Source organism: Erythrolamprus reginae, chromosome 1 (assembly GCF_031021105.1).
Source record: "Erythrolamprus reginae isolate rEryReg1 chromosome 1, rEryReg1.hap1, whole genome shotgun sequence".
In the NCBI taxonomy this organism is placed as follows: domain Eukaryota; kingdom Metazoa; phylum Chordata; class Lepidosauria; order Squamata; family Dipsadidae; genus Erythrolamprus; species Erythrolamprus reginae.
In genome coordinates, this window is record NC_091950.1 from 50926956 (window position 1) to 51194146 (window position 267191).

The 267191-nt window shown below is 40.5% G+C and overlaps 2 protein-coding genes across 2 annotated transcripts; both read left to right on the forward strand.

Annotated features, from left to right (window-relative positions):
• The first annotated feature begins 11516 nt into the window (after positions 1 to 11516).
• On the forward strand, positions 11517 to 242367 carry BEGAIN (brain enriched guanylate kinase associated). Its single transcript, XM_070752205.1, has 7 exons — positions 11517 to 11637; positions 12733 to 12761; positions 144398 to 144559; positions 150092 to 150158; positions 225269 to 225376; positions 233639 to 233722; positions 240904 to 242367. Exons 2-7 carry the CDS (start codon positions 12748 to 12750, stop codon positions 242275 to 242277), a joined length of 1809 nt encoding a protein of 602 aa, XP_070608306.1. The 5' UTR covers positions 11517 to 11637; positions 12733 to 12747; the 3' UTR covers positions 242278 to 242367.
• LOC139157100 (uncharacterized) lies at positions 104698 to 106916 on the forward strand. The gene is made up of 2 exons (XM_070733477.1): positions 104698 to 105627; positions 106854 to 106916. The coding sequence occupies exons 1-2, from the start codon at positions 104709 to 104711 to the stop codon at positions 106880 to 106882; spliced, it is 948 nt and encodes a 315-aa protein (XP_070589578.1). The 5' UTR covers positions 104698 to 104708; the 3' UTR covers positions 106883 to 106916.
• Positions 242368 to 267191: the final 24824 nt, after the last annotated feature.

Sequence of the window (267191 nt, forward strand, 5' to 3'; positions counted from 1 at the left end):
TGGGTCTTAAGGAGTTTATGAAAGGCAGGGAGGGTGGGGGCAATCCTAATCTCAGGGGGGAGCTGGTTCCAGAGGGTCGGGGCCCCCACAGAGAAGGCTCTTCCCCTGGGTCCCGCCAGACAACATTGTTTAGTCGACGGGACCCGGAGAAGGCCAACTCTGTGGGACCTAACCGGTCGCTGGGATTCGTGCGGCAGGAGGCGCACGAAGATATTCTGGTCCGGTGCCATGAAGGGCTTTATAGGGCTTTATAGGTCATAACCAACACTTTGAATTGTGACCGGAAACTGATCGGCAGCCAATGCAGACTGCGGAGTGTTGGAGTGATATGGGCATACTTGGAAAAGCCCATAATTGCTCTCGCAGCTGCATTCTGCACGATCTGAAGTTTCTGAACACTTTTCAAAGGTAGCCCCATGTAGAGAGCGTTACAGTAGTCGAGCCTCGAGGTGATGAGGGCATGAGTGACTGTGAGCAATGACTCCCGGTCCAAATAGGGCCGCAACTGGCGCACCAGGCGAACCTGGGCAAACGCCCCCCTCGCCACAGCTGAAAGGTGTTTTTCTAATGTGAGCTGTGGATCGAGGAGGACGCCCAAGTTGCGGACCCTCTCTGAGGGGGTCAATAATTCCCCCCCCCAGGGTAATGGACGGACAGATAGAATTGTCCTTGGGAGGCAAAACCCACAGCCACTCCGTCTTGTCTGGGTTGAGTTTGAGTTTGTTGACACCCATCCAGGCCCCAACAGCCTCCAGGCACCGGCACATCACTTCCACTGCTTCGTTGACTGGGGAAAAGATCAGAAGCAACGTGAGAAAATATTATTTTACTGAAAGAGTAGTGTTTGGAGTAGTAGTAGTAGTAATGCTTGGAACAAACTTCTAGCAGACGTGGTTTGTAAATCCACAGGAACTGAATTTAAACATACCTGGGATAAACATCCATCCATCCTAAGATAAAATACAGGAAACAGTACAAGGGAAGACTAGATGGACCATGAGGTCTTTTTCTTCTATGTTTCTAAGGAACTGGAAAAGCACACCCCATCTTGAGGAATCGATCAAGAGGATCACACACACCCAGGGGTGGGCTACTGCCCATACGGGAGGGAACGTAGTAGGAAATGGAGCTCCACCCCAGAGCACCCAATTTGCACTGAAAGATGTTGAGAGAAAATGCATAAGCCATGCCCACAGTGTGGTAGTCAAAATTTTGGTAGCCCTTCACTGCACACACACACAGCATCACTCTGCCCCTCTACAGGGCAGCTTCCCCCAGTATTTATGAAACACTGGACTAGAGTAATCTGAATTTACAGAAGGAAAATTTTCTAAAATATTTGTGAGGATTAGAATTCACAGTCTCCCAGCCACTAGCCTCTTGCCTTAACCACTAAAGCAGTGTTTCCCAACCTTGGCCACTTGAAGATATTTGGACTTCAACTCCCAGAATTCCCCAGCCAGCAAATGCTGGCTGGGGAATTCTGGGAGTTGAAGTCCAAATATCTTCAAGTAGCCAAGGTTGGGAAACACTGCACTAAAGCAACCTGGCTCTCTACTTAATTTATGTTTTATGAATTTTTATTATTTATTACACTTGTATACTGCCTAACTTCAGGATATTCTGGGAAGCTCACAAAGTAAAAACATAGGGGGAAACAGCTTAACAATAAACACAGAGGAGAAAAAAGGTGGCAAAACCAGACAGCAATTAAAACACAAACAATGCTACTCAGAAGAGACTGAGCTGGGCAAACAGCTTAGTCTTCAAAAGGCTCCCCCCCAAAAACAGGAGGGTTGGAGCCACCCTGATCTTTGAAAGGAGAAGGGAATACTTCACACCACAGAGTAGTTGCTATTGATAAACTAGTCATATTTCATTCCTACCTTTTAAAGCAATCCTATTATGGTTAGGGCTCAGATATCAATTTCTGGGCACTATTTCTCCAGTTTTTTCCACAACACTAGTCTATTCTCTTTTCCTTTTTGTATAATGCAGATGTTTTAATATAACTTCCATTGCTTAGCCATTATTACTTATGCATAGCTATAACTTTAGCACTTCAGTTCAGCATCCTTGGAAACAAACCTTCGGAGAATCTGTCTATGCAAGGGACATGCCATGTTTGTAGTCCTGCTTAATAGGCCAACTCTGTCCTCGTCAGTTTTGTAAAATACTATTTGCACAGTGCTTGCCAATCTTCCCATTTCTTAAAGCCTAGTGACACTTTGATAAATCAGAATGACACCAAAAGATGAAAGGTCATATCTCAAGGATATAGGAAATTGTAAAAAGACAAATTCAAGATGTCCAGATTTGCTCTGCCTGAAAAAAAAATGCACCAGATGTCTGTGCCCAAATGGCACAATGCAATTAAAAATAGCCCATAGTCATAGTATAAATATAATATCTCTACGTTATGTTGCATACCTGCAGATGTTATTTATTGTTTAAGCTTAATACTAAGTAGAACTATGTACTAATTCTTTGGTTGTGTAATCTTCTGTCATTCTGTTACTTCATCAGCCAATGTTATTCACAAATAATTTGTATCTTGTAAGGTCAAACTCAACTGAGTTTGCTACAAAAGAATCATTTCAAAAAGTGTGGCATTGTATTGTATGTTTCTCATTATTTACTTCAATTAGCCGCCCCGAGTCTACGGAGAGGGGCGGCATACAAATCTAATAATCTAACCCACCTCTGCCGTCAGGCATGGGGGAATTGAAACATCTCCCCCTTGCCCATGTAGTTTTTGTGTATGATTCGATTGTGTGCTTGTTTTTTATATATTGGGGTTGTTTTGGATTTTTAACTTAAAACTGTAATTTAGATTGCTAAATATTAGATTTGTTACTATGTATTGTTTACCATTGTTGTGAGCCGCCCTGAGTCTGCGGAGAGGGGCGGCATATAAATATAATAAATCTAATCTAATCTAATCTAATCTAGTTTAATCAAATAAATAAATAAATAAATAAATACTGTAAATAATGTCTTAGTTTTTGTTTCACAAACAAAATTAATTGAAGATCTACATAGTTTAATATTTTAAATATATACATGGAATATTTATTTAACCCCTGGTGGCGCAGTGGTTAGAATGCAGTATTGCGAGCTAACTCTGCCTGCAGCCTGGAGTTCAATCCTGACAAGACTCAAAGTTGACTAAGACTTCCATCCAACTCAGTCACCCAGCTAGCTTTTATGGCTAAGACGGGAAATTGCTCTCTTATTTTCTAGCCTGGTGCCTTAACCACAAGACCAAACTGGCTGTGTCATTACATCATACATGTACTTCCAGTCCTTTCAAAATATGATGGGCCAACCTTGCTCCATTCGGTGGCTCTCTAATGTATTTGTTTAAATGAGACTCTTGACTGCTACCCTAAAACATTGCCTTAATTGCATCACTGTGCTTATCTGCTTTTTTTTTTGTCCCAGGCCAGCAGCAAAGCTGGGATTATGATGACCCTTGTGGCCTGAGTTTGGTATAGTAAATCACATCATGCTGTGCAGAATTGCTATATGGCTCTAGGGCTTGAAATATTAAAATATGGATTTTTTTCATATTATGCAGACATGATATATACTACAGCTATGTTGTGCAAATAATTCCCAGAGGTCAGTTTGCTGAAGCTAAGCAGATCAGTACTACACACAAAACTAAACTACCTAAACACAAAACTACCTAGAAATATTATATAGTTGAAAAATTAGAAAAGCCAAATCTGTAAAAATCAGATTCTTGTATATTAGATTTTATGATCTATTTCTGTGAAAATCAAGGCTGATTTGCGCATTCATGGTAGACTTTCATCTGCAAATGAATCATCACAATATTTCTTTAACATGCTTTTTAATGAAGCCAGCTCATTCATCCATCTATCCATCCAGCCTTCTGTTAAGTCTAAATGTTTAAGTAACCAAGTGATGTGAATGCAAATGTGGAGCTGGTCCTGTGGACAACATATATCTGAAGCATTGTATAACATTCATCTAGAAATGGCTCTTTGCTTCCAGGTACCCCTAGATGTATCCAACCTTGATTTTCACTTTCTAAAACCCGAAAATATAAATAGATTAGAAGATTACTTTTAAAAATATAATAATCTTTTCCTAAACCAATTATGGTAATTGAATATATAACAGTATATTGCTTCAGCTTCAAATTTTCTTACTTCATGTACAAGCTTTTATGCCAAACCTTCCATGGAGACGTAATAATGCTAAACACAAAAGAGTAGTTAAGTACTCTACCTACTTCAGTGGAGTATTCAACTACTTATTGATTGTATAAACGCATGCAATTTTAAAATATCATTTGAATGGATATAAAAATCTCATTATCCCATGTAGAATCCAGTCTCTACTACTAACATTGAATGATGAACAAACATGCATAAGCCACTTTGTAAAACCAGACTACAAAAAAAAGAGGAGGTGGAGTTGCCCTGTATGTAAAGGACCACTATGTTGCTACACAGCTATGTGGAACCAAAGAAGAAAACCTCCTGGAATGGATCCACATAAAAGAAAAAAAGATTGACAGGGCAATTGTGTATACTAGAGGCCACCCAGTCAAGCAAAAAAAATGGATATCCTTTTTTGCGAACTAACTAACGAATACAGTGATACCTTGTCTTACAAACTTAATTGGTTCCGGGATGAGGTTCTTAAGGTGAAAAGTTTGTAAGACGAAACAATATTTCCCATAGGAATCAATGGAAAAGCGATTAATGCGTGCAAGCCCAAAATTCAACCCTTTTGCCGAAGCACCCGTTTTTGCTCTGCTGGGATTCCCCTGAGGCTCCCCTCCATAGGAAAACCCACCTCCGGACTTCTGTGTTTTTGCGATACTGCAGGGGAATCCCAGCATCGCAAAAATGAGCGCTTCGCTGGGAACGGAAGTCTGGAGGTGGGGTTTCCCAGCGAGGGGAGCCTCAGCGAAATTGCAGCATCGCAAAAACACGGAAGTCCTCGAAACCCCACCTCTGGACCTCTGTGTTTCTGCGATGCTGCAATTTCACTGAGGCTCCCTTCGCTGGGAAACCCCACCTCCGGACTTCCGTTGCCAGCGAAGCACCTGTTTTTGCGATGCTGGGATTCCCCTGCTGGGATTCCCCTGAAGCATCGCAAAAACACAGAAGTCCGGAGGTGGGGTTTCCCATGGAGGGGATCCTCAGGGGAAACCCAGCAGTGCAAAAACGGGTGCTTAGCTGGCAACGGAAGTCCGGAGGCGGGGCATCCCAGCAGCAGCGGTGGGTTTGTAAGGTGAAAATAGTTTGTAAGAAGAAGCAAAAAAATCTTAAACCCTGGGTTTGTATCTCGAAAAGTTTGTATGATGAGGCGTTTGTAAGACGAGGTATAACTGTATATGTAGGAAACACACTACAGTAATAATGGGGGACTTCAACTACCCAGACATCAACTGGAAAACTAATTATGCACCAAGTAATAAAGCAAATAGGTTACTAACCAACCTAGCTGACAATTTTGTTGTCCAAAAGGTAGAGGAGGGAACTAGAGTGACAGACATACTGGACTTAATACTTACAAACAGAGAAGAAGTGATAGAGGGAGTTGAAACTGCAGGAACCTTGGATGAGAGTGACAACATCATACTAGAACTCAAATATAACACAAACAATTGAACACAATCTAAGACAAAATCTTAGATTTTAAAAGAGCTGAACTCAGAAGAACTTAGGAAAGATTCCCTGGATGAAAGTCCTGCAGGGAAAAACAACTCAAGAAGCTTGGGAAACTCTGAAAAATATGACCATAAAAGCCTAGAGCAGCACAATCAGCATGGCTGCACAAAGATTTGACTAACAAATTGAACGAAAAGAAGGACACGTACAAAAAATGGAAAGAGGGACACATAACTAAGGCAGATAACCAGAATTTGTTAAGAAAAAGTCAGAAAAGCAAAAGCCCGGAATGAACAAACACTTGCAACAAAAGTCAAATATATTTTTAAAAGTTTCTTCCAACACATAAATAGCAGGGGGGGAAATCAAGGAAATACCGGTAGTTTGTTCATTGAAGAGAGAAGATGGCAAAGAATTAACAGGCAACACAGAGAAAGCAAAGCTGCTTAACTCATTCTTTGCATTAGTCTCACGCAAAAAGAAACTGCAGCCCAACTAACCAGAAATACAACTGCAAAAAGCAGACTGGAAACAAAAGTTAACATAAGAAAAAAACCAGTAAGAGATCACCTGTCTGAACTTGACAAATGCAAATCACCAGGACCAGATGGTTTACATCCCAAAGTCCTAAAGGAGCTGGCAGATGTCATCTCAGAATCACTGCACCACATCTTTCAAAAATTCTGGAACACAGTGGAACTACCAGAGGACTGGAAAAGAGCTGATGTGATTCCCATCTTCAAAAAAGGGGGGGGGGAAATAGACCCAGGAAATTACAGATCTAATTACAGCCTAACATCAATATCTGGAAAAATACTGAAAAAGATAATTAAAAACAGACATGCCAACACCTAAAAATGAGTAAAGTAGTAACCAGCAGCCAACATGGGTTTGTTACGAATAAATCATACCAAATGTATTTAATTTCATTCTTCAACACAATCACTAAATTAGTAGACCAGCAAAATACTGTGGTCATAATATACTTAGACTTCAGCAAAGCATTTGACAAAATAAATCACAACCTTCTTCTTCATAGGGTAGAAAAAAGTGGGATATACAGTTCCACCACCAGATATCAATCACAACTGGCTTACTGACCATACTCAACAAGTAGTCCTCAATGAGTCTAAGTCTGCATTGATTTATTTATTGATTTATTGATTGATTTGGATTGATTTGCTGCCCAACTCCAATGGGCAGCTGAGAAGTAAGCAGCAAAAGGTTCCGTCTTAGGCCCAGTACTTTTTATTACCTTTGTAAACTATCTAGATGAGGGAATAGAAGGGAAACTAACCAAATTTGCAAGTGGCACTAAGTTGACAGAAATAGCTAACACCCTAGAGGACAGGCTCAAGATCCGGATGGATTTTGACGGACTTGAACACTGGGCCTTACCTAATAAAGTGAACTTCAATGCAGAGAAAAGTAAAGTCTTACCAGCGGTGGGCTACAAGCCGGAATGCTAAATTGCACTCACCGCCGCAGCTCGTAAGTGCTTGCGGGGCCAGCACATGAAGCCGCAGGTCCGCCAGTATTTTGGTGAGGTATTTTTGCTTCCACGCAAGCCGAAACACGGGCGCACTAATGAGCCACTGCGGCACATGCAATTTAGTGTTCCGGCTCATAGTCCACTGCTGAGTCCTACACAACCAGAAATATACATATAAACTGGATGAAACCAGACTCAATAACAGTGACTGTGAGAGGAATCTTGGAGTCTTAGTGGACAATCAGCTAAATATGAGAAAGCAGTATGCAGCGGCAACCAAAAAAGCCAACACAATCCTAAACTGTACAGAGGGATACAATCTAGGTCTAGGAAGGTACTAATGCCACTCCATAAAGCCTTAGTTAGACCACATCTAGAGTACTGTATCCAGTTTTGGTCACCACATTACAAAAAAGACACTGAGACTATAGAGAGAGTATAGAAGAGAGTAACCAGGATGATTAGGGGCCTGCAAATTAAAACATAAGAAAAGCAGTTACAAGCATGGCTTGTAGTGCCTGGGCATGGCTAGTTTCGCGAAGAGAAGGACCAGGGATGGCATGATAGCAGTGTTCCAGTGTTTGGTGGCTGCCACCGAAAGGAGAGGGGTCAGGCTATTTTCCAAGACACCAGAAGGTCAGGCAAGGAAGAATGAATGAGTAGAAACTGATCAAGGAGAGATTCAACCTGAAAATAAGGAGAAATTTATTGACAGGGAGAATGATCAGAGGTTGTAAGAGCTCCAACAGTTGAGACTTTCAACAGGAAACTAGAGTGCCATTTGTCAGAAATGATGTAGGATCTCCTGCTTGAGTGAGGGGTTGGACTAGATGACCTTCAAGGTCTCTTCCAATTCTGTTAATCTGTTAAATTTAACTGAAGTACTCAAGTAACCATTTCTAAAAAGCTGTTCATTATATCTAAAGTACTAGTACTCATGTTTTGGTTTTCAAACTGTAGAGCTTTAGGTGTTAATTTTTCTGGACTTCACACTAGAAACCTGCTTCCAGAAGTGATGATTACACAACTTTCCGTTCTATTCATTACTGAACAATGGGAGGTCCCACATAAATACCAGAGGTTATGAACTCAGTACCTCATTTATTCTCACAATGACCACGTGAGATTGAGAGAATTAGACTCACCAAAGGTCTCCTACTGCACAGTATTACTCATTGAATTTTGAAATGTATGTTTTCCTAATTGCAATTAAGGATTTCTAACACAATTTTCCAAATATCTTACCTTACAATAGAAAGGAAAAATTTAAATATACTTATTTGATGTCTAGAGATAAACTTTTGAGTTTTTGAGAGGATTTTATTTACAGATGAGTCATCCAAGATAGGATTCAAATCCATCATATCACCTCTTTCTATACAGCAAATAATTAGAGCTTTCAAAACCTTTCAGACTACCAAGAACAATAGATCCGTTAAATGTACCTTATGAGCTATTACATAATAACGAAGTTCACTTTGCTCTTCCATCAATAGATTTGGCCACTATTGTTTGAGTTACTTAAGATCTCTCCTGTACAGTAGATTTATACTATCCAGTATTGTTATGTTAAGATTTTCACCTGTTAACTTTTGTTCACTAGCAACTTTATGTCCAAGCTTCTATCTACGTTCCTTGGCTTATGGAATAATGTGTTGGAGCACAATAAAATCTAATGATGACATCTTTGCAAAAGCTAAAATCAATGGAAACGTAAGAGCTTTTTGGAAGTTGAATATTTCAAACCATTACACACAGAGAGAGCAAATTGGGAAAAAACAGTGTGGATTATGCAGTATTTTCTACATAATACGTACAGATTGTGGATTTGATAGTGCATGGAATATTCCTTGTGTGTAATATTATCCCCATTTGGAAATTAGGCTTTCCTAAAGAAATATGGAGTCCTTGGGGCTCTTTGAGCTTGGTTGTTTGCTTGTAGACATTTCATTACCTGACTAGGTAACAATTTCAGTGTTAGAAGGGAGTGGGATTTGCTCTGTTTATGTACATTAGCTTGTCCTGTCAGTGTTGTTTTCTGCATAGTAGTTCCTTAATTAGGCTATTGTTTACTGCTAGATTGAGAATAGTCTATAAACAGAGAAATAAACCCATTCTCTTTTAGCAAATGTTAGCTAATGAAATGTTGGCAAGCAACAATCAAGCCTAGACAGCCTCAAGGACTCCACAACTTAACCTTGAACTGCATATATTCCCTTCTATTGGTTTTTCCTGAATAAGGCCTGTACTATGTCTCACCTTTTGCAGAAACTAGGTATTTGAAAGATGGGTAACATACAGCCCTATGTTGTTGCTCTGTGATCTTTCTGATTGCTCAATTATTTTTTGGTCATGTTTATATAGAGTAGATTGGAAGTGGTGACCCTTTGAGAGTTGTATACAATGAAATTTCATTTTAATATAACCCAATTAGTGTACATTTAAAGTGACGATAAAGTTATTCTAAGTGGCACTATTACGTAGGGCTGCATTTCCTAAGAAAGTGATGTTCTTTAAAGGCAATTAAGGCATTTTCTCCTTCTCTTGGTAAGATTTGGACATTTTTCTACCCGCAAATTTGGTGAAGAGTTTTAAAAAACCATTTGTGCCCAGCTCTAATTGCATTACTGCCTGCTCACCAGTTCAGAGAGTCTACAAGCAAATCCCAAGAGGCGTTGCATAGGGCAGGGAGATAGTATACTAATTATTAGGAGAGTACAAAGTTAGAAAAGATGCTTTGCATCACTAATGCTTTTCACCAAGCAACCCTTTGAAGCTGCTTCGGGAAAAATCCAAGCTGCCGAATGAATTAATTTGTGTTGCTTCTCACTCCTCCCTTCCAACAGGGAGGGATTTGTGTCTGGTCAGCACATTTGCAGAGGTCTCTTTCAGCTACAAGAATCCGATAGGGCACATCCTGTCGTTGAGGCAAATATCTGCCAGCTTGCACAGACCTATTGGTTATACATGTAGCTAGGTTAGATTACAATGCTAGATTTCCTTTGAAGATTGCGTCCCTTCCAGTAAGGCCCATTCATCAAACAGTGGTCCACCGTTGTATTGCATTTCCTTGACATAACTGATAAAATACTTGCCAAAAAGGCTGGCCACAAAGGTAAAATAATGTTTCTATTAGCTACACACCTGTTATCTTCCGTTTTGTTGTATCCCCCCCCCCCCTTGCAGTTGTATGAAGCATGCACAGGCATAGGGAACCTTTGGAGACGTGGGTTGATTCAGGAAGTTGCACCAGCAGATTGCGAGTTGCTTGGGAAACACAAGGCCACAGGGATCGGAAGGGGAGTGGGGGGAGAGGAGACCGATCCAATGGCATGGCACATAACACCAACTGATACTTTTGAGATTTAGGGTAATCAGGCACACCTATTGATGTAATATTTGGAAAGGGGCTTTATTCTTGCACACCAAATGATATGAGAAAATGAGGGAGTTGAATCAATAGGTTCTCCCTGCACTTCACTAGAATTGCCAAGGCAACAATGGTTTGTGTGTGTGTGTGTGTGTGTGTGTGTGAGAGAGAGAGAGAGAGAGAGAGAGAGAGAGAGAGAGAGAGAGAGAGAGAGAGAGGTGAATGGATCATAGGGAAACAGGAATGATTTGGGGATCCGTTCTCCCTGGGAAACAACGACAACAAAACGTTGCCGTCTGGAAGTTCATTTCCTACTTTTCTTCGTCTTAGCTGTCATATCTAAGCACTTTCCGTTCATTTTTTTTTAATCAATTAGGCTTCTTATGCCGCCCTTTTCAACCGAATCAGTACCGTTGCACAGACGACGGTATATAAAATCAGAGGAGCCTAAAAAGTAAGGGATATTTTGACTTTTCTGGAAGGAAGCTTTTGGGGCGGGGATGGGTGATCGGGAGGCAAGATACTTTTTGGAAAACGTGCGCCGATAAGCTTGCTTTGGTGATGCTACTCTCTGTAACCCACAAAAACGGCACGAAAAGGTCCCGGGTTTCATTGCAACTAAGAAATCCGGAGACGGGAAAAGAAGCAGGTGGATAGCGATGCTTCATCACCTCGCCTGCAAGACCAGAGCCTCGCTCCATCCATGGCACAAGCCGGGAAGCAACGGGTTAACCGTCAGGCTTTCCCCAGGTCCAGGTTCCGTCTCCAACCCGGCGTCCCGGACTACATCTCCCATCATCCCCCGCCGAGCGTGTGCCCTGCGCCGAGTTGGGGGGCTGTTGGGAGTTCTTGTCCGGCACACCTGGAAAGCGGGCAGGTTTTAGGAGCGAGGCTGCGGGAGAGGCGCGCTCGAGAGAGAGCTCTGCGGCCGAAAGATGAAGCGAAAAGGTTGCGTGTGCCTGGCGCTCTCTCTCCTCCCCGGCTCTGCGGGGAACGGGCGGACCCGGTGGGTGAAGAGAGGCTTCCTCCTGGCCCTGTCCGTGGGCTGCAAGCCGGAGAAGCGGAAGAAGAAGGAGAGGGGGAGGCTCAGGCTTACGGCTCGCCCTGAAACTTTCCCCGAGGTGTGTGAGCCGAGCCCCGGGCAAGGAGGCAGCTGGTGCAGCGCCTTGAGGAAAGCAAAGCGGTAGAAAAGATAGAGATAGATAGATAGATAGATAGATAGATAGATAGATAGATAGATAGATAGATAGATAGATAGATAGATAGATAGATAGATAGATAGATAGAGAGAGAGAGAGAGAGGGAGGGAGGGAGGGAGGATGGGTAGGTACGTAGGTAGGGAGAGAGAGAGGGAGAGCAGTACAGAAAGAAGAGAGAGAGAGAGAGAGAGAGAGAGAGAGAGAGAGAGAGAGAGAGAGAGAGATGCAGTGAGCTGTTAATTTTAAAGGCACTGATTTACGGGGGCGGACGGCTTTTTTTTTGGGGGGGGGGAAGTCTTGCAGGAGGAAGGAGCTGGGGGAGACAACCCCCGATCATTGAAACTCTCCGCCCGACTTTCAAGGCTTTTGCGCACTCCCATCTGTCGAGAGATCTTTGGGGAAACGTGACGAGGGAAAGACACGCGCGGCCGCGCCCGCCCGCGCGCCCGTGCCAAACCTCTCCGGTTCCCAAGCGAAAGCGCTTTCAAACCGTTGGATGGTTTCCCTGCCGGCAGCCTCAAATCGCTCCACTGCGTCCCTCCCTCCGTCCTTCCCTCTCTCCTCCTTCTCCTCCTTCTCTCTCTCCCTCCCGTTGCCGCTGCTGCTCGGCTCTGCCCCTGCGATTGCAAGTTTCTCTCTCTCTCTCTCCTGGCATGCGAGCGGCGCCGGGAACCTGTTACTGGCAGCCCCGTTCCCCTCTCTTCCAGCCTCCTCCTCCTCCTCCTCCTCGGCGCTCCACGTTGACTCGGCCCATGCTTGCTCGGGCCTCCGGGGTGCCCGGCGTCTTTTCTGCAGTCCGCTGCGTTCTGCTTGGAGTTTGAGTCTTTCAGCCTGTGTGTGTGTTGTTTGTGTGTGTTTGTGTTAATGCTCACCCCAAGATCTAACCTCCATTCGCAGTGGGCTTGGGAGCCACTGGCCGGCAGCAAGTCCTTGGGGTACATAGGCTGAACTATGCATTAATCTGGCCCCCGCTGCGCACCCTGGCCATTCACTTGCTCCTTGTTTGATTTCTTATAGGCCTCTGCGGCAGAGATGGAGAAAATAAGGTAAGCCAAATCTCTCCCCCCCCCTACACACACACACACACACATTTCTTTTTTTTTCTTTTAAGGCAAACCGCCTTGGGTGTGTTGAGGGAGCCCCTCTCTGTCACTAAGCATCGGTGCTCTCTGCTTTCCCGACTTTGGGTGTACCAGGAGGAGCAAATGGCATGCAGGCAACGTGCGAAGTGCTACTTCGTTTGCTTTATGGAATGTGTTTCTGCAAAGTGATTAATTGCGAAAGGAGCAGGGCTGCCTCTCAGCGGGGCTGGAATGTTTCTGTTCCAAGTGGTGAGGAGCACTTGCTTAAACAAATGCAGTGGACCACCACCGCTACCACTTAGCAGTTCTGACTGCAAGAGCCTGCTTCCCCCTCCTTCTGTTCAGTGAGAAAAAGCCAGATCAATAATGCCCAGGAAAGGGATGGGCCGCGGGGGTGGGGTGGAGGGAGTGGGGTGGGGGTGAAGCTATTGCATCCATTCATCTTTTTAAAGAACCTTTGCATCAAATCATCTAATTGCTAATGTTCATTTCGGTGTAAATGTTGCAGCACTAATATTTGATTTTATGTTTTATGTTTCCTGAGTGATGGCAATCTCTCTCTTTTTTTAAAAAAATGTTGCTTTCTCTGTGTACAAAATGCTGTCTGCCTGTGGAAGTTTCTTCTGGATGTCGCTCCCTCCCTTAAGTCAAGGAGGGGATGACAATTGGAAGAGGACAAGTTTTCCAGTTCATGTCTTGACTGCTAAGTCTGCTTTGGAAATTTCTTGTATGTGTTGCAGTAACTAACTCACCTTAGATAAAGGCCATAAGACCTCCTTAAATTGTCATCTCTAGCAATATATACTGCTCAAAAAAAATAAAGGGAACACTCACATAACACATCCTCGAACTGAATGAATGAAATATTCTCATTGAATACTTTGTTCTGTACAAAGTTGAATGTGCACAACAGCATGTGAAATTGATTGTCAATCAGTCTTGCTTCCTAAGGGGACAGTTTGATTTCACAGAAGTTTGATTTACATGGAGTTCTATTGTGTTGTTTAAGTGTTCCCTTTATTTTTTGAGCAGTATATATAAGCAATCCGATCTATGCTTACTAAAGAAGAAACCCCACTATTTATATTGCTGTAAATTAGTTTCGTGATGTGAGCAACAAAGTGGAATTTTCAACCTAAAAATAACATATTTTAAAAAAATAATTGATGATTATTTTCTAGGATTCTGGTTTATTGGTTATTCCTTCCAATTTTTAGCTTTCTAGGCAGCATATCCAACGGTTTTGGATTTCTCAGTATTAAAAAGGTTTCCATTTAAGCTGGCAAATCTTCTAAGCAAAAGACAACCAAAGTCAACTAAGAGCTGAATTTTTGGAGAAATGTGAATGGTTCTATTTCTGAGAATTTAACTTGAAAAAAACATGGTCTGGTTTATTATTATGTGATTGTGGGAAAATAACATCTTTGGAACACTCAAAGTGTTTTAGAGTAGTTGTGTGTGAAGTTCATTCATTATTCTTTTGAGTCATAGGAATTGAACACTGGAATTTCTCAGGTTGATGGAAAATGTCTTGGTGTATATTCATTAGAGGGTTTTGAGGGAATCAGTAAATATATTGCAGTATGATTTTTGTCAGGGTGTCTCTTAATGTTAATTACGTATACCAAAAACAACTTTGTCAATATTTTTGAGTGAATTATTCCACCACTGAATTATGAAAAAGGAAGGGGTTTGAAAAGAATGAGCTATATGATATTTCTCAAAGTAAAAAAGAACAGTATGTCAATGCAAAGGATTAAAATCATAATTCCTGGGCTAGAAATGTTTCTGAAGTGAACAGATTCTTGTTTCCATAGTCATGATTTTTGTAGAGTTTTTGTTTTTAAAAAAACAGTCTATAAAAATATAAATCATAGGAATGCCTAGATCACCAGTAATTGTACATTTTTTTTCATATCCTGGTAATTTATGATGGGAACATAAATATGCTCTTTTGGCGGATGGAAGGGAGCGAAAAAAGAAAATAGGCTTCAACAGTATGCTAATGCAGATTTAAGAAGAGATGAAACGACATTCTCTTGAGTTTGCTGTCCTTAATTAATCTTCAGGAATACTTTGGGGGGGGGGGTCAACTCTGTAATTCCTCAAAGAAGATGGATCTTTACATAGGTGTGTAAATGACAAAGAAACAGATTTTCTTTTTTTAATATCTTGTGTTGATGTAATTTTGCTATAGTTATTATGAAATGGGAAAACCAGCATGCTACTTGCCTTAAAACCCTGCACTTGGGTTTTTTTGGGTGGGGGGGGACATTATCTTAATTGCATGTAAGTTCTGGGAATTGTTCCTTTCAAACAGGGACATACAAAGACATTCACCTCACTCTAAGCTTTCCAGCTAAGTTTTCAAATCCCTGCTGAGAATAATTTGCCTTTGGCACCTCCTCAAGAAATTGGGTGGGTGTGGGGCATGGACACATCCTAGTAGGCTTATGATGTTTGGGTTAGCATTTTGTTTGTTTTAGCAATGAGCTCCCATTTACAACGCCTTAGCACTTTCTCATTTCCAGCTAGGTTGTCTGCAAAAGTGTGCTCAGGCTAAAAATGAGAAAAAAGTGCAACTGTTCACACATGTGGCTTTTCTGGCTGTTGGAGGACATTGCATGAAGATGGAAGATACTAGTATGGAGCATTTAAAAGGAAACGTCCTTCACCTTCTTGTTTTTCTTTCATTTTCCTTCTACCTGTGTCCTTTGTTTGAAAATCATCAGAAAAGTAAGGTTATCGTTAGGTATGTTTTCCCCCGGAAAAATCTGTCATCCATCCATCCATCCATCCATCCATCCATCCATCCATTTATCTATCTCAGTCCGGCAGGAATTGGGCGGCCTAAAAATCCAACAAATAAATAAAATAAATCTATCTAGCTATCTAGCTATTATCCATCTATCCAGCCAGTCAGCCAGACAGACAGACAGACAGACAGCCAGACAGACAGACAGACAGACAGACAGACAGACAGACAGCTGGCCGGCCGGCTTACTGGCCGACCACCTGACCAGCTGACCAGCCGGCCAGCCAGCTAGCTATTTAATTTTATGCCAAAAAAGTAATTAGAGAAATCAAGTACAGTGGTACTTCTACTTAAGAACGCCTCTACTTACAAACTTTTCTAGATAAGAACCGGGTGTTCAAGATTTTTTTGCCTCTTCTCAAGAACCAGTTTCCACTTACAAACCCAAGCATCCGAAACTGTAACCGGAAAAGGCAGGGAGAAGCCTCCGTAGGGCCCCTCTAGGAATCTCCTGGGAGGAAACAGGGCTGGTAAAGGTGAGGAAAAGCCTCCGTGGGGCCTCTCTAGGAATCTCCTGGGAGGAAACAGGACCTCCACCCTCCCTGTGGTTTCCCCAATCACACACATTATTTGCTTTTACATTGATTCCTATGGGAAAAATTGCTTCTTGTATTTAAGAACCTGGTCACGTAACAAATTAATTTCAGAACTAGATGATTTCTCCAGAGGAAAGAGGGAATCTCCAGCCCTTTCCCAAAACCAGGACTTCTCCGTAGCAGTGACTGAAACGCTGCTCCTGAAAAGCTCAATGCAAGGAAACCTCACCAGTATCTTCCCCTGGGAATTAACTGAAGTGGGAAGCAAGGCAGGTTGCAGCCCACTGGGGAGGGGTTGGTACAGTGAAGGCAGGATAGTTGCACATTTTTTGTGGGGCCTACTTTGCAATTAAATTGGTGCAAGAATACCACCTACCCTTTGTTGTGGTTGGCTCTGGGCCAGCTCCTGCTCCGAGGACTGTGGGGGTATGGTGTGGGAGAATCCTCACATTATCAGAGGCCGGCTTTACTGGTAACTACAGGCCAGTTAGCTTGACATCAGTTGTAGTTAAAATGATGGAGACTCTACTCAAAAAGAGGATAAATCAGCACCTAAAAAACAATAACTTATTGGACCCAAATCAGCATGGCTTTACTGAAGGCAAATCATGTCAGACTAATCTCATTGATTTCTTTGACTATGTCACAAAGGTGTTGGATGAAGGTGGTGCCGTGGATATTGCCTGCCTGGACTTCAGCAAAGCCTTTGATACGGTTCCACATAAAGAGCTGATAGATAAATTAGTGAAGATTGGACTTAATCCCTGGACAGTTCAATGGATTTGCAGCTGGCTGAAGCGTAGACATCAGAGAGTTATTGTTAACGGCGAGTATTCTGAGCAGAGTCAGGTTACAAGCGGTGTGCCACAAGGGTCTGTTCTGGGTCCTATTCTTTTTAATATGTTTGTGAGTGACATAGGGGAAGGTTTGGTAGGGAAGGTTTGCCTATTTGCCGATGACTCTAAAGTGTGCAATAGGGTTGATATTCCTGGAGGCATCTGTAATATGGTAAATGATTTAGCTTTACTAGATAAATGGCCAAAGCAATGGAAACTGCAGTTTAATGTTTCCAAATGTAAAATAATGCACTTGGGGAAAAGGAATCCTCAAACTGAGTATTGTATCGGCAGTTCTGTGTTAGCAAATACTTCAGAAGAAAAGGATTTAGGGGTAGTGATTTCTGACAGTCTCAAAATGGGTGAACAGTGCAGTCAGGCGGTATGGAAAGCAAGTAGGATGCTTGGCTGCATAGCTAAAGGTATAACAAGCAGGAAGAGGGAGATTATGATCCCTTTATAGAATGCTGGTGAGACCACATTTGGAATACTGTGTTCAGTTCTGGAGACCTCACCTACAAAAAGATATTGACAAAATTGAACGGGTCCAAAGACGGGCTACAAGAATGGTGGAAGGTCTTAAGCATAAAATGTATCAGGAAAGACTTAATGAACTCAATCTGTATAGTCTGGAGGACAGAAGGAAAAGGGGGGACATGATCGAAACATTTAAATATATTAAAGGGTTAAATAAGGTCCAGGAGGGAAGTGTTTTTAATAGGAAAGTGAACACAAGAACAAGGGGACACAATCTGAGGTTAGTTGGGGGAAAGATCAAAAGCAACATGAGAAAATATTATTTTACTGAAAGAGTAGTAGATCCTTGGAACAAACTTCCAGCAGACGTGGTAGATAAATCCACAGTAACTGAATTTAAACATGCCTGGGATAAACATATATCCATCCTAAGATAAAATACAGAAAATAGTATAAGGGCAGACTAGATGGACCATGAGATCTTTTTCTGCCGTCAGACTTCTATGTTTACTGCCAACTGCTTCAGACAGTGAAGCTTCTGTGTCAGGGGAAGATTCTGGGAGTGAAGCAGGATCTGATGAGGAGGTAATTACAGGCAGTCCATTAGCTAATTACCCCATTAGTGAACCATCATCATCATCATAGATTCTGAAGAGGAGGTATTCATAGATGCTCGCAAGCGCAAGTTTATGACAAGGAAGGAACAACTGCGCAAGTATTATAGAAAATAATGGAGAACACCTGTGGCTGGGGCAATTAGGCTAATGGGGCTGCTGATAAATTGCCAGCATTGTTGCCTCTTGGCTGGGAAATTATCCGTTTTGTGAGAGAGAGAGACTAGTGGTTTGTTTCAGGATTTACAAAGGACATTTGTGAACTGCTTCAGGATTTTTCAAGGACTTTGTGGAACAATTCACAGTTAAGTACAGTGTGAGGACTCTTAAAGGGGGTGTCTGTGATGTCTTCACAGCTGCCTTTTTTCTGCTTTGCTTTTGTTTTATGTTTTTCACAGCATTCAAGGCTTGTGAGTTGTGGGAGAGCACTTTGGCTGATTAAAAGTGTGTTTGGACAATATTTTCCTTGTTTATTTTACAACCGTGTGTGTTTGAATTTCTACTTTGGACTTAATTGGGGGCTCCTAACGTGAAGCCCGGCATAACACCCTTTATGAAAAATCATCTCAAAAGTATCTTCTCAGAAGTCTAAAGCAGTGTTTTTCAACCAGTGTGCTGTGGCACACTAGTGTGCCGCGAGACATGGTCAGGTGTGCTGCGAAGAAGGAGGCTCAGGTTCTGGTCTCGCAACTTTTTGCTGAGAGAGAGAGAGAGAGTGTGAGAGACAGTGAGAGAGAGAGAGAAAGCAAGAGAGAGAAAGAAAAGAGAGAAAGAGAGAGAAAGCAAGAGAGAGAGAGAAAGAGAGAAAGAGAGAAAGAGAAAAGGAGAGGAAGGGAGAGAGAGAGAGAGAAATGAGCAAAAAGTGGAGGAAAAAAGAGAAATGAGAAAATGATTGAAACAGAATGAGAGGAAAGAGAGAGAAACAAAAGAGAGAGAGAAGTTACTCTTGATTTAAAGCATATAAAAAGCACCCAAAGAATAAGAGAGAGAAAAACCCCCAGCCCTCACCTGTTTTTGGAAATGGTTCAAGAGTGTGTATACACACACACACACAAGGGTGGGGAGGAGACAGGGATGGAAAAAAAGAGGAGAGTGTCTTAGAGTGTCATTTTGTGTCATTTTGGTTGGCGATGTGCCCCAGGATTTTGTAAATGTAAAAAATGTGCCGCGGCTCAAAAAAGGTTGAAAATCACTGGTCTAAAGCAACTTCTTTTTCATCAAATTGAATGAGAATTGTAAAAAAAAAAAAAAAAAAGGAGGCACGGTATTTCTTTGCCTTGCACTATATATATATTATATTTAAATATTCAGAATCCAATCACAGCACTGGCTCCCCCCCCCCCCCCCCAATGCTGGTTGATAAGGTTAATTATCAGCATAACTCCAAAAGGTTTTTGTAATGATTTTCTTTCTCTTTGGTCTGGTGGGAGCACTTCCTTTTGAATCATTAAAGCAGTCTCACCTTTTAACAGCTGGCGAGGCTGTCTCGGAAGCTGTTCCTTGTCACTTGCACTTGCACATGGATACTTGATTTTTCTTCCCCACATGAGCAGAGACTAATGAGAACTTTTTCTGAAACACATGCATGAGCCTAGAAAATGAGGCATCTACTTTTAATGGTTAAGCAAACCAATGTCAGACAAGCTAGGACCTCTGAAGCTCCTCTTCCAAAGGATTTGTACAACCCTGCCTTTAACTCTTACACTGAACTGCCTTTTTTTTTGTTCTGATTCAGTATCACAAACTGTTATTACCTTTTTTTTTAGTAAACTAGTTAAATGTTTATCCCTACCTGATGGTAATCATCCATTGAGCGTGAGGATTGCATGGTTTAATCTTTTAATAAGCCAAGGCAATTAAGAAAACAAGAGAGGGCAGTGTAAATGACATTTCCCCCCCACAAGGCGTAATCACTTTAGAAGTAAACATTGTTTGCAACAGAATTCTCTTAGAGCTCAAAAGTAATTCATATTGAACTGAATAAGATAGATAAATATATTTATGGGATTGCGAACTGAGATAGTCAGGCTCCACTCTACCGAAGAATATTCACATCTCTATAAAACTAAGGAGAAGGCCTTGATTCTTAGATTTTATGAGAACAGGAACAATCTTTGTGCCCAAATTCTGAGATCTTAACATACTTCTATATACACTGCACACAAAAAATAAAGGGAACACTTAAACAACACAATATAACTCCAAGTAAATCAAACGGCTGTGAAATCAAACTGTCCACTTAGGAAGCAAGACTGATTGACAATCAATTTCACATGCTGTTGTGCACATTCAACTTTGTACAGAACAAAGTATTCAATGAGAATATTTCATTCATTCAGCGGCAATGACAAGGGGGTTTCCCTGGCTGCCGAGCAGCTGAGAAACTCGGCGGCGGTTGCAATTGGCGCCGCGAATTGAGAGGCTCAGCGGCGGTGCTGGCGGTGACAGTGGCTAGGAAAACCCGAGGCAGCAGCGGTGGCTGAGGGAAATCCCTGGTTACTTATCTCTCGTGGTGACGTTTCCTCGTCGCCAGATGTTGGATCCTTGCCAGAATGAAGGATTGCAAGCTTGGAGTAAGTAACGGTTCTTTATTGAACAGGAGGTAACGGTTTACAGAACGAAACAAGACAACAACAACAACATGGCCGTGCCTGGCAGCTATATATATCCCGGGCTGCCAGGCTGAGCCAACCAGTCACCTTGCAGTATTTTCCCGCCCAAGGAATATGGGGTGGGTACAAGGCCTAACTGTCCTCTGGACACAACATTATTTGAGTGTTCCCTTTATTTTTTTTGAGCAGTATATAAAGCATTCTTAGCCAGAAGCAGTCCATTTAGTTTGTAATATACTCCTCTAAAACAAACCTTGTAAAACAAACTTTTAATTGGGGGAGGGAATCCAGAAAATAGTTATGGGTCAAAATAGATTAATATTGGCAAAATAATGCCTGGTTTAAGGTGCTTAGATTTCAGCTTTTTCTTTCCACCTATGTTGTGCTCCTTGACTTACAATTCATTTAGTGATCATTCAAAGTTACAGTGGCACTGAAAAAAGAAGACATGGCCATGACTGTTGCAATATCCTCATGGTCATATGATTAAAATTTAGACACTTGGCAACTGATTCATATTTATGACCGTTGCAATACCCCGGGGTCATGTGATCACCTTTTGTGATCTTCTGACAAGCCAAGTGAATGGAAAAGCCAAATTCACTTAACAACTATGGCAAGAAAGGCCATAGACTAGAACAGTGTTTCCCAACCTTGGCAACTTTAAGATACTTGGACTTCAACTCTCGCTGGCTGGGGAATTCTGGGACTTGAAGTCCAAATTTCTTAAAGTTGCCAAGGTTGGGAAACACTGGACTAGAAGACCTCCAAGGTCTGTTCTGGACCTGTGACTCTATGATACTATATAAGAGACCTGATTTTTTTCTTTTTACACAAAACCAGTTTTGACCTGTTAAAAGAAGTCCGTTTTGGTTAAATGTTGACGTAGTTCAAACATTGTAATAAAGTCTGTGAGTGGTTGGTTAGTTAGGGGTCTTTTTCCTTACACAGTATAGGAATGCATTATTTGTATTGTGGGAACCCAGCCAATTTTGGTTTATTCAATAAATTATAATGCAATATATAAGTCAATGTAGTCTTTAAGTAGCCCAATTGAAATTACTTTGACTTCAATTAATCTTGTCTGATTTAAACTTCATTGATTTTGGTAGACCATCTTTGATTTTTATTTTATTTATTTATTTATTTTTTATTTTATATGACTTACAAACATTTAGACATCAAACAATACAACATTACACATTTACACTTGATATATTTACAAGATTTATTTTTTAACAATTCTATTTACTATACCTTTTTCTTAATTTCCACCCAGTTGTAAATTTTTTCCCACACTTTGTAATAGTCCTTATTTTGTTGGTTTTGAATTTCGTATGTTAATTTGCTAAATTTGGCACAGTCTAATATTTTTTTAATTACCGTTTCTTTGTTTGGAATCTTATCTTGTTTCCAGACTTGTGCATATGCTAATCTTGCAGCAGTAAGTAAGTGATTTATTAAGTAGTAATTTTCTTTGCTATGTTTGCCTCTAATTATGCCTAATAAATACATTTCCAGTTTTATTTCAATTTTATAGCCCAATATTTCTTCCATCCATGCCCTTATTTGAATCGTTACATTTTGCTTCGTTACATTGCCACCATATGTGGTAGTATGTTCCCACTTCTTTTTTACACTTCCAACATTTGTTACTAATGTTTACATTCATTTTGGCTAGGCGTGCTGGCACATAATGCCATCGGAAGAACATTTTATAAATGTTGAATTTGACCAAAAAACCCCCCACATGAGGATTTCAGTTGATTATAAAAAAGGGGGGAAAGGTAAAAGATAAACCAAGGGGAAAAGAAACGAACAGATTTATTATTCTTGTTTTCTAACATCATAATTTCGTAATCTTCATGTACTTCATTGGAATAATACATAGTTTAGCAGTCTTTTTGGTACCAAGGATCTTGGTACCTGATAGAAGTCGCCTGATAGAAGATTCATGTTACTTGCATACTGCACAATACTCAAAATATAGAAATAACACAGACACACACACACACACATATACACACATATATAATATGCGTCCTTGAAAATGTTTTATTTTTTTGAACACTGAAATAAGCGTTGGGCTTTATGCACTCAAAATCCTGATTGGGCTTATTATCAGGGAATGTCTTATTTTTGGAGGAACGGGATGTGTGTGTGTGTATGTGCGTGTGTGTGTGTGATTTCCAATTTTGCCATTAGGATTGGAAAACCAGATTATTTTGTTTCCTAATAAATGACAAGGAGCTATTAGTAATTTATTTGTCAGTTGGATGATAATGGTCATTCATTTTCAGCTCCAAAGGCCAAATATTAGATGTATGCAGTGTTGTGTCCAGAGGACAACTGGGAAATGTGGCCCGCCCCTTGTTTTTGGGCGGGAAAATACAGAGCCAGGATTGGCTGGCTCAGCCTGGCAACAGGAGATATAAATAGCTGCCAGACGAGGCCATGTTGGTGTTGCTGTTGGTTCCAGTAGTTGTTATACGTTGCTGTACCTTTCAATAAAGCCTTTTAACAGTTGCCAGGCCTACTGGTTTTCCTTGGCAGATTTTACATTGGCGAAGAGGAAGTAACTTACCTGCACTATCTCAAAAAACAAAAGAACCAAGTTACCACCATTTTTTTCTCCTTTTTTTTCATCTGTCACCTCCTGCCTCTGCCACCGCCGGGAACCTCTTTTTTTTTCTGCCACAGCAACCTCATTGCACACCTCAATGCACTCCCTGCTCACCACCACCTCTGGGAAATTCCCAAATAACTTGCCCATAGGGTAAAAGTTGCCCATCTATGTCATAGTATGTTTCTTCTAATACACATAAATCCTTGATGGTGATTCGCGTGAATTTTCCCCGGCACTTGCACACACACAAATACTATCAGGACAAACTCATCCTTCCAGAACCTCAAAGCAAAATGAGTGTTTTCTTACTGTCACAACTTTGTAATTCTGGGCTCAATCATGGTAGTAAGTTGAGGACTACCTGTACATACACTGCAGGGGAAAGAATCATATTCTAACTAGAACGTTTTTATGAAGAAGCCTTTGTGTTCAATCTCAGTACATTAAACTATCATAAACTTCTCCTCTGTGTTCCCGCTAAATTAGGCCTGTCAAATTAGTGGCCTGTAGGCCTGATACGTCATGTGTAGGCCACGCCCGCCCCAGCTCTGCAAAGGCAAAAAATATCATGATACATCACTATGGTCTGTGACATGGTCAAGTTTGATACCTGTGCTCTAGATCAGTGTTTTTAACATTGGCAACCTACGATGCATGTACTTCAACTCCCAGAATTCCCCAACCAGCATATCTTGGATTTAAAAATAGATAGACAGAGATGCTGTATTTACACTGGCTTCCACTAGTTTTGAAAACCAGGCTGATATATGCAGAAGCATGGGTCCTTAGGGTAGCTGCTCTTGTTTTATGGACTGTTTTATCACCCGAAGTTTATTATGTCCGTGCTTATGATTGGTTGTTGGCTGAAATATTGGTTGTATAGTTAATTCCATTTTTAATTATCTTCTTTTTAATGTTGGGTACTACTTGTAATTAGACAAGTAACTGAAAAATATTTTGAATGAATAAATAATCTCCAGCCATCATGGCCCCACTAGAGTTTGTTTATTTGAAGCATTTTATACTACTTCTAATTATTTCTCAATTCTCAGTCTCTGTGGTTTTTTTCAAATCCTAAACCCGAAAAACATTTCATAGTGAAAGCCAGAGTAAAAACAATCCATTAAAATAAATTGGGAGAGTTGAAAGCCGGGGAATGTCCATATAAAAAGATACGTTTTAGAGATGAGAAATAGAGTCCAACACACACTATCTGAAAAGCGTTAGATTGGTTAAGACATTTTTCCTAAACTTTAAAGAACAGTCATGATAAGAGTCATAAGACAATGCTTCAATGATTCAGGAACAATCCTTTGGGTTCCCATGTACTGTATGGGTGTGTACAGAGCACCTGCCTGCAGCCCTTTAAACCAAGTGTCAAATTCGATTTCATTGACAACTACATCAGTGTTGTGTTTGAATAGAAGAGGATTCTTTACTGGCCAAGTGTGATTGCACACACAGAGAATTTATCTTTGGTGCATATGCTCTCAGTACATAAAAGAAAAGATACATTTGTCAAGAATCATGAGGTACAAGACTTAATGATTGTCATAAGGTGCAAATAAACAACCAGGAAGCAATCGATATTAATATAAATCATAAGTCTTCCAGCAACAAGTTACAGTCATGTAGTCATAAGTGGGAGGAAGGTAATAGGAATGATGAGAAGACCTCCTGGTTAGATAGATAGATAGATAGATAGATAGATAGATAGATAGATAGATAGATAGATAGATAGATAGATAGATAGATAGATAGATAGATAGATAGATAGGATTTGTATGCCGCCCTTCTACGCAGACTTGGGGCGGCTAACAACAGCAATAAAACAGCATATAATAATAATACAATACTAAAACAGTTAAAAACCCTTATTATAAAACCAAACATACATACAGACATACCATGCATAAAATTGTAAAGGACTAGTGGGAAAGAGTATCTCAGTTCCCCCATGCCTGGCGGCAGAGGTGGGTTTTAAGCAGCTTACGAAATGCAAGGAGGGTGGGGGCAATTCTAATCTCGGGGGAGTTGGTTCCAGAGGGCCGGGGCCGTCACAGAGAAGGCTCTTCCCCTGGGTCCCGCCAAGCGACATTGTTTAGTTGACAGGACCCGGAGAAGACCCACTCTGTGGGACCTAACTGGTCGCTGGGATTCGTGCAGCAGAAGGCGGTCCCTGAGATATATGACATACAGATGAATATTTATTTATTAATTGATTTGATTTTTTTTTTTTGGCTGCCCATCTCCATAGACTCAGGGCAGCTTACAACATGTTAGCAATAGCACTTTTTAACAGAGCTAGGCTATTGCCCCCACAATCCGGGTCCTCATTTTACCCACCTCGGAAGGATGGAAAGCAATATGTGCAGTCTATCCTGTTGCTTCCCAGTTTACAGACGCAATGTGAAGAGAAAGAAGAAATGCACACACAGTGCTTCATTATATGAAAGAAAATACATATGGTATGCTTCCTATAATAAACCCGTTAAAAGTATACAAGAACCCTTGCTCTCCCATTGCTTTTCCAACTTGTTATTCTAGCCAACACAAAGAAATGGAAAATCAGTAGCAATAAATAGTTAGTCTTTAGCTGCAAGTCAAAGAGTAACTAAACTGTCCAAGGACAGTTTAAAACCATTTTATTTTTATTTTATTTATTTATTGTATATATCAAACAAGTATAGAGTTATAGTTTGTATTAACATAACAAAGTATAAAGAAGTGATAAAATGATAATAGGACAGAAGGACAGGGACGATAGGCACAATAGTGCGCTTATGCACACCCCTTACAGATCTCTTAGAAAGGGGGAGAGGTCAACAGTAGATAATCTAAGGTTGAAGATTTTGGGATTAGGTTAATATGATCCATATGGAATCATATTGTTGCTTGGAAAAACTCTTCAATTTACCTGTCCTTGTATTATTTGGTGCTATCAAATTTAGTTAGTGCAGATTGTATACTAGAACCTGCCTTTATGTAACAGATATATTGTAAGAGGTTAAATCCTGTAATCATATATTCAATTTCTAAGACATATTAGGATTCCCAGATGAGATACAATTAGTAATTGTAAGTAGAATATATTTAAAGTCCAGTTACGTTTGGTTGTGGCTGTTAGATATTTGGGAACTTTCTTTAGATATTTCTCATTTGGAAATATTTGTAAAAGTGCCATATCTGATCTGGAAGAAATTTGAGAAGGCTATTCTCAATCTGTCAATATGGCTTCTGGTTAGAGGCTTTGTTGGAATTTTGACAAGTTTCAGCAATAGAGCAGACAGAAGATCTACTCCATATGAATTTGCTACATTGCTGACTGGTTACAAGTCCATCAGCCCAATAGGAATCATCCCATCATTTTTTTTAATTGTAATTCTCATCAACCCTAAAGGCAAGAGATTGTCTCTGGAATCTTCCCCTTTAAAGATTCTGTTTTTCTTAAATGAATATTTAAGGAATAATTCTGCTGGGATAGGACAATATTTATATATGTGGTTTATGATTGGCAATAGCAAAATTATTTCTATTGAGAAGAGAGTAGCATAGCATACTTTATTTGGTCAAGTGTGACTAGACACATAAGGATTTTGTTTCCTGTGTAGAAGTTCTCAGTGTACAAGCAAAGTAACACAGAAATCATTATCATCATACCAATAAGAGGAGGTAGTAAAGAAGGTAAAAAGAATAATAGTAATACTTCTGCCATACAACATGGGTAAATATATAGAGACATTCGACAATACTGAGAGAATTTGGTCTTCCCAGAGGTGCTTTTTCAAAAGGCAGCTTGACTTCCTTGTTTTTTTCTTTGAAGATGTTTCACTTCTCATCCAAGAAGATTCTTCAGTTCTGATAAAATGGGAGCGAATGGAGGGATTTATATTCCTTGAAATCACCTTTAGTCAGTAAGAACTTAAGTGCAGGTAGTCCTCAACTTACAACAGTTTGTTTAGTGATCATTCAAAGTTACAATGGGGCTTAAGTGTGACTTACGATTGTTTTGCAGTTATGAGCTTTGCAATATCCCCATGATTGTGTGATCAAAATTCAGAGGCTTGGCAACTGATTCATATTTATGACCATTGCTGTGTTACAAGGTCATAAGATCCCCTTTTGTGACTGTTAAGGAGTGTGCAGAGTGATCCTTGAGTAAACTAGGATGCCAATGCGAAACATGGAATCCTAGCAGATATCCAGGAGATAGTCAGGAGATATGACTAATGGTTCAGTCATACAAACCAGATACATTAAAGAGTATAAAATAGTATTCACTTTATCAAATATTGTAATCAAGTTAAACAGTCCAGTCATACACGGTCAAATCAGTCAATAAGTCTCAATACATTAATAATACTACAAGCCTTACTTGTACAGCTTTCAAGTACATAAACTATCATCAAATACACAGTTCTTACTATAGCAAACAGCAATAACAAACAGAGAAATAACAGAGACAGAGAGAATCATGCTTATGGCTCTCATAGCAATCTCCAACACTAACTCTTAAAGCTATTAGTGTTTCAATACATACAAGCATTCATTGTTAGCTTGTTTATGTATTACCAAGCCTAACCCGTTATGTACATAGTACTAGCAGTGACTTCCTCACAAGGAAAGTCAATTGGGAAACTGGATTCATTTAATAACTAGGTTACTAACTTATCAACTACAGTGGTTCACTTAACAACCATGGCAAAAAAATGTAAATTTGGGCAAAATTCACTTAACAACTGTCTCGCTTAACAACAGAAATGTTAGGCTCAATTGTGGTTGTAAGTTGAGGATTACCTACACATCTTATATTTCTAATTTTCAGAGCTGCAGCTGCTGGCTCCTGGAGCTATTATCTTTCAGGAATACTGAACATATTGACACTTGACACTTCCAGTGGTTTTTCACGCTTTGATATTTCCCATCATATGTGCAATCACAATTCTGGTCTGTGGCTATCACGACTGTAAAAATGCAAGTAATCACGTAGAACACAAAGAGATTGAGATCAGATAGCTGAGTCCAAAGAAAACAAGTACACCATGGTTTTAGCAGTACGTGTATTGGATATTTTAATACCAGAGTTTCTAACATTTAGTTTTTGTCTGTCAAACTTAGGAGGAGATGAATAAAAGAAAAAATAGAAAGTTGAAGAAAGACAGAAACAGATTTTTGCCTGTAGACAGAGAAAAAATATAGTGAATGCTATTTTTTTGAACTTTCTATCTGTGCATCTTCACAAACCATGTTTTATATGATCTGAAGACCACATCTATTCCACCTGTTCAAATCCAGATAGAATATAAAAGAAGCAGCAACTAGGAAACATCTAGATAATTCATACTAAAATCTGCAATAATAAACCACTTTAGGGAGCAGAATGCAGTTCCATTGATAATTCAAAGGCACTGACAGTTTTCTTTCCTAGCCAAATCAAAGCATTATAATAAAAATCACTGCCAATTAAATTACCTGCTTCTGCAAAACAAAGCTGTGCTTTGAAGATAGAGAAAAATGGTCAGCCACTAAAATTTTAACATGTTGGCATGATACAGTATGATGACACTGCAAAACTAGAATATTCCATTGATCAATCAAGTTGCAATTTTATTAATGTGTTAATACATACATACATACATACATACATACATACATACATACATACATACATACATACACATAATTTTTTTCCCAGCAGCCTGTGGCAATTGATCAGTATGGCAGCTTATCAGCAGCATCTGCCAAAATACAATAAGACCAGCCTACCTTGCCGGGTTCTTGGTTCAATCCAAGCTGACATTTGTACATCTCTCTCTCTCTCTCTCTCTCTCTCTCCCTCCCTCCCTCATTGTCTCCCCCCACAATATAAGAGACTTGCCCAGCTCATCTGCCAAAATATGATAAGACTAGCCTACCTTCCAGGGTTCTTGGTTTCACCCAAGCATGAGTGGCAAACCCCACAGTTTGCAACCAAACCTGGTTCCTTTATTTTCTGAGGATACTTTCCTGTGGCAGTTGATCAGCAGCCAATTAAAATGTGCCTGCTATGTTTGTCATCAGTCTCCATACAAAACAACTACCTGTCTTTTCCCCAGCGCCTCCTATGTTTTTCACCAGGAAATTCTTTGTTTTTGGCCAGTTTTTACCTGTCACAGGTAAGATATCTATATAACACAGTTATATCATAAAGACTGTGTTCGAATGGAACACTGTGTCAAAATTCCAAAGCAATCAATGAAGTACTTTTTGAGATTAATCCTGCCTAACAAAGATACATGTATAAATCTATATCTATCTAGCCTCCAGGGGGATTGGGGAGGGCATTTTTACCCTCCACTGGCTCCAGGGAAGCCTTTGGAGCCTGGGGAGGGCGAAACACACGCCTACTGGGTCCACCAGAAGTTGGGGAACAGGCCATTTCTGGCCTCCAGAGAGACTCCGGGGGGGTGGGGGAAGCTGTTTTCACCCTTCCCAGGCATTGAATTATGGGTGTGGGCACTCAAGCATGCACGATAGCACACACCCATGTTCTTTCGGCACCCAAGGAAAAAAAGGTTCACCATCACTGGTCTAAACTGTAGGGCAAATATCAGATTAAGATATAATTATAAAGTATAGTAGGAAAGTTGGCACCTTGTTCAGTGCAATACCGTTTTAAAGTCATGTTTAAGAGTGTAGAAATAATACTGGTTTGCAAACAGCTGAAGGGGGAGGAATATCTCTTTTTGTAATTCTTGATGTCACTGTGCAAATGCTGGTACAAGCAATATCACAGCTAGCTATATTCAGCAAGGCTTGGTATGGAAAAATGCTTAAAATGCCATTGAAAGGTATGAAATATGGCATTCCAACTATTTTGGCCTTTAACAGTGATGGGGAACCTTTTGGAGGTGGAATGTCCAAACTGCAACGCCGAACCCCCTTATTTCTTGCAAAGTGCCAATATGGCAATTTAACCTGATTAGTGAGGTTTTACTACCTAAAATAATAGTAAACAATGCAGAGTTCAGCTAATTGTAATAAGAAAAATGTGATAAATGAGCTTTTATGTCCCTTTCTTTTTTTCTGGTTTTGAAATCTTATGCTTAGCAACAATAAAAAAAATAAAAACTTTTGTAATATCATTCCTCTTTCCCTCCCCCTTTCCTCCCTCTGTCTTTCTCTCTTTTTCTTTCCCTTGCCTCTCTCTTTTTCTCTCTTTCCCTCCCCCGCTCTCTGCCTCTCTTTCTCTGTCTCTCTGCCACCCTCTGTTTCTCACTTTCTACCCCCACCCCACCATCCCGGTGGAAGGCAAGGAATTCCTGAACTGGGGCTGGATGGGAATTGGATGGGAATGCAGGCAGCTCTGCAGGGAAAGAAACTGCTGTTGTTGTTGGGGATTTTTTTGCTAAACGGAGATGACACAGGGTCACATTATGGCTCTGCATCATAATGGGCTTCAGGAGTCTCCCCCATTGTGAAGCACCTGAGTGAAAAATTCCACTCAATCAATTCCGACTCTTTCTTTCGCGAGAAGTTGGAATTGATTGAGTGAAACTTAATGGAGAAACGTGATTGGGGCTGGGCTGGGGCAACTGCATGTGTGCCCACAGAGAGGACCCATACTGGAAATGCATGAATGCCAATTTTGTTTCAAGTATCAAGAGAAATTGGGTGCATTAAAGACCAATAGCAAATACTAGAGGTACAACATATACTGAGAAGTTGAAAATCATCCTGGAAGACAAGAATGCCAAACAAGTTCTATACCATCTCCAAAATCAAAAACGTAGTTGTCTCTCTGCAGTTCTGGAATTAAGCTTTATAAAGGCTGCCTTTATTTTTTTATTCTATTGTTAGACTCATTTGTCAACCCAGAATCAGTCTGTTTTGCCATGTTCTGTCTGTACATGATGTGACTTCCTGGCCTGTATAAAGTTTCTCATGAGGACGATTGAGTATTCTGGGGATCCCAATTCAACTGTTTGATGTGATCAATATCAAAGGCATTTAAATAATTAAGAAGCACATGGTTGTATTTTTAAAAAAATATTCTTTGGCTTTCTCAATTATGCATCTGAAATAATGTCTCATGTTCCTGAGCTTTTTCTAAAGCCAGATGGATCATCTGGCATCCCTTATTCCATATAAGATTCTAACCTAAGCATTATTTAGCTAGCATGTAACATCAAAGATCTTGTTCAATAATTTATATGTTCTGTTAAATCTCTCTTTCTTATTTTGGAATGTAGATTGAGCTTCTCCAATCTGTTCTCCAGATATGGTGACAGCTTAGTTAGAACCATCACTAATTCTTCTTCCCATATGTCTACTGAGAACCTCAGTCACCCCATGGTTGTCCTTTTTCAAGAAGGTGACATCTGGCCATATCTTTCCATATTTCTATGCATTTTCAATTTGTTCCTATGACTTTCCAACTTGGTAATGATATACTTCTTCTTAGTAAGTAATGTTTTCTCAGGTAACTTGGATGTTGACATTTTCATGGTACAGAATTTCAGTATATGCCTTCTTAGTTTGATCTGCTTTGAATCGCTTACTGTATCAGTTCATTGGTATTCTTTAGCATACAAATCCCAAGGTTGGAATCTCAAGTTCAGATATATGATAAAAGACTTTCCCTGTTTTTCCATGTCTGTTTCTATCTTCAAAGTCTTTACAGGTGTAATTGTAATACTGCTTCTTGTCTCTTCCAACAGTTGTATTTCTTGGGTTTGACTTTTCTTTTTTTCTTGGCAATTTATACAGCTTGTTCTGACATCTGGTTTGCTTTCTTTCATTTCTTTATTCTTGGTGATTTATTTTTACATTCATCCCTAACAACTTCTTAGGATCATCCCATAATTTCTTTGGTTCTCTATCAATGAGGTTGGGGACTTCAAAGCAACTTTTGATGTTCTCCTCAAAAATGTTTGGTATATACTGTACTCATATAAAGTGACTGGCTTTCTTCTATTTAGCTTAACCTATACACCTCACATTAACTGGACCCTAAATGAATGCGCGACTGAACCCATCCATATGACCCTATACAATGTTGTTACCAATCTGGGACTCGATTAACTAGAAACAAACAATATTAGTCTCAACATATATCTCCCAGACCTATTAGATCGCACAGAATGGCATCTTCCAGGTCCCGTCGACTAAACAATGCAGGTTGGCAGGACCATGGGGGAGGGTCTTTTCTGTTGCTGCTCTGGCTCTATGGAACCAACTCTCCCCCCCCCTGATGTTTCCATTCTACTGGCTTTTCAAAAAGCTGTTAAAATTTGGCTTTGTCAACAGGCCTGGGGACTGTGAAGTTTAACATCAGACATGCCCAAATTATGTTTGTTTGGTATATGTTTGTTAGATTGGTTTTGGGGTTTACAATTGGTTGTTAGGGTCATGGGGTTTATTTACTGTTGTTGTTCAATTTCTTTTTAATTATTGTACTATTGCATTGTTTTTATTGTTGTAAGCCACCCTGAGTACTACGGGATAAATTCAATTAAATTAAACAACTGCCCCGATCTTATATTCTGCAATAGCAAAAGCACAATTTATGGACTACAAATAAAAGAATCCTTTTCCAGCAGCAACTGCAGCATGATAAACTTCAGCCTCAATCTACACCATTGCAAGAATCACCTTAATAATGGGACACCCAAGTACAACTTTTAAAAAGCCAACTATGAATTCATAGATGCTGACCTCTTAACTCTTGTTTGGCAAACTCTATTCCTTGGCAGTAACACTGCCGATGACTTCTATAACATCTTCTTGCTTGAAGTCAAAAGAAATATCAGACTACATGTAGCACTAATAATCACCATAACCAAGAAAAACAAACTAACCATGCCAATAAGGAAGCTACAACCCCCCAAAAAATCCCTCTGGCGAAAAAACCAAACAGGCTATGTAGCCAACTTTAAAAAAACGTTACAAAAATATATGCCACCAAATGAAGACAGAATGCTTCAATTATCACTGCAAACAAGAGAAAAACCTTCTGGGGACCAAATTCAACCACACCTTCTACAACTTGGCAAATAACAAACTCAAGGACTTGAGACTCATCCCACCACTTAAAGGATCCGAGTCCCATCCCACCACTAAAAGGACCCAACAACAAAAGATGCTATGATGACCTCACCTGATTCCTAAGAGGTCAGTAAGGGACGTGCAAAAGTGCACCAGCATGCCTTCCGTCCCTGTCCTAATGTTTCCCTCTGATTAGTATCCATCTCATATATATGAACAGAGTTATATCTATGTATACTACCAATACATACTTGACTAAATAAAATAAATAGAACATGCCCATAAGCAGCTAATGACCTGCTCCACAGTCAACACCTGACTTTATCCTTCATGGTATAATTGAGTTCTTTCACTATTTTTAGCAATAATATATACAATTTGATTTATAGACATTCTATTTGCTGATCTTCATTTTTAGAGGCATGATTTTGGATTATAGGAGATAAGAAATATGCATCAACAGTCTTTTACTTAGTATTTACTTAGCCAAGAAAAAACCCAACTCTATATTGGCAGTATGTAGTCTGACTCAGCCTTAATTCTTGTGCCTCTGGTTGTTAATCTTGATCTACAATCCTTTCTATTTTAAGATGAAAGTGACCCTTTTCCATACTTCTTCATAAAATGCAAGTCTACACTATACTATCTGCTCTTGCCTGTATACCCAGGCCATTTGAAACTGAATTGAAGTCTAAAAAGGCATCCTGAAACACAACTTTCTTAGTCCTACGCACTTTTCCACTGACATAAGAAATATGATTTATACATAAAAGTCAAAGTTCTTAGAAAACTTTTAAAGAATTTTAATTTTTAAACTTCACAAATCTTTCATTATTTCTTTGATATGATTCATTTGGGCCATTTGGTAAATGCAAAAGGCACCTTTTCAGTGGAGTCATTTTAATATCCCATAATATCCCAGAAGAGCAGTATTGTGATACTATAGGAAATTTAAATTGTGAACAATCCATAAGATAGAGTGCTCGTGTCAAATGCCTTTTGTTGCCATACGACAACAAAACTACATATTAATAGGATACTAGTATTTGGCATTTTCTCAAGTGTGTATTATCCTAATACCAAATCCAAATAAAATTACCCAACTTCACCAGTCACTAAAGAGTGTTTAACTAGGTCAAGTGTACTTCAGTAAAACATAGAGTCTGGGTCCACTATACATTTTATGAAAGCTTAGTTTATGATCATATGATCCAGACTTACAGACAGATCTTCCTCCATCCTCCATTCAGGATTTTTGACAGCAACTTTATGTTTAGTTAACAAGTATATTTTAACAGAATTTTCTTTTCTCTCCCAATCAATATCTCTTTTATTATAGTTTATTTTTCTTATCTCTATTTGCTTGTTCAACCTATTCTGTATTTGAGCTGTGGAGGCTCAAGTCCATAAACCATTTAATGTGCACGAATCCGATTTATTTCAGCAAAGCATCTTTCACCAAAGCTTTGATAAATAGCAAGGAAAGCCAATTACTTCTTTTCAGACTTCAGAATCAGAAATCATTCTTTTTCCATTTTAAACTGCTAAAATACAATGTTTACATCAGATATATATCTCTTTGCTTTGATATTTTTTTCTTTGGCTTTTTTGTTTGAATAATTATTTTAACCAACCCACAGTTAACACATAGTTACTATTTATTAAGATATGAACATGTAATTTCCTTTTGTATCCTTAGGTTCAGAATTTCATTTGCAAAAATAATACCAGCTAGAATGTATATTTTATTCAACATAGGGTCCTTTTTGCTTCCCACATAAAGAATACTAAATGTATAATTCCAGACTATGTTAGGGTCATTTGGGAAAATACTAATTAAGTTACATAGTTCAGTAGGAACAAAGGCTCTGCATGTATAGTTTTAATCCTCAGCATCTAGGATATGGTCAGAGCAGATAAAATGATTAGCTTAATCATAAAATGCCGTAATATTACCAAAGTGATAAAATTGATCGTATAAGAAAAGCAAGAAAGCAGATAAAATATGACACACATGGAATTAAATGTGAACTTCACATTTTTATAAGTCTCCCAAAACAGTTGAGTGTCAACAAAATAGAGGGATGGATGGATGGAAGGAAGGAAGGAAACCAGGAAGGAAGGAAGCCAGGAAGGAAGGAAGGAAGCCAGTAAGCCAAGAAGCAAGGAAATGACTGCAGACGTCAGAGCCATAGTTCCCTCTAAGCTGAGCAGTGAGCAATCGCTCACTTAAAAATCATCATCAACTCAGAGTTTTCCAAACCTGCCCAGAAGCCGAGATGGAAAGAGTGAGAGGGAAGGAGAGAGAGAGGAAGAGAGGAAGAGAGAGAAACAGATAGAAAAAAGAGAGGAAGGAAAAGAGAAAGAAAAAGAATGGGAGTAAGGAAGAGAGAAAGAAAATCAAAATCTAGTTTGAAACTAGCTCAACTATTTAAGTGGCATTTTGATATTGATAGAGTTGCCCTATTATGAGCTCACTGTTATAGACACACAGTACAGTATTTTATTTTGAAATTCTCTGAGGCAAAACAGGGTGGGTTTTTTATTTGTTTGTTTGTTTGTTTGTTTGTTTGTTTGTTTATTATTTCTGTGCCGCCCAGTCCGGAAGGGACTGCTTCTCAGACACTACACTTTTCCGCCCACCCCCCAAAAAATTAGAGGGAACACTGGTCAGAGCTATTTTTTATGACAATTGATACTTGGCTGATACGGATTAGGGACTTGAAAGAAGCCATTTCATCAACATAAAAGACTAATTTAAGTGCAACCACCCAATCTGTAAACTTAAATATCAGTTTAAAATTGAAGTGCAAACTGCTTCAAACCACACATTCAACTGCAATTCAAAGATTTCTATTTGACAGTGTGAGCAAGATAACCACTTCTTGATTTAGGAGAAGAAAGGTCTTCAAACAGAAAACATAAAACTGCAAAGCCAGCCCTATAAACAAGCAGAGTTAAATAGCTACCTTAGATGACAGATCTTGGCAGATACACGGCAACAAAAATACGCTGTGGAGAAGACAGAACTATGTGTTTAAATTAGCTTGCTCTATCTTTCAAAGTTAGCTTGCTGTTTTCAGATGTGGTAGAAGATATTATCACATCATGAGCACTGAAGTAAATTTAATCTGTTAGTCCAGTTGATTTGTATGAATGCGATGGATGTGAAGGATGCCATCTCGAGGCACTCTAACTGTTTGTGTTAGAACAGAAAGCATTATAGGCTAAATAAAACAGAAAGAGGTGATAGTTGGTTTTTCATACTCACAAGATAACCATGGATTATTTGGCTAGCTCATCATATGTTTTCCCCTTCTTTTTAGATAATAATTGCACATTGTCCCTTTGCAGATTCCTTAAAAACAAACCAAAATAAACTATAAAGAAATTATGTGCACCTCCTGGTACATCATGCAATAATAATAATTTATTACAATAATTTATTAGATTTGTATGCCGCCCCTCTCCGTAAACTTGGGGCGGCTCACAACAACAATAAAAACAATATACAGTGTGAAAAATCTAATAATTAAAAGAAAGCATCTAAAAACCCGTCATTTAAAAAACCATACAACACAAGCATACCATACATAAAACTCTGTAAGCCTGGGGGAGGTGTCTCAATTCCCCTACGCCTGGCGATATAGGTGGGTCTTACAAAAGACAAGGAGGGTGGGGGCAGTTCTGATCTCTGGGGGGAGTTGATTCCAGAGGGCTGGGGCCGCCACAGAAAAGGCTGTTCCCCTGGGGCCCACCAGATGACATTGTTTAGTCGACAGGACCCAGAGAAGGCCAACTCTGTGGGACCTTATCAGCCGCTGGGATTCATGCGGCAGAAGATGGTCCGCAGTTTCTGTCTAACCCCAGACCGGGGTTTGCCATACCTGGGAGAGGGACTCCAGCACAGGAGGTGGGTGGTGGGAAGATTGTTCCGAATGGAGGCTACAAGCAACAAGCAAACAGCTGATCCTGACATAATGCAAGATGGCCGATAATCAGCTAATTCTGATTACCTGCAAGGCTGCTGGCTGACAAGCAGCTGATTGACACGCAGCTGATTGAGTCTGCCGGTGCTCCAACAATCAGAAGATGAGTCCTGCCAGATGGTTGGTTGTCCCAGCAGTGGAAGGGCGCAGCTCCAGCCTTTAAAGAGTTAACCCTAACCTTTGACAATTTCACCTATGATATACATAAATTAAACCATAGTTAATTCTTGTCCCCTTCCCCATTTGCAAGCCTATCTAATCCCTAAACAAAACATTGTAAGTAGAGTAATAAGCAGTATCTCAAGACAATCTTGACAGATAATGTGCTCCCTTGGTTTTATTAATAGTAAGCAGTTCTGCATAGTTGGCATACTTGTTTTAATGTTTTTAGCAAGCCCATAACATTAGCTTTCTGACTACTTTACTCATAACTGCAACTTTAGAACCCAGGCTGTAAATAATAGAAACATCACAAAATATTAATGCTAAAACACAGTTGAAAATGTTAGTTTTAAATTAGGAGGACTAGCCTGAAAGATTTCAATTGGAAGTGACATTTGGCCATTAAAGAAGATCCTAGGGTTTAGGTAGCTATATATATAAGAAAAGGAGCCCTTTCACATGGCTTGATCAGTACCTTTAATAGAAAATGACCAGTTAAATTGAGTGTGTAAATGAATTAGGAGACAGTACGGTTAACAAAGTACTATCAAAATACTTAGACTCACAAAGTTTAACCTTGCAGGTCAAATACTGGACAAAGTTCAGTTTCTATGCTGTTTTATTTTTTTATTCCTAGGCAAAAAGAATCAGTCTTCTAAATGGCAGATTAGAATACAAAAAAATAATCAGATTTTTTTCAGTGCCATAAGTTTGTCAAAGTGGGCTTCAATGACAAAACTCCCAGAGGTTTAAAGATAAAAGTACCCCACTTAGTGTCTCCAGGTGGCAAACTAGACATTTTAGGGGGAATGTGAATTTAACCTATCTTACAGTGCTGTCATTAACATTAGATTCACACATTGTGCTAAATTGCCATCAGGACCTTTTTCATATTTATTTATGGAAGAAGCAATGTTCAATCCCATTTTGGAAGTGGACCTCAGCCAAAACATCTCAGAAAATAGTCTTGGAGAATATTTCTAGTATGCTTTCTTTTTCTCCGGCCCCCTATTACAAAGAGGCCACTACTGATCCTAATTGTGTTATATAATACAATTTGCTTTTTAAATTCCTAAAACTTTTTCTCAAACAACAGTAATTTATAATTCCACGTTGTCACTAGAATGCTGGAGAATTTCTTTGGAATTTCTCCTGGAGATAACAAAATATATAAAAAGCTCTACAGTATATAAGTTATAGAGCTTTCTGTATTGCTAAAAATGGCAAAAGGCAATATGGGTAATGCTTTCTATTTCCATTAGTCTCGAGCTCCCTTGGTTGTCCATACTTCCAACCCCACTAAATCCCCAAATCCAGAAGATATCTTCCATTGGGATTTAACTAAATCTTGGGAAGTTATACTTTGGAGTAATTATAGCACAATTTTTTTTAAAAAAGACATGTACAGTGGTACTTCTACTTACAAACTTAATTCATTCCATGACCAGGTTCTTAAGTAGAAAAGTTTGTAAGAAGAAGCAATTTTTCCCATAGGAATCAATGTAAAAGCAAATGATGCGTGTGATTGGGGAAAACACAGGGAGGGTGGAGGCCCTGTTTCCTCCCAGGAGATTCCTAGAGAGGCCCCATGGAGGATTCTCCCTGCCTTTTCCGGCCCTGTTTCCTCCCAGGAGATTCCTAGAGAGGCCCCACGGAGGCTTTTCCTCACCTTTACCAGCCCTGTTTCCTCCCAGGAGATTCCTAGAGAGGCCCCACGGAGGCTTCTCCCTGCCTTTTCCGGTTACAGTTTTGGAGGCTCGGGTTAGTAAGTGGAAAATGGTTCTTGAGAAGAGGCAAAACAATCTTGAACACCCGGTTCTTATCTAGAAAAGTTTGTAAGTAGAGGCGTTCTTAACTAGAGGTACCACTGTATACATTTGCACTCTTTTCAGCCACCTAGTAATTAATATAGGAATATCACCTATGATAATTTTCCGAACATATTCTTTTCCTTAAGGTTTTTTTCTTAATAAATTGAGTTAAGAATTAAAAAACTATTATAAATGGTCCGGCACCTTACCAGATCTTATATTCGTAAGCAACAGCACTTGTCTGAATAGCCTGGGTATGCTTAGATTCCAAGAATGCAACTTTGCTTTCTAAAATAACAAGCAAACAAATTCTGGGAGGAAAGAAAGATCCCACTACTGAATGTAGTAATGCTACAAACCCACATTCACATTATCCTCTTCCCTGCGCCACCTTTCTTATGTTTGCAATGTAACTATTATCAAAGCTGAATATCTCTCCTCTTAATATGAGTTTCATATGCTTGAGCATTCACCTAGCATGTAAAGACAGATTTGAGCAGGCTGCGCAGAGCAGATAAAACCTACTAGAATGACAGCGCCGGACTTACCCGGCAGGCAGGCTTTGCTGGAGGGACCGGGAGACACGGTCCCTCATGGCGGCCGCCATCTTGGATCCCGGGCGAAGTCTCGCGATGCGAGACTTCGCTCGGGAGATCGGGGCCTGATTGGCCAGGCCCCTGATTGGTCCGGGCGGGGCCTGCTTGCCCTATATAAGGGCGAGCAGGCCCGGGGCTCTTCCTTTTCGCCCGGACCAAGCTACAAAGCAGACACCCGCCCGCCCTCCACTATTTTGCAGTGTGCTTAGGGGTCGCCCTTAGGGGGCCGAATGGGAATTTTTTGCAGTTCTGCCTCTTAGCTGAGCTGTTTTTTCGCCCATTCCACACTGGGGTGATGGCTGTGCGGTTAGGGGGTGCTTGCATTAATTAGGTTAATTGGCTTACCTTTGGTCATTTGGGTAGGCAGGTTAGGGGCGGAAAATTGGGTGGTTTAGCAACCGCGCGTTCTCCCTTGGGCATCTTTGGGGATGATTGACAGGTTCTCTGCAAGCTCATGGAGGGAGTTTCTGCCTGAGCAGCTGGGGGGAACCTGTCTTTGGGTCCTGCACCTTTAATTCCCCGATTCGGGTTAGCCGGTGGGACCCCCCTCATGCACAGCATGGCAGAAAAGGTCACAGGTGACGGCCTGGCCCTCACCTGGACCTTGCATCGAGATACGCCCATGTGTTGCCCAGGAATGTTTACTGGCATAACGTCATTTCCGCCCCGGAAGTATTTGTTTGACCCTGCAGGTCCAGTTCCGGGTCATAGTTGTTTATGCTAATTTATGCAAAGTATTTGAATAAATTATGCAAATTTATGTTAATAAAAATGACCCAATTTTAAATCCAGCTCTGGTGTCCGTGTCGTTACTCCGTCTCTCCAGCAATAGGTCAACAGTCATGAAGGCGATCTCTGCAAGCGATGTGGTACGCTAAAACACAACAAGACATGAAAGATGCCCTGGTCAACCGCTAGGAGAAGGGAAACTATGACTGCAAACCTCCACTGCCTTGTGGTATATCCATCATTGGAAAAAGGTTCAGGAGTAAACTTTGGGGCAAAATCCAGAGCCAGAATCCCAGAAACAGTTTGTGACCGTGTACAGCCGTGTTCCGATAACTCCTGTGACATAGCTGGAACCAATTGTATTGGCCTTTGCCATTCCATTGGATTATATCAGAAATGTGGAGAGTGGGGGAATCTGCTGCTTGGGTAACAGTCTATCCTTCATACTAACCTGCCCAGGCTTCGTGCTCTGGGGAGTCCAGAGCATGATACCATGGTCTTTTGAGACTGAAGGATGCCAATGCAAATATGAATTTGCTGCAAATTGATTAGCTCGGTAGTGCAGTGGTTAGAGTGCAGTATTGCAAACTACTTCTACTGATCCCTGGCTGCCAGCAATTTGGCAGATTGAATCTCAGTAGGCTCAAGGTTGACTCAGCCTTCCATCCTTCCAAGGTCAATAAAATGAGGACCCAGATTGTTGGGGGCAATACGCTTATTCCCTGTAAACTGCTTAGGGCTGTAAAGCACTGTGAAGCGGTATATAAGTCTGTATGGGTGAAAAGTGCCATCAGGTGGTAGGGAAAGCAAGTAGAATGCTTGGCTGCATAGCTAGAGGTATAACAAACAGGAAGAGGGAGATTGTGATCCCGCTGTATAGAGCTCTGATGAGACCATATTTGGAATACTGTGTTCAGTTCTGGAGACCTCACCTACAAAAAGATATTGATAAAATTGAATGGGTCCAAAGATGGGCTACAAAAATGGTGAAAGGTCTTAAGCATAAAGCTTATCAGGAAAGACTTAATGAACTCAATCTGTATAGTCTGGAGGACAGAAGGGAAAGGGGGGGACATGATCGAAACATTTAAATATGTTAAAGGGTTAAATAAGGTTCAAGAGGGAAGTGTTTTTAATAGGAAAGTGAATGCACAAACAAGGGGATTAGTTGGGGGAAGGATCAGAAGGAACGTGAAAAAATATTATTTTGCTGAAAGAATAGTAGATGCTCAGAACAAACTTCCAGCAGACGTGGTTGGTAAATCGACAGTAATTGAATTTAAACATGCCTGGGATAAACATATATCCATCCTAAGATAAAATACAGGAAGTAGTATAAGGGCAGACTAGATGGCCATGAGGTCTTTTTCTGCCGTCAATCTTCTATGTTTCTATGTTTCCAAATGCTATTGCTAAATGCTATTGCTATTGCTCAGCAGACCTGTATTTCTTTAAGCCGTATTCATTCAGCCCCCCTCCCTCCTCCTCCTCCTTTTTCTTTCTTTCTTTTGAATCACCCATTTTTGGGAAAGATGAGTATTTCCATTCTTAGAACACTCTTATTCATAAACCAGAATTAGAACATATGCATATAAAAACAATCTCTTGGGGAGAAAATAGCTCAGCAATTACTCGAAGCTAGCAAATTGTGCTGACAAGCCTCAATTAAAGGCCAATGCAAGCCCTAATACAAAACAAAAAAGTTATTCATTTAACTCCAGAGCTATGGCTGCAGTCTCCTTTGAAGAAGAACCATTTAATAGGCTTAGTCCATGGACTGTAATCTGCCTTGTAAAGCATTATCGCCATAGCAGTAGATACTGGCAGTTCTTCCACAAGAGATTTCAAAGCACAGCACATTGCTGGAGGATAGTCAGCGCTTCTCAAGTTGTGCGTTCCCTTCATTTGTGAGATCATAATAACTAAACTGGGAAAGGGGGGTCCCTGGTTCCGTTCTTTGTGATTTGATAGGCGTTCCTGTATTATCTTTCTCCTTGTGCTTTCAGGCTGCATGCACAAGTATATTCTGGATGAGTCACCACACTGTCCCTTGTCCGCAGATGACTTTGCCAATATTTTCTTCAAATGACAGCATCTGTCCTTTTGGCTTATCTAAAATGAACAAGACCTATACTTAGGCAAACCCATGCAGAAGTATTCTCAAATTAGTATGCTCTAGGGATGATCCAGCCAAAGGCACATTTGTTCCCTGATTGTCTGTAGACTGATTTATACATCATCTAGTGTTGCTTTAGAGTTGCTAAAGGCCAGCAGCCCACATGCAGAAGAATATCGTTTTAACAATTTACTCTTGACTGGTGCAATATATGTTGGATTTATATTTCGGTCCTGTATAGTCAGCAGGGTTGGTACAATCTCAGTAGGCTCAAGGTTGACTCAGCCTTCCATCCTTCCAAGGTCAGTAAAATGAGGACCCAGATTGTTGGGAGCAATATGCTTATTCCCTGTAAACTGCTTAGAGAGGGCTGTAAAGCACTGTGAAGCGGTATATAAGTCTGTATGGGTGAATTTCACTGTTTAGTCAAGATAGGTTTGCAGGCTTTTAAAAATCCAAGTTGTTATCAGCATCTGAACAATAATTCTAAATTTTCAGTACTTTTTAATAAACAGTGAAAGAATATCACTAAAGTTGATATAAATTATGTGCACGAGACTGGGATAAAATTTGGGATACAGTGTTCCCTCGATTTTCGCAAGGGATGCGTTCCGAGACCGCCCGCGAAAGTCGAATTTCCGCGAAGTAGAGATGCAGAAGTAAATACACTATTTTTGGCTATGAACAGTATCCCAAGCCTTCCCTTAACACTTTAAAACCCTATATTACAATTTCCCATTCCCCTAGCAACCATTTAAATTATTACTCACCATGTTTATTTATTAAAGTTTATTAAAAAAATGTTTTTTAAAGGCAGACGAAAGTTTGGCAATGACATATGACATCATTGGGTGGGAAAAACCGTGGTATAGGGAGGAAAACCACAAAGTATTTTTTAATTAATATTTTTGAAAAACCGTGTTATAGACATTCCACGAAGTTCGAACTCGCGAAAATCGAGGGAACACTGTATTACTTATTAACAGATCCAAGAGTATTAAAGAATATTAAATAGATTGCTAATGACTTTAAGATTGAAACCAATCCAAGGCAAGATTATTTTTCATGTTTACTGGGCACCACAAGAATGTTCCAAAAAAGCTAACTATTAAGGAGATAGGATTGAGGTGCACAATGGGTTGTTTGGTGTTCTGCAGAGACAAAGAGTATTATAAAGTATCCTTGACCAAAAAGTGCAAACATCTAGGTGCCTAGGCTTAATACACAGGGGCTCTGCTCCCAGAGCAGGTCAATGACGGGGTTGGTCTATTTTGGGAACATGAAAAGAAATCAATTAGCTTCATCTCCACTTAGGGTTGTAGTTAAAAACTAGGCCAACTGACCTATATTCAAAGTTAGCCCTCCAAGAAAAACGGCGGGAAAGAAGAGGGAAAATGAAAATTGCTAGGATTACATCCAAAGACATACATACATACATAAATACAGACATAAATACATACATACATACATACATACATACATACAGACATAAATACATACATACATACATATTGCAAAGAGCAATATGCAATACATATTGCAAAGAGCACTTTTCCCAAAACAAATGGGTAATCTGTACAATGTCCCTTAAGCAGTCATTAAGTACTTAGCCAGCAGCTGTGGAGAAACTTCACACCCCTTCTTCTTCCAAAGAAGGGAGACACACACACACTGCTCTGCTTTGGTTTCAAAGGCGTGAAAAAGCAACAAAGTCCAGCATACAAGATTCCTGATGAAACTGCAACAGATATTCTTCCACAATGGCCAAACCCACATGCTGCTATTTATAGCAGCAGCCCTAATTACTGGAGCCCCACCCAAACACAGGTGGCCTCCCTTATTTCCTGTAATATGTTCTTACTTGGTCTTTTCTATGCATAATTCTGCGCTTGCGTGGGTCCAAAATGTCATCATCTGACGCTATAGAAGATAAGGAAGATTGACTGCCTTGGCTGTGTGCCAAGCCCTCTTCTGCCGAGTTACTCCCACCTTCTTCTTCATCCAAGGAAACTGTCGGCAATAACACAGGCCTGTGACATGTTGAAGTTACCCCTGCATCCACCTCCCCATTCCCTGGGGCAGGAGCTGGGCCAGAGCCAACCACAACACATACATACATACATACATACATACATACATACATACATACATAAATACATACATACATACATACATACATAATCATAATACCCTTCCTAACACTTGATTGGATGCAATCTGGATCTATTATTATTTTCAAAACCAGTGGAAATGAAGCCAATAATAAACCCTTGTTCTTTTGGTGTAGGGCAGGTGTGTCAAATTTGATTTCACTGAGGGCCACATCAGGGTTGTGTTTGACCATGGGGGGCTGGGTTGGGTGTGGCCAATTCAACGCCACTCATGTTGGGGGCTCCTGTGGTGGTCCAAGTGCTCTGCCAGTGAAAACAGGCTCTTGAGATCTGTTTTCTGCTGCGTTAGCCTCCTGCAACCTTCTGCCAGAGAAAATGGAGCTTTGGGAGGGATGCAGACAGCCCTCCTGAGCTCTGTTTTTGCTGGCAGAGGCACTGCAGGCCAGTCCTTTGCTGTTTCCAGGGCTGCCTCATGGGCCAAATCTAAGCACCCCATTGGCCACATTTGGCCCCCGGGCCTTGAGTTTGACACCTCCAGTGTAGGGCATCCATATTGCATTTTTTCCCCATATAGTCTGAGGGAGAGTAGGGTGTTTTTCCTTTCTCTTTTCCTAATTGTGTTATATTGCAGGTTACACTAGAGCATGGAGGTTTCCTGCTTCAAAATGGCTGAAAATTGCATATAGCTAATTTTTTATTTATTTGTTTATTGCATCTCTTAAGTCTTTTTAGGAGAAAATGTAAAATGAGAAGAACAAAACTTCAGTGGCCCACCTGTAGCTTTAGGACGACAGATTGTCCACAAACAGAAGACATAAAGCACATTTTTCACTGAGACAAGTTGAAATACCTGCCTTACTAAGGGGGGGGGGGAAACCCTTTTTGGCAATGTTTAATGTGTATCAGCATTGATGGTATTCCTATTCAGTGATACAACTTGATTGTTACCGTGTTTCCCCGATAGTAAGACCCCCCCGATTGTAAGACATATGGGGGTTTTCAGGGGGGTTGGCTAATATAAGCCATACCCCGAAAGTAAGACATATGTCTTACTTTCGGGGAAACACGGGGGTATTGCGGGGGGGAGCCCGATGACTTCGGGAAGACCCAGGCAGCGCGGCAGCAGCCCTGGCGGCGGTTCCCTCGGCCCCAGCGCCGTCCTTCGCTTTGCAAAGAGTTCGCGGCGCTGGCGAGGGAGCTGCGCGCCCAGGAGAATCTCCCTTAGGCAGCCTGGTGCCAGCTGGCGGTGGCGCGCTGCGTAAGGGAGACTCTCCTGGGCGCGCAGCTCCCTCGCCAGTGCCGCGAACTGCTCCGCCGCTTCGGCCAGGGCCGCCGCCTGGCCCACCGGGTGGCCCAAGCTGGCGGTGGAGCAAATGAGGGAAAGCTCCGTCGGGGATGCGCGCAGGAGGGAGCGGGGTGGGTTGAGCGTAGAGGGGCAGGGCTACCGCTAGGCCGGCCCGGTCGGCTCTGGCTCCACGGGGGCGGTGGGCAGAATGGCGGGGCGGGACGGCTCTTTCGAACAGGTCGAGCGGCACCTCCCGGGGGCGCCGCTGCCTGAAGGGCAGGTCGCCGGGCGGAGACGTTGCCAACAGCCACGCAGTCCCCATCAGCAGCAGCATGCATTCCCCGCACGGCGTTCATCCACTCGGGCCGCAGTGGCCGCCGCAAGACTTTTCCCCTCAGTTCAAGCCGCTGCGGCCGACGGCCACTCGGGCTCTTTGGCCCAAGCCCAGCTGCCTCCGTGGCGCAGGCACCGCCTCTTCATGGAAACCCCCGAGCCGGCTTCGGAGGAGCAGCCGCGCGCACGCCGAGCCTTGTGGAGAGCTCCGAGCGGCCGGCAGTGGCCTGTCCTGGTGGCCTGCTTGACCTGCTGCACTTTGCTCGGCTGCACTTTGTTCGGCTGGAGCTGCGCCCTCCTTTGCCCGCCTCCTTTCCGGCAGCTCCCCGCGCACCCTTCGCCTCGCCGCGGCGAGGCAAAGGGGATGGGTGCGTGGGGAGCTGCCAGAAAGGAGGCGGGCAAAGCGGCGGCCCTGGCCGAAGTGGCGGAGCAGTTCGCGGCGCTGGCGAGGGAGCTGCGCGCCCAGGAGAGTCTCCCTTACGCAGCACGCCACCGCCAGCTGGCACCAGGCTGCGTAAGGGAGATTCTCCTGGGCGCGCAGCTCCCTCGCCAGCGCCGCGAACTGGTCCGCCGCTTCGGCCAGGGCCGCCGCTTCGGCCGCCTCCTTTCTCGCAGCTCCCCACGCGCCCATCCCCTTCGCCTCGCCGCGGCTGCCCGCCCTCTTTCGCCCAGCGCCGCTTGAAAGGACCCCCCCCTTGGCTTCTGCTGAGGGTGGGGGGGTCCGGACGCCCCCTTCTCCGGCTCTCCGGCATATCTCAGAAGCCAAGGGGGGAGGGTCCTTTCAAGCGACGTTGGGCGAAAGGGCGGGCGGCCAGCAGCAGAAGGCGAGAGGTGCCTCCTTCTCCGGCTCTCCGGCAGATCGAGCGCGCGAAGAGGCACCTCTCACCTTCCGCCGCTGCTGGCCGCCCTCTTTCGCCCAGCGTCGCTTCGGAAGCCGCCGAATGCCATCAGGGGGGCGCTTGGTGACCGCCTCTCCGTTCGCCAAGTGCCGCTCGCCAAGCACCCCCCTGACGGCGTTCGGCGGCTTCCGAAGCGACGCTGGGCATAAGAGGGCGGCCAGCAGCGGCGGAAGGTGAGAGGTGCCTCTTCGATATGCCGGAGAGCCGGAGAAGGGGGCACCTCTCGCCTTCTGCTGCTGGCCGCCCGCCCTCTTTCGCCCAGCGCCGCTTGAAAGGACCCCCCTCCCTTGGCTTCTGCTGGGGGTGGGGGGGTCCGGACGCCCCCTTCTCCGGCTCTCCGGCATATCGCAGAAGCCAAGGGGGGGTCCTTTCAAGCGGCGCTGGGCGAAAGAGGGCGGGCGGCCAGCAGCGGCGGAAGGTGAGAGGTGCCACTTCGCGCGCTCGATCTGCCAGAGAAGGAGAAAGAAAGAGGTCGGGTTGTGTGAAAGAGGCCGGGGTTGGGGGAAGGGGAGACGTAAGATGTGTTTTTTTTTTTTTTGCAACGCCGCTCAAAAGGTGCCTTGGCTGGAAGAGTAGCTGGTTTCCAGGGCATAAACTGGCTCGCTTCCGGGGATGGTAATGTAAGACATACCCCGAAAGTAAGACATAGTGGGGCTTTTGGGGGTAAAAAGAAAGTAAGACATGGCCTTACTATCGGGGAAACACGGTATATATTGCAATAGTGAGGGGAAATTGGAAATAGGGGAAATACTGGAATTTCTGTGGGATGTTGAATCAGCAAAGCATACTTAACAAGCCAAGATCAAGGTACGAAGGAAAGGAAGAGATTTAGATACTCAGACAGGAATTTTTGAAGATGGAACATAAAATGAGATACAGGCTTCAAATTTTGAAATGGATAGGCAATTCTTATTCTTTGGGGAAATAAAATGGAGACGATAGATTTGCCAATTATCTCCCTGGAACACTAAAATGAAGATAGAATGAACATTGTAAAATAGAATGAAAATTGTAACCAGATTTTTTTGAGAAGGCTTAGAAAAAAGTGAAGCATGAAATTAATATTGTTAGGAGGTAGGGGATTTAACTATTCCTGCCTTTTAAATTACGCCTGGGCTTGTATTCATATGTATTAGTATTTATTAGTCTATCTTCAGATAGTTTGCAGTAGATTAGCAAAGACTTTGAATAATAGCAATAATACTGGCACTTTTCTACCAAGACAGAGTTACAGGAGATTTCACAAGCTTTCTTTCAAAGATTGAGACATGGGTTTTTTTCTTTTTTTCAGGAGTGATTAACTTTAGTTTATACACATAAGCGTGATTTCATGTTAGAATAGAGACTCAATTCCTGCTCTCTGGAAGCTACATACAAATTGTAAAGGACCTAAAAAGATTTGACTGTTTACTAGGTAGCTGAATGAATTATCTCAACATGATTTCTATGACAAAGACCAGAGCAAAACCAAAATAGAGAGTCCTACTTCAGATAGAGGAAGAGGAATCTTTTAAGAAGGTGTTGGATTTTTTTATTTTTTTTGTAAATTATTGAAAGGATTATCTGATTTGCAAATTTGATGGCAGATATTTTCCATATTTTCCATAAAGTCCTTCATGGCACCGGGCCAGAATATCTCAGGGACCGCCTTCTGCCGCACGAATCCCAGCGACCAGTTAGGTCCCACAGAGTGGGTCTTCTCCGGGTCCTGTCAACCAAACAATGTTGCTTGGCGGGACCCAAAGGAAGAGCCTTCTCTGTGGTGGCCCCGACCCTCTGGAACCAACTCCCCCCAGAGATTAGAATTGCCCCCACCCTCCTTGCCTTTTGTAAGCTGCTTAAAACCCACCTCTGCCGCCAGGCATGGGGGAACTAAGGTACACTTTCTCCCTAGGCCTTCACAATTTTATGTATGGTATTTTTGTATGTATGATTGGTTTTTATATAATGACTTTTTAACTGCTTTTTTTAGTATTGGATTTTGTTGTACTGTTTTACTGCTGTTGTTAGCCGCCCCGAGTCTGCGGAGAGGGGCGACATACAAATCCAATAAATAATAAATAATAATAATAATTTTCCCACAAAACAGGATAGGATAGGATAGACAGTACTACAGAAGTCAGAAGTAAAATTCAAACTTTTCTTCATAGATTGGTGAAATAGACTGGAAAAAACTCCCAGAATAAATTAAGAATAAAATAAATAAACACATTATTTAATAAAGAAAGAAAATGTGAAATGGTATCAATTGCTTCTCAACCTTTTGGCTAAAACCAAATGCCAGAGATAGAATGAGGAGAGTTCATTTGATTATAGCACATGCGAGAATGACCTTTGAATTATAGCTGTTCCCAACTGAATATGAATCAGCAGGTCAATGTGGCTCCCAAAAGAACAAATGCAATTTTAGGCAGCACAAAACTATCATTTTCAATATAATTGTTGTTCACTACCCAGAATTGCTTTTCATGAGATGGGCAGCTGTATAAATTTGATGAATAAATAAATGCATGAGGGGAAAATGACTCCACTATACTTCACATTGATTATATTCTACCCAGTGTACTATGTCCAGTTCTAGGAACATATTTTAAGAAATGTTCAAAGAAAGAATGGATGGAAAAATTATATCTTAAATGAGAAGAGATGGGGAAACTGGTGGGGTTTATTTTTGAGAAAAGAGTGATTAAGGAGGGATACACAACATGAGCAGCTGAAGTAATATCATGCATAAGAAGGTTCAAACCTATTCTTTATTGTTTTAAAGCCTAGAGTATAGAATTGGAATTTGGATTCCTACAAGGAGGCTGGTAGCATAAACTCCCCAGAAAGATCTTGTAGATGGTCTGTAAATTGTTCCAGGCCCTGAATGTAGCGCAATCTGCAATATAAGCTATATAGAAGTGCTAGATTATGAACGTTTGAAAAAGCTGTATTGCTTTCAAAGCTCAGTTTGTGTTGATGTATAAAAATGCCTGGTATACCTTAGTCCCAATTTCTCTGCTTTCTTCTCTGCAGTTGCTTGCTCAGTATTCCTGTCCTTACAAGGATAACATTTGTGAGTTATACTATGGATATATTTGGTATCAACAATACGTTCCATCCACTAAATGGAATAAGGTGCTATTGGACAAATTTAAAAAATGGTTTTCTTCTTCTTAACTAGTTTGCATGAAAGCTGAATACTAGGCAACGTCATCAGTGTAGTGATACCTCATCCTAGCAAAGCTGTTTTAATTACATTATATAACATTATATAATGTTCCCGGGAAAGGAATGAGAAATATGCCAGTTTCTAATCAGATTATCTTTCTTTCAGGTTCTAATTCAGCTAACTTTCAGGTCAATAGGGAATTGATATATCATTTTTAAAAGATTAATTATCTAAAGCTAACTTCATTCTAAAACTGCATGAGCCACTTGGCAAGATGACAGTGAGGATGTTTAATATCCTCAAAATAAGGTCAAAAAAACATAAGAGCCATTCTGTTTAGACCAGGATTGATCTATTACAGCATTGACTTCCTCTAGCATTCAGTTAGATACAATTGCAGCCTTTTGCCGAAGAGACGGAGTAACGACACGGACACAAGAGCTGGATTTAAACTTGGGTCATTTTTATTAATTAATAATTTGCATAATTTATTTAATTAAATTAGCATAAATTAGCATAAATTAGCATAAATCAACATGCTTAACTATGACCCAAACAGTGGACCTGCAGGGTCAAACAAATACTTCCGGGGCGGAAATGACGTAGCAAATCAACATTCCTGGGCAACTATGGGCATAGCTCGATGCTAGTCCAGGTGAGGGACCTCTCCCTCACCTGAGACCCTGCCATGCTCTCGCATGAGGGGAGTCCCGCCGGCGCACCCCTACCCGGGGACTTCAATGTGCGGGACCCAAAGACAGGTTCCCCCCAACTGCTCAGGTAGCACCCCACCATGAGCTTGGAGAGAACCTGTCAATCATCCCCAAAGATGCCCAAGGGAGAACGCACAGTTGCTAACCACCACCCAGATTTCCGCCCCTAACCTGCCTACCCAAATGACCAAAGGTAAGCCAATCAACCTATTAAATGCAAGCACCCCCTAACCACACATCCATCTCCCCAGTGTGGAATGGGCGAAAAAACGGCCATGCCTAATGGGCAAAGCCGCAAAAAATTCCCATTCGGCCCCCCTAGGGGCGACCCAATAGTAGCACACTGCAAAATAGTGGAGGGCGGGCGGGTGTCTGCTCCAGCTGCCGGTCCCAGCGAAAAGGCTTGGCCCAGGGCCTGCAGGCCCTTAAATAGGGCCTGCAAGCCCCGCCCCTGACCGGCAGCAACGTCAGGCCTCGTGGGCCTGATTTTCGGCTGAAATCTCATCTCGCGAGATTTCAGCCGAAAACAAGATGGCGGCCGCCATGAGGGAGTCCGGTGTCTGCCCGGTCCCTCCGGCAAGGGCTGCCAGCCGGTAAGTCGACCGGCGCTATTAGTTGTGTTTCCTTGCAAATGGTATTCAAACAATAAGAGTGTCTTATAGCATAGCATAGCATAGCATAGCATAGCATAGAATAGAATTCTTTATTGGCCAAGTGTGATTGGACACACAAGGAATTTGTCTTGGTGCATATGTTCTCAGTGTACATGAAAGAAAATATAAATTTGTCAAGAATCATGTGGTACAACACTTAATGATTGTCATAGGGGCCAAACAAGCAATGAGGAAACAATCAATATTAATAAAAATCTTAGGATACAGACAACAAGTTGCAGTCATACAGTCATAAGTGGGAGGAAAATGGTGATAGGAATGATGAGAGAAAACTAGTAGAAATAGAAGTGCAGACTTAGTTAAAAGTTTGACAGTGTTGAGGGAATTATTTGTTTAGTAGAGGGAGGGCGTTCGGGGGGAAAACTGTTCTTGTGTCTAGTTGTCTTGATGTGCAGTGCTCTGTAGCGACGTTTTGAGGTTAGGAGTTGAAACAATTTGTGTTCAGGATGTGAGGGTCAGTAAATAATTTCACCGCCCTCTTTTTGACTCGTGCAGTATACAGGTCCTCAAAGATTGGCAGCAATTGTTTTTTCTGCAGTTTTGATTATTCTGGTGTTCAGATGAACTGCAAAGGTAAAACAGAGACTTGAGTGTTGCCGGAGGCATATTCATTCCTCTCTCATCATAAATGCTTTACTGCATTTTGCTTGGAATTTCATAAGGCTGTGGTACAAGTGTTTTCTTTCTTGCCTCACATATAACCATGACTGAGAAGCATCCAATAGATGTGTTTGAAATTTTGCACAGTCTAGTAAATCCACACTGTCTTATTTCCCAGGCACAGCCATCTGTTCAATGCTGCATAGAGTGTGGTGTTTTTTCCTTCTAAGCCAGTCATATTAAAGCCCTTCAACTTGGTTTACAGATTTATTCTTGGAGGAGTGCCTCCTTTGGGTTGTTTGTTTCAAGCATGTGTCATTAGCAAAACTGGAAGGGTTCTGCATTTCTCAAGTTAATTTCTTGTGCATTAACCGATCTTGGCTATTTTAACCTGCTGGGAGATGATTATTTCACTCCTCAAAGCAAACAGGGTCTCACTGATGTTAAAGTTGCTAGTTGGTATCTCCTGCTCAAATCTCTTTATTCCTCTTTTCCTTCTAATTACTGGACAAATTCTAATTTCCTAGTTTTAAAGAAGATAACTGAGAAAGAAGTGCTTGAACAGATTTGGGAATCATTATCAAGCTGAGTTTATGTCTGAGTACAATATGGAGAATGCACTCACCACTGTTTGTGATTATCTCCTTTTGGTGATCAACAGTGGGCTTTTCCATCCATCCTGCTTCTTTTGTTAGATCTACCAGTGGATCCCAAAGGTGCTTTTTCAGAAGACAACAGGACTTAGTTTTCTCTTGAAGACATTTCACTTCTCATCCAAGATGGATGAGAAATGAAACATCACCTAAGAAAAACAAAGTCCAATTGCTCCTTGAAAATGCACCTTATGACCATGACCTGGATGACAATCTCCATAGACATCTATCAGTGGGATTCAGTTGTGTTCATCGATAGTGTTGATGCAGAGGCTCTGGACATTGGCATGATCCCAGTTCAATTTGAAGTCTCAGACCACTTCAATGAATAATGTTTCCATAGTTCTGGAATCCTGTGTTTCTGGGTTTCCAAAAAGAGATCATCTTAAATTTCATTTTCAAGGTATACCTGCACCTATTAGGAGAACTGTTTAAATGTAATGGTGGCAGTTATTATATACATGGAGTTAGTACCCAGGTGTGTATTTTATTTGGTTCAGATTGGGTAGAGCTAGGTCTAAGTCTGGTTAATAAAGAGTTGTCTAAAATTTGATTCTTTTTTGGTGGTGGGGGGGGGGGGTTATACGTTTTTTTAAAAAATTTCTCCAACTTGAAACATGCATACATAACAATAGAATAGAATAGAATAGAATAGAATTCTTTATTGGCCAAGTGTAATTGGACACACAAGGAATTTGTCTTGGTGAATATGCTCTCATTGTACATTAAAAAAAAGATACATTTGTCAAGAATCATGTGGTACAACACCAGACTCAGTGGGGTAGGAAAAATGGAGCTCCACCCCAAAGCACCCAATTTGTACTGAAAGATGTTGAAAGAAAATGCATAAGTCACGCCCACAGTGTGGTAGTAAAAATTTTGGTAGCCCTTCACTGTACAACACGTATACTATCAATGCTTAACAATATTATATATAGTTATAGAATCTCTTATATGAAAAGTGAATACTGTAACTCATCCTAAATCATACTATTTCAATTCATCAATAATTACTCCACCTGTGTAAGAAAGAAAATAATAATAATATATATACAGTATACTGTATATTATAAGCTAACATATAACTTCAACAGCTACTTTCAGTCTAAAAAGCGAAAGACTACACAATTTTTTTTCATTCCCCCCCCCAATTCTATCAATCCTGTTCTTAAATCTTGAATTCCATTTAAATATGTTTCACACAATTATTTAATTCTACCTCTCTTTCTCTTTTTATCAACCCTGTTCCTTCTATCATATTTCTCATTTTTATTTTTTATCTTAATATTTATCTTAATTTTTTAATCTATTTTTATTTTCAAACCATTCATAAAATTTCCCCCAAATTTTAAAGAACCCTGAGTCTTCTTTGTCTTTAATTTTCATTGTAAGCCTATTCATTTCTGCACAGTCCATGAGCTTCCTTAATACTTCTCCTTCTGTTGGTATTCTATTCAACTTCCATTTCTTGTGCATATACAATTCTTGCAGCAGTCACTATATGTATAATTAAATATGTTTCTTATTTATTAAATGTTCCTTGCAAAATATCTAACAAGAATATTTCCAGTTTTAAATCAATATTTTGTTTCAGTATCTTCTCAATCCATCTCTGAATCTCCATCCAATATTGTTTTTGCTTCTGTAAAAGTCCACCACATATGATAAAAAGAGCCAGGTGTTGTTGTGGTTAGCTCTGGCCCAGCTCCTGCCCCAAGGACTGGGGATGTGGGGGAGACATCCACATGCTGCAGGCCTGTTTTGCCCCCGGTGGAATCTGCTGATGAAGGCTCCTCTGACCAAGAAGACATGAGTGACAGGGAGGAGGAGAATGTGGCAGACAGCTCAGAAGGAGATCATTTATCTAGCTCCTCCTTGGATTCAGAACAAGAGTTAATGATACAGCCACGCATGAGGAGAGCGATGCATAGGCAGCAACAACTGAGAGATTATTATCAAAGAAAATGAGGCCACCTGTGGTTGGGTGGGGCTGTGGTAATTAGTGAGGCTGCTATAAATAGCAGCCTCTGGGTTTGGCCATTGTGGAGGATTACCTGATGGTTGTGTTTCGTGACTGATTTACTGACTTTGACTTTTTGGGTGCTGATTTTTTCCTGCTTTGAAACTAAACCAGAGCAAAGTGTGTTTCACTTTGTGAAAGAAGAAGGACTGTGAATTGCCTCACAGCTGCAAGCTAAGTATCACAGAACTGATAAGGGACTTGTACAAATTACCAGTTTGTTTGGAGATCAGTGCTCTTTGCCTATACCAAAAGAGGGCTTGGTTTAAGTGAATTTTCATTATAAAGAACATTGTTTTGAATTTTCAAACCTCTGTGTGTGTGAATTTTTGGGAGGATTCTACCAGAGAGCCCGACAGAACAGGTGTATGGTTACATTTCCAGAATTTCATCAATTTATTCTTAAACATTTTTACTAGTCTCTCTAGTGGCCATCTATAAAACATTTTGTACATATTTTCTTTATATGCAGTTGTCATAATTATTTTATAATTCCTTTCCCATAATTGCTGCCACATATCAATGTCTATTGTATGTCCTATATGCCTCATCCATTTTGTCATTGTCTCTTTCACTTGTTCAAATTCAAATTCAATGGACAACATAATTATACAATTTCTTTATCAACTTTTCATCTAGTCCCAGTAAGATTTCATCTAATTTTGTTTTTTCCAAATTAATACCTTCTGCTTTACTATCTTTTTTCATATCTTGCTTGTAACTGTTTGTTCATATACCAATCTATTTTTATACCTTGATTTTCTAATTCTATTGCTGATTTCAACTAATTTGTCCTCAATAAAACATCACTATGTCTCGGCATATTATTCCAATCTGTTCTACTTGGGTGTATTAAAGTCTGTATTGTTGATATCCAATATGGTATTTTTGAATAATGTTTTTTCTTCACTTTTTCCCAAATTGCAAATAATGAGTTTCTTATGCTACAGTATGTCTCTGGAAGTAGTTGTGTATTTTATGTCCTCCATACCAAACAAAATTGTCCCGTCCAATTTGTAAATTTGATTCTAATAAGATCAAAATGTTGTAATGTTAGACAGGGGAAAGGATCTGGGCGAATGGACTAAGAGATGGTATGTGAGTCTCAAGAATCCAGTCGAAAATCAAAGGACAAGACCTGAGTGTCACTGTAGGCCTCTTATTCTATCATTTCATTCTGTCAAATGCAGACAGTCATTGTCCAGGAAAATAATGATTTGTATATCTCAATGTATCATTTTAAAAAGAATTGAATCAATTTCCTGGAAACATAATTGGATAAGTTTTTCTATTGCTACTAGAAACAATTGGATTAGATTATATCATTAGATTAGATTAGATTAGATTAGATTAGATTTCTGACATACCTTTCATCTCAATCTTCACAGTCTCTAAGTGGTTTACACATATTAAAACGGCAATAAAATTTCATTATGAAACTTCAATAACAAAATTATAACAATTATTATCAAACAGCATTTGTGTATGTCTGTATGTCAGTGTATATATAGAAGGGGAGCTGCTTCTGACAATGTTAGGCATTGGACTGTCTCCTAACACACCTCCTAGAGATGGAGCCCCTTAATAAGTGCACTCTGGACATCTGCATTGGATGGACTGAGACTGTTCTGCTTCTTAGATCCCTGGACCCCAAGCCATATAGGCTTTAAATGTCATGACCGTACCATACCTTGCACTCAGAAAAACACTGGCAGTCAATACAGTTCCTGCGGCAGAGGTGTAACATGGTAGTATCAAGGTTGGCCCATGAGCACTTACTAAGGGTCCACTGTATTCTGGACCAGCTGAGGTTTCTAGGTGGTCTTGAAGGACAGTCCCATGGAGAGGAAACTAAAGTAATCAAGCTGATAAATAATGCAAGCATGAGTGTCTATCATCAGAATATTAACATATACGTATCAGAAGAACGGTGTCATGAAAATCATAATAGAAATTCAATTTCAATTCAATTCAATTTATTAGATTTGTATGCTGACCCTCTCCGAAGACTTGGGGCGGCTCACAGTAACAATAAAAACAGTATAACAATGGAACAAATCTAATAATAAAATTACATTAAAAAACCCCAACAATTTAAAAACCAACAACACATACATACCAAACATAAAATATAAGAAAGCCTGGGGGAGATGTCAAATTCCCCCATGCCTAGCGATATAGGTGGGTCTTGAGTAACTTGCGAAAGTCAAGGAGGGTGGGAGCTGTTCTAATCTCTGGGGGGAGTTGATTGCAGAGGGCTGGGGCCGCCACAGAGAAGGCTCTTCCCCTGGGGCCCACCAAACAACATTGTTTTTGGTTGACGGGACCCGGAGAAGGCCAACTCTGTGGGACCTTATCGGCCGCTGGGATTCGTGCGGTAGAAGGCGGTTCCGGAGGTATTCTGGTCCAATGCCATGAAGGGCTTTAAAGGTCATTACCAACACTTTGAATTGTAACCGGAAACCGATTGGCAGTCAGTGCAGGCCACGGAGTGTTGTAGAAACGTGGGTGAATTTAGGAAGCCCCACAATAGCTCTCGCGGCCGCATTCTGCACGATCTGAAGTTTCCGAACACTTTTCAAAAGTAGCCCCATGTAGAGAGCATTGCAGTAGTTGAACCTCGACATGATAAGAGCATGAGCGACTGTGAGCAATGACTCCCTGTCCAAATAGGGCCGCAATTGGTGCACCAGGCGAACCTGGGCAAACGCCCTCCTCGCTACAGCCGAAAGATGGTGTTCCAATGTTAGCTGTGGATCGAGGAGGACGCCCAAGTTGCGAACTCTCTCTGACCCTTCTGTTACCACAAGAAATGGAAGTAACCATCTTCTAGAGCCCATGATCTGACACATACACCATATGGTTACACCAACTCACCTAGCAGTTGCAGAGTTAGTCTGAGGGGGAAAAAGGGCCATCCCTCATTGATGATAGGATCTGAATGGGCTTCCATCATAACCATCAAATGTGCTCTAGGAACAAAGCATAGTTGTTCATCATGATCCTATTTACAAAGCAGGTGGCCAGCTGGGCAAAGAACAAATTGGATCTTATTATTGGAAAGAAATACAATAATACGACCCAATTTGGGAAGTGGGTAGGAGTGGCAGCCCTATGTCAAGAGTTGCTTTGTGTGCTGATTGTTGAGTCTGAATTTACACAAAGACAGGTGGAAGTTCTGCTTATAGCTTCACCACTTTAATGATTCATTTCTTACAGTGACAAATAATTGTTTCTAGTATAAGGAGTATGGATTGTTCTTTTGGGCGAGCAATAATATTTTCAAAACTGTGGTGAAATGATTTCAATATTGTAGAAGTGGAAAATTTCACTGCACAAAGCATTTGTTTGGATTCCAGAAAGATGTCCAGACTTTGAATCTATTCACATCTAAGAATAGGAACTATTTTTGAAATTACAACTGCATGCTTTCTAGCCTTTGCAATTATACAAATAGTTGCAGCTACCTCCAACATTTCTAAATGTCATCAAAGGTATGAGCTAGCCTTAGATTTGCTGACAACTAAAAATATAATTTATGTGAATTAGATCTAAAAAAAATTAAGAGTATTGGAAGAAGAGAGTTCTAAACCACCCAGATCTTTCTTTGTTCATTGAATGTGCTAAATTGAATTAAGATTGCTTTCATCATAGTTGAAAGATTGGATTATATAACACAATTTTATAGTCTTCATCCTCATCATAACACACATAAAGAGCCCTTTCTAAATTTAGTTACTAGGAGGAAGGCATGCCTGCTATTGTATATTTTTGTATATCTAGCAAATATTATAAACCCATATGCAGATTTGTTTTTAAGACAAAACCTCCGTAGAGGATGTCAGAATCAGGGCCTGCCTGAGACAATATTCCAAATTGCAGAGAGAGAAAAAAATTGTAAAACTGCTTAGTTGCAGTGCACATGCAAATTTTAATGTAATCTGATTGGCTGACAAAAGTATATAATGCACCTTTGCATAGGTGTGGCTTGGCTTGAAGGTATTGTGGCTTAGTATGGTTTAGAGTGGCTTGTGCATTAGTATGGCTTGTGGTGGCTGGAGACTTGTAGATAAATATTGTAACTGAGAATAGCAGATAGAGAATTGTATAGTAACTACTAGAGAGATAGCTACAGTGTAAATAATGTAGCTGTCAGCGCCCCAAATATCATCTGAGAAATAAATCAAGTTCCAGTCCAATTCTCTCACTCAAGGTTCGATTTATTAACAGAGCCATGTTGGTCACGCCATCTTCATTCCGATACTAACGTCTTCCTAGTAACCCACCCAGATTAAGGTTCATTCTACATCCCCCCACCCACAAGTTCATCACGAGGACCAGTCCAAGTGCAGGGATTTCACCAACTTCCTCTTTTCTTCAGTTGATGCAGAACAAAAGATGACCTTGGCTTGAAGAAAGGAATATGTTGTGGCTGTACTACTGTGGCAGGCCAAAGCCTCTAAAGCCTTACAGTAGGTTTGCTATGAAAGAAGTTAATATTTTCCTAAGAAACTCTGCAGTACATGTCTTCAATTATCTTCAAAACAACAGTTCCTGACATCCTGGTCTGAGGCAGGCAAACTAGCTGCTTTGGCTATCTGGGTGCGCTAGCTTCTGAAAACGTTACTCCAACAGAGGAATACAGAGCTAAACTTAATCAAGGAATGCAAGAATTGTTAGTGGAATCATTAAGAGAAAGTAGAAGAGAAAGTGATATGGTGCCTTACATGGCATCGGACCAGATTACTTATGGGACCGCCTTCAGCCATATAAAACCCAGCGACCAGTCAGATCCCACAGAGTCGGCCTTCTCCAAGTTTCATCAACTAGACAATGTTGCTTGGCAGGGCTAGGGGAAGAGCTTTCTCGATGGGGGCCCCAGCCCTCTGGAATCAGCTCCCCCAAGAGATTTGTACCACCCCCACCCTCCTTGTCTTCTGTAAGATTTTGAAGACACACCTGTGCCGACAATCTTAGGGACACCAATCATCAGCCCCTGCCTATGAATTGATATATGTTGGATGGAAAGTTTGTTGGTGGATTAAATATTATTGTTTTTAGATTAAATTGGGGTTTTAGACTGTTTTTAGTTTTATTGGATTTTAGAACTGTATTTTTTCCACATGTTGTAAACCACCCCGAGTCCTCGGAGAGGTGCAGGATAAAAATCCAATCAATCAATCAATAATCCTTGAAAGAGTGTACCATGACAAATAAGCTCAAAATAAACCACCTTGATGATTCTGTATACTGTAACAAGAAGCAGAGATAAACTCTGTCAGGTTTTCAAGACTCTGTGATTGATTGATTATGTGTCACCCAGTCAGTGTCAACTCTTAGCAATCACATTGCTAGATTTTCTTCATGATGATATGCCCCTAACCTGGTCCTTCAGGTCTTCAAACATGTACCCATCACTACCGAACTGAGTCTGTTCGTCTTGTTGGGGAACTTCCTTTCTTCTACCTTTCCCAGGAACAAGTGCCTTATCAGAGAAATAGGTCCTTCCATAATCTTTTTTGTATTTGTTTATTTGTTTGTTTATTAATTTGTTTGTCAAAACATGTAAAATCCAGAAATTGGAAAGTTTGTCAAGCAGCCCAACAAGTTTCCTCCTTTCTCAAAAGGTTATGTTTAGGCATTTCTTTGAAATGTCTGCCTTTATACGGGCTCTACTTTTTGCCTTTAAATATGTCAATATTTTAATTGTGTAATTATTTATTTTATTTTATTTTTATTTTATTTATTTATATTTGTCAAACAATTATAGGATGGTAGTTTGTATTTGTTTATTTGTTTGTTTATTAATTTATTTGTCAAAACATGTACAAGATAGCAGGTATTGGTATAAATATAAACATTAGCAAAGTAGGTAGAGGTAAATTAGGACAATAGGACTGTAAAACAGGAACAGTAGGCACAATGGGTGCGCTTATGCACGCCCCTTACAGACCTCTTAGGAATGGGATGAGGTCAATTGTAGACAGTCTAAGTTTAAAGTTTTTGGGGTTTGGGGAAGAAACCGAAGAGTCAGGTAGTGCATTCCAGGCATTGATCACTCTGTTGCTGAAGTTGTATTTTCTGCAGTCAGGTTTTGAATGGTTTACATTTAGTTTGAATCTGTTATGTGCTTGCACAAATCCCAGCGACCGATTAGGTCCCACAGAGTGGGCCTTCTCCGGGTCCCGTCAACTAAACAATGTCGGTTGGCGGGCCCCAGGGGAAGAGCCTTCTCTGTGGCGGCCCCAACTCTCTGGAACCAGCTCTCCCCAGAGATTAGAACTGCCCCTACCCACCTTGCCTTTCGTAAACTCCTCAAAACCTACCTTTGTCATCAGGCATGGGGGAACTGAGATATCTCCCCAGGGCCTATACAATTTATGTATGTCTGCTTAATAATGGGGTTTTTTAAATATTTTAAATTGTAAATTATTAGATTTGTCATGAACTGTTTAATTGTGTTGTGAGCCGCCCCGAGTCTACGGAGAGGGGTGGCATACAAATCTAATAAATAATAATAATAATAATAATAATAACAACAATAATAATAATAATAGTTGCGGTTGAAGCTGAAATATTCATTGACAGGTAGGAGATTGTCATAGATGATTTTATGAACTACATTTAGATCATAACAAAGGTGACGTAACTAAGCTATCTAAGCCCAAAATTTCAAGTCTGATGGCATAAGATATTCTGTTGCGAGTAGAGGAGTGGAGGATTCTTCTTGTGAAATATTTCTGGACTCTCTCATGTGTCCAAAGTAGGATCATTTGAGCCTGCTCATTTAAGAGAATTCTGAATTGATTTGATTCATTGATTTGTTCTCTTGGCTGGCGATGATATTCTCTGAAGTTTTCCACACCACCAAAAATTTCAAAGCATTAAGAATTGCACATGCCCAATATTGGAAGGATGACAAATCTCCAGTGGAAAATGTATTGATTGATAAGATATACAGGTGTGCAGAAATGGAGAAGTTGACAATAGAATTGAAAGGACAAAATGAGTCAGACTATTATGAGCCAGGGTGGCGCAGCAGGTAGAGTGCTGTACTGCAGGCCACTGAAGCTGACTGTAGATCTGAAGGTCAGCGGTTCAAATCTCATCACCGGCTCAAGGTTGACTCAGCCTTCCATCCTTCCGAGGTGGGTAAAATGAGGACCCAGATTGTGGGGGCAATATGCTGGCTACGTTAAGAAGTGCTATTGCTAACTTGTTGTAAGCCGCCCTGAGTCTAAGGAGAAGGGCAGCATAAAAATTGAATAAATAAATAAATAAGGTTTGGATGAAACAGTATAACTGGATGGGAAAAATAAGAGAAAAACAGCGTGACAGTGTGGAAAAAGACTAAGAAGCAGGACAATGGAAAGGTATGATATATTGTATATAGATATGTGAATTGCAAAATATGAAATTTGGATGTGGATTTGTGCAAAAAACAATGTTATGATGTTTAAAGATGTGGTTGGTAAATTGGCAGTAACTGAATTTAAACATGCTTGGGATAAACATATATCCACCCTAAGATAAAATACAGGAAATGGTATAAGGGCAGACTAGATGGACCATGAGGTCTTTCTCTGCCATCAACCTTCCATGTTTCTATGTTTCTAAAGATAAAAACCAATATATATATATTTTTTAAATGCAGGGTTGAAAAAAATAATAATTTCAAAGCATCATTCTGCCCTGCTTTCATTTCTGTAGAGCAGAGTTTCTCAGCCTTGGCAACTTTGAGAGGTGTGGGCTTCAACTTCAATTCTGGGAGCTGAAATCCACATCTATGAAAGTTGCCAAGATTGAGAAACACTGCCACAGTGTATCGTAGGGAAGACCATAGATTGCTTAATTCAGAACTCTGTAGGCATGGATAAATCACAGCACCTGAATATCTTATCTCCAAAGCCATTATGCCTACTCTACCAAGCACTAGTCTGCAGTTTATTTCTTGACTGCTTTTTTTCTTGTCGATCATTTATCCTAAAAAGGAAAAACTGTCTAACATCTCAGTATCTTGACAGGCAGCAAGAACAGGGAATTGGCAAAGGTTATTTGTTTGTTTATATCCCACCTTTATTATTTTTGCAAATAAGTAGGCAGACAAATACTTTCTAGCTCAAAACAATAGCCCTGTAAGGTAGATTGGGCTGAGAGAGAGGACTGGTACATGTAAACACACCACACACACCACACACACACACTGCATGCATAATACGTACATACACACAAACACACACACATCAGAAATTGATTCCTCCTGGTTTGCACTAGTTCTATAGAGCCAGTAGCAAAATTCTGGTTGTGTTACAGAACCGATTCTGTTGGCGCCGATCCATGGACACCACCATCTTTTTAAAAAAAATAAGTGGGGTTTTTTGGGAATTTTTTGCTGAGTTTTTTTCTTCTGTGCATGTACAGAAAGTGAGCTTCCAGCACTACGCATGCAGCACCATCTTGTTTTTGGCTTAAAAAAAATTTTTTTTTTGCAAAGTTTCAGCACTTTCCACATGTGGCAATACGGTATGGGAGGCATGGTTTTAAATTGCGTAAAATCCGGAAATTGGGAAGTTTGTCAAGCAGCCCAACAACTTTCCTCCTTTCTCAAAAAATTATGTTTAGGCATTTATTTGAAACGTCTGCCTTTATACGGGCTCTACTTTTTGCCTTTAAATATGTCAATATTTTAATTGTGTAATTATTTATTTTAATTTAATTTAATTTAATTTATTTATATTTATCAAACAATTATAGGATGGTAGAAAACATTAGAAAAAGTAATGATAAAAAGTAATGATAAAAGACAATAAGACAGTAGGACATAGGTGGTAGGTTTAATTTTGTTTCACATTTTAAAGTATCATTTTAATCAATTTTCAATAGTTTCTTTTTTGGAATTCTTGGGGGGTTTGATCTCAGACTCAGTTTATGATTTCCCCTTCCCTCTTTTCATTCAGCAAGCATAGCAACATAAGCCTTTACTTTCTATTCCAGGAAGCATTTCTGTACAGTTTGCTTCTTCCTCCTAAAACAGATAAGAGCAGTGGTAAAAAGCAATCAGTAGCAGCTTGAGTTACAGGAGAAGCAACTACTCAGACATTTTAAAGTGAACTCTTTCTCAAACTTTTTCTCAACAGGCAAAGTAAAGCTTTCTGCTCTTGGTAAACTCTACTGTTATGTGTTAGCTAAATATTGCTACTCCTGTATTCTGTCCTTACCTTCTACACAGAGATAAATAGGGAGTACTGTAATCAGTGATGGCTGCCTAAATTTTTACTGTCACATTGTGGATGTGGCTTATTTTGTGGGTGTGGCTTGCTTGTCACGTGACCAGGCAGGAGTGGCTTGTCAGTCATGTGACCATGTGGGAGTGGCTTGAGAATCATGTGACTGGGGTGGCTTAAAGGTCATGTGACTGGGTGGGAGTGGCTTGCTGGCCAAGATAAGTTTTCCAAAAGGTGCTTGGACTCTTTTTCAGTTGATTAAGTCACATTATTTGAATAGCCACAAAAAGGACAAATGATAGACAGCATTATTTGTTGAGGAGCACAGTAACATTTTAAGGTTTTGTACTGAACCCACAAGGTTCAGTATGATTATGGATTAGGCAAGTAGCTCAATTTTCTTTAATGGTTATAAAAGTTCAGTTCTAGATAATGAGTAAAATGATTAAAGTGTTTATTTAATTATTTCCTATTTTAAAAGTAATTAAGGATCATACTAAGTTACTAGAGAAGGAAGGACATTAAAAAACTATTAAGTATTCAATAAATAGTGCATAAACTTACTATTCCCACTGTGTCATTCCACCCCCAGCAGCCCATTATTAATTACTAGTAATTACACTAGCTGGCATTCTCTCTGTGCTGTTTTTCTCTGGTTAGCAGGAATTAGTTTCCCATGGAAGCTCTTTGCATGGAGTAGATTTGTCCCATTGCCAGTCCTCTTCCTTGTGAGGTCTTCAGACCTCTCCCAGTCACAAACCTTTGGATTCTTGTCCCGAGGCCTTTGAAATAACAACTCTTTTAACAGCCAATTATTTGTAGACCCTCTTGGTGTGCTCAGCCACCTCCATCTCCATTTCCTTCTTGCTCCAGGACTTCTCCATCTTCTTCCTACTTCTTGCCAGCTCAGCAGCAGCACCATTTCTCTTTGGGAAGTTTATGAGAACCTGTTAGATTGATCTCTTCTCAGCTTTTACTTATCAACTAAAGAAACATCTATCGAATTTGAAATGGGGAAAACTAGTTAGATAGACAGATCACTGGGTGGCAGGAACAGCATGCTAGTCTAAAATAAGCCAAATCAAAGGCAAAGACTTATTGATTTGAAGATACAATGGAAGCTGACGCCCTGAAATATTCTTTTGCTGCCTAACTGTGCAGAGTGTTCTATCAACAATAGTAATAGCAAGATGTATTTTTTTCCGAATTTAGTTCCAGTTAGTAGGTGTTTTCCAGTAGAATTCCCAGTTCATGACCCTCATATCTTTCCATACTCCTTACAAATGCACGCCTATAAATTAATTGCAATAAGGGAATCCATGATCTATGCAATATTTCAAATTTCCATTTGCTGGATCATATGAGCAATAAAGTACCACTGCCCACATAACTTGTGGACCATTATCACAGGATTTTTACGATGCTAACAGCTACCATTATTATATGATTTGCTCCTTGTAAGTCTCAATGGACCTATCCAACACAGCAGCCTTGTGTTTCAAAAAAATGTTCATGCTTTTTCATTTTCTCCTTTTGGGTCTTTTTTGTCATGTTATTGCCAGAATTCACATAGCACATCAAACCGTATGGAAGCTTGCTTGTTTTTACCTTTAAATATTGTATGAACCTAGCCATTGTACTTTATAGAGCCCAATTTATGATTCAAATGCTATTTAATGCCAGATAATTCTATTCAATAAGCCTTAGCTATGTAAACCACATTGTGGTATGTTGTCCGGCACAGTTAACACTGTGTTTGTGTCCAGAGTATATACCCACCAAACTATATTATAATTTTAAAAAAACAACACATTGTCAGCCTGGTGCTCTGGGGCTTATATCTAGTCTCCTCTTACTACGTCACAATCTTAGCAAGTGCGCAGAGAGGCAGTAGGCATTGCCCTTGTCCATGCATTGCTCTGCTCATGTAATTTGCTGCTGCATTGCAGCAATTGTTTGGACAGTAAACAGCATGATGATCTGGGGACTATATGATTAGCCCATTCTTACCGTTTATTCTTACTGGTTTGTCATTAGTGCAACTTTGCAATGCAGCACTGTGAACAAAGGCAGCCAAAGGGTCAGCACACTGTAATCCCATTGATTCCAATGTACAAGAACTAAGTGCATGATTTAACTGATCACTTTAAAAACAGCAGATGTAGGTGTTCATTATTATCATTTGGCTGAAGCATGCATATAATACCAGAAGCCGTCAGAAGTAATAATCTTGGCAGTATTTATGGATTGAGTGTTTCTTCTGTAAGGAATCCAGCTTTGCAGCAGGAAAATACAAAGTGTAATGTGGCTTGTAATAAAGGCAAACTTATTTTTCATACTTCTTGAGCCCAAACACCAAGAGGAAGGTAGCAACAGGTATGATAAATCTCACAGTATACAGAAATAGAAACATTCTGGGAAGGGGACATTAGGGTGAGACCATTTGTTAAGAACTCAGTGGAGTTCAGTGAACATAATACAATGGTTAGAACTGAATAACATTAACATCTTGTATGTGATGAGGAATGAAATGGTGACATTTTGACAAGCTGACCAAGTTGGAATCTTAGACAGGAAAAGTCCACAATATTTTCAGCCATTTTATTTGTTTAAAGCAGTGTTTTTCAATCAGTGTGCCGTGGCACACTGGTGTGCCGCGAAGCTCAGAGAGAGAAAGAAAGGAAGAGAGAGAGAAAGAGAGAAAGAAAGCAAGAGAGAGAGAGAGAGATAGAAAGAGATAGAAAGAGCGAACGAGAGAGAGAACAAGAAAAAAAAGCAAGAGAGAGAAAGAGAGAGAGCAAGAGAGAAAGAAAGCAAGAGAGAGAGAGAAAGAGAGGGAAGGAAGGAGAGAGAGAGAAAGACATGGAGGTAGGGAGAGAGAAAGAGAGCAAAAAAGAGAGGAAGGAAGGAAGGAAGAGAAAGAAAGAGGGATGGAGAGAGAGAGAAAGAGGATGGGAGAGAAAGTGGGAGGGAGAGAGAAATAGAGCGAAAGGGAGGAAGAGAGAGAGATAATTTTTTTGTCCAAACGTTTTTTAGCCGCCCCCCCCCCCCCCCGCTCAATGTGCCCCAGGGTTTCGTAAATGTAAAAAATGTGCCACGGCTCAAAAAAAGGTTGAAAATCACTGGTTTAAAGCATCCCAGCGTTATAAGTGTGTGTGGCATTATAGGAACCTACCCAAGGAACTTAAAATCTAAATGTGCACCTTGGGAGCTTTTTCTTTCATTTCCATCCCTATGTCCAACTCCTCCAGCTGTTCAGATTATGTTAAAGTGATTGGGTTCAAGGAAGGACAGAAAGATAGTGTGAGCACCAATAGAAATAATGAATTGGATTTAAGGAAAATGGGTCTCACTCAATGCTGTATTTACCATGTGCTTCAGCCATGCATACATTTTTCCTTGCCCTTCACATTCCATATGATTGATATGTAATATCCAAGGCAAAGTGAGATGGGCAAACAAGGCCAATCAATCCATCAGTCAATGTGAACTTTGCCACTACCCATAAAGATTGTAGTCAGGATTTAAGTATGAAGGTGAACCTAACTGTCATAATCCAAAGGTCCCTTTTGTTGAATATCATGTTTCTAACATGGGGTAGCTGGTTATTTTCAAGACATATATACAGTATTTTGGAGTATAAGATGCACCTTAGTTTTTGGTGAGGAAAATAGGGAAAAGAGTCTGTTTACCAGATATTCATCTGGCTAGCGTTCTGAGTTTGGTCAGCTTCAGCACATTATTTTATCCCTTGGTTGGGGCTTTAAAAAAACTTTATTTGGAGAGAATAACAATGAAAGAGCTTGCAAGCCAGTAAGAGCTGGGAACATCATTAGCACCTAGAAAGAAACATTCAGAGCAAGTACGGCAATGGGAAAAACCCTGCAAAGTCTTAGGGCTTGGAAAACATTCTTTGCAGAGAGTAACAATGAAAGGTAAGAGCTGGGAACATCATTAGCACCTGGTTAGGGCTGGAAAGAAACTTATTCAGAGCAAGTTAGAGCAATGAAAAAAGCCCTGGAAAGACTTAGGGCTTAGAAAACATTATTCATAGAGAGAAACAATGAATGTGCCTGCAAGGTAAGAGCTGGGAAGATTGTTATCAGCTAGTTAGGGTTGGTGGGGGGTTACATTCAGAGTATAAAACACATTCAAATTAGGGAGGAAAAATGTGCGTCTTATACTCTGAAAAATACAGTAATCAGAAGAGGTAGAAAAAGACAGGAATACTATACTCTTCCATGGAGACATGAGACAGAAATTCTGATTAAGCCCTTAAAAGTGTCATTTCTCCCTCATTCTTCAAATGATTTTCTTGCAAATTCAGTTAGTTCAGCTTGGTGTTCTCTTCAATGTCTCAGTATGAAATTGACCCTGTTCTAGACTTTTTTTTGTTTTATAAACCTTATACTGTAACACTATCTAAGCTTCCCCAAGTTCTCGGAGAGAGGCAGCATACAAATCTAATAAATTATTATTATTATTATTATTATTATTATTATTATTATTATTATTATTATTATTCCCACTGCTGGTTTCTTTAATGCAGCTCCATCTATCTTTAATACACATAGGCCATTTAAGAAAGCTCCATGTTTAGAGATAAGGATATAAATAAAGTTCAGGTAATGAACATCTATTCTAGAGTTAAATGACTTTACTAATTGTTCCAGTGTAAGAAGCTGATACTATTGTTTTAAAACTATATAAAAGCTCTGCAAATCATGTCCCATTGGAAGGGTTCAGAAATCAATCGCATATTTATTTTCAGAATTTTGGAATTGATTGCATTTCATGGAATTTTATCAATTAGTCTACTCACTTTCACTTTTTCCCAAAAACTTGTATAAGTTCGTGTGTTCCTGCATAGTTATTGGGGGAGGGGGGGGGGTGTATTGAGATACATGCTTTGCATCAGTTTATCGTTTTATAAAGTAATTAATTTTTTTCCTTAGATAGAGATCAACTTTGTGATTATTTATAATACAGTGGAACCCCGACATACGAGCAGCTCTACTTACGAGCTACTCGAGATACGAGCTGGGAGAGTAGAGAAATTTTTGTTCGACTCACGAGCTTCCCTTCGGGATACGAGCCGAGAAGAGCCGGCCTGGCTTGCTTTGCTTCCCAGCTGATGCAGAGCCGAATAAAGCGTCACGCCCCTCTGATGCTTTTGGCGGCTTCCGAAGCGATGCTGGGCTCTTTTGCCGCCAAAAGCGTCAGGGGGGCGTGACGCTTTATTCGGCTCTGCATCAGCTCGGAAGCAAAGCAAGCCAGGCCGGCTCTTCTCAGTATCCAGCTCTTGGTGAGTCCTTGGCTTCTGCTGGGGGTGCAGAAGCGGGCGGGGGAGGGGGCAAAAAAAACCGCCCGGACAAGCACTTGCTGCGAGAGGGGGGAGGGGGCAAAAAAAAACGCCCGGACAAGCACTTGCTGCGAGGCGGGCGGGGGGAGGGGGCAAAAAAAAACGCCCGGACAAGCACTTGCTGCGAGGCGGGCGGGGGGGGAGGGGGCAAAAAAAAACGCCCGGACAAGCACTTGCTGCGAGGCGGGCGGGGGGGGGGCAAAAAAAACGCCCGGACAAGCACTTGCTGCGAGGCGGGCGGGGGGGGGGGGGCGGCAAAAAAAAACGCCCGGACAAGCACTTGCTGCGAGGCGGGCGGGGGGGAGGGGGGCAAAAAAAACGCCCGGACAAGCACTTGCTGCGAGGCGGGCGGGGGGGAGGGGGCAAAAAAAACGCCCGGACAAGCACTTGCTGTGAGGCGGGCGGGGGGGGAGGGGGCAAAAAAAAACGCCCGGACAAGCACTTGCTGCGAGGTGGGCGGGGGGAGGGGGCAAAAAAACGCCCGGACAAGCACTTGCTGCGAGGCGGGCGGGGGGGGAGGGGGCAAAAAAAACACCCGGACAAGCACTTGCTGCGAGGCGGGCGGGGGGAGGGGGCAAAAAAAACGCCCCGGACAAGCACTTGCTGCGAGGCGGGCGGGGGGGGGGGATTCACCCACCCGGACAACGCCGGAGCGCTACCGCCGCCGCCGCCGCTGCGGGGAGAGGCGGGCATTCACCCCCTGGACAACGCCGGAGCGCTACCGCCGCCGCCGCGGAGCGCTACCACCGCCAGAGGGGCTCCTCCGGAGGGGCGCACGGGGAAGGGCTTGAGCTGCCGCCTTCTCCTTTCCCCGTGGGAGCACCTGAGTCAGAGGTCTTGCCGGGCCGATTGCCGAGCGGGGGCGGGGCGCGGAAGGAGGCGAAGGCACTGCCGCACCGGCCCCCTCAGGCCGCTCCGTCCCTCTCCGAAGACACCCTTGGCCATTACAGATCTGGCAGCCCCGGTCGAAGGGAAAGTTCCTCCGTTCCGCTCCAGAGCCGCCGACCCGGGCCCTCCAAGGCGCAGTGGGTGTGCGGGGGAAGCTGAGGGAATCCACCGGACTCTGCCTCCGGCTGCAGCTTCCTCTCCAATTGGTCCTGGAACGTGAGGAATAAGTTTCTTTCTTTATTTCTCCACCCTTCAACCTTCTCCTCAGAGGCTTCCTCCCATATGTGCCTCACGCAGCTTCGCAGCCTCGTTTTTCCTTCGAGGGGTTTGTGTGTGCTTTTTATTCTTTCAGCCACCCGTATTCTTTACGTTCCAGGATTCCCTGCCTTTTATTCTTTCAGCCACCCGTATTCATTACGTTCCAGGATTCCCTGCCTTTTATTCTTTCAGCCACCCGTATTCTTTACGTTCCAGGATCCCCTGCCTTTTATTCTTTCAGCCATCCGTATTCATTACGTTCCAGGATTCCCTGCCTTTTATTCTTTCAGCCACCCGTATTCTTTACGTTCCAGGATTCCCTGCCTTTTATTCTTTCAGCCACCCGTATTCTTTACGTTCCAGGATCCCCTGCCTTTTATTCTTTCAGCCACCCGTATTCATTACGTTCCAGGATTCCCTGCCTTTTATTCTTTCAGCCACCCGTATTCTTTACGTTCCAGGATTCCCTGCCTTTTATTCTTTCAGCCACCCGTATTCTTTACGTTCCAGGATTCCCTGCCCTTCATTCTTTCAGCCACCCGTATTCTTTACGTTCCAGGATTCCCTGCCTTTTATTCTTTCAGCCACCCGTATTCATTACGTTCCAGGATTCCCTGCCTTTTATTCTTTCAGCCACCCGTATTCTTTATGTTCCAGGATCCCCTGCAGCGCAGTCAGCCGGAGCCCCTTTAGCGCCCTGAGGACGCACCTGACTTCGGGCGGGAGGCTGGCAAAAGGCGCCCCGCTCGGAAACCTGGACCGGATCTCCCGTTTGGTTTGCGCAGGGGAGACCAATTGGAGAGGAAGCTGCAGCCGGAGGCAGAGTCCGGTGGATTCCCTCAGCTTCCCCCGCACACCCGCACACCCACTGCGCCTTGGAGGGCCCGGGTCGGCGGCTCTGGAGCGGAACGGAGGAACTTTCCCTTCGACCGGGGCTGCCAGATCTGTAATGGCCAAGGATGTCTTCGGAGGGGGATGGAGCGGCCTGAGAGGGCCGGTGCGGCAGCGCCTTCGCCTCCTTCCGCGCCCCGCCCCCGCTCGGCAATCGGCCCGGCAAGACCTGCCTCTGACTCAGGTGCTCCCACGGGGAAAGGAGAAGGCGGCAGCTCAAGCCCTTCCCCGTGCGCCCCTCCGGAGGAGCCCCTCTGGTGGTTGTCCGGGCGGGTGAATGCCCGCCTCTCCCCGCAGCGGCGGCGGCGGCGGTAGCGCTCCGGCGTTGTCCGGGCTTCTCACTGCCGCCTCAACAACAGCCACGGGAGGGGAGTCGCTGGAGCTGCCCCCGGACTTTCCACAAGCCCAATGCCGCCAGCTCACATGCCCACCTCTCCCCGCGGCAGCGGCGGCGGCGGTGGCGGTAGTGCTGCCCGGCGAGGAGGAGGAGGAGCTGGGCTCCGGAGGGGCGCACGGGGAAGGGCTTGAGCCGCCGCCTTCTCCTTTCCTGCTGCTGTTGTTTCTCGCCGCAGCCTCGCGTGCTGCTTATCCCTCGCTGAGGCGAGAGAGCCGCGGGGCAAACAGCCGGCACCGGGCGCAGCCTTTTGCGAGGGAAGCCACCGACGCAGCAGGAAAGGAGAAGGCGGCGGCTCAAGCCCTTCCCCGTGCGCCCCTCCGGAGCCCAGCTCCTCCTCCTCCTCGCCGGGAAGCACCGGGCATGTGTTTTAAAACATCGGAGCCGGCATGGGGAGGCTTTTAATCAGCCCCCGAGCCCCGAACCCGGACTCGGGGGTTGATTGAGAGCCTCCCCATGCCGGCTCCGATGTTTTAAAAGACACGCGCGGCTTTTCTGCTGCCTCCTAAAGCGGGGAAGTTCGCCAGGAGGCAGCAGAAAAGCCGCGCGTGTGTTTTAAAACATCGGAGCCGGCATGGGGAGGCTTTTAATCAGCCCCCGAGCCCCGAACCCGGACTCGGGGGTTGATTGAGAGCCTCCCCATGCCGGCTCCGATGTTTTAAAAGACACGCGCGGCTTTTCTGCTGCCTCCTGGCGAACTTCCCCGCTTTAGGAGGCAGCGGAAAAGCCGCGCGTGTGTTTTAAAACATCGGAGCCGGCATGGGGAGGCTTTTAATGAGCCCCCGAGCCCCGAACCCGGACTCGGGGGTTGATTGAGAGCCTCCCCATGCCGGCTCCGATGTTTTAAAAGACACGCGCGGCTTTTCTGCTGCCTCCTAAAGCGGGGAAGTTCGCCAGGAGGCAGCAGAAAAGCCGCGCGTGTGTTTTAAAACATCGGAGCCGGCATGGGGAGGCTTTTAATCAGCCCCCGAGCCCCGAACCCGGACTCGGGGGTTGATTGAGAGCCTCCCCATGCCGGCTCCGATGTTTTAAAAGACACGCGCGGCTTTTCTGCTGCCTCCTGGCGAACTTCCCCGCTTTAGGAGGCAGCGGAAAAGCCGCGCGTGTGTTTTAAAACATCGGAGCCGGCATGGGGAGGCTTTTAATCAGCCCCCGAGCCCCGAACCCGGACTCGGGGGTTGATTGAGAGCCTCCCCATGCCGGCTCCGATGTTTTAAAAGACACGCGCGGCTTTTCTGCTGCCTCCTAAAGCGGGGAAGTTCGCCAGGAGGCAGCAGAAAAGCCGCGCGTGTGTTTTAAAACATCGGAGCCGGCATGGGGAGGCTTTTAATCAGCCCCCGAGCCCCGAACCCGGACTCGGGGGTTGATTGAGAGCCTCCCCATGCCGGCTCCGATGTTTTAAAAGACACGCGCGGCTTTTCTGCTGCCTCCTGGCGAACTTCCCCGCTTTAGGAGGCAGCGGAAAAGCCGCGCGTGTGTTTTAAAACATCGGAGCCGGCATGGGGAGGCTCTCAATCAACCCCCGAGTCTGGGTTGGGGGCTCGGGGGCTGATTAAAAGCCTCCCCATGCCGGCTCCGATGTTTTAAAACACACGCGCGGCTTCTTTGCTGACTCCTGGCGAACTTCCCCGCTTCAGCCGACGTCTTTTCCCCTCAGCCCTCGGGCTTGCACGCATTAATCGCTTTTACATTGTTTCCTATGGGAAACAATGTTTCGACATACGAGCTGTTCGACGTGCGAGCCTCCTTCCGGAACCAATTAAACTCGTAAGTCGGGGTTCCACTGTATGTTACAATGAGTTTCATTACTTTTTGCTTATTTATTGCAACCATGCATTTTCATTCACAACATCATATATCTATATCTATACCTCTTCTTTTTGATTCTAATAAAATTAAAACCCCTGTTGTCAGATTAAATTGCTTTTCTTTAATTTAGACCATTGATCTGTCCGGTCAAGTATTGTGCATGAGAGCTGACAAGTGACATTTGCCCGAGAGAGTGAGAGATCTTAGGCTAAACCTTGTCCTTAGCTGCTGGAGGAAAGTCAGACTATAAATGGATGAGTGATATGATTTTACAAGGTTCTGAGCAGCACAAAAATTGAGCTGGAGGGTTAATGTAATTCATAGTCCATTGAATGTTTACCTATGTTTTAACAGTTGTTTTACAGTAATGTTCCATGCTACTGGATTATAGGATAAATTTCTAGTCTTTTTCATGAATTCAGCAATACAGGTACACTTGGAAATTTTAAATATAGAGTATTTTAGTATGAATGAATTGATCTGTGAATGTTGAGTTTGAATTGAAAACTGCACAACTGCATGGACTACAGAAAGTGCGTCATTCCATGTATGTATAAAAAGAGATTGTAGTCAAATTCAGCTCCCAGAGGAACATATCTGTACTGAAGTACATTACATTAATTACTTTAATGTTCAAGACCTACAGAAAGAATTAGTTGTACACCTGAGGTATTGTATATAAAGCTTTGCAAAGTACTGTATGTTGAACAATTGTTTGTCACTTATTCACACCATTGTTAAAAAAAAAGAGCAGGTGAGAAGCAAGAAATTCCTTCTTGCATGAAGTGTTGTTAAATTAAACTTGTCCTTTTGAGCAGCAGCTATCCTTCTGCAGAAGGAGCCCTAGTCAATTATTTGAAAAGGAATTTCTGAAAAGTACTGTCCAGCCAAGTAATGATTTGAATAGAAAACCACTTGAGCATGGAAAACTGGTTTAGAAGGGATGTTTCTTATCTTTGTTTGGTTTTTTAACACAAGAAAGTTCTAGGGGAGAAAAAAAGAGGAATACATTTATAAGTCTTCATGCCTATAAATGATGGAAATGAGACCTTAGGTAATAATTATTAACTAAAATAACAATTGCACATTTAAAAATCTAAAAGCAAGGAACCCCAATATAAAAAGCATACATACAGTCATATCATGCACAAAAACTACATAGGCAGGGGGAGATGTCTCAGTTCCCCCACGCTTGACGACAGAGGTGGATTTTTTAGGAGTTTACGAAAGGCAAGGGTAGGGGCAGTTCTAATCTCTGGAGGTAGCAAACATGACATTCTAATTCTTGTAGAAATTACCTATGCACCATTGAAAAAAAAAAACCCTCCCTAAATATTTCTTCTTAAATTCTGACTCCTGATAATGAATATTATTGTAATATACTACATTTCTATTGTTTAGCTGATTTTCAGCAATGAAACACTAACGTGATAAGAAAAGAACAATTTTAAAAAATCAAATTTCCAATATTCATTAAATAATATAATCAGATATTTCATTAAAATATATAATGAATCTAAAATTCAATGGTTTAAAGGTTTAAAGACCTATTAAAACATACGGTAGTTTATATTCACAGTTTTTAATTTATCAAAGAAAATTTACTTGACCAACACAAAATACTTTGTGTCCATCATCCTGAAGGAGAAAATGGAGAGTGATTCTCATTGTCTAAGAATTGTACTGCCAATGTTTGTTTTATAATTGTCATGAGCTATGTGCAATGTCAAGAATATTTCCCCCATGCCAATGAAAGTTCAAGTTCAATCTACTCAGTGAGTCTAAGAGTCAATTAACTGAACTGTGTATGACAAATAAGAACCTGATTCTATAGTAATGAGAAAGAAGGAACAGACTCTGCCGGCTTAAATGCCACAAAAACACCACTCTCATTTAAGTCTCAGAAGTGGGAACTGTGGTATAAACAATCTCTGGATGGTTCTGAGTAATGTTATGAATTGGAGTGACTGTCTTTGACCCTGCTCATGTGGAAATTGCAGTTTATTTCATGCCCAGGAGAATATAACTTCCCTAAATATTGGTGCAGAGAAGAAGACGTATAGTTGCATAAACTGATTTAAAAGCCATTCTTATTTGAAGTTGATCACTAAAGCATTTCCTACTGTCTGAATTAGAAGAGGGACAGAAGATGAGAAAGTTTTGGGGGGAAGAGGATATGCCTGTCAGGCACCATAATCAAGGTTTCATCTCCAACATCTTCCTATAGAGCTGGACAGATCCTTCTCTGAAATCCAGAAGTGCTGCAAACAATTATCATAGACAGACCTTTCTCAATAGGGCAATTCCAGTTGCGGTGGATGCAGAGTAAGCACATGGACACAGAACTCGGATTTATGGGTCACATTTATTGATTAACTCAGGACCTGCAGAGGTAAAACGAAGAGGGCGGAACTACCATTCAAAACATTTCTGAGCAACTAAAGGGCGAAAGCCCCCTTCTGAGAAAGGGAGGGTCCCCTTGGCCTTGAACTTGGCCTTGAACTTGAACTTGACCCCCCCCCCCTTGCTCCTTGCCATGCCCATACGTGTGGGGAGGCTCACCTACCCAGGTTGTCATCTCTGGGCATGTGGTGGGTGAGCCCCAGGGGCATCTCGCCTCCATATCTGGGCCAGCCTAGTCTTGTAACCATGGTGGGGAGCAGCCCATCATCTTCTAAAAGGTGCCCAAAGAACACACAGTTGCTGTCACTTCCAATTTTCTGCCCCTAAACGCCTCCCCGTGACCAAAGGGATATGAGCTCAAACAAATGTTTCAAATCTGGCCGAATTGACCTAACCCTATAGAATAAGATGCTGGACACCCCCTAACCGACCCCTTCTTGGCTAACAACGTGGAGTAGACAAAAAAATGGTCGGGATCTAATGATGATACGGTGGCCAAAAATTCCTACTCGGCCCCTGTAGGTGACCACCAGTCACACTGCGGCAAAGGGAGGGTGGGTGGGTGCCTGCAAGACAGGCCGGCGGCATATCCAAGAAAGGGGAGGTGAGTGGTGCTCTGTCCCCATTTATACTGGGGGTCGCCGCTCACCTCTCGGAAGTGCGTCATGCCCCCATGACAAGCACAGGGCATGCTGGGGAGGGGGCCGCGCGTTGTGCATGCGCGCCTAATGTCCCCCTCCCAGTGCACTGCCACTGGCATCCTCCGTGCTCCCGCCACCACAGTAAACGCCGCCAGCCTTAAAGCAGCAAACAGTCCCTTGTATTAAATCTGGCAACTCTGAGAGTTTCAAGACAGCCAGAAAACACCAAGCTGGAGAAGGCTGATGTCAATACGAATCCAGAAGGTCCATTAGGTCCAATATTGTGTGAGATATGACACAACATTTTACATTTCTGAAAGATTCAAGAAGGGTTTTACTAGAAAAACTGATATAGATCCCCCCATCTGTACACAGATAAAGAATGTAGATTTCATTACTGTATCATTTGTCGAGAACTACAGGAATAACCTTGAGGAAGGTATGCGGAATCCATTAGCAAAACAGAATTAAGCCCAGGAAGAGAAGAATGCATTAGAAAGAAATTTAAAGTGATCCTACCAACTTCCTTTGGTATAAAAAAGAAGTGGAAAATTGTCAGGCTTTCAATATTCTGTAACTATAGATTATTATATCAATAAAGTAAAGATCTAGTATCCCTTGTGGAAACTGTTTCCTATCTCACAGAGCTGACAATAATGATTTTATTACTGCCATTACTGGCAGTAATAAAATCATTAGAATAGAATTGTATTGACCAAGTGTGATTATACCCACAAGGAATTTGTCTTGGTGTACATGCTCTCAATGAACCTAAAAGAAAATATAAATTCATCAAGAATCATAAGGTACAACACTTAATAAGTACCAGGAGTGGGTTACTGCCTGGACGGGTGAGGGGGGGAATGCAGTGGGGTAGCAAAAATGGAGCTCCACCCCAGAGCACCCTTCATGGCATTGGACCAGAATACCTCCGGGACCTCCTTCTGCCGCACCAATCCCAGCGACCGGTTAGGTCCCACAGAGTTGGCCTTCTCCGGGTCCCATCGACTAAACAATGTCGTTTGGCGGGACCCAGGAGAAGAGCCTTCTCTGTGGCGGCCCCGACCCTCTGGAACCAGCTCCCCCCGGAGATTAGAACTGCCCCCACCCTCCTTGCCTTTCGTAAAGTTCTTAAGACCCATCTCTGCCGTCAGGCATGGGGGAACTGAGACATCTCCCCTGGGCCTATACAGTTTATACATGGTATGTTTGTGTGTATGTTTGCTTTTAATAATGGGGTTTTTAGTGTTTTTTAAATTATTAGATTTGTTCTTACATTGTTCTTGTTATTGTTGTGAGCCGCCCCGAGTCTACGGAGAGGGGCGGCATACAAATCTAAATAATAATAATAATAATAATAATAATAATAATAATAATAATATTATAATAATAATAATAATAATAATAATAATAATAATAATAATAATAATAATAATAATAATAATAATAATTTGCACTGAAAGATGTTGAAAGAAAATGCAGGGCATCCTGCATAAGCCACGCTCATAGTATGGTAGTAAAAAGTTTGGTAGCCCTTCACTGATGAGTACAAATAAGCAATCAAATCATATTAAGAACCAGTCAATATAAATTGTAAGGATACTTTCCTAGAAGACCATTGCAATTTTGAATATTTGGTAGACAGATAAACTTTATCCCCCACACTAAATTGGGGTTGTTGGAAGAACACTCTCATCCATGTCAGTAAATGAATGGATGGAATCTTTGAAAGATTGGTGGGCATTGGGACAATTATTTTGGATTATGGTAAATGGAAAAATTGCAAGAAAAGATAAAGGCCTTCTTGGCCACGAAAAGGGCTAACTACTTCTGGGCTTCAGGAATGATTGTGATTTAAGAGGGCCTGGATTCAAATCCTGCATTAGCCATACCCAATGGAAAGAGGAAATTCAGACTGCAACCCCAATATACTTTGCCGTAGTCAGTGAGGCAGCAAGAAAGTGTGTTAGTTGAAATGCGCAGTCTGTATTTCTGACCCTTTTTTCTCTCTCTGCGAAGCAGAATGTGAGTTCTGTTTGCAAGAGAAGGAAAGAGAAGATGGGGGAAATCTTATTTTTTATGACAGTTTCAGCAGGTGGTCTCAAATGCCATTGAGTGAATCTTTGAAAAGATGAATATAAGGACAACTCATGTTTAAGAGATTAAAGAACCTTTAATTCTTTAAAATTAAAGAAGATTTCGAGTTTAGAATTTGGATATACTCATCTCTAATGATCTAAATGCCTGAACCCCCGATAACAACATTGCCAAAAAGACATTAAGAGTGGTTAACCCAATTTTGTGTAGCTTCTCCTCTGGTAATATTGTACTTTTAACTAGAGCATATAAAACATTTGCTAAACCAATTCTCGAATACAGCTCATCTGTCTGGAACCTGCACTACATATCGGACATTAATACAATTGACAATGTCCAGAGATATACCATAAGAAGAGTCCTCCACTCCTCTGTTCGCAACAGAATACTTTATGCCAGCACATTTGAAATTTTGGGCTTAAACAATTTATAACTATGCCACCTTTGGTCTGATCTAAGTGTAGCACATAAAATTATCTGCTACAATGACTACTTCAGCTTTAACCACAACAATACACGAGCAGACAATAGATACAAACTTAATGTAAACCGCCCCAAACTCAATTGCAGAAAATACAAATTCATCAACAGAGTGATCAATGCCTGGAATGCACTACCTGACTCTATGGGGTTTTTTTCCACAAACCCCCAAACCTTTAGCCTTAGGCTGTCTATCATTGACCTCACCCCATTCCTAAGAGGTCTGTATGGGGCATGCATAAGCACACCAACATGCCTACTGACTCTGTCCTAGAAATGGGAGAAATGACTTATAAATATCTACATGATAGTATAGAACTGAACAAATAATATTCTTAGTTCCATGGGCAACATGTGCCAAAGGATATATCTAATGACCCAATGTCACCAGAGAGGGGATCCATTTTGAATTCAACTTTGGGAGATTGTGATGGCTTAGACCTTGCAACATGTGAAATATTAAAGGGTTCAAGATTTCAGTGGCTGAAGCATGGTGCTGCAACCCAACAGGACCGACACAGACTTCAGAGGATAATCAGAATGGCAGAAAAAACAATTGCTGCCAATCTGTCTTCCATTGAGGACCTGTATAGTACACAAGTCAAAAAGAGGGCAGGGAAAATATTTACTGACCCCTCGGATCTTGGACACAAACTGTTTCAACTCCTACCCTCAAAACATCACTACAGAGCACTGCACACCAAGACAACTAGACACAAGAACAGTTTTTTCCCGAACGCCATCACTCTACTAAACAAATAATTCCTCCAACACTGTCAGACTTTTTACTAAGTCTGCACTTCTATTTCTACTAGTTTTCTCTCATCATTCCTATCACCATTTTCCTCCCACTTAGGACTGCATGACTGTAACTTGTTGCTTGTATCCAAAGATTTTTATTAATATTGATTGTTTCTTCATTGCTTATTTGACCCCTATGACAATCATTAAGTGTTGTACCACGTGATTCTTGACAAATGTATCTTTTTCTTTTATGTACGCTGAGAGCATATGCACCAAGACAAATTCCTTGGCCAATAAAATTCTATTCTATTCTATTCCATTCTATTCTATGATGGTAGAAACCAGCAGACTTTGAGTTCTAGTTGCCAAGCTAATGTGGTCATACATAGAATTTGTATGATTACAAACACTATATCATGGGCAGCCACAAAAATCTCTTTCAATTCCCAAATATCAAGGGGAAGCAACCTACCATGTTTCCCCGATAGTAAGACCCCCCCGATTGTAAGACATATGGGGGGTTTCAGGGGGGTTGGCTAATATAAGCCATACCCCGAAAGTAAGACATATGTCTTACTTTCGGGGAAACACGGGGGTATTGCCGGGGGGGGAGCCCGATGACCAGTGCCGTCCTTCGCCTCGCATTTCCGGGTTGGCGAGCCTGGATTAGAAACATAGAAGAATTCTCCATCTTCCGCTGAAGGGGTTGTGGCATTTCGGACCAGCGCCATCCTTCACTTTGCCAAGCCGGGGAAGAGGCGGTGGCGGCGAGGCGAAGGACGGCGCTCCCCTCCGGTCGGCTCGCTTCGGACCAGCGCCGTCCTTCACCTTGCCGCGGCGCCACCGCCTCTTCCCCGGCTTGGCAAAGCGAAGGACGGCGCTGGTCCCCGCTAAGCCTTCTGCGCCTGACTCGGCGAGGCGAGAGGGAAGAAGGAGAAGCGCAAGTGGATGCAGACCGCCCGGGAGGCATTTATCCGCCCGGGAGGCATTTATCCGTCCTTCGCTTTGACGGCGCTGGTCCGCCCGCTCGGCTCGCTTCGGACCAGCGCCGTCAAAGCGAAGGACGGATAAATGCCTCCCGGGTGGATAAATGCCTCCCGGGCGCTCCACATCCACTTGCGCTTCTCCTTCTTCCCTCTCGCCTCGCCGAGTCAGGCGCAGAAGGCTTAGCGGGGCTCCCCGGGCAAAGGCCGGGGCGCGGCGGCGGGCAAGGCGCGTAAAAAAAACCCCGGGCAAGAAGAGCCGTCCGGGAACGGCTACCTTCACCCTGTCAATTTGGTGAGTGGAGGCGGGAAACGGCGGGGGGGGTCTGAAAGGACACACGCGCCGTGACGCTCGCACCTGGCTCCGCGCCTTCCCGGCACCCGTAGTTCCCTTCACTTCCTTTGCCTCGCGTCCCCCCGCCCCCCCAATCGTCCGGCCCGTAAAGCGGTACGGGGCTGGGGGTGGGTGGATGCCTAACGCCGCTCGCCCAGAGGAGAAGAGGCCTCGCCCAGGCCAAAGCCCGAAGACGAGCCGGCCCCGGTGCCCAGGACAATATAAGACATACCCCCAAAGTAAGACACAGTGCCGCTTTTGGGGGTAAAAAGATAGTAAGACACTGCCTTACTATCGGGGAAACACGGTAGTACATTTTAATGGCTTGGACTTCAAGTTTCTTCACTCTGGCCAGTATGGTCCAGTTCACAGCAGTGATTTCCAGATAACCTGGAGGTTATCAAGATATTTAACCCTGTCTGAGTTATCTTATAAATATATGCCTTCAATTTTAAAGAAGTGGATATCAGTTCTACGCAGTCTTAGAACAGAAACCAAGCTTGCATTTTTGTAACTTCAGCATTGTGTTGAATCAGCCTCATCCCATATGGCAAATGATACGGTTTCTGTTATTCATCCTCATTCATAGCCTATTCTCTGGAATAGGTATTTGAGCTTGGATCATTTAGTTTCTTTAGCTTTTACATGTTTCTAATACACTTAAGGGGCACGTTAGATGAGCATAGATATTATATCTGTCTTGTCAGAAGCAGAGGACAATTTCCTTCAAGTGCTACATATGTCTGCTAGCTGTTAGGAAACAATGAAAAAGCTAAGAGCTATCAGCTGAACAGCATACAACTTTGAATTAGCATCAGCATGTAGCTTTGTCATGGTCTGCTGACAAAAGGTTATTGATGATGACTCACAATGATCTTACATAGGTGTGGATGATGTTGGAGTTTATTTGTTTGTTAGTTAGTTGATTGATTGATTGATTGATTGATTGATTGATTGATTGATTGGGTTTATACGCCGCCCTTCTCCGAGGACTCGGGGCGGCTTACAACATATAAAAAAGAACAATAAAATACAATATGCTAAATCCAATTAATTAAAACTAAATAAACTACTCTAAAATTGATAACTATATTAAAAATCAATCATACCCATTCAAACAACAAACATGCATAACATTCATCGGCCGGGGACTAGTTTCTAATCACCCCAAGCCTGGCAGCATAAATTAATCTTAAACTCTTATGGAAGGGGAGAAGGGTGGGAGCAGTGCGAATCTCCGGGGTGAGCTGATTTCAGAGGGCTGGGGCCCCCACAGAGAAGGCTCTTCTCCTAGGTACCGCCAAATGACATTGTCTAGTTGATGAAACCTGGAGAAGGCCGACTCTGTGGGATCAAACAGGTTACTGGGACTCATGTGGCAGAAGATGGTCCTACAATTATTCTGGTCCGATGCCATGTAGGGCTTTATAGGTCATAACCAACACTATGGGGTTTTGGAGAAACATGGGCATGCCTAGGCAGGCCCATGACTGCTCGCACGGCTGCATTCTGCACAATTTGCAGTTTCTGAACACCCTTCAAAGGTAGCCCCATGTAGAGAGCATTGCAGTTAGAAACATAGAAACATAGAAGATTCACGGCAGAAAAAGACCTCATGGCCCATCTAGTCTGCCCTTATACTATTTCTTCTATTTTATCTTAGGATGGATATATGTTTATCCCAGGCATGTTTAAATTCAGTTACTGTGGATTTACCAACCACATCTGCTACTCTTTCAGTAAAATAATATTTTCTCATGTTGCTTTTGACCTTTCCCCCAACTAACCTCAGATTGTGCCCCCTTGTTCTTGTGTTCACTTTCTGATTAAAATTATTTATGTATGGTATGCATGTATTGTATGTTTTTTAAATAATGGGTTTTTAGATATTTTTTAAATATTAGATTTGTTCTTTGTACATTGTTTTATTATTTTTGTGAGCCACCCCGAGTCTGCGGAGAGGGGCAGCATACAAATAATAATAATAATAATAATAATAATAATAATAATAATAATAATAATAGCACTTCCCTCCTTAACCTTATTTAACCCTTTAACACATTTAAATTTGTTTCCCTTCTGTCCTCTAGGCTATACAGTTAAATACAAATCCAATAAATAAATAAAGTCTGTGGAGAGGGGCGAGTCTGCGGAGAGGGGCGGCATACAAATCTAATAAATAATAATAATAATAATAATAATAATAATAAATAAATAAATAAATTTAATAAAAGCCTATGCATTTGTTCCATTCTTTTTTCTTCTTTCCAATAAACCTTTTAGTTTAATTCTTACTCATTGAAGAAACACTAACTTTTCCACAGAATATTCATACAATCTGGATTAATTTGCCATGGAATTGATAGGTGGATTTTGTGCCATCAAATGAGTGTCTGCTATTAGAAGCCACACAGATCAATCTTCCCCAGAATTTATTTATTTATTTATTTATTATTTGGATTTGTATGCCGCCCCTCTCCGAAGACTCGGGGCGGCTCACAACAAGTGTAAAACAAATCATAAATAATTCAATTAATTAAAATATTTAAAGATTTAAAAAAAACCATATACTAACAGACACACACACACAGGCATACCATGTATAAATTAAATGTGCCCAGGGGGAGATGTTTAGTTCCCCCATGCCTGACGGCAAAGGTGGGTTTTGAGGAGTTTACGGAAGGCAGGAAGAGTAGGGGCAGTTCTGATCTCCGGGGGGAGTTGGTTCCAGAGAGTCGGTGCCGCCACAGAGAAGGCTCTCCCCCTGGGGCCCGCCAACCGACATTGTTTAGTTGACAGGACCCGGAGGAGGCCCACTCTGTGGGACCTAATCGGTCGCTGGGATTCGTGCGGCAGAAGGCGGTCTCGGAGATATTCTGGTCCGATGCCATGAAGGGCTTTAAAGGTCATAACCAACACTTTGAATTGTGACCGGAAACTGATCGGCAGCCAATGCAGACTGCGGAGTGATGGTGAAACATGGGCATACCTGGGTAAGCCCATGACTGCTCTCACAGCTGCATTCTGCACGATCTGAAGTTTCTGAACACTTTTCAAAGGTAGCTCCATGTAGAGAGCATTACAGTAGTCGAACCTCGAGGTGATGAGGGCATGAGTGACTGTGAGCAATGAGTCCCGGTCCAGATAGGGCCGCAACTGGTGCACCAGGCGAACCTGGGCAAACGCCCCCCTCGCCACAGCTGAGAGATGGTTTTCTAATGTGAGCTGTGGATCGAGGAGGACGCCCAAGTTGCGGACCCTCTCTGAGGGGGTCAGTAATTCCCCCCCAGGGTAATGGACGGACAGATGGGATTGTCCTTGGGAGGCAGAACCCACAGCCACTCCGTCTTATCCGGGTTGAGTTTGAGTCTGTTGACACCCATCCAGGCCCATAGAATGCTCTATCTGCAGCCATAGTTCCCTCTAAGCTGAGCAGTGAGCAATCGCTCACTTAAAAATCAGCATCAACTCAGAGTTTTCCAAACCTGCCCAGAAGCCGAGAGGGAAAGAGTGAGAGGGAAGGAGAGAGAGAGGAAGAGAGAGAAACAGATAGAAAAAAGAGAGGAAGGAAAAGAGAAAGAAAAAGAATGGGAGAAAGGAAGAGAAAGAAAATCAAAATCTAGTTTGAAACTATCTGAACTATTTAAGTGGCATTTTGATATTGATAGAGTTGCCCTATTATGAGCTCACTGTTATAGACACACAGTACAGTATTTTATTTTGAAATTCTGAGGCAAAACAGGGTGGGTTTTTTTATTTGTTTGTTTGTTTGTTTATTTATTATTTCTGTGCCGCCCAGTCCCGAAGGGACTGCCGCTCAGACACTATACTTTTCCGCCCACCCCCCAAAAAATTAGAGGGAACACTGTCTGCAGCCTGGCCCTCAGGTTTAACATTGTCACTGTAATTAAATCAATTCACCCTGATGCTGATTCTTCTGTTTTCTTTTGTTCCAACTTCCCAGCAATATCAATGCATTGAGAGAGCCAGAATACAACCAAAACTATGGTAATTTAAGCCTGGTGAAAATTCAGCACTAAATTCAACATAGATAAAGTCTATACAGTGGAGGCACAGGACAAAGAGAACCACCTTTGGCCTTTTGTACATTGAGTTGCTTTTCGTTCATAAAAACCAGGAACTGCTGGTTACTTCACTAAAGCACAGAAGGAAACGTCTCCTCCGAAATCCTACAATTTATTGATGCTTTAATTTTATTTTATGCACTCTTCTTAATGATTATTCCCATTTAAAGTGTAGAAAGAATTAGCAGTATAACCAAGTTGGAAGGGACCTTGGTATTCTTCCAGTCCAGGGGTCCCCAAACTTGGCCACTTTAAGACTTGTGGACTTCATCTCCCAGAATTCTCCAGCCAGCATAGCTTAAAGTTGCCAAGTTTGAAGACCTCTGTTCTAGTCCAACCTCTCCAATTATAACTGTTTACATTAATTTCACGCTTCTGCCCCATATAACAAGGTAGTGTCTGCTTCCGTTTTCAGAAATTTTTAAGAGAGAGAGAATATGTATGTGTGTGTATGTGTCAGTGTGTGTGTATGTATGTATTTGTATGTTTATGTATGTATTTATGTATCAGTAGTGGGTGTTAAAACTCTTTGCTACTGGTTCATGCACACGCTCATTACACTTCTGTGCAAAAGCATCCTGGGAAGGTGGGTGGAACCTCCTACCAAACTGGGAGCAACACAACATTGTGTGTGTGTGTGTGTGTGTGCGCAGTGTGTGTATGTGTGTGTATACACACATATGCATACATGCACACACACACATATACATACATGTTTCACCAAAAATGTTTTGTTTCCCACAAAATAAGATCCTGTCTTATTTTTATTTTATTTTTTGAACCCCAAAATAATTGCTTGGCCTTATTGCCATGCACTCAAAAGCCTGATTGGGCTTATTATCAGGTGATTTCTTATTTTGGGGAAACAGGAGATGTATATATGTATGCATGCATGCATGTATGTATGTATGTATATATGTATGTATGTATGAATGAATGAATATATATATATATGTATATACTGTATATGTATGTATATGTTTGCATACGTATATATATGTGTGTCACATGTTTTTGCTGAATTTGAAAATTAAGGGAGACTAGGATAGATCTATTTTGGCCTTATTTTGGCTTCATCAGATAGCCATACCCTCACTGGGACTTGAACCTGACACCTTTGCTTGTAAGGCAAAGAATTAACCTCTAGACTACAGTATCCAATCCTTTCAGTTCTGTATATATGTGTGTATATATAGGTGTGTATATATAGGTGTGTGTGTGTGTCAATCAGTGGATTGATGCATGTGTGTGTGTGTTGTGTATCCACTGAGTATTGGCCATATTGACTAGAAGTATTTCTCTAAGATTCCCATTGGAATCAGGCCAGTTTTTAGATAGGGATAATTTTTCTGCATTTCCATCATGTGACTATTTAGAGAACCAAGTGTGGCTGAGGAAGGGACAATGGAATGCGGGTATCAATTGTAAGGCCTGGCTCAGGGGTAGACTACTGCCTGGATGGGGGAGAATGCAGTGGGGTAGTGAAAATGGAGCTCCACCCTTGAGCATCCAATTTGCACTGAAAGATGTCGAAAGAAAATGCAGGGCGTCCTGCATAAGCCACGCCCACAGTGTGGTAGTAAAAAATTTGGTAGCCCTTCACTGGCCTGGCTGGAAAAATACTGAAAGCTTTTCCATTGCATCTGGAAGGAGAGTCCAATATGGGTTATTCTCAATCCTATTGGTCGAGACTGAGTTTAAAATTAACATAATATTAGGCACCGCCCCTTGCCTGCCCCCAGTGAGCTCTGTTTTAAAAACTCAGTCCATGTAACGAGACGTATGAGTTTAGGTGTAATAAAGAAATTGTTTAATTGATTGTTTTTATCTTGTTTTAAACTGTTTAACTGTTTTCTCTTCTTTTTATTACTATCTTTGCAGATGCTGTAGAAGACCGGGAGGGGTTTCTGCCCTCCGTGGGCATCAGCCCCCAACGAGATTCCCCCAGGAGACCTCTTCCCTCATAGAGGGTACCGTCCCACGAAGGGGTGTCAGCCTGGGGTCACTGGCCTCCGTGGCCAAACTCGGCTGGGAGCCAAAGGTGGGGGGGTCCACCCCCCCCACTGGGAGGCTTGGGGACACTGAGTCCCCTGAAAACGAACGACGGAGCTGTCATAAACTTGCCTCAGATCGAACAGTGAGGCTGGAACAAGCGCACGCAGCCGCCACAGCCGCTCGGAAACAAACGCGGCAGGCTTCAAAGGGGATCCGACGATCATATGTTTGGCGGCCAAGCCGCAACCCGCTTGAGGCCGCCGCCGGAGTCAGTGCTGAGCTGCTTTGACAGGCAAGAGGAGGCTGGGACCTCCCATATGTTCGGCGGCCATATGGGACCCCGGGGAATGCGGCAGCATGATCCCCTTATATGCGTGGCTGGCAGAGGGGACTCTTAGGGCTCAGCGCTGTTCCTCAGTCTCCAGGTGCACCGCGCCCGCCATTTTGGCGGTTGGCGGGATTCCCCCCCTCCCCCTCCTTTCTTAGCCTTCCTTAGTAACCATTATAAAAAGGCGCGAGGACTGGCTTGGGGGGGGCGGTTGGCGCAGGCGCACTACGCGGACGCCATTTTGAGGATCGGTACTCAGTGACAGAACTGACAGCAGAGCTTCGTGCCTGATCCTTTCCTCTTTCCTGAGCGATTATTAATTAATTGTGAGTACCATGGAAATGAAGGGCAGTGGAGAGCAAAGTCTCCCTCCTACCCCAGTGCCCAAGCCCAAAGATAAGGGGAAGATAAAGACTAAATCATCACAGTCTTCTTCCTCAGCCATCAAGGAGGCTGAGATGCGGATCCAAGCCCTTGAACAGAGGTTAGAAGCAGCCCTTAATGCAGCTCCTTTAGCCAAGGCTGGACCATCGCTGGAGCTTGGGCAGGCGGCCGGTCTAGCGACCCCAAGAGCTCATGGGGAGACCAGAGCCGACATAGATTGGTCTCCAGACAACCAAGTGTTGCCCCTGCTTCATAATCCTAGAAGTAGACCAGGCTCAGCGGGCCCAGAGAGATCAGTATGGGGTGGATCCCCCCAGCCAAAAGCGGTTCCAGCGGCTACCTTCACACCTACAGCTGCGGGACTCAGGGCTCAGCCTGATACGTGGCAGAATATGTCACCAGCCATTCAGGAATTAATCACTAATGCCTATTCACAGGGCATAGCAGTTGGAGCACAACAAGGGCTTAGGAGCCGAGCAAGCCACAAGCCGAGATCTCTGGTCTGCACCGCCCCTTTCGGGTTTAGGATCTGTGACTGAAGAGCCAGTGTTCATGGAGGATAGTGACAAGGACTATGATATGTCAGAGGATGAAGCCCCTCCAGAACAACCGTTGGTAGCGGGTTTATTTAAACAATCCTCGTTCAGGACACTATTATTTAAGGCAAAGCAGACAATGGAGTTGAAGGATCCGGCTCAACCTTCTCAAACCACACCATCCAGATCCTCTACTCTGTTGAAGGAACCTAAGCCTGAAACAGACCATGTCCCGGCATCAGAGATCTTTGTACAAAGCATTAAAAGACCGTGGCAGTATCCGGCGGCGGCCCAGGGACCATCAGTGGTAGAAAGAAAATTCTACACGTTTGACGATGAAGTGGAGGCCCTGCTTCAGTTCCCCCCTATAGACCAGCCGGTTGTAACTCTGGTTTCCAACGCTCTGGTTCCTGCCGAGATGGGAGACAATTTGAAGCCAGAGGATAAGAAGGCTGAGGTACTTCTGAGGAAGACACATATGATGGCCAGATGGGGGTTCCGCGCAGCAGCGGCTGCATCTTTTTTTAACAGAGCCTCCATAGTATGGATTGAGGATATGCTATCTCGCCTGGGGCCAGAGGAAGGGAGAATGCGCCAAGATCTTAGTAAATTGTTGACAGCGGCGGAATTTTCAGCCGATGCCACCTTACATTTATTTATTTATTTATTTATTATTTGGATTTGTATGCCGCCCCTCTCCGAAAACTCGGGGCGGCTCACAACAAGTGAAAAGACAATCCAATACATAATCCAATTAATTAAAATATTATAAATTTAAGAAAAACATGCTGCCAAATTCGCAGGCAGAGGGATGTCCGCCACCCTTGCATCGCGTTGACTACTGTGGCTGCGCAGCTGGCAAGCAGACACTAAATCAAAATGGCGTCTGGCCTCATCGCCTTTCCAGGGGTCTCAACTTTTGGGAGACATATTGGAAAAAGTCCTCATAGAGGACAAGGACAAACAGAAGATACTTCCTAGGTCCAAGAGGGGACAAGATCGCCGCCATAATCCTTACAATCGGCGCCAGTCCTTTCGCTGGGACACCTCATGGTCAAACCAAACATTTAGGCCCTTCTCTCAAGGCAATTTCAACCAAAATGCCTACAGGAATGACCGAGCGCCCTTTCAAGACAGGACAAGAGGATATCAACCTACTAGGTGCCCCTTTCGTGGTCCCAGCCAGAGGGGTTTTAAACGCCCCAAATGACTTTCCCATGACACAGCCAGTAGGAGGGAAACTCCACCTTTACAGTACCTCCTGGCGTGCCACATCCTCAGACAAATGGGCACTATCTACAGTAACACAGGGACTACGGTTGGAGTTCATTCAGCCCCCACCCAACCAATTCCTACACTGTCCAAGACCACGGAACCTTGTCAAAAGGAAGGAACTATACCAAGAAATAAGCCATCTCCGGGAGATCCAGGCCATAGAGCCTGTGCCCAAACACGCAGAGGGCACGGGTTTTTATTCTATGGTGTTCATAGTCCCCAAGGCATCGGGGGGGTGTCGCTTAATTCTAAATCTCAAACAGTTGAATCTGTACATTCTTTACCGGAGATTCAGGATGCACACTCTGCATACCATCCTAGCGGCAGTGCGCCCTCAGGACTTCCTTACCTCCTTAGACCTGAAGGAGGCTTATTTGCACATGCCGATCTTTCCACCGCATCACAAGTATCTACGATTCTGTGTAGAGGGGATACATTACCAGTACAAGGCCATGCCATTCGGCCTGTCATCGGCCCCTCGCACCTTCACGAAGTTGCTGGATGTGCTTACAGCGCATCTGCGCGCACAGTCCGTCCGCCTGATGGCATACTTGGACGATATAATCGTTTTGTCCAAGTCCCAGGCAGGTGCACACCGAGATCTCCACCTGACGATGAAGTTTCTGGAGGAACATGGCTTTACAATCAATATCCCCAAGAGCCAACTGGAGCCATCTACAAGACTCCTACATCTGGGCTCGATAATAGACACAACCACGAGCATCGTGTCACTCTCACCGGACAGACAGGACAACATCATAACCTTGATAACCTCCATCCAGAGACAACAGAAAGTCTCCCTAGCCTCATTGTCCAGGCTGCTGGGGACCATGGTCTCGTGTATAGGGATCGTGCCGTGGGCCAGGCATCACATCCGCCCGTTGCAAGGGTTTCTGCTTCCGGCCCAGAGAGCAAGACTGAGCCAGTCATGCAAGCAAGTCAGACTCCCACAGAGGGTCAGGAAGTCTCTGGCCTGGTGGACTTCATCAGCCCTATTTCAGGGGTGTTCGTTCCAGACCCACGATCAGGTCGTCATGACTACAGACGCCAGCTTGTCGGGTTGGGGCGCGCACATAGACCTCCAAGTGGCACAAGGACTTTGGACCAAGGAGGACCTCAGCCCGGTAAACATCAACCTTCTGGAGCTCCGGGCTGTGTTCTTAGCACTCCAACACTTTACACCTTTGGTTCAGGGGAAACACGTGCTTGTCTTAACAGACAATGTGGCAACGAAGGCCTACCTCAACCACCAGGGAGGCACGAGATCACCACGCCTCATGAGGGAGGCCATGGCTCTCTTCAATTGGGCCGAATACAACTTGGCTTCTCTCTCTGCGGAGCACATAGCAGGAGTCAACAATGTCCAGGCCGATTGGCTGAGTCGAACCACCTTAGACCCCACGGAGTGGAGACTGGATCCACAGTTGTTCCACAAGATCACGCTTCGATTCGGGACTCCGCTGGTGGACTTGTTCGCCTCTCACGCCAATACACAGCTCCCCAGGTTCTATTCTCGGTTCCATTCACCCACGGCGGAGAAAGTCAACGCCCTGAGGTCGAGCTGGCCACGCGGCCTCTTATACGCCTTCCCTCCAACGAATTTGATTCAAAGAGTAATAGACAAAATTCTACTGGAGGAGGCGGAAGTGTTGCTTGTTGCACCACATTGGCCACGCCGCCCGTGGTTCTCGGACTTAATAGCTCTGTCGATCTCCCCACCTTGGAGGATTCCGGACAAGATAATCACTCTCAGCCAAGGGTCAGTCTATCACCCAGACCCGCAATGGTTTCAATTAGCCGTTTGGCATTTGAAAGGAACAAGCTGAGAGAGCAATCTTTGCCAGAAAGTATCATTGCCACAATGCAGGCTGCCCGCCGGCCATCCACGTCCAGGATTTATCAGGCAACGTTGTCGGCCTTTTGTAAGTTCTGCAATGGGAAGGATATGGAACCGGAGAGGGCTCAAATAATTGCTGTGCTAGAATTTTTGCAATTGGGCCTCGAAAAAGGACTAACTCCCAGCACACTGAGGAGGCAGGTGGCCGCATTGGCAACTGTTATTCGGTTACCAGAATACCGCTCTTTGGCTATTCACCCTTGGATACGTGACTTTCTCAGGGGTGCTATGAACAAACACCCTCCACCACTGCATAGATTCCCAACGTGGGACTTATCCCTGGTGTTGAAGGCTCTGACTGGTCCTCCCTTTGAGCCTTTGAGATCCATCCAGCTCAAGTTTCTTTCCATCAAGACGGCCTTTCTAGTGGCTATCACTTCGGCCAGACGAGTATCGGATTTGTCTGCATTATCCATCAGACCTTTGCATCTTTTATCCGGACCGGGTGGTCCTACGCTTGGACCCGACCTTTCTTCCTAAGGTCAACTCGTTATTCCACAGGAAACAAGAGCTGATCTTGCCGGACTTTTGCTCGCACGGGAGCCACCCTACAGAACTTAGGTGGCACAAACTAGATGTTAGGCGAGCAGTTAAAATCTACATTAGAAGAACCGAGTCCTTTAGGAAGTCTGAATCGTTGTTTATCTCCTTTGCAGAGCAAAAAATGGGCCTGGGCGTTTCCCCCAGTTCAATCAGTCGATGGATCCGGGACTGCATTGGGGAGGCGTATAAGGCTACAGCTCAGAATCCCCCTCAAGGGGTCACGGCGCACTCTACGTGCAGTGCAGCCACGTCAGCAGCTTGGAGGACTCAAGCCTCGATCGAGGACATATGCCGGGCTGCGACGTGGAAGACACCTTCTACATTCACTAGACATTATAGACTGGATGCCTATGCTTCAGCTGAGGCATCTTTTGGGAGGAGGGTATTACAGAGGGTGTGTTCCTCTCCAGCTGCCCTGACTTAACAATCTCCCTCCCATTTAAATTTGAACTTGGGTATATCCCATATTGGACTCTCCTTCCAGATGCAATGGAGAAGAACCATTGTACCTACCTGAACGGTCTTCTCAGTGCACTGGAAGGAGAGTCCAAACCCACCCAGCATCGGATTGTTTTCAGGGAAGCTGGGTTCGGTTGGTTCTGCTTAATGTTATATATATATACATATAGTTATTGGTTCAATAAAATTGTGTTGGTTATATTACCTTTCGTTTTTAAAACTGAGCTCACTGGGGGCAGGCAAGGGGCGGTGCCTAATATTATGTTAATTTTAAACTCAGTCTCGACCAATAGGATTGAGAATAACCCATATTGGACTCTCCTTCCAGTGCACTGAGAAGACCGTTCAGGTAGGTACAACGGTTCTTTTGTTTCAAGTCAATCTTGTTCTACATCTATCAGCATCACTCTGCATTTCTTTGTATATTTAGGAATTGAATGCTCATCCATTTAATTTGACAGATCTGAATGAACAGGGGATAGGCAATTTCACTGCATAATTTTCCGCCAAAGAGGTAAAGTCATCTGCTCATTGTTTACACAATCAGAACAATGCATCAGTCTGTTCTGAATCCTATGGGTTTGCCTCTTTCATTTCCATCAAGCTCTCTGAGAAGAAAACATATGCCAGATATAGAAAGCCAACCTGGTACCAGCCGAGGAAGAATTTTGCAGCACATTTGCTGGCCTTCTTAAAAATACATATAAGAAAGAACCACAAACCATTAAGAGATAAAGGAAAAGTACTTTTTGTTGCCATTTTTTATTTTACCTTCCATTTTGTTTGTCACGATGGTTTGGGATCATCATTTCAAAAGGATGCACTGTGATTGCTACTTTAGAGGATAGTTCTCTCTTTGAAGGTGTCTGAGGTCTGGATGTTTTCTATACAAAATTGTAAGAATGGAAAAGAGAAACCTTAGGGTTGCCAGATGGCAGTTAGCAATTACAAAACAGCAGCCGTTTGACCACCCAAGTCCCAATTTTCCCCACTCCAGTGAGCTGCATGGAATTTCTATTATGGTAATTATTTCCAAATTGGAATTATTCCATAATGTTCAAACATTATGCAGATTAATAATTTCTTTTGTCTTTTTTGTGGATGTAAAGTAAGCGACCACTTTATTAGAAATAAAAATTAGGCAAAGATCCTTTTCATGCACTTCATATTCTTCCCCCCAACCCAAAATCTTTGCACTGTATACTGAAGTACTGGTGGATTGTGATATTATGTGTGTGTCTTCAGCTATCTGAAGACAAATAAATTTACAAGAGTATATTTCTTTTATGCAAGTAATAAACCAGTTTTGTCTATATTTCTTTGCCCTTAGCAATTGCCCATTATAATAAAGCTCTAATTGTGCATGGTGTAAATGAATTAATGTGCATGGAGAAAGTAGATTTTCTTCATTTCATTTTCATTTATTGGATTTATATGCCGCCCCTCTCCGAAAACTTCCCCGCCCCCCTTCCCCTTTTTTTCCCCAGAAAAAAAAATGGCAAGGTTTTTCAGAGAAAATGATCGGCTATTGTTATCCAGCTAACTTCTAGGCTGACAGAACTCAGTTTCCTGTTTTCTAGCTTGATGTCTGACAAATATGTTACAAAAATAATAATTCCAATTTGGAAATAAAAGGTGCATGATATTTTATCAAAAAAGGTGCTACCATACTCCTGAAGTAACAGGGCTGTCCATTGACACTGTTTGTTATTTCTAAAAAAAGTATAATCTCATTCAGAACAAGGAAATCTATCATTCTTTGGAATTGTAACCTGAACATGAGGCATATCTATCTCATCTCAATTCATCTTTAATTTATTCATTGCCAACTGCAGGCAGACACACCATTTCCTGCAGATATTATAGATTTGGAAGTCATCATTCTATTGATAGCATATGTAGCTTTAAATTTCCCAGCAATATCCTCCGGCATTTCATTTAGATATTGAAACTAGGAGATAGGATGGAGCCTAAGGGATGCTATATAACACTGTGTAATTGCTCCCAATTCCAGGAGCATCTGTCTCCAGCTCACACCTTTGGATGTCAATCTGACATAGGAATAACCACGTCATTCACACAGTCCAGAAGGAGAGTACATTTGATATAGAAAGTTGCTGAAGGGCCAAAAAGGAACAATATGTTCAAAAAGGTCCAATACATTCCTTGTATTGAACCCTATGTATCATGCTCAGTTCCATAATAGCTGCTCCTAACCCCAAAACCTTTATTTATTTATTTATTTATTTATTTATTTATTTATTTATTTATTTTATTTATTTTATTTATTTTATTTATTTTATTTATTTTATTTATTTTATTTATTGGATTTGTATGCCGCCCCTCTCTATAGACTGTCTACAATTGACCTCTCCCCCTTTCTAAGAGGTCTGTAAGGGGCGTGCATAAGCGCACCATTGTGCCTACTGTCCCTGTCCTACTGTTCTATTGTCTTCTTTCATTACTTTTCTAATGTTTTATTTGTATAAATTACCATCCTATAATTGTTTGACACATACATACATACATACATACATACATACATACATACATACATACATACATACATAGATACATAAATTCAGAAGCCAGTTTGAACTACCTTGCCTTCAGTAAATGGGAAAGCCATTGTTTCCTTCTCATGCAGTCCTAAACTTCAGATCTGTCAACTTTTCTTCAGATTACAGTGAATCAGCTTTTAATTGTCCCCCATCTTTCTTTCTTTTTAATACACTTTATTAATTTTTCATTAAAAAGACAAAACTGACAAACATACATTTAACATAAAATTGGGGTTGCAATTTCCCCACTTATTCTAGAAGTCAAATTTCCATACATAAAAAAGAATACCTTATTAATACTTTAAATCAACTTGTTACTTTAAATGAAAAGAAGAAATTTTGTTTAACCTTATGTATAAACAAAAAACAAAAAACCTTCATATATAAACTAAATAGAACACAAAATTTAAGTCATAACCATACTTCTACATTTCTCACATAAGTTTTACTTTTACTTCTTCTTATTATTTATCCATATATACACTTTATTCCAAATCACATAAAATTCTGATTCCTCTTGGTCCCCCATCTTTCAAAGAGGCTTCCTAGCACATGAGAAAAGGCCAATCCTTGTGTGACAGTTACAAACATTTAGATGTGAGCTTTACATTAAAGAAGTCATTTTAAGTTTGTTTTTTAAAAAAAATACAGATTAAAGCTTCCCTACTAGAGATGGGTTCCTCCCAATTCAGACCATCTTGCCCGAACTGGTAGTAATCTTCTGATGACATCACAATGACATCACTGAGTCGATTTGGCTGGTGCATGGATGCTGCCATCTTTTTTTAAAAAATGGGGAGGGAGATTTTTTTTCTGGGGTTTTTTTTCCTCTTGAGCATGTGCAGAAGCCAAGTTTCTGGCACTGTGCATATGTCACAATCTTTTGGGGGGGGGGGGGCTTTCTTTTCTTTTGAATTTAGTTTTATCTTTTTGGCATGTGTGACCACACAAAGCACATGTGTCCACAAGACACGGCTAAGCGGCGTGGGTGGAAGCGAAGCGGCAGCAAGGTAAGTTAGGACCCACTCCTGTTCCCCAGCTGGCCTCCAAATTTAAATGCATGGAGACTTTCCCTCTTACTGCAGAACTTTGTAAGCTTGAAAAGAAAGAATCAATGAATGCATGCATGATGAAAGCCACCCAGGTGGCATTAAGTCTCATCTGGGTATACAGAATTTTTTTTTTTAAAAAAATGTGAAATTGAGACATGTTTGATAATAGTTTTAAGAATGAGAGCAGAGGTAATTCAGGCATCTCAGAATGGAGTAATTATACAGTGATTGCTCACACCTGGTACATTTTCAAAGATCTTCTATATTTTTAGTAATTAAAACAATAACTCTGAACGTTGGTTAGTAATATTTACATTTTAAAACTTTCACCAGATTGTGTTTTGATATATTGATATATTCCTTTGCTCATAAAACTTACCAGGAAAGACTTAATGAACTCAATCTGTGTAGTTTGGAGGACAGAAGGGAAAGGGGAGACATGATCGAAACATTTAAATATGTTAAAGGGTTAAATAAGGTTCAGGAGGGAAGTGTTTTTAATAGGAAAGTGAACACAAGAACAAGGGGGCACAATCTGAGGTTAGTTGGGGGGAAAATCAGAAGCAATGTGAGAAAATATTATTTTACTGAAAGAGTAGTAGATGCTTGGAACAAACTTCCAGCAGAAGTGGTTGGTAAATCCACAATAACTGAATTTAAACATGCCAGGGATAAACATGTATCCATCCTAACATAATATACAGGAAATAGTATAAGGGCAGACTAGATGGACCATGAGGTCTTTTCCTGCCGTCAATCTTCCATGTTTCTATGCTTCCATTTAATTTTGTCATAAACCATTATAAGACAATGCAATGTTCTAACCCAGGGGTGTCAAACTTGTGGCCCATGAGCCAGATGTCAGGGGCTGGCCATGTCCATGCCTGCATGCTGTAATGATGCAGTGATGATGCGAGTTTGACACTTCTGACTAAGTAATCTTTCCATTTGGAATCATTCTATTAATTTATTTGCTTATGTCTTCAGGTGCTAGACACAATCAATCAGATTGTCCTTGACATAACCAGTTCAATTTTTTCTCTCTTGCAATATATTACCTAGATTAGGGGTCTCCAACTTGTGGACTTGTGGACTTCAACTCCCAGAATTCTTCATCCAGGAGGCCTGTGGAGACCCCTGATCTAGAGGAGAGTAGGCAGTCTATGCCTATACTACAGTTATTCCCCAGGAACGATTTGGCAGCTCCTAAATATTGGATCTGAACCATCAATTTTGTATTGTTATCTACTTGCATTCCAGAAAAAGTTGCATGTACAGTAATTGCAAAAGGAATACTGTAATTAGTAATCACTGCACATAATTTCAACTCATCTGTTTCGGGGAGGATATTGTTATCTATTGACATTTAAAATGAAGCATCTTATATAGAAAAGAGAGTGTTGAATGCCTATAAAGTATTACTGAGGTCTGTTGAAATATGATAATATATGATAAGCATGTAGAAGTACAATATAATTGGAATATATAAAGTTCTGTAGGCTGAGCTATAACAATACCTAAGCCCTGCACTTAGCTTTATTATAAAATCCATGAACAAGCTTTACTGCTTATTCATGTGATGTCAGCCATAATTCCCACCCATTTTTGATTGTTGTCTAATGGTTAAGTTAATTCCCAATTGATTGCCCTATAACCAGACGTGTTGCTAGTTGGGGTAATTAAAGAGACATTAATATAGGGAGCAGGTGAAGTATCTGATGTTTACATAAGATGACAATGGGATCAGGAAGGGAATATTTTCTAGACATTTATCCTGCCTTAGGAAGACAAAGGAATCTTATCAGTAGTGGGTTCTAAATGCCATTGCTACCAGTTTGTGCTCATTCTTGCACATGTGTGCAATGCTTCTGCACATGGAGAACAATAACATTTGTAATGTCTACTGTAAATTATTATTTTTATATCTCTGCAATGACAGTTCTAATATTGTGAGGTCCTTGGTGCTCTCTGAGCTTGGTTGTTTTCTTGTAGACATTTCATTACCAAATTAAGTAACATCATCAATCCTGAGATAATAATATTCTTTTCTATTAGAGCCCTAAATTATTTTAGAGATTTTTTACAACTAGTATATTTTAAAAACTCATAACAGCAGAGATGTTAATTGCTTGAAAATTGTGTAACCCTAACAGGCAACTGCTGATTTTCCTATGTTTGGTAGGTAGGATCAGATTAGCTCTAAGTGGTTTGGAACTTAATGATGAATAAACCTCCATGGTGGGAGAAGCAGTTAGGAAAAGGAGATTATGACGTTGGGAGATACTAAAAGTACAATCATAAAGAATTCCAGTGAGTAAAGTAAAGGCAGCTAGAAGGGCCCAATGTGATTGTACAAATTGCACACTAAAAGTAATAAAGGCTGTAAATAGAAAACAAAAAGATAAAGGAAGAGTACATAAGGTAGCCCATAACTGCAAATATGATGTCAGAAAACATAAAACTTAGAATAAGTTGGGATTAGTGAATGAAAAGATCTTTTTTCAGATATGTTCAAAATAAAAGGCAGTAAAGAAATAGAATATGTCAGCTTCTCAAGGAATATGACAAAATGCTAAAAAGCAACAAAAGGAACATCATATTTACTTAACACCTAATTGACTGAGTCTTCATTAAAACTTCTGAGCAATTGTGAGGACCAGGTGGGACTAGGACACTTGAGCTACTGATATTTCCCAGTCAGAAACAGTGAGGTTAACAAAATTCAAAATATTTACTGTATATTATTTTCCTACCTCTCTGTACTTCCCTCTGTGTTTCATCTGCATTTTTCCAGTTCATATCTATTTCATTTCATTTTCATTTTCATTTATTGGATTTGCATGCCGCCCCTCTCCATAGAGTCCGGGCGAAGTCTACGGTTGCTTACATAGCAAAAGGATTAGCTGGTGAAGTTATCATTGCCCAGAGTACACCCAGTTAGGAGCTCTGTTCATGACCCTGTTAATTAGGCCACATAATGGTACCTATTTGTCTACTCACGTTTGCAGGCTTTTGAACTGCTAGGTGAGCAGGCGGTGAAGTGAATGACGGGAGCTCGTCCCGACATACCATGGCACCGGGCTTTGAATGTGGGCTTTGAATGTGGGCTAATCCACCCTTCTAATCCTTATCCTGAGTTTAATCATCAATATATTGTTAAGGAGTACTTACTGCAATTAAATAAATTTAAATCTCCAGGGCCTCATAGGGTACTGAAAGAAACCCTGGAGATTGAATGAAAGTCAGGTGGCTGAAGAAGATTTATTTTTTATTTTTGGAGATGAGACATTTGCCTTCATCTATCAGGCATCAGGATGGATTTGTAAAAATCAAATGTGCCACCTAAATTTATCTTATTTTTTAATTGAATTAGCTACTTCATTAAATTATTAAAGAATTATAGATCTAATGTGTCTTGATTTTAACAACCCTTTTGACAAAGTATTCCATGCATTCTCATTAGCAAGCTGCTATGTCTCCATGTCTGTCCTGCTACCTATTGCCAGCTTCATTATGGGATAAAGGACTACTGATTTTCTTACAAGATTGTACATGTGAAAGGTTTTTAACAGTGAAAGCAAGATTCAAATGTTAATTAATTGTTGATGTATTCACTGTTACAATTCTTATTAGTATAAGTGATAAAACTTGGTTGTCATAATTAGAAGCTTTTTTCTGCTGATGAATATTTTCATCTCTCTGGATCTGTGAAAATAATATCTTAAACTAATAAAATATTAAATGAATTAATGAGATTGAGTGAGATTAAAAGCATGTTTAATGATGCCTTAGATTGCTTCAATTTCTTCTCATCTTCTACAACTACAGGAAGATTGTAGTTTATTATTATTATTATTATTATTATTATTATTATTATTATTATTATTATTATTATTAGTGTGTGCCTTCAAGTCAATGATGACTTTTTATGACTGCCTGGGCAAGACCCTGTTGTTGTTTTCTTTTGCAAGATTTCAGAAATGGTTTGCCATTGCTTACTTGTTAGGGTTGAAAGCAAGTGATTGGCTCAAGGTCAGCAATCTGGCGAGGGGCCTAAAGTGGGATTAAAATTTAGCATCTCCTTGTTTCTAGTTTGTTGCTCTAACTACTATACCTTGTTGAGGATGAAGTTATTTTATTTTTATTCATTCACTCACTCACTCACTCACTCACTCACTTAGTTAGTTAGTTAGTTAGTTAGTTAGTTAGTTAGTTATTGTATTTATATGCCGCTCACTCCAAATGGACTCTGAGCTGCTAACAATCGGAATAAATACAACAACAATAAAAACAGTTAAAATCTAATAGTAAAGGTCAGTAATAACAGTAATATAAAAAACATACATACTGGCAATCAGCCTAATTCCAGGCCTACCAGAAAAGCCAGGTCTTAATGGTTTTCCAGAAGACACATAGGGTAGAGATAATGTGGATCTGTGGAGGCAGTTGGTTCCAAAGGGTCAGAGAGAAGGCTTTTCCCCGAGGTCCCGCCAACTAACATACTGTAGTTTGGCGGACGGGACCTGGAGAAAGCCAATTTACCAGCAGCAGCGAGGTATGAGGGAGAAGGTGGTCCCGTAAATAGTCTGGCCCTGAGCCATTTAGGGCTTTAAAGGTGATAACCAACACCTTGAATTGCAGCGCGCGTAAAGTTGGAGTAATACGGGCATACCTTGGCACGCCCATTATTGCACACTCCGCTGCATTCTACACCAGCTGAAGTCTCCAAACACTCTTCAAGGATAGCCCCGTGTAGAGCGCATCACATTCAAGACGGGAGGTGATGAGGGTGTGAGTGACTGTGCGGAGGTAGGGCCGCAACTGGTAAACAAGATGGACTTGTGCAAAAGCCCCTCTAGCCACAGCTGAGAGATGGTGTTCTAGCTTCAGCTGTGGATCTAGGAGGACACCCTATCTGAGGGGGGAATTTCTTCCCCTCACAGTACCAAAGACAGGCAGATGGCATTGCCTTTAGAGGAAAGACCCACAGCCACTCAGTCTTATCAGGGTTGAGTTTTAACCTGTTTGACCCCCATCCAGACCCTAACGGTTTCAAGACACCGGCACATCACTTCCACTGCTTCACTGAACTGACATGGGGTGGAGATATACAGCTGACTATCATCAGTGTATTGTTGGTAACTCACCCCATGTCATCAGATGATCTTGCCCAGAGGTTTCATATAGGTATTAAATAGGAGAGGAGAGTGGACCAACCCCTGAGGTACCTCACATAGGAGGGGCCTAGGGGTAGACCTCCATCCTCCCACTAACACCAACTGCAATCCGCCAGAGAGGTAGAAGAAGAACCATCATAAAACAATGCCTCCCACTCCGAAAGCTACTGAGAGGTCAAGTAGCACCAGGATAGAGGAGTGACCTCTATCCCGGGCCCACCAGAAATCTAATCCCCTTTAATCCCGGCCATCTTGGGCTTTTCTAGGCTGCCAGAGGAGCCTTTCAGTGGTGCTTAAGGAGGCTTTGGCAGTCCAGAGCAAACGAAGCATACTCCTTTCTCTGGGCGCTTGGAGAGGGAATAAATCTCTGCTAATGCCCAGAGAAAAGAAACACTTCCTTCACTCTGGGCAGCTGAGGAGTCACCACAGTGAAGGAAAGGCTACAAAGCGAACGAGGAGAGGGGAGCCCTTCAGCATGGGAAGGAAGAGGCAGCAGGTAACAGCAGCAGCAGCCAGTGTATGAGAGGCAGTGTATGGGAGGCAGCCTTGCGCCGGGTGTATGGGAGGTGCATGCTCCTCCTCACTGCCTCAGAGTCCCTGTCTTTTTTTTAAGCCTTCTTCTTTTGGCACCGACTCTCCTTCTCCTCTTCTTCCTTTTCCTCCTCCCACCACACATTATTTGCTTTTACGTTGATTCCTATGGGAAAAATTGCTTCTTCTTAAGAACGTTTCTACTTAAGAACCTGGTCACGGAATGAATTAAGTTCATAAGTACCACTGTAGTAGTTTATTGTTTCTGTTTGTATATTTTCAAACTCTGGCTGCCTTTGATGTCTGATGTAAAAGGGGGCAATGGGAGGAGGAGGTGGAGGAAGAGGAGGACTGTTATGGCCTAAGGCCAGGTCTGAATCTTTAACACAACTGAGGGACCATCAAAGGTTCATGAAGATCTCAAACTTCCTTTACTTTCACCAAGCACTAGGAAAATTCTAATCTGCACCACAGTGTATATTAAAAAAATTATACTGAGTCAGTAATGAAATATGAAAATAAAAAGCAAAATCAATTACATTATCAACCACAACACAATAAAAAGCTTCCTTATTTCTTTTCTTTAATATAGAATATTCAGCATTTGGCAGATCTATCCATAGAAATTAAGCATTTTTTTGTTGTTCCTGGCAGGAAAGCACACCAGACAAAGTAATAAAAATAATCTTTTTTTAAAAAAAATAGATGAATCAATGTCTATGTTTACAAAGGCAAAAAAAAATGGTCTCATCAGAATATAGCTACATTTCCTGTTGAATTTTCAATGAAAATGCTTTCATCAGATAAGAATTAATGCTGGAATGTGTCAGAATCGTTCCTCCTTTTATCAAAAATAAAAAAGGTTTCCACTGTAATTTTGGAATGTCACCAGCTTCATTTTTATATCTCTAATAAATGAGGCAAATAAATAAGTCATATAATTGCTCATTATCTCTCAACCTTACATTTCTGAATTGGATTAATGTAGCTACAGTGAACACTGATTATCTCTGACAGGAAGTTATTAAATCCCTTTGGGGAGATTTTTTAAACATTTTTTTCCAAGATGAGTTTTGCCACATTTATTACATCTCAATGCATTTCTTAACATATCTTCAGTTAAGTTTCTTCAGCCCAGAGTCCAGAAAGAGTTGGGCGGCTTATAAATCTAATCAATTACATTAAATTAAATTAAATCTTGGGAGAAGTTATGTGAGTCTTGCTAGCAATGTATGTCATAAAGAATATGAAGAAAGAACACAGGGAAAAAATAGTTATCAATCCAAATCAGGGCTTAAAATTATGCCATGCATTTAATTGGGGGTTTGAAAGACTTCTTAAAAATTCATTGAGTCTGACAGTAGGATGTGATTCATATTTTTAACTTATTTTGTCAAAAGTAAGCACATTAGTATGCCACAGGAAAATCTTCAACAGTAATATCACATGTGGGTATGTACCAAAATTGATAAGTTGGTAGTCAGCAGTGTGGTCGGGCGGTAGGAAAAGCAAGTAGGATGCTTGGCTGCATAGCTAGAGGTATAACAAGCAGGAAGAGGGAGATTGTGATCCCCTTATATAGAGCGCTGATGAGACCACATTTGGAACACTGTGTTCAGTTCTGGAGACCTCACCTACAAAAAGATATTGACAAAATTGAATGGGTCCAAAGACGGGCTACAAGAATGGTGGAAGGTCTTAAGCATAAAATGTATCAGGAAAGACTTAATGAACTCAATCTGTATAGTCTGGAGGACAGAAGGAAAAGGGGGGACATGATCGAAACATTTAAATATGTTAAAGGTTTAAATAAGGTTCAGGAGGGAAGGGTTTTTAATAGGAAAGTGAACACAAGAACAAGGGGACACAATCTGAAGTTAGTTGGGGGAAAGATCAAAAGCAACATGAGAAAATGTTGTGTTTGTTTAAAAATATTCGCAGAAAATCTGCGATTGGTTAAGACGCGGCTATTCAGAAAATAGCCGCGAAAGTTAAATGTGTGTCAGTTGAGAAAAGCCCGCGTTAAAAAAGAGTATAAAAGGGCAACGGGTTAGCCGTTGCCCTCATTCCGGCAAATCTACCGTTCCAGTGTCTTGTAATCTCTCTTGCCATGAATAAACCAGTTTGATTTAAACTACCGGAGTCCTGACTTTTCAGTGGCGACGAGGAGGTCGAACTCCCGCTAACGCAGCCATGAACTCGGCCATGGCTCCACCGCCTCCTGTATTCAACTCCGAGACGGAAGCTTGGACCTCGTATATGTCCAAATTCACATTTTTCCTGAAAGCGAGCAATCTACATGACGCCGATGACGAGAGGAAGAAAGCTATATTCCTCGCTTATTGCGGCACAGAAGTCTACAGCCTAGCCTCCACACTCGTTGACCCAGACACCCTGGAAACCGTCGCATGGTCAACTCTACAAGCAAAACTCGCCGCTCATTACCAGCCGACGACTCCTGTCCGCGTATACCGCCATCAATTCGCTCAGATGAGGCAAGCGGACGGAGAATCCACCAACGATTTTATAACTCGGCTACGCGCACTCCTTCCGAAGTGCAAATACAAGGATCCAGAGGAACAATTGATTGACCGCCTTATTTTCGGTCTAACCAATATCACGCTCCAGAAGAAATATTTAGTTGATGAGGATGCCTCTCTCCAAGACATTCTTAAGGCAGCAAAAGCCTCCGAGGTATCTGAAACATCTGTTGCCGAAATTAAACGCGCAACCTCAACCGTTCATCACATTCCTGATGAATCACCTTGGCACGCCTGCTCTCCTGATGAAAAACACTCGGAATCCGCTACTCCAGACGACACCTGTCTCCAAATCCGAAGAGCCTCCGACCATGACGCCAAAGAAGCCTCCCGTGCAGACAGATGTGCCGGCTGCAACGGAAATCACCCTCGTTTTCGCTGCCATTTCAAGGACGCCTATTGCCGCCGTTGCCAGCGCCGCGGCCACATCGCTGAAGTCTGCCGCGCCGCCAACCCAACTCCAGCAACTCAGCAAAACCAACGACCCTATTTTTCACCGAGGAATCGACGACCACCGTTTTCACGCAACGTTTCCCGCCCGGCTGACAACTCGCCCTCTTCTACCCAACGAGGTAACTCCCCTTCTTCCGTAAACTGCAATTTCCCCGCTGCGGAAAACAAGCTATTTGTTTCTCTTTTCCTCAACGGCCACCCCTGCCAAATGGAATTAGACACCGGTTCCAGACATTCCATAATGCCTTGGGAAAAACTTAGATTATATTTACCTCGTGTAAAACAAACTGACTTGCAACCTTGGGAACCGGGTTTGAGTGATTTTCAGGGCCATGCAATTCCAGTATTAGGATGTTTAAATGTTCCTATTGCGTTTAAAAAATTTCAAGGGTTTTTACCTCTGTTAGTGGTTGACGGTCCTAAACACACATTACTGGGACTTAGATGGTTACAACCTTTAGGCATTGAAATTTCAGGGGTTAACAATGTATGTGACTCTTTTGACCCAAATGATTTGTTGAAAGAATTTCCCGAAGTTTTTTCTAGCACTCTGGGTAAATATACAGGCAGCCCCATATCGTTTAATTTGGACCCAAATATTTCGCCTATCCGGTTAAAGCCCCGCAGAATTCCCATTCCACTCTTGCCTAAAGTGGATGAACAATTGGACAAATTGATAGCTCAAGGCATTTTAATTCCCACTGATCATGCCAAATGGGAAACCCCTATTGTAACGCCCGTTAAGCCGGATGGCTCTATTAGAATTTGCGCCGATTATAAAGCCACGATTAATAAAGCACTACAGCATAATGCCTATCCAATCCCAGTAGTGCAACAACTCTTGCACACCTTAGGAAATGGGTCCATCTTCGCGAAGTTGGACCTGGCCCAGGCATATCAACAGCTTACCGTAGATCAAGACACCTCTGAGGCCCAGACAATCGTAACTCATAGAGGTGCCTTTAAATGCACCCGACTCCAGTTTGGAGTCTCTACCGCCCCAGGTATCTTTCAGGGTCTGATGGAACGCATTTTAAATAATATTCCCGGGGTCGTTCCATATTTCGACGACGTATTAATATCAGCCACATCCAAATCTGAGTTATGGGACAGAATCAGGTGCGTTTTAACTAAATTTAAAGAAACAGGACTCCATTTAAAAGCGGACAAATGTTCTTGGGCCGTGCCCAAAGTTGAATTTTTGGGTTTTACAATAGATCGTTTTGGAATTCACCCCACAAATGACAAAGTTGATGCCATAAGAAATGCCCCCACCCCCTCAGATAAGACAGACTTACAAGCATTCCTAGGACTCCTTAACTTTTATTCCGTCTTTCTTAAACAGAAAGCGACGGTGGCAGAACCGCTTCATAACCTCCTAAAGAAAGACTCTGCCTGGACGTGGGGACCAAAAGAACAAGCCGCTTTCACAGCAGTAAAAAATTTGCTTTCATCCAATAGTGTCTTAGTTCAATATAATGTAGCTATGCCTTTGTCCCTAACCTGCGACGCTTCACCGTTCGGCATAGGAGCCGTCCTCAGCCATAACTTTCTGGACGGCACAGAAGCCCCAATAGCCTATTATTCTAAAACTCTTTCGGCAGCTGAAAGGAATTACTCCCAGCTCGACAAGGAGGCGTTAGCCCTTGTCGCTGGAGTTAAACGATTTCATTATTACCTTTGTGGTCGGCCCTTTACGTTAATCACCGACCATAAACCGCTTTTAGGTATTTTGGCGGGAAACAAACAAACTCCCGCCTTTCTTTCCCCTCGCATGACTCGTTGGACTATTTTTTTAGCCGCTTACAATTATACATTAATCCACAGGGGGGGGGAAAGAGATAGGAAATGCTGATGCATTAAGCAGGTGCCCCCAAACAGAATTAGTCAGTGATCCAGCCCCTGCCTCAAGCGTTTTATTAATTGAAACTAGTAAACAAACGTTATTAACAGCAACAGAAATAGCCAATCAGACACAAGTAGATCCAATTTTGAAACACATTAAACAATGGATATTAAAGGGATGGCCAATTGAACAACAACCAAACCAATTTCAACCTTTTAAGAATAGACAGTTTGAATTAAATGTGTTAAAAGATTGTATATTATGGGGAGACAGGGTTGTTATTCCAAAATCCTTACAGAAGCAAGCATTGCAGTTATTGCACATAGGTCACCCAGGAATAGTCAAAATGAAAACTATTGCCAGAAGTCATTTATGGTGGCCAGGGTTGGACAAGGACATAGAGTCATGGGTGGGTGGTTGTGTACCCTGCCAGAGAACAAGACCCAACCCACCAAAAGTCACACCATCAGAGTGGCCAACACCAAGAGGGCCCTGGTCTAGAATACATATTGACTTTGCAGGACCAATCAGGGGCCAATCCTTTTTACTGGTTGTGGATGCATACTCCAAGTGGCTGGAAATTGAACTCATGGCATCCACAACTACTAGCGCAACTATAAAGGCATTAAGGAAAATGTTTGCCACACATGGTATTCCAGATATTTTGGTATCTGACAACGGGCCTCAGTTAACAGCCCGTCAAATGGAACTATTTCTTGCAGACCAGGGCATAAAACATGTGCTCACCCCACCTCATTTTCCCCAAGCTAATGGGCAAGCAGAACGAATGGTTAGAACCACAAAGGAAGCATTAAACAAAGCACCATTAGGAGATTGGCAACAACAAATTGATGAATTTTTAACTATTCAGCATATTACGCCGTCAGCGTCCACAAACAAAAGCCCGGCAGAACTTTTGATGGGCAGAAACCTCCGTTCTAAATTAGACAGAATTCACCCAAATTACCAGAATGACCAAAAAGAAATAAAAGTACAAAGTGAGAGACAGTTTAACATCGGGGATTTAATTTATGCAAAAGACTATGATTCGAACGATAAATGGAAAGATGGAACAGTATTAGATAAAACAGGGTTAAAAACATACATCGTAATATTAACAGATGGGCGCAGTTGGCATCGGCATGTCGACCAACTACGCAAGAGAATGAAGACTAACCCAGACATTTTGCCTACTGTAGACAAACCAATAGAGGACTTACCAGAACCACCTCGAGACTCCAGCGATGGCTGCTTGTTGCCCCTGGCGGCCGGCGAAGATCAAAATGCATCATCGCAACCAGGCCCGTCAGAGACTAGCCTTAGCGGAGCAACGGAGCCAGCCGTCCAGGCAAGCAGCTCCCAGCAAAATGAACTGCGCAGGTCCCAGAGATCTGTAAAGCCACCAATCCGCTTGCAGGACTATGTGACGTGGATTAACACGTAATCATGGTCTCAGCCAAAGAGGGAGGGGTGTTGTGTTTGTTTAAAAATATTCGCAGAAAATCTGCGATTGGTTAAGACGCGGCTATTCAGAAAATAGCCGCGAAAGTTAAATGTGTGTCAGTTGAGAAAAGCCCGCGTTAAAAAAGAGTATAAAAGGGCAACGGGTTAGCCGTTGCCCTCATTCCGGCAAATCTACCGTTCCAGTGTCTTGTAATCTCTCTTGCCATGAATAAACCAGTTTGATTTAAACTACCGGAGTCCTGACTTTTCAGAAAATATTATTTTACTGAAAGAGTAGTAGATCCTTGGAACAAACCTCCAGCAGACGTGGTTGGTAAATCCACAGTAACTGAATTTAAACATGCCTGGGATAAACATATATCCATTGTAAGATAAAATACAGGAAATAGTATAAGGGCAGACTAGATGGACCATGAGGTCTTTTTCTGCCATCAGTCTTCTATGTTTCTATGTCAGCATGTTTTGAAGCAAACCCTAACTCCAGGGTCTCTAATCCCCAGGCCTTGGCTCCCTATCGGGCTGTGGCCCCTTCGGAACCGGGCTGTGCAAGTGAGGAGTAGGGAAATGCATGCTCAGCTCCACTTGCACAAACAGTGGGCACTTGTGCTTGCCCATGAAGGTCAACTTGTGTGAACGGTGGACGTATGCCCCCATTGTTCCTGCAAATGGAGCTGGGTATGCATGTGTGCAGGGCTGCCACTCAAATAAAACCATTCCTTCTCCCCACCGCCCACGCCAGAAAGGTTGGGGACCCTGCCCTAACATTTTTGCACATGTGTTAATATCACATCAATATAAAAAGGGGGAAAGCTTTAATCTTGGTCCATCAGCCCTCTTTCTGATTCTGATTCTCCTCACCTTTATGGCACAACTGGCATTTTTTCAATGATTTGTATTAGGCTGTGGGTTAGGCATAAGGGGCAATTTTGGTATCTTAAGTCTGCAGAAGTTATAGACTTCTATTGCAAAACTAAAAATTCCCATGTCCTCCAGGAATCAAGTCGATTTTTCTCATTGAAGTCAGTGGGAAAAACTTGGGTACAGTAGAACCTCTGGTCATGGATGCTTCTGACCACAACCAAATCAGGTTTTTTTAAAAAATAACTTTTTTGTGTGTTTTTGTAGCTAATTTCCCCTTTCACACTTTTTTTTTGTAAGCTCCAAATTAGGTTCAGGTCACGACCAAATCAAGTTGTGACCAAAGTTATGGAATGAATTTTGGTTGTGATCAGAAGTTCTACTGTATCCTAATTCTCTGCAATATTTCAGGAAACAATTTTAAATCTTTCAATACCACCCAAAAACAGGAGGGGTGTGGGGGAAGGGCAATAATGAATGCACAACATGCAGTTAGCTAGTGATGGCCTGGTAGTGAGCTGTGGCCCAGGGGTTGAGGACCCTGCTTTGTAACGTTCATCATGGACAGCACCTGTGTAACCTGTTTAACAAGGCGCCAAGATCATCATAAAGAAATATATAAGTGGTGGGATGAGTCTGGCTATTGAGATAAGGTGGACGAGTTGCTTTCATGCTGTGTAGACCAGTGTTTTTCAACCAGTGTGCCGTGGCACACTAGTGTGCCGTGAAACATGATCAGGTGTAACGCGAAGCTCAGAGAGAGAAAGAAAACGAGAGAGAGAAAGAAAGAGAGAGAGAGAAAGAAAGAGAGAGAAAGAAAGCAAGAGAGAGAGAGAAAGAAAGAAAAAGAGAGAAAGAAAGAGAGAGAGAGAGAGAAAGAAAGAAAAATAAAACAGAGAGAGAAAGAAAGAGAGAGAGAAAGAGAGAGAGAGAAAGAAAGAGAGAGAAAGAAAGAGAGAGAAAGAGAACAAGAGAGAGAAAGAAAGCAAGAGAGAGAGAAAGAAAGAGAGAGAGAAAGAAAGAGAGAGAAAGAAAGAGAGAGAGAGAGAGGGAGGGAAGGAAGGTGGGAGAGAGAAAGACATAGAGGGAGGTAGAGAGAGAGGGAGAAAGAGAGCAAAAAGAGAGGAAGGAAGGAAGAGAGAAAGAAAGGGATGGAGAGAGAGAGAAAAAAAAAGAAGAAAGGAGAGAAAGAGGGAGAGAGAGAGAGAAATAGAGCGAAAGGGAGGAAGAGAGAGAGAGATAATTTTTTTGTCCAAACTTTTTTTAGTCCCCCCCCCCTCAATGTGCTCCAGGGTTTTGTAAATGTAAAAAATGTGCCGTGGCTCAAAAAAGATTGAAAATCACTGGTGTAGACAATGACTTAGTTCTTAACACCAATAAGACCAAGGACTACAGTATATAGTGGACTACAGAAGGAATAGATCGGATATCCGGCCCTTGGTTATCAATGGGGACCAAATGGAGCAAGTGACCAGTTTTAGGTTTTTGGGTGTTTTCTTGCAGACATTTCATTCCCCAAACCAAAGAACATCATGAATGCTAGATATTCTTTTTTAAAAAGCCATCTGCTTATTTTAGCAGAAATACAAGAAATTGCACAAAATAGATAGTTAAAATTAAAATTACTGCAAACTAGCGCTGCACAGCTGTTCCTTATTCTGTGGCAGTTCCTGTTGCTTAGCCTGCTTACCTGTTGTTGTTTTTATGTTAGGCACTCAATCTGATTTAGATGTGTGTTAATTGTGGTCTGTATATTTGCTGCTTCAAGTTTAGTTCCAGTTGTGTTCATTCCAATAAATTTCCAATATTTCACATGTCTTTCTGCTTCTGCTGCCATGTGTGCCCAATTGATAAGATGCAGAATCTAAGTCCAGATCCAGTTTAAACTAAAGGATGTCCTCATCCTTTCTTTGGAGCAATGGTCTTGATCCACTCATGTCTCTGTCTTGAAGTTCTCCTTACAAACTGTTATGATTGCAGAGGGAGAAAAAAGGAACTCAAATATCATTTCTTTTTCCACATGTACATGTTGTTGCACCAAATCCAATTAAATCGATTGATCTCTTGGGGGGGGAAAACATAAACACTTGGTGTAAAAATGATAATATCTTTAGAATGTCCAGGTTGCAATTTTAAGACAATCTTCTTCTTAAGACTTCCCATAACGACAAATTCTTTTTAGGGAGCATACAATTTGATACATTTTAATTTCACATGCAACATATCTTAAGAGTGTTACGTTTCTTGCCTGCTTAGTCATCATCTCTGCACTGATATTTAAAGACTCGTATCAGGTGTTCAGTACTGTATGATGTACTGTACATCACTCTTCCACAATCTGATGCTTTTCAGATGCAGTGGGAAAGATTATAGATTCTGGGCATTTTAATCCAACACTTTCTGAAAGTGCAAATCTGAGGAAGGCAGATATAGACAAATGAAGTAAGCAGTCACATATAAGAAGACAAATACTTGATGCCCTAAGTGATCAGACATAGAGGTGCAGTGCAGTTAATATTAGCCATGAACATCTGCAGAACGCCACTTGACACAAGGTATAAAAGAAGTAAAGCTTGCATATGACATCAAAGCATATATGTAATTTCATTTTAATCCATTCAACTCGCAAGGACACTCAAATCAGAATGATTCTGAGCGGCCTTAAAAGTTGATAAAATAGCAACAATGGTCAAATAAGCAACACAGAAAATTGGGCATATTCTTTGCAGCAAGAGGACTTATTTGATGAACTCTTAGCTTGTAGCAAATGATCCTAGTTTCATACGAACAATAAGAGAAAACATCTGAGGCATTGTTTGACAACAGAATGAACTAGCCAGATTGATGTTAGAAGGTGATAATCCGTTAGTTCTCAGTTTTGTGCTTAGTTTAATTTCTTTCCAGTTGTCTTCTTGTTGATCTATGAAATGGTAGTCATTTGAAAAGATTTGTTAAAGTGTCCATCATAAATTGAATATTTTTCAGGGACCTACAGTAATTTTAACTAGCTGAATACATACAGTATGTTTATATACATTAGCTGCTTGTTTGCAGGATTTTTGTTAGGTTATCACAGACATGTTGTTTTGACGAATTCCTAGCCATGGTTTATCCTTTATTCATGCTGCAGGGTACGAAATTCCTGGGTGCCTGCCTGCCTATGGCAGCCTAGAATACTCCAGGGCAGGCTCGCAAAATCTTCACCTAGCCTCTGGGACAGGTAATTAAAGAGTGATATTTTATCGAGTTCATGTTTCTTTTATAACTTTCTGCTATTGCTTTTTTTCCCATTCTGTATCTCCTTGCCAGTCATTTTCTAAATTTTCAAGTTTTACCTGTATTCTTACAACTAAAGGATGGCAATCAAAATAGTTGTTTTTAAAGGTTCTGTAATGACTTCTGAATTGGGTTGGCAACTTTTTGCTGGCCTCAAATCTTATGTCTGAATCCTGCAGATAATGGTTCCCTTCACATAAGATTTTTGAGTGCACAGAATCAAGTTGGATAGAACATTTGTAACATTGAACAAGAATCTCTTAATATAATGGTTACTGGAATTTAGCCATTATACCGTGAAGCTAGTTGATGGCTTTTTTAAAACTTACTGTGAAGCTCTAATTTCACTAGTTATGCTTCTGTTAAAAGAAATAAGAATTATGGCTGATTCTAAAATGACCAATTCCAGAATGCCTTTCCCTTTTGTGAACTGAACCTTTTTCAGCTAGCTTCTCCATTTATCTTCATAATTGTCATTAGTATTCCTGAAAGCTGTAAATTTACCTCTTATTTTTATTAAGAGGCTTCTACAGCTCTTTGGGGGCATACCTTAGAAGAGAATAAGTCAATCTGGCCTTTAGCATGGAGTAATTCAGTAATATATAGCCAGGAACACCAAAACTGGCTCAGCCAAAAGACTGCATAGAGAAGAAACCAGCTCTTTAAGCCCTAAAGATTACCAGGGACTGAATTTAAAGGAGTACAGTATATCATTCCATAGGGCAGATGCCTTTGCAGAGGAAGCATGCTTGTTGGGTCTCTTTAGATGGCATTGTGTAATAAAGAGGCAAAATATACCTCTTGTGGGAGGAGCAGAAATGTTTGGAGAAAGGTGGTCCCATAAATAAACTAGTCCCTTGCCATGCTGGGCCTGATAGCCAATAACCATCACCGAGACCCACTGCAGCTATTGAAGCAGAAGTTCTACATAGACATACAGAGTCACACCCATAACAATCTCAATGCTACATTCTGGACCAGCTGCATCTTTTTCCCCCCAAAATTAATTATTTTATTGCATTTTAAAATGCAAAAAACACATTATAGAATACCAACGATAACTAGGTGCAGTGGTATTTATACAACTAAAAACTGTTAGCACTGTGATAAATTAGATAAATTAAACCTTTAAAGAAGAGGAGCAAAACTGTACATTTGTTTAAATGTGATTTCTAAAGTGTAATGAATATAGGGTTGCTTAAATTGTACAGTTAATGCTAAATACGACAGTGATAAATTAGAAAGAGCACGGAGTTATTCTATGAGAAAGGTTCCAGTATTTGAAACTAATACATAATATTCTTCTCTTTGTTGGTTATTCATAAGTATTAGCAGAGGGGGGGGGGAGGAAAAAAAAGAAGCTGCTTGGAAAACATAGATAGATATTTAACTTCTAACTTCACCCACTTTTATATTCTGATCAATTTACAATGTTTATATAAATCTTTAGACTCTTTAAAAACTATATTGTATTTATATTTGGCTTGCTACATGATATACTATATATTGTATATGGAAAACATCCTTGTTTGAATTTAGTTATACTTCTGTTGTGGGCATATGCCAGTCAATTTTGCCATTGCTTCCAAGTTTCCAGGTTTTAATTCCCAATCTGGTATAGTCAATGTTGTATCTTTCTTCCAACATTGTTCATTGGAATTCCCAATGAACTGAGCTATATCTCAGTAAATTAAGATATTTTCCAAGATGTTTCTAAGGCAGTCCCATGTAAAATCCATTGCAGTAATTACAATAGGTAACTAAAACATGAGTGACAGTGGTACACAAAGCGGATCTCTTAGCTACAAGTGCTTTTCCAGCAGAGCTCAAGAAAATAGAAACAGTCTATAATGCCCACCAGCTCTGTCTGGAAAATGCCTTCTCATCGAGGAGCAAGCTTATTAAAGTAACATATCTAGGAAATCTTCCAGTCTTGTTAGGGTTGAAATTGTCTCTGATCCTCCCCATTTTAGCCCATACAGCTTTCGGACATTGCAAAACCAGCTTTTCAACAACCCTTAGCCAGCATAGAGATATCTAATTGGGTATCATCATAAACCAGAGTCAACTTCCTTCCCAGAGTCAAGATTTCTCTTTCTAAGTGTTGTCCATTAAACCAGTTATCCAAGCTCCTCCTCCCTGTCATCCAAGATTTTGTAGCCTGTCAAACTTAATTTGAATTGAAACACATGCAATAGAAGCTCAAGAGGCTAAAATATGACAGTTCAAGTCTTCCTTAAGTGCCCAGTCTACTTTAGATTCCCTTGATCATTATTTAATTTGGCAGCTATCCTGCATTTTCTAGTCAAAACAATCATTTATCTTCCTCTGGCCTACATTTTAACCCTTAAGAAACTCTCTTCGGTAAAATCAGGTATCTTGTTAATAAAAATTAGCACAGTCAACATTGTAGATATCACTTAGCAAAATCTCAGGAGAGTAGCTAAAGTGGAGTAGCTGACCATACATTTCAAATCTCCAGGAGGTATTGCTACCGCACGAATCCCAGCGGCCAATAAGGTCCCACAGAGTTGGCCTTCTCCGGGTCCCGTCGACTAAACAATGTCGTCTGGTGGTCCCCAGGGGAAGAGCCTTCTCTGTGGCGGCCCCGGTTGTTATGTATTAGATAATAATAGTAGAAATTGTTCCTGGTTTAAATAAGACACTTGTTGTTAAGCAGAACTCAATAGAAGTACTGTAAATGTTTACCTGTTGCTGATTGGCTGTTGTATTCTGGCGCCAAGAACAAGGAGCTGTCAGCCGCCGCTGTTGCTGGGCGAGTTCATATAAATAGCGCGGCTCCCGGTCTTACGCGTCTTCTGTCAGTGAAAGTGCGGCTAAAAGAAAGTGTTACAGCCGCTTGTTAACGCCTGTAGAAAATAAAGAATAATTCACTGGAACCGTGTATTGGCATCTATTACATTGGCGACGAGGGTCTCGAGGTTATTTTTTTTTCTCGAAAAAATTAGAGAAAATATAGAATGTCGACCCCTTCGATCATCCAGCCTCCTGAGCTCTTTGACCCCGAGAGGTCTACCTGGACAGCCTATATGGCGAAATTTGACATTTTCCTGGAAGCAGCCGGCATGCGTGATGTTGAAGACAGCAGGAAAAGGGCTCTCTTTTTGAATTATTGTGGAACTCAAGTTTTTGAATTAGCGGGCACTTTAACAGATCCTGAGCCCGCTAACTCTGTACAGTGGGAAGTTTTAAAAGAAAAATTGGCTTCTCATTTTAAGCCAACGAAGCCTGCTCGAGTTTACAGGCATCAGTTCTCGCGCACAGCACAGGCTGAAGGCGAGTCAATTAATCAATTTGCAACTCGCCTCAGGACAATTTTAGCAAAGTGCCAGTTCGAAAATCCTGAGGCGAGATTGACAGATGCCATAATTTTTGGAATGCGAAATGTTACTATTCGCAATAAACTGCTGGCAACTGAAGAGTCAACACTTCAGGATGTCATCAAAGCGGCGCAAACGGCCGAAGTGGCCGAAGCCGCTGCAGCCGATCTTAAAACAAATGATAAATTACCAACGGTCTGCAAGATCGCGGACAGCCGTGCCCAGATGTCTCGATCCTACGACTACCAGCTACAAGAGCAAGACCCGTTTGATGACTACTGCTGTCAGATTCGTGGACCACCTTCCAGGCAGCCCCGTCCCTCATACCAGCCGTGTGCCGGATGCCGAGGACAACATCCAAGATCTCGCTGCCCTTTCAAGGACGCCTTCTGCCGACGCTGTGACAAGCGGGGACACATCGCTCCTGTTTGCCGAGCCGTCCTTCCAGATGACTTCTCGGGCTCTCAAGATCTCCTGCCTACATTTTCTTCCCAGCGCTTTTCTCGACCCCCGAGACTGCAAGGCAGAGGGAACCGGCGTCCATGGAATCCTTGAGGTAACATTTCCTGCCCAAACTCTGACTCTTCTTTCTCCCCCATTAATAAAATTGTTGTCCCCATCCTACTAAATCATAAGCCATGTCCCATGGAGCTGGACACTGGCTCCAAATATACATTAATGCCTTGGCACAAGTTGCACCTTTATGTGCCAGCCCTCTCTCGGGACTCCTTGCAACCTCTGGACATTTCTATAAATGACTTTCAGGGACATCCTATTCGGGTATTAGGCAGAACCAATGTGCCAGTTACTTTTAAAAATGTTCATGTCATTCTTCCATTATTAGTTGTGGAAGGAGCAAATCACTCATTATTGGGATTGGAGTGGATGGCCCCGTTAGGTTTAGCTGTCACTGGCCTCCACAAGATTGCTATACATGGAACACAAGGGGTGCCTAATTTTGTTTGTGAGTTTCCTGAGGTGTTTCAGGAGGGTTTGGGCACCTACAAGGGACCCCCTATTTCTTTTTCCTTAGACCCTAATGTTCCCCCCCTTCGGCTAAAACCGCGAAGGGTGCCACTTCCATTACTGGAGAAGTTGGATGCACAGCTGCAAAAGCTGCAACATCAGGGCATCTTAGTGCCAGTTGAACACGCGCCCTGGGAGACTCCTATAGTGACACCATTGAAGCCAGATGGCACGCTCAGAGTGTGTGCAGACTATAAGTCTACCATGAACAAAGCTTTGCAACATAATTCCTACCCCATACCTGTTGTCCAACAGCTGCTGCACACCCTGGGCTCGGGGTCCCTATTTGCACGCTTGGACCTAGCCCAGGCATATCAGCAATTAACCGTAGATGATGCCACAGCAATGGCTCAGACAATTGTCACTCACCGTGGGGCATTCAAATGTACTCGTTTACAGTTTGGAGTCAGTGTGGCTCCAGGTATCTTTCAACGTTTGATGGAAAGACTTCTCCTGGGTCTCAAGGGGGTGGTCCCTTATTTCGATGACATATTAATTTGTGGGGACACCCCTAACCAACTTCATACCCGCATTAGGCAAGTCCTATCCCGGTTACTGGATAAGGGATTACGTTTAAAGCCTGAGAAATGTGTATGGGAAACTTCCTCTATTGACTTTTTGGGGTTCCGAATAGATTCGAAGGGTATTCACCCCACGGATGATAAAGTAAAGGCCATCAAAGATGCCCCTGCCCCCACTAGCAAAGCTGAGCTGCAAGCCTTTTTGGGACTTTTAAAGTTTTATTCAGTTTTTTTGCGTCAAAAGGCTTTTGCAGCGGAGCCGCTTCATCGCCTTCTCCACAAGGGGGCAGTGTGGACATGGGGACACAAGGAACAAGAAGCATTCCAAGCTGTCAAAAATCTCCTGTCTTCAAACAGTGTTGTCATTCAGTATAGCTCAACCCTTCCACTCAGGCTCACCTGCGATGCTTCGCCCTACGGCGTGGGCGGTGTGTTAGCCCATGTTTTACCTAATGGACAAGAAGCCCCAGTGGCTTATTTCTCAAGAACTTTATCCTTAGCTGAAAGGAACTATGCACAGATAGATAGAGAGGCACTATCACTAGTGGCTGGGGTGAAAAAAATTCATCATTATTTATTAGGACGCCCCTTCCAATTAATTACAGACCACAAGCCTCTATTGGGTCTCTTAGCCACTGGTCGCCCTACCCCTCCATTCATGTCTCCACGAATGTCCAGGTGGGCAATATTCTTAGCGGGGTATGACTATGTACTTGTCCATAAGGGGGGTTCATTAATCAACCACGCAGACGGACTTAGCCGCTGCCCCTTAGGGTTGCGAGTTGAAGACCCCGCCCCAGTAGCTGATGTCCTGCTTATAGACTTACAAACTGACCCATTAGTGACTGCACATGAAGTAGCCATTGAAACCAAGAAAGATCCAATATTGCATAAAATATTACAATTTATTCTACAAGGATGGCCACCTAATGGAGAAGACCATGGTGTTTCAGAGTACAAGACCAAACGCTTAGAACTCTCGGTAATGCATGATTGTGTTCTGTGGGGAGACAGAGTAATCATTCCCCCCAACCTCAGGTTAAAGGTTATGAAAATGTTACACAAAGGTCACCCAGGAGTGGTCAGGATGAAGGCCCTGGCCAGGGGATATGTATGGTGGCCTGGAATGGATAAGGCTATTGAAGATTGGGTGGCCACATGCCCACAATGTCAGGAATCTCGGCCAAATCCTCCTAAAACCTCCCCTGCAGAGTGGGACTTGCCTAAAAGCCCTTGGTCCCGAGTGCATATAAACTTAGCAGGGCCAGTGGGAAATAATATGTTCCTCATTGTAGTAGATGCGTACTCCAAATGGTTGGAGGTTATGGTATTGGGGTCCACTACATCACAGGCGGTTATAAGAGTTTTAAGAAAATTGTTTGCAACTCATGGGTGCCCAGACGTCCTGGTATCGGACAATGGGCCCCAATTCACGTCATCAGAATTCAGGGAGTTCCTAGCACACTTAGGGGTCAGGCAAGCATTAACATCAGTCCATGCAGCATGGGCTAACGGTATGGCTGAAAGGTATGTCCGAGTGGCCAAAGAGGCCATTAAAAGGTCTGCACCAGGAGAAATACAAGAGAGGCTGGACACCTTCCTTCTGGCTCAACACATTACACCTAGTGTTTCTACCAACAAGAGTCCAGCTGAACTATTGATGGGAAGGAGATTGAGGTCCCCTCTGGACAGACTGCACCCCTCTCATGTGCAAAATAAAAGTGTTATTATATCTATGCCAGAAAGGGAAGTATACATTGGCCAGCACGTGTTTGTCAAAAATTTTGACAGGGGGAAGCAATGGGAACGTGGTATAGTAATTGACAAAACTGGACCAAAAACCTACAAAATCACTTTACTAGATGGTCGTCTCTGGCAACGTCATATAGACCATATTAGGGGCAGACAAGAAACACCAGGGTCTCCACAACAGGGGGACAATAATAATAATGGGATCTCTACTCATTCACTCCCTGCAGGGAGTTATAACAGGCTGAGCAGGAATCGGGCAGAAACTGAACAAATAGACTGGGACTTACCTGGACCTACTGCCCACTCCAGCGCAGCCCCTTCTGTGCAGCATGCCAGCCGTGGAGATTCGTATTCCTCTGGACAGGAAGAGCCATCCTCTTCTGTTGATTCACAAGTCTACCAGGAACCTCGTCGGTCTGACAGAACACCCAGAAGACCTGCGCGGTTAAATGATTACATTACCTATTTGTCTGAATAAATCGTTATACAATAAAGTAACCAGAAGGGGAGGGGTGTTATGTATTAGATAATAATAGTAGAAATTGTTCCTGGTTTAAATAAGACACTTGTTGTTAAGCAGAACTCAATAGAAGTACTGTAAATGTTTACCTGTTGCTGATTGGCTGTTGTATTCTGGCGCCAAGAACAAGGAGCTATCAGCCGCCGCTGTTGCTGGGTGAGTTCATATAAATAGCGCGGCTCCCGGTCTTACGCGTCTTCTGTCAGTGAAAGTGCGGCTAAAAGAAAGTGTTACAGCCGCTTGTTAACGCCTGTAGAAAATAAAGAATAATTCACTGGAACCGTGTATTGGCATCTATTACACCGGTCCTCTGGAATCAACTCCCCCTGGAGATTAGAACTGCTCCCACCCTCCTTGTCTTCCGTAAACTACTTAAGACCCACCTATACCGCCAGGCATGGGGGATATGAGACACCTTTCCCCCAGGCTTATTATAATTTATGTTTGGTATGTATGTGCTGTTTGGTTTTTAATTATGATAGGGTTTTTAGGTTTGTTTTTTTAATATTAGATTTGTGCCAGTATAATATTGTTTTTATTGTTGTGGTGAGCCGCCCCGAGTCTTCGGAAAGGGGCGGCATACAAATCTAATAAATTATTATTATTATTATTATTATTATTATTATTATTATTATTATTATTATTATTGCAATCTCCAGGAGGTAGAAATGAAAAATGTCTTCCTAAGATCCTGAAGAAATGACACTAATCAGTATCAGTGTTTCCTGTGACTTAAGGTTGAAAATGGGCATATAGACTAATGAACCCAACTCCCATCCCAAAGTAAGAATTCAAATTAAAGTAGCCCCAATAGATAGCCGTCTAACCTTTGGATGAATTCAGGAAAGTGAAGTTCACCAGCTGCCTTGGAATTAATTTCACCATTAAATTATTCTTATTCCTTGGAACTTTTTTCTAGTATTATACTGAAATTGTCCTTCTTCTCAATTAAAACAATAATTTTGTGCCTTTTATTCTGGTACCATAGAGAACAAGCCTTAACTTCTTTTAGGGACATCCCTTCACTTACTTTAAATATCTATTGTATTCTCATTTTGTCATATTTTCTGAAAGCTAATCATACCAGATTTCTCAGTGGTTTCTAATCCTCTGCTTATTATGTTTGATCTTCTAAGCCTATGTTCTAATTTGTGTGGATCTTTTTTAATATTGAGAGCCTAATGCTAGAGGCAATATTGAGCAATATAGAATGAAGTGAAACTCACCTTTTAATATGGAAAGTATTTTTATTCATTTTCTATCATAATTAAGGTGTAAAAATCTAGATGTCTATTAATTGACAGCAAAGAAAAATAGAAATCTTTAACAGTGTGCTAGCACATAGGACCTCTGGCTTTCTGCAGCCTAGATTAGATAATTTATGTAATCTAAAATTACATTTGCCTTTTCAGCAACAATGTCTTGCTAGTGATACATATTCAGTTCAATTACAATATATTTTTCTCATATACTTAAGCTGGCGTCCCCTGCTGTATCTTTTAAATTGATTTTCCCCCTAAGTGATTAACTTTGAATTTGTCTCTATTAATTTAATTGTGTTATTTTTCAAACCATGTCCCTAAACTGTCAAGATTAGTTTAAACTTTATTTCTGCCTTTTAGAATATTAACTCTTTGCCCAGTTCTGCATCATCATCATCTTATCAGAAATGATAAGCATTTCTTATATTTCTTCATCAGTGTCATTAATTATGAAAATCTTGAAGAATACTTGGCCAAGTATGAGATAATAGGTAATGTATATAAGGTGTAAGCTGAGGTAAGGTAAGATGATAAGATAGCATGATAAGACAAGATGAGATGATACGGTAAGATAAGGTAAGATAAGATAAGAAATAAGATAAGATAAGATAAGTTAACCTTGATTCTCTCTTTTTTTTTTTTTTGCTGTGAGCACATTGGTTCACATTAAAAATGAAATTCTGTTGCCTGGTCTCAAAAGAAAGTATGCATATTCCTATAGATTAGATTAGATTTATTGGATTTATATGCCGCCCCTCTCTGCAAACTCGGGGCGGCTCACAACAACAATAAAAAACAGTACATAATAACAAATCCAATACCCACCAATCTAATTACAATTTAAAATTATACACCTCTAGTTGATGTTGCAGTGAGATCAGACATGTGGAGTGGGTCTCCGCTCTCCTGTATGGAGTTATCTCCATTGGTGGGCTCCGAAAGCAACCAAAGCCGCCCTGTAGGGGTGAGGTTGCAGAGAGTTGCAGTTCTCCTGTCTGACCCAGGCTCTTTTTCCCTCTCAGCCACTGCGAGGAGAAGAGGCAGCCTAAAGATGGCTGCCAGGAAGCTGGGACAACCAAAGAACAACTAAGACTGGTGCTGGAGTGAAGTAGGTGAACAGTGATTGGAACTGGGGGAAAGGATTCCTTTTTGTTTAAAACCAAACCCCAAGGAACTATTTGCTCAGAACTATTTGTTAAAGCAGTGACTAAGCTGGTAAGCTGAGGAAAATATCAAACCAGAGACACAAACAGAGAAAAACAATATTTTTTTAAATTTTGGAAATTTAAGTTGAGAGCACCACCTGCTAATAAAAGGAAAACATATAAGTCTGGGAATACATAGATCAGGGTTCTCAGCTTTTCTAATGCCATGGGCATTAGAATATAGTTTCTCATGTTGTGACCCCCAACCATAAAATAATAAAATTATTAGGAAACTCAGGGATGGGTTCTAATTTACCTCGCTGCTGGTTTGCTTCCTCCTGCACTGCGTGGCTGTGCCTTGTGGGTATATGTGTACTTTGCATGCGCATGCATACACAGTGCAGAATTTTTTAAAAAAAATTGCAAAAAAAAGCCAAAAACAAGATGGCAACGCATATGCAGTGCTGGAAATTCAGCTTCTGCGCATGCTCCGAAATTCCCATGGTACAGTTGTTGGTTTTTTTGCAATAGTCTATTTGCATGAGGGAGTAGTCTAACCGTCTCGAGACAGATAGAGAAGTAGTGTTTCAGTTCCGAAGACATCGGAAATGTGCTTTTTCCCATGTGAAAGGGTCATTCGACACCCCCCCAAAGGGGTCGCGACCCACAGGTTGAGAACCGCTGACTGTGAAAATGTTTACTGGATTATATGTAACTACCCCATGAATGAAATGAAATGAGGTAGTAAACCAATCTGTTCACAACATGGCTAGTCTTTAAATAGGAAATGGTAAAGATTGCTCTATCACATGTTACAGTATACCTGTACAAAACACTATACTTATTTCTGTTTGGAGAAAGACTCAAATACTAAAACAAGGAAGTTATTTAATTAAAGGGGCCTCTGAATGTTATGCTAGAAGATTGAATCTGTAAAGGGGATGTGAAGAAGCTTTTAATAAATTCTGAGACTATTTAAATGGAACTGATTGTTTACCTATGGGATATAAAGAATTGTGATTAGTATACCCCTTGAAGGGCAACTTTACGACTGAATTAATGGTTCTTAGGCTAGTGGACAAAAGTTTGATTTTCTAAAACAAAATAAAATGCTTTATAAGGAAGAAACAAATGGAACTTTGAAAGAGACGGCATTGCTTTTCCAAAATACAAAGGACAACACGGAGAGAGAAATTAAGGGGATTATGGAAAAAATGGGAAATACTATATGAGGGATGATGAGTAAAGAACAAGAAACCCAGGAAAGGGAGCAGCCAACAGAAGAAATGGAGGAAATTTTTGAACTGAAGAATCAGTGAACAAAAGAAAAAGACAAGGAATAGATGATAATTAAAATAAGAATTTAAGCACAACAACCATAGAAATAATAATTATACTCTGAAAGGATATAATATGTAAAATACTATATATCTGCTCTTTTTTAATCTTTGTATTGTAATAAAAATTATTTTTTTAAAAATAAAATAAAATAACAGTGATTGATGAATTAAACCAGGGGAAGATATTTTAAGACAGTTGAAAAGAGAATTGGAGATACAGGAAGATACTTTTGAAAAGGAGATAGGGGCCTGGGCAGAAACCTTTGCATCTCATTTGGAAATCAAGGACCCAGAGTATGGAGGAAGAATGGCGCGGCACACACTGCAAGATGCTTGAAGTCCAGTGTGAAGTTTCCACAGTCTGTGTTGATTTGGGGAGCCATGTCATCTGCTGGTGTTGGTCCACTGTGCTTCATTAAGTTCAGGGTCAATGCAGCCATCTACCAGGAGATTTTGGAGCATTTCCTGGTAGATGGAAATGCAGCGGTCTACCAGGAGATGTTGGAGCACCTTCCACAGATAGGCTTTCTGGGGATGCTGACTGCAATTTTCGAGTAGGACTTGGCACCTGCCCACACTGCCAAAAGCACCAAAACCTGGTTCTGAAGGCTGAATAGCTTAAGGCTGCCATTGAAGCATCCTGGTCTTCCATAACACCTCAGCAGTTCCACAGGCTGATAGCGTCCATGCCATGCCACATTGAGGCAGTAATTGCTGCAAAAGGGGCCCAAAATCAGGTAGTGAGTACATACGCATGCTTATACTTTGCAGAAGTCTGATATTATTCTACGTACAATCCTTGTTTTATTGATCGCATGTAATATTCTAATTTTCTGAGATTATGGATTTGGGGCTTTCATGAGTTGTACCCCATAATCGTCACAATTATGACAAATCACCGCTTGAACTATTTTGCTTTGTGTGTTATTAGTCTCTCTCATATATTACGTTTCACCTATTAAGTTGCAGGAACTTTAAATGAACTTTTGCACGATATTCTAATTTTTTGAGTTTCACCTGTAGATAGGTGGAAAGTAAAAATGGCTGGTGAAAAGCATGGAAGCTTTTGAAGATTAGTCATTTATATAGAGGGACTGCTTTGGTGGCTGAATTTTAAGACTTTTTAAAAATGGAATCAGGATTTATCTTTCTTCATTCCTTTGCTGCTAAATCACCCCATTTCTGCATCTTCATCCACTTTCTCTTTTTTCTATTTGCACCTTTTTCTTTCCCTCATTTCCATCCTATGAATTTTTCCTCTTTTTCTGTAGTTTCTGTTGGGTTACAGGTGTGCACACATATATTTCTGTATGTGAAACTGGTTTCTATGAAAGAGAGATATTTCTTGATTTATGTAAAAAGAGATTAATAAATGAAGTCATTTATTTTATAAGCAATTAATTTTAATCAGTACTTATTCAACCTATATCAATTTTCTTGTCCTGCCCTTGCCCTTATTTTGAAATTGGGTTTCAGACAGACAGACATAAATACATGCACATATACAAAATGTCACATATACACATTTATTATCAGGGAGCTCTCCAAGATTGATTCCTCTGGAGTTGCTAAACCTAATTTGAGAAAAGGAGGAAGCATCATGCAAGATTATTATCTATGTATTCATATTTATATTCCAATGTATATATGCACTGAAATATATATACAGGAATATAAGATTTGCAGAAATGTTCATTCCTCTTTACTTTTCTTATTACTGGATGATTTCAGGATCAGATTCTGAGGTCTTGGGTGAATTCTGGCCACTGGTATTGGTCCTGCCATAACCTTTTCCACCTCTCAAATGGAGATTTAAGCCTAAAGTCAAAAAGAGGAAAATGTCACTTCAATTAATTAAAAGATGAAAAGTCAAAGGCAGTTTAAGCCCAGCAGCTAGTAAACAATTTACATTGGCTGTCTGTAGCAAGCTACAAGATTATAGCAATCCCAAATGCTTATAAGAAGAGAAATATCTGTTTGAAAATTTATTAGGAAATATACCAGAGCAAAATGAAAAATGGAGGACTGTAAATTTTAGAGAAAAGTAGTTGGATTCAGTGTATTTTTAGAGTATCGCCAGAGGAACAGTTAATAAACTTGTCTAAGCTGGAAGTTTAGCCTTACAGGAAACTCTATTTCTTTAGTCGCCCTGCATCCCTTCTTGATCTTGGAACATTCTCATGCTATATACAGTGTTCCCTCGATTTTTGCGGGTTCGAACTTCGCGAATAGCCTATACCACGGTTTTTCAAAAAATATTAATTAAAAAATACTTTGCGGATTTTTTCCCCTGTACCACGGTTTTTCCCACCCGATGATGTCATATGTCATCGCCAAACTAATAACTTTTGCAAATAAATAACAAAAAAAATAATTATTGTTAATAAATAATTATGTTTATAAATATCAGGATCACTAAGTGTCTTATTCAATGGTGAGTACCATTAATAATGGTGAGTAAATGGTTGTTAAGGGAATGGGAAATGGTAATTTAGGGGTTTAAAGTGTTAAGGGATGGCTTGTGATAGTGTCCATAGCCAAAAATGGTGTATTTACTTCCGCATCTCTACTTCGCGGAAATTCGACTTTCGCGGGCGGTCTTGGAACGCATCCCCCGCGGAAATCGAAGGAATACTGTATTCTGAAACAGGTCTCGTCTTCTTTTTTCCTTTCTTAAAACAATAATCTCTTGGTTGTTTATGCTTCATAAGGGGAGGAGAATTGTGTATAATTAAGAATTTACCAAAAGATCTTCCTTGGGTTTCATTAATAGAAATAAAGCTATTAATTTAGGATCATTTATACGTGTCCTCTTATTCAGTGTGGATTTCAAAGTCTTTTCGGTCTAAAGTTGCCTCTGAACAGGTCTGTGCAGGCTAAGATACAAAAAACGTCTTAGTACTCTTGTTACCTTCAAAATAATTTTCAGGCACACTTCTCTTTTCTCTCCATCCTTCCATCTTACCGATCAAGGGTCTGGGCTTTCCGTTGCCGCTGGAAGCAATGGAAATTGACAAATTCTGCCTAGAAACAGAAGGTGACCTAATTATTATTTTTCCTAATATAAACTCCATGGATATCTGATGGTGAACTATTGCAAGAGAGGAGAACATGTCCAAGACATAAAGACTCTTCATTTCCTTCCATTCGAAGGGGCCGTAAATCGGATTAATGTCATTTGAACAGAAGGCCGGCAAATATCTATTTTCCATCTTTGCAGGTAATATAAAGAATAAGGTCAGGCAATTATGCAGAATGAAACATGAGCTATTAATGCGAGGAATATATCAACCTTCCCAGGTAGACCAGACAGGAAACGGGACCAAATTATATTTTATTGTAAGACTATATTAATAGAATCTTACAAGTCTGAACATGCACATCTCCTGCTGTCTCATTTACGGCATGAGAAACTAGGAAAGGTCCCTTTTGAGCAGAGGTGGGATTCATTTATCTTCCCTACCCGGTTCGCAAATGTAAGCATCCACAGTGCTCGTGCATTACATTGAGGTGAATGGGCAGAGCCTCTCCCAGTCACCGCTACCAGTTCACATAATCCGGAGCAAATCAGCTCTGTTTCTGAGCTTCTTTCTCTGCCTACTGTCCTACAGCAAACTATTTCTCTGTGATCCGGCTGTATATTTTTGCTCCCAATTTGTTGTTGTTGTTGTTGTTGTTGTTGTTATTATTATTATTATTATTATTATTATTATTATTATTATTATTATAACACCAACACTCCACAGTCTGCATTGGTTGCCGATCAGTTTCCGGTCACAATTCAAAGTGTTGGTCATCACATATAAAGCCCTTCATGGCACCGGACCAGGGTATCTACGAGACCACCTTCTGCCGCACGAATCCCAGCAACCAGTTAGGTCCCACAGAGTCCCGTCAACAAAACAATGTTGTTTGGTGGGGCCCAGGGGAAAAGCCTTCTCCCCCTGGAGAGTAGAATTGCCCCCACCCTCCTTGCCTTTCGTAAGCTCCTTAAAACCCACCTCTGCCGTCAGGCATGGGGGAACTGAGATATTCTTTCCCCCTAGGCCTTTACAATTTATGCATGGTATGTTTGTTTGTATGGATGTTTGGTTTTACAATAAGGGTTTTTTAGTTGTTTTAGTATTGGATTTACATGCTGTTTTTTATTACTGTTGTTAGCCGCCCCGAGTCTGCGGAGAGGGGCGGCATACAAATCCAATAAATAAATAAATAAATAAATAAATAAATAAATAAATAAATAAATAAATAAATAAATAAATAAATAAATAAATAAATACATAAAATAAGTTGTTATTATTATTATTATTATTATTATTATTATTATTATTATTATTTAGATTTGTATGCCGCCCCTCTTTGAAGACTTGGAGCGGAGTTTCTTCCCACATACCATTTCACATCAGAGCTGGGTACAGTGGTACCTCTACCTAAGAATGCCTCTACTTACGAACTTTTCTAGATAAGAACCAGGTGTTCTAGATTTTTTTGCCTCTTCTCAAGAACCATTTTCCACTTATAAACCTGAGCCTCCAAAACTATAACCGGAAAAGGTGGAGAGAAGCCTCCGTGGGGCCTCTCTAGCAATCTCCTGGGAGAAAACAGGGCCTCCACCCTCCCTGTGGTTTCCCCAAACGCACACATTGTTTGCTTTTACATTGATTCCTATGGGAAAAATTGCTTCTTCTTACAAACCTTTCTACTTAAAAATCTGGTTATGGAACGAATTAAGTTCCTAAGTAGAGGTACCACTGTATATCCTATGAACTAGATGGGGCAATTCGCTTAAGTTGGTGTCAGGCCCAAAACCAAGAATGGCATATAGAAATTCCTCCATGCTGAATTATTTATTACTTTACATATTATTACCTGTAGACAAAATCTTGCCAGATTGAATTCTATTATCAGAATTCTACTGCATTTGCAATATACTCTGTGAACTATTAGGGAGGGGCTGTCTTTACTCTCTTTCTCTCACACTTAAATTGCCCTTTACTCCTCTGGAATGCACCCCCTCCTGTTGTGGTTAGCTCTGGCCCAGCTCCTGCCCCAAGGAATGTGGAGGTGAATGTGGGAGAAACCCAATAGAATCTACTGATGAAGTCTCCTCTGACCAAGGAAGCGTGAGTGATAGGGAAGAGGGGAGTTTGGCAGACAGCCCAGGAGGAGATCAATCTTCCTTATCATCCCTGGATTCTGAACAAGAACTTATGACAGACTCACGCATGTGGAGAGTGATGCATAGGAGAGAACAACTGAAGGATTATTACAGGAGATAAGTGAGGCCACCTGTGGTTGGGTGGGGCTGCTGTAATTAGTGCTACAGATAAAAAGAGCAGCTGTGCTGATTTAGCCTTGTGGAAGTTTATCTGATTCATAGTTCGTCAAGATCATGGTTTTGCTGTTTCCCTGTTCAAGACTGTGTGTGGACTTTCTGGACTTTGGAATTTGGACTCAATTTCCCAGTTACTGGGTGAGAATTTGGATTGCATTTAACCTGTGCCTTGTGTGTACCAGAAAATCCCTTTGACATTTAAAAAGGGAGTTTTTTCTGCTTTTCTGTTGATAAAGACTTTTGGTTTTCCTTCTATGGTGTGGTGTGTGTCTTTCTGGACTAATTACCCTGTAATTACGGGTGGTTGGTACACGCGAGCAAAACACCCTCCCTTCTGGGAATCCCTCTCCTCATTGCATTCCATCCCAGCTGACTTGAACTGCCACAGGCTGATCTATATTGGGATTCCTGTATGTAGGAAAATGGCCAAGGCATTCAAGCAACAAATGAATGGCAAAGGCATTCAGGCAAACTAATTGTTAGGCAGACAATAAATAGGAACAGTCCTATTTATTGCTGATTTCCTCTGGGCAGCAAGATATATTATTTATGAATTGCCTTTTTCTTCATTCCCTATGTATGTACTGTGTTTGATAATCAACTAGCTGTGATCAAGTATAGCAGATATCACGATGAATATCTAATGCTCATTAATACATACAGCGTTTTTCTAAATATCACCTTTTGTTTGTTTGTTTTGTTGTTTTTGTTTTGATACCATCTAGTGCTGGCGTAGCCATATTTATACATGCAAGATTTGCATCCAGCACGACAGCAATTATTTTCAGGCATTTCCCCAAATGGAAAATGTCTTCTGCCAAGTGGCTCACTTAGTCTTTAACACATCACTGGAAATTCCTTTAGCTCTCCCTGGCCTTTTAACAAAGATGTTATGCTTTAAATGCTTTAAATACAGTATTTAGGCTACTGCTGCTGCTCTTGCTATAGATTAATCGTATTTCCTGCTTTATAAAGCACAGTTCTCTTCCTGAAGAAGTCTTTGAAGCTTTCTGGTCTAAATATGATTTCGAGACAAAAAAAAAATCCCATACAAGAAAGGAAAGTAGGGACATTGTTCATTATCAGCAGGAATTTCATAGAATTGTGGGCAGGCACAGTGAACATCTGATCATTTTCTCACTGGGGTACAATGCAACACCAGGTAGAAGGGCAGGGTCACCCTACACACTTCAAGCAATCCTTACTCTTTGGCCGGTGTGTTCTATCTTTTCCATCAGTTCAGAATTACTTTGATCTCTTATTGTGTTAAGGTCGTTTTTATCTATTGCGGGTTTTTTTATAAAAGCTAAAGATTCTGGAGTATTGCTTATTCTAAGCATAAATTGGCAGTTTAAAGACAATACCCTTTTTATTGCTTGTTTATTTTTATTTTTTATTTTCTTTATTGTTTTTTACAAAATATAAATAAAAGAAGGTATATACACCACAAGATCTTTCTTTCTTTCTTTTTTACAGATCTGACCGATTTCATCATTTCCTTATATTTCTATTTTTAACTTTTTATATACTTACATTTGTAAATTTACCTTTCTACAGTATATCAATCAGTTTATATTTACCTTTATATTTACCTTTGCAAGTCATTCATTAGAGTATATACATTTATTTATTTTTGTATGCCTTTGCACATTGAATCACTTCTCCATGTTTCTATTCTCCAACCAATTGTACTATAAATTCCAAAGATTATAATATTCCAAATCATTTATTCCCTTAATTTCCATGGTCATTTTTCATTGCTTGTTTTAATACCTTTAAAAAATTAACATTCCCATCCAATGTTACTTTTTATATGTATCTTTATATAGTAGTGATAAAAATAAATAATGTTTTAAATTTTAAATATTTTTTTTAATCCTGAATCTGTTTAGGCACCAACAAATCTAAAGGTAGAGTGAGATCAGAAATGAATTGTGGTCATGCAAAAATCTTGGGGGTACATTAAGGGTGGCTTATAATTATCTCACTGCTGGTTCGCTTCCTCCTGGGCTGGGTGGCTGTGCCGCATGGATGTGCCAAAAAATTAATAAAAGCCAAAACCAAGATGGTGACGCATGCACAATGCTGGAAACTCAGTTTCTCTGTGTGCGCAGAAGAAAAAAAAGAAAAAAAAATCCATTAAAAAAAATTAATTAATTTTTTTTAAAAAAAGACGGTGACATCCACAGACTGGTATGACAGAACCAGCTCCATGACATCACTATAATGGATTTTTAGTTTTTTAAATATTAGATTTGTATTCTACATTTTTTTCTATTACTTCTGTGAGCCGCCCCGAGTCTACAGAGAGGGGCGGCATACAAATTTAATTAATAATAATAATAATAATAATAATAATAATAATAATAATAATAATTCAATGCCTGGGGAGGGCAAAAACAGCTCCCCCCCATGGGGGCCCTTTGGAGGTTGGAAACAACCTATTTCCCAGGCTCCAAAGGCTTCCCTGGAGCTGGGGGAGGGAAAAAACACCCTCCCCATCCCCTGGTAGCTCTCTGGAAGGCAAAAATGTCCTCCCTCTGTCCTAGCCAAAAGTCAGCTGGCCAGCCCTCACATGCACGTTGGAGCTGAGCTAGGGCAACGGTTCGTGTGCCACCTGTGGCACTCATGCCATAGGTTTGCCATCACTGAATTAAGAGATATCTATTAATAGATCTAGATCTATCAGTCTATTGCCATCCCAGGTGGTCAGTGGAAATCAGAAGATTGGAATCTCTTGGAAATAATTATACCTTCTAATTTAGGGCTGAGGAGATGACAGGGGAGAGAGAGTAGAAACTACTGTTTTCATTGCATGTCTACCTGGCCCTAAGAGAAAGCACACACTGTGATATGATGTGGGTTTGCTATAAATACCCTCATTTTCTTGGACAATGAGGTCATTGTTGGCTTTCCTTTCAGAGTTTTGACATCTGCGCTCTATCACAGCACTGGTATTGCATGAAATTCAGGGGATGATAAATAGCCAGTGGAATGCTTTCTTGTCTCTGTATGCCAGCTCCATATGTAGGCTTTGTTCCTTCTATAAAATATTTATGTAGCATAAGTGCCCTTGGAATTCTGGCTCATGGTTATGTCATTAAAAAATGACCAATCCTGCAAAAATCCCCAAGACTGATGACTTGGGAATAGATGTAGAATAATACAGTGGAATGGGGTCATGTGGTCCATCAAATCCAAAGCTCTTAGAAACATAGAAACATAGAAGTCTGACGGCAGAAAAAGACCTCATGGTCCATCTAGTCTGCCCTTATACTATTTTCTGTATTTTATCTTAGGATGGATATATGTTTATCCCAGGCATGTTTAAATTCAGTTACTGTGGATTTATCTACCACGTCTGCTGGAAGTTTGTTCCAAGGATCTACTACTCTTTCAGTAAAATAATATTTTCTCATGTTGCTTTTGATCTTTCCCCCAACTAACTTCAGATTGTGACCCCTTGTTCTTGTGTTCACTTTCCTATTAAAAACAATTCCCTCCTGGACCTTATTTAACCCTTTAATATATTTAAATGTTTCGATCATGTCCCCCCTTTTCTTTCTGTCCTCCAGACTATACAGATTGAGTTCATTAAGTCTTTCCTGATACGTTTTATGCTTAAGACCTTCCACCATTCTTCTAGCCCGTCTTTTTGTCAATATCTTTTTGTAGGTGAGGTCTCCAGAACTGAACACAGTATTCCAAATGTGGTCTCACCAGCATTCTATATAGCGGGATCATAATCTCCCTCTTCCTGCTTGTTATACCTCTAGCTATGCAGCCAAGCATCCTACTTGCTTTCCCTACCGCCTGACTGCACTGTTCACCCATTTTGAGACTGTCAGAAATCATTACCCCTAAATCCTTTTCTTTTGAAGTATTTGCTAACACAGAACTGCCAATACAATACTCAGATTGAGGATTCCTTTTCCCCAAGTGCATTATTTTACATTTGGAAACATTAAACTGCAGTTTCCATTGCTTTGACCATTTATCTAGTAAAGCTAAATCATTTACCATATTACAGACCCCTCCAGGAATATCAACCCTATTGCACACTTTAGAGTCATCGGCAAATAGGCAAACTTTCCCTACCAAACCTTCCCCTATGTCACTCACAAACATATTAAAAAGAATAGGACCCAGAACAGACCCTTGTGGCACACCGCTTGTAACCTGACTCTGCTCAGAATACTCGCCATTAACAATAACTCTCTGATGTCTATGCTTCAGCCAGCTGCAAATCCATTGAACTATCCAGGGATTAAGTCCAATCTTCACTAATTTATCTATCAGCTCTTTATGTGGAACCATATCAAAGGCTTTGCTGAAGTCCAGGTAGGCAATATCCACGGCACCACCTTCATCCAACACCTTTGTGACATAGTCAAAGAAATCAATGAGATTAGTCTGACATGATTTGCCTTCAGTAAAGCCATGCTGATTTGGGTCCAATAAGTTATTGTTTTTTAGGTGCTGATTTATCCTCTTTTTGAGTAGAGTCTCCATCATTTTAACTACAACTGATGTCAAGCTAACTGGCCTGTAGTTACCAGCTTCTTCTCTACTGCCCTTCTTGTGAATAGGCACAACACTGGCCATTCTCCAATCCTCAGGAACTTCTCCTGTTAACAAGGATTGGTTAAACAAATCAGTCAGGGGGGTAGTAATGACAGATCTGAGTTCTTTAAGAACTCTGGGGTGGATGCCATCTGGACCCATTGCCTTATTTATCTTTAATCGTTCAAGTTCTTCTAAGACATCGGCTTCTAAGATCACTGGAGCTGAATCCGTACAGCTGGAAGCAATGCTATATCCCTCTATAGTATTATTTTGTACGGTGTCTTTTGAGAAAACTGAACAGAAGTAGCTATTGAAATGGTCAGCGATCTCCTTATTCCCATTAATGCATGTATTATTCCCGGTACTAAGTTTCGTGATGCCGCAGTTTTTCTTCTTCTTATCACTAATATATCTGAAGAAGGTTTTATCCCCCTTCTTTACAGATTTGGCAATTTTATTTTATTTATTTATTTATTACTTAGATTTGTATGCCGCCCCTCTCCGAAGACTCGGGGCGGCTCACAACATGTAGTAACAAATCATAAGCAATCAGACAATTTAAAATATTTAAATATTTAAAAAACCCCATATGCTAACAGACACACACACAGACATACCATGCATAAATTAAACGTGCCCAGGGGGAGATGTTTCAGTTCCCCCATGCCTGACGGCAAAGGTGGGTTTTAAGGAGTTTACGGAAGGCAGGAAGAGTAGGGGCAGTCCTAATCTCCGGGGGGAGTTGGTTCCAGAGGGCCGGTGCCGCCACAGAGAAGGCTCTTCCCCTGGGGCCCGCCAACCGACATTGTTTAGTTGACGGGACCCGGAGAAGGCCAACTCTGTGGGACCTAATCGGTCGCTGGGATTCGTGCGGCAGGAGGCGGTCTCGGTTCTTCCTCTTTTGAGGCTTTAGCAGCATATATTATCTGTTTCGCCTCCTTCTGTCTCATTTTATACACCTCCCTATCAGCTATACTTCCAGACTCTTTGTACCTCCTATAGGCAGCCTTTTTTCCTATAGGCAGCCTTCTTATCAGTGAAAGAATCCAGTGCCCCCAACCGTTGTTTGAACACCACCAAATAAGGGGTGTTACCACCCAATCCCACAAGTAGTTCTTCTGTTGAATTGTTTTTCTGTGACATTCAGTCCAAATCCACCTTTGTTTAATTTAAAATTGTTCCAGTATGTCATGTTCTGAATTCTGATATGAGAGAGAACGTGCCTTGACTTTCTGTGAAACTTCAGATACTTGCAAAGTACTTTCATATCTATCCCACACAATTGTTTTTTCTCCGCTTTATACATCCTTTTCTTTACTTCCAGAATGAGAGGGAAGGCAAATAATTCATGTATGTATGAGCATTCTTCTTGCTGTGCTGCTCTCAAGAATAATCTGACCCTAACTCTTCATGAATGACAGTGAATCTAGTGAGTGAAATAGCCTGCTAAATGTAATGCAGCAAATTATTTCACAATAAATTCCATTCATGATGATTTTATTCATTTCAAAGCCAATCCATGAATCTGGAATGCAATTTGATGGCAGCAGTTTGTTCTTTGTACTTGGCAGCATTTAATAAGTTGTAAGGGAATCATGATATCCACACATAATACAAATGTTCTGGTTTTTTTTTTCTTTACAAAGGTCATCAAAATAGCAACTTATTTCCAGAATTAGAGGAACCCATTAGTGATTTCTTGTTCACTCTCTCTATGGTAATATAATTTCAAAAAACTGACCACTGAGGTGCTTCAGCTGATTGGGCATTGAGATATTCCTGAAACTTAAATGTAGACTTAAGTTGCAAACTGAATGCTGTACTGTATTGAAAATAATTGTTTCCAGTACAATTTCATTTGTTCATCTCTAATATTTCCTTAAGAACATTGGGTATTGAGCTCAAACATTATGTGCATCTTCTATGTATATGTAAAAGCCAAATGCCACTCATGCATCATAATAAGATCTTCAGAACTGTAAAGCCTACACACTTGAAACTTGGTGCATATGTTCCCCTTGGCTTCTATGTGCTTACTAAGAAAGGCAATAGAAAGGGCATTCTACTCCCCCTCCCCACCCGAAAGGGAGAGAAGGGGATAAAATAGAAGAGGCTCTTATGAGGCAAGCCTGAGTGAGAGAAGGGAATAGGAAAGAATCAATGGGGCGGGGCCAGTCTTCTGTGGAGAAAGCCTGAGGGAAAGAAGGCGAGAGGAGAGACTTCTGTGGGTCAAGCCTGAGGGAGAGAAGAGGAGACAAGAGGCCAATCATAACTACTCATTAACGTTCAAGCTTTAACTGTCAGTTTTTCAAACCCGATCACATAGTTTTGTAGTGAAGCACAAAACTAGTTAAAGATGGTTATTTGGTGTGGGTTATTCTGCATGGAGCTGTCCTTAGTCCTGAAAAATGATGCATGTACGTGACAAATTCAAAGCATTTGAGAGCTTGAAAGTAACTGTTCATAATGAAGTGGGTTTTTTTTTAGTTACAACAATTCTGCTTTTGATGCTAAACAGTGAAAGCCTTCTAGATTCTAATTTAATGTATATTAAAATGTAAGTAGTTTCTAGCTTCCACAAAACATCTGTTTTTCTTTGCTTTTTCTTTCTTTCAATATATTCAGATCAAAATTTTGTTGTGAGCCACCCCGAGTCTGCGGAGAGGGGCGGCATACAAATCTAAATAATAAATAATAAATAAATAATAAAAATAGCAGAATCAATTTTTCAAATGAAAGTATCAATGACTACATAAAAAAATATAGCAATGAACATTTCTACAAAAGTGTATAAAATGCAAATATGTATGCATTCCAAATTTAGAGTCTCCTATGGATTTTTAGGTCAGAATGTGGACCAAAAGTTCTTTTAGCCCACCTAAATTAGATGTGGTATTGATCAATTACTTATATTAAAGAGAACTTGGAGCTATTATGGCCAATACATTTTTGTATATATCATTGTCATTGAAAGCTTTATCAGCAATATTAAGAATTAATACTAACTAAAATAAATAAAAGGAAAAAGAAAGATGGAAATCAAAGAAAAAGTGCAATAAGAAAAAAGATGTTTTTAAAAGGAGAACGATATAAAGAAAGATACAGAGGTTTAAAGTGGCTTCCAATAATTCTTCACAGCAATTAAGTACAATTATATTTAACCTCTTTCTCTAAAGCCATACCATAACTCTTTTCTTTCTATAATTATTCTGTGTAATTATCAAAACCATAAATCACAAGTTCATTTTTTCACTGTTTCACAAAAGTTCATAAGGAGTTTCCAGTCACCAGTAAATGTACTGTCCTTTCTCTAATCAAAGAAGTCAGTTCGTCCACCTCAGCAAATTGTGTCAGTTTTACCAACTATTCCTTCCTAGTGGGTAAGGATGATTTCCACCCCCCTATCTCTATGCATATACTAATTTTGTTTCTGTGATTATATATTAAATCTTTCACGGCTCAATGAAGCATTACTTCTACTGCACAGGTACAACAGGGAAAGTTCACTGTGATGTTTTGAAAAGGCTTCAGCTGCTACATTGAGAACTGCTCACTCACTCTTTGGAGCTGCAGTGAATAACTGAAGGGGAGATGCAGCCCCAGAGTCAATGAGGACTTTATTATTATTATTATTATTATTATTATTATTATTATTATTATTATTATGTCAGTACAACACAGCAAACGAGATCACTATGCTGGATTTCGTATTTCATCACCAGTTGGGCGCTTCCCAAGCGCCTAGGACTGCGTGATGTAGCGGCGAATTATGTTTGCCGATCCCAGTAAAGCGGCCTTTTGCAATTGACAGATGGAGATTTTGTCAATTCCGATGGTTTTCAAATGTCCGCTGAGATCCTTTGGTACTGCGCCCAGCGTGCCAAGTACCACTGGGACCACTTTCACTGGCTTATGCCAGAGTCGTTGCAGCTCGATTTTTAGATCTTCGTATTTCACTAATTTCTCTAGCTGCTTCTCCTCAATTCTGCTGTCTCCTGGGATTGCGATGTCGATGATCCATGCTTTCTTTTTCTCCACGATCACAATGTCTGGTGTGTTAGGCTTCAGAATTCGGTCAGTCTGAAGTCGGAAGTCCCACAGTAGTTTTGCTTGCTCATTTTCGACCACTTTTTCGGGCTTATGATCCCACCAGTTCTTTGCCACTAGTAAATGGTAGTTCCGGCACAAATTCCAGTGGATCATCTGTGCCACAGCATCATGTCTATGCTTGTAGTCAGTCTGTGCAATCTTTTTGCAGCAGCTGAGTATGTGATCGATTGTTTCATCTGTTTCTTTACAGAGTCTGCACTTTGGATCATCTGTTGATTTTTCAATTTTGGCTTTGACAGCATTTGTTCTAATGGCCTGTTCTTGTGCCGCCAGTATTAGTCCTTCTGTCTCCTTTTTGAGTGTTCCACTTGTAAGCCATGACCAGGTCTTTTCTTTATCCACTTTGCCTTCAATCTTCTCCAAAAACTGTCCATGCAATGCTTTGTTCCGCCAACTGTCCATATTTATTATTATTATTATTATTATAACTGTCCAATAATAATAATAATAATAATTATTATTATTATTATTATTATTATTATTATTATTTAGATTTGTATGCCGCCCCTCTCTGAAGACTTGGGGTCTCAGAGGGCCGCCAGAAGAGTCCCCAGCAGTGGTGGGATTCAAATAATTGAGCAACCATTTCTGTGCCCTAATGACCATTTTAACTATTAAAAAGCAACATTAAATCTTATTTTTGGAGAATGTCTTGCATTATAGCAGGGGACCGCGCACGGCGGGAGACTGCATATAATTCAGCGCCTGCCAGCCAGATTGCTTATGCTTCTGTACATTTGACTCACAGCATGGACAGTACAAATCTTATTATCTGTGTTAAAGTTATAGCAAACAGCAGACGTAATAGTATCAGAATGAGGATGGTATATATTTTATATAGTTGGCCGTGAGAGCATCAACCAGACAGGGCAATACTGTAGTGCTGAAAAAACGAATAAAAGTAGTAAAACCAGGCAGTGTTCCCTCTAATTTTTTGGGGGGGAGGGCGGAAAAGTATAGTTTCTGAGCGGCAGTCCCTTTGGGACTGGGCAGCACAGAAATAATAAATAAATAAGTAAGTAAATAAATAAACTAAGCAAACAAACAAACAAACAAAAAACCCACCCTGTTTTGCCTCAGAGAATTTCAAAATAAAATACTGTACTGTGTGTCTATAACAGTGAGCTCATAATAGGGCAACTCTATCTATATCAAAATGCCACTTAAATAGTTGAGCTAGTTTCAAACTAGATTTTGATTTTCTTTCTCTCTTGCTTACTCCCATTCTTTTTCTTTCTCTTTTCCTTCCTCTCTTTTTTCTGTTTCTCTCTCTTCCTCTCTTCCTCTCTCTCTCCTTCCCTCTCACTCTTTCCCTCTCGGCTTCTGGGCAGGTTTGGAAAACTCTGAGTTGATGATGATTTTTAAGTGAGCGATTGCTCTCTGCTCAGCTTAGAGGGAACTATGAAACCAGGGGGGGGGGGGAGAGAGAGAGAACTGCTTACTCTAAATTAAAAATAGAAGCAATCTCACAAATTGTGTTACTGTTGAAAGTGCTAACATGAAAGAGTAATCCCATCCAAAAGAAAGAAAGGAGGGGGAAAGGAAAACCTTGACTAAGTTTCATAATTATTCTCATTCGTTGGCTCTCTTAATGCTCATCTGCCGTGCACAGCAATATCATCTCATCTACTTGCCAAAGCAAAAAAGGATTTCCCAATAGGGAGATTATGACTTCATTTCTGCTGCTCTGAATTATGTTCCCTTGTGTTCCCCATCCACTGCACCACAAGTCAAATGTGCTTGGCTTGTTCCACTTACTGCAGAGATTCTAGGAGGAAAAAGAAAACAACAATTGCTAGCAACCAGAGCTATTTCCATCCAGGGATCAAAGCTAATGAGATGCCAATATTTTTAGAAGGTAGAGATGGGCAGACTATCTCCCCCTTAGCCACATAAACTAATCTTTTATTTGAGTGAGAGAACCTATTTCTTAACTAGCTGTCACCCAATATCCAATGTCAGATATCAGATATATCAATGAGACCACATTTGGAATACTGGGTTCAGTTCTGGAGACCTCACCTACAAAAAGATATTGATAAAATTGAACGGGTCCAAAGATAGGCTACAAAAATGGTGGAAGATCTTAAGCATAAAATTTATCAGGAAAGACTTAATGAACTCAATCTGTATAGTCTGGAGGACAGAAGGGAAACGGGGTAACATGATTGAAACATTTAAATATGTTAAAGGGTTAAATAAGGTTCAGGAGGGAAGTGTTTTTAATAGGAAAGTGAACACAAGAACAAGGGGACAAATCTGAGGTTACTTGGGGGAAAGATCAGAAGCAACGTGAGAAAATATTATTTTACTGAAAGAGTAGTAGATGCTTGGAACAAACTTTCAGCAGACATGGTTGGTAAATCCACAGTAACTGAATTTAAACATGTCTGGGAAAAACATATATCCATCCTAAAATAAAATACAGGAAATAATATACGTAAGGGCAGACTAGGTAGAACATGAGGTCTTTTTCTGCCGTCAATCTTCTATGTTTCTATGTTTCTATTTTGAGCCAACAAATAAATCCCATGAGATAGAAACATAGAAACATAGAAACATAGAAGTCTGACGGCAGAAAAAGACCTCTAGTCTGCCCTTATACTATTTTATGTATTTTATCTTAGGATGGATATATGTTTATCCCAGGCATGTTTAAATTCAGTTACTGTGGATTTATCTACCACGTCTGCTGGAAGTTTGTTCCAAGGATCTACTACTCTTTCAGTAAAATAATATTTTCTCATGTTATATTATTTTACTGAAAGAGTAGTAGATCCTTGGATAAACAGAAAATAACGGGTGTTGTTTAATGAGCCTAATATTTAACCATGGGCTATTTCACTGAAAAAGGGCTGTTTCATGTTCAGAAATATAATTGATTTTGAACAGGCTATTTTGACCTTGAAGTTAAATATTCCAAAAAAAATGAAAGTCCAATCCAATCATTAATACAGCCCATTCGAGGGTCACAATTTTCCATAAATTTCACGTCCCTAAATAGGTGCACCAGAAGTCTCTCTGTGAAGCTACTTGTGAGTACAGGTAAATCTCTTTTCTAATCCAGTCACGTAAACCAGTGAAAAATTCTAGGAATATATGAAAGGTACTCCAGAAGTTGTAATCATTACCTTTGGTTAATTGAATACTGGGTTACTCAATTAATACAATTAACTGAGTTCACATTATGCATATATGCCATGGGCTGGGTCGGGAAAATATATTTGACTAAAATGGATTGCTTGGTGGGAGTAGGGGCCTTCTGCTCCTGTTTTGGCACAAATCCAGCTCAGCAATCTTGTATTGTCACTTTCTCTCAGCCCTAGAAAGGAGGCAATGGCAAACTTCTAAAAAGTAATACCAAAAAACCTTCAGTAACCTGTCCAGGTAGTCTCCAAGAATCAGACATGAATAAGTAGAAGGAAAATTGTCTGTCTTACAAATACAGGCAGAGAGAAATGGGTGTTTGAAAAGTTAGATAAATTGCATTTCCTTCCTTTGACCTTCTCCAAACCATCAGTTTTTGTTTCTTTTTTTTAAGGTAGTAGCTACATTCCGTCATAACAATGTTTATAAAGGTAAAATTCTGATTACACTTAGTTGTTATCAAATGCTGCTTGATTCAAGGAAAGGGTGGGGGGAAACAGAGTGAGTGGGAAAACAGGGTGAGTGGAAATCTAACTTGGAGCCAACCCACAATAAAGTACTTTGATTTAAATCCCATTTGTGCATATGAAGCAATCAACTGCTGTAGTGGTAATTTAGTTTTTGTGCAATAAAATCCCATACACATTTACTCGGAAGGAAATCTTAAGTTCATTGGCATGTACTGCAATTTTAACTAGCAATTATTTTCTAGGGCCCTAATGTTGGATTTAGTTTTATTCAGTGAATCAGTCCAACTAAAGCATGGTTAATGGTAGAGAGTATTGTGTGAGCTAATCCAATTGTGGCTTAGTCAATCAATTATGGTTAAGTAAACCATGGCATAATAGCAATAGACTTATATACTGTTTCACAGTGCTTTATGGCCATTTCTAAGCGGTTTACAGAGTCAGCATATTGCCCACCCATCCTCCCCAAAAAAGATCGGGGTCCTCATTTTACCCACCTCGGAACAATGGAAGGCTGAGTCAACTTTGAGCCAGTGAGACTCAAAGTGCGGAATTGCTGGCAGTTGACAGAAGTAGCCTACAGTACTGCATGCTAACCACTGCGCCATCACAGCTCCTAATGCAATGTATAAATTTAATTGTAGGCTTTGGGAAGCAATTATTCCCAATCTTGCTTCTTCCAACTGTGGAACACATTCAACGTTATCGGCTGGATTTTAATTTCCAAGAAATAATGTGATTTTGGCTGTGAAACAATTTCATTTACTGTTTCTGGCAATAATAAGCTTGGGGTAAAAACTGGATTTATAATGAAATGTGAAACACTATGGGATGGTGCTGTTTACAGGTTTGAACTTCTTTCTGTTGGAAGGGAGGAAAAGGGAATCTGGGGTGGGTTTTTTTTGTGAAATTCAGTTTTCCTCTCCAAATGTTAAAATTGGCATTAGACAAGGTCTGCAGTGTTCAATAGTGTGCTTTTTTAAAAAAATGCTACTTATATCATAAAATACCAGAAGTGCATTTCAACAAGTTCTGACTAGTTCTAGAGGACTGGTAGCGGAAATCTTGAGTAGTTCAGAGAACTGGTAAATACCACCTCTGACTGGCTCCACCCCCATCTATTCTCTGTTTACTGAGTCCCATCTGATTGGGAGGGGATGGGGATTTTGGGGAGGGAATGGAGATTTTACAATATCCTTCCCCTGCCACACCCACCAAGCCATGCCCACAGAACTGGTAGTAAAAAAAAAAATTGAATCCCGCCACTGTAAAAGTCCCAGCTTAATACAGAACAGAATGTTACTCTACAGATATACAGAAATCTGTACAATAACAAAAGCTGATTCTTACAAAAATAATATTGTATATGGAGGTTAGAAAAACTAACAACAGGATCAGGTAAAGTGTTCCAGACATTTACTACCCTATTGCAGAAGTCATATTTTCTGCAATCAAGATTAGCGTGGAATACATTTAGTTTGTATCTATTGATAGCCCTAGTGTTATTGAGGTTGAAATTAGTCATTAGTAATTAACAGATAGGACAGTAAGGTAGATGATTCTTGTGTACTAAGGTTAGGTCAGAACGTAGGCGTAGTTCAAGGTTTAGCCCCCAGGACTAAAATTTCAAATCTACTGGAATGAGGAATTTTATTGCGAGCAGAGGAGTTGAGTATTCTTTTTGTAAAATACATCAGGACCCTCTCTAATGTATTAGTGTGGGCTCCAGGCACGTGAGCAATATTCAAGGATAGGTCTGGCAAGGGTTTTGTATGCCCTAATTAGAAATATAATGTTACCAGAGAGAAAACGTCATAAAATAAAGTTGACAACTGTTAATGCCTTTTTAGCAATGTTGTTACACTGAACTCTGGGGATTAGATCTTTTGAAATTAATACACTAAGGTCCTTGACAGAGTATGGGTTATCTTTTAGATTGTTTCCATCCAGCTTGTATTTGATATTCTGATTTTTATTGCCAGTGTGCAGGACTGAGCATTGGTTAGCAGAGATTTGGAGTTTCCAATTGTTTGACCATTCAGATACATAATCTAGGTAGTTTTGCAGGGTACTAGATTTCTCTGTGGTAAATAGTTTTACATTGCCAGCAAAGAGGACTCAGCGGCTTACAGTATAATCACAAAAGTCATTTATATATAGCAGAAAGAGTATTAGTCCTAGAATGCTACCTTAGTTTTATGTTTTATGTATTTATATTTCCAATTAATGGTTCTCAGTTAAAAGGTTAATTCATTAGAAGTCTAATGCTCACCCACTGGAGAATTATAGTATAGGTCAGTGATGCAAACCTTTTTTCCCTTGGGTGCCGAAAGAGCATGGGCATGTGCTATTGTGCATGTGTGAGTGCCCAGACTCCTAATTCAATGCCTGGGGAGGGTGAAAACAGCTTCCCCTGCCCTCCCACCTCCAGAGGCCCTCTAGAGTCCAGAAATGGCCTGTTTCCCAACTTCGGGGGGGGGCAGTAGGCTTGTGTTTTGCCCTCCCCAGGCTCCAAAGGCTTCCCTGGATCTGGGGGAGGGTAAAAACACCCTCATCCCCCCCTCCCCAGAGGCCCCCTAGAAGCCAAAAATGCCCTCCCAGAGCCTCTGTGTGAGCCAAAAATCAGCTGGCCGGTGCACACATGCATATTGGAGCTGGTCAGTGTCAGCAGATATGGCTCTCCATGCCACCTTTGGCACCCGTGCATCACTGCTGTAGGTAATCATAATAAAACAAAATATTATTAATAATTTTCACTTTCAGAAATTTTGCTCCAGAGGATGACAGCTGTAATTTAACACCAAGGAATTAACCATAAACTTCTAAAATTTGTTACGTTATATGAATTGTATAATTCCTGTGACCATGTCTGTCACTAAGGAGTGTTAATCTGTTGCGCTCTTTTCTTTCTAGCACGCTACAGGAACAGAAGGGGGAACTCTGTAAGCGTCTTTCTTACACAACTCACAAACTGGAAATGCTTGAAACTGAATTTGATTCTACACGTCAATATCTTGAAGTAGAACTGAGACGCGCTCAGGAAGAACTAGAAAAAGTGACCGAAAAGCTGAGACGGTTTGTGTCTGAATTCATTGACATTACAGAAAATAAATTGCACGTGTTATTTTAGTGAAATATCAGAAATGTGAAGAATGTTGATACTCATTAAAAATGAGAAAGGAATTCAATGTTGGCATTAATTAAATCTCAGCGCTGAACTAATAAAATGATCAAAGGATTGGAGCACCTCCCCAATGAAGAAACGTTGGGGAGGTGGAACAAGAAAGATGAGATAGGAACAAGATATGAAAGCTTATTCATAAGATAGAGCAATTAAATAGGGATTCTTTTTTTCTCTCTTTTCTCTCTAATGTTGGCACAACATCAATTAGCACAAAGCTAATTGATAAGGGATTTTGCATAGAGCATCCCTCTGGAGGCTCTCTAGAACCCAGGAACACCTTCCCAGAGTCTCTGTGTGAGCCAAAAATCAGCCGGCTGGCATACACATGCACTTTGGAGTTGAGCTAGGGCAACAGCTCACTTTCCAGCAGATAGAGCTCCATGTGCCACTTGTGGAACCCATGCCATATGTTCGCCATCACTGCTCTAGGCTGATTCCTCTTTTGACTCTGCTGCCAAGTTCTGCCTCTCCTTTTGCTGTGAAGTCTCATTGAATTCAGTAGACTTAACTTCCACTTCTAGTTGTAACTTTGCTGGTTTTATTTTATCTAATGATTTGCTGATTAATTTATACTTGTATGCTGACAAGTATAAATACAGAGGCAACTCTAGATGGCTTACAGATATTCAATTAAAATGCACTATAAAATATTAAAACAATAAATAGGTATTGTACATTGAAAATTCAACTAAAAATAAAACTAACAAGAATGGAGAGGAAAGGAGAAAAGTGTACACTGGGGGGAAGTGGACTTTTATCTACGCCATTAGCCACTTCCAAACTACCAGACTCTCATTGGATCCCAAACTAGTTGGCAGAGCCATATCTTCATAGTTTTTTGGAAGGCCAAAAGGGTGGATTAGGTTCTCATTTCCAGGGTATGATGTTCCAGAGGGCAGGAACCAAAATTCCATGGCCGATGAAATCCTTCTACCCGCATAGCCCTTCTACCCGCATCAGCAGAGTGCATTAACTCCAGCAGGATGAGCTGGTTCCTCCGATAGCCTGGATCCATGCCATGAAGGGCTTTAAAAGTGATAACCTTGGACCCTGAAGCAACCTGACAGCCAGTGCAGCCTGAGGAACATGGACTACCCAAGGACCCCCAAGAACTGCCTGCACAGCTGCTTTTTGCACTAGCTGAAGCTTCCAGATTCTCTTCAAAGGTAGCTCCATGTAGAGCACTACAATTTTTTTTTACAAGAAAATCCAGGTTATCTTAATAAACATTTATACATAGAACTGTGGTGGTGCAGGTAACTTTTGCTGACTGCCGGTTGCCTATAATTTGGCAGTTCAAATCTCACCAGACTCAAGGTTGACTCAGCCTTCCATCTTTTTTAGGTCGGTAAAATGAGGACCCAGATTGTTGGGGGCAGTATTCTGATTCTGCAAAACTGCTTAGAGAGGGCTGTAAAAGCAGTGTAAAGCAGTATGTAAATAAGTGCTATTGCTAAATGCTATCGCTATACTATAATTCGGCATATTTTACCTGTAAATGCCGAGAGCGAATAGAAAGAAATGACAAATGATCCATATTATATACATAGCAATATTTGCAGCACATTATAAGGATAGGTATTATTATATATTGATTTTCAAAATCATGGTATGCAGCTTCATGTGAGCGATTGCAGGAAATGAAGGAGAGACTGTTGAATGTTTACATCAGAAAAGGAAACTCGGCCCAGCTACTGAAAGAGATGGAGAAAGTGTTTCAAAGAAACTCCATCAAAATTAACTGCCTATAACCACAGCAGAGAAATTCCTATTAGGGCTTTTAAGAGTCTGTATTAACCCCAACCAAATATTAAAGTGGTCTGATTAAAATCCATGTCCTTCTTGCTTCTCTGTGATCAGAGGCGACACTTAAAATCCAATGAGGGCTGAAAGAGGTGAAATATCTAATTTTTTCAGCCCATTTGTCAAGGGATTTGTGAAAGAAGATCCTCACAGCAATTCTTCCTCAATTCCTTTATATTAATCTGAGTCTTTATTAATTCAATTCAATTCAAATCAATTCAATTTATTAGATTTGTATGCCACCCCTCTCCGAAGACTCGGGGCGGCTCACAACAACAATAAAAACTGTATAACAATGGAACAAATCTAATAATAAAATTACATTAACTGCATTTGTCCATAGTAGTTTCCTTTTGACCTTCTTATATGGACCAATTTTTTTTTTAATGGGAAATCAAAAGGGTTATTTAAGAAAATGGGTTCCTTAAACTTCTGTAAGATCTCAGTCTTTAAACCTCGAAATAAAATAAAATAAAATAATCAGTCCAAAATGTTCCTTCCCACCCACCATGAATGCCTCAAGAAAGATGCTAGGGAATTGCCTGCAGCCTGAAAGTTAGCTATATTGCAAGTTTTATATATGATGCTGGCAATTCTCATAATAAAATCGTTAACATTTTATATTATTTTTCACCCAGACTTGCAAGATGGGTAGTAACAAATCCAAACAAATGTATGTTTACTGCCAGAAATTATCCAGGGTTTCACTTCAAAGTTCTCCGTTTCTATTTAGGAGTCGGGGTTTAAACATTTATATTCAAAATTAAATTGCTTCTGATCTTTTATATCTTTCTACCTTGTATATGTTTGGCAGTTGAAATGCTGAACGCTGGTGGCCACAGTTTACACAAGATAGCAGCAAAACTATATTTAAAATCCTTCAGAGAAGAAAAAAATACCTTATGGATGAAAAATGCTGAAGTGATTCTTATACGCAAGAAAGGGGCCCAAGATTGTTTAAAGAACTATTGCCCAATATGCTTTCTTTCAGTCATCCAGAGTGTTTTCACCAAGATAATAGGAAAAAGAAGATTGAAAATATTAAATAATATTCTCAGCCAAAGGAGCAGGCAGGGTTCAGAAGTTGTTATGGCACAATGGATCACATTCAGGTTGTTCAGCAAGTCATAGAATGGCACAATGAGTACGCCATGTCTCTGCAATGGGTGCATGACTTTCACTGACTACAAAAAAGCATTTGACTCAGTATTACAGCAAGCAATAATTAAGATATTGCTCAACCAAGGCATAGACACTGTTTAGATAAACTTACTACAATCAGTATATTGAAAAAACAATGGCAGTAATTTGTCTTAATGAGCTTAACGTGTAAATCAACATAGAACAAAGTGTACAACAAGGCAATACAACATCATCTATCCTTTTCTTATCCTGTCTTGAAAAAGTACTTTGCAAAGTAGACTGGGCAAAAGAGGGAATAAAAATCAATGGTACCTATTTAAATCACTTAAGATTTGCAGATGATGTTGCTCTGTTCTCATAAGACTCAGAAGAGCTACAAAGACACATGCAGGAGCTGCACAAAGCGAGAGAATTATTTTGCTTAAAAATAAACCTGAAAAAGAGCCAGGTTTTATTTAATAAATTCACCAAAGAAAAGAATATATATATATATCTGGAGAAGAACTAGACATAGTAGACTGCAACATATACCTTGACCAATGGGTCTCAATGGAAGGAGATACAATAAAGGAAATTGAATGAGGTGTTAAATGTGATTGGCAGGCATTTGGCAAGCTAAGCATAATTTTCCAGAACAGCGTCCATGATATGCCTGAAAAGAAAGGTTTTTGATCAGTGTGTGCTACCTGCTCTAACATATGCCACTGAAACATGGACACTAACCTCACAATCAATATGAGAGCACAAAGGGTCATGGAAAGATACATGCTCAGCATTACAAGACAAAATACAAATACCTGCACATGGATCAGATAATAACCAAAATGTATGCTGATATCAAGAGAGTAAAAGAATTGAAATAGAAATGGGGCTGATCATATAATGAGAGGAACTGATGACAGATGGATCAAGGGAGTCATAGAATGTATCCCACTTGATAAAAAGTGTCCATGAAAGACACCATAATAATAATAATAATAATAATAATAATAATAATAATAATAATAATAGAATTCTTTATTGGCCAAGTATGATTGGACACACAAGGAATTTGTCTTTGGTGCATATGCTCTCAGTGTACATAAAAGAAAAATATAGATTTGTCAAGAATCATGAGCTACAACCAGTGGGGGGCTACTAGCCAGAACGCTAAATTTCACTCGCCGCCAGAGCTCGTGAGTGTTTGCGCGACTAGCACAATTTTGCTTCTGCACCTGTGAAGGTAGCAAAATCGCGCACGGAACTGCAGGTGCACCTATGTTTCGGCATGCACGAAAGCAAAGAAAACTCGCCAAAACATGTGTATACCTCACAAGCAGCGGTGGCGAGCGCAGTTTAGCGTTCCAGCTAGTAGCCCACCGCTGGGTACAACACTTAATGATTGTCATAGGGATCAAATAAGCAATGAGGAAACAATCAATATTAATACAAATCTTAAGGATACAAGCAACAAGTTACAGTCATACAGTCATGACTAGGAGGAGCAAGATTGTCGACGGTATCAGCAAGTATTGCAGGCCCAATTGGCAAAAGAAAACTCGGGTCCAAATTGATTGGAAACGTGTAGAACAGGCCTTCATCCTGCAGTGGATAGACAATAGTTAAGTTGATATGCTCTATTATTACCAATGACTATGGATTTTCTTTAGAACAGGGAGGGAAATTTTGGTAACCTTCCCGCTTCTGCCAAAAGCTCCCTAGTGGACAAGCCTGGAACCTGTCTCTTCTGCTGGTTTTTGATGACCTCAGATGACAATGAACTCAGAATAGGTAGTGACAGTGTTGTCATCCTGGACACCTGATCAGTATCAAAGAGGAGCTATTCTGAGAACGCTTGTCCTTCTTACTGCCAGGGAATCAAAATTAATGGTAGACATGGTCTCTCTTTAATTTCCATGAAGGTAAAGAAAGTGAAAAGTGCCAATAAACTATGATTCTTTATCTAGGTTAACTTATTTCTGACTGACTGTCCAATATTTCACAACAGCCTTTGAATTTACATCACAGTGAGGAATACAGAACAATAAGTTCCAATGTTGTTTTGTCAGGCTCTTGTTCCCACGTTCTTAACTTTACTCTCAGGAATTAAATAATATATACAGTGTCCAGGAGTGAAATCCAACAGGTTATAATAGGTTCTGGAGAACCAATAACATAAATTTTGAGTAGTATGGAGAACTGGCAAATACTATCTCTCTCTTCCTTTTCTCTTTTGCCTATTACAGCTATCCTATGAGTAGGCCTAAACTCAAAGAGAGTGTTCAGCCCAAGTTTGGCCAATGAAAGTTTCGTATTTGAGTGGTGATTTGATTCGGTGTCTTTTGGGTTTTACCTGGGCCATTTCATGATCTTGCTTTTCAGATTTATCACAGATAAAGTACCTGTCTTGCATATAAAGTTGCAACTGCTCAATTAAAAAGTACAAAAAGTGAAAGTACGAACATTATGTAAATTACATTATTTCTTCTTTATTTTAGGATCCAAAACAACTACCTAGCCTTACAAAGAATTAATCAAGACCTAGAAGATAAATTATACAGGATGGTAAGTACAGGAGGCTATTGTATGCTGATTAAGTAGAACTGTATGATTCCTTGGTTGCTGGGATAAATTGAAAATAAAGAATCTTACATTTTCATTATGACTAAGTAATTCAGAAGTAAGCCTTGCAGTACTGAATTATAATATCTTCTCTAATAAATGTGCTTATAGTTGCAATTTATAACTTGGTGAGATTTTTCTGCTATTCTGCATGAATAAAATTTTCTTGTCTAAATGAAGGAAAACCCTCATTGTCAGGGGATGAATTTTTGTCACCTGATTGTTCTAATTGTTTGTCCTGTAAAAATGAACTCATCTGGCATCATTTTACAAGGCAACTGCTGCAGCTGCTTGGAACTCTTTTTCAAGGGGAAATCTGAACAGGAGAAAATTGGATGTCCTCAAAGAGTCCAGTGATAACCTAGCATGCAGCAATCAAAGAATATGATGGTTGGAAGAGAGAGAAAGCAAGAAAAGTAAATAAAAATTCAAGTTTGAAATGGAATGGATTTTTCTGGGAATAGGCATGTCCAGCTGGCCTCTACAAATGCCTACTATTTACTGTAGTGTCTTGTTGCAGATCATATTTATTTGTTCCAGTTACAGAATCAATGTTTCAGTAGTGATGGATAGAAAAGAATTCCTCTATAATACTAAATGTTTGCAGCTTTAATACAGGGAAGCTGTAGATTAAAGCACACAAAGATGTGTCTTAGCTACATTGCATAGAATTTAGTTTTTTCTCAAACCATATCTTATTTTACAACTCCAGCTTTATTCTTTACGAGTCTCTTATGAAATAATTTTGCTCAACAGGATTCGAGAAATACTTCTTTTTAATAATCTTGAAGGATGTTGCCCCTCATAGCAAAGAGTAGTAGGCAATAACAATTTTTTTTTCATTTTCTAATGCTTTATATAATACAAGACAATAAATACTTCACCCAACCATCTCCTCTAAAATCTTACAGAAAGTGAAAAGATGAAAGTAAACAAAGCAAAATCTAATCAGCAATAGCATATGACAGTAATAGCGAACCTATGGCATGGGTGCCACAGGTGGCACGCGGAGAAATATCTGCTGGCACATGAGTCGTTGCCCTAGCTCAGCTCCAAGATGCATTTGTAGGCTGACAAGCTGATTTTTGGCTTCCAGAGAGGCTATGGAAGGGCATTTTTGGCTTCCAGAGAACCGTTTGGAGCCTGGGGATGGTGAAACACAAGCCTACTGGGCCCACCAGAAGTTGAAAAACAGGACATTTCTGGCCTCGAGAGCCTTTTGGGGTCTGGGGGAAGCTGTTTTTACCCTCCCCGGGCATTGAATTATGGGTGTGGGCATCCGTGCATGCACAATAGTGCACGGGCACGCTCTTTCGGCACCTGAGGAAAAAAAGGTTCGCCATCACTGGCATATGTGATTATTCCTCTTGCACATATATGTGTGTTGCCTTTTTCAAAGTTCATAGTATATTAATTAACTGCTGGGACTCTTAGCTAAATAGGCAATTCCAAGAGTTGCAGCTCAAACTACCCACAAAGTGACAGGTTGACAAAAGCTGAATGCATCACTTGGAGGTCAAGCGCCAAAAGCTTAAGTTTGCCATAAGGTTCTGTCATACTGTATCCGTAAGTGATTTACCAGTTATTCTTTCTCATAGTTGCGTATCTACGAAATGGGGATGGCAGTGATTTTCTGTTACTTTGTTGCAATAAAAGCATATACTGTAAATATTAGAAATTACCATATGCTTTTCAAATTGTTCAGAGAAGGAGCTCTTTCTGTTTCTCCTGAAATTTTTTAGTTAGCATAAGGTGTCATTAAAAATGTGATGTAAAATGCAGTCCTGTGCCATTAAAAAAAACCAGATCATTTCAAGTAGAATATTCTTCTTCACAGTTTCCAGTTGGTGAGAGGAGAAATTATCATTTTAATGTAATAAATTTAATTAATTTCCCTTGAGGTTCCTATTATACAACTTTACATATTTTGTTAGGTGTATCCTATCTGGCCTGCAAAAACCTAGATAACTATCAGATGGCTATTAGAATTTTCTTTAAAGATCCTTTGGATTTGGACTGGTTAATTGGAAGTGGTACAGAGACTCATTCACTGAACGTGTTATCAGCCAAAAAATGAGTGTCTCTGTCAATATCATCTATCTACATCTATATCTTCTGCATCTATCTGTAAATCTATGTATATCATCCATATTGTTACCTACTTTGAGAGATTATAATACTTGATAACTGTATCCTCATGTTGGGGAAGTAATAATCTTCTCCAACATGCCATCCTGTCAGAGTATAGCTCCAAAATGCTTAGACAGCCTCAAGATAGGGTATATTTAAAATTATGAAATAGATCTCACTTTAGAAAAGAGGTCTGTATATATGTGTGTGCATGCATTTTCTGAATAGTAGGAAAATGTTTATACTGCAATGGATATTAAATGTAACTAAAAAAGTTTCACAATTTTTTCACTGTATAAAGTTAGTTGTTTTACATTTTTCACAATGAATGGAGCAACCTTATGATGGTTTAGAGCAGGGGTGTCAAACTCGCGGTGTCATATTATCATCACATGATGTATTGCAACTTTTCCCTACTTCGCTAAACCGGAGGTTAGGCATAGCCAGCACGCGACGCATCCAGCCTGCAGGCCACGAGTTTAATAACCCTTGTTTAGAGTCTAGTCCATTGAATACAAAGGGTACACGCTTCCAATAGGCATTCCCTTTAATTTAGGGAATATTGTTAAGGATGTGATAATGGCGAGAATGACTGATTACTACTGGTTAATTGGAAGTGGTACAGAGGAATACATAACAGTCCTATAATGTATTTATATGTTTCTGTCTCCATTATTAATAGCAGATTTTAGTAATGTGGCTTTATGAAATCATCCAAGGGAAAACAATAAAATTCTTGTCCACCTCAAATACTTTAACACAAAACAATCACTACAATTAATACTACTTTGTCAACATAAAAGTACAAAATGTATGAAATTTAATAATTGCATTATGCAGATGTTGGTGTAATGCAGTGTTTCTCAAATAGTGGGGTGCCCTTCCCCCTTGGAATGTGTGGAGCAATGCCAGGAGGCATGAGACCCCAGGAAACATGCATTTTTTTGCTGCTGGGAATAAGGGTTTTTTGCACCAAACAATAGCACACAGCTCAGAGCAGGATATATGAAGTGCACATAACAAATCCTTAAGGGACACCATGGAAAAATATTTAACAGGGATGAAAAGAAAGGAGGAGAGGGATGGAGATTATGGGGCAAATGTAAGTATCCCGAAAGCTAAGACAAGGAAAATGACGAAGCATATGTAGCGTTTGGCTTCAGTGTGACTATGGTGGGAGACAAGGAAAGACTGGTATGTTTACTGTGTCTAAAAATGTTAGCAGCGGACAACATGAATCAAAAAAATAATAGGTGTCACTTAAACACATTATACCCCAATCACGCTGATAACCTGCTTGAGTTTTTTCAGCAAAAAATGTGTCGAATATTGCAAACAATTATCCCAGCAGAGATTTGGGGTGGTGGTGAAATGTTTAATTCTTTCTGGGGTGGTGGTGTTGGGCATAACAGAAAATAATTGAGAAGCACTGGTGTAATGTATACATTTGTAGGTGTTCTTACATTGGGGTTGAGGAAGTCAATTCTTTCTAGAATTATTGGTACATGATGATGGATGATCTCTGGTGGGCCCGGGACAGGGGTTTATCCTCTTTCCTGGTGCTTCTTGACCTCTCAGCAGCTTTCGATACCATCGACCATGGTATCCTTCTGCGCCGGCTGGAGGTGTTGGGAGTGGGAGGCATTGTTCTTCAGTGGTTCTCCTCCTACCTCTCCAGTCGGTCGCAGTCGGTGTTAGTGGGGGGGGGCAGAGGTCGACCTCTAGGTTGTTCCCTTGTGGGTTACCTCAGGGGTCAGTCCTCTCCCCCATACAATTTAATATCTACATGATACAACTGGGTGATATCATCCAAGGGCCTGGGGTGAGGTATCATCAGTACACAGATGATACCCAGCTTTACATCTCCACCCCATGTCGTCAGTGAAGCAGTGGAAGTGATGTGCCAGTGCCTGGAGGTTGTTGGGGTCTGGATGGGTGTCAACAGACTCAAACTCAACCCTGATAAGATGGAGTGGCTGTTGGTTTTGCCTCCCAAAGACAATCCCATCTGTCCATCCATTATCCTGGGGGGGGGAATCACTAACCCCCTTAGAGAGGATCCGCAACTTTAGAGAAACATCTTTCAGCTGTGACGAGGGGGGCGTTTGCCCAGGTTCGCCTGGTGCACCAGTTGTGGCCCTATTTGGACCGGGAGTCACTGCTCACAGTCACTCATGCCCTTATCACCCTGAGGCTTGACTACTGTAACACTCTCTACATGGGGCTACCTCTGAAAAATGTTTGGAAACTTCAGATCATGCAGAATGCAGCTGCGAGAGCAATCATGGGCTTCCCTAAATATGCCCATGTTACACCAACACTCCGCAGTCTGCATTGGTTGCCGATTGGTTTCCGGTCACAATTCAAAGTGTTGGTTATGACCTATAAAGCCCTTCATGGTATCGGACCAGAATATCTGTGGCGGCCCTGACCCTCTGGAACCAACTCCTCCCAGAGATCAGAGTTGCCCCCACCCTCCTCACCTTTTGTAAGCTCTTTAAAACCCACCTCTGTCGTCAGCATGGGGAAATTGAGATATTCCCTTCCCCCTAGGCCTATAAAATTTATGTATGGTATGTCTGTGTGTATGTTTGGTTTCTTAAATAAGGGTATTTTAAACTAATTTAAATATTAGATTTGTTACATATTGTTTCATTATTGTTAGCCGCCCCGAGTCTATGGAGAGGGGCGGCATACAAATCTAATAAATAAATAAATAAATACATAAATAAATAAATAAATATGTCTCAGATCTTTTACTGACATGGAATACTCCTAGATACTTACAGCAATGATGTGTCCCTTGCCAGAGAAATTATCTATGGATTGCTAAACACAACTAACAGTAATTCAAGGTTGGAGGCTGTTTTAGATACCCTGTGAATTGTGAATGAAGCCAGCCAGGCAATTTCTATCACTCTAGTGAGAGAATATCTATTAAGTAGTTTTAAGAATTGTAAAGAGACCTACATTACAACTAATAAGCATGAAAGACTTCCTTTGAAAACTCTTGATCTAACAGTGAATGAATGCTCCAGGTGCAGCTTTTATGAAAATGTGTATTTTTAGGCATTTTACATGTATTATGCATACAGTGATTATTATGATTGGAAAAGGTATTTCTAAGCCAGCTTTATTACATTTTTAAATACTGTAACGTTGCCCTGGTATCATGAGGAAATTACATTTTTAATTTATTCATTAATTGCATTCTTAGTTCCTCATTTCATTTCTTACTGGATTGTTCTCTCCCGTAAATTAATGCTGAACCTGCTACCTGCCATTAGCAATTCTATATAAGTTATAGTGTCCAAATTTGACATATAATCACAGCTTTTTAAATTACCTTGTTCAGGGGGGTATGACAGATTTACTGCCATGACAAATTCTTGAAATATTTATTATATATAATTTTATGGCAGTATCTCACCTTCCTAGACTTGATGTAAATTATCCTTATGAGCTCATACCTAAAGCATCTTCCTCAATAAAGGAAGTTTTTAACTCATAGTGGCTAATTAAATGTCATTGCCCATTCTTAGTGGTACAGTGGTACCTCTATTTAGGAACTTAATCCGTTCCATAACCAGGTTCTTAAGTTGAAAAGTTTGTAAGAAGAAGCAATTTTTCCCATAGGAATCAAATGTAAAAGCAAATAATGCATGCGATTGGGGAAACCACAGGGAGGGTGGAGGCCCTGTTTCCTCCAAGAAGATTCCTAGAGAGGCCCCACAGAGGCTTCCCCCCACCTTTTCCGGTCCTGTTTCCTCCCAGGAAATTCCTAGAGAGGCCCCACGGAAGCTTCTCCCCACCTTTTCCAGCCCTGTTTCCTCCCAGGAGATTCCTAGAGAGGCCCCACCGAGGCTTCTCCCTGCCTTTTCCAGTTACAGTTTCAGAGGCTCGAGTTTGTAAGTGGAAAATGGTTCTTGAGAAGAGGCAAAAAAATCTTGAACACCTGATTCTTATCTAGAAAAGTTCATAGGTAGAGGTGTTTGTAGGTAGAGGTACCACTGTATGTCCAGTCTATTTTTAATATGACTTATGATCATTTTTCACAGTTAGGACAGTTGCAGTATCCCCATAGTCATGTGATCGAAATTCAGATGCTTGGCAACTGGTTCATGTGCTCATCAGGGGCATATTGCTTCTACCGCTGCTACTGGTGCACTGAGCATGCAGCTTTAGTTGGGTTGTGTGCGTGTGTATGCTATATGCATGCATCCCCAGTGTATTTTTGCTCAGGAAGCAAATGCGCACTAAAATCTTGTGAGGGGACGCACGTGTGAGATTTTGGTGAATTTCTTTTCTTCCGCGCATGTGTGGAAACAAAAAAAAATCACCAAAATCTTGCATGCACACGGGCGTTCCCGCCCAAGATTTTGCTTATGCGCATGAAGCAAAAAATACAAACAAAGGTGGTGGTGCCCATATGATTGCCACTGGAGCAGTCGCTTGAAAATTGCGCAATCAGGCAGCCACTGCCTGTATGCAGTCCGCTACTACACCTGTAGCAACCCACTACTGGTGCTCACCTTTTGCGACCTTCTGACAAGCAAAGACAATGGGGAAACCAGATTCACTTAACACTTAGATTACTAATTTATCAATTGCAGTGATTCACTTAATAGCTGAATCAAGAAATGTCATAAAATGGGGCAAAATCACTTAACAAGTATCTCCCTTAACAACATAAATTTTGGACTCAATTGTGGTCGTGACTCGAGGACTTCCTGTATGGAGAACATTTGTTTTATAGGTGAACTTTCACCTAGAACAGTGTTGGCAAACCTTTTTTCCCTCAGGAGCCGAAAGAGTGTGGGCGTGTGCTATTGCGCATGCATGAGTGCCCACGCCCACACTCTTTCGGCACCTGAGGGGGGGAAGTGCTATCACACATGCATGTGCCCACACCCATAATTCAATGCCTGGGAAGGGCAAAAACAGCTCCCCCCCAAAGTCCATCTGGAGGCCAGAAATGGCCTGTTTCCCAACTTCTGGTGCGTCCAGTAAGCTTGTGTTTTGCCCTTCCCAGGCTCCAGAGGCTTCCCTGGAGCTGCAGGAGGGTAAAAATGTCCTCCACTACCCCCTGGAGGCTCTCTGGAAGCCAGAAATGGCCTGTGTGAGCCAAAAATTCAGCTGGCCAGCACACACGTGCACATTGGAGCTGAGCTAGGGTAATGGCCCGTGTGCTAGCAGATATGGCTCTGTGTGCAGCCTGTGACACCCATGCCATAGGTTCGCCATCACTGACCTAGAATATGTTTTGGAATTCTGAAGCCAATATATTTCAGACCAGAATTCAGTGATTTGGATTCTAAATTGTTAAGAGTCACTTTATCTAAAAAAGATTTTCCATTTATAAATTGAGGTATTTCAGAAAAACACTTTACCCTCATCCCATTCAAGCTTTAAGAAACATGGCAGCCTCTTCTCTCAGGTCTTTCCCGCCTGTTATAGGAATTGTGCTAAGAGATCATAACTAGACTAAATCCTTCAGAGACATCCTTACTTCGAATGTAGTACATGAATTTGGTCAATCCTAGTCCAAACCTTTAATCTCTAAAAGGTACAGTGCCATATGTATCAGAGTTCACCAACCTTTCTGGATTGGCGGCCTGGAGCAAGGAGAGGGAGGAAAGAGAGGATGATTTTTGTGGGAGGGGCAAACGCATGCGCGAGTGCGTGCTGCGAGGCTGTTCACGTATGCAGAGGCGTGCTCACTGGCTGGCCACTCACATGGCCCAGTGGTGATTAGTCCACAGTCTGGTAGTGGGCTATGACTCACAGGCTTGGAACCCCAGTTATCTATTGTTGTATAGGTAGTTCTCACCTTACAACCGTTCTATTAGAAATCATTACTACAGCATTAAAAAAGTGACTTACAACTGTCCCTTGCACTTAAAAAACATTGCAGCGTCCCCATATTTCCATGATCAGAATTTGGGTACTTGGCAAGTAGTATATCTTTATAACAGTTGCAATGTCCTGCGGTCATGTGATTACTCATCACATGACTGCAGGAACAGAGAATAGAGCTGGAAGCAACCTTAGATGTCTTCTAGTCCAACTCCCTGCTCAAGCAGGAGACCTTATGCTATTTCAGACAAGTGAATGTCCAGTCTCTTCTTAAAAACTCCCAGTGATGAAGCACCCACAACTTCTAGAGGCAAGCTGTGGTCCAGAACCCCTCAAATACTGCAGGATTTGCTCAATTCCGGATCTAGGGCTGACACCTGTTCTATTGGTTAACGGTTCTGACTGTTAGGAGGTTTCTCCTTAATTCCAGGTTGCTTCTCTCCTTGATTAGTTTCCATCCATTGTTTCTTGTCTTGCCTTCTGGTGCTTTGGAAAATAAGTTGACCCCCCCCTCCTCTTTGTGGCAGCCTCATAAATACTGGAATACTGCTTTCATGTCCCTGCTTGTCCTTCTTTTTTCTAGACTGGCCATACCAAATTCTTGCAACTCGATGTTAACAGTTAGGTGTGCCTGTGATACAGGGGTGGATTCTACTTACATTCCCCATCAGTTCGCATTGTGACGGATGTCCATGTTTGCACCCATGTGCGTCCACCCAGGCAATGTTTTGGCACATGCTCAGTAGCCAAAATTAAGCCTGAAACACAGCTGGGCTTTGGAAGGAATAAAGGCCAATATAAACCCAGGGGAGGGAGGGTCCTCTTTCAAGCGGCAGAACAGCAACATCACCAGTAGGTTGCTGCTGGTTCAGGCAAATTGGTCCTAACTAGGGGGAACCCACCCTTGCTATGATGGTAGTAGAGGAACAGAACTGACCCACATGACCCCCACAACTCCCAGCAAGCATCATTTCAGTACGGAAATCTTTGGGAGAAACCTCCTGTTTTTTTAAAGTCTCCAGTTATATGGATTGGAATTTGATTAATTTGTACATAATTGGAAAGTGTGCTTTGGTATTGCTTTCTTCTTCCCGGGCTATATTGTTGTGTTTAGTGTACAGTAAACACAACCTACCGTTAAGCACTATGTACCATTCAAAAGAGGCCATCCAAAAGCCAAAGAGGAAACAAAAAACCAAAACTACTTCCTCACCAGCAATCAACACCAGATGAGCAGAGATTAATGCCAAAATTAACATTAGACCTACAATCAGGAAGTAAATAATATCCCAATAATGGAACTACCAACTTAGACAAACAAGCTAACAGTAAACACCCGCTTAATCAAGGAACTATCAAGACCCTGCCCACCAACATTGACACAGCAAGCTACTAGTATATAAAATGAGAGTACTGATAATGTTATCTTACTTTGGTAATGAAACATCTACAAAAACAACAGCAGCAACAACAACAACAACCGAGCTCAGAGAGCACCAAGGCCCCCCCAATGTGCTTACTCCACTATGTAACTTCTACAATTTTGGAATTTGGTTCTTCCTTCTTTCTCCCAAGCATGGCACTGTTTCCACTTCCTATTCGAAGAATAACTTAAATGTATGCATGAGTCCAGTCGATTGTGTGTTTTTCTTCCTTTCTTTTTTTTAAAGTAATTTTTATTGAATTTTATACATTAAAAAAGTACAAACACAACATATAAACATCATCACAAATCCAAATCCAAATATTTTTCAAGTAAGTTAACATCCAATTTTTTCTTTCTTATCCGTATACTATAAAATTATATATCTATACATATATTCTAATATCATACAAAGTAAATCAGTTTTCCTTTTTCTTATCCATTTGTACCTGAATATCCAGATACCATAATAGTCCGAATCTTTCTTATCATTTATTGCCATAGTTAACCAATCCATTTCTGCACAGTCATATACAGTGATACCTTGTCTTACAAACTTAATTGGTTCTGGGACGAGGTTCTTAAGGTGAAAAGTTTGTAAGACGAAACAATGTTTCCCATAGGAATCAATGGAAAAGCGATTAATGCGTGCAAGCCCAAAACTCAACCCTTTTGCCAGCCAAAGCGCCTGTTTTTGCGCTGCTGGGATTCCCCTAGGCTCCCCTCCATGGGAAACCCCACCTCCGGACTTCTGTGTTTTTGCAATGCTGCAGGGCAATCCCAGCAGGGGAATCCCAGCATCGCAAAAACGAGCACTTCGCTGGCAATGAAAGTCCGGAGGTGGGGTTTCCCAGCGAAGGGAGTATCGGGAATCCCAGCAGTGCAAAAACACCGAAGTCCTTGAAACCCCACCTCCGGACCTCTGGTTTTTTGCAATGCTGCGATTTCACTGAGGCTCCCCTCGCTGGGAAACCCCACCTCTTGACTTCCATTGCCAGCGAAGTGCCCGTTTTTGCGCTGCTGGGATTCCCCTGCAGCATCACAAAAACACGGAAGTCTGGAGGTGGGGTTTCCCATGGAGGGGAGCCTCAAGGGAATCAAAGCAGTGCAAAAATTGGCGCTTTGGTGGCAACGGAAGCCCGAAGGCGGGGCATCCCAGTGGCGGCGGTAGGTTTGTAAGGTGAAAATAGTTTGCAAGAAGAGGCAAAAAAATCTTAAATCCCGGGTTTGTATCTCGAAAAGTTTGCATGACGAGGCGTTTGTAAGATGAGGTATCACTGTACTTTCTTAATTATTTCTCTATCTTCTATTATTCTTGGATCGCTCCATTTTTGTGCATACATAATTCTTGCTGCTGTCACAATATGTAACAGCAGATATTTTATGTTTCTTGGGTAAGTTTTCTTTATAATTCCTAGCAAGAATAGGTCCAGGGTGTGTGTTCTTCTTTTAAAACTATGGACAAATGATGAGTTAGCCTTATTCTGATTCTTTTATTATTATTTGGGGGACAGCTTGACTTAATTTATTTCATTCCATTGCTTTCTTTGTTTCTCTTTGACCCATTATTCTGGTCCCCACCTTGCAAGCAAAGTAAAGGATCTCCTTAAAGGCAGATACAATGTTGATTGGTACCTAAATATTCTATTACATTTTGAAACATATCCATGCTGTTTCTGTTCATTTGCATAGTTATATGTGTTTAAAAGCCAATCAACCTTTGTCAGCAAATATCAAAGGCTCCTAATTCTCATGATTCGGAACAGCAGTAGGTTTTCAAAATTAAAATAATGTCTAGTTCTTTCTTACATATTTTGCTTTTCATTGTGTAATGCTTTAGAGCTACACAAAAACATTTTGTTGTCCTAGACATTTTAATTTCTTACCATGCTTAATGCTGCTTAAGGGTTTTAACAAGAGGAGATACCGTAGTATTTGTGAGATGTTTTTAAAAAATTGCTTGTTAATTCAACTGCCTTCTACTTGGTGCAAGATCATTCGCTTTTAAATTCACTTTTAAACATATTATTATTCTTTTCAGTCCTCTCAGCTTAATTTTTTAATAAAAGAAAATGACCTTATTGTATTATGAGAAAAACTCTCTGAGTTATGTTTTCAAAGTCCTGATGTATCTTGTTCAATTTGTGTACACACCTGAATTGGTTTCCAAAAAAGAAGAAAACTTCTTCAATGTTGTCATAAACTACTGAACCATAAACCATTGATGAAGACCAAAAATTAAAGAAAGGAATGATATAAAAAGAAAGAGAATTGTTGTAGATTTTTATTAGAAGGGGAACTGGAATGGGAGGTAGATGTACCAGCTGTTTCCGCCAGTGACATTTATCCTCATAGACATTTTCTATAATTAACTCTGTTTAGTGCTGATGTAGTACCATTATAACAGAAACAAAGAGCATTTGATCCATTGCCAACTTCTTCAGTGAAGTGTCTCAAGCTAGATTATTCATGGCTTTAATGCTCCCCCCCCCAAAAAAAGGAGAAACCATGATCTTTAAACATCTCTATCAATAAGGTTGTACAAACTCATGTTTCTGCCTATTCAGAACTCCGAAACCATTGACTCTGGTTCTTTTAGTTAAGTCCCATTGACAACCGCAAGTCTATGTAACACTTACACAGCAGCCAAACCTAATGTTATAATGAATGAAATATTGTTCCCACATGTTCTGCCCACAGGAAGTTCTGAATAGACAAATTTGTGGAAGGACTATTCATGTGTAGGCAAACCGCTAAGCATCCATTGTCAAATTGTTCATTTCATTTTTTTAAATAATTTTTATTGAAATATATAGTTTAAAAACACAACATATAAACACTTAAGACAAACAACTATACATACATACATAGAAAAAAATATTCAATTGAATTATTCACGTCCATTAAACACATTATCCTCTTAATCATTTTTATGGCTATTACAGACCTTGATACTAAAACAGAATTAATTCTGGTTATTTTATTTACTTATTTATTTATTTATTGGATTTGTATGCCACCCCCCTCTAAGGACTCAGGGCGGCTCACAACATATCAAACGAACATAGTAAATACATTTAAAATCCAATTAATATGAGTAAAAAGACTTAAAAGAAATTTATATACATGTTTGTTCTGCACATGTACAGAAACAAAGAAATTGACGAAAACTGACGAAATCTCATGGGCGTGAGCATCCTTGCCCAAGATAGAATAGCTAGCTAGCTAGAATTCTTTATTGGCCAAGTGTGATTGGATACACAAGGAACTTGTCTTTGGTGCATAGGCTCTCAGTGTACATAAAATAAAAGATACACTTGTCAAGAATCATGAGGTACAACACTTAATGATTGTCATAGGGGTCAAATAAGCAATGAAGAAAAATATTAATTAAAATCTTAAGGATACAAGTAACAAGTTACAGTCATACAGTCATTAGTGGGAGGAAATGGGTGATAGGAATGATGAGGAAAAAACTAGTAGAAAGAGAAGTGCAGATAGTGAATAATTTGACAGTGTCGAGGGAATTATTTGTTTAGCAGAGTGATGGCATTCAGGAAAAAAACTGTTCTTGTGTCTAGTTGTCTTGATGTGCAGTGCTCTGTAGCAACGTTTGGAGGTTAGGAGTGCAAACAGTTTATGTCCAGGATATGAGAGATCAGTAAATATTTTCACAGCCCTCTTTTTGACTCGTGCACTATACAGGTCCTCAATGGAAGGCAGGTTGGCAGCAATTGCCTGCGCGCTGGTCACCAGGAGCATACCGGTAGTAATATGATAATGATAATGATGATAATTATTTATTATTATTATTATTATTATTATTATTATTATTATTATTATCATTATTATTATCATTATTGTTGTTATTGTTATCATTATTATCATTATCATTATTATCATTATTATTAATTAGATTTGTATGCCGCCCCTCTCCGAAGACTCAGGGCGGCTCGAGTAATGAGGAGCCCATCACTGCTCTCATTGTGTTGTATTTATTTGCCAGACGTTCACAGCACTGCAAGTTGCTGCTCAGACAAGCAGTACACATGCCCACAAGGGGGAAATAATCTTTGTTCCATCTACAGAGAGTAAAATACCCAAGTCTCTCCCTCTTCTGAGAGTACAGAATTGTGCAGCAGCAGCCAAAAAAGCCGATATAGTCCTTGGTTGTATAAACAGAAGCATAGAATCAAAATCCTGTGAAGTAATAGTGCCATTTTATAAATCCTTAGTAAGATCATACCTGGAACAGTGCCTCCAGTTCTGGTCATCACATTAACAAAAAAGAAGTTGAGACTTTGGGGAATAAGTTGCAGAGAAGAACAACTAAGGTGATTAAATACCTAGAGACAAAAATGTTTGAAGAACAGTTACAGGAATTGGGTGGGGCTAGTCTAGAGAAAAGAAGGACTAGGACTGACATAATAGCAGTATTCCAGTATTTGAGGGGCTGCTATAAAGAACAAGGGGTCAATCTATTTTCTAAAGTCCCAGAAGGGAACACAAGAAACAATGGATGGAAACTAATGAAGGGGAGAAGCCACCTGGATTAAGAAGAAACTTCCTAACAGTGAGGACAATTAATCAGTAGAAGAACTTACCTCCAGAAGTTGTGGGTGCTTCATCACTGGAGATTTTTAAGAAAAGACTGGACTGAAGTGGTATGGGCCAGGGTTTCCTACTTGTGTGGGAGATTGGTCCAGAAGACCCCAGCTGTATTCTGGTCAATTGAAAAAAAAAAAGATTTTCCACCACTTAATACAAAGAGCAGAAGTTTGACACAAGTGGGAAAAAGAATAAACTCCCTGAAGACTTTTTTAAAAGTTGCAGTACCCCCACCTCAAAAAAGGAAAAACCCTGAGCATTAAAGCCGAAGGGATATCTGCTTCAAGGAATCTTCTTTCTTTCTTTCTTTCTTTCTTTCTTTCTTTCTTTCTTTCTTTCTTTCATTCATTAACTAATTAATTTCTATACCACCCAACTCCCTAGGACTCTAGGCAGCTGACAGCAAAAATATAAAACATCAATAATAGTACTAAAACCTCTAAAAACAGTTTAAAAAGCAATTTACAATGCAAACAGTTAAATCCTTGCATACTACTCATGGCTGGATCTCACTGGTTACCACCATAAGATCAACAGCCCCAGGTCTGTCGGAAAAACCAGGTCTTTACCGCTTTCCGGAAGTCCAATAGGGTGGGGGAACAAAAACTGTTAAGTGATTTCTAGGAGGCTGAGCTCCGTTTTCTTTTGTATTTGTTTTCTGTACTTTTACTATGTGCCTAGGTGACGATATAAAATTTTTAAATAAACAGGTAGTTTCCATTGGGTGAATAAAATGTCTCTCTATGCTTTCTTTGGTGCTTTTGTAAGATGGATCGGCAAGGCCTTGATAGCCCTTTTTCCTAGGCATTAATGGGCATGGCATAGCCCCCTGCAGGCAATCTATCTTTGCAAAGTGTCTTCTCCATTAATAAGACTTGGCAGAGAGTACGGGGGAAAGAAACCCATGGAAAGCTTTGCTTTTTCAGCTTTTCTTCTCTTGCTCTTCTTTTTGAAAAACTCATTAAACAAAACAGATTAGCCCAATATTTCTCAACATTGGCAACTTTAAGAAGATGGACTTCACTTCTCAGAATTTCTCAGCGAGCCATGTTGAAATTCACCCATTTTGAAGTTGCCATAGTTGAGAAACAATGAATTAATCAATTGGGCTTTAGTATTTCCATAACATGGTTGACTAAATTGAGCTAATTTAATTCTGTGCAGGACTGGGTTGGTTTGGAGCTAAATATAATGTTTATGCCAATTCAATTAATGTAAATAGCTGTTACCCAAGTCAACATATTAGATTGTGAGAGTAGGCCAGAGTGTCACCACCAGCTTCTGGTTTTATTCTGTTCCTAACTTATCTTTGTTTGCTGAAAAATGTGGCTTTTCAATAATGACCTGAGAAATATTCAATCTGTCATATCCTATGAAAAGAGACTGAAGGGACTAGGAATGAGAAGAAAAGACCTGAGGAAATAAAAACAGTTATTTTCAAATTTGTAATAGGATGTTAGAATAAAGCCAAAATCTGATTCTGATCAAATGATAAGAAAAGCTTTTAAAAAAAGATAATTTTGACAGTGGGACTTGGTGTCTGGAGATACAATAATTATGACGTCTCCTTCACTGGATCTGTTCAATTGCAAGTTGAACAGCAATCTGCCAGAGATGCTAGTTGCTTAAATAGCCCCTAATTTAGATTAGATTAGATTAGATTTATTGGATTTATATGCCGCCCCTCTCCGTAGACTCGGGGCGGCTCACAACAATGGTAAAAAACAATACATAGTAACAAATCTAATATTTAGCAATCTAAATTACAGTTTTAGGTTAAAAAAATCCAAAAGAAACCCCAATATATAAAAAACAAGCACATAGTCGAATCATACACAGAAACTACATGGGCAAGGGGGAGATGTTTCAATTCCCCCATGCCTGACAGCAGAGGTGGGTTTTAAGGAGTTTCCGAAAGGCAAGGAGGGTGGGGGCAATCCTAATCTCTGGGGGGAGCTGGTTCCAGAGGGTCGGAGCCACCACAGAGAAGGCTCTTCCCCTGGGTCCCGCCAAATGACGTTTATATGATGTTATTATCTTACTATTTGAAAAAAAAAGCCTGTGGGAAGGATTCCTGCATTATGTCTTCCTATGGGATTTAATTGAAATTTGAGCCGGCATGCTGGCTACAGATGGCTAAGGAAATTATTGTATGGTGAAGGATAGTACACCTACTCAAAACATAGGTCAATTTGTAACTAATGTAAGTTCAAGTATGAGTGTTCCTTGGAAAGTTAAATTGTTTTCTGTCAGCCTGGATGTAAAATGCTCTTGACATTGCAGTAATGAAAAGCCCTGATCAATACTACTAAACAGAATGCTATTCTTTGTTATGTAATTATTACAGGAGTTATTGACAATCTATTCCCCACTAATAATGAATGCCAGTATTTCATTTTAATCCCATTTACTGGTAGAATTTATAGGGACGGAGGGACGAACGGACGGACAAACAAAATACTCGAATTGGTTCTTGCTTAGATAGTTTTATAATACAATTTTTCTCAATCTGGGTGTTTCTAAAGTTATTAGAACTATTATTCTTCAGAAATCGTGAGAATTGGTGTGCATGACTGCTTAAGTATCCAAAGGAACTTCAGAAAAAATGAAGCTGGACTGAGGGCAAGTGCAGGTTCAATTGTTGATATCTTAGCAATGCTTAAAAGTGGCAACAGTTGCCTTCTATCCAGAGCTCAGTTATACTAAACATAAGTACCAAGTGGTTAGGAAGCTATAACCATAAAATGCCTAAATACACTGAAATAATATTTTGTCAGGGTATTCTTGATGTGCAGTGGAGAGTGACTCTTAGAAACCCATTGAGATAGCTGTAATGAACTCAACTTTTTCAAGACGATCAAGAGAAATAGGGGAATAGATTTATATACCTAATCAGAAAACAAATGTTAAAGGATGTTATGTTACAATTTACAGGAAACCTTTTGGTATAACAAATGTTATAGAAATATATACAACAAATTTGTCACTATCCAACTGCTAGGAAAGAAAAGCCTTATTAACAAAGAAGCTACAATCCAAAAAAAAATCCCTCAAAAAGCAAAGCAGGCTATGTAGCTAACTTCAAAACCCACTACAGAAATATACGCCACCAAATAAAGATGGAATGCTCAACTATCACAGCAAACAAGAGGAAACCTTCTTTGTATAAAATCTAACCACACCTTCTACAACTTCACAAATAACAAACTCAACAACTCGAGACCCCTCCCACCACTAAAAGGACCCCAAAACAAAGAATGCTACGATGAAACAGTCAAAGCTAACCTCTTCAACACATTCTTTGGCTCAGTCTTTGTAAACAGCACAGGTTCGTGCCCCAAATTCCCTAGTCGTACCACAAATACTTACAATGATTTATCACAAATAGACTTCACTGAGGACAGTGTTGAAAAAGCATTGCATGAACTAAAACCTTCTCTGTCAATCAGACCTGATGGACTAGTGCATATTTCCTAAAATAGAACAGAAATAAAGATTAAAATACAATAAAGGACAGAAGCTTTTGAAGTTTAATTTAGCTGTTGGATATACCTGTTAACTATGTCAGGCTAAATGGGTTGGATAGACAGTTTTGTAGAAATTTCTAAATGGAATACTGTACCTGTATCCTTGCAAAGCATGGATACATGAGTTATTCATCTTTGAAATATTTATCAGTATTCAATTGGTGGGGGGGGCAATTTATGTGTATATCTGTATTAGTTTTTTGTGTACATTTTGTGTAGCTTTGTCTTGTTTTGTATTATAGCTGTAGATTGCAACAGATATGAAAAAGGAATTCAGCAAAGGGACTCAATTCTCTGTGCCCAAAAGCAAGGCAATGTTATTTATATCATAATTAACAGTTCCTACTAATTGGCATCCTCCAGATGTTTTGGGAATATTCTCATATGAGCTGGGAATTTGGGGAACTTCAATTCAAAAACAACTGGATGGGACCAATTTAGAAGGCTTTCAGTATGTATATGCAGTCTCCAATTATGGATTGATCATAGATAGAAATGCCAGACAATTTTTATAGTTGTTTAATATGCACATCACTCTTTTACATTATGCTATTATTATGCTGTCTCACACAAGGAATTGTCAATTACCTATGCAATTTAATACACTACCTCTGACCATTAAATATGAGCACACTTAAAGAGACGTAATTAGAAACTGTATTGAAACTTGATTTCATCGTTGAGGTGAGAACTATAACTAATCTATCTGATTATATCTATCTCATTAATTAAAGTTTTCAAATCTCTGATTTATATGTAAGGACTCCTACAGCCAAGGTCATGGGGGATTCTGTGATAGACTTTAAAAAGCTGATGTATCCTTCGGCTGTTCTAGAGTTTTATATCTGGAGAGAACGAGTTTGAAGAAGGCTGTTCTGAGGAATACTGTATATCAGTGTTTTTCAACCAGTGTGCCGCGAGACATGGTCAGGTGTGCCGCGAAGCTCAGAGAGAAAGAAAGAAAGAGAGAAAGAAAGAAAGAGAGAAAGAAAGAAAGAGAGAGAAAGAGAGAGAGAAAACAAGAGAAAGAAAGAGAGAGAGAAAGAGAGAGAGAGCAAGAGAGGGAGGGAAGGAGAGAGAGAGAAAGACATAGAGGGAGGTAGGGAGGGAGAGAGAAAGAGAGCAAAAAAGAGAGGAAGGAAGAGAAAGAAAGAGGGATGGAGAGAGAGAGAGAAAGAGGAAGGAAGGGAGAGAAAGAGGGAGGGAGAAAGAAATAGAGTGAAGGGGAGGGAGAGAGAGAGAGAGAGAGAGAGAATTTTTTTGTCCAAACTTTTTTAGCGCCCCCCCCCCCCCGCTCAATGTGCCCCAGGGTTTCGTAAATGTAAAAAATGTGCCGCGGCTCAAAAAAGGTTGAAAATCACTGCTGTATATGACAAGACAGAAATAAGCAACAGCAAGATGTATGTCATCTTTGATATTATAAATATAAAATTTAGAGTCCAGATTTCCTCAGCAATATCAAGAGGATATTCTCTGCTGAGTCATGAGTGCTGGAATACTGTTTAGTTCCTTTTATACCAGATGGAGAAAGGAGAGAGGGAATCAAATTTTGAATGGCATCACTAGAAAATTAGCAGAGAATAGCAAGATGAAAATTTAATAAGAGTTTTACCCTTGTGCTTGCTTTGTTGTTCCTTATTTCCACTGGTTTTGTTATTGTTTGTTTATTTATTTATTTATTAATAGAGTTGAAAGGGACCGTTAGGTCATCGAGTCCAACCCCCTGCCTGAGCAGGAAACCCTACAGCACCCCAGCCAAATGGAAGTCCAATCTCCTCTTGAAGGTGTCCAGGGTTGGGGAGTTCACCACCTCCCCTGGCAGGCAGTTCCATTGGTTGATCGCTCTGACCGTCAGGAAGTTCTTCCTTATTTCCAGGTTGAATCTCTCCTTGGTCAGCTTCCAACCATTGTTCCTCGTCCGGCCCTCTGGTGCCCTGGGGAATAAAGAGACCCCCTCCTCACCGTGGCAACCCCTCAAGTATCTGTAAACTGCTATCATGTCCCCTCTAGACCTTTTTTCTAGGCTGTCCATGCCCAGTTCTCTCAATCTCTCTTCGTAAGTCTTGGTTTCGAGTCCCCTAATCATTTTGGTTGCTCTTTTTTGCACCTTCTCCAGAGTTTCGATGTCTTTTTTGTAGTGAGGTGACCAGAATTGGATGCAGTACTCCAGGTGGGGTCTGACCAGGGCATAGTAGAGTGGTATTAGTACTTCCCTGGTCTTGGAGCGTATTCCTCTGTTGATGCATCTTAGGATTGAGTTGGCTTTTTTGGCTGCTGCTGCACATTGCTGACTCATGTTTAGTTGATTGTCCACCAAGACTCCAAGATCTCTTTCGCAGTCACTACTGCTGAGTGGGGTATCTCCCAGGCTGTATGTACGTCTAGGGTTCTTTTTGCCGAGGTGGAGGACTCTGCATTTGTCGGTGTTGAACCTCATTTTGTTGGTCTGGGCCCACTGTGATAGTCTGTCTAGGTCTTCTTGTACTCTGTTTGTTTAATGATATCATTTTTCACATATTTGTACTGAGCTGTTTATTATTGTTGTTGACCTCATTGAACCATTCTCAGAGTGTGCCAGGATTAGTACATGCTGTAAATCTTATAATTTTATAACTTACTCTTATTTTATAAAATAAATATTTTTCTACATATGACCACTCTAAATAGCACCCCGAGCCTATCATCTGAAGTACTATAATACCCACACATGAATCTCATGAAATTTCATTTTCTAGCTTTTATTGGTGGGACTAGACCCAGGAAAAAGGAAGATAGAAAGGAGAAAGGAGACAACTCATGTAGACCATACGGACAGGGATTGGTTTCAGAAATTTTAGCAAGGGGTTCTCTGCCCAGTTGCTGGGTGGGTGTGACCATGATGGGTGTGGCCTAGTCAATCTCCTGCACCATGGTGGGGGGGGTGTTTTTGCACTTCCCAGGCTCCAGAAGCTTTCCTTGAGCCTCCAGGAGGGCAAAAATGACCTCCCCAGGCTCCACAGACCCTCTGGAGCCTGCAGCCTTCCCAAACTTCCATTAGAGCTGTTTTTCACCCTCCTGAGCCTCACCATGTGCCCTGCATCCAAAATAGACTGTGTAGGGACTCCTGGAAGGGGTGAGGCAGGATCGGTGGACCCAGCCAGGAGTGGAATTTGGGGATTCTCCGAATTGCACAGAATCTTAGCTAGAGGTTCTCCCAAACTCCTAGCAGCCCATATGGGTCCTTATACATACACCATATTTCAAAGACTGCATATTGACTTATTCACTCACCCATTCATTCATTCATTCATTCATTCATTCATTCATTCATTCATTCACTCACTCACTCACTCACTCACTCACTTACTCACTCACTCACACCAGCAAAGCACATGCCATTCTTCTGCTGGATCACATCTTTCCTGACTTTTATCAAATGATTTGTATGCCTTCTAGAACTTAGATATATATAACAGGAAAATAGACTGGAAATAGTAATAGATAGATGGATGGTTGATTTTCTGTAGATAAATAAAGAGTTCTGATTTCCAAATATTTGATAATAAGAATGATCTATCTATCTATCTATCTATTATCTATCTATCTATCTATCTATCTATCTATCTATCTATCTATCTATCCCGAAGGACTCAGGGTGGCTTACAACAATATAAAATGCAAAGACAGTAAAAAGAAGTCAAATATAAAATCTGAATTATAAAACCTTAATTAAAAGCCCTAATAAACATAATAAACTAACCCAACATGCATAATAAATATTCATACAATTTGGCCATGATTGTTGTTGGCCTGTCGGCAAAGCCAGGTCTTCATTTATTTATTTATTTATTTATTAGATTAGATTCATGGCCTTATGGAAAACCAATAGGGTGGGAGTAGTATGGACATAAGAGGGGAGTTGATTCCATAGAGCCAGAGTGGCAACAGAGAAGGTCCTCCCACATGGTCCCACCAACCTGCATTGCTTAGTTGATGGGATCTGGAGGAAGCCAACTCTGTGGACTCTTATAGGTCTCTGGGAGGTATATGGCAAGAGACGGTCCCGTAAATAGCCTGGCCCTGAGCCACATAGGGCTTTATAGGTGATAACCAACACCTTGAATTGTGCGTGGAGACTAATAGGAAGTCAGTGCAGCTCGCGGAGCGTAGGTATTATATGGTTCTACTGAGGTACATCCATGACAGCTCATGCAGCTGTATTCTGGACAATTTGGAGTCTCCGAACACTCTTCAAAGGTAGCCCCATGTAGAGCACTTTGCAATAATCAAGACAGCAGATGATGAGGGCCTGAATGACTGTGCATAGAGTCTCCTGATCCAAGTAGGGCCGCAACTGCTAAACCAGATAAAGGTCCCCCTGGCCACAGCCGAGAGGTGGTGATCAAGGCTCAGCTGTGGATGCAGGAGGACACCCAAGTTGTGGACCCTATCTGAGGGGGTAAAGACAATGGACAGACAGATCAAATAGTCCTTAGGAGAAAATGCCCACAGCCACTCGGTCTTCTCTGGGTTGAGCTTGAGCCTGTTGCCCCCATCCAGACACTTACAGCTTCCAGGCACCAGCACATCACATCCACCGCTTCACTGAATTGGCATGGGGTGGAGATGTATCAGTGTACTGATAATACCTCACCCCATGCCGGCAGCGGCTTCATGTAGATTTAAATAGTGGGGGGGGGAGGACAGACCCCTTCAGCACCCCACAAAGGAGGGGTCAAGGGGTGGACTTCTGCCCTCCCACTAACATTGACTGCGAACGACCGGAGAGATAAGAGGAGAACCACCATAAAATGGTGCCTCCCACTCCCAATCCCTCTAGTCATCGCCGAAGGATACCATGGTCGATGGTATCAAAGGCCACTGAGAGGTCAAGGGTTACAATAATCTAGCCTCCCCCCCCCCCAAAAAAAAGGTCACAATTTTGGCTCTTTCTATTTTCTACTTTCAACAAAAAGTTCATAAAAGTGTCATTATTCTGCAAAAGTACCTCTTGTTTTATCATCCATTGTGTTTACTTCAATATATCTCAATTTTATACACATATTAATCTTACTGGACAACAAAATATTATCCTCTTCTGTGAATGTCAGTTGTAAAGAAATACATTCTTTCTGGAATTATCAATAATCTTCTTTTCCCTTCCATAATTTTTACTCCCTTTAGTAATAACCATTGATCTTTATTCCATAAAAGGGGAATAAAAAAATAAAAGAGGCCTTTTTTCCCTGTCCATAACAGTTTAATCCCTTTTAGTGCTAAATGTTTCTCTTCTCCTTCTATTTATCATGTTTCTCTTCTCCTTCTATTTATCACTGTCCTATTTTTTTTCCCCTTCTCCAATAACAAATTGTTGCGTTTTTTTTTACTCTACTCCTTTTATTACAAAGGCTGGTTAAAGACTATGATAAAAATATTAGATTTGATTTTTATTTATCTCTTTTTTTAACACAATTAGCCATCAGGTTCCTTAAAAATTTAAACATTCTTCTTTCTCACCGAGATATACTGTATATTATCTGTTTATTTTAAAAAATATTTTAAATGAAGCAACATTCCAATTTTAAATATCCCTTTAATCTGGTTGTTGTTGGGGGGGGGGGTTAGCATTCCAAAACCCCTATAAGCTTTTTGCATTTAATTCTTTTAAAATATTTGTAACCACTGGTGGGTTTGAAGTTAGTTTACCACCAGTTCACATGCGTGCTTGTGGTTGGGTGGGCAGAGCATCCCGACGCCACTGCTACCAGTTCTAAGAACCAGTTCGAGCCGGGAGCAACCTTCTGCTGTTTGTAACTGGTTCTTTCCTTTTTAATTTAATCTTTCTCGGATTGAAGGTTGACTCATCCAGGTGGCTTTAGGGGTTCTGCTGCTCTGAAAGTCTCTTTACAGTATATTAAATGTTTGCTCCATTTAATCTTGCTTTAGAAATCAGATTGGGCAGGCCTAGCATTTTTGAACAGGCATTCTTCAAGATTTGAGCATGGTGTCTTCTTCCACCATGGCTGCTGGTGCACTACTCTCAGGTCACCTGCAGGCTTCCTTACAAGCAGCTAACCCCACCCTTCCCCCCACTCATGTAGGTGATCTCATGACTTCTGTTGTCTGGAGAAGCTGTGTTTTCTCAAGTGTCAGGCCTGGAAGCCATCTTTTCACTGGGCCCTCAGGCTTGCATTGTATTCTACTGTGGGAAAGTGGGAGAGGGGAATTATTGTTTTATTTATTTTATTTTATTAATTTGGATTTCTATGCCGTCCCTCTCCGAGGACTCAGGGCAGCTCACAGCATATAATAAACAATATACAATATCTTGGATCCGATTAATTAATTAAAAATCTAAAACCCAAAAAACCATAAAAAACAATCATTCCATTCGCCCAACATTTTCTAAACACATTCATTGGCCAGGGGGCAAGAATCTAATGGCCCCAAGCCTGGCAGCATAAATGAGTCTTAAGACTCTTACGGAAGGTGAGGAGGGTGGAGCAGTATGAATCTCCGGGGGGGGGGGTGATTCCAGAGAGCTGGGGCCCACACAGAAAAGGATCTTCCCCTATCCCCACCAAACGGCATTGTCTAGTTGACGAAACCTGGAGAAAGCCGACTCTGTGAGACCTGATCAGTCACTGGGATTCATGCGGCATGAATTATAGGGAGTGTGAGAGATATATAGCCAAAATAACATTCCTTTCTCAGAGAATCAAGGATATTTTGCCCTGGAACCTGGATCTGGATGACTGGGAGGCATCTACAGTTGGGATGGTGCATGATTGGATTGTGATGGACATGTGGATGCTGGGCAGGATCTTGAACTTTCTTTTGGGTGGGGGAAACCTGGAATTATTTAGATTCAGGTTTTCCAGATGTGCCAATATGACATCTCTAATGAAATGGAACTTTGCATAATTTCAAGCTTTGGAATCTTCTTTCCTTAGGGATATTACTTAAAATCATTTCATTATGATTAAGATCAATATTTGAATGCAGTAGTTTCTTTTAATTCTGAAGTATAGTTCGATTTATCCATTGTACTAAGCCACAAGTGGAGAGGGTTGGCATGATTGAGAATTCAGCCATTGCAATTTATAAACCATGATTATTCCTTTTCATGTATGGAACTCAGCACCAATTATATTATTTATTTGGGTGATGAAATGTTTGCAGGCAAACAAGCAACCTAAAATAGCATCAAGGACTCCACAGTTCAACCCTGAGCTACATATGTTCTCTTAGTATTAGTACCAAGATAACTCTGATTTATTCAACAAACATTTAAATACTGCATCTACTGTAGTTCTGTTCACCATATAAAAAGATGTAGAGACTGGGAAGAGTGCAGAAAAAAGCAGCTAAGGTGATTGAGACTAAAACATATGAAGAATGGTTGCAGAAATTTATTTATTTATTTATTTATTTATTTTTATTTTATTTATTTATTTTGTCCAATACACAATGAGGGTTTTAGTGGGTGTATATATATACACATAGTAAAATACATGATGAAGGTTATGGAGGAGATACTCATAGTAAAATATATCTAAGAAAGAATAGAAAAGAAGATATAGTAATAGAACATATCAATGAAAGAATAGAAGAAGAGATATAGGAATAGAAGAAAGGTATAGGAGATATAGGAGAGCAATAGGACAGGAGACGGAAGGCACTCTAGTGCACTTGTACTCGCCCCTTACTGACTTCTTAGGAATCTGGATAGGTCAACCGTAGATAATCTAAGGGTAAAGTGTTGGGGGTTTGGGGATGACACTATGGAGTCCGGTAATGAGTTCCACGCTTCGACAACTCGGTTACTGAAGTCATATTTTTTACAGTCAAGTTTGGAGCAGTTAATATTTAGAAATATTAATATTTAGAAATATTAATAGAAATTGGGTATGGCCAGTCTAAAGAAAAAAAAGACTCAATATGACATGATAGCAATATTCCAGCGGCTACCACAAAAGAAGAGGGGGGTCAACTTATTTTCCAAAGGTAAAACAAGGAACAATGGATGGAAACTAATCAATGAGAGAAGCAACATTGAACTAAGGAGAAATTTCCTAATAGTGAGAACAATTAACCAGTGGAATAGCTTGCCTTCATAAGTTGTAGGGGTTTCATCATTGGAGGCTTTTAAAGAAGAGACTAGTCAGGCACTAGGGCAGTGATGGCGAACCTATGGCACAGGTGGCACGCGGAGCCATATCTGCTGGCACACAATCCAATGCCTTTGGAGTCTAGGGAGGATGAAACAAGGGGCTATTGGGCCCAACCCGAAGTTGGGAGACAGACCATTTATGGCCTTCAGAAGCCCTCGGGGGAGAGGAGTTGTTTTCACCCTCCCCAGACATTGAATTATGGGTGTGGGCACTCGCGCATACATGACAGCATGCACCCACACTCTTCCGGCACCCGAGGAAAAAAAGATTCACTATCACTGCACTAGGGTCTCCTGCTTGAGCAGAGGGTTGGACTAGAAGACCTTCAAGGTCCCTTCCAACTCTTCATATCCTGTTAAATAAGCTATGGTTTAGATTAGATTAGATTAGATTTATTGGATTTATATGCCGCCCCTCTCCGCAAACTCGGGGCGGCTCACAACAACAATAAAACAGTACATAATAACAAATCCAATGCCCACCAATCTAATTACAGTTTAAAATTAATAAATTTATAAAACAATCCCAATGTATATAAAAACAGACACACAGTCAATCAATCAATGGCAAAACAACATGGGCAAGGGGGAGATGTTTAGTTCCCCCATGCCTGACGGCAGAGGTGGGTCTTAAGGAGTTTACGAAAGGCAGGGAGGGTGGGGGCAATCCTAATCTCAGGGGGGAGCTGGTTCCAGAGGGTCGGGGCCCCCACAGAGAAGGCTCTTCCCCTGGGTTTAATATGATGGGTGAATCTACCCAGTTTATATTATATATCTCAGAGTATATCTCAGAGCTATATCGAAAATAAATCAATTTGCAAGCCTGCTTATTTTCTATTAAACTCTGACACCGTGAGACAAAATTATAAGCGGTGGAATAATTAGTGCAATGCTTCCAAGTCTGGGTGAATTATTCAAAATTGCTAAAAGTGATTTTTCTTTGGGAAACAACATGTGAATCTATTACCCAATCACAACAGGGACATTTAACCCTGCTGTTCTGTTCGAAAAAAGTTCCTAATGTTATGTTCCCGGGTCACCCTGACCCGGACCGAAAACTCTTCATTTGCAGTGCTTATGTTTGGTCTTTTTGAAAGCTTTTTTCACCTGGAAACATGTTTGAACATTTCTGCACACAATGGAATGAAAATTGAACTGAAAAAATTAATCCTTATTGGTTTATTTTGCACATAAATGTGCCTCCCCCCCCGTTTTTGTGAAAGTTTTTTCAATTTATGGATAGTTTTGCTTGCAAAATCCATTCTATTTTACTAAAGTTGGTGTGGGATTGGTAGCTTGAACATTTCTGCACACAATGATATGAAAATTGAACTGAGAAAATTAATCCTTATTGGTTTATTTTGCTCATAAATGGGCCCCCATGCTTATACTCAAATAGGCTTATACTCGAGTAGGCTTATACTCGAGTATAAAATGATATGGTCTTATATTCAAAAATAAACCAATAAGAATCATTTTTTTTCAGTTCATTTCTATTTTTCTTATGTTTAGGATTGTTCAATTTAGTATATCAAAACTTTTGAGTTTATTGATAATTTTGCCTGCAAAATGCATTCTATTTTACTATTCTATTTTGGTGTGGGATTGGTAGCTTGAACCTTTCTGAACATAATGATATGAAAATTAAACTGAAAAAATGATCCTTATTGGTTTATTTTGCTCATAAATGGGCCCCCATGCTTATACTCAAATAGGCTTATACTCGAGTAGGCTTATACTCGAGTATAAAACAATAAACCAATAAGAGTCATTTTTTTCAGTTCATTTATATTTTTCTTATGTTCAGGATTGTTCAATTTAGTATATCAAACCTTTTGGGGGAAAATTCCTTAGGGTTTGTAGCCTTAAAAAATATAAATTGACACGAAATTCAAAAAGGATGGGGGGAGGGGCTTTTTGATCAAAATAAAAATATAAGTCTCAATTTTTCCAGTTCAATTTTCATATCATTATGTTCATAAATGTTCAAACTAGCTTTCCAGTTGAAAAAGTTTTCAAAAAGATTAAATTCAAGTACCTAAAAAATATATTTTTGGTCCTGTCATATACGAACAGAAACAGATTTGAAGTTATGATTTTTTTTTGCCCAGAAAACAATTAGCCACCACCCCAAAAATATTTTTTGATGACCAGCATTGTTAAATTGAGTAAATGAATGCCTAAGATTTTAAAGAATATTTCGGATTTGGAGCATAAAAAAATAAAAAGTGAAAATGATTGCAAGCAGCCGAGGGGGGGGGGGAGGCCTTATTTCTGATGTTAAAAAACCAGTAAGAATCATTTTTTTCAGTTCCTTTATATTTTTCTTATATTCAGAAATGTTCAAGCTACCAATCCCACACCAACTCCAGTAAAATAGAATGGATTTTGCAAGCAAAACTATCCATAAATTGAAAAAAATCACAAAAACGGGGGGGGCGGCACATTTATGTGCAAAATAAACCAATAAGGATTAATTTTTTCATTTCAATTTTCATATCATTGTGTGCAGAAATGTTCAGACTACTTTCCAAGTGAAAAAAGTTTTCAAATTGACCAAACATAAGCACTTCAAATGAAGTGTTTTCGGTCCGGGTCGTATGTGACCCGAACATAACATTAGGAACTTTTTTTGCTCAGCAAAAACTAAGCCCCCCACCCCCCCAAAAAAATTCTCATAGAGAGAACCCCTGAAATGATGAAAAGTCATGAAATTTCAAGTTTCAGATATGCAGGGAAAATTTTTTACAGGGACTCAAACTTGGCTTCGGGTCACATACGACCCGAACAGAACAGCAGGGTTAAATTGACACAAAGCATTTTATCTTTATTGGGTAGAAAGGACTTTCTGATAAGTGGTTTTGGGTAATGAAGAAAAAAATTTGGGGGACAGCTGCGAGCGGGAGCCCCAGGACGGAAGTACCGGCAGCGCCCCGCCCAGCTGAAGCTCCTCTGGTGTCGACGGCAAGTGTCCGATGGGAGCGGGGGGGGGTGGCCGCAGCGGCCGCAGGCAGTCGGGGGAGATGGCGGCGGCGAGAGGGATCGCTCGCTCGCTCTCTCTCAGCTGACTGCAAGTGGGAGCCCTGACGGTGGCGGTTGGACGTGCTGCTGGACGTCATACATGCTGGCGCTGCGTGCCTGGCATATACGGTGTCCAGCACCACGTCCAGCTGCCGCCGTCAGGGCTCCCGCTTGCAGTCAGCTGAGAGAGAGAAAGAGAGACATATAAGAGGCAGAGAGAGAGAGAAAGAGAGACATAGCAAGAGAGGCAGAGAAAGAGAGACAGAGCAAGAAAGAGAGACAGCAAGAGAGGCAGAGAAAGAGAAAAAGAAAGAGAGACATAGCAAGAGAAAAGGAGAGACTTAGCAAGAGAGGCACAGAGAGAGAGAGAAAGAGAAAGAAAGAGAGACATAGCAAGAGAGACAGAGAGAGAAAGAGAGATAGCAAGAGAGGCAAAGAGAAAGAAAGAGACATATAGCAAGACAGTGAAAGAGAGAGAGAGAGCAAGAGAGAGAGAAAAAAGCAAGAAAGAGATAGCAAGAGAGACAGAGAGAGAGAGCAAGGGAGAGAGAAAGACATAGAGGAAGGGAAGGAGGGAGAGAGAAAGAGAGCAAAAAAGAGAGGAAGAAAGAAAGAAAGAGGGATGGAGAGAGAGAATGAAGGGAAGGAAGGAAAAGAGAGAAAGAGGGAGAAATAGAGCGAAAGGGAGGAAGAGAGAGGGTTTTTTTGTCCAAACTTTTCTTTAGCCCCCCCCCCCTTTCAGTGTTCCCCAGGATTTTGAAAATACGAATAATGTGCCGCAGCTCAAAAAAGGTTGGGAAACACTGCCTTAGATGACTAAAGATTTAATAGGAAGAATTCACTGCAATACAGCCAACTTAAGTGTATCTATGTACTGACCCTTTCAATGTACAGAAGGAGAGAATATGAAACTTGCATAATAGCACTGAGACATTCCCCTGTGATTTACTTATTTACAGTAGGTCAAACACCTGCTTTTTTCAGGTACACTGGGAGCATATTTAGTTTTATTTCATTCTTTGCATTTATATAAGAGGGTTTTTCTACAGGCGTTAAGAAATTTAACCATGTAGCCAAAGATTTATGCTTTATATTTTGTATATAGAGGACCAATGTTTTATGTCTTTAATTTTGTACTAAGGAAGGGATAGCCACTGACAAAATAAGCACTACATTAATTTTGCTCTACCCAGGATGGCAGAACAGGGAAAATGACTTCCCACCTGAACCAGGAAAATGCTCCATGGGCAGGTAGTAGAACCTATCCAAGCGCAGTTGACTTCTCGATTTATTCAGTATTTACATGGCAATCCCTAGGAAACCCCAGGCTTTAAGCTAGATTGAAAAATTGGGAAAAGTTGGTATTTCCTGAGGCTACAGCTTGGGCAGTCTATTTTTCACATAGTCAATGTGATCAAAATTCAGTTACTTGGCAATTGACTCATATTTGAGACAGTTGCAGAGTCTTTGGATCATGTGAACACCTTCATTGATCTTCGGACAAGTAAAATCAACGGGGGAGCCAGATTCACTTAACAACTATGATGATAACTTAAAAACTGCAATGATTCGCTTAACAACTGTGGCAAGAAAGGTCATAAAATGGGCAAAGCTCACAACAAATGTCTCACTTAACAACAGAAATTTTGGGCTCAATTGTCACAAGTCAAGGAATACATATATGTGTGTGTGTATGTGTGTATATGTGTGTACACATACGCACACACACACAAATATCAGGGGCGGGTTCCTCTTACCTCCTCCTACCAGTGTACATTGTGATGTTTTGCGTGCGTGTCCCCACGCACGATTTTGCTTCTGCGCATGCACAGAGGTAAGATTTTCCATCCGCGCATGCTCAGAAAGCTGAAAATTGGCCGCAAATCGGAAAAAGATGGTGGCGCACGCAGACCAGCAAAGACAGCACCGGAGTTGTCACACAAAAATGGCATCATCGACGGGCCACTACCAGAGCAGCACACTGGACCACACCAATAGGAACCCAGCTCTCATATATTTGTAGGTATGTAATCTCCAGTATCACAGGTCTCTCATGCTGAATTGCTATGGAAGAGAACTAGAACAGTCTACCTTGCTTTTGGACTTCATGCCCAATAGCCATTGGCAGTCTACCATAAGAGCAGAATGCTGTTCTTAAGGCTCCATCTTAAGTTATAAGACAAGAGAAAAAGAAAAGGAATTGGGATGAAGAAGAAACCTGGCAAGATTTTTTAAAAAATCCTGACAAATTTTCAGCTATAAGCTGGGTTAATAAAACTTTGCTGCACTGCGATTTATTTTCTATTTTTTACAAGAACAAGGGGACACAATCTGAAGTTAGTTGGGGGAAAGATCAAAAGCAACATGAGAAAATATTATTTTACTGAAAGAGAAGTAGATCCTTGGAACAAACTTCTAGCAGACGTGGTAGATAAATCCACAGTAACTGAATTTAAACATGCCTGGGATAGACATATATCCATCCTAAGATAAAATACAGGAAATAGTATAAGGGCAGACTAGATGGACCATGAGGTCTTTTTCTGCCGTTTCTATGTTTCTAATATAGTTTATAAAATGGTCTATGACTTTTGTTTAATGATAAAAACCATATATTTATTGTAATTAAATATATAAACTGCCACCCAGAACTGGGCAGGAATTCAGATTTGAAATAAAAAGGTGATTCGTTCTGCATTTGCAAGCCTATATCACACCTGCCAGCATTTTCTTAAATCGAAGTATCATTTGCTGAAATCATGGCACAACCCATGAAAATATTCAGCTTCTTTCCATGAAATGTGATGTTTGTGCCCACACAAGCTCTGAATCACCTGTTTTCTTGATTTTTCACTTGGTGGAACTCAGCAGTCTACGTTCAATTCTTGGGTTACTTACTCAATGAGCTGTCTCTAGTATGAGTTATGGAGATGATCAGCCTTAAATAATGCAAGCACTACATTTCATGAAGGGGATAAATCAAAGACAAGAGTTTATTTTCTTTAGTAGTTATTAGAAAAATAGCTAAAATGTTTTTCATTAACAGTATCGAGAATTATCTAGTGAGCAATAAAAAGTGTGCCTTTGTTTATGAGTCAAACTGTAAAGGTATTAGGATGATAAATGAACTTGCTCACATCAATTACTTCACTGTAACCTACCATTATTCCCACAAGCCACTTTAAAAAGAGAGAGAAATGATGCATAGTCTACCATTGCTCCACAGAGGAGAATCACGGTTTCACAGAACACTTATGCTTTGATACTCATGGAATTATGGATGTATCCAAGATGATTGCCTAATTTGGCAAGTTAGTACCGAGCTAGGACCTGAACACACTTGTAACTGGATCATAAGCTTCCTAACAAACAGGAAGCAGCAGATAAAGCTAAGGGGCGTACATAAGCACACTAGAGTGCCTTCCATCCCGTCCCCTGTCCTATAGTTTCACCTATATCTCATATTTCTTCTCTACTATATCCTCTATAACCTTCATTGTGTATTATTGTGTATTGGACAATAAATGAATGAATGAATGAATGAATGAATGAATGAATGAGCAAGCAGAATCACATCAGATACCTGTGTAATTGTACAGGGGCCTCCCAATGCTGTGTGCTGTCTCCACTTCCCTTCTCTCTATATACCAATGACTGCATCTCTAATGAAACATCTGTTAAACTACTGAAGTTTGCAGATGACCCATTTGAGACAATGGTGAATCCGCATACAGACGGGAGGTTGAACAATATGTGGTGAGAACGGAACAATCTGGAATGGAATACACTAAAAACTGTAGAAATGGTGGTAGACTTTAGGAAAAACCCACCCACACTTCCTCTTTTTAGACAACACAGTATCAACAGAAGAGACTTTAACATTTCTAGGTTCGATCATTTTGCAAGATCTAAAATGGACACCTACCATCAGAAACACCATCAAAAAATGGACAGGAAAGAATATTCCTCCTGTGCCAACTCAGAAAGCTTAAACTGACCAAGGAGCTGCTGATACAGTTTTACAGAGGAATTACTGAATCTGTCATCTGCACCTCTATAACTGTCTGATTTTGTTCTGCAACACAACAAGACAGACACAAACTTCAGAGGTTAATTAGAACTGCAAAAAAAAAACAATTGCTACCTATCTGCCTTCCATTGAGGACCCGTATACAGCACCAGTCAAAAAGAGGGCTTTGAAAATATTTACAGTCCCGTCACATCCTGGACACAAACTGCTTCAACTCCTACTCTCAAAACGAGGCTATAGAGTACTGCATATCAGAAATAGACACAAGAACAGTTTTTACCCAAATGCCATCATTCTGCTAAACAAATAATTCCCTCAGCACTGTAAAACTATTTACTAAGTCTGCACTACTATTAATCTTCTCATGGTTCCCATCCCCCATCTCTTCCCACAAATGACTGTATGGCTGTAACTTTGTTGCTTATATCCTTACTATTTATATTGACTGGTGCCTAATGTGATTTGATTGCTTATTTGTACCTGGACTATCATTAAGTGTTGTACCTTATGATTCTTGATGAACTTATCTATTCCTTTTATGTACACCAAAATACATTCCTGTATGTTCAATCACATTTGGCCAATAAAATCCTATTCTATTCTATTCTACAGTTATTCTATTCTATTCTAAACATATATCCACCTTAAGATAAAATACAGGAAATAGTATAAAGGCAGACTAGATGGCCCATGAGGTCTTTTTCTGCCATCAATCATCTATGTTTCTATGTTTCTATTCTATTCTATTCTATTCTATTGTTACGTTGTGTCTCAGATGATAGCTTGGAAAATGTTGCATAGATGTTATTTCATGATGCCAGTGTTTTCTTGATTCCTCTTTCCTCAACTGTGTCATAGTTGAAATGCATGCTGGCCTATCATTACTTAGTGTTTTCTACCTTTCAACTTCTGGCCACTGATCTTACGTAATACAATGGAGCAGAGGTGGGCTGCTGCCCGGACGCGGGAACGACGCAATGGGGTAGCGAAAATGGAGCTCCACCCCAGAGCACTCAATTTACACTAAAAGATGTTGAAACAAAATACAGGGCGTCCTGCATAAGCCAAGCCCACAGTGTGGTAGTAAAAATTTTGGTAGCCCTTCACTGCAATGGAGGCACAGAAAACTCTGGAAGTAGTCCTTGGCTTATGACCGTAATTGATTCCCACAATTACAGTCATAAATTGTGAGAATTGTAATGTGGGTCATCGCATGACCAATCCAATTTTCTTGCAGCGGTCATAAATTAAATACTGTAGTCATTAATTGAATGCTGCAGTTGTTAAACCCATTGTTCACTATGGGCTGTTTTCAGACGGAAATCAAAAATAAACTCCTGTTTCCACAAAATAATTGCAAATCATGGCCATGTGACTGCAGCATACAGCAAATGGCCATAAATGTGGGAAACTAGGTTTGCAGCCACAATGCCGTCACATGACAGCTGGGAGGCAGCCACAGGAACTTCAAAACTGGGTAGTTAACTACGCTACTTAGTACTAACACAAACAAAGCAAAACACTGCCTCTGTTGCTTGGATCCCATAAGCAGCTGTCATTTTCTAAACCAGCACTTCCCTGATCATGCTGGACAGCCACAAACTTCTTTTGTTGCTTGGGCTTCATGGGTCACTGGATCGAAGAGATTTTGCAGCTGCGCTCAGAAAAAGACGGATGCTCGTGGATTATGCTATGTGGTCCAGCAATGGAGCATTCTGTCTTCCTTCCCTACCCTGACTTTCTGAGGTCTTTGAAAGGTAAATTAGCATTTATTGATCGAGGTATTGAGGAGAATGTGGAACCCAGTGGGGTGGCAAAAAAGGCTCAATGGCTTTTGGGATACGTAGAAACAGAGAAGATTGACGGCAGAAAAAGACCTCATGGTCCATCTAGTCTGCCCTTATACTATTTCCTGTATTTTATCTTAGGATGGATATATGTCTATCCCAGGCATGTTTAAATTCAGTTATTGTGGATTTACCAACCACGTCTGCTGGAGGTTTGTTCCAAGCATCTACTATTCTTTCAGTAAAATAATATTTTCTCACAATACTTCTAATCTTTCCCACAACTAACCTCAGATTGTGCCCCCTTGTTCTTGTGTTCACTTTTCTATTAAAAACACTTCCCTTCTGAACCTTATTTAACCCTTTAACATATTTAAATGTTTCGATCATGTCCCCCCTTTCCCTTCTGTCCACCAGACATGGAACGAATTAAGTTCGAAAGACGAGGTACCACTGTAGTAAGCATACTACTATAAGTTAAGAAAAAAGGAAATTTAAACAGCAGACAACCTAAATATGCATGTTGTAGGAATGCAGATTTTACAATGGGGAGAGAGCTGATGCTGTGAGTAGCTGAAATTATTGTATACAGTAATATCCAAAATGTAATAATAAAATGCCTTTAGGTAATGATTAGGCTTATATTTTACATTATTTTCTGGATTTCATTTCACATCGAGCATATTCTTTCCTTTGCTCATTTTTACTAATATAAGATCATGCAAAGACCAGATCTTATTTCTGAACCCTGCCAACTGAATTGAAAACCCTAGTAACTCAAGCTGAAATGCTAAAAATTGGGGGAAAGGGGGGGAATAAAAGCACATTTTTATTATTAATTTATAGCTTAGTCAGTCTCTCTTCTGTCTTTTCCTTTATTTTATTTTTTTATTTTATTTATTCGATTTTTATGCCGCCCTTCTCCTTAGACTCAGGGCGGCTTACAACATGTTAGCAATAGCACTTTTTAACAGAGCCAGCCTATTGCCCCCACAATCCGGGTCCTCATTTTACCCACCTCGGAAGGATGGAAGGCTGAGTCAACCTTGAGCCGGTGATGAGATTTGAACCACTGACTTTTAGATCTAAAGTCAGCTTCAGTGGCCTGCAGTACAGCACTCTACCTACTGCGCCACCCCGGCTCATTATTGGCTATAACAGTAAAAATTTAGATGTATCTTATAATGGAAAGGAAGGTGTGATTGACCCAATCAGAGAACAAAATAAATGGGGAAAGTAGTAACTGTTTCATAACAAATACTATGTTATAAGAGGAAGTCCTAGGGTAGTAGTCAAACACAATCTTTGAATGAAGAAAGCATTTCTAATAGGATTCTTTTCTGATGAGATTGAAACTTTGCATGCAGAGTCAGAGTTGGTCAGAAATTGTTCCAGAAGTTAAACAGAAATAATGGAACTAGAAGTTGATTGGAGATCATAAAAAAAGATCAAATGGTTTTCAAGAGCTGTTTAACACTGGAATAGATCACCACAGAAAATGGTGAGCATCCTTTTAGTGGAGGTGTTTAATAGAGGCTGGATGGCTCTCTCAAAATAATGGATTCCTGCATTGCATATGGGCTTGGACAACATGGGCCTTTCTAGCCTGTCAAATTTTATGGTTTTGTAGTTTCCCAATTTAAAAAAAAACATATTTCAAGGGGGGGAGCCAGAGAAAAGATTCAGAACTAGAATTAATTTTTGACTCCATTTTTCCATCCCAAGGATGTGCAAAGCAAAAGGAGCCCACCTCTCATCCTTTCGCCCTACAACAGGGGTCCCCAAACTTGGCAACTTTAAGACCTGTGGACTTAAGCTCCTAGAATTTTGACAGTTGAAGTCCATAAGTTGCCAAGTTTGAAGATCTCTGTCCTACAATAATGTAGCTAAATAAATAATGCTTAACTGAAAAGAAGCAAGTTAAATAATGATTGGTTCATTTTAAAAGGTGTGGCTGAAAGGGAAGGTCCTAACTCCTTTCCTAAGGAAAGATCTGTGGATTAATGCACAGAAGCATCCCACTCAAGTTTATATGGCTAGTTTTGTCCTGTTTGTTTCTTCACCAACCATCAAACTTTTGTCTTTAGCTTCGTGCTCTGGACAATGCAGAGCTTGGCCTAATGCTGCAGTAACATTGCTCACCCCAGGAAAACATTATTGTTGGTCCTGTAGTTGAAGGGAATGTATCTTTGGCAAATTAAAAATGTGCATTGTTGCAAGCTGTCACATTTCAAGCATTATAAGTTGTTTATCCTCATTTATCCTTTTTCACTTTCCCGTGTGTTAATATCTTCTTTACCTACTGAGAGTCCAGTAATTACAGCAGCACCCAGGTTTGCCTAAATCAATAAATCTTTCAGGATTCTCGGCTTTATGGTCTTCCAGATGTACAGGCAAATATGCATCCTAATATTGCTCACTGAGTCAGCGTGTTTCTTTGATCTGAGAACAGAGCACTCTCCGAAATGCTTTGCAATTGCAAAGATTCTTCATTCAAATTCTTAACAATTTCAGCTTGTAGAACTGTGAAAGGGGCAGAGGGATCTGCTTATGAAAGGGAAAAAAAACAAACAAGAAACAAACAATTTGAGACAAATCCCAAGGCCTATGTAAACAGATGTAGTTTGCTTGGTTAAATGAAACATATTAGCTTGTTATCCAAAGTAAAAATAAATGATGTTTTTATATAGAAGGCATGTTGAATAAATTATGTTCAAGTCTATGCACAACCATAATAATGTTGAAGGATAACAGATTGATTTCCTTTGCATATTTTTCTCCAAACTGTGGCTCATTGTTATGCAGACTTGTTGCTTACAACAACAAAAAATCTTACCCAGCTTGGAAAATGCGACTCTGGGTTTTTCCTTTTCTCGTTCATAAATTTTACTTTATCCCACTTCCGCAAGTCAGCATACAACAGGATGGAGAATAATCTTTGACTCTATATTAACTATAATAATACCATGGTGCCTCTACTTACGAACTTAATTCATTCCGTGACCAAGTTCTTAAGTAGAAATGTTTGTAAGAAGAAGCAATTTTTCCCATAGGTATCAATGTAAAAGCAAATAATGGGTGCGATTGGAGAAACCACAGAGAGGGTGGAGTCCCTGTTTCCTCCCAGGAGATTCTTAGAGAGGACCCACAGAGGCTTCTCCCCGCCTTTTCTGGCCCTGTTTCCTCCTGAGAGATTCCTAGAGAGGCCCCACAGAGGCTTCTCCCTGCCATTTCCCATTACAGTTTCAGAGGCTTGGGTTTGTAAGTGGAAAATGGTTATTGAAAAGAGGCAAAAAAATCTTGAACACCCAGTTCCTATCTATATAAGTTCATAAGTAGAGGTGTTCAGTGAGGCCTGTACTCACATGCAGGAGTTGTGCACATGTGCAGGGCTGCGCGAGGGGGTTGTGTGCATGCACAGGGGCAGCGTGGGGATTGTGCAGGGGGGCATTGCATTATGGGTGTAAACCCAAGCCAAGAAAGGTTCACCATCACTGATATAGGAAGACTAAAATCTGCAGTGAAAATGACCGAGGGTTTCAAGCCCCGGTACATGAAGGTAGACTTATCAAGGACTATGAGATATGAGTGCTAATTCAAACAGTCTTAATCAGAAGTGGAATTCCAGCATTTTCCAAACCCCAAAACTAAATGCTAGGTTTTATTAAATAGAGTTTCCCATCATTCCTAACCACTCCTAACCACTCGCCACATTGGCAGGAATTATTAACCATCCACATGTTTGTTATATTAACTGTAGCCCAAATCTCATTGTTTAGGGATAGTTACTTATCTTTCTCCATTTAGTTTGGAATGAGTTTAACAAAATATGTTTTCCACCTCTCCTAAGAAACATAGACAATCCAGACTGCTGCTCCAAACTTAACCTGCCATTTTAATGGATTGAAAAATTTCTGTTTCACATGCATTGCATTTAAATCCATATCTTTCTATTACTCTGCAAAATTTTAAAAAGATATGTTTTTTTAAAAATCTATGCCATTTTTAAAAAAATAAATGTTCCTTCGAGACAATTCAAAGGATGGCTCAATTCATTAATACTGCATTCACTTTTGAAACAGCAACAAGAAAATAGCATTGTTTCTGCTTGAATAGAAGCTGGAAGCATTCGAGATCAGCTAAGAGCAAAGAGATTTCCAGTAACTCTCAAGAGCATTGTACATTTGGCCTTACATCTGGATAATACTGAACAGTTTTTGAGCCACTTTGTGGGGAATGATCAGTTGTCCAATACAAACATTGGTGTGGAAGATACAGATCTACTTTGGAAATCTCTTCTAATTTCTTCTTGGAAATATGTTTTATTTTCTCTTTCATCCATGATAGTTGGTGGGCTGATTGAAACTGCTAAAAAAAAATTTTTTTTTAAATTTATTCAATTTTTATGCCACCCTTCTCTTTGGACTCAGGGTGGCTTACAACATGTTAGCAATAGCACTTTTTAACAGAGCCAGCATATTGCCCCCACAATCCGGGTCCTCATTTTACCCACCTCGGAGGGATGGAAGGCTGAATCAACGTTGAGCCGGTGACGAGATTTGAACCTCTGACCTGCAGATCTACAGTCAGTACTGCAGCCTGCAGTACTGCACTCTACCTGCTGCGCCACCTCGGCTCTTTACTCTTTACCAGTCTGTGTGTGCCACCATCTTATTTTTTTGTAATTTTCAGCGCTTTTTTTCCATGGTTTGGATGTCTTCCCAGCTGTGTTTTGGCTTGAAATGTCCTTTTGCGCATGCTTACTTTTAGCCATTTAGGCAATGGACAGTCCCCTAATGTATGCCTTCATAGTATCCCATAAGTTTCTTAGTGTGGTGTTTTCCACTATTCTCATTTCAGTTCACATAGCAAAGTTATCAATCAATGATGCAACAAAGGGAACTATTTTTCAACCAGCTTGTTGCAGAGCCCGATACTGATTTGTTCTGTGGGGGAATGACTGGCCCAAAATTCAACTGGCTTCTGTGCCTAAGAAAGGACTAAAACCTGGGTCTCCCCACCATCCTTAGCTCTCACCAAGGATGAATGGATTGATAGATACGCTGCAGTACACCATAGTTGCATTAGGTATACATTTATTGTTACAAATACATTGGAAAAGGCATAATAATTATTTGTATTATTTGTATTTGTATTTATTAGATTTGTATGCCGCCCCTCTCCGAAGACAATATAAAAAGACAATGTAAACAAATCTAATATTAAAAACAATCTTAAAAACCACAATTTAAAGAACCACTCATACATACAAGCATACCATGTATAAATTCTATAAGCCTAGGGGGAAGGGAAATTTCAATTCCCCCATGCCTGATGACAGAGGTGGGTTTTAAGGAGCTTGCGATAGGCAAGGAGGGTGGGGGCAACTCTGATATCTGGGGGGAGCTGGTTCCAGAGGGCCCGGGCCTCCACAGAGAAGGCTCTTCTCCTGGGTCCCGCCAAATGACATTGCTTAGTCGACGGGACCCGGAGAAAGCCAACTCTGTGGGACCTAACCGGTCTCTGGGATTCGTGCGGCAGAAGGCGGTCCCTGAGATATTCTGGGACCGCCAGATATATTCACATTATATGTGAAACTGCCAGGAACCAGAATTACCATCTCTTTTTAAATCTTCACATTCTTACTGTTTTAAATGTAAGAAGGTCTTTTCAGGAAAAGCCATAGCTCAGCAATATAGAAAAGAGTTAAGTAACCTAATTTGGATAGTTGGAACATTTTACATTTTGAGAATGGCATGGTCTCTTTTGCAACACAAATGCCATTCAGAAAATGATTGCTGGAGGAGTGGCCTTTTCCAGGAATCAAACCGGTGAAGATGCTGTCAGCTTCCACCTTGAACCCATCAAGGACACTTCCTCTGATTCCCTCAGTCCAGTCTCTGTTTCTATGGACAAGAATATAGCCTTCCCAAGTACAGTGATACCTTGTCTTACAAACTTAATTGGTTCCGGGACAATGTTCTTAAGGTGAAAAGTTTGTAAGACGAAACAATGTTTCCCATAGGAATCAATGGAAAAGCGATTAATGCGTGCAAGCCCAAAATTCACCCCTTTTGCCAACCAAAGCACCCGTTTTTGGGCTGCTGGGATTCCCCTGAGACTCCCCTCCATGGGAAACCCCACCTACAGACTTCTGTGTTTTTGTAATGCTGCAGGGGAATCCCAGCATCGCAAAAATGAGTGCTTCGCTGGCAATGGAACTCCGGAGGTGGAGTTTCCCAGCGAAGGGAGCATCAGTGAAATCACAGCATCGCAAAAACACCAAAGTCCTCGAAACCCCACCTCTGGACCTCTGTGTTTTTGCGATGCTGCGATTTCACTGAGGTTCCCCTCGCTGAGAAACCCCACCTCCGGACTTCTGTTGCCAGCGAAGTGCCCGTTTTTGTGCTGCTGGTATTCCCCTGCGTTGCTGGGATTCCTCTGCAGTCCAGAGGTAGGGGTTTCCTATGGAGGGGAGCCTCAGGGAAATCCCAGCAGTGCAAAAACGTGTGCTTCACTGGCAACGGAAGTCCGGAGGTGGGACATCCCAGCAGCAGCGGTGGGTTTGTAAGGTGAAAATCGTTTGTAAGAAGAGGCAAAAAAATCCTAAACCCCCGGGTTTGTATCTCGAAAAGTTTGTATGACGAGGCGTTTGTAAGATGAGGTATCACTGTATTTTGTAGCTGCTGCTCTTATTAGACTTTCTAATATTGTTGGGTTTTTTAAAAAAAAATGGCTTCAAACATTGGCAGAACCTTGCAGTTTTTGTTCGGATGCAAGCCACATTTAAATTTGAATTTTTAACTCAGTCCAAACAGTCTTTAAAGAATAATAAAATCAAGACAACCACTGAGATTGCTGGGGATCAGTTATTTTTTTCTTGAAGCAGTATACTAAAGGACCCCTGTTCCATTTTTGACATCACTATATAAAAGAACCCATCAGAAAGTGATAGAAGATGCTTCTCTATGCCTGTGAATTTAACAAGCCACTACCAAGCCAAATATGAGGTGGATGAAAAAATAGTTTGATTATATACACATACATACATGTGTGTTACGTTTCTTTTCTTTTCAGAGTTTATTTATACATTTTCATTTAATATACATAAGTGTTTTATGAACAGTGTATTATCTGGGTCAACTTGCTTACATAATAATATCCAGTTCCTAACTTCTACCTCTATTATCCAGCCATTTATAAAATAAGTTCTATGTTCAGAAATATTCTGTATCTTCTTTTTCTTTTCTGCAGAATCTAATGTTTTATTTAAATTACATCTTCTTCTCTCAGAGCTTCTTCATTTTTCCAACACTATGCAAATACAATCCTTGCTGCTGTCAAAGCATGTAATATTAAATACAAATTCCCCTTATCATACTTTTCTGCTATTATACTTAACAAAAATATTTCAGGTTGTAATCTATATGTAGCTTTAACATTTTTTCTAACCATGTATGTATTTTTGTCCAACATTTCTTTGCTTTCACACATGTCCATTACATGTTATAGTACATGTGTGTTAGGTTTCTGGGAGGTAATTATATCAAGCAGAAACAGGAAGCAGGGCACAAAGTTATTTCTCTTTGCTAATGCTCACTAATGTAAATATTCTTATCAACTTGGATGCCCTCAGGTTATCACTTTAACTTAGCAGTCCACAAGTGGGATGATGATCTTACACAAACTAATACAAGCACGTGAAAAGAACATGTAGAAGTTCACCAAAAGGCAGAAAGATATAATTTCATTAAGAAGGATTAAATATGCATATTTGTTCTGAGATTGAGTATATATTTATCAATAAGCCACCTGCTATAAACATAACTGGGTAAAGTTCCAAAAAGCTTTGATTTAAAATAAATCTTGCTGTTTTTTGGTTTTTTGCACAAAGTACAAAAGGCAAAAAGGAATTTGAGGTAGAACTGGTAGCTTGAATTATGCCTCATAGCCTGAATGATTTCAGTGTTGATGATTAATTACACAGCTGTGTGTAGTTCTTCTTTTTCACTTTAAAGGGAAAAAGAACAACTATATATTAAACTTATTGATTGAGCATATCCGACCAAGATTCCTTGGAGAAGGAGGCCTGGACTATCATATCTGAGTGGTCATTTTTACTGCTGTCTACGAGTCTGCCGAATTTCCCAAAGGTGCTTCTTAAAATTTTCCTTGAAGAAGTTTCACTTGTCCAAGAAGTTTCTTAAGCTCTGATTGAATGGTGGAGAATGGAAGGTCTTGCGATGTTGAGGTCAGGTCAGGGTTACGTCAAGTCAAGGTCTTGTGATGAGTCCTGTGATGGGTCAGATGTGGGTGTGTCAAGTACTTTTTATCTGGGCTATCAATAAGAATACAGTAGTGCAGGGTAAATTGGAGGAGATCTCATGTCCGTGTCTTCACATGCTTATAACTTCATTTAAAAGGAAGAAAAGAAGGCAAAAGTCAGTGTAGAAGCAGTGCAAATGACTTTCAAGTATACCTACTAAGCTGCTGTACTCTTTGAATAAATTCAGAACACAAGTGAAACAGAAGGTCCCCAAGAGTGCTATTAACATAATGCAGCTTAAAACCATTTTACATTCGGATTTAATTCTGGGTGGCATAGCTTCAGTTTGTAAATTTCTTCTCTAATATTTCTCTCATCTCTTTCTCCCATATCTATAATTTCAAAATACCTCATCTCAAAAATAGAATTAACAGTATTACATAGGCTTCCTGTGTCACCCTACCTTTCTCATTTTTTTCCTCTCAAAATTGGGTCATAGTAGAATGGGCAAATACTTATGCTCTATCTGTTCCAGGGCAATTTCATACCAACAGTGTTTCCATGCCCCTGACCTTCACAGAACAGCTGATCCACAATTGCAGAGGAAACTGTTAGCCAGTCAGTTCTCAGTCTTGCTTTCTCAGCTGAAGGATGTGAAGATTGCGATCCAATCAGTAAAGTAAATTGCTAGCGCCTTTCTCACAGCCATCTTTTTCATGAGTATATTTGTTTGCCTTTATTTGGTGACTTTAAAAAAGAGAGAGAGAGCGTTTGCTGTGATGGAAAGGAACATGAGGAAAAGTATTGTATAAAAATGTTAAATGTAGACAGAAGCATTGGAATTTCCCAACGTTTTCCTGTAAAATGACCATTATTTATCCTCTACATTTAAAATATCACTACATCTGAAGGTAAATATTAGTACATTTGGCAATTTTGTAGAGACAAGATTTTCTCAAGATCCATGATTAAAACCATGTGGATGGAAGAAAAAACAGGCTCCATACCATTGGGGATTCTCAGTCATCCAGGTTCTGATTGTCTCAAAAATGCTGTTTAAAGAGGCAACTGGACTTTCTGGTTTTTCTTTTCACCACTTCATAAATGCATGGCACAACACAGGAGAACAAACCTATTAGGACTAGATTCAGCAGTCCGTCTGCATTTAAAAGACAAAGGTCATTCTTTTGAAGACAGCAAAGTCTACATTTTGGATGGAAAGGACCTTTGGTTTGAAAAAGCAGTCAAAGAGGCCATCTATGTCAAAATTGAACAGCCCTACGTCAAAATTGAACAGCCCATCTATGTCAAAATTGAACAGACCCATTTGCATCACTCAGATGACCTTGATGGCATAGATAAACCCCCAGGTGGCCTTAATGTCTCGCTAAAAGAATGCAAATGACCAGCTGTCTGCCAGGAGTATATATCCTTCCAAACCCCATCATCCAATCAGAGCTGAAGAAGCCTTGAATAAGAAGTGAAATGTCTTGAAAAAAACCCATAAAGTCCAATTGCCTCTTGAAAAAGTATCTTTGGGTCAAAAGGCAGGCTCCAAGAACAGGATTCTGAATCTTGATAGGGATGAAGAAACTGAGAAAATAATGTGAGACGCTGGATTTGAATTGGGAAGCTATGTACATTTATTGAATCAGTGAATGAGTGAGTGAGTGAGTGAGTGAGTGAGTAAATGAGTGGGTGAATTAATTAATTAATTAATTAATTAATTAATTAATTAATTGGAAGGAAGGAAGGAAGGATGGATGGATTTGTTTGAGGCCAGTTTCACCCATGTTGAAGAAAATACTTTCCAAGAGTTTAGAATAAAGTCAAAAATAAACCAACAGTGAATATGAAGTGGTTCCCAGAAATGAACAATGTCACGAGATATATCAGGTTTGGAGTAAATCTCGGAGTCATTATCAGGAAGTGCCACCAAGGATGCCATTACACGATTGCTTCTGTCTTGCAACCCTCACAGGTTAAAAAAAGGAAAAACAAAATATAAAACAAAATACCATGAATATCTGCCCGTTTTGGTAGCTCTTCCACTCTGTAACACACAGAAAAATCTTATGCTTTTTATAATTTATCCCTTGCTGGGATCATGAGTTCTACCCTGTCTCCTCCCAAATGCTCTTAATGGTTTCGTTCTTCATCACTATGTTCACCCACAATTGAGATATAAGGCAATTAATGAGCTGTGTGTCCTCAGTCAACCTTGGGCCCTGCAAAGCAGAATTCTTTATGTTCATTTGCAAACTGGCAGGAAGATAGTTGCTTGGATTTGTTTCTGAAGAACAAAGGATCTTTTGCTTATAAACTGAAATAAATGCACTTCTTGCTTTTCATCTTTATTCCGGTGCTAGTTTAACAGCTGGTCATGTTTGTGACTCATTAGTGAAAGTAACTCATAATACCTATTTTATGGTTTCCATGTCCCTGTTACTTAGCTGTGATGGAAAAGGAGGAGGAGGCCAAGCATCCATGGGAGGGCAGCTTTTGAGAATAAGGAGATAGAAGCATTGATCAATACTGCCATATTAAGGAGCACTGCATCTGTGGATAAGAGCTGCCAGGAAATGATGACTACTACACTGGTGTGCCTTGCTTATGAGCACGCAAAGAAGTCTAATTATTTATTATATTTCTAAATAACGATAACCATAGTTCTCTGTGGTTGAACAAATCAGTTATATCAACAAAATGATTAAAAATAACAATAAACACAGCACAGTAATGGAGAGAAAATCATGATCAGCAGTAAAATCGTGCACAGATATTACAATGTTTGGAATGATAATAACATAGGTTACAAGTAAGCATTTTAAAGCAAGGTGTCCCACCAGCAGGTTTTTTATTATTGCCATCTATATCACCTAATCTGCTGGAGAAACTGTAGGATGAACATTTATGAAGGGTCCATATTTTAAGTCATGGCTAAGTTGTTCACATGATCTCCCAAAGGGTAAATTTAATTTATTAGCAATGCTTGTCTGTCGGGTAGATTATAACACTGAACATCCTATTTCGAATTCAATTGGCTTTGCAAATCTGATTAAGCCCATGGGCTAGAGGTTCTGTACACTGAATGTGCTGTGTAGATTCTACACTATTCTAAGATAGCCTTACAGGGTCAAAGAAATAGCTCATACAAGACACATCGCCACATTTATGCCTAAGATGCTGTCAGGTGCAAAGAACCAAGAACGGCAAGTGGAATACCTCTTGAGTACTTCCATTATTGTTCTTTGCCTAGAAACAGGATCTTGCCCAACTAAAGCAGTGATCTGCCATAACTATAAATATACTCTGTGAATTGGTAGGGAGAGTTCATTTGCTATAACTATCAGAAAAAACTCCCCCAAACAGTAACTACATTGGCTCCCTCTTATGGCTAACAGGCACACTTCTCTTAAAGATATATCATATAACATACATTCATAGTTTATATGTATTGTAACCCAAGATAGTAGCATACATAGTACTGACAGGCTTTAAAAAAATGAATTTATAAACACCTTCTTTGACTGTACGCTATTCATAAGAAAAGCCCTATCTTTGCCAGCAAGGACATTTTTTTTCTTAAATAATTTATTATTATAATAATGCATTTTATATGAAATTGTATCAAAAGTCTTATAAGAAAAATATATTTGCATTCCGTTGCTGATCTTTTCTTAAAGAAAATAGTTTTTAAAAAGCCCAACAGAATATACCTCTGCAAAAATGGGCTGCAGTTTGCATTTCTGGTTTTAAGAAAAGCAGCAATACACCCGGAGGGAAAAAAATAGCCATATCTCCCATTTAAGAAAAGCCAGAGTAAAACAGTTCACATTGCAAACTTCAAGGCCGAGAGGGACGTCAGATGGAATCCGAGAAATCCTCAAGTTTCATCCAGAATCCCTTTATGGCATAAATGTCCATATAATTTGTTTGGAAGTCAGTTCATTCTAAATCAAACTTGTGACACATTTTTGATTCTCTGTGAGATATAAATAGCCACAACAGCTGCTGTTAAAATCAATTGCTGCAGTTTTCCCCATCGCTTAACCTTGAATGTGTGCACAGTTTGCTCTTTAGACCTTACTAGATTTTGTTTTTCTGCCTATACAAACAGTTACCCTGATTATCAGGATAGATGTGATATAAAATTAATATGCTGGAAAAATGTGTGGAAAAATTATGAATATGGATAATTGTGCAACACTGATTATTCAATACATTTTACATCAACTTTGTAAACATTAAAAAAATGCTCAGATTGCCACAAGATTTCAGATAAAGAAACCCTGTTTTTAATAGTATCCCTTAAGAGGGATAACATAGGGATAAAAATAGTTATTGCCTTGTAGTTGTTCTGGTTTAGTTTCAAAGCAGGGAAAAATCAGCACACAAAAAGTCAGTCAGTAAAGCAGTCATGAAACACAAGGATCAGATAATCCTCCACAATGGCCAAACCCACAGGCTGCTATTTATAGCAGCCTCACTAATTACCACAGCCCCACCCAACCACAGGTGGCCTCATTTTCTTTGATAATAATATCTCAGTTATTTTTGCCTATGCATCGCTCTCCGCATGCGTGGCTGTATCATTAACTCTTGTTCTGAATCCACGGAAGAGCTAGAAAATTGATCTCCTTCTGAGCTGTCTGCCACACTCTCCTCCTCCCTGTCACTCATGTCTTCTTGGTCAGAGGAGCCTTCATCAGCAGATTCCACCGGGGGCAAACCAGGCCTGCAGCATGTGGATGTCTCCCCCACATCCACAGTCCTTGGGGCAGGAGCTGGGCCAGAGCTAACCACAACAGTAGTGCAGCTTTTCTGTCTATTGGTGTTAAACTACATAACATAACTGATATTTTTTTATTATCGCAATTGTTATCACAAGAGAAGATTCCTTTTGGATTGGACCAAAAAACTAACAGTGTCCATCCTGTGAGGTTACCAAGTTAAAGGAACAGACATTGCAGGGATTCTAGATATGCTATTTTATTCTTGTAGGATATATTAAGAGACTCTTCAGAATCCTTTTTAAGGACAACAGGATCAAAATGGGACTGCTGTTGTATCTTTTTCCTGCTTTCTAATTTCTACAACCTGATTAATTGTTTCATGTCCCTCACTTCCTATTAAGGTAAGAGCTCAATTCCTCCACAATCAAACTCAGAGTCCTGTTTCTTTTTATTGAAGGCCAAGCAAATCCCATTCCTTTTTCAACTCTCCAAGAATCATTAAAACCAGTTATAATTGTATAATTATTTTTGACACAACTTCACTTAATGTATATTATTTTTATTATAATTTCCTTAAATATTTTAGCATGACATATAATTTTTATGAAAACTTTTTAAAACAAGAAGATAAAAACTTATGCAAACTAATTATCATTCTTATTATTTGTCATTGCTATGATCCTGCTGTCAGTTATCTTGAAGAAACAAATTTTTGGCTACCAAACAGCAAAACTGCTGAGAAAAATTTCACATTTGCTTTACAGCGTATGGATGATCTGAAGCTTTATGAAAAAAAAATCAGAAATCAAAATCTGGTCTCTGTAAGAATTTTCAGCACAGATGTAGCAAGGCAATTTGGCATAGATAAATGTGCTACAATAGTAATACATTGGGGTAAAATAAAGAACAATAAACTGAACTGAAATACCCAATGGCCAAACTATCAGGAACATCAGAATGAAGCTTGCATTATAAGTATCTTGGCATTTTACAGTTGGATAACATTGAACATGGACATGTTAAAGATTTGATTGGTAAATAATACATCCAAAGAGTGAGAAAATTGCTAAAGACAAAAACTTTGTCTTCAAAAACAATATCTTCAACATATTCAAAGACAACATCTTCAAAGTAATCAATTCCCATGATATAGTACACCACTGCAATTATTAACTAGACACGAACTGAAGTGGACAGTTTGGACTCAAAAAAAAGAAAGAAAACTTATGATTATTCACTACAATATCCCCATAATGATATTGATATTGGTGCCCTGCAGAAATGGAGGCAGAGGTTTACTCCAAGTCAAACAAGCTCTCAAAAAATAAAAGCATGCATTGGCTAATTATGTGAAAGACAGCCAAGAACAAGCATTGAATGCTTTATTTATTTATTTATTTTATTTATTTATTTATTTATTTATTAGATTTGTATGCCGCCCCTCTGCGAAGACTCGGGGCGGCTAACAACAATAAAGAAAACAATGTAACAAATCTAATATTAAAAAGTAATCTAAAAAACCCCAATTTAAGAGACCAATCATACAAACAAGCATACTATGTATAAATTTTATAAGCCTAGGGGGAAGGGAAAAAATTTCAATTCCCCCATGCCTGACGACAGAGGTGGGTTTTAAGGAGCTTGTGAAAGGCAAGGAGGGTGGGGGCAACTCTGATATCTGGGGGGAGCTGTTTCCAGAGGGTCGGGGCCACCACAGAGAAGGCTCTTCTCCTGAGTCCCGCCAAATGACATTGTTTAGTCGACGGGACCCAGAGAAGGCCAATTCTGTGGGACCTAACCGGTCGCTGGGATTCGTGCAGCAGAAGGCAGTCCCGGAGATATTCTGGTCCGATGCCATGAAGGGCTTGATAGGTTATAACCAACACTTTGAATTGTGACCGGAAATTGATCGGCAACCAATGCAGACTGCAGAGTGTTGGTGTAACATGGGCATGTACAAAGGAAACAAAACTTGAATACTTAAATAATAATACAGAAGAATGGCAAGGAAAAACATTACATGGTCAATGATCTACAAAAGATTGAGGGGAAAGTGAATAAAGATAAAATATGGCAATGACTTACAACTGGACCGTTACAAAAATAATCTGAAGGGCTGATTTTGACTGCTCAAGAGCGAATTCAAACTAAAGCAATCAATGTGAGAACTAAAATAATAATCAAATTATTCAAAGCGTAGATTGTGGAAAGAGAGAAAGAAACAGTAGATCATATACTCAACTCATGCAAGACGATTGCACAAACTGCTGATAAACAACAGCGTAACACAGTTGCCAAAATGATTCACTAGAACAAATGTAAAAACGTTCATATGCCTTTACTGAAAAATTGGTAGGAACATAGAGTTGACAGAGTAACTGAAAATAAAATTGCACAATTAAAATATCCTGAGAATTACAAATGCAAACTAATAAAGCCTTGGCATATCGTACATCAGTGGTAGAAAAAAAGAAAATGTGGATAATTATGTGGTAATATCAGGTGATTGTAGAATAAAAGACAAAGAATTGGGGAAGGTCGTAAAGTATCAAGATCCAAAAATCAAAGTTGAAAGATGATGCCATAAACCCACTATGGTGCTCCCAGTAAATATTTTACATTAGTTATTATAACAAAAAATAATCTTGGATAGTGCTTAAAAATATCTGTGCATTTGTTAACTACAAATGGACAAACTACTTGGGTCCACATATATTACACTGATATATTATGACATCCTAGGTTCTTGGGGGGAAATGCATATGAAGGCCAACGCCTGCTAAAGAACTGACAATAATAAATGCAAAAATAGAAACAATTAATAATAATAAATGCAAAAATAGAAACTTTTTCAATTTGGTTCAAGCATTTGAAAATGTTCTGGCTATATCAGAATCAAAATATTTTCTTTGATAAGATTTAAAACTGTTGTGGTACTTAACAGTGAAGCACCAAAAACCCTCTGCTGCAGCAATAGCATCTTTTAAATGTACTGTCTGCTGTTACAAAATAATCCATTTGACTGATGAGCATTCTCTTTCAACTATTGTGTGTATGTGTGCTTAACAGTATCCCGTGAGACTGTAAATCAATAACACTTTCATTTGCCATGGCATTATATATCCTAGCTCAATGTACCATTCTACTCCCACAGTGGCAAAGGCTGTTTTAGCTCCAGGTATTAATATGGTACTTGGAGGATAGGGGGAAATTTGTTGCATGCTACACTGATTATGACATATTAGTGAAAACAAGCCCTCTGTACAGTATCCTCTCTTTTTTTTCAAAAGCTCAGATGCAATACTACTAAACCCCTATCACTTTTTACTTATTCCCAAAGTTGGATCTTCCTAATGTCTGAAACAGCCAAACTCAGAAGCTGACAGGATGTATACTGCTCAAAAAAATAAAGGGGACACTCAAATAACACGTCCTAGATCTGCATGAATGAAATATTCTCATTGAATTTGCACAACTATTCTATTTGCACAACATTATGTGAAATTGACTGTCAATCGGTAGTGATGGGCGAACCAAAACCGCACAATTCGGTTCCATACCGAATTTTGCGGTGTTCGGTATGCCGAACACAAACCTGAAATTTTTTGAAACTTCGGGCAAAGTTTGGGGTTTCGGCGTTCGGAGCTTTGACGTCACCGGCAGGTTGCTAAGGACACCAAGGTGATCACTTCCTGGATCACTTCCAGAAAGTGATCATCTTGGTGTCCTTAGCAACCTGCTGATGATGTCAAAGCTCCGCCCCCGGAATCTCTTCATGGGAGGGATTCCCCAGCTCCTTCAAAGGGAGGTCTTCATGTAAAAATAAACATTGTTATTTTTACAAAAAAGGACGCTGCAGAGGCGCTGCAAGCAAAGGGCAGTCCTTTCACGTAAAAATAAACATGTATTAAAACAAATGTTTAGAGGCAGCTCAGCTCCAGAGGGAGAAAAAGAGATAGGGTCCCAATGAGAGCTATGTGGCTCAGGAATAACATAATAACAGACTTTGGACGTCTTCTAGTCCAACTCCCTGCTCAGACAGAAAAACTGAGGATGCCAAATCTGAATGGAGGACCTAGGAAGGATGTCAGAATAGCATAACATTTAGAAGGACCTTGGTGGGCAGGGAAACCCTATACCATTTCATAGAAATGGATGTCCAGTCTCCTCTTGAAAACCTCCAGTGTTGGAGCACCCAGAACTTCTGAAGACAAGCAGTTCCACTGGTTAATTGTTCTCACTGCCCAGAAGTTTCTCTTTAGTTTTAGATTGTTTTTCTTTGTTCAGTTTCCATCCATTGCTTCTTGTTTTGCCTTCTAGTGCTTCGGAAAATATGTTGCCCTGCCCCTTTTTGTGGCAATGCTTTAAAAGCCTGTTGCCTATCACAACTGTTGGGCAAAGCATGTGAGCCATTTCCTCCTTTCAGTAGTCCATAACAGTACATCTATAGTATGTAGGTAATAAAGTTGGAAAAGTTGAACAACGTTTTTACATAATTATAGATACGTTGAAGCTGGGTGTGCCAAGGAATGGTTGGGAGGGGAGGGGCCAGGTGAGACACCCCTGGATGTGAGTGACATTGAGTTGACCACGCCCATCCAGTCATATGACTGTGAAGCTATGCCTGCCCCGTCATATGACCATCAAGCCACACTCACAAAATAAGCCACGCCCAGAGAACCGATAGTAAAATATTTGGAATCCATCCCTGACTTTAATGGCATGTGGGACTGACCTTGGAGTCAGGGTGAAGAGACTCAGCCAAAGGAATGATCAGATAATAGGTAACTAGCCCCCAGCAGGAATATGGATAGGACAAGTAATATTCAAAATTGCAGAGAGAAGAATTGTAGACGAATTGGCTGACCATGAAGGTATTCTGGCTTAGTATGGTTTAGAGTGGCTTGTGAATTAATGTGAATTGTGGTGGCTGAAGACTTGTAGCTGAATATTGTAAATGACAATAGTAGATAGAAAATTGTATTTTGTATAGTAACTTCTAGAGAGAAATAACTACAGTATAAGAAACTCTGCAGTACTTGTCTTCAATTATTTTCAAGACAACAGTTCCTGATATCATGGTCTCAGGCAGGCTGGCTAGCTGCTTTGGCTATCTGGGTGAGCTAGCTTCTGCAAAATGTTACTCCAACAACTATTCGTTTCTTGAGCTATGAAGGTGAATGGAGACGTCTTCAGATGTGCAAGATTCTGTTACTATAACCTTACATGAGGTAGAATTAGCTAATCAGGCCATGTTCCTGCCTGGTTTGCCACACAAAGTTGACATCAATTTTGCAGTACGAGGTACATTTCTTCCCCTCATCCCAGCTAGGGCAGAACCTTCCTAGCCTCTTGCCCCATCCATATTTCTACTTCAGGCTGTTACATAATAAATCCACAGTAACTGAATTTAAACATGCCTGGGATAAACATAAATCCATCCTAAGATAAAATACAGGAAATAGTATAAGGGCAGACTAGATGGATCATGAGGTCTTTTGCTGCAGTCAGTCTTCTATGTTTCTATGTTTCTATGTTTCTACCTTTTATCTTTTAACAATTACCTTTTATTTGACCATTCCCATAACTGCTTCTCTTTGCTTTGTCTCCCAAGGTCATGCCCCCCTACAAGTTCTTTAGCTCCTTTAGCTCATCATCCTGGGGACTGTTCAGTATGACCTTTTTGGGTGGAAATCCACCAGGAACAAAGCCTTTTCTAAGTGATAGGAGTTTTTGCAAAATTTCCATCATAGAGAAACCTTGCTACCATGGAAACTATGTCTTGAGATCATTTTAGAAGATCATTTTATTGACATTAAATATTTAGTAACATTCTGGGGATTGCGTGTTTTATAAGTTTTTATTTTTTAAAAAATATTTTAAGTTTATTTATTATTTTGTTCTACATGCTATCATATAGTTCCTTTGTTTTTGGCTAGACTTATTTTTCTTTTGAAATGATAAACACAGAACTATTTAAGGGGTTCACTGTTATGCGTATAATGAGTTTTCCCTACAAAAAAATCAGCTTTTCCCTTACTCAGTAGCATCTAATTAAAACCAGGGAGATTGTTAATTGGATTTTCTGTGGGGAAAGTAATTCACTGAAAATATCTTAAAGGAATGTTGTGCATTTTATTTTTATTTTTCAATACCAACACCATGGTAAAACTGGTATTTTTGGATGGATAGATAATTAATACATGAGAAACACAGAGAAACTAAAACAGTGGCATAAAAAGCCTAGGAGGACAACTATAATATTAAACTGCAATAGGAAAGGGTCTTGCTTTAGTTCTAATTGCAATCTGCTTCATTAAATAATCCATACCAGCCATACTCAACTTGAACCATTGTGTATGATGAACAATGAACCCTGAGCCCAGAGTAGTAAAAGTGTAGTATAATTGGCAAACTCTGTTCACAGTCTGGAGTTCGACCCTGATGGGACTTGAAGTGGACTCAGCATTCCATCCTTCTGCGATTGGTAAATTGGGGACCCAGATGGTTGGGCACAATATTTATTTATTTATTGGATTTATATGCCGCCCCTCTCCGTAGACTCAGCGCGGCTAACAACAGTAATAAAAAACAGCATGTAAATCCAATACTAAAACAACTAAAAAAACCTTATTGTAAAACTAAACATACATACAAACAAACATACCATGCATAAATTGTAAAGGCCTAGGGGGAAAGAATATCTCAGTTCCCCCATGCCTGACAGCAGAGGTGGGTTTTAAGAAGCTTACGAAAGGCGAAGAGGGTGGGGGAAATGCTAATCTCCGGGGGGAGTTGGTTCCAGAGGAATGGGGCTGCCACAGAGAAGGCTCTTCCCCTGGGCCCCGCCAAATGACATTGTTTAGTTGACAGGACCCGGAGAAGGCCCACTCTGTGGGACCTAACTGGTCGCTGGGATTTATGCAGCAGAAGGCGGTCCCTGAGATAATCTGCAAATAATGCTTATGTTGTAAACTGCCTAGGGTGCTATGAGGTGCTGTGGTATATAATATTACATATGGATGGTATATATAGCCCTAAATACTATTGCTATTGTACTACCTACTGTTGTGGTTAGCTCTGGCACAGCTCCTGCCCCAAAGACTGTGGATGTGGGGGAGACATCCACATGCTGCAGGCCAGTTTTGCCCCCGGTGAAATCTGCTGATGAAGGCTCCTCTGACCAAGAAGACATGAGTGACAGGGAGGAGGAGAGTGTGGCAGACAGCTCAGAAGGAGATCAATTATCTAGCTCTTCCTTGGATTCAGAACAAGAGTTAATGATACACCCACGCATGCGGAGAGTGATGCATAGGCAACAACAACTGAGAGATTATTATCAAAGAAAATGAGGCCACCTGTGGTTGGGTGGGGCTGTGGTAATTAGTGAGGCTGCTATAAATAGCAGCCTGTGGGTTTGGCCATTGTGGAGGATTATCTGATCGTTGTGTTTCGTGACTGCTTTACTGACTTTGACTTTTTGTGTGCTGATTTTTTCCCGCTTTGAAACTAAACCAGAGCAAAGTGTGTTTCACTTTGTGAAAGAAGAAGGACTGTGAATTGCCTCAAGGCTGCAAGCTAAGTATCACAGAACTGATAAGGGACTTGTACAAATTACCAGTTTGTTTGGAGATGAGTGCTCTTTTCTATACCAAAAGAGGGCTTAGTTTAAGTGAATTTTCATTATAAAGAACATTGTTTTGAATTTTCAAACGTGTGTGCGTTTGAAATTTGTACCTGTGAATTTTTGGGAGGATTCTATCAGAGAGACCGACAACACCTACTAACCCAGAAAAACATATACATACATCTCAAATTCATACAGGGAATAGAAGAGCAAGTCACATATCAAGAAAAAATGGAGAGAAGAACAAGCAGGATGATTAGGGGACTGGAGACTAAAACATATGAAGAACGGTTACAGGAAGTGGGCTTGCCTAGTCTAGCAAAGAAAAGAACCAGGGGAGACATGGTAGCAGTGTTCCAATATTTAAGGAACTATCACAGAGAGGAAGGGGTCAAGCTATTTTACAAAGCACCTGAAGGCCAGACCAGGAATAATGCTTGGAAACTGAACAAGGAGAGGTTAAACATGGAAATAAGAAGAAATCTTCTGACAGTGAAAACGAACAACCAATGGGACAACTTACCTTTGGAAGTTATGGTAGCTTCATCACTTGAAACTTTCAAGAAGAGATTGGACTGCCATTTGTCAGAAATGGTGTAGGGTGTCTTGCTTGGGCATGGGGCTGGACTAGATGACCTACAACATCCATTCCAACTCTGTTAATCTGTATGTGTGCCTACGATATGTGGGAAGCAGAGTTCATATAACAACAACACAGCAGTAAAACAAAATAAATCTTTATAGGAGGCAGTCACTGATAAGTTATTCCAGCATCTTAGTGTGTCCAGTCAGGTTTTAAATTCTGATTTTTTTGGCTTCCATTCAAACATGAATGAAATTAAAACTCTTCCATGAACGGCATTGAAACCCCACACCCAATTACCCAAAATCCTTTGCTTTTATACTGCCTGGAAGTGACATTACATCCCAAAGAGGTAAACCGTATTTCCTTTTACTATGCAATCCTCTTGCCTTCTCAGAAATCCCCTATAACAAACATCTAACAACAGATTGTCCACTCTAATGTCTTCCTCATCCTCTGACTGGGCCCACTCCCCCATTGTTATATCAGCCCCTTCTAGTGGTTCCACAGGTTCACTCAGGTCACTTGCCCCCTCTCTATCACTCTCTGCATCAGCTGGCAACCCCACTGGCCCAGGGATCCAAAAGGGCCTGGCTCATCCTCCTCAGAATCTGACGTGACCTGAGGTGGACAAGGAGCACTCACAACTGAAGAGAGATTTCTGGAACTGGGCATGGATAGCCTAGAGAAAAGAAGGGCCAGGGGGGACATGATAGCAGCCTACAGGTACTTGACGGGTTGCCACAGAGAGGAGAGGGTCACGCTGGCTTCCAGGGCACCGGAGGGCCAGATGAGGAACAACAGTTGGAAGCTGACCAAGGAGAGATTCAGCCTAGAAATAAGTAAGAGCTTCCTGACGGTCAGAGCGATCAACCAGTGGAACGGCCTGCCAGCGGAGATTGTGAACTCCCCAACTTTGGACATTTTCAAAAAGAGATTGGACTGTCATTTGGCTGGGGTGCTGTAGAATTTCCTGCTTAAGCAGGGTGTTGGACTTGATGACCTGTAAGGTCCCTTTCAACTCAGATAGATAGATAGATAGATAGATAGATAGATAGATAGATAGATAGATAGATAGATAGATAGATAGATAGATAGATAGATAGATAGATAGTCCTGCCTGTCAGTGACTACTTCAGCTTCAACCGCAACAGCACAAGAGCACCCAACAAATTCAAACTTAATATTAATCACTCCAAGCTTGACTGTAAAAAATATGACTTTAGAAATCGAGTTGCCAAAGCGTGGAACTCATTACCGGACTCAGTAGTGTTAACCCCTAACCCACAACACTTCTCCCTTAGACTCTCCACGATTGACCTCTCCAGGGTCCTAAGAGGCCAGGAAGGGGCGTATATAAGTGCACTAGTGTGCCTTTCGTCCCCTGTCCAATTGTCTCTCCTTATCTCATATATCATATATATTTTCTTCCTTTCATATATCTTCTCCTCTATTTTTATATCTTTTCTTTATATATAATACTTCATGTCTATTCTCTTCAATATGTATTGTGTATTGGACAAAATAAATAAAATAAAATAAAATAAAAATAAACAGAGCTATGGTGTAAAATAGATTATGTATATGGAAAAAATATGTAAGAATGATCCGGACAACAGTTTGCCCATAAAATATGTATGGTTGGGGGGGGGGAGGCAATCAAAAAGAGTTATGCTGTCAGTTATTCTGACAGAATACAGTAGTCCCTCACTATACCGCGCTTCACCTACTGCGGCTTCACTTCATCGCGGGTTTCTGAGGAAGTCGATCGACAGATTTAAACAGCCCGCTGAACTCGATCGGCAGTTTTTTAAAAAAAAATAAAAATCTAAAATTGTAAATACTTTATTTAAATACTGTATCTAAAATAAATACTGTATGGGAAGGGTTTATAAACACTTAAAACAATGAAAACTTACCAAACAATTACAATATAAATACTTAAATAAGTACTATCAGTCGATAAATTCCCCATCGCGGATTTCACCTATCGCGGCCAGGTCTGGAACGTAACACCAGCGATAGGTGAGGGACTACTGTAACTCTCTGTGAGTCTTTGATTTCCACATTAAAAATAATGCCAGAGTTTTCCTTAGGCTTATAAATATTAACGTTATCAGAAGATAAAGCTGTTTTAAACATCAGAATAAATGCATATACTGTAATTATGACTTATTGTTTGATCTGTGCACCATTTTTTTTTTAAATGGACTTTCTTATGCTAAAAAAATACAAAGTATAGGGATAGTCATATCTGTCAGTCACCTAAGAACATTATTTGCAAAGATAAACACTATTTAGCTGGCAGCCTCAACTGACCTTTGCTCTTCTTATTGCAAAAGTGAATGTGATCTGGGACAGATTCCTGTCTCAAGAGATAATATTTGGCTTGAAAGGTGGTCATTTTGGAGTTTCTGGGTGATGATCATGCAGTGATTAACAGCATTGGAAACTGCTTGTTATTTAGCCAGATCATTGGTCCATTGAATATTTTGCCTGTGCAGTTAGAAATGGTTTGGGAGTCATCTGATCAAATCCAACAACATGCTAATAAATAAATATCCAGCCTCTGCTTAACTGTCCTGCAAAGAAAATCCCCATCCCCTCCACAGGTACTCTGTTCCATTGGGTCATTCTTTGTCAAGTGTACCAGGTAAAATTGAAGCCTTATTTGAAAAGAACCCATCACAAAAACAACATATGTGATAGGGAAAAATGTGCTCTTTCTAATGAAATAAAAATGAAGATGTTTTCTCACCTTCAATCATCTTCATGTTTACTTCATTAGAAAGAGCACATTTTCCCTATCATATATGTTGTTTTTATGATGGTTTCTTTTCAAATAAGGCTGCAAAAATCAGTCAAGTGGACATCTGGTCCACTTGACAAAGAATGACCCCATTACCAAATAGCTCAAGTTTCTCCTAAGGTGTAATCAAAACCTTTCCTATAATTTTAGTCATCAAGGAGACCCCATCACAGGTATAGACCTAGGAGTAATCCAACAGCTCAATTAGCATTTGAAAAATAGAAAGGTGGCATCTCGTCTCTGGCCAGTCCTGCATACATTCCTCTTCAACAATTAGATTAATTGTTTATTATTAAGTCCTGCTCAGATTGGCTGTGAAATATTGTTGTGCAATGAACAGGTTGCCATAGCATCAGTATTGTCCAGTGTAAGTATCATGGAGGTTAGAGCAAGGGCAAAGACATGCAGCTCATCAGATCTTATTGAACATAATGTCTTTTATCCTTCACCTATTTGGGCCTGCTAGTACTTGTCGTTCTCTAATTTCTGGAAGGCCACTGCTCTATTTTCCCTGCTTCAGAGATGTGTACCCTGGAGAACGTTCATGTTGTCTGAAGATGCTAATGAGAGGCTAGGAATATATTTGATGGAGATGAAAGTAAAAAATAAATTAAAAGAGTTGTAGGATGCATGTAAAGCACTGAAATCAAGGCTGATTTTTATACTTGAAAATCAACACCCTTGCCTTTGTTTTTACTTTGCTGTTAGTGGCATTCCTGTGAACCTTCACATTTCTACTAATCCATTACCATTAAAGCATCGATTGCCAAAAGCTACAAAAGCCTTGAAGCATATATAGCATTCTTCATTTGGTCTAACTGAAAATAGAGCTCTTTCTATAGAATTACAAATACAGAAATAACCACCATTTACTGAAGAAGTTATTTTAGTTGCTATAATCAAATAGACTACAAAAGATTGAAGAAGGAGCTCAAAGGATTCATATGTAAAAGCACTGCTGCTTTTGATGTATGTATAGGAGGATTAATTTGCAAGTCATATTGTGCTTGATCTTGCATAGGGGGACTTTATAATTCCCCAATTATGGTATAGAAATCCCATTTATTCCAGTAAGAATTCCTTTTAAGCAAACATGCATAAATTTGAACAAATGCTAAGTGTAGCAAATAATTAATAATATATTAAGAAATAATCACTACCATTCAAAATATAAATTTTCAATAAAATATTTTAGGACTGTACCATTTTAGCATGCCAATAGGGAATAGATCAATGAACATTTCCCAATTAACTAGCATTCTATGCCCAGGGAGAGGATTTTTAATGAGAACAATGTTAAAGAAACATGTGATTTCATACTTTTCTATTTTGGAAGGATACAGACCCACATTTGATTTGGGTTTTTTCCTGAAAATGCCAAAGAGCTTTAAGTATGGTACTATGCTGATTCTAAGTTCTAATAATATTTATATTTCTCTTTACACAGTATGTCAATCGTTATGAAGGATGCCCATATATCCTGAGTTACTGGTTGCTTCAGCTTTACCTTTGGGATTAGTTCCATTCTGAAATATCCAAAAATTATTAGCCACATAAGCCTCAACAAATTGTAGCATCTACTTTTGACTGATCTCAGAAATTCTAGTTGGGCCTAGGTAATATTAGATAGGACCATCATGAAATTGCAGAAGGATAGCAGCAGCACATGATGTTACCAGGCTAATAGTGCAGGGTTGGGTTCAACTTTCGTTCGCCACCAGTTTGAATTGTGACATTTCGCGTGTGCGCACTCGGTGTGTGGCCGAGGGGATGCGCGTATGCCCATTCCCTCATGCAATCTCATTTCAGCGCATGCTCAGAAAGTGAATTCAGCCTGAAATAGTGATCAGCTGTGAGCAGACGGGAGGGCTTTTTTCAAAGCACAGAATGAGGAGAAACAATCCAAACACAGGAAAATATGTCAAAAATTCAGAAAAAAAAAGATGGCAACAAGCATGGACCAGCACAGACAGAACCAGATCAAAATTACATCAGCAGCGGGTCGCTAATGGTTCAGGCAATCTGGTCTAAACCTGGCGGAACCCACCCCAGTAATAGTGTCGATCTAGTCACAGAAGATTTACTTAGCTTAAGACTCTGTGAAGCTTAATGTCAGCATTCCAAATAGCACCTGAGAAATAAATCATGTCCCAGTCCAATTCTCTCATTCAGAGCTCGATTTATTAACAGAACCGTGTTGGCTACGCCATTGTCATTCGGATTCTGAATAGTTCCCCAGAATCCCACCAAGGTTAAGGTTCATCTTACACCCCCCACACCCACAAGTTCATCACAAGAGCCAGTCCATGTGCAGGGGCTTATTTATTTATTTTTATTTTATTTATTCATTTGTCCAATACATAAATACATAGGAAGAAAAATAGACATGTAGTAATATATATAAGGGTAAAAGTGAACTTATAGGAGAGGATATATGAAAGAAGAAAATATATATGAAAAGCGAGAGAAAGGAAAGACAATTGGACAGGGGACAAAAGGCACACCGGTGCACTTATGTATGCCCCTTACTGGCCTCTTAGGAACCTGGAGAGGTCAATCATGGATAGTCTAAGGGAGAAATGTTGGGGGTTAGAGGTTGAGACTATTGAGTCTGGTAATGAGTTCCACGCTTTGATAACTCGATTGTTGAAATCATATTTTTTACAGTCAAGTTTGGAGCGGTTCGTATTAAGTTTGAATCTGTTGTGTGCTCTTGTGTTGTTGCTGTTGAAGCTGAAGTAGTCATTGACCAGTAGGATGTTGCAGCATATGATCTTGTAGGCAATACTTAAGTCATGTTTTAGGCGCCGCAGTTCTAGGCTATCAACTTCCTCTTCTCTTAAGTTGAGGCAGAACAACCAGCGACTTTGGCTCGGAGAAGGAATCTTTGGTTGTGTCTAGTAACTTTCCCCTCTGACTACTCACTGCCCCTCCCATCCCCCCTTGTTTTGTGTCAGGCCAAACTCTCTAACTCTACATGAAGGCTTCGGCCTGACACTTAGCTTCAAAGATCTGATCTGAAGGTGGTATAATCAAATCACTCCTTCAAAAGAAATCGGATGCCCTTGAATAGATTTGGCAGTTTGACGTATCCCTTCCTTATTTATCAATTCAATCTAATATTTCAAAAGTGATTCAGTTGACCTAATTTCTTTTAAAAAATGATAAATTGAAACAGATGAGTGATTCACTCACTACAGATAGTCCTTGACTTACAAGAGTTCGTTTAATGACCGTTCAAAGTTAGAGGGGCACTGAAAAAGTGACATGACTGTTTTTCACACTTATGAACTTTGAAGCATCCCCATGGTCATGTGATCCAAATTCAGACGCTTCACAAAGAGTTCCTACTTACAATTGTTGCTGTGAACCAAGGTCACATGGTCTTTTTTTGTAACCATCTGACAAGTAAAGTCAATGGTGAAGCCAGATTCACTTAACTTATCAACTGCACCACTGTGGGAAGGAAGGTTGTAAAATGGGGCAAAATTCACTTAACAAATGTCTCACTTAACAACAGAGAATTTGGTTTCAATTGTGGTCATATGTCGAGCACCACCTACTAATAGATACTATCATAGTACTAATAGCTACTATCCTCTCCTGGTTTAAGTGTAGTGAAGCATCTGTATTTTCATATTGTACATATTTTGGGTGCAAAGTTAGGAATATAACAATTCCTAATCATGTTCCTCACTTTTCATATAATAGAGATGTGCAACTTGGAAGTCCCAAGTCCATTTTTAAACCCTTATATCTCCCTTGATCATGATTACTTAGATGAACATTATTGACATAAAATAATGGAATGTAGTGTAAAACGAGAATAGAATAGAACAGAATAGAATTGGAAGAGACCTTGGAGGTCTTCTAGTCCAACCCCCTGTTTAGGCAGGAAACCCTACACCACTTTAGACAAGTGGCTGTCCAACATCTTCTTTAAAACTTCTAAATTTGGAACATTCACAACTTCTGGAGGCAATCTGTTCCACTGATTAATTGTTGTACAACTGTCAGAAAATTTCTCCTTAGTTCTAAGTTGATTCTCTCCTTGATCAGTTTACACCCATTGCTTCGTGTCCTACTCTCAGGTGCTTTGGAGAATAGCATGACCCCCTCTTCTTTGTGACAGCCCATTGGAAGACTGGTATCATATCTCCCCTAGTCTTTCTTTTCATAGTAGAGTTGTCTGTGAAAGAAAGTTGGACTAGAAACATTTTTTTCTTAAGTAATTTGAAATATTTCAATTCGCAATCATTCACACATTTTTCATGGGAACTTGCTAATAGATTTAACCAAAAAAAGGGCCTGCACCACATGACTACTTTCATCTTAACAGCATGAAAAAAGATTTAGATGGTTTGAGAACTGCAATTATATAAGCCTCATATGGCACATGATATGCCACTTAAGACCCAGTTATTAAGACTCATTAGAAGATAGATTGGATAGATGATAGATAGATAGATAGATAGATAGATAGATAGATAGATAGATAGATAGATAGATAGATAGATAGATAGATAGATAGATAGATAGGCAGGCAGGCAGGCAGGCAGGCAGGCAGGCAGGCAGGCAGGCAGGCAGGCAGGCAGGCAGGCAGGCAGGCAGGCAGGCAGGCAGGCAGGCAGGCAGATAATAGATAGATAGATAGATAGATAGATAGATAGATAGATAGATAGATAGATAGATAGATAGATAGATACCGTAGATAGGGAGGGAGGGAGAGAGAGGTAGGTAGGTAGGTAGGTAGGTAGCAGGCAGGCAGGCAGGCAGGCAGGCAGGCAGGCAGGCAGATAAAATTCTTTATTGGCCAAGTGTAATTGGACACACAAGGAATTTGTCTTGGTTCATATGCTCTCAGTGCACATAAAAGAAAAGATACATTTGTCAAGAATCATGAGGTACAACACTTAATGATTATAGGGATCAATATTAATAAAAATCTTAAGGATACAAGCAACAAGTTACAGTCGTACAGTCATTAGTGGGAGGAAAAGGGTGATAGGAATGATGAGAAAAAACTAGTAGTAACAGTAGTGCAGACTTAGTAAATAGTTTAACAGTGTTGAGGGAATTATTTGTTTAGCAGAGCGATGGCATTCAGGGAAAAACTGTTCTTGTGTCTAGTCATCTTGGCATGCAGTGTTCTGTAGTGACATTTTGAGGGTAGGTGTTGAAACAGCTTATGTCCAGGATGCAAGCGTCAGTAAATATTTTCACAGCCCTCTTTTTGACTCATGCACTATATAGGTCCTCAATGGAAGGCAGATTGGCATCAATTGTTTTTTCTTCAGTGAAAGAAGTGAAAGTCTTGAGTACGAATTTGCCATAGCCACTTCTTGAGTATGTTCCTCTAAGCAAGCATCTTGTATTCATACATTAAACTGTATCTGATGTTTTACAATCTCCTTTTGGTGACAACAGTGGTCCCGATGTTGGAGATGACATTTCGCATTGCCCTGACTGCAATTGCTGAAAATTGATAGTACAATTGTTTGTCCTTTTGAAGGGAGAAATACACACACACAAAAATGAGCATAAGATATATATATATTTTAAAAAGCCTGCTAACCTTCCATGGGAAAACCATTGAAAATGTTTCCAGCCATAGATTTTTCTGTTCAACTGTTGAGTGGCACAAAATGTTGTAGAAATGGACAATTACTTAAAAATGAGCCAGCAGCATGCTACAGCTGCCAAAAAAGCCAAGACAGTTCTAGACTGACTTAACAGAGGGATAGAATCAAGATCATGAGAAGTGTTAATACCACTTTTTAAGGCCTTGGTAAGGCTACACTTGAAATACTGCATCCAGGTTTGGTTGCCATAATGTAAAAAAGATAGTGAGACTCTAAAAAGAGTGCAGAGAAGAGCAACAAGATGTTAGGGGACTGGAGGCTAAAACATATGAAGAACGGTAGCAGGAACTGGATATATCTAGTTTAATGAAAAGAAGGATTAGGAGAGCCATGATAGCAGTGTTCCAATATCTCAGTGGTTGCCATGAAGAAGAAGGAGTCACACTATTCTCCAAAGCACATGAAGGTAGGACAAGAAGTAATGGATGGAAACTAATCAAGGTGAGAAGCAACTTAGAACTAAGGAGTAATTTTCTGACAATTAAAACAATTAATCGGTGGAACAACTTGCCTCCAGAAGTTGTGAATTCTCCAACACTGGAAATTTTTAATTAAGAGATTAAGACCTCCTAGGTCCCTTCCAACATGGTTGGAACTTCTATTCCAACTTCTATTCCAACTTCTATTCTAAATACATAGTCAGAAAGTTAGCAGTTTTTGTAAATTAGTGCTAAATACAAATTACCTTTGTTTCTTTTAAAAGGGGGATAGGAAATGAAATTATTATTTATCTTTAAATATAGCATTTGGAAGGAAAAAGCAATGTGAAGGTTGAGATCTACATATATGAAAGTAGTTAGATCAGATGTTTTTCTAATCTACATGCTCCAGGTGTAGGAATTGAATATATCATATAATCCTTAAGTAACTGTTATAGAAATGTGTGTATTTTATAGTAGCATTCAAAAAAGTACATTAAAAATATTGCATATAGACTGCCTAAGAAATCTGTGTCTTATTAAATTTATTCCTCAATTGTATTCCTGAACTCCATTCAAGTAAATCCTGTTTTTTCAGGTAAAGCCACAAAACCAAGCTACTGTTGTTGTTGTTGTTGTTATTGTTATGGTTATCTGGACATTGCTTTGCATCTATTAACATAATTATTTTCATTTTATGCCTGTTAAAGATATTCACCTGTGGCATCAGTTTAGTCAAGCATTTCAAATTAATTTCCAGAGGATATTAGAGACACTGTTCATTCAGGCTGAACTATTATCCTGGGCTTGACCTGTAAGACATACCTATTTATGTACAAGCAAAAAACAACAACAGTGTTCTCATAGAGTTTGTAAATGCAATAATTTATTAGTTTCCATTCTTTTTATGTGTTCCACTGGAATTGCTTTACTTGAACTAAGTTAACTGGTTAAATTTGTTGCTATTTCAACTTACATGCTGAATATCAATAGTTCATTTGGAAACAGTGGAGACCAGCCCTGAGACAATAAAAACTGATTTTTTTTGCCACCAGTTAAATTTGGGGATGCAAATCCCACTGCAACAACATTGCCAAAAAGGCTTCAAGAATTGTTAATCTAATCCTACTAAGCTTCTGCTCCGGTAATCTCACACAACTAACCAGAGCATACAAAACCTTTGCCAGACCAATCCTTGAATACAGCTCATCTGTCTGGAGCCCACACCACATTTCAGACATAAACCCTTTAGAAAATGTCCAGAGATACTTTACTAGAAGAGCTCTCCGTTCCTTCACTTGCAACAGAATACCCTACGCAACTAGACTTACAATCCTAGGTTTAGAAAGCTTAGAACTACGTTGCCTTAAACATTACAATATTGTCACGTCGCCAGCAGGTCAATATCAGTTCGGGTGATCTGGTCCAAACCAGGAAGAACCCACCCCAGGTTGTAAATGATTGCATTTCTATCTCCTCCTGATTTCTTGAACCTTCTAGGTTAAAGTTCTGGACAGGTCTGTTCATATCAGCAAAAGTTCGCAACTCAAAAGTTCATACCTAGGGAAAGGTTCTCAGCATGAATGCAGCTGCGAGAGCAATCATGGGCTTCCCCAGGTATGCCCATGTCACACCAACACTCCGCAGTCTGCATTGGTTGCCGATCAGTTTCCGGTCACAATTCAAAGTGTTGGTTATGACCTATAAAGCCCTTCATGGCACCAGGCCAGTTTATCTCAGGGACCGCCTTCTGCCGCATGAATCCCAACGACCAGTTAGGTCCCACAGAGTGGGCCTTCTCTGGGTCCCGTCAACTAAACAATGAAGGTTGGCGGGGCCCAGGGGAAGAGCCTTCTCTATGGCGGCCCCGATCCTCTGGAACCAACTCCCTCCAGAGATTAGAATAGCCCCCACCCTCCTTGCCCTTCGTAAGCTCCTCAAAACCTACCTCTGCCGTCAGGCATGGGGGAATTAAGATAATCTTTCCCCCTAGGCTTCTATAATTTATTCATTGTATGTTTGTATGTATGATTGGTTTTATAACAAGGGTTTTTAATTGTTGTAATATTGGATTTTTACATTCTGTTTTTTGTCACTGTTGTTAGCCGCCCCGAGTCTACGGAGCGGGGCGGCATACAAATCCAATAAATAAATAAATAAGTAAGTAAGTAAGTAAGTAAGTAAGTAAGTAAGTAAGTAAGTAAGTAAGTAAATAAAATAAAATAAAATAAAATAAAATAAAATAAAATAAAATAAAATAAAAGAATGAATCCAAAGCACATGATTTCTCAATCATTCATGCTAGCTAGGGAATTCTGGAAGCTGCCAAGATTGAAAAACACTGCTATGCCTATTCCCACCAAGTACCTTTTCTTTTAAGCAGTAGCCAGAGTTCCTCTATATTCCTCTCATATGTAAATTATCCTTGGTAGCCTTCTAAGATAATATCCAGGCATCTTCACTTTTCCTTTTTTGAAGAGCTTCAATATGGCTAAAATTATTTACGATTCCCCACTCTCCATCGTCTGAAGCTTCCTAAGGAAATCAGGGTCTCTACAAGTATCCTGTCCCAACTGAGTAAGAGAGAAAGAGCATCATTAATATAAATTGTTCTGTTTCAGCTTTGCCTTAATTCATATAGCTTTTCTTAATCTATAGTCAAATAACTATCTGAGTTAACTTATAAAGCAAATGAACTTTTTAAAAAATGGAAAGGCCGTAATGCAAATTCCTGGCTAAAAGTGCGTATCTGTGGAGAGATTTGGCTTCCAAACTTATTTAATATTTATTTTATTTATTTATTATTTATTTATTAATCAGATTTGTATGCCGCCCCTCTCCGCAGACTCGGGGCGGCTCACAGCAATCGCCATACAATGTAAACAAATCCAATATTTAAATTAATTTTAAAACACCACAAGTTAAAACCAATCATACACACTAGCATACCATACATAAATTTTATAAGCCTAGGGGGAAGGAACATGTCAATTCCCCCATGCCTGACGACAGAGGTGGGTTTTAAGGAGCTTACGAAAGGCTAGGAGGGTGGGGGCAACTTTGATATCTGGGGGGAGTTGATTCCAAAGGGTCGGGGCCGCCACAGAGAAGGCTCTTCCCCTGGGTCCCGCCAAACGACATTGTTTAGTTGACGGGACCCGGAGAAGGCCAACTCTGTGGGACCTAACTGGTCGCTGGGATTCGTGCGGCAGAAGGCGGTCCCGGAGATATTCTGGTCCGGTGCCATGAAGGGCTTTATAGGTCATAACCAACACTTTGAATTGTGACCGGAAACTGATCGGCAACCAATGCAGACTCCGGAGTGTTGATGTGACATGGGCAAAATATGTTTTTCAGTTCTATTCCAGCATTGCTTCCCCAGAACAACCAATAATTTATATCGTTTTTTGCATTTTTTTACTGAAGGTTAGTTTATAAATGAGAGAGAGGAACCAGATGAATGATTTAGTTTGACCCTTTGACTCTGCTAACATAAACACTCTAGAAAATGTCCAGAGATACTTTACTAGAAGAGCCCTCCACTCCTCCACTGGCAACAGAATACTCTATGCAATCTAATCCTAGGTTTAGAAAGCTTAGAACTACGTCGCCTTAAACATGACATAAGCATAGCTCATAGAATCATCTGCTATAATGTCTTCCTGTCAACGACTACTTCAGTTTCGACTACAACAACACACAAGCACACAGCAGAAGCAAACCTTTAAAAAATTGCTCCAAACTCGACTGCAGGAAATATTACTTTAGTAACCGAGTGGTTAATGCATGGAACTCACTACCTGACTCAGTAGTGTTGTGGTTAGCTCTGGCCTAGCTCCTGCCCCAAGGGATGTGGATGTGGATGTGGGGAAAACATCCACATGCCACAGGCCTGTTTTGCTCCCAATAGAATCTGCCAACGAACTCTCCTCTGACCAAGGAAGCGTGAGTGACAGGGAAGAGGGGAGTTTGGAAGACAGCCCAGGAGGAGATCAATCTTCCTTATCATCCCTGGATTCTGAACAAGAACCTATGACAGACCCACGCATGTGGAGAGTGATGCATAGAAGAGAACAACTGAAGGATTATTACAGGAGATAAGTGAGGCCACCTGTGGTTGGATGGGGCTGCTGTAATTAGTGCTACAGATAAAAAGAGCAGCGTGCTGATTTAGCCTTGTGGAAGTTTATCTGATTCATAGTTTGTCAAGATCGTGATTTTGCTGTTTCCCTGTTCAAGACTGTGTGTGGACTTTCTGGACTTTGGAATTTGGACTCAATTTCCCAGTTACTGGGTGAGAAATTGGATTGCATTTAATCTGTGCCTTGTGTGTACCAGAAAATCCCTTTGACATTTAAAAAGGGAGTTTTTTCTGCTTTTCTGTTGATAAAGGCTTTTGGTTTTCCTTCTATCGTGTGGTGTGTGTCTTTCTGGACTAATTACCCTCTAATTACGGGCAGTTGGGACATGCCGGCAGAACAAGTAGTATCATCACCCAACCCCCAAAACTTTACCCTTACCATTGTTGACCTCACCCGATTCCTAAGAGGTCAGTAAGGGGCATGCATAAGTGCACCAGCGTGCCTTCCATACCCTGTCCTAATGCTTCTCGGTTTTCAGCTCACACAGAGGCTCTAAGAGGGAATTTTAGGTTCCCAGAGGCCTCTGGGTAGGCAGGGGAGGCTTCTGGAGCCTGGGGAGGGTGAAAAATGGGCCTACCCTACCAGGCCCACCGGAAGTCGGAAAACGGGCCATTTCAGCCTCCCGAGGGCCTCTGTGGGGGTGGGGGAGTCCATTTTCACCTTCCCCAGGCATGTAATTATGGGTGTAGGCACTTGCATGTACGTGATAGTGTGCGCATGTGCTTTCAGCACCCAAGAGAAAAAGGTTCATGTGCCGCCTCTATGTTGGTTGAGGCAGGCAGGATTCCCTTGAGTACCATTTGTTGGGGATCAAAGGAAAGGGAGAGTGGTGGGCCACTGTGTGACACAGAATGTTGGACTCGATGGGCTTTGGCCTGAATCAGCATGGTTCTTCTTATGTTCTCCAATGCCACTGCTTTAGACCTTAATTTAATATGGAAATAGGGATGCCTGCTCTATGAATAAAGCATAATTTGAAACCGTAATTTATTATTAATTGATTACAATTAATTGATCTCATGATGTGCCAGTAGACATGAATAGTTTACTCCTGGCTTAGTTTACACCTGTAAACCTAGACAGAAAAGCAGGTAAAAGGTAAAATAAAACACCCTGAAACAGAGCAAACTACCCAAACACTCTAATTTGCAATGTTATGATACACATTTGCAATGTTCAGGTTAAATGGAGTGGTATTCCTAGATACACATCAAAAATTGTGAAATAAATGCAAAAATTATTGTATGAGTATTTTGTCTTGATGCAATTTGTGGACATTTTTGTCAGAGCCCTCGGGATGCGTCTGGCGCTCCCATCTGTTTCTCCAGCTGTACTGAAAGAAAAATTGCCTTGAGCGACCACCTCAATTGATTGGCAGATAAAATAGTGCAGATGTCCCAATTGAAGAAGTTCTTCTGCCAACAAATAATTGCGCATTGACTTGAACTTAAAGAAAATAAGGCTAGCTAGGGGTCCCTTCATCAACTGACCAAACTTTTTGTGCCTCATGCTTAAAGAAGTTGTTTCAGTCAATTTTGAGACACAAGGTGTTATAATTTACAACTCTTGAAGCCAAGATGGCTTCAAGAGTTGTAAACCTAATCCTACATAGCTTCTGCTCTGGCAATCTCACACTGCTTACCAGAGCTTACAAAACTTTTGCCTGACCCATTCTCAAATACAGCTCATCTGTTTGGGACCCATATTGCATCTCAGACATTAACACCCTTGAAAATGTCCAAAGATACTTCACCAGAAGAGCCCTTCACTCCTCCACTCGAAACAGAATACCCTACGAGACTAGACTTTCAATCCTGGGCCTAGAAAGCCTAGAACTAAGACGCCCTAAACATGATCCAAGTATTGCCCACAAGATCATATGCTGCAACGTGCTGCCTGTCAGTGACTACACAACAACACAAGAGCACACAACAGATTTAAACTTAATATTAACCGCTCCAAACTTTACTGTAAAAAATATGACTTCAGTAACCTAGTTGTCGAAGCATTGAACTCATTACCGGACTCCATAGTGTCATCCCCAAACCCCCAACACTTTACCCTTAGATTATCTATGGTTGACCTATCCAGATTCCTAAGAGATCAGTAAGGGGCGAGTACAAGTGCACTAGAGTGCCTTCCGTCCCCTGTCCTATTGCTCTCCTATATCTCCTATACCTTTCTTCTATTCCTATATCTCTTCTTCTATTCTTTCATTGATATGTTCTATTACTATTTCTTTTCTATTCTTTCATAGATATATTTTACTATGAATATCTCCTCTATAACCTTCATCATGTATTTTACTATGTGTATATATATATATATATACCCACTAAAACTGTCATTGTGTCTTGGACAAAATAAAAAAATAATGTTTTAATTTAATAGAGGCTTGGGTGGTCTCTGAAGGCCTATGAGTATATTTGGAATGCTAGAGACAAATTATATATCTCACAAAATAAACGTAATGGAAGTTTATCTCTTCATGTGTTGGTTACTGTTGTGATTCAGCCTGAGGCTCCTCAGGGACCGGCTGCGTCTCTGCTGGATCCAGGCCCGGAGGAGGAGGACAGTGAACAGGAGGGGGAGGACCAGGCAGATGGGGGAGAGGAAAGTCAGGAAGAGGATGAGGGGGAGCAGCCTGAGAGCCCCGGGGGGGGGCTCTCCCCAGCCAGTAGCCTGGCCTCATTGGAGGAGGAACCACAGGCTATAATTGACATGAGACAGCGACGTGCAGCTCAGAGACAGGACCAATTAGAAAGGTATTGGCATCACTGAATTGGCAACAGCTGGGTTTGGGTGTGGTTCTCCTCAGCAGGGTTTAAAAGGCAGGCAAGCCCTTTAAGCCATGTGGAGCGTTATCAACTGGATGTTCTGTGACCGTGCTTTGCTTCTCGGCATCTCTGATCTTGGCTTGTGGCCTAGAAGACTGGAAGACTTGGGGGAGGTGTATGTTTGTTATCTCCAGCGTTGTTTTTGACAACAAGAATCCTGTTTTACTTCATGGCCTTCGTGAAACATCTTTGAAGTTTCAGCGTGTTCCTGTTTGTAAGGACATTTTCTATTACCTGTGTTTGCTTTGAATTCTATAAACTGCCTTTGCTTTTTACCAGTGTGTCTGGCTTCTCTTTTTGGGTTGGTGTTTGCTTCTGGAGGGACCCAGACAGAACAGTTACCATGATACATATTGTCAACCACAAAATAATTATGTTTGCAAGACAGTAAGCAAGTAAAGCTACTCCTCATTAGCCCTTCTAATTCCCCAAGATTCTCCTGTCTATCCTGCTTTGTTTTTGGGGGGTATAGTCAAAAATTAACAAGGCTGCATTTTGACTTTCTGAGAAGGTTTATGAGGTCTACCTAGCTATATTTAGGGCATCTTTTCTTAATAAAGATGTTGTAGTTTTATAGCCTGCTTGCTTCACATATATTTTTCAGATTATTAGCCAAGTGAGTCTGTCGCCAAAGGAGGTATATCAAAATATCACACTACTTACTGCTGCTTGAATTTTATAGGATTTTTTTAAAGAAAGTTTTAAATCAGAGGTTCCCAAACTTTCTCAGTTCACGGCACCCTAAGTGTCTCATTAATTGTTTCACAGTACCTGTAGGCTAAAACTGTGAACTACTGCTGTGTTTTTCTCACAAACTAAAAATATCCCATGGAGCCCTGGAGGCTGCGGTGCAAAGATCAAGAACTGTGGACTTTAAATGATTGTTGAAAGAATATTTGATATTCTTCAGGTATAAACATTCTGGCAAGGCACTGCCCTGACTGGCAAAACTGAAACCTTAGAAATAAGGAAACAGCTTGGGACACTGAGAAGAATTGGCCAAAATATGGCATATCAGAGGTTTTTGAGGAAGGGTGGGGAAAATCTACATTATGCTACAAACTTCTGGGATTTCTTCTAACTTTCTTCCATCCTTCAACTACTCTCAAAATCTGCTCTAGGGGATTGGGAGACATTCAGGCCTAGATTTTGAGGTCAAGTGTGTAAGGTATACTACATAATTGTGATGGACATAGTTCGCTCTAAGCTGAGCAGTGAGCAATCGCTCACTTAAAAATCATCATCAACTCAGAGTTTTCCAAACCTGCCCAGAAGCCGAGAGGGAAAGAGTGAGAGGGAAGGAGAGAGAGAGGAAGAGAGGAAGAGAGAGAAACAGATAGAAAAAAGAGAGGAAGGAAAAGAGAAAGAAAAAGAATGGGAGTAAGGAAGAGAGAAAGAAAATCAAAATCTAGTTTGAAACTAGCTCAACTATTTAAGTGGCATTTTGATATTGATAGAGTTGCCCTATTATGAGCTTACTGTTATAGACACACAGTACAGTATTTTATTTTGAAATTCTCTGAGGCAAAACAGGGTGGTTTTTTTATTTATTTGTTTGTTTGTTTGTTTGTTTATTTATATATTATTTCTGTGCTGCCCAGTCCCGAAGGGACTGCCACTCAGACACTATACTTTTCCGCCCACCCCCCAAAAAAATTAGAGGGAACACTGGTGATGGATCTATAAAAGCAGACTTAAACAATTACTCTTAAATTTTATCTCTGTCTTGCAAACATTGACCATAAGAATATAACCATGCTGTCACATTAGAGCAGACCTCGGCAATTATCTGTGACCAGTCCGCTTCAGTGCGAGGATGAAAGAGCTCACCGCGTCTGCCGGGACTCCTCCGGTTCCTGCTTTCCTGATGAATCATGAGGAAAGCAGGAACCAGAGGAGTCCCGGCAGATGTGGTGAGCTCTTTCATCCTCGCACTGGAGCGGACCCCACCTCCTACCGAGAGTGGCCAAGCACAGAAACCACGCAAACTCTCTAGCGCAGCGACTGTGGTGCACCATGTTGCCGTAAAGCAAACAATTAGGGGTCTGGGTGTTTAGGTCAGGTCAAGGTATTGGGTAGAAATGAGTTAATTATATTAGTCTGGCCCTCTAAAACCATCCCAATTTCTCATGTGGCCCCATGGCAAAATTAATTGCCCACCACTGCATTAGAGGCTTAATCGTGGTAGGGTGATACTAATAAGAAAAAGGCAGAATATATTTTTCTGAAGATCCTATATAAATATCACAGTCCAGTTGTACATGCCTGACACTGGTACCCAAAAACAATGACTGGAACCAATGTACATGAAAGTTTAATGTTTTGAAATGTCAGCTTTCAATATAATTCTTTGTAAGGGTCTGTTCTGGGTCCTATTCTTTTTAATATGTTTGAGAGTGACATAGGGGAAGGTCTGGTAAGGAAGGTTTGCCTATTTGCCGATGACTCTAAAGTGTGCAATAGGGTTGATATTCCTGGAGGGGTCTGTAATATGGTAAATGATTTAGCTTTACTAGATAAATGGTCAAAGCAATGGAAACTGCAGTTTAATGTTTCCAAATGTAAAATAATGCACTTGGGGAAAAGGAATCCTCAATCTGAGTATTGCATTGGCAGTTCTGTGTTAAAAACTTCAGAAGAGAAGGATTTAGGGGTAGTGATTTCTGACAGTCTCAAAATGGGTGAGCAGTGTGGTCAGGCGGTAGGAAAGGCAAGTAGGATGCTTGGCTGCATAGCTAGAGGTATAACAAGCAGGAAGAGGGAGATTGTGATCCCCTTATACAGAGCGCTGGTGAGACCACATTTGGAGTACTGTGTTCAGTTCTGGAGACCTCACCTACAAAAAGATATTGACAAAATTGAACGGGTCCAAAGACGGGCTACAAGAATGGTGGAAGGTCTTAAGTATAAATCGTATCAGGCAAGACTAAATGAACTCAATCTGTATGGTCTGGAAGACAGAAGGAAAAGGGGGGGACACGATCAAAACATTTAAATATGTTAAAGGGTTAAATAGGGTTCAGGAGGGAAGTGTTTTTAATAGGAAAGTGAACACAAGAACAAGGGGACACAATCTGAAGTTAGTTGGGGGAAAGATCAAAAGCAACATGAGAAAATATTATTTTACTGAAAGAGTCGTAGATCCTTGGAACAAACTTCCAGCAGACGTGGTTGGTAAATCCACAGTAACCGAATTTAAACATGCCTGGGATAAACATATATCCATTGTAAGATAAAATACAGGAAATAGTATAAGGGCAGACTAGATGGACCATGAGGTCTTTTTCTGCCGTCAGTCTTCTATGTTTCTATGTTTCTATGTAAGAAATGTAACAGGAAAAAAGAGAAATGTTAGAGAAAAGACCTTTCATAACAATTATTCTTTGTCTGGGGAAACAGCAACTCAGTAGCTCGTTTTAGAAGAGAAAAATGCTGATTTTGAAATGTTTTGTACCCAGGCTCAACACTATGAAGAAGAGAAAAGAGCATTAAGCCACGAAATAATAGCCCTCAATAACCATTTGATAGAAGCCAAGGTGACAATCGATAAATTATCAGAAGATAATGTAAGTATTTTCTCTACTATATATTGAAAGATAAAGGTAAAAATTATGACATAGGATAGAAATATAATGTTGCAAGTAATTTTGGTATTCTTTGGTTATCTTAACCACAGGTAGTCCTTGTTTAGGGACTACTTCATTTAGCAACCATTTGCAATTACAATATGATGAAAAAGTAATCTTCAGCCAATTCTTGCATTTGCAACCTTTTCAGTCTATAAAGTAAAGCTGAAGTAAAATCATAAATACATTTATAATTTCACTGAGGAATTGCTTAGCTTAATAACCAAATGGTTGGTCCCAATTTCAGTCACTAAATAAGGACTACTTGTACTCCACTTATGCACAGAACACTTATTGTATTATTAAAGGTTTAGCCAAAGATGTTTTTTTTTCTAACAAATGGGAGAATGATCTTAGTATCAAATGGAACCAGCAACTACTGACACCTTCATTAAATTCTAATTATATGCTATATTCTGGTCCACTGTTTTAAATGTTACTTTTTCTGTCCAAGCTAAAACATATGAGGAAAGGTTGCAGGAATTAGGTATGAAAAGAAGGACTGAGGTGACATGATAGCACTGTTCCAATATTTGAGGAGCTGCCACAAAGAAGAAATCAGCCTGTTTTCCAAAGCACCAGAAGGCAAGGCAAGAAGCAATGGATGGAAACAAATCAGGGAGAGAAGCAACCTAGAACCAAGGAGACAAGTGAGAACAATAAACCAGTGGAACAGAAGTTGTGGGTGCTTCATCACTTGAAGCTTTTAAAAAGAGACATTCCAGACTTCTCTGGACCTCCAAGGTCTCTTCCAATTCTATTACTCTGAAAGCATCCAGTCTCTGATTCGGAACTATCATAGTCTCTGCTTGACAATACTCAGGTTTACTTTCCCTTAAAATAATTTTATGAAATCAGTTAACTTTAACAGTGGGTTACCTTCTTTTATACAGAATTTTAATTGGCAAATATTTAATTAAATGTTTTCCCCAGTGTTCATGTGGTTTTCATTTCATCAGTGAAGCTTTCCTTGTTGGTTAGTATTGGTTCAATGATTTGTGCCTTTCTCTACCCTCTGAAGAAGAAAGCCATTAGCAAAACAAATCAATAATTTCCTGGGAAGACAATGCTTGGCCAAGTTCGTTATCCAACAGATGCTAGGAAAATTAAAGTCCCCATCACTACCATCCCATGTCTTGAAAGAAAAGTAATTTGCTCCTGGAAAGCATCATTCCCGTCTTCTTCATTAGGAAGGTGATAGTGTACTGCTTTTATTCATCCTTCCATATATTTTAACCCAGATGCTTTTTAGAGCATCACCAAATGAATTCATTCACTTCAGTTTCTATACAACCATGGATGCATTTATTTACCATACCATTCTTTTTACTGCTTTTACTTCTTTGAATTAATTGCATCCTTTCATAGCTATATTTCAGTAATGGGGGTCATCCCATTAGCTTTCTGTTACATATATATTAAATAATATGTACTATAAAATGCATGAATATTACGAACTAATCTTTCTGATTTTTTTTAATGTAATGGTTTGCTAGGACATGTTTCAATGTTCATCCTTATTTTTAGTGTATAAATCATTATGTGATGTCAATACTATATATTTTCTTCTCTAATCCCCACAGGATTCAATTTAAGCCGTCCTAATCAAGCTCATCAGTTTTAGGCAAACACATTTTTTCAGACCTTCTAAAATATAATTCATCTTGTGCCAAGAAACTTATGCTGATCATCAAGTTTATGATCTAGGAAATCAAATGTAGCATAGCTTGCACAGCCAATTATTCCTTGGCAATAATCTTCTTTCTGTTTACAGTCCTTTATCCATAGTAGATGGAGTTATCATCCATGATGGGTTGACCTCGTCCGTCAACCAATGAGGAGAGTCTGTTTAATGACAATTTTGCCTCTGTCTCCATAACCCGCTTTTGACTCAATCCTCACTACGGTTAGGATGTGCTTCACTTATTGTGAAGTGCCAGCATCCAGCTTCAATCATTTTTTTCATGAGTTTCCTTAAACCTCCCCTGATAATCCATCAGCTGTTCAACAGATGGGGTAGAGACATTCCGGCACAGGGAGCCTAGGCTCCACCCAGTTAGGCAAGGCCACAAGCCGCAGGTCTTATTATCAAACAGACCTAATTTCTAAGATCCAGGGGCAACTTGGAGCTCCTTTGAGCTTCAGCGGCTTGCTAGGGCACCATTATTGCAGCAGTGGCTGGGAGGGGGAAATCTTCCCAAAAGCAATGAAATCTTTCCTAGATGTTTGATGTCCTTAATGTTGTAAATTGTAGCACTTTTTAGCAACCTCCATATTGATTGCAGGAAGTAATAATTGTCAGCAGATTTGTTACGTGATTCTGTTGCTTTCTGATCCAACTCTTGCTCCAACGTCTAGGCAATACACATTTATTTTAGTTTCTCCGAACTGTGATTCGTGTGTGTTCTTCAGTGATCTTCCATCCCGTTTCCTGTTGAGCAATATCCTTTTCTCCCTTTGAAGATTATAACTTATTTCTTTAGTTCCAACGACCCATCATATTTTCAGTGTAATATATCATTCAGTTCTTACTTTGCATTGATCCCCACCAACTCATTATACTCACATTGAATATTGTAATCTTTTCTCCGTCCTTTTCTTCTGAAAAGAAGATGGCATGTCAGAAGAAACTATTTCATCACTGAGGAATATTTATAGAGATTCTTCAAAGCCCTCTTCTACTTGAAGAAAAGAGTCTACCAAAAGATTAAGAGAAAAATCATGAAACTCTGGTTAGCTGTTTGATCAATAATCAAGCAGCAGATACAGACATGCAGACACTATTCTGTATAGTAGGAATTTTGCATGGAGTCCTTCAGACTCTCTGAGTTGCAAGCTCAACAACCAAAGACTGAGAGCAGCAAAGTTCTTGACAGTTCAACCTTGAGCTACATATATTCTGTTCTATTGAAAGAATTGTATGTGAAATGATTCTCTAATCTGGCCACCCATAGATGAATGTGGATTGCATTTGCCAGGACTTCTTAGACTAAAATTCATCTGTAATTCTGTTTTCCAAGTTTACATGATTGCACTTGGTAGCCAAGCTCAGATTTGCCTGAAATCTCTTTGATGTGTCAAAATTGTATTAATAGAAACATAGAAACATAGAAGACTGACGGCAGAAAAAGACCTCATGGTCCATCTAGTCTGCCCTTATACTATTTCCTGTGTTTTATCTTAGGATGGATATATGTTTATCCCAGGCATGTTTAAATTCAGTTACTGTGGATTTACCAACCACGTCTGCTGGAAGTTTGTTCCAAGGATCTACTATTCTTTCAGTAAAATAATATTTTCTCATGTTGCCTTTGATCTTTCCCCCAACTAACTTCAGATTGTGTCCCCTTGTTCTTGTGTTCACTTTCCTATTAAAAACACTTCCTCCTGAACCTTATTTAACCCTTTAACATATTTAAATGTTTCGATCATGTCCCCCCTTTTCCTTCTGTCCTCCAGACTATACAGATTGAGTTCATTAAGTCTTTCCTGATACATTTTATACTTAAGACCTTCCACCATCCTTGTAGCCCGTCTTTGGACCCGTTCAATTTTGTCAATATCTTTTTGTAGGTGAGGTCTCCAGAACTGAACACAGTACTCCAAATGTGGTCTCACCAGCGCTCTATATAAGGGGATCACAATCTCCCTCTTCCTACTTGTTATACCTCTAGCTATGCAGCCAAGCATCCTACTTGCTTTTCCTACCGCCCGACCACACTGCTCACCCATTTTGAGACTGTCAGAAACCACTACACCTAAATCCTTCTCTTCTGAAGTTTTTGCTAACACAGAACTGCCAATGCAATACTCAGATTGAGGATTCCTTTTCCCCAAGTGCATTATTTTACATTTGGAAACATTAAACTGCAGTTTCCATTGCTTTGACCATTTATCTAGTAAAGCTAAATCATTTACCATATTACAGACCCCTCCAGGAATATCAACCCTGATGAGAGAGAAGAGTGCCAAGGTTCAAATTTTGGACTCCCTCTTCCTATATTTGTACATCTACACATTTCTACATCCTCATGGCTGCTTTTTCCTCAGGCTTGAAGTTCTCTGCCTTATCATCATGTGTACCAATGGTTTTCCTGAGCAGGAGAATCAGAAATTGTTATTTCATCAGCTTCAACTATTTTGTTATTAAACAATTCTTCACCCTTAGTCAATGTAAGGGTATAGTTCCCTTCTTACAACCATGGGAAGTTAAATCCATTGTTTTTTCTCTGTACCTTTCTCTCATTTCAATGGAGACTGAACTTACGAGTCAGCGATGGCTGGCTTTTGCATAAGTGGTATCTCTGTGCAGAGACCCACTGGCTCTCAATTCATTTCTTATAATATTTTCCCAGTGTCATGTTAGGTGCAATTTCTAGAAACTGTTATCTCAATAAAGCCAATGAAGGTACCATGGTTAGGCTGCTATACATTATCATGAATCTATTTATTTTTAGAATGGGATGCGTTGGCAAATACCACAGGAGCCTTCATGCAGAATTCATTTAGATAGTCACCATAGCTTTTATGCACAACTCAAGTTGTTTGTGTGGATATTCTTTGTACATAGTTAAAGGCAGACAGAAACTGTTATATGCTCAAGTAACCCATTAGTCTTGGCTGCCAACTATTTTGGTTTCTTCGGAGAAAGCTATTTTCACACACTGGTGATAATCTATAAAATTAAAATAAGAATAGAGCTGTAAGCATAAATCTGGCAAGAAGTAATTTATATGATGGTGACCAACCTTCTTATTGATTGGAAGAATTCAGATGAAACCATCTTCGTTATATGATTGTCTAGCAAAAGAGCATCTACCACTTACATAATTGGATGGATCCATCATCAAAATGCTCTTATCTTTAGGAGATTTTTCCTGACATTCTGCCCAAATCTGCCTTCTGATAATTGTTCTAGCTCTACCCAAATTGAAAGAATGTGCCTCAGAGAAAAGGATTCATGTGCATCCTCTACCCAATAACTGTTTTTGATGCTGGTAGTCTTTACTTAATTGAGACATTACATCAGTGTCATCATTTCGGAAACTCAAATTACAGTTATTAGTTGGGTCTGTAGCTATTATGTTTAAATGAAAGACAGAATGCTATTTTTATCTTATATGAATCACTTTACAAAGTATTAATTTTATCAAAACATCAGGTGACATTGTCTCCAGATTTCATTTTCATGGAAATACTCTTTAAGCCTAATTTTATGTGTAAATCAACCTAACATTTTTTTCTGAAAATAACAAACAATATTTTTAGAGCAAAACCAAGTGTTTGGATTTTTTTTGAATGGAAAAAATTCTTAGAGCTACGCTGATTAAAGCAAACAGCATCAGTGTGTATTTGGAGGGCAACATAGAAACATTCAAACTTGATTCAAACGTGACTCAATGTTTTATTTATATTTTTGCTTGCCATGCTTTGTGCATAAGATCACTTGAACAGCAAAATTGTATGTATCTGCTTAGTAAAACTCATTGATTTGAATGAGCTTTGCTATGCATTAAATGCATAATAGGGGTTATCAGGATCTTCACAAAAGAAAAGTTTTTCATCTCTCTACAGTCACTGAAGTCCCAAAGAACCTGTTTGAGAGACTTGTAGATGCCACTTAAGCCAAGCTGGAGACTGGTAGAACTGCTGGGGGGGGGGGGGGGGAATGAAGATTTGCTCATAATCAAGCGGGGATAATAATAATAATAATTTATTAGACTTGTATGCTGCCCCTCTCCGAAGATGTTGATAAATCCCTGCATTTACAGAGGAGTGTTTTTTGTCCATTTCCTCCTCTGAACCTGGGTTCCCATGTTGCTCAGGAGAGTTAGTTACTGATTTTTCAGGGAGAAAAATCAGGAGCCGCTGGTAACTATAGCTGAAAGGATCTGTAAATCTTAGAATTGGAAGGAGCCTTTTCAGCCATTCTTTCCAAGTTCCTGCAAAAAGGTTCCTTTTGTGTATTTCCTTGATTTAATTAAGGCTCCTCCAAGTAATAGCAATCTTGGACCGAACTGAGGTCTTTGTAAATACTGACATTTTAGATTGTATCTAAATATTTTAAAGTATATGTATTTAATGTGCATGTTTATCTTTCAGCCAAATTCATATGAAGAAACCACCATACAAAGTGGCATTTGAATAGATATATAGCTGGTCAGATTAAATTGAAAATATGTTGCAATTAAGCTGCTAGGTTGCTATTACCACTCCTTTAAACCAAATTGCCAGAATAAAAATTCGCATTTTCTTCAGGAGTGAAACGAATGATAATTACTCTAACAAATATATCTGCCAATTTTGAAAAACAATGGCTGAATCTATCGTGGTTGAACATAATCTACCAGCCATTAACCTATGTAGCTATTAGTTTTGCTCAGTGTAAAATGATTTTTCCCTATAGTCTTAAAAAATAAATGTAGCCCCCCCCCCCCTACTTTTACATGGCATGTATTCATTGAAGTCCAGAATGGCCAAAATTGGAATGTTTCAAAATGTTTTTATTCCTGTTTCTATAAATAAGATGTCCACATGTGTAGTTTCCTGCTGTTTAACAGACCTAACTAAGGACTCATGTGAGTGGATAGATCTTCAACCATGATCAACTTTATACAAAGAGGGTATAAGACATTTTTGAAGATCTGTATTCAATATTTGAAGTGTGACAACTCAATTAAATTAGTGTTTCATATGTCTTTGGGGCCATTTTCTTTGTCTTAGGTGAAATAACAAGTACAGTGATACCTCGGTGAAATAACAAGTACAGTGATACCTCGTCTTATGAACCCCTCATCATACGAACTTTTCGAGATACGAACCTGGGGTTTAAGATTTTTTTGTCTCTTCTTCCGAATTATTTTCACCTTACGAACCCGCCACCACCACTGCGATGCCCCGCCTCCGGACTTTTATTGCCAGCTGAAGCGCTCGTTTTTGCATTGGTGGGATTCCCCTGAGGCTCCCCTCCATGGGAAACCCCACCTCTGGATTTTGCAATGCTGCAGGGGAATCCCAGCAGGGGAATTCCACCAGCGCGAAAACAGGTGCTTTGGCTGGCAACGGAAGTCCGGAGGCGGGGTTTCCCAGCGAGGGAAGCCTCAGCAAAATCATAGCATTTGTGATGCTGCAATTTCGCTGAGACTTCCCTTGCTGGGAAACCCCATCTCCGGACTTCTGTTGCCAGCCGAAGTGCCCATTTTCGTGCTGGTGGGATTCCCCTGCTGGGATTCTCCTGCAGCATCGCAAAATCCGGAGGTGGGGTTTTCCATGGAGGGGAGCCTCAGGGGAATCCCACCAGCGCGAAAACGGACGCTTCGGCTGGCAAAAGGGGTGAATTAAAATGGCTTGCACTCATTAATCGCTTTTCCATTGATTCCTATGGGAAACATTGTTTCGTCTTACTAACTTTTCACCTTGCGAACCTTGCCCTGGATCCAATTAAGTTTGTAAGACAAGATATCACTGTAGAATGTTCAGTAGCTATAAGAGCTAAATAGACATTAAATGCAAGACTGCAGGGCAAATATACTTCCTATACGCCTGGGATTCAATATGTCAAGATTATTGCCATTCAGTTTTATGAGCGCCATAAGTAAATAGGAAAAGAAAAAACCTTTAAATAAAAGATTGCCTATTTTTTTCTGTGATACAATCATGCATCCAAGTGGCCTTTAATCAGTGTTTCTTTCATTTTTTTTGAAATAAGCATTTATAGAGACAGCGAAAATCTTAATCTATAAGAAGAAAAAGACTGAAATTGGATTTGTGAAAATGCCTTTGTTATACTCGTCTTGAAAATTGAAGTTGCTGGATAGAATAATAACAGGCTTATGTCGACATTCAATTGTGTTTTTATTGCATTGCATAACTATGTAATATAGCCATGATTGTCTTGGTCAATGAGTTACTTCTGACTTCTATTTATTATTGTTCTATTTGGGAAGATGACAATAAATTCATGCAGCCTTTTTGTCCATTTAAAATGAGACATTTGAGAGTATGGACATTGTCCAATACAACCGTCCAGACTCCTGTGAAAGCATCTGGAATCTGGATTCTAATACAATAAACCTTTTGTTATCACATCATCATTGGGATGAAACTAAATTTATTCGGTTCTTTCTCAGATCTCTGATGGCAGCTTTTTGGATGTTGTGGTAAAACTAATAATTTTAAATGTCATTTTATGTTATTTTTCAGGAGCTCTATAGAAAGGATTGCAATTTAGCTGCTCAGCTGCTCCAGTGTAGCAAGAATTACGACAGGGCGCATAAGCTTTCTGAGGTAACATAAATAAATATATCAGTAAAACTCATCAATGTGCTGGCTATCAAGACCTAATTCTTGTTTGCAAAAACTGTTCTGATGCAGTGCCTACGCAAGAAATAGGCAGCGGAGGGAGAAGTAATCAAGGAGCCCAAGGGCAAGTCCATATTCACTAACTATCATGAGAAGGTCACTAACCTTGCCTTGACAATAACATTCACTTACTAGAATGGAGAAGAGAATCTGGGTGTGGTCCTAAATTGAAACAACTTGATGACAAAATACTGAGAATGGGTGGATATTAATGCAACCATGTTTGAGCCTAATAGCTGCAAGTCCAAGATTTAAGAATGAAGAATGTTTAAGAAGCTCCGTGTCTCCTGTACATTATTTTGAGTTGTTTATATTGTATTATTATTATTATTATTATTATTATTATTATTATTATTATTATTATTATTAATTAGATTTGTATGCCGCCCCCCTCTAAAGACATATACAAACTTCCATGGATTCTAGGCTACTTATAAATCATAAATCAATCCAGCACTCAGCTGCACCCCCTCTATAATAGTGTTGTATGGTTAAATGGGATTTTTCTTATCCCAAACTCTGCAGAAAGGGATATCCTATGTATTACTAGAGTAGAAGCAATCCCAGACTCAATTGCCAAGCTGTAACAGTGTAAATGGTGGGAAATTTAGTATTTTGCCTGCAGCAACAAAATATTTAAGGACATTCTACCGAATAACATACTGTATATCCGCATATCCATTTAGCTTTTCTTGTGAACTTCCCAAAAGTATCTAATTCACAAGTTGGGAGACATGAACTACTTTCCCAGACTTGTCTAAAAATCTAGCTTAACTGTACTCCTCTAGATCAGTGGTTCTCAACCTGGGGGTCGGGACCCCCTTCGGGGTTGAATGATGGTTTCACAGAGGTCGCCTAAGGCTATGAGAAAAGATAAATTTCCCATGGTGTTAGGAATGAAAGTGTCTATTCTGGTGCCTTGGAACATATTTTTACAATCCGACCAATCAGGCGTTTACAACGGGGGTGTCCCCCTGAACTTCCTGCCAATGAGCTTAAAGCTCTGTTGGGAAAATTGCTGCTAGACTTATGGTTGGCGGTCACCACAACATGAGGAACTGTATTAAGGGGTCACGGTATTAGAAAGGGTGAGAACCACTGCTCTAGAGGATAATGGCAATTTTGGATTCTGGAAGTTGGAGCCCTGCCATATATGGAAAGTTCAGTATAGTTCAGCAATTCCTAGAGCTTAGCAGTTTTGCCTTTGAACTGGGAACCTGTCAAAGCATCATATGAAATGCCTGGGCACATGTGACATAGGCCTATGCACAGACCTAGGTATAATTCTGGTTTTGGCAATCTTGTGCAAGTTCTTGCAACCTCGTGGGATTTCAGTGCTTTGTTTTGTTTTCTTTTATTTTGCTATGGAGCAGCCAGGATGCCTTTTGAGGGTCCTGCAGACATCTCATTGCTGTGCTTGCCTAACCTACTTAACCAGGTCAGTTAAAGACCTAGCAATTACATTTGCACAGTATGCTCATTTGAAATCTAAATTGCAGGGTTTTCTTTTTAAAAAAAATCCTAATTAAACTTGAAAAAGGAAAGAAAGAAGTAATAAAGAATTAATAAAAAAAACCTTTCATGATATGATTTTTTAAAAAACGCTATGCATTCTTTGTATTGTATTCGTATTCAGTTGTGTTTAGTTCATGTTTAGTTCAAAAGTATTTATTCATTTATTTGCATCTGTTTAAAGAAAGCTCCACTGCAGATTACACTGGCCATTATACATAATTAAAAGGGGGGAAACAATAAAAAAGAAATGGATGATATGTATCCATTAAATACAACAAAACGAACTGAGTAGCAAACAAAAACTCACAGGCTTCACTCACCATCTTGTCCTAAAGTCAGAGAAAATAGCCAGGTTTTCAGTATCTTACCAAACTTCATCAGTGTATACAGACCTTGGGGTGAATGCTATTTCAGGGGGCAACACTGCAACAGAGAAGGAGGACATTGTTCACTTGAAGAAACATGAAACACATCCATTCTGTCAGATTGTTCAGGACAGACAGAAACCATTGTCAATCAGCAGTCTCTCAGATAACCAGCCTTTAGCCCTGAAAGGCTTTACAGGTGGTAAACAATAGCTTGAATTGTACTCCAAACTCAATTGGCAACCAATGCAGTTCATGGAACAGTGGGGTCCCATGGCATATTGAGGCATGCTCATTACTGCCCATACTGTCCCATTTTGGAACAGTTGTAGCTTCTGAGTGGTTTTCCAGAGCAATGTCATGCTGAGCGCATTATAACACTGTAATCATAAGGTGATTATGATATGAGTGATCGTCTGAAGGGCCTTCAGGTTGAGGAGCAAGGGCAATCAATGCACTAGATGGATATTGTGAATATAGCAGATTGTGTCCCATTCTCAAATGGAAGTATGCTGCTCCACCCAAAATGAGAGAAGGAAGCACCCCAGGGCCAGAGGGCCTGAATTATTCAGTCACTTGGTCTCGTCAGAATTGGGCCTAAGACTGTTCCTTCTCATCCAGATTTGCAAAGTCTTCAAAAAGAATAAAGCAATATTTGGATGGTCCAGGTATAAGACATATTGTCACACTTTCTCAGGAATCATAAACATATTTATTTATTTTATTTTATTTATTTGTTTTGTCCAATACACAATAATATACAATGAGGGTTTTTAGAGGATATAATTAGGTAGAATGTATTAAAGAGGGAATAGAGGAGAAAATAAAGGAGTGAAATATAACTATGGGAGAATAGCAGAAAAAGATATAGGTATAGAAGAGAAGTTATAGGAGATATAGGAGAGACAATAGGACAGGGGACGGTAGGCACTCTGGTGCACTTTTGTACGCCTCTTAGGAACTTGGTGAGGTTTTAGTTTTACCAAAACTTCTTCACATAATGGAAAGGAAACAATATTGCAAAGAGGTGTGTCAAATGTTAGTGACACCATAACACTATAAAAATAAAGAAGAATTCAGCCCCTAGTTCAGTCTTTCCCTCAGTCTCTGACTTTTACTCCTTAAAGATGAATAGGTGTTTAAGATTTAACTTGACATATTCATGTACCAAAGCAAATTCATTGATCATTCTTATTCTCCCATTCTGAAAAAAAAAGAAGAGCTTTACTGCCAGACTGAGCCCCTAAATGAATTTTAATATAAAAATCCAGAAAATAGCAAATAATACAAGAGCATGTGTTAAGTATCTGACATTATCTCAATATTGGGAAATTGACTTGCTTTGATGCAAGACTTATGATGGTTCTTATTTTCTCACTGTGCTATCTCTGAGTATAGATAGCAAGAAACTTAACTAAGATGCATATTATTATAAATACCTATTAATTAAATCACAAATAAGCTATTTTTAATAAGAGGAAGGCCTTCCTTATATACCATAGAACAGGATAGCTATCACTAAACACTGCTATTTTTTTATGTTTCCCAATTTTATTTAAAGCAGTATAGCAGATCCTGTGGATTGTGTTAATAACTATTAATTGATGGTGTTGCCTAGTTTGGTAGTGAAAATTCTTCAAAAAAACAACCAAGCTCAGAGAGCACCAAGGATTCCACAGTTAGTAACTATCCCAGGTTGTGTATTAAAAGAAAAGAAACCACTTATATGCCTAGCTATCGATATTTGTAGAACTCCTAGAATACACATTTGGTCACATCCACATATGATGACCATGTGCCCTCTTCTGGTATCCAAAACACTTTCTAATTAGAGAAGATAAATGTTTTCAACCTTTTTGGATAGGTAAGGGGAAATTTAAGTTTATTTATTTATTTATTTATTACTTAGATTTGTATGCCGCCCCTCTCCGAAGACTCAGGGCGGCTAAATTAGTACCATAAATTTAAGTTTTCTGTATTATTGCAACTGTTTCACTCTTTAATAATCCTAAAATCCCTCAAAATCTACAATTTAAAGCATTGTGTCGCACTGAAACAAGCAGCCCTCAACTTACGACTGGTCACTTAACAATCAATCAAACTTATGATGGACCATCACCTCTAAAAGGACTTACAACCTAGTTTCACAGTTCTGGTATCCCCCTCTTGTAGTGACATGACTACATTTCTGTATGACTACAACCACCTGGATTAACAGTGTTTGCAGCCCCCTGAGATTCCTTGACCATAGTTTATTACTCTTCGCACCCCACCCCCGAAACTGGTGTTAATTTTGGTTTGTGGCAAAACTGCCCAGTAGTGAGTTTCTACCTATTGGTCTCCTATATCTCCTGTACCTTTCTTCTATTCCTATATCTCTTCTTCTATTCTTTCATTGATATGTTTTATTCCTATATTTTCTCTTCTATTCTTTCTTAGATATATTTTACTATGAGTATATCCTCTATAACCTTCATTATATATTCTACTATGTGTATACCCACTAAAACCCTCATTTTGTATTGGACAAAATCAATCAATAATAAAATAATTAAAATAAAAATAATAAATAAGGGCATGAATGCCAGGAAATATAGCTCCGCATGCCACCTGTGGCACCTGTGCCACAGGTTCGCCATCGTTGACCAAGCACATATTTTCCACAAACACAATAGGAGAGGTGCAAAAAAATCAATTGACTGATAGGGAGAAAAAAGTCAGAGTTGATTACTATCTGGATAGACCACAAGGAAATCTCAAAGCTATGGTTAAATAGGGAATTGGAAAAAGTATCTTAAGAGGAGGGGGGGAAATCCATATTGTTGCCAAGGGTACCATATGTACCTAATCTTGAAGTTGCTAGGAGTTAAAAATGCTTAAAGGACATTTTTCTTTTCCCCACTCTGCTGAGGTCATGATTCACTAGTGAGATCTAGTGCAACCTTGGAATCTAATCCCGTGGGGAATTGCATCAATAAAATTGTGCATCCCTAGTCAATATAATTTGCTTTTTAATCACCCAGATAGACCTCCTTCACAAATTAATTCTGAAAACAATCCCAAATCACTGAATTTTAGCACCATTTTATGTATCTTTGCCAGGCTGTATGTATCACTGATGATGGTGGTGTATTTTGTTTTTCAAGCAAAACTATTTGTAGGATTGGAAATTTAATTCTGTGGAGTCACAAAAAATGAGTATGGGAGTCTTTGCACTTCTGGGCCCAAAATTAGCTTTTAGGTTCCATATTTTGTCACCATGTCTTTCTTCAATTACAGCTGAGAAAACGAGAACATCTGCTTTCATGGCTTCATAATCTAGGAAGAATATGGTTGCAGTGCGTGTGAAGTGCATACTGCTGTGCTGCAGATGTTCATATACCATAAGATTGGGCTTTGGGGGGGAGATCAGGGACATTGAGTTGTCTTGCAAAAAAAAAAAGTATGGCCATATCAAAATATTTCTAAATTGCTTTCTTTGCTGAGTGCTGTAACTTGCCTTTATGTTGACAGTGACTGATTATCAAGATGAATGCATTTCGTTAGAAGTCAATTCCATTAGCACATCACACTTGCAAAAAGCTTCTTTACAAGAAGAAGATCTAGCTACCGTAGAACTCTGCCCTATTGATTTATTGTGGTTCTGGGATGAAGGCTTTTCCCTGAAAGCTACATTTGGCCTTGTTGTAGTACAGCTGTACCGAAGTCTTATTCTTGTCATTTGGACTTTATGCTCAGAGCCATTACCGAGTCCAACATTTAGGGCATCTTGTTAAGCAAATTGGAAGAGACACTTCAGGTTGCTGTGTGTGGTTTATTTTATTTTTTATTTATTTATTTTATTTATTGGATTTGTATGCCGCCCCTCTCCGCAGACTCGGGGCGGCTAACAACAATGATAAAAAACAACATGTAACAATCCAATTTAATAAAACAACTAAAAACCCTTATTATAAAAACCAAACATACACACAAACATACCATACATAACCTGTAATGGCCTAGGGGAAGGAATATCCTAACTCCCCCATGCCTGGCGACAAAGGTGGGTCTTGAGTAATTTGCGAAAGACAAGGAGGGTGGGGGCCGTTCTAATCTCTGGGGGGAGTTGATTCCAGAGGGCCGGGGCTGCCACAGAGAAGGCTCTTTCCCTGGGGCCCGCCAAACAACATTGTTTGGTTGACGGGACCCGGAGAAGGCCAACTCTGTGGGACCTTATTGGCCGCTGGGATTTGTGCAGTAGAAGGCAGTTCCGGATGTATTCTGGCCCAATGCCATGTAGGGCTTTAAAGGTCATTACCAACACTTTGAATTGTGACCAGAAACCAATCGGCAGCCAGTGCAGGCCGTGGAGTATTGCTTCCTTCCTGTTTCTTTTAAGTTTCAAATGGAGGACAGCACTCTCCATGCCGCACAATCTTCCCTGTGCATCCAGGACTTGCCTGCTACTTGGGCATTTAAAACAAAAAACAGGTTCCATTGCAAGCCCAGTCAGCTTCTGCCAGTAGAATAAGAATTGCTGTTTCTCCCTTTAAGTGGCTACTTCAACCTAGCTTGACATTATTGCTCATAGTCATGTCAATGAGGAATAACTTTATGTTACAGGAACAAGTTTATTTTGACAGTGGAATTAAATGAAAAGACTACCTGCAATCCTCAAGATTAATATTGATAGTTAATTTGGAAACATGTCTTATTTAACAGTAATTTGTGTGTACCAGAGGTGGATTGCTCATGGTTCAGATCGGTTTTTAGAACTGGTAGCGGTGGTGGTGGGAGACTCCGCCCACCCAGGACAATTCTGCAAACGTGCAGAAGCATCGCATGTGCAAATGCACATGCGAAACAGTAGCAAATTAATTCAGAACCCACTACTGATGTGTACGGTATATGAATGCATCAATACCAATCAAAAAAGGACAAAGGGGAAGATATTCTTTTATTTAAACATCTGAATGTTAAACATCTTCCCTCTATGAGGCAGGACAACATCTAACAGATAAACGCACAACAAATAGCTAACTCCTTTTGGACAATCTGCCATGTTTGACCATATGAGTTAATAATTCATTCACGATAGGAGCCTTTTTATTTATTATTGTTTTCTTTCACTTTAAAAGCCACGTTTGTAGGCTTCAATGTGGTAACTGGGATTTCTAGATCGTAAGTCTTATTATTGACAACCCTTTTATATATTTTTCTTCTCCTTCCCTACATTTATTTCAGCTGCCAGCTGAATTTCAGGAACGTGTCAGCCTCCACCTAGAAAAGCATGGATGCAGCCTCTCCGTACCTCTGTGTCATACATCGTTTGCCGATAATATACCAACTTGTGTCATTGCAAAAGTCCTGGAAAAGCCTGATCCAAACAATCTTTCTCCCCACATGTCAAGCCCATCAAGCAGAGATCTTGCCTTCCAGGAATCTCTTGGAAAACTTGGCCAAAGACCTCAGTACAAGTCCGACATTTACTGCAGTGATACAGCTCTTTACTGCCCTGAGGAAAGACGGCGGGAGAGAAGGCAGAGCGTAGACATGCAAGTCAAGGGCGTTGGGTTCTTGAGGTCCCAGAATTCCACCGACAGCACAGCTGAAGAAGATGGCTTCCATTCCAGCTTCTCCCATGAAGCTTTCCCAGAATACGTTACCTCTCTGCCTACTTCTAGTTCCTACTCCAGCTTTAGTGTAACGTCCGAGGAGAAGGAGAATGCCCAAGCTAGCACTATGACAGCCTCCCAGCAAGCCATTTACCTGAGCAGCCGCGATGAGATGTTTGAAAGAAAGCCATCTTCAGGTTATGAGCAGGGGAGTCCAAGGTTTGCCAAGGCTAAATCTATTCAGCACATGGAGCTGGCAGATGACAATGAGAACTCCCCTACTTTCACCAGGACTATGTCACCTTATGCAAGTGAGCCTTATCATTTCTCGGCCATAACAACTCAACAAGCTTTAGCATCACAGAAGATGCGCAGTGAAAGCAGGAACTCCCATTTGTCAGAAGAAGATCTACCTGGACAGTGGAGACAACTTAGTGTGGAAGATATTGGTGCGTATTCTTACAGGAACAGTGGCAGGCTTTCTCCCTGCAGCTTTTCAGAGCAGTATTACAGAAGCCCTATAAAGAAAGGAGACAGTCGGTCAAGTCCCATTTATGCTAGTTACAAAGGTGATAGCTTCTCAGAGGGAGATGATATTTGTCAAAGTAGACTTGTGGACTCTTGCTTCCTGAGGACAGACAGTGGTCTGAATATCGACATGAGTACCAGTTGTAAGCAGGACAAGTTGCCCTCTTATAAAACAAAAGAACTGAGGGACAAAAAATGTGAAAGAATCACAGTCCAGGTGTGCAGTAGCAAAAGCATGGATGGGAGTCCTGTGTTGAAAAGAGAATATGTTGACGTGAGTCCAAACAGTTCGGCTGAGTCCCTCAACCATAGTTCTATGGAGGCTTCAGAGATCCATCAGTCTTCCATCGAGCAAGGAAGCCATTCAAGCCTCCATAGCAAGCAGCAGCATCAGTTTCAACGGACTGGAAGTACAGGCTTAAGTCGAAAGGATAGCCTCACAAAAGCACAATTGTATGGGACCCTCCTTAATTGAAACATCTTCCAAAGCTGCAATAAAGACATAGGTAGAATGAGACAGAACAGCAACTATGATCACATTTGACACATCCAGTATCCTGTAGGTTTCTGAGAATATATTTTATATATATATATACACACACACAAACATTTATATATATATACATACACATATATGTATGTGTGTGTGTGTGTGTGTGTGTGTGTGTGCATATATATATGTATATAAAGAGAGAGAGACACAGAGAGAGAAAATATACAAATAGTCACGGTTTTAAGCAGGAAAAATGATAAAACCTGATAAAGGGAAATAAAAATATTACAAGACACTTTTCACATACAGTAATGACTTTTCCATCTTGGATACTAACCCTTTGCCCACTTTTATAACCTAATATATTTTTATAAACAAAACGGTATTTATTAGATTATCCTTAGTACTCTCAAGCACTTTGAGTGACATTTTTTGTCCCCTTCAAGTAAGTTTCTTATTTATTTTTTGTGCATGAGGCCACATGTGCCTAAATTCTTGGAGGGAAAGGGTTAAAAGAGAAAGAGGGGGCAAGAGAGAAAAAGACGGGAAAAACTTTTGCAAGGACAAATCAGACCCTATAAGATTTTAAAACATAGATTGTGTGCAGTGCAAGATATACAAGAATGTGATATTATAAAGAAATCTATTTTTAAATGAAATTGAATCAAAATAAACCACAAAGTTATTTAATACATATGTATTTAGGAGAGAGAGAGAAACTGGGGGGAAATGAATGCACAAAGTGATACAGATATTTTGGTTTGTCTGTCCCATTGTGTTTCAACTTCCCCACACTGTACACTACCTCAAAATTAATTGAGGGGTTCTTTGGTCACTTATTTTTCTGTAAGCTTGCATTTATATCGTCTCAACTGCATGGAGTGTCACAACTAGTACTGTATTTTGCATTACTTAATAAAAGGCACCAGTGAAAATGTTTTGATTTTTTTCTCATTAAAAGATGTTCTGACAAGATGTTGTTACTGTGTATTCAGTGGTTAAGCTATATACAAAACGTATGGTACTTATGCTACATCAGACCAAGCCTCATGGTCTCTGATGGTGACCAGTTCTCCCCACAATGTTTGCAATGAACTCAAGTGATGAATAAATGCAAGATCATAAACCAAGCAACCATGTTCATAGGAAGCCCTGCATTTATTACAGCTTTATAACAACAGTAGTATTTGGAGATGCCACCAATTTCTGTTTATGAATTCCAAAATAGCTTCACCCCACCATTCAGATATAGTTAAATCGCATGTTCAGAAAACGAATTGATGATCATGGCTAGGAATTCTGAACATTTGAATCCCAATTGATCTGGAAGATGCCTAAAGGCACTCAATACAGGATCATAGGAAATATTGTCCCTATTGACTAGAGCAATATCTGTAATATCAAGAAGGAATTTTCTTTTTGAAGAATTGAATACATGTTAGGATCTGTGTCTGATCCAGAGCTCTTCAGGTGCCTCACATAAACTCCTAAAATCTGCCACTCATCCACAGACCCTTTAGCAATCATCACTGTTTCTTGCTGCTGTTACCTATGGACTTATATATCATTTTGCTTCCATTTTTTAGGAAGGCTTGACTAAATATCTTCTTGGTTTCTATAATCCCTTGGATGTATGGTCATTGATTAAAATGAACAGCATTGGATTAAATTGGTGAAGTTCTTAAAAATTCTTTTTAAAGTTGAGATTCAGCATGAGATAACAGAAAGCTGGATTAAGGAATCAAGGAAATCTGGATTTAAATAATTGTTCAGCCCTGTAATCCTTTGCCCACCAAAGGCAACTTCCTGTACCTTAGTTTAATTTATTGGGCAGGGATAGTTTTATAATTAAATGACTGAGTACCAATTATTAAATTACCCATATTTTTTTGAATATAAGACCCAACTTTTTACCACCACCACCCCCAAAAGAAGGTGAAAACTTGGGTGCATCTTATACACTGAATGTAGTCCCACCCAGCCACCCCCATCTTTTGGCCTCTGGCTCCCAGGAATTTACTTCCTTGCAGCAAACAGTGCAGAGCCTGATTACCACAAGCAACTGATCAGCCTCCCGACCTACAACTCATTGAGGCTACAGGCAGGCCATGTGCTAAAACTGAAAGTGAATCTAGATGCAAGGAGGCAAATTGATGGGAGGCAAAGGCAGATTTTTATTTCCTTGTGCTAATCAGACTGCTGAAACTGGATGCAAGGAGGTAAGTCAATAACTACAAATGTCTATAGAATGTTCAGACTATTAGACTTGTTGTTCTAGACAACAAAATGAAGAAATTTTTTAAAATAAATGCTTGATCTGAAGAGGCACAGTGCTATGGTATCTTCTTTTAAACAGTAGAGAATAATGTATACTTCCAGAAAGATGCATCAATTATAACAGCATCTGTATAAGTATAATGTGAAATATAACAATGTCCTATTTTAGTATTGAGATAAGGCTGCTGAGTTAAACCCTGATTTAGTCATGTTTGGAGTAGATTTATTTAAAAAATTGGGAGGAGTTAGGGTGACTACATTTAAGAAAAAATTCTGGCATTAATATAGTGCCATAATGTACATTTCTCCAATTCTTTGCTATTTCTGTGGGTCAGCAAACAGTGTATATCATCTGTACTGTTTGCTGGGAGACAGAGGCAGGGTTTTTTTCCCTTTGTTGTTTCCCCCCAAAACTAAGGTGTGTCTTATACTCCAAAAAATACAATGTGCATTTTAGAACATTAATTGTTTAATTGTGTTCATGGTAAATGATTCGTTGAGCCCCTTTTGCTTAAAGGACAGGTGAAAGCATCCTGTTTTCAAGAGAGACTAAACAGATCCCTCTAAAAAGTTTATAATTAGGAAACAAATCCTCTAAGCCTTTCTAAGGAAGTTGTTCTAAAGGGAATATTACATCTGGTCACAGTAGATTCTGCAGCCACCAAAGGGAGAGTCTATGATACTTTTCTGTTTTGTTCTTTCATTTTTAATTAAGACTTCTTTAAGTAGCAAAAACTGTTTAAAAGATGTGTTTTTGTGAATACAATTTCTCAAAGATCATATGCACATTAACCAGCATGGGCATATAATCTTCATTCCTTAATAATGCCTTCATTTGTGCCTATGGATAAGGACATTGTTTCAAGTTAGATATATTCTGGTGGTGGGTTCAGACATTATATAAACCACGGTTTGTTTAATTGATTTGTTGCCGTATAGACAGAATTCACAGAATGTGCTAAACCATAAATCATAGCTTACTGCCCTTATGTATGGGTTCACCCAACACACTAAGTCAAAAGTGGAAAAATATTCTTAATAAAATGTGTAAAAATAATACCGTGTTTCCCCAAAAATAAGACACTGTCTTATAATAATTTTTGCTCCAAAAGTTGTGCTGCGTCTTATTTTCGGGGGGTGCCTTATATTCTGATCCTTCCCCTTTAATTCTTGGAGTGTTGGTACGCTCCACTTGAAGAGCCTTACTGCCCCCGCTGCCACCAATTTTGCTGCTGCTGATTTCGCCGCCGCTGGGACCCTCAGCTGTTTGGTGGCCCACCTGTCTTCTGGTACCAAGCGGCGCCGGTGCCGAAAAAAGATGGGTCCAGCGAGGGGGCTGAGCCTTGGCTGCCGCTGCCCAGATTGCACCTCCTGCCCCCACGGCGGCCAACAGAAGACGGTGGTACGATCTGCGGCGGCAGAGGTCCTGTGAGCCACCAAGCAGCTCAGTTTTGGGGTTAAGTAAAACCAGGCATGGAGGAGGGAGGGGGGAGGAAGAAAGGAAGCATATTACGGTACCGTATGTTTTTCCACCACTACGCCTTATTTTCGGGGGGGGGTGCCTTAGATTAACAAATTCTGCAAAACCTCTGACATGCCTTACATTCGGGGTACGTCTTATTTTCGGGGAAACACGGTAATATCATTATAGGTATGTGGAATGTGAACAAACCATGGTTTTTTTTTAATTGACTAGTATGAAGTCTAATAAGAACAAAATAATAGGATGCTTTCAAAATGAGTTGTGAGTTAAATCAAAGGATTTAATGTAAATGGCATACAAGGAAAGTTGAAAGAAATAGTCTACAGTAGTGTACATTAAAAAAAAGTGAGTCATTTTCAAATATTTTAAAAGTACAGTACACAAAATAGCAATTAAGCCCTGGGGTTTTTTGTCTTGGGCACAGGATATCGAGCATAAAAGAATGTGGAAGGACTGATAAAAACAGCTGTGCAAAATGTCTTTCTGCCATCTGAAAAGCATTGCGAAAAAGATTCCGCCTTTCTAAGGAGAGACAATTAGTACTCATTATATGAGGGGTATTATTATTTGTTCAGATGTCCAAGATAAGATGGTGGTATAATTAGAAGCTGATCTATAATCAATAAATGCCAAATGCCATTAATTCTAAACCAGTCATTTCTAACCTTTTGCCTTAAGGCTGCTGATGGCCTGCAAGAGAACTGCAAGTAGTGTATGGGACAGGTACCAGCAATGCTGAAACCTTACGAGATAATCACATTTAATTTTTTTTAAAAACCCAGGCTGCTGCCCTGTTTGGACCTTAGCCACTGAATTGGTTGATATACAGTAGATCCTTGAAAATGCTATTCTGAAAGGACCTGTTTTTAAATAAGTGTTGACTGCCCAAAGGCTTCTAAATGAGAGACAAAATACATTATAAAATCCACATAACTCTAGCTAATCTACCTGACAAAATGCATGAACCCCACTATTCTTTAAGGTTTTGTCCCTGGCTGCCACCCGTTCATCTGTTGACCATGGAATAGGGCTTCCTCAGACATGGCTGCCTCTCTCTGCCTTTAGAAAATTTGGAGATTATTATTATTATTATTATTTATTATTATTATTATTATTATTATTATTATTATTATTATTATTATATTAGATTTGTATGCCACCCCTCTCCGGAGACTCGGAGCGGCTCACAACAATACATCTTTGTTTGCTAGGCTCTTGGCCAGGGGTGGCCAATTCATTTTGCCATGGGACCGCATGAGAAATTGGGATGGTTTTAGAGGGCCAGACTAATATAATTAATTCAGATCTATCCAATACTGCATATTATTGGGTAGAACTGAGTTAATTATATATTATATATTATATATATTTTTATATATTATATCTTGAACACCCGGTTCTTATCTAGAAAAGTTGGATCGACCTCTGTGGGCCGGTCACAGACAGTGGGCGGGCCACATCTGGCCCTCAGGCCGCATCTTGCCCAGATCTGCTCTTGGCTATACATTAGTTTATTATTATTTATGTGTGATTTTGGGTCAATCACTCACTCTCTCAGTCCATCCCACCTCTCAGGGTTATTCTGAGGAAAATAGGAGGATATGTTGGGATATGTTCATTACTTTGAGTTATTTCTAAAAATAACGGCATGAGAAAACTTAAATAAATTAGCCATCTTCGTTTAAATAGTAGGATGGAGTTTGAATTTAAACAAATAAGGTTAACACTTGTTTTTTTTAATAAAGCCTTCCAGGTGAATGAAGCTCAATTGATTTTAACTGGGCGACTCCAGTTTGGGGTAAATCTGAATTTAGCCTGTTACAGGTCCAAATATTTATGACTTCTCTGTGGAAGGCATTCCATTCTTGGGATGTTGCCAACAAGAGGGCCTTCCCCTGATAAGCATCTTTTCAGATCACTTGGGAGAAAGCCAAGATTAAACAAGGGCATATCATAAATATAAATTGAATTTTAAGAGATGTCTCTGATAAAGGTTAAAAATCCGTTGACAGCTTCTCACATTAAATAATAACTAAAGATATTAAATGTATACAAATGTGTACAAACAGTGTTTTTTTCCTTCCCTAAAGCTAGTTTTATGAAAATTTCAAAAATGCAGTGTAGTTCAGCTTTAAGCCATGCAGGCATCTAAATTTAACATTTGCCTCAGTTCTTGGTTATAAAACATTCTGAGTTTGCCAACTGAAGCTGTTCCTATGGCATCAATCCGGTCAAAGCTAAATTTGGCATCCCTCCTTTGAGGACAGCTTTCAGCTAATCTTGCTTTTCAATCAAGATATAGATTTTATCCAATTTGTCTGTGATTCAGTTTCTCTTTGTCCTTTTGCCTTTGAAAACCTCTTCCTTAAAGAACTTGATCGCTATAATGAGAATTGATTGTGAATTTGTCCGGGTCAATATTTAATTCTTGGATTAATTTAATTCTTGGATATTTTCAGACTGGCTACAATTTACAAATCAGTTTGTCTGGATTTGTAGGGTGGCAGAAATCAAATCTCAGTTGATAGTCCAAAATGTAATACTTGTGTGTGTGGATACACGGGTTATATTTGTGGACCTATACATGATGAAAAGTGAAGGGAGAGAAAAACCAAAAAGCAACTATTTATTTATTTTATTTATTTATTCATTTGTCCAATACACAAATACATAGTGTTGTGGTTCAGCCTGGGACCCCTCCGGGAATGGCTGATTTGCTGTCGGCTTCCAGCTCAGAGGGAGAGGCTGAGGACCAGGAGGTGCAGACTGACAAGGAAGCGGAATCCCAGGCTGAAGAAGAAGGACAGCCAGAGTTCCACCAGGGGGAGCTCTCCCCAGCAAGCAGCCTGGATTCCCTGGGGGAAGATGCTCATGACATCATAGATATGCGACACAGGAGAGCTAATCAGAGACGAACTCAATTGGCTAGGTATTTCCAGCATTAGAGGTCACAGCTGGGTTTGGGTGTGGTGCTTGGGAAAGGATAAAAGGCGGCCCCACCCTTCCTGGCTTGTGGAGTTTTATCTTGGAGATTCGTGAGACCTGTCTGTGAACTTTGGTGGCTACAATCCTGGTTTGTGCCTTGGACTATTGAAACCTTGGGGGGGGGGTGCCAGCAAGAAGCTTGTGAAATTGACTGGACATCAGGACCCTGTTGTAACGTATTGTAACCTGTCTGCTGTGAAGACAGGTTTTCCTTTGTGCTTATTTTTTCCTGCTATAAAATACTTTTGGATTTTACCAGAGTGTCTGGCTGTTTTTTCAGTGGGTGTGGAGGTCTGGGAAAACCCAGACAGAACACATAGGAAGAAAAATAGACATGTAGTAATATATATAAGGGTAAAGTTAACTTAGAGGAGAGGATATATGAAAGAAAGAAAATATATATGATAAGTGAGAGAAAGGAAAGACAATTAGACAGGGGACGAAAGGCACACCAGTGCACTTATGTACGCCCCTTAATGTATTACAGTATTAAAGTATTACAATACTAAATGTATTACAGTATGAACCTTAATAGGATTGCCAGAAAAGAATAAGCCGCCCCGAGTCCTCAGAGAGGGGCAGCATATAAATCCAGTAAGTAAGTAAGTAAGTAAGTAAGTAAGTAAGTAAGTAAGTAAGTAAGTAAGTAAGTAAGTAATCTTAAAGGGTTTGTGTACTCTGCAGTACAAGGGACAAATACCATAAATGAGGCTTTGCTATTAGGAAAGTTAAATTGTTACCTTGAACACACCATCTAACTATATGGCTCAAATCACTGTGAGAATGAATATATATACTGATTCATATCTGATTTGAGATTAATAATAAAGTAGGTTAGGGTTTGATTGAAAGAGAAAGGTAAAAATTTGTGGCCCCAAAATAGAAACCAAATGAAATTGGACGTCACAATGAGCAACTTAAATTTAATCCAGAGTATAAATCATAAATATAGTTCTGCCTGACTCTGAATAAACCTGTATGCAATTGTAGATTGATGAACATTCTTTTTATTTAACAAGAGTTAAATAGTCCCTATCACAAGGACATAAATTGAAGGGACTTTAAAGTTAAATTTACTTGAGACAAAAGAAATCAGACTGGCAAATGTTTTGTGTCATCTTGATTGAAGGCCTACGCTTCTGTAGGTGTTGTGATATCACATAATATCTCAGAGGAGTAAGCAATGCCCCAGTGCTGCTTTTGTCATGCACTTTGTTACATTGGGTGGGAATGAAGAGACGAGATGTAGGAACAAATTTAGCACCTTAGCTGGATTGCAATACGAACTGCCGGCTGGCTGCAGGGAAGCCACTTTTAAGAGCTTGCCTGTAATCAAACTGACCACTGGCAGGTTATTTCTCCTGCAACTGGATTAGCCAATCAGCGGTGGTTATGCAAATCTGTCCTACCTATGGCCATATGTAACACCCTTAATTTGGTGTACAGTTCAGGGGTCCATCTGGACTACTTGAAGTGCAGGTAGCAGCTATACCTAGCCTTTGGATAAGTGTATCATATACACCAACTGAACCTATTTCTCGATACAGTCACTTCTGGATTGTTTGGAAGAAAATAATCAATTGGTACCTTCACATCAGTCATGACTCCTAGAAATGGCTGGGACACATTCCCGTAATTTTCTTGCCAACGTTTTTGGAATTAGTTTACCGTGTCTTCTTCCTAGGGCTAAAACAGAATACCTGGCTCAAAGTCACTTAGCTGGCTTTGTGCCTAAGGCAGGTTTAGAACTCATGATCTCCTGATTTATAGCTTGGTTCATTTAACCACTGCATCAGGGGTGGGTTCTTCCCAGTTAGGACCAGTTTGCCATAACTGGTAGCGATCTGCTGGTGATGTCATAATGATGTCATCAATCTGGTTCACTCAGTGCCGGTCCGTGGTCGCAACCAACTTTTTAAAAATTATTTTTTAACAAGTTTTTAATTATTAATTCTTTTTCTTCTGAGCATGCGCAGAAGTCGAGTTTCTGGCACTGTGCATGTGGTCGCCATCTTGTTTTTGGCTTCTTTTTTATGCTGAGCATGTGCAGAAGCCAAGTTTCCAGCACTGTGTATACGGTTGCCATCTTGTTTTTTCAGCTTTTTTAAAAAAATGCTTTCAAATTTTTCAGCACTGTGCATGTGTGTGTGCGCAAAGCATATGCTCTCCCACAAGGACCACTTACGCAGCATGGGAGGAAGCGAACCAACAGCAAGGTAAGTTAGAACCCACCCCTACACTATATCGTTGTAGTTTGCTCCAAGTGGAACTGCCCTTGAAGACCGTTCAGAAATGACAGCTGGTACATACTACAGTATGAATCGTTATGAGGATGCCTCAATAGAAACATAAGAAGATTGACGGCAGAAAAAGACCTCATGGTCCATCTAGTCTGCCCTTATACTATTTCCTTTATTTTATATTAGGATGGATATATGTTTATCTCAGGCATGTTTAAATTCAGTTACTGTGGATTTGCCAACCAAGTTTGCTGGAAGTTTGTTCCAAGCATCTACTAATCTTGCAGTAAAATAATATTTTCTCACGTTACTTCTAATCTTTCCCCCAACCAACCTCAGATTGTGCCCCCTTTTTCTTGTGTTCACTTTCCTATTAAAAACAGTTTTCTCCTATACCCACATAACCACTACTGTGACAACTGGGCTGATTACCAATAGAATATGGATGCAATTCAAGGAGCTGGAAGTCACCTATCTGACATAGGAATAGTCTGTCTCCAATTCTTTATAGCCATCCTACAAACTCTTGGTCCCATCAGCTGAGCAGTGTATTTTGATAAAGTGTGGAAGTCACAACTTCTTGCAGGGTCTGACCTATGGAGGAGGGTGGGAATCCAGCTGGCCCTGACTCAGCTAGTCAATTAAAACCTGTTTTATTCCCCAGTATCATGAGATGTTGCCCTAGCTCATCGCAAGCAGACATGTGCACACCGTCCAGCTGATTTTTGGCTCACATGGAGGCTCTGGGAGGGCATTTTTGGCTTTTGGAGGGCCTCCGGGGAGATGGGGAAGGGCATTTTTGCACTTTCCAGACTCCAGGGAAGCCTTTGGAGCCTGGGAAGGGTGAAAAACAGGCCTACAGGGCCCACCAGAAGTTGGGGAACTGGTTGTTTCTGGCCTCTGGAGGGGCAGGGGAAGCAATTTTTGTCCTTCCCAGGCATTGAATTATGGACGTGGGCACTCGCGCAGACACAGTAGTGTGCGTGCACACGCTTTTGGCACCTGGGGGGGAAAAGTTTTGCCATCACTGCTCTACATGAACACTTCATTCATAAGCACAATTCTAGTCAATCATTGGGCGTGTTACACATTGTCTTTGGATGCCAATTAATGGTAGGACGGACTGAGTAATTTGATCTTAGCATTTATTTTGAGCAACAATGCCGGCAATTAAACTTACTTAGAAACAATTGGAACTTTCTGCTTTATTGCTTATTAGACCAGTTGATAATCACTATGCATTCGATGCCAAGTAAGGTGGAGGAGGCATTTTCAAGCAGATTTAATGGGCTATTTTCCAATTTTGGCGACTTGTTCATTGTTGCTAAAGGACAGATGGTGCTCTGTATCCTTTCCATCAGATCCTCATTTAGTTGAGACAGCCTGCCTGGAGGGTTTTTCCATTTGCTTTCTTGGCTTCTACTCGGAAAGCATCCATGTGAGTGACAGGTTTCATTTTGCAGACTCACAACTGAGATTGACATGAGATGTCCACCCACCTCAAAATCAGGAAGGAAGGAAGGAAGGAAGGAAGGAAGGAAGGAAGGAAGGAAGGAAGGAAGGACGGGGGGAGGGAGGGAGGGAGGGAAGGAAGGAAGGAAGGAAGGAAGGAAGGAAGTTTAAAGAGGAGAAACTGACAGACTCAGTTTCACAGACTCCTTTGGTAAGAGAGAAATAGAGATGGTCCAAAAGTTTGGCTTGCAGCTTTTATTTATTTGTTTGGTTGGTTGGTTGGTTGTTCGTTCGTTCGTTCGTTCATTCATTTATTTTGTCCAATACAAATTGAAAGTTACAGAGAATAAAAACATGTAGTAGTAAATATCAGGGAAAGGATATAAGAAAAGATATGAGAATAGAATATGTCAATGAAGTGTAACACATCAAGTGTTACAAAAACTGTTTGTTCTTAAAGTGTCTTTCAAGGGCTCCTTCCTTGATGTGTTTTATTTTTCTTTCAAAATCATTGTCTCTCAGTCTCTTTCACTTTTTTCTCACAGCAACTTTGAGATTGACTGAGTTGAGGAATAGTGTTGTTTATGTTTATGTTTATGTTTATTTAGATTTGTATGCCGCCCCTCTCCGCAGACTCGGGGCGGCTCACAACAAAGTGAAAAAACAGTTTACAACAAATCTAAATTTCTACTAAAAACATTTAAAAGACCCCATTTTCTAAACACACATACATACACACATACCATTCATAAATTGTATATGCCCGGGGGAGATGTCTCAGTTCCCCCATGCCTGACGACATAGGTGGGTCTTAAGGAGCTTACGAAAGGCAAGGAGAGTAGGGGCAGTTCTAATCTCCGGGGGGAGTTGGTTCCAGAGGGCCGGGGCCGCCGCAGAGAAGGCTCTTCCCCTGGGGCCCGCCAACCGACATTGTTTAGTTGACGGGACCCGGAGAAGGCCCACTCTGTGGGACCTAATCGGTCGCTGGGATTCGTGCGACAGCAGGCAGTCTCGGAGATATTCTGGTCCAGTGCCATGAAGGGCTTTAAAGGTCATAACCAACACTTTGAATTGTGACCGGAAGTTGATCGGCAACCAATGCAGACTGCGGAGTGTTGGTGAAACATGGGCATACCTAGGTAGGCCCATGACTGCTCTCGCAGCTGCATTCTGCACGATCTGAAGTTTCCGAACACTTTTCAAAGGTAGCCCCATGTAGAGAGCATTACAGTAGTCAAACCTCGAGGTGATGAGGGCATGAGTGACTGTGAGTAGTGAGTCCCGGTCCAGATAGGGCCGCAACTGGTGCACCAGGCGAACCTGGGCAAACGCCCCCCTCGCCACAGCTGAAAGATGGTTCTCTAATGTGAGCTGTGGATCGAGGAGGACGCCCAAGTTGCGGACCCTCTCCGAGGGGGTCAATAGTTCCCCCCCCAGGGTAATGGAAGGACAGATGGGATTGTCCTTGGGAGGCAAAACCCACAGCCACTCCATCTTATCCGGGTTGAGTTTGAGTCTGTTGACACCCATCCAGGCCCCAACAGCCTCCAGACACCGGCACATCACTTCCACTGCTTCGTTGACTGGACATGGGGTGGAGATGTAAAACTGGGTATCATCAGCGTACTGATGATACCTCACCCCATGCCCTTGGATTATCTCACCCAGCGGTTTCATGTAGATATTAAATAGCAGGGGGGAGAGGACAGACCCCTGAGGCACCCCACAAGGGAGAGACCTCGGAGTCAACCTCTGACCCCCCACTAACACCGACTGTGACCGACCGGAGAGGTAGGTGGAGAACCACTGAAGAACAGTGCCTCCCACCCCCAACCCCTCCAGCCAGTGCAGAAGGATACCATGGTCGATGGTATCGAAAGCCGCTGAGAGGTCAAGAAGCACCAGGACAGAGGATAAACCCCTGTCCCGGGCCCGCCAGAGATCATCCATCAATGCAACCAAAGCAGTTTCCGTGCTGTAACCGGGCCTGAAACCCGACTGCTGGGGACCTAGATAATCGGCTTCTTCCAAGGATCGTTGGAGCTGGAGTGCCACCACCTTCTCGACAACCTTCCCCATAAAGGGAAGGTTGGAGACTGGACGGTAGTTATTAAGTACGGCTGGGTCCAGGGAAGGCTTCTTGAGGAGGGGGTGCACGAGCGCCTCTTTATAGGATGATGCAAAGGATCCCCTCCCCAAGGAAGCATTGACAATCTCCTGGACCCAGCTCCGTGTCACCTCCCGGCTGGCTGAAACCAGCCAGGAGGGACACGGGTCCAGTAAACAGGTGGCGGAACTCACAGCTCCAATGGCCTTGTCCACTTCATCAGGTGTCACCAGATCAAACTCTTCCCAGACAGGTGGACAAGTACGGGCCCCAGTCACCTCGACTGACTCGTTGTCAGCCGACTCTGTTTTCCAATTGGAGTCGAGGTCCGCCCGGATCTGAGCGATTTTATCAGCAAAAAATGTGTTAAAGTCCTCGGCACTACTCTGTAAGGGCTCCCCAACTCCCCTCTGATTAAGAAGGGAGCGGGTCACCCTAAACAGAGCGGCCGAGCGGGATTCTGCTGATGCAATCAGGGCGGCATGATACGCGCATCTTGCCGCCTTGAGCGCCACTTTGTAAGTCTTAATAAAAGCTCTTACAAGTGTCCGATCAGATTCAGACTTAATCTTCCTCCATTGCTTCTCTAGACGTCTCTTCTGGCGTTTCAACTCCCGGAGCTCCTCGTTGAACCATGGAGCTCTACGGGGTCTAGCGCCGCGGAGAGGTTGCAAAGGCGCAATCCGGTCAAGAGCCTCCGCTGCAGCCTTGTTCCAGGCCACCGCAAGAGACTCCACCGAACTGTGGACGAGTGCATCTGGAATAACCCCAAGCGCCGTCTGAAAGCCCTATGGGTCCATCAGGCGTCTGGGGCGGAACATCTTAATTGGTTCCACCTCCCTGCGAGGGAGGATTGGAGCCAGGAAGTCAAGCCGTAGTAGAAAATGGTCTGACCATGACAAAGGCAATGCTTCTAAGCCCCTTAGTCTCAGACCATTACTCAGTTGCTCAGAAAGGAATACCATGTCAGGTGCGTGTCCTCCCTCGTGAGTCGGACCCTGAACTACTTGAGTCAGGTCCATGGCTGTCATGGTGGCCATGAACTCCTGTGCCAACCCAGAGGTTTCGCCGAGTGACGGCAGGTTGAAGTCCCCCAAGACAATAAGTCTGGGGAACTCCACCGCCAACCCGGCTACCTCCTCGAGTAGCACAGGCAGGGCTTTTGACACGCAGCTTGGAGGCAGGTACATGAGAAATAAGCCCACCTGAACCCCTAAGTCCAACTTCATCAAGAGAGACTCGCAACCCGCAATCTCTGGAGCAATGCGTCCACGTAGGCAAAGGCTCTCCCTGGCTATAATAGCCACTCCTCCCCCCCTTCCCTGGGGTCGAGGTTAATGCCATATCTGAAACCCGGCTGGGCAGATTTCAGAGAGAGGAAGTCCTCCCTCCGGGCCCAGCCAGGTTTCAGTAATACATGCCAGGTCGGCCTCCTCATCCAGGATCAAATCCCAGATGAGGAGAGCTTTATTTACCACTGACCTGGCATTGAGCAGCAGCAACCTGAGCCCAGGGCCAGAATTACACTCATCACCAGTGTCCAAGGTTGGGCTCACGGAGCCAGAACAAGGGATCGTTATTAGGCAACGGTCCCTCGTTCCCCTGGAACGGCTAACTCCGTGGCCCCCGCCATATCTGCCTCTCCCCAGCAGTACCGGGATATTCCGACCCTCTGCCACCCCAGAGATCGATGCCCCTTCCCCTCCCGCCTCTCGAGCGTCAGGTGGGCCAAATCTATCATTCATACTGTTACCATTCATCTCATCAATACCGTGACCCCCCCAACCATCCCAGTCATACCAATCATTCGTCTCATGCACAATGTTACATACATCCCAATCATCCATTAGTTAAGAAACCCCCAATAGTTAAAAAATAGATCAAATTAATAGAATAGTTAATAGTCATAAAAACACAATAAGTCTCACAATATACAATATAAAATAGAAAACAGAAAAAAAGATTGTAAAGTGCAAGTTCTAAATTGCTTAAAAATGCTTTAAAAATAGGAAGTAATTAAAGATCAATTGTCCATCAGGTCAGCAATGCAGCCTCAGTTCTAAAAGGTGAGGTTTTTTGGGGGGGAGGATTTTTTGGGGTAGGGATGTTCAGGGGAAAGATGTTCAGGAAAAAGTCCTAGTGTATTTTTCTTCAGGTTTGTGGTGACAGCCCCTGCCACAGGCTGGCACCCTCAGATCTTTCTCTGGGTTCTCCTAGGTATATGAGTTCTGTCCTCCAAAGTCTCTGAGGCAGGCTTTTTAGCTCTCTATGTATCAGCCACCAATCTCGGCCCCTCTGACTCAGCAGTACCGCTCGGCTCTCGATGTTCCGCCTAGCCTCTTCCCCGTGTCTCTGTAATTGTCGGGTGATACCTCCAGTCCTCCAATCCTTCCGCAACCCCACACAGCCGTATCGCCACCATTCAGTCGCTGCAAACCTCAGCCCAGGCCAGCAGCCTCCACAATGTTCTCCTCGGCTTCCTCCTCCGAAGGGAAGACCTCCTTCTCGTTCCGAAGCCATGCCACAACTCACTGGCCTCCACCACGCTCCTCCGGCTTCCTCCACCAAACCGGTCGCCCTACTTCCTCCATAATAGTCCTCCACCCGTTGGCCCCTCCAATGCCGAGCGCTCCCACCATACCGCGCTCGACTCCTGGGCCCGTCGGGGAGGAAAGGAAGGGGCAGTCGTCCTCCAAAACCGCCCAGCTCAGTCTCTCAGTCTCTTTCACTTTTTTCTCACAGCAACTTTGAGATTGACTGAGTTGAGGAATAGTGAATAGACCAAGGCCACATCTCAACAGAGATCTGAACATGCATTAGAAGCTATGGCTTTCCTCTCATTCTTTGTATTCCTAGCAGTGTTAACCTACCACGTGTTCTCTGATGTACAATAATGGATGAAAGCCTAGAATACAATAGAATTCTTTATTGGCCAAGTGCGATTGGACACACAAGGAATTTGTCTTTGGTGCATATGCCCTCAGTGTACATAAAAGAAAATATACATTTGTCAAGAATCATGAGGTACAACAATTAATTATTGTCATAGGGGGTCAAATAAGCAATCAGGAAACAATGTTAATAAAAATCTTAAGGATGCAAGCAACAAGTTACAGTCATACAGTCATAAGTGGGAGGAGATGGCTGATAGGAATGATGAGGAAAAAAACTAGTAGTAATAGCAGTAAATAGTTTGACAGTGTTGAGGGAAATATTTGTTTAGCAGAGTGATGGCATTTGGGGAAAAACTGTTGTTATGTCTAGTTGTCTTGGTGTGTGGTGCTCTATAGTGATATTTTAAGGGTAGGAGTTGAAACCGTTTATGCCCAGGATATGAGAGGTCAATAAGTTTTGTATGCTCTGGTTAGTAGTTAGTGAGATTACCAGAGTAGAAGCTATGTAGGATTAGGTTAACAACTCTTGAAGCCTTTTTGACGATGTTGTTGCAGTGGGCTTTGGCACTTAGGTCATTTGATATAAGTATTCCAAGGTCTTTAATGGAGTGAGGGTTGTCTGCAAGGTCTTGTTTATTCAGCTTGTATTTGGTGTTCTGATTCTTTTTGCCATTGTGTAGGAGGACAGAGCATTTTTGGTTGAGATTTGGAGTTGCCAGATGTTTGACCATTCAGACACAAAATCAAGGTCTTTTTGGAGAGTAGCTGTGTTATTGGTGGTGTTGAAAAGTTCAATGAAGAGAACACAGTTGCTTGTAATGTATTATAATGTATTACTTACTACACACCATTATTATTCTTTTGACATATTTATAGTGTATAATTATAATTCCTTGCAATGTGTTATGATGAGTCTATAAAATTGTTTGCTAGTTTTGTTGCAACAGACAAATAAGGCATGGATCCAAGCTATCTGAGGAAGCTTCTCATCCCAAGGGGAGGAGCCTGATCCACCATCATGCTGGGAGAAAGAGCATGCTGTAACCCCCATCGGTCAAGGGATTTCAGCTGTAAGATCCAGAAGAAGATCCTTTTCTGCCATGGCCCCTGCTCTTTGGAACACTGTACCTCCCAAAGTGAGATCTAGGTCCATTCTTTTGGCCTTTCAAAATGACATGAAGACATGGCTCTGCCAACTTGCTTTTGGAGCACCAATGGGGAGGTGGAGATTAATTGAATATTAAATTTAAGATCCCTATTTATTGTAATGTTTCCTATCTATTTCTATTGAAGGATTGTAAGCCACCTAGCATCATCTTTGGTGAGATGGGCAGCAGAAAAATGTAATGAATGAATGAATTGTGATTTCTCTTCTGAATCTGTGTCAGCTGTTCAGAACAGGAGATCTCCTGTACCTTTGTTACACTGAATACATGAGGCCCTTCCTAGATGATAATTCTCAACAAAACTAGCAAACAATTTTATGGTCTCATCATGACACATTTATTTATCATTTTTATTAATTGGATTTATATGCCGACCCTCTCCAAGGACTCGGGGTGGCTCACAACATGTCAAAACAATATACAGTATACATATAGTATCTAAAAATCCAATTAATATAGCTAAAATGTCTTTTAAAACCTTAATAACATTTAAAACCAATCATTCCCATTAACACAGCAAAACATACTTACACTCATCAGCCAGGGGGCTAGGGTCTAATGGCCCCAAGCCTGACAGCACAGATAAGTCTTTAAACTTTTATGGAAGGTGAGGATGGGGGCAATGCGAATCTCTAGACGGAGTTGATTCCAGAGGGCTGGGCCCCCCACAGAGAAGGCTCTCCCCCTCGGCCCCGCCAAGCAACATTGTCTAGTTGTCTAGTTGATGGGACCTGGAGAAGGCCGACTCTGTGGGACCTAACCGGTTGCTGGGACTCATGTGGCAGAAGGCGGTCCTGCAGGTAATCTGGTCCGATGCCATATAGGGCCTTAGAGGACATAATCAACATTTTGAATTGCATCCAGAAACCAATCGGCAGCCAATGCAGTCCACAGGATGCTGGAGAAATATGGGTATACCTTGGAAGGTCCATAACTGCTCGCATGGCTACATTCTGGACAATTTGAAGTGTCCAAACACTCTTCAAAGTTAGAATCACATTGCAAGAAATTATAATGAAATGCAATTGAACCAGATCAGGGGTGTCAAACTTTTTTAAAAATTAAAAATAAATTTTATTTGAATACACTTTTTAATAGGAAAGTGAACACAAGAACAAGGGAGCACAATCTGAAGTTAGTTGGGGGAAAGATCAAAAGCAACATGAGAAAATATTATTTTACTGAAAGAGTAGTAGATCCTTGGAACAAACTTCCAGCAGACGTGGTTGGTAAATCCACAGTAACTGAATTTAAACATGCCTGGGATAAACATATATCCATCCTAAGAAATAGTGTAAGAGCAGACTAGATGGATCATGAGGTCTTTTTCTGCCGTCAGTCTTCTATGTTTCTATGTTTCTATGTTACATACAGTATATACACACAATACACAAAACAAAACTAAAACATTTAAAAAGTCAAATTTGATTTCATTGAAGGTCGCATCAGGATTGTGCTTGACCTCAGGAGTGTGGCAGGCCTGGCCAGGGTGGGGATAACCACCTTGACGTCACTCGTGTCGGGGGCATCTGGTAGCCCATGTGCTGTGTCAGTGAGCTCCATTTTCAGCTACAACAGCATCCTGCTGCCCTCTGCCAGTGAAAATGGAGCCTCGGGGGGCAGCATACGGCCCTTCCAAGCTCCATTTGTGCTAACAGAGGTACCACCGGTCCTTTGCTGTTTCTAGGGCGGCCCCACGGGCCAGACCTAAGCACCCTGTCAGTTGATCTGGCCCCAGACCTTGAGTTTGACTCTCCTGATCCAGATGGTCTTTCTCCAACCATCGTACATACAGACATACCATGCATAAAATTGTAAAGGCCTAGGGGGAAAGAGTATCTCAATTCCCCCATGCCTGGCGGCAGAGGTGGGTTTTAAGTAGCTTATGAAGGGCAAGGAGGGTGGGGGCAATTCTGGGGGGAGTTGGTTCCAGAGGGCCGGGGCCGCCACAGAGAAGGCTCTTCCCCTGGATCCCGCCAAGCAGAATTTTCTATGATAGCTGCTTTTCCTTGCTAAACTCTTTTTTTAAAATCTAGCAATTTGGCTTCATTGGTTCAAAAAGGAGTTTCTCACTGAAATCCTTCTAACATGCAAGACTGCATAGTACTGTACACAGTTATACCCTTTGTATTTTTAAGATATTGTTAGTTATGTATTTTTGAGCTTTGGACAGAAAAATTCCAGCAGTCTTCCTTTCTATTTTTTGTTCCAATGATAGGTTTTGCCTGTCTGCTAATAGCTATTTGCCTTTAATGGCAAACCCTTTGAAGAGAAACTCTATCCCCAAGTTTATCGTCCTCTGCCCAGCTCAGAATGCTCTCTGAACCTGGTTGTTTATTTGAATATATTTTATTAACCGACTAGATAGCAGCTTCAGTTTTTTAAAAAGTGAATTTGGGGGTTTGTTCCCTGCCAATTTTGTCAGGGTATGATTTTCTCTTTGATTAAGGTATTGTTTTCTGTTTGATTCTTGTTTCATATAAGTCCTGCTTATCTGGCTGTTAGTTGCTGGAGATGTGTTTTTTATTCTTTCTTAGCGTATTTTTGTCTCTTTTGAATAGCATGTAAGTATGGTTTATTTATATGTCCATAGATGCCTGATTTGTCCCAATCCCAAGCTTCCAAGAATTCTGTAACTTTTTTAAAAAATTAGCTTGGTTTGTTTTCTTCTTGGATTGCTGGGTCTTTGGTCCACTTGAGATGTTTTGGAGGGCTTTAGTTGGTTTCTGTGCTATTGTAATGATGTGTGATTGTAATAGTATTTTGCTTGTTTCTGAGATGTTTTTGATGTGTGCTGATATTTTCATAATGTGTAGTGGGTTGAGTGATCAAGCACATAGAAATAAACCACAGAAGAGTCAACAATAATTTCAGCTGAGAAATTATGGGCATCCGAAGTCAATTAATTGACTTGGATGAAAATTATATATATTATTATAAAATTACAAAACCCTGCATTAATTACATAAATTAAGACTTTGGATTTCATAAACATTTAAATCAAATGAACATTCCTTCCTACCAAGTGATCCATTAAATCGATATTTCATTATATTGGGCATTGGAATCAATCAATTTCTGCAGGGTCACTCTTCATTCAACTCTGTTAAGAGAACAAGGATGGATTACAGCATTGTTTAAAGTTGTATTCTATATTCCACACTATCCAATTCTAGTTCCACCAATCAAAATCTGCAGATCAATAAACATCCTACCTTTTTTTTGAAGCGAAGTATTTTTCTTATTTTTTCTTATTTTTCCCTAATTCACAAAATTAGAAAAAAATATTCTGTTTTCATTTTTTAATATCCAAGTTTCCTCAGATCACATGATTTTAAATCTTTATTTTACTGATATATTTTTAAAAACACTGCTACAGTATCATGTTTATGGGTTTCCATAGTAAGATGGTGTGTTTAAGATATAAAATAGGACATTGTGATATCATTTAATATTAGCATTTATACTATTATAAATTACAAGTGGATCAGCCATATTGTTTCCCAAAGAATCTTTCACATCCCAAATTGTTACCATTATCCCCTTTTCCTGATTGAGAAAGGAAATTACAGTAACATAAAATAATGACCAATTTCATTGTGTACATGATATAAAATGTCAATAAAGGCTATTATTGTTATCTTCCCTCCAGCAATGCCCAAAGAAATCCAAATCACAGTGAATGTAATCTTTGACATGTTCCATGTCACATATCAAAGACTTAATTTCAGATCCGAAGTATAGGAAGGGGGAAGGGGAAATCACAAAAGTCAAGATGGCTGCAGTCACATATTTGAGGCCCTGTCTCTAACATTGGAAACATTTGATGCTCTTCTAGGTGAAAGATGTGAACTAGACTGAGTATTTAAGTGCCAAATTTAGACAACCTGGTCACATTCTTCATCATGCACACTACATTCCAGTGCATGCTGATTTACCAAATAAAAAGGGGGGAAACCCAATCACGTTCATAAGCCTGGATCAATTCAATCTGTATTCCTTCTCATTACAGATGCATATGAGCAAATAAAGTGCCTTGATGTTTCCTGCCAAAGCAAATTTAGTTTAATGCTATGCATCCCTGAAGTTTAAAAATAGAAATAACAGCAGTTGTCAATTAATTACTCTCCTCAGTTTCCAGCATCAATAGTTGCCTGCATTATTTTATAATCTCCACAGGGTAATTCACAGCAACCTCAACAGCAAGTGTTCAACCAGAATCCAAGACTCAGAGCAGCTATTTCCTATCTTGCACACTACTTGAATTGAAAACATATTAAAATCATTGATTGTAGAGGATTAGTAAGAAGGCCAAGACAAAACTGGTATAGAGAAATTGGAAAAAGGAGGAAAAATAAAGGTCCAGGAAACTACAGACTGTCAGCTTGACATCAATATCTGGATAGATTCTGGAAAAGATCATTAGCAAGGAACAAATCTGCAAATATCTCAAGGCAAACAAAGTCTTAACTGAAAGCCAACAAAAACAGATCATACCAGACAAATCTTGTTGTGTTCTTTGACAAAGTGACAAAATTATTGGACCAGCAAAATGTTGTGGGTATAATTTACTAGGACTTCAGTAAGGCATTTGATAAAGTTGACCACAACCTACTACTTGATAAAATAATGACCCCCTGCTCATCTGCAGCAGAGACCAGAAGACCAGCTGGCCGGATGGACGGAGGTGTGCGCGCATGCGTGGTGGAGCTGAACTAGGGTGACGGCTCATGTGCCCACAGAGAGGAGGCTGCCTGTCACCTGCGGCATGCTTGCCATATGCTCCCCATCACACTATAGGGTTTCCTACTTGAGCATGGGGTTGGAACTAAGACCTCCAAGGTATTTTCCAACTCTGTTAATCTGTTAAAGAAATCTTAGCCATGGTATGACTAACAGTCTGATCCTATAGATACCCATTTAAGAAGTAAGTTCCATTGAGTTCGGTGAGATTTTAAATTATGGGTGCAAAATTACAGTATTTATTTATGTAAATCTCCACACACGTGCATACATTAATACTCTGTGAAAATGTACCTTGAAATTTCTCAAAAGACAACTGAATCATATCACCCCCTAGTTGTTCTTTTTGTTAAATGAGACTTACGTACTTTGTACGTTTTAGCCTCCAGTCCCCTAATCATCTTTGTTGCTCTTCTCTGCACTCTTTCCAGAGTCTTAACGTATTTTTTTATATTGTGATGATCAAAATTGGATGCAGTATTCCAAGTGTGGTCTTATCAAGGCATTATAAAGTGATATTAATATTTCAGGCAGGGGTGGGCTACTGCCTGGATGGTGGGAAGGTAGTGGGATAGCGAAAATGGAGCTCCACCCCAGAGCACCCAATTTGCACTGAAAGATGTTGAAAGAAAATGCATAAGCCATGCCCACATTGTGGTAGTAAACATTTTGGTAGCCCTTCACTGATTTCAGGTGACATTTATTCTTATTTTCACAGACCAACGTACTGTACAGCGTACAACCCCTAACCCCCAACATTTCTCCCTTAGACTATCCACAATTGACCTCTCCAGGTTCCTAAGAGGTCAGTAAGGGGTGTACATAAGTGCACTAGTGTGCCTTTCGTCCCTCGTCCAATTGTCTTTCCTTTATCTCATATATCATATATATTTTCTTCCTTTCATATATCTTCTCCTCTATTTTATATTTTTCTTTATATATACAGTATTACCTCATATCTATTCTCTTCTATATGTATTGTGTATCGGACAAATAAACAAACAAACAAACTGTAACCTAAATCTGTACTCTCTTAGTGCACTAATGTAGCTTTTTAGCAGCTCCAACAAAATGTACTCTTTGACGTTTTGGGTGACATCCCATCCCTTCCCATCCCTTATAAGTAGAATGCTTGGTTTGCTTTGAAGTGCGCGTCGAGGGCAAAAAAATAATTGCTCCCTTAACTAAGATCCTGTAAGTTATTGTTCTGTGCCTGCTTGATTGAGTTTCCTTTTTCTTTTCTTTCTTTCTTTTTTGGGTTTGTTTCTACCCCCCACTGTCATGTTCTCCTGCTTGATAATGGGAACTGGCATACGGCCTCACTATAATAAGCCATGAGAGTCAAAACATTTATTATGCTGCCCTGATCTTTAAATCGTGTTCAAAGAATATCTCTGAGAGAGAAGGCTTTTAGCAACATGAATACCGGTTGGTTTGGACTGTGTAGAAGGAACAAGTATTTGAGGAACAAACATTGTGGAACAATGCCTGTTTCAAGGATGGCTTTTAAATCAGTCAGAAACATCTTGACGTTCAGCTACCTGCATGCAAAAAGTAAATTGCCAGACTATTGAGAAGTTGCAATGTGTTGTGGTTAGCTCTGGCCCAGCTCCTGCCCCAAGGACTGTGGATGTGGGGGAGACATCCACATGCTGCAGGCCTGTTTTGCCCCCGGTGGAATCTGGTGATGAAGGCTCCTCTGACCAAGAAGACATGAGTGACAGGGAGGAGGAGAGTGTGGCAGACAGCTCAGAAGGAGATCAATTATCTAGCTCCTCCTTGGATTCAGAACAAGAGTTAATGATACAGCCATGCATGCAGAGAGCGATGCATAGGCAGCAACAACTGAGAGATTATTATCAAATAAAATGAGGCCACCTGTGGTTGGGTGGGGCTGTGGTAATTAGTGAGGCTGCTATAAATAGCAGCCTGTGGGTTTGGCCATTGAGGAGGATTATCTGATCTTTGTGTTTCGTGACTGCTTTGCTGTGTTTGACCTTTTGTGTGCTGATTTTTCCCTGCTTTGAAACTAAACCAGAGCAAAGTGTGTTTCACTTTGTGAAAGAAGAAGGACTGTGAATTGCCTCACAGCTGCAAGATAAGTATCACAGAACTGATAAGGGACTTGTACCAATTACCAGTTTGTTTGGAGACAAGTGCTCTTTGCTATACCAAAAGAGGGCTTGGTTTAAGTGAATTTTCATTATAAAGAACATTGTTTTGAATTTTCAAACGTGTGTGTATCTGAAATTTGTACCTGTGAATTTTCGGGAGGAGTCTACCAGAGAGCCCGACAGAACACAATGAAATGAGGGACAAGTTTGTTGCCAGTTGGAAAAAAATGGGTTCACTGAAAATATGCAAGATCTCTTTGTTGCAACAACTATTTATACAAAAGCTGAAATTATATACCACAACAAATTCTTCATCTGAAGCCTTAACAAATTCCTTATCTGAAGCCTTAATTATAACAGCTCATTATTTAGATTCTGTGATGTGGCACAAACTGATTTTAAGCTGGGGTAATGGAACCATCCATCACACACACAAAAATCAGTTATTTGGAATATGATGCCAATGTGGATTGTCTAGACATATATGCTAACAGAGGATGGACACATGCCAAATGCAGATTGATTGTGAGATTTTTTTTTTAAGGGCAGAATTGCACTTCTAGTCACTGACATTAGGGGGGCAAAGATTGTTTTACCTCTCATCCTGGAGTGATTTAATTCTCCATGTAGCTTTTCACATACCGCTCTTAACTAAGGGTCTGACAGTTTTTCAAGACAATGGGTACATTTGAAATTTTAAAGGCAAATCATGAACATTGTCACAAAATGGCTGTAATAGTAGTTGTGATTTGTCAAAATTGCTCCTCACCATCCCTTCTAACTTTACAGGATGCTGACAAATACCCTATTTTATTTTCTTGGAAGATTCAAGTTTCTTGAAAATAAAATACTTGAAGCTGACACTTTGCTTCCTCCTTCTCCTCCTCCTCTTCCTCCTCAAAGCAGGTGATATATATACAGCCCTGGAAGTGCCAAAATAAGTATCTATAGGCATAGATGGAATAGACTTTAATGACAGGAGGAAGATCCATTACCAAGGCAACAGTTGGATAAAGTTGGACCAATAAGAGCACAGAGTTGGCCTCCTCCAGGTCCCATCAACTAAACAATGTAGATTGGTGAGATTGTGGGGGAGGATCTTCTCTGTGGCTGCCCCGGCTCTGTCGAACCAACCGCCCCCTGATCTCCATACTGCTCCCAGCCTACTGGCCTTCCGCAAGGCCACAAAGACCTGGCTTTGCCGGCAGGCCTGGGAGCCATGAATTGTCCATCTTTCATGGCCAAATTTTATTTTATGAATGGTGTGCATGCATAAGATTTAATTAGATTTCATATAAATGGATTTTATCGGGGTTAGGTTTTTTAGAGTTTATATTCGACTTCTTTTTTATTGCTGTATCTTTTTGTATTGTTATTATGTTGTAGGCTGTTCTGAGTACTTCGGGATTGGGCAGCATAGAAGTCAAACAAACAA

Coding starts and splice junctions, on each gene's coding strand:
- BEGAIN (XM_070752205.1), top strand. Junction 150,159..225,268: donor AAGATAAATTATACAGGATG/GTAAGTACAGGA, acceptor TTTTGTACCCAG/GCTCAACACTATGAAGAAGA. Junction 233,723..240,903: donor GGGCGCATAAGCTTTCTGAG/GTAACATAAATA, acceptor CATTTATTTCAG/CTGCCAGCTGAATTTCAGGA.
- LOC139157100 (XM_070733477.1), top strand. CDS start 104,709: ATGAACTCGGCCATGGCTCCACCGCCTCCTGTATTCAACTCCGAGACG. Junction 105,628..106,853: donor GCCCTCTTCTACCCAACGAG/GTAACTCCCCTT, acceptor TTTCTTAAACAG/AAAGCGACGGTGGCAGAACC.